Genomic DNA, 245,048 nt, shown 5'->3' with positions numbered 1-245,048 from the left:
CGTATTCTTTGCTATTTTAAAAATTAAACTTTTCCCACACGGAGGAGAGGAGGAAAACTCCTCCCTCTGACATCGGAAAAATGGATGTTTTGGAGCCGAAAGGTTTTCGGAGTCCAAAAAAAAATATCCTAAGTAGGATTGAACCCTCCACCTTCTGAATACAAAGCCGGTGTCTTCCCCGCTACGCCACCCTGTCGCTCTTTAACGTGAGGCCGATAATGTGACTTAAAGCGACAAGGACTCTGTAATGTTGAAAGGTAAATTTTTTAAATGCTGCTGTTCCTTCTTTCCCCACGGGATGGCGCTGTTGTCTGCGAACTCGCGTGCAAACTGCGCTGGAATTCTCCCAAGAAATAAACCTCTTCCGTTGCGTTGTGGCTTTTGAATTTTGTTTTTTTTATATATATATATATAAATTTTATTTATTTTTCTTTTAAAAAAGACAAAACTACACATACGGAACAAGAGCGGGAAGTAAAAAAAGAAAAAAAAACACGATTTCATCAAGCGTGTCGTTTGGTTACAAGTTTTTGTACGGTGGTTTTTACTATTAAGGATAAGGTCCCTAATTATCCATTAAACGTAGTTAAATATTTCATTGAGCGTTGTGTGTTCAAATTACCATTGGTATTCTTTCTTTTGTGACAACCCTTCTTTCTTTACATCCATAATTATATACTAGGTAACGGTAAGTCTTTATAAAATTATATCACCTTTCTCTAAAACAGGCATGTCCAAAGTCCGGTCCGCGGGCCATTTGTGGCCCGGGGAGCGGTTTAATATGGCCCTTTAACAGCCCTCCCTGCTCTATGTAAATGCGGCCCACCCACGGCAAGCAGAACACCTTTCAAATTTCTCTCCCACCACCTTTTTCGTGCGCGCGCACACACAGGAAAAGCAGACAAGCAGGAGAGAGAAGAAAGAAGGCAGGAAGGCAGAAGGAAGGGACGGATGGAACTGAAAGGGAGGCAGGAAGGAAGGAAAGGAGGGGAGGAGGGAGTAAGGATAGACAAGTAAGCAGACACGCTGGAGGAAAAGAGGAAAGAAGGCAAGCAGGCAGGAAGGAGGCAAAAGGAAGGAGGGAAGGATGGAAATGGAAGGGAGGCAGGGAAGGAGGAACGGATAAAGGAAGGATAGGAGGATAGGGAAAGAGGAAAGGAGGCAGGCAGGCAGAAGGGAGGGATGTGCAAGGAAGGAAGGAAGCATAGATAAGCAGGAGGGAAAGAAGGCAGGCAGGCAGGAGGAAAGAGGAAGGAGGGAACTGGAAGGGAGGCAGGAAGGAACGGAAGGAGGAAGGGAGGGTGGAAGGAAGGATAGACAAGTAAGAGGGAAAGAGGAAAGAAAGCAGGAGGGCAGAAGGGAGGTGGAAGGAAGGAAAGAAAAGCAGACACGCTGGAGGGAAAGAGGAAAGAAGGCAAGCAGGCAGGAAGGAGGCAGAAGGAAGAGGGAAGGATGGAACTGGAAGGGAGGCAGGGAAGGAGGGAGGGAGAAAGGAAGGATAGGAGGATAGGGAAAGAGGAAAGAAGGCAGGCAGGCAGAAGGGAGGTGCAAGGAAGGAAGGAAGCGTAGATAAGCAGGAGGGAAAGAAGGCAGGCAGGCAGGCAGGAGGAAAGAGGAAGGAGGAAACTGGAAGGGAGGCAGGAAGGAAGGGAAGGGAGGGTGGAAGGAAGGATAGACAAGTAAGAGGGAAAGAGGAAAGAAAGCATCTGAATGTACTAAACACGAGTCTTCAGGGAAAAGATGCATACGTTGTGAAAACTCAGCTGTCTGTTGATCTTAATGTTATGAAATGAAAAGTATGCCGTTTGCAATTAACTTGGCATAAAACAATTCATTTGCATTTAATTGTAATTGTTCAAAGAATGTTCGGAAAAATGTTCGGCCCTCCGGCATGTTCGCTTCATCCAATCTGGCCCTCTTTGAAAAAAGTTTGGACGCCCCTGCTCTAAAAGATAAGAATAAGGATTGAGTCAAAGAAAAAAACACTCGTTGCTTCGTATAAGACGTTTCTACTTTCCGTTAGCCGTAGAATTTCCAATCGTCCTCGACTCCAAATGTAATTTTCCATTATTATTTGTCAATCCGTGTAGTCGTTAAATATTTCACTCTATATTTATATCCGTTATTCCTTATGTCGTCGTTATTCCATTTTATATTATAAGATAGTTACCGACTACGATCGTACCTAACGATTTAAATCGACTCGCTCTTATATGTTAAATGCCTTATTATTCTTATATCGTATAAGTCTGTTTCTTAGTTAAAGCTTAACGCGTATAAAAAGAGGAGAAAGGATATTTTTTTTTCAACGTTAAGTATAGCTTTCTATTATTATTACGTATAAGATAAGATCTCCGCTTGCGGGGCAGTGCGGCGCGCTGCTTCTCCCCACCGGCGTCCAGGAAAGACATCAAGCTAGACCGTGGACGTTTTAAAATGTTTTGTTTTTAAACGGACGTTTGTACGTTTTGTTACAAAACTGCAGTTACAACTTGATTTAAAATCACTTTTTGGTCAGCGAACGTTGTGAAATCTGTATTTACGTTGCTTTCTTTTAGTGATTCCCGATTTTTCTTTATTTATAACATTACACGCTCAAATAAGACGTGGCTTAAGATAAATATATTAGTAAATAAATATTCTGAGAACATCTTTCCATAAATGAAATGTGCTGCTATACATACAGAATAGAAACAAGTTGTTTTCTACCGTTAAAAACAATACAACTGGTAATGGAGAAGAGCCCTTTAACCATCTTACAAACCTTTACGGTACATTTTATACAAAACAGTTTAAGTGCTACAGAAATCTCATTTTCTTAAAAAAAAAACCATTTATTTGAAAATAGTGCCTCGCAAGCCCATCATAGTGGCAATAATTACTTTGATAAAAAGGCCTTTTAGAATAAAAACATATACTGTACTGACCGTTATAAAAATTTGTCACGATGGGATGCCCGATAGGCAACAGGAAACTACTTTTTCTATAAAAGAAAATGAACACGCAAAGAAGTTTAGGGATCAGACAGAGCTCAAGTTGCTTTTCGTCAGCCGAAGGACATTGTGTCGAAGAAGCTCCGACTTCTGCCGACAGCTCGCTTCGCTTTCAGGGATGCTTATCAACCGGACGGTTAGGACAAGGTTAGGGCTGGTCACCCGGTCATCCAGAAGGGCAGGGAGGTTCTCTGTACTCCCTTGAGTGTCACCTCTGTATCTGTGCAAAGATTTTGGAAGTTGGGGGTGGTGGTGGAGGAGTCAGCGCGTGCTGCGGCTCCGTGTCCATCACGACCTGCAGTGTGCGATGTACTTAGCTTTTCCACCCCTGGTAGTCCAACCGTGCATAAACCAAATAAAAGTTTCAGGAGGAAACATAACCTTTCATTCAACTCCACGTGCTAGTTTTGTGTCTGCTCAGGAAATAGTTCAGGCAGAGGAAGGGTTCTGTGTCCCCGGGTGTTTTCTTTTTCTGTGGGGAAATGGGTCCGAGTGGCTCTTTCAGAACCTTTCTTTGCCAACCCCATCGTAAAAACTAACTTTTGCCATTTCGGTGTTCTTCCACGTTCCGCAACATGCTTTGGTGGTGCCCCTTGGAGATCTTCTCGCCAATCGCCTCCAGTTGTCGGTACCCACGCTCGGGAAGAGAGGCTCCACTCAGCTGGAGGGGAGAAAAAGAAGGGAATGTTTTTTTTTTGTTTTTTTTTTAAAAAGGTTTAAAATACTTCAAGAGGTTGAAAGATCTGGGAGATCTTTGCCTGAAATGGTACAGAGTAGTTGGACTAGAAGACTTCTAAGGTCCCTTCCAACTCTTATCCCAACTCTTATTCTGACTGCGTGCCTTCTCTGTGACATTGCAAGAAACACCAGAGGTTGAGACTCCAAACCTACTCACCTTTAACACGGCCGACGTGTTGACGTGGACCGGTCTGACTTCGGACAGGATCGTTTTCCAAATCTCATTATCCGAGTCGCGGTTCACAATTTCCTGTGTGTTTGAAAGAGACGCTTCCTGATGCTGCAATTTGGCTAATACTCTGCCTTCGTTGCTCCTACCACGTCATGGAGTTTCAGCATCTGATATTGTCAGGGTTCCAAGTAGCATCCAAAAGTAAATCAGAGTCCGAGCAGAGCCGTGTTGGCACATCTGGGAAAATCTGAAAGCTTCCCGGTTTTCCCCTCCGAGTTGAAACTCCAACATCTTGCCCCCACACCCAGCAGCCCATCTTCCACTACCGTGCTGGCGGTTCCACCCATCCCGGTCAGGTGCAGAGCCGCAGAGACAAAGGATGACCTTGGCTTTCTACAAATAATTTTGTTATGGCTACGTACCGTCTCACTCCGTACAATCCCCCCTCCCGTTTTCCCACGATACAAAATGCATAGTATAATAGTAAGAAAGTGTGGCAGGCCAAAGAGCCAAAAGAAAAGATGGCTGCAGGCCTGACAGATATATAACTAGATTAGGAAAGGGGTTAAGAGCCAGGATGGTGTTGTGATTGCGCAGTGGTTAGCGTACGGTATTGCGGGCTAACTCTGCCGGCTGCCAGCAGTTCAAGGTGGACTCGGCCTTCCGTCCTTCTGAGGTGGGTAAAATGAGGACGCAGATTGTTGGGGGCAAGAGGCTGACTCTATAAACCGCTTAGAGAGGGTTGTGAAAGCAGTATGGTGTTGCTGTGTTTATTGTTTATTTTTTTACTTCCGCTTTAAATCCAATGTCTTAAAATTCTACAGCCTGCCACTTACAACTCTCCAGAGATTCTGAGCGGGCATGGAAATGTTGTAATCGATGTAACAGGATACCTCTTGGGAATGCGGGCTGAGGGGTGCAGCCACGTCATGCCTGCAGAGTGGAGAAAGCAACAGAAGAGAATACTTGGACCTCAGGGTCGGACTGTGGAGTTCATGGTGCTCCCTGTGCTGGTTGGTTTTCTTGGCAGATGTTTCATTACCCAACTAGGTAACATCACCATTGTTAGAAGGGAGTGGGAAGGAAGGAAGGAAGGAAGGAAGGAAGGAAGGAAGGAAGGAAGGAAGGAAGGAAGGAAGGAAGAGAATGAGTTCCTCGGTGCTCTCTGAGCTTAGTTTTTTTCTTGCATTTCATTAGGTAACATCATTAGTGCTAGGAGAACACCTATTGCAGTCAGAAAACAGGATTAAAACTCATTAATTGCACAACACGTGGGCAGACCTAACCGTCCTGGCTAAGAGGTATAACGCTAGAGAATTCCTGGAAGCCTTGTGCTCAGACAAGTCTCACCTGATTCCAGGGAAATTAGGCAGAGTCTCTTTCAAGGCTCTTGCCCAGCCCGTTATAGAGTTGAGGGGTAAGCTACTCTTATCTGACTCTTCCCTTGGCAGCATCTCTGGATGCAGCCTCCAAGGACATTCCCACATACCATTAACAGCCGTTTCGAGATGACACGCAGCTAGCAGCCAAAGAAGAAACAGCTTATGTGTTGAGGTAACAGCTTGTGATTCCATGGACCAGCTGCACAATGTTGCCGTGTCGCACGGGTTGTGGCGGGTTGCTAGTGACCAAATGTTGCCTATTTGGGAGCGGCAGAAAAAACAACGACTGGAATCATCAATATCAAAGCTTAAGGTTCCCCTCGCACATATGTGCCGGTCGTTCCCGACTCTAGGGAGCGGTGCTAATCTCCGTTTCAAAGCCAAACAGCCAACGCTGTAAGAAGACGTCTCCGTGGTCATGTGGCCGGCGTGACTCAATGCCGAAGGTGCACGGAGCGCTGTCCCCTTCCCACCAAAGGTGGTCCCTGTTTTTCTACTTGCGTTTCTTTATGTGCTTTCGAACTGCTAGGTTGGCAGGAGCTGGGACGAGGAACGGGAGCTCGCTCTGTTACGTGATGATAGGGATTCGAACCGCCGAACTGCCAATCTTTCTGATTGACAAGCTCGGGGCCACTGAGCCACTGTGTCCCTTCAAATATACAGTATATCAAATTTGATATATAAAAGTACATCAACCCACTAAGTGAGGCTGTCATGTGATTATTTATTCCTTTTTATAATCCGAGTTACTTCTCCCTTTTATTGGTATTATTATTATTTTTTCTGTTGCCTTGCAAATATACTGAGTACGTCTTTCATCTTCGTTAAATGACCCTTGTGGGGTGGAGTCTGGGCAATTGAGTGGAGTTAGCGGTGTGTTTTACTGGCCGGATGCCCTTCCTGTCGCCAATGAGGCGTTTTGTTCAGCAGATACATTTTTGGTATGCCCAGAGAGAGAAATATCTCCCTCCGACTAGGATCGAACTCACAGCCTCCTGACTGTCACGCTTGGGCAAATAAAGTAGAGGTAATGCTCGACTTACAACCGTAACTGAGCTGAAAATTTATATTGCTAAGCGAGAAATTTGTGAAGTGAGTTTTGTCCCATTTTACGACCTTTCGTGCCACCGTGGTTTTAAGTGAATCGCTGCAGCTGTTCGTTTAGCAACAGGGATGGTAAATTAATCTCACTTCCACGCTGACTTTGCTTGGGTAATCACACGACCTCGGGAGACTGAGACCATCGTAAGTGCGAGTCACCTGCCAAGCATCTGAATTTTGATCGTATAACCACGGGGACGCTGCGGCGGTCGTAAGTTTGAAAAACTGTCTTGACTTTTTTCAGTATCGTGTAACTTTGAACAATCACTAAATGAACTGTCATAAGTTGAGGACTAATTAAAGAGGCTCACCTTCCAGGATCCTTGTGATCCACCAGTTATTCACATCCTTAAAAGGATAGCAGGTCACCTGTTGCTGATGGGAACTGCCCCGCCCGTTTTCATACCTGGGGAAGATACAGAGGAAATGAGACTTAATCGCAGAAAAGAAGGAACGCGAGATAATCCGAAGGGCTCTTTTAGGTCACAGGGACAATAATATTTGTTTTCTGCATTTAATAGGAAGAGAAGACAGAGATATCAGCCCTTTGATGTCAGCAAGATCACAAAAAAAAGAGAGAGAGAGAAACGTCATGCTCTCTGAGCTTGGTGAAGTTTGGTCTTCTTCCTGGGAGCCTGGCCCTTTGCCAAACTGGCCATCGTCAGTCACATAGATATAAACAACATGTGTATATCATTCAAAAGAGACAATAAGCCAAAAAAGAGAGCAAACCAACAAAAAAGCCACCAAGAAATTAACACAAAGATTAATATTAGATTGACGATCAAGATGTGGTGGCTCAGTGGCCAAGACGCTGAGCCTGTCGATCAGAAATATTGGTGGTTTGAATCCCTAGGGCCGCGTAACGGAGTGAGCTCCTGTGACTTGTCCCAGCTTCTGCCAACCTGGAAGTTCGAAAGCACGTAAAGGATGCAAGTAGAAAAATAGGAACCACCTTTGGTGGGAGGGGTAACAACAGTTCCGTGCGCTTTTGGCGTTGAGTCATGCCGGCCACGTGAGGGAGCGATGCTTATCTCTGTTCTAAAGCCAAAGAGCCAGCGCTGTCCGAAGACGTCTCTGTGGTCATGTGGCCGGCATGACTCAACACCAAAGGCGCATGGAACCTTCCCACCAAAGGTGATTCCTATTTTTCTACTTGCATTTCTTCACGTGCTTTCAAACTGCTAGGTTGGCAGAAGCTGGGAGCAGGGACAAGTCACGGGAGCTCACTCTGTTACGTGGCGCTAGGGATTTGAACCACCAAACTGCCAACATTTATGATCAACGAGTTTAGCATCTTTGCCGCTGAGCCACCGGGTCCCTAGCATTATAGTTTCCTTTATTTCCCCCCCTCTAGTTTGAAAACAGTTTACCTGGAGGGTGAATCATAAACCGCTTTACCTGCTCCTATCCTGTTCCGCAGAAAATTTCCATCAAATCCCCCTAAATAACCTGAAAAAGAAAGAGAAAAATAAATTTTCCATGGTCAAAAGTTAAATTAAAGATCTGACTGCATCCGTATTTTTTTTCAGCGATACATCGATTCCCGCCCCCTCCCCCTTCTCCATCTAGATACTACACACATCTTGTAAACTTTGACAAACGCAGTAATCGGTTCAAATATTTTATTATTTGAATTGACATATAGCCCCGATGTTCCACTGCCATGGATTTTGGGTGGCGCGCAACAAAAATAAAAATACGTAGAAAATAGATAATACGTAAAACCGCACAAACTCTTCATAATAAAAATGTTTGAACCGAGGGTCCTAAAATATTAGAATACGTTAAACTCCTGCCCGGGAACAAAGCTTGATGCATAAATTATGAAATTCAGGTATTATGACTATCAAAAAAGGGGAAGAGGAAGATATCCCCGAAGGAAAGAACGGGAGCTCCATTATATAAAACCCTTAATCGGGGCAGGAATGTCATGGCCTCGGGGCTCAGGTTTTGACTGCCGTATTTTTCGGAGTATAAGACGCACCTTTCTCCCTCAAAAAAGAGGCTGAAAATCTGACAGGGGACAGTACGCAAGATATGAAGGAGGGACGGGCCGTGGCTCTGCCAGAAGACAGCGGGGAGGAAGCAATATTGAAAAGACTCAGGTCACAAAAATAAGTATATTTGAAACATTATTGCAATTGTTGATATAATTTAATTGTTGGAAGTGACATATGAGATGATTGAATATATGGTTGATACAATGTAAAACAAAATGCTGCCAATGTTGATCTCTTACTTTTTGGTTTTTTCTTCTGTAAAAGTTGAGAGATTTGGGGGGATTTCTACCTTTCGCACGATGTAACTGTCAAAAAATTTTGTATACCTATTTACCCCTTCCCGTAAATGTTTGTAAGAACTAATAAAATTCTAAAAAAAAAAAAAGAGGCTGAAAATACGGGTGTGTCTTATACACACCGAATACAGCGTTTTTGGCCTCCTGAAACCCAGCCCCCTTCGCCAAAATGGCCGGGCGTAGGTTGTAGGTGGCCTAATATTACTCCAATTCCCGACAGTAGAGAGTAGGGAGAAGTGCCTTTATTTGTTATTGCGGGATGAATTATTTGAAAATTCCCATACCTCCGAGAGCGAAAAGCACGTGGCCGAATGGCGGTCCGCTATCATCTATGAAAAATATCCGCTTCGTGTACAAGGAGAGGAACTGGCCGTAGTAAACTTCATCGAAACTGGAATAATGCAATAAAATAAAAATTTTAAAAAGAGATATATATTTCTCATCAAACTCTTCAAATAATTGGATGTGTCACCCCAACAGAGAAAACTCACCGGATTTCAATTCCAAAACAAGAAGCTTTTTAGTTACAGAGAGTTATTGACGTACGGCCACAATTGAGTATGTTGCCAAGTGAGAAATTTGCTAAGTGAGCTTTGCCCCCTTTTACGACTCTTCTTGCCACGGCCGTTAAGTGAATCGCTGCAGTTTTTAAATTGGGAACTCGGGTTGTTAACTGAATCTGGTTTTCCCAATGGAAATGTCGTAATGTCATAAAAGGGGAATATGTGATCACGGGAGCCACTGCGACCGTCATAAATTTGAGTCAGCGGCCAATCCTCTGGATTTTGATCACGACCGGGTCGGAGTGCTGCAACGGTCATTTACTGTGAAAAATGGTGGTAATTGAATTACTGCTGTTGTTAAATTAGTAACGTGGTTTATTAAGTGATTTTCAATTAACCTCTGAGATTCACTTACCATCTGTGCCAAGCGAGGTCACAAAAGGAGGCTAAACTGACTTTTAGCAACTGGCACCTAAAGTTTTGGGCTGAATTAGGGCTGTAAGTAGCAAACTATCTTTCATAACAGAAGAACGATGTAGCACGAAGAAAAATTTAGCGGTTTACTTCTATTCGTCCGTTCAGCCACGATTCCGTTTGAGCTCCATTGTCCGCCGTGATAACTCGATTAATGTTAATCTCAATTTATTTTCAAGGGCTTTTTCACATGCCAAAAGGTGGACTGAATAATAAATAGTTTTATGTGTTTAGATTAAAAGCTTTTAAAAATGCAACGGTGAGGTTTTCCGCAGACGGTCCTTATAAACAGACAGAAAGAAAAGTTTCGTTTTAATTCCCGGAAAAGCCATTGTTGATACCGACATTTTTAGTCTACTAAATCTATGGCATCCCCATATATTGGAATATGTTTTTTTTTTCCCAGACTTTTTTTTTCTTACATAAAATTATAGGCATACGTTCACATAGTTATTATTCTTTTTTACATTCATCGTTCTTATGCATTTGACGTTCTGTTTACAGGATTAAAACATACTGTTTGGGTTGCTTTGTTTACCATCCCTCGCCTGTTTTGAAACCACCTTATTTTTCCCTTTCTTTTCTCCCTCTCTTCCTTCTCTACTTCCTTCCTTCCTTCCTCCTCTCCTTTCCATTCCTTCTTCTCTTACCTCTCCCCTGCTTCTCCCCTTCCTACCCTTTCTCCTTCTCTCTCTCTCTTCCTTCCATCTTCCTCTCACCTCTATCTTCCTTCCTTTCCTCCTCTCCTCTCCTCCTCTCTTCCTTTCTTTTTCGGTTGTTGTAGGTATCTCTTCCAGCTCTTAATTTTTATTTTCTTGGGGTGGCATTTCTGCAAAGCCAAAAATAACTTGGTATCGTTCCTGCTTCCCTTTCCTTCTCAAATCTATCCGGATTATGTGTCCCCCCCCCCCTTTGTATCTTACTTTTGAATGTAATAAGTATACATTCATGCTATTATTTTCTTTTCTACTTCGCCCCCCCCCCCTTCTGTCCCTTTTCTACTTAATGCCGTATCGTCTAGGTTCCAGGAATATGTTTACTTACACTACAGCTCTGGGATAGGACAGAGCCCACAGCCGGCTGACCAATCCAACCACAGTCAAAACCACCAGGTTGACATTTATTTCCACCGAAAAGACAATTGGCTGCTTTAAGAATCCGAGCATTTTACAGAATAACCTGGGAGCATCTAAAAAAAAAGGAAAATTGGTCCCATTCGGAAAAAATAAAAATCAGGCACGCTCTCAAAACTGTTGGAAAAGTTATGTTATTCATACCAGTCAGCCATCCACAGACACAGAGAGATAAAGATCTTTCGCCATCGTTGAAAAGAAACAATAAAAACATAAGGAAAGAAAAACACCACAACACCCCCCCTCTAGCTGCCCATAATTAGATAAGCAGGGATTAACTCCAGACTATCAAGCAAACAACAGTATCTTAATTGAGGAATTACCAAGGAGAAAACCACACCTGCAAGGCAAGCTACTGTATATAAACAAGAGAGCAAATCCACGCGCTCACTAACATTGGTGATGTACCTTAGTAAGGTAATGAAAAGCCTGCAATGAAACAACCGAGTGCAGAGGGCAGCAAGGAGCCCGGTTTAACCCTGAGCTACAGGGATAGGTGGCCCAAAATGCCAAATGCAATCTAAATATTTGGCTGATTGAGCAACAAGCCATAAGAATAATAACAGGGGAGAGTGACGGTATTTGGGAGATAGCAGAAGAGAAAAAACTGGAGAAGATAACAAATTAGAAAGCTATGCAATGCCTTTAACCCCATACAACCACAACATCTGCCTTTCCTGGGTCCTTGATACATGGATACAGATACAGAGTAACTAGGTTGGAAGGGACCTTGGAGGTCTTCTAGTCCAACCTCCAGCTCAAGCAGAAGACCCGATACCCTTCTGAACACATAGCTCTCACATCACTTCTTAAAAGCTTTCGGTGATGGAGCGGTTATTATTGAAAGTGTGTTTATGAATATTCTATTGTCTGCAAAACTGATGCAAATCCTACTATTCAGATACATTGTGTATCCTTCTCTTACTCCTCCTTTTCTCCTTCCTCCATTCCCACTCCTTTTCAGCACTTTTGACATTACCTGGTTCGGTCATGAAACGTCTGCAAGAAAACAAACAAGCTCAAAGAGCACCAAGGACCCCACAGTCCTCCTCCCCTCCCCCCAAACCCTACTCCTTTTCAGAACTGATGACATTAATGCCAGATCCGGTCTAAACACAGTTCTAGGCTGCATCAACAGAGGGACAGAATCAAGATCACGTGAAGTGTTAATACCACTTTATAATGCTTTGGTAAGGCCAAACTTGGAATACGGCATCCAGTTTTGGTCGCCAGGATGTAAAAAAGATAAAAAAGAGACTCTAGGAAGAGTGCAGAGAAGAGTAACAAAGAGGATTAGGGGACTGGAGGCTAAAACGTATGAAGAACGGTTGCAGGAACTAGGTATGTCTAGCTTAACAGAAAGAAGGACCAGGGGAGACATGATAGCAGTGTTCCAATATCTCAGGGGTTGCCACAAAGAAGAGAGAGTCTAGCTATTCTCCAAAGCACTTGAGGGCAGGACAAGAAGCAACTGGTGGAAGCTCATCAAGGGGAGAAGCAACTTAGAACGAAGGAGAAATTTCACAGTGAGAACAATTAATCAGTGAAACGACTTGCCTCCAGAAGCTCTGAATGCTCCAACACTGGAAGTTTTTAAAAAGAGATTGGACGGTTCATTTGTCTGAAGTGTTGTAGGGTTTCCTGCCTAAGCAGGGGGTTGGACTAGAAGACCTCCAAGGTCCCTTCCAACTCTGTTATTCTATTCTGTTCTGTTCTATCTAGCTGACTGAACGACCAACCACAATATGAAGCATCAGCGTTCGCCAAATACCCATCAATCCCTATATCGTGCGACAATGCCTGTTAAAACACCACAAACCAGCATTGGAGCGTGCAAAGTTGCAAACTCTCTCCAGCAATTAATTCTCTCTGCGTCCATCTTTTGCACCAACGGGTACAATGCACGCCTGGTAAAAATATTTGTGTATAAATCTTATCGATATTAATACCCGGGGGTTTGCTTTCGCTTTCTTCCCGATTATTTCGAGAAACTTACCCGATCCCTTCTGCTTCTGGCTCGCCTGCTTGGTTCAACCGCCTTAATTTCTCCCCGTCCTTCTCCCCCTTTTCCAGGAATGCGCTCGCTTTCGTGCCTGTGTTCAGGCGGCGGAGATGGGACATACCAATGATAAGGGGGGGTGAGAAAGGAGGCGAACATGTAGTCCGCTCTACTCCTCTACCGTGCAGAAGGCAGGAAGACAGGACCGGAGGTGACATCACGGACCCGAACAGTTGCCATAGGAACAAGAAACCATAGAGCAGCCCCATAGGGCTCTCACTCACCCCACCCCGTCTAACCATTTGCAACCGGGTTGGTCTGTAAACTCACCTGCAATAGGCGAACTGCTCTGGAATTCTCCAAACCTTTTAAGGGCTGCTGTTCCTTCTTTTGCCACGAGTGTAAAAATCAGCAACCCACAGCAACTGCAGCCAGAAGGCACTGTTGCAACTGGGACTCCGCTTGGGCCTATTCCCACCCACTGCAGTCAGGCTTAAGGAGTGGTCTGCTTTTGCACGCAGAGGCAGGTGGCCTCCGCCCCTCGGATTCCATTTACTTCAAACTGCCACTTCTTTTCTAAGGCAGGCTGGATCCCTGGTGCTGAAGGAGGGCGCCGGGCTGCATAACCGGGCCTCTTGTCCCCAGACAACGTGGTCTGACAAGGACACCCTGCACGGCAGACGGGGGCACATAGCCCCAGTTTCTCGGGGTCACTCCTGTCGTGTGTCGACACAAGCAAAAGAAGGCTTTGAAGTCCAGCAGAAACACAGCTGCCTCAAGATTCTTCTGATTAGTTCCCAGCCCGATACCGCCCTGGGGAACAGCAGCCTGAAAAAATGAAACTGTTCCTGAATCTTGTCTGAGCACCCCATCCTAGCCCCTTCGGGTCAGAGCTCAGATCCTGTGCTGGTACGACGAGCAGCTGCTCTCCAGGGCATCCCCACGCAAAAGCCTTAAACCGAGTTAAACAGGTGTATGGTAGCTTCAATAGATAATCTTAAAATGCCATCAGAAAGGTTTTATTTCTTTTGTTGGCTGCTATACCTGCTTTGCTTCGCCAACGTAGCCATTCGGAAGTATGTAAAAATACAAATAGAAAAATGGGAACCACTTTTGGTGAGAAGGTAACAGCATTACATGCACCTTCGGCGTTTAGTGATGCTGGCCGCATTACCGTGGAGACATCTTTGGACAGCACTGTCTCTTTGGCTTTGAAATGGAAATGGGCACCACCCCCTAGAGTCGGGAACGACTAGCACATGTGTGCGAATATTTACCTTTACCTTTATACCTGCTGTGACCACAGAATAGCAGTTTTCTGTCCCTTAGGATTAGCATTGAGGACATCGTAGATCTTTTAACACAGTTTAAGGCTTTTGAAGCAGAATTCTTTCTTCTGTTCCTGTTGGGACTCCCGTTGCACAATTAATAAGGCCTTCTATAATAAAGATACGGAATGCTAATCTTTAAATCCCATTAAAAAGGGTCTGCTTAGACCAAAGAATGGCACTGTTTTCTGTCCCTTAGCAATAGCATTGAAGCTGTTTTAAGTCGGTTTAAGTCTTGAGGCAGGATTCCTTCTTCTGTACTTGCTTGCAGCAAATGGGCCTCCTGTTACCCGACTAATATTAATAATGAGGCGTTTAATAGCAGATACGGGATAATAAATTTACAATCCCATTAGAAAATCCCACCGTACGGAGATCGCTGCGAAAGGCAGTTGGGGGATGACTAAGAAGGTTGGACAGGAAGTTGGCCATCCTGGAAAGGTCGCTGCCAAAGGAAGCTGGGGGAATAATTAAGGCGGTTAGACAGGAAGTAATCCATGATGGGAAGGTAATTTTTCTACAGGCAATGAGGGACAGGAAGATATTAATGTTTGGTGTGGTTTATCTTTGAATTTATTGTGGTAGTGTTAAAATGAGTTAACAAGGTTAGCTTTTATTAAACGCTGCTAATTGAGACACTCATTTTTTATTTAAAAGTTTTATGTATATCTATTCTTTCTATTTATACTCCCATCAAGGCACTTTTACAACACAAATGAAACAAAACATTGTAAAACATAAACTAGGATATTTAAATGCTTAAAAAAGAAATAATCTCGCTTGAAGATTTTGCTCCTCCGTCTCCACAATCCTGGGCAAAAGCAGGGGGCGATTGCTTGTCAGCATGTTGCCCTCCTTGTCGTCGTCCCCAACAATAAAACATAATTGTACAAAATAGTATTTTTATTAAGTTTTGAATGTTTCTGTTAGTGAAACTACATTATTATGCAAAACAGCTCTTGCTTCTTTTTCTTTTCCTTGGCTAATTGCTGGCATTGCTCTTGCAGGTCTCAACAAAAGGATGCAAATTAAACAGCTTTTGAATTGCAATTACTGTTAAGGATGTTTTTTTTTCTACATTTGAGTATTCTTACTACCCCATTTATGTCAAACCTTCGAAACTTAAACGCTACCATCTTTTTCATTTAAGCAGCGAGCGTGCAACCGGCAGGGTTTTTTGAAGATCTAAACAAAAACAATTTTATTATTTAAATGTTGGATGTGGATTAAATATCCACCTCCTAACCTTCCATACAATTTTTCCAAGGCTATGAACTGCATCCTTCTGTACACAAGAGTTTGTGGCTCAGTGCTGCTTCTTTTTTCTCTTCATAGGGATGCCTTTGCTCACTAATTAATGTTTAAACAAACTTACAGAAATGGGGAAAAACAAAAAAGACTGCATCTTTTTAAAGGTGGAAAGTTTCAGGAGAGAAGACAGCAGGGTGACTCGGCTGACAAATGACTTCGGTATTCTCGATCCCTTCTAAAAATACATGGTGGAGGCAAGTGTGGGTCCAGCCTTCCTGAACCTCCAACCTTGCTGCTTCTTCCACTCCTTTCAGGAGAGCTCTTGCGAAAAGCTTGGAAACGGCTTTTGAATGATGTAGGGTCCACGCATTGCCTTTACCCCCTAACCCCATTTTCACTTTCCTCTGTTCCACCCTGAGTTTCTGCGCAGCATTTGGAATCTGCTGGGATGCCGCAGTTAATGGGCAGCTTCCGCAAATCGCCCAGCTTCTCAAAGCCGAAAGGTCTGCAACGAGGACACGATATATTGCCCGCATTTGTAGCCCCACCTACCCATCCTTCGGCTCCCTAGGAAGCGGCAGCTGCCAGGGCCAGGGGGCGTCGGGGCAAGGGCAGCGGCCGCCGCTGACCGACACATGATTTGGGAGAGGGGCGGGGGGAGCGTAGATGAAATCCCCGCGACCTGAGACCGCCTAGATCGGTAGCTCTCCAGCCGGGCGGGCCGAGGGGCTTCGCTCCGCCGCTTCCACCCTTGTCGCCCGAACAACGCGGGGCTGGGGCGCGCCGCGTCGCTAGACGGCGCGGCGCCATGGCAACGGCCGCGTCGCTTTCCGGGGGCGGGAATTTTCCGTTGGGGCAGCGGGGCTCGCGGTCCCCCCGCTCGGCGCCCCCCCCCGCCCCGTAGGCCATGGCCGGGCCCGCCCTGCGCATCGGCGACCAGCTCATCCTGGAGGAGGACTACGACGACAGCTACATCCCCAGCGAACGAGGTGGGCGGGCGGGCGTGGGGTGGGGCGCGCGGGGTTTGCTCGGGCCAGCCGGGACCCCGCGGGCCGGCTTCAACGGGCGCGTCTCTTCCGCAGAGATCAAGGAATTCGCTCGCGTGGTGGGCATCGACCCCGAGCACGAGCCGGAGCTGATGTGGCTGGCCCGGGAGGGCATCGTGGCCCCGCTGCCCGCCGAGTGGAAGCCGTGGTAAGCTCTGTCCCGCTCCTGCTGCTCCTCCCGGGCGCGGTTCTGGCGGCCCCGACGGTCCCGGGCGGAGGCGACGTGCCGCTCAGCCTAGCTGGAGGTTCAGAGGCGAGGCGAGGCGAGGCGAGGCCGGGCGGAGGGGCTCCGGAGAGACGGTGCTGATCGCCGTGTCACCCGGTCCCGGGAAGCGCCACAACGGCCCAGCCCCCCCGCGGGCCCCCAAACGTCTTCCTGCCTGGGTAAGGATTACGACTCTGCCGGCGGTTTCGAGTGCAGTGACGACGATCGCGGTTTCCGATGGCGTAGTTTCTCGAAGCAAAAGAAAGCGCGTTGCATTCCTTTAGTTGGGAACTCCTGTGATGCCCTCTGGTTGTCCCAAGAAGGATGAAGCAGAACGGGAGTCTGACCAACACACACCCATGATAAGCCCTGCCCTGCTCTTTTCCTCTCTCCTTGAGGATCTCCAGTTCCTCCTGGGAAGGGAGGATCTCCCTGATCGGTTGCTACTTGCTCTCTCTCTCTCTTGTTTGCAGCCAAGATATCACTGGTGATATCTATTACTTCAATTTTGCCAATGGCCAGTCGACCTGGGACCATCCGTGTGATGAGCGCTACCGCCAACTTGTGATCCAGGAAAGGGAAAAAAGTCTGGAACATGGAGGGCTTAAAAAGAAAGAGAAAAAGAAGAAAAGGGCAGAAAAGAAAAAGGATAAGAAAGAAAGAGACCCCTCGAGGCATCCTCTGGTGAGTACTTGAACAACCATTTCTGCTATCAGAATAGGGAAACAGATAAAATCTTTCTGGTTTCTCATTTTGTTCTTGTTCTTCATTTCCCTCCCTGTCTCCCCATGGGATAAAGGAGCTGGGCTTTAAATACCCCTGACTAGCAGTAGTCAAGACTTTTCCGCTTTCAGTTTTGTTTAATCCTTTCCCGGCGTGGCTGGAAAGGTTTCTTTTTAAAAAAAATAAGTAATAACTGAGGGGAACAATATGTTTTGTACAGCTTTTCAAACTGTTCCAGAAACGTAGAGGCCGTTTCTAGCCTTGGCATTTGCTCTTCTTTCATAGGTGTTTCTTTCGGTCTCTGGTGCCGAAGACTTGGCAGGATTTGAATAAATTAGCTGCCTTGAATTCCCCCCCCCCCAAAAAAAACAATTGCAACTGTGTATGTTATTCAAGCAGCCGATTACCATATCCAAGCTGAAATCAAAAGCCAACCATGATGGTGGGTTCCTCTGGCAAGCAAGAGCAAGAAATGCAAGCTTGATTTTCCCTGCGTGGCTCATGTAGAAAAAAAATTATCCTGTTTACAAAATCAGTAACCTGATGGTTTTTGCCTACTTAGGAGATGCGGTCAGAGCCAGGGATTCTTCCATCAGCATCCTTTTATCGAGTATCATCTCCTATCCTGTATTCGGAGCATGGTAGTCCTGACCTAGAGCAACAGGGCAGCTTGGTAACACAGAATGACTCCTTCCTGAAAAACCCCAAGGGAAAGATTTCGGATGCCGGTGATTTGTCCAGGCTGCTATCAAGCCCTTCCCCAGGGAAACTACAACCTCTTCTGCCAGAAAAATCAAATCGGACTCACCAGATCCTTGCAGATGTGGAGAAAATTCTTGGAAGAAATGCATCTTCCAACAGGTCAGACGTTAATCCTCAAGCACAACAAGATGCGAATACAGAAATCCGATGTGCAGCTGCTAGTGGTACTTTATCAGACTTGGAAGCCGAGGATGTAGATAGCATCCACCTCATAAAGCCTTTTTTCCAAATGCTGAAGAAACCCTCTCAAACTATAGCAGGTGCTATGACTGTGTTAGCCCTGGGGGGAGTCAAGGAGAAAAAGCTGTTCTTAGAGGGAGAAAAACAAGGTGAGGACCATGGGAAAGACCGTGCGGAGGGAAATGGACTAGTCAGGAAGGAAGACTTCTTGCATAGCGTTGAAAAGGAAAGGCAGCTTTCTCCCTCTGCTGCTGCTTTCACATTGATCTCATCTAGGACTTTGGAGGGACGAGGTGACATCCGTTATTTTCAAAATGAAATATTAAGGCCTCTGGAGAGAATAAAGGAGAGCAGAAGGGGGAAAAAGAACCCTTCTGAACAATGCCAGGCCACAGAGTCCAGCCCATGGCAGATCGAGGCTCTTGTTCCTCATTCTCAGCTGCAGGGTTCTGTTGAGTTTAGAGCCAAGACGGGAATTTCGGGAAGTGAAGTGTCATCGCCTATACCAGGTCAACTAACGGGGGGGGGAAACCACGATTCAAAGATAGAATCTGACAGCGGTAATAGCATCAGTGTTGCTAGCAGCCTCTCTGACCACCTTGGTTCTCAGGTCTTAGGTGAAGTAGACAATTTATCCTGGGACTTACAGAGCTCTTATGAATCTGAACACCCCACAAAGCACCTGCCTTCTCCCCAGGGACCATTTTTGGAAGCTGTAAATAGCCAAGCGCAAAGCTCCCCAGACAATCAGTCAGCTAGTGAGTGCTATTCAGAGGATCAGAAGTTCTATCAACATGTCCTCCATATGGTGCAGAAGTCTAGGAGAACAGAATCAGGTGTACCCAAGTCTCTCATGTGTCAGAAGGGCTGCAGCAAATCGCCTGGTTCTGATCAGACGGTTCAGCCTGATGTTGCTGGAGAAGGAACTGCAGAAATGGCAGCAGTAGAAGCAGCAACCCCTGAAGGAGAGAGATTGAAGCCCTGTGAAAGTCAGACATGCCTCCTCCAAGACAACCAGGCAGGAGAACATCTGGGGTCCGATACGGTTTTGATGGAAGGAGCCTGCAGGGTTGGGCTTCCAAAAGTCGGAGATGGAATTGAAGAGGTAGGCAGCTGGCATTTATAATCTGTCTTTTCTCTGATAAGACATCCATCCCCCCACCCCCTTGTAAACTACTGCATTATCTAGTTAGGCCAAGAATGGGTAAATGGTGTAAGATTCGGTAAGCCTAGAATCACTCGCTGGATTTGAAGCCCATCTTCCTACTTTGTGTCTCTCTTATTGATTGTCTCCTGAACTGGGAAAAGAGAACAGGAATATCCCCTATTGGATAGCTCTAAGAAAGGAAATGTTTATGTTGTTAACTGGTTCAGAGATCATCTGGGCTTAAAAGTGAGCAGTAAAGTGTTTCAATAATTCCAAAAGGACCCACTTAAGCTTGGGGAACAGCTATTAAAATGGTAAAATTCTTTTAATGTATGCAGGTACAAACTGATGCTTGTGAGGAAAAAGTCCTATCCTATTACATACATAGTAAACGGTAAGCAACTAGAGAAAGGATCTCAGGATCCTTTTCGGTAGCTTGGGAAAAAGACTGATACATTATGACAGCTGAAAAATTACAATTAAAACACTGGGCAATATTGGAGAGATGGTCAAGATAAAAGCTATATATTACTCTCTCGTAATATATAACACTATAATAGTCCTGCTGCATTGGGTTAAAGGCAGCAACATTCCAACGCTTAGTTTCTCGCAATGCCCATCCAGATGTTCTCTAGATGTTCTCTTTCTCCTCTTTTGGTCCAGGCCTTCCAAGAGTCTTGTGTCCTTGATTATGTGATATTGTGGCTGTCTCAACCAGTGCTCTTCACAGCTCCCTAAGAACAAATGAGAGAAGCTCTATAGGACTAGCGTGTTGTCTTGAACAATTGCAAGGCACGTGATTGCAAGTTGGACTGGCTTTGTGACTCCATTTTGCATCTTAACGCACTGTTATTTTGATTGGTTTCTCTTTGGTAGCCCAGCAGCTGTGGAAAAAATACTTTGAAATCCAAAAATGAGGAGGAAAAAGAAGCTTGCTTGCCCCCCTTGATATCCGATGTAACAGAGAAGAAAGAAGTCAGTGAGGTAGATTTTTTTTTCATCAAACACATCTGATATATCTCTGAAGGGGACGTATTTTTGTTTGTAATGTATCCCAGAAGAATCTTTGAAAAAGACTTTCCTGGCATTGCCCCTGTGAGCATGGGAGATCAGCTCCCGGATGGCAGGGGAAGGGTGAGGTGTTCCTGTAAAAGAAACAGATCAAGAGTGCATTTAATGCTATGGGGGACAATTTCTAGCCCCGGGAAGGTGAACCTATGGCAAGCGTGCCACGGGTGGCACGCGGAGCCAATTGTCAGGGTACATGAGGTATTGCCCTGTCAGCTGGCCAGCACGCATATGCACTCTGGCCAGCTGAATTCAGCCTTTTTTAAAGCCTTTTTTCGCCCTCCCCAGGCTCCAGAGGCTTTATAGGAGCCTGGGGAGGGCGAAAAGAGTCCCCCCCCCTCCCCGCAGGCCCTCTGGAAGCTTCAGGAGCTTCCCTGAAGCCTCCGGAGTGCAAAAAATGTTATTCTAGAAAAAATCCTGGACGTGGCTGAAATAACTCCACTCCTGAACAGCCCAAAATTTCGGATGAACAGAGCCACCATTGAAAGCACTTCGAAAGAGGAAGTAAGTTGCTGGATTTTTAAAAATCAGTTAGCAATCTATTAAAAAACAGCTTTTCATATCAGTGACAAGAAATTTACACAAGATCCTTTGATAAGAAACTACGTCAAAGTCTTTTTTAAAGTCCTTATATATGATATCACAGAGCTACTTCTATTCAGCTCAGAAACACTGGCTATTTGTTGAGCGGTATTTGCAGGGGAGTATAGAGAGAGCGCCTTGAAGTAGGGGTGCAACCACAATTTCAGAAATATCAGCTTTGCCTGGAAGACACGGGAGGATGAGGAAGAAATTCCAAGACTGCCCCACCTTGACTCTCTTGGGTATCAAGGGAGGGAAATCCAAATTGTGATATTATATCCTCTAACAATAAAATGGAGTGCCAGGAACTCTGTAGTGCAAGTTTTCAGACATGGCTTACCTCAAAGGGCTGTCAGGACTTATCTTTGTGGAATCTATACAGATTTTATTTCCACCAGGCTTCTTCATTATGCTTCCTTGTTTCTGCCAATTTCTCAAGAGGAGACATTAAACTAATTTTCTGAAACTGCTTGGGTCTCTTCTTAAAAATCAATGCCACATTTGCTACCTTCCACCACCGTGCCCAATTTGAGGATTATGGTACATATTTTTTCTAGAAAGTCAACAAGTCTGCAATTGAACTATTTTAAGATCTGTTGCGTAGATGCCATGAGGGCTCAATGATTTGTTATTTGTAATAGCTTCAAATATCTTGTCATCTCAATTTGCTCAACAGTTCTGGTCCTTCCCTGTGAAAGTCTATCCAAGGTCTACCCACTCAATAGCAAAGAGAGGTGGAAAACCTAACTGGGTTTCTTACTAATCACTATATTGTCCCTGAATATTCCTTTTGTGCTTTCATTGTCTTAAGACCCAACTGCAGTTTCGTGTGTGTGTAATTATAATTGTTTAATATTTCTTCCTACATGCACTTTTTATACTCCTTTCTGTTCTTAGGGCAAACATTCTTAAAGGCACCCTTCTGAAGTTTTAAAGCTTCCTGTACATGACTAAAGAGTCGTGTTGCCTCTTCTGGGTTCAGCATTCTTGCTGAGCCTCAGTTGTTATACTTTTAAATATCCTCCAGACTTTATTGAACGATATGGTCCACTTGACTTTTTCTTTCAATCTTTTCCACGAGTTCCTTTATTTTTCATTCGCTTTAGTTGCACGGTGTGAAGTATTGCATGCTCCTTTCAATTTTTCGCACACATAACTGTGTTATGATGACTGTTTCTTGTTGGTTCCACAGTACTTAAAATCTTGCATCGGATCATGCTATCATAGTTAAATCTAGAAATCTCTTGGCCAGATTGGATCTGTGATATTCATCACCTTTTCACTGAAATACAGGGTTGTGGCAAAGCTTCTACCTTTCCATTCTCTTGCAGGACAAAAACTGGTTGGTGCAGGGAAAAAATGAGGACAAAGGCAGCTTGGAAGAGGAGCAAAAAAGTGTGGCAGAAGAGAGGTATAGAAGCCCAAATCCTTTGCACAAAGTATGGCTGTTGCACATCCGTTTCCCCTGACTTTCTGTCAGGCTCGCTTCTTTTAATTCCACTCTGTCCCCACTTATTTCTCCCACCCTCTTTCAGGCAGCACTGCTTGCGAGGGGTCTTGGGCTGCTGGAAGCCCCAAAACTGCTCAGGTCTCTAAGAGAGTATGGTCTCTCAAAGTAACAGCAGCTTCTGAAGTGCATTGGTTTTCACCAACACATTTAAGTGTAGAACAGAGACTGTAGCAATGCTGTGCATTTTATTTATTTACTGAGTCGTTCATCGTTATGCTACTGATGCCTCTCGCTAATTTACTGTGGGGGAAAAGAAGCTTAAAGCCAAATATGTATAAATAAAATTGAAATAATTATTAAAAATTAGCTCAAAAACATGCATTTTAAACATTTTTTAAAAAATTCTAATAAAACAGGTAGGTTCTTTCATCTTAACAAGTAGACCGTACCGGGGACCAGAAGGAGCTGCTGAAAAGGCTTAATGCTTGAATCCCTGCATAACAAGCTGTGGTATCTATAGGAATAAAAATTTTAAACGAACTCAGTGAGTAGGATAAAGGGTGAAATTCTCTAGAAAAAAGTGGTATCTTGAATGCCTTTTAGGGACTTAAGGGTAATAACCAAAGCCAAGAATTTCTCCCAGAATAATATTTTAGTATAAATGAAATACATAATCTTTTGACTGCTGAATTCTACAGTAAATAAATATTCTAGACTAGTTTCAAAGGCATTCCCACAAATAAAGATTCTTAAGTTTCTAAGGTATATGTGTAAATTTTAAACAAGCCAGAAAAACAAAATAAACACATTTACGAAAAGGTGTTTGTATTGTACCATGTTGGCCCTCTCCTCCCATAATGTTGGTATCCAGAATTCAAATGAATAAGAAAAATTAAAACTGTACAAGATACATTGCGTTTAAAGGTGTTCAGACCATTCATGGAATGTGATACCGTTATCTGATCCTGATATTAAGCAGTAAATCTCATTATTTTGTAAGGAGCGTGTTCCAAGTACTCTTCTCCTTTTCTGAAAATACATATAAAACTAAGCATCTAGGGAAATTCCCTTCCACAACTCTGCCCTATGGATTTAGAAAAGAAAAGCCATTTTGCACCGCTGCTACCTTAATGGGGAAGGTTACAGCCAAGTGTGCAGTTAGCAGCTCACAACAATTGATTAAAGAGTACTTTCTGAGTCCTTTTCATATTTTGATTTCTGTTTTAGAAACTCATTGGCTGCAGATGTAAAGAAGTGATATTACTGCAAGTGATAAAAATATAAGGTGAAAGCTAATCAGATTAAAATGATTGTTCAGGCATCTTGGTGTGAACTGGAAGCAAATATCAAAATTGAATGAATTGGCATTTGCCTTGCTAGGTGATGAAGAATTGTCCTAAGTAGGCTCCCATTGGCTCATGGGTCTTTTTTCTGCATCAGGTCTTTTTAAGCTTCTGTATTCTACCCTGGTCCATTTCAAGTAATAATTTACGGTTGTTTCTCTTAATAGCAGGCAGTTTGCGGCTGAAATTAACCCAATAAAGCCATGGAATGTCCATACTGGGGGGTCACAGGAGGGAACAACCAACGTGGAAGAAACAAACATGTATTTGCTGGAAGAAAAACAGATACCTATTCAGAATCTGCAGGAAGAACTGCAACAGCGAGAGGAAGAAGAGATCCAGATGTTACATCAGCAGAAAGAGTCTGCCCTTCCGTGAGTTTCTTTGCACCTATACTATGGATACTTGGCTTTCCTCTTCACTCCCACCCCCCTCACTCCCCAATGAATGCCAGTAGTGCTCATCCTCTGTCACATAGATTAAGGGTGCAAGTCCAAAGTCTTGGTGTTTTAAAATTGTTTCCTAGAAGGTGGCAAGGACTATTTGTTGTAACATCTAGCTTTGGTATGTCCCAGTTGTGACTTCTCTCACGCCTCACTTCGGAGACTGTCAGTTGGTCTTACCTGAGTTGCATGTCTCGAAGTTGGCGTGGGAGGAGTCACTTCCCACCCGTTCAGGAGCACGCCCGCGCATGGGGGCCTGAATGAGTTAGTTCTTGGTCAGTCAGGGCCGGGGAGGGAGTTGGTGCGTTTCTCTGTTCCCTTGCTTCCCAAGCTCTTCTGCAACTGGACCATCGGTTAATCTGGGGAGTCAGGAGGAGGAGTAGAGGGAGTGGCCTCAAATTCTACCTCAGTCTCCGGGCAAATGGGCCGTGTTAATACCCAGTTGTGACTCCTCCCATGCCAACTTTGAGACATGCAGTTCAGGTAAGACCAACTGATATTCTCTCCAATTTTTCTAAACCTTGTTCCCATTGTTTTTCATTCCATCTTTTAGAATGTTGAACAATTTTGCCTGTCTTCTACATCTGCTCTTCACAGTTTTCTCTTCTCAATTGTAAACATCCAATATCTCAAAAGTTTTTTTCTTTCCCAGTCCTTTATCACCAATTAATTCCAGTAGATTACTACCCCAGAGTTCTCCTTAAAACATGCTGGCTGAAACTAGACTCATATTGTAGGTGCAGTCTGATCAATGCACCATCACTGCCCTGTGGTCAGTCAATGACCGCACAGGCCAGGCATATATCCTCTGAAGGAAACAGCCTCTAAGATAACTGGAATCGGGCCCTCTGAGGATTTATAGACTACAGCTAGCATTTTAAATTGCCTTCAGAAACTGATTGGTAACTAGTGTAGCATCAGTAAGGCTAATGTTATTAAAGGTGTCCCACTTGCTAGTAGATTCATGCATTTTAGACCAACTGTGGTTTCTGAGTAGTCTTCAAAGTTTATTGTAGTAATCCAATGTTATGGTGATGAAGATATGTGTCGCTGTCTCAAAGATGGCCAACAATTAGTGCACCACCTGCAGCTGGGCCAAAGCTCCCCAGCCATGAAGTTTAGCTGCTGGTCAAGAAAGAACTGTACATCTAGGAGACCGCATGCAATCCCATGTGGATACTAACTCAGAATAATCAGGATGCTAGATAACTTCTGAATCATGCTAGCATCTCTTGATGGGATTCAATATCCAATCTATCACATCTTCCAGGCACCAGGTGAAGATGTCTACGGCATCTCTCATTAAGCCTGGAACAGAGATGTACAATTGGTTATCATTAGCGTATTGTTGATGGTTCACTTAAACTAACAAAATCTTACCATATTTTCAAATGAAAAACCACACGGCTGGCCCCAGTGGCCTTGAGATGGGAAAGTGTAGAGTCTTTCACTAAAATTTATCCCATGTACTGTAGGCATTAGAAAGAGTGCAGGGATTCACCAACATCTGTGGGATGGGAAGACATCTCAACCAAGCCATTCTTTTGTTAATTTAGCAATAACTGTAAGAGAAAAGGTGGAAGGATGGGAAGACAGCAAGAAAATGAAAGATCAAATTGTTTTCTGGAACAAAGATGTGAAAGGAAAACCTAATAAATGTTGGGTTAGAATAACTTGGTCTATCTTTTGTAGGGAGTGAACTTGCATATTGCTAGGAGAAACATGAGTTCTGTATCAAAAAGCATCCAGAAGAGTCAGTACCACTTAGAACAGATTGGGATTGACTGCAGGAACAGTAGCATATTAAAAATATGGCCTCGTTTTTCCTTGTGCTGTTTTTATTGCTTCTTGATATGGTTGAATGGCTAATCAATAAACAAATTGAATTAGAAGGGAAGGGGCAGATGAGACAGAGACTTCAGGTTGTAAAGATTAGAATGTCATATGTAAAAATGTCACAATTTACTTTGTACGGTTGATTCTACATACTGTTTTCAAGGAATGTTGCCAGGGCTGACACCAAAATACATGCAAGTTGGACTTTTTAAAATCTTTCTCTAGAGCCATATTGTCTTTATTCATTCGTGGATCTTCCTTACATAGAAATCGTTCAGTCGGATTCTGCTGTAATTGCTGAAGGTTTCTACAGACTTTAGTGGTACCTTTTGTTTTTAGGAGCTAGTTTCACAGTCCAAATCACTATCTGCTTATCTGTTAGATCACTGAAAACTGAGTTGGAGACAACTAGGCAGGAAGAAGAGATTTGCATGAGGGAAGAGATCAAAGTAGGACTTCACCAACTCCACACTGAGTTGCATTCTGAGATGGATGCAGGGAAGGAGAAGATCAGGTACCAGATTGCCTTGAAGTCTGCTTATTGTCCTCTTTGAGGGAAGATGCGATGACGGTTATAGAACTAGAGTCATCCTTAAGTCTAGATTAGCACTGCTGAAGTGTGCATTCTCCGTAGTTTGGAACATTTGTGGATGGGAAAGTCACTGTCTCACGAGTGAGACTGCTGTTTATGTCAGATAAAAGCACTTAGATTTATGGGTAAAATAGGATTGACTATGTAGTTTCATCCCACTTAAGCAGCAAAATTCAATAATTGCGTATTTCTTTTAATTATACATAGAGAAAAATGACAACTTTGCATGCTATTTTCTGGTGACAGAATTCTAGATTCTCTGCCCTCGAATTCCGATTTGGGGTTTCCTTTGCCATATGCTGGTGCAAACGGGGGCTTCTGGGGGCAAGGCTTCCGAAGGAGTTTGGCTGGCTGCCTGCAAAGGCTCTCTGGAGAAATCCTAGAGAAGTCTTCTTGCTATCTCTCGGTCACTTCTTTTCAGGCTGGCACAAGAAGCCGCTTTGAACCAGCTGAAAGAGGAGCTAGAATCTTTTCAGCAACGGGAGAGAGAAAAGCTCAAAAAGCAGAAGTGCCTTTCTCTGGAACGGATAAAAAAAGAGGCTGAAATGGCTGAGCGGGCTGAACAGATAGCACTGGAGCAGGAGAACCAGAGGGCCCTGGATGAACTGAGGGAGAAGCTGTGCAGAGAAAAGGAACTGGTGAGAAGGGGCTGGAAAATCAGAAGAAGCCCCCTGGGGCAAGATTGGAGCTGCCTGGCAACAGTGCTCCAATGGGACATGTGGCCCCTGTGCAAACTGCCACATTACGGGGGAAACTGGGTCTCAAAAGGGGGAATCATTCTTAGGAAATAAGCCCGTAAAGAAATTAATTCAATGAACTGATACTCATTAGGGTCAAACTCCTTCAGAAAGTTTAGCGATGTTAGAAAAGCAGTCTCTTACAGTATTAGAAGGTTGGGTCATGATGGACAGATCCACATTCAGGCGTTGACTTCAGTGATGGAACTCACTGCATGATATTGGGTGAGTTCTATCTAGTTCTGTCTTACTATTATTGCAAAAATAATTTGGCTGTCAGTGTAAAACCAGTTTCCCGTCCTTGATTTTAACCATGAAATGTTTGCCTAGCAAAGAAAATTAGGGAGATGTATTCTACATGTAGATTAGGACACAAGTGGGGAAGAAATTTGGGGACCGCTGGTCATACAATACAACTGTAAAAATGTTTATGGCTATAGATCAGGGATATTTGCCAGTCTTCTAATTTGGAAGCTGTAAATGGATTTCTTTACGAGCTGTTTTCTTGATCCTTTGGCAGGCTCTGCAGGAACTACAGGTGCAGCTGACAGCAGATATCCAGCAACAAAAAAATGCAGCAGCAGAAGAGCACCGGAAGGTAAGACATCCATGTCAAAGGGATTGTCATTGTTCTTGCAGCTGCATTGGGGTCTCCAATTTTCATCCCGGCTTCACAAGTTGTAGAGGTGCCTCCTTCCTGCTGTCTGCCATGCAGAACCTCATCTGTGAATTTTTAAAACCTGTAGAAGAGTTTTGAGCCCCAGAGACCACTGACTGCTGTCCCTCAGATTTTCCTTATTTGATGGCTATTTTGGGGGGGCTTTTTTTTTTTTTTTGCTATCATATCTTATTTTCTGAGGTGCTGGCAACTGTACAAATCTCTTTCCACCACCCTTCCACCCTTAATGCGCTGGTGACGTCTCGCCTGGACTACTGCAATGCCCTCTACATGGGGCTTCCCTTGGGACGCATCCGGAGACTGCAGCTAGTTCAGAACGCAGCCGCGCGGGTTATTATGGGGAGTACACGTTACTCCCACGTAACACCTCTCCTGCGTGAGCTGCACTGGCTACCTGTGGCCTTTCGGGTGCGTTTCAAGGTATTGATCACCATCTTTAAAGCGCTCCATGGCATAGGACCTAGTTATCTGCAGGATCGCATCCTACCACACACGTCCCTGCGACCTATCCACTCACACAGGGAGGGGCTCCTCCTGGTGCCGTCCGCTAGGCAATGCCAGCGGGCGACACCTAGGAGTAGGTCCTTCTCTGTGATGGGCCCAACCCTCTGGAATGACCTCCCCCCTGACATTCGAACTACCACCGACCTCCGTTCCTTCCGTCAAAAGTTAAAGACTCACCTATTTCAATCAGCTGGCCTGGCACTTTCTTAGTTTTACCCCCGGGGATTTATTTTAATTGGGTTTGGGGTTTTAATTGGGATGTTTTTAGGTATTTATTTCTTGTACAGTCTATCTCCCCCTCTAAATGTATTTTAAATGTATTTTATTGTTATGACGGTATTTTATTTGCATTGACTGTACACCGCCCCGAGTCCCTTTTTGGGAGAGGGGGCGGTCTAAAAATCTAAGAAATAAATAAATAAATAATAATAATTTGTACATTTACACTGTATCTCTTATGTCTGCTTAGTATTAGAGGCGCTGTCCGTCAGGAGGATTGTGGGATTTTTAGGATCGGACAGGCAAAACACGGGGTGTTCTTGTCAAGCAGATCAATTCTTTTCTTTTAATCCTAATATCTCAAGATAGAAGAATATGGATTTCCCTGAGTATGGCCTTTATAGCCAGAAATTGCAAGGAAATATGCAGGGCCAATTGGAGACAGAGGGGGACCCTGTGCAAACTCTTGTGGAGCTTTGTAAGTTCCTCATGCAGGCACAGAGGCTTATTTGTGACTTAAATACTTAATGAAGTATAGCTAGCTTAAGAAAAACAACTGATCTTTCCCACCAGCTAGGAAAAAAACTCTAGTGGGTTGCACACCATGCACGTTGGCTGAAGATCCCTGAAGGCTCCTGCTTTGTCTCCTGGCCAGGTTATTCTGACCCTCCGGATGGAAATAATGGAGGCTCAGAGAAGAGAGAAAGCAGAACTTCAGAAGGAGCTTGAGAGTGTGGAGCAAAATGTTCAGCAAAAGAGACATCAAGTAGCAGAGTATGAGCGAGAGGTAACGAGTAAGCGCCATTCTGATCGTCCTGTAGAGCTGATTAGCAACTCAGTTGCTGAACTTGCACAACACATTAGACAACCTATGTCGGTACAAGGGTCCCAATAGGTCATGTATAATGTACTGTGCTATTCCTTGACTGCAGTTTTGGATCATTTTTTTGATGTCAGTGTGTGATGATGGTGGGAATAATAGCAGTTTAATCTGGATGCCTTTACCCCAACTGTAGCTCAGTGATCTTCTGAAAGAGAAGCGTCACGAGGTTGAGCGAGAACATGCTAGAGAGTTGGAAAAAATGCAGAAGATACACCAGGAGACTCTAGCTAGGATTCAGATGCAACATGAGGACAAGGTAAGGATACTAATAAGTTGGATGCCCAACAAAAGGTTCAGTAGACTTATAGCTGTTTTACTCACAGCATCTGAACAAGAGATGAAGCTAGCTTAAAAACGTATTTTATATATTTATCTAACTGTCTGTCAGACTTTTATGCCACTGAATCATCATCTTCTTTCTCCTCTTCTTCTATATCTATCTATCTATCTATCTATCTATCTATCTATCTATCTTGTTTGTTTGTTTGTTTGTTTGTTTTATACTTATTTGTTTTTTATATTTGAAAAAGGCTGTATGTATGTTCCAGCATAAATCTGGAGCGCCTCAAGCAATTTAAACCAGACTTGGTACACAGATGATTTACCCTCTGGAAACAAATACTCTGTGTCTGTGTGTGTGTGTGTGTTCGTTCCAGCATAACTCTGGAATGCCTGGCTCATTAAGGAGAGCAAGTGCGGCGTCCTAGAGCAGCAATTGTTTGTGATCTCAGTTCCTTCGCAGCTTCCTCTGGAAAGCCAGTCATGGCGTTCGCCCTCCAGTGGACTAATAGGGAAGCGCCTGATGGATTTGGGGCAATGTGCCAGGAACGTAGACAGGGCAGGAAAGAGGAGCGCATGGGAGGGGGAAGGGAGAGGGCAGGGATGATGGGCATGGGAGTAGGGGGAAGAAAGGCACCTGTCAGACAACCATTTCGACATCTATAAATACCCGAGCAACACCGGGACATCAGCTAGATCTATATAATTCTCTTAGCTGTTAACAATAAGAACATCCAAAATAATATCTGGTTAAGTAATAATAAAATATAGTATAAAACATGCACAGTAAATTTTGTTAATATTAACTGTGTGCAAAATAATAGATATCGGTCTAGTGGTTAAGGCACCAGGTTAGAAAGTGGGAAGCTCAAGTTCCGGTCGTACCTTAGCCATGAAATCCAGATGGGTGGCTTTGGGCCAGTCCCTCTCTCAGCCCAGCCCCCCCCCCTCACAGAGAGGAGGAAGGAGGATGGAAGGAATAGGAGGAGGAAGTTGTGCTGGGTATGTTCACTGCCTTGAGTTATTTGTAAAAATAATAATGGCAGAATAGAAATACATGCATATCAGTTTTTCATATCTTTGTGACTGCCTACCTGGTGTACAAGACCTGGGCAGCATACAATTACGAAACCCTTAAAATAATAGTATTTAATAATATGCCAGAATTTGAAAAATTCATATTATTGTTAAAAGGGTAGAAGAGATGTTACATACTACAAATAATGTAGCCACTTCATTAAATCACCATTTCCCTGACACTCTCTAAGCCTATTGACACAGCCAGGTTTTAAGGGACTTTTGAAGGACATCCCCATAGGGAAAGTTAAAGAAAAGGAATTTACCTCTGAAGGGAGCTGCAACTGAAAATTACTGTAGTGTTTTGGGCCCAGACCTCTGCATCTCCTTAGAAAGGGAAATCTCAAGCCGTTTTTCATAGGAAGAATCTATTGATTTGGGCTGGAGTAACCCTCCTGTCAGTCAGCGCCAAGCTTGCTTCTGTGTCTGTAGATGTAGCTTCAGTGAAAGTAGGGACCATCCAGAAAGAGGCCCCTGCAACTTGCACCATCTGTCCCTCCTGGGGTCTTCAAAGATGGCCCCATGCACATCATTGCAGCAATCCAAAGGGGTGGTGATGAAGTATGAGTTGCTGTTTCCATCCCTTGTCTTGGGTCACGTCAACTCTTGTACCCGGCAGGAGAAGAAGCAGAAGGCCAAGCTGCTTGCAGGGCTGCAAGACGAGCTGGAGCATATGGAGCTGCTCCATAAGGCCCAGCAAGAGGCCTTGCGAAAGACACACATGGAGGAGCTGAAGGAGCTGCGTCAGAAGCGCCAGGAGCAGGTGGGGAAAATGGTGAGGGGGCGGAGCCTGTGGAGGTCAGGATCTCATGGGGCTCAGCTGCCCATGAAAAGGACATTTCCAGTAGACCCTGGCAGTGCTTCCTCAAGAGCTTGATGGTGCCTCTCTAGCTGTAACTCCCATCTCCTTGGACGTCCTCTTGAATTTCCCATGGCTACAAGGGGGAGGGTTCCCTTGTTCCTTTGGCACCTTAGTTCTTCTTCCTTCCTCATTCCTTGTGATGTGGCTGTCCTCGTTGTCTGGGTCTTGGCAGAGAGGTCACATTTCTTATGGCTTGCTTCCTACAGGAGAAGAAGGCCCAGGATGCAGAACTGGAGCTCGAGCTCCGAGCAAAAGATGCCCAGACAAAAGCAGCTCAACTCTGTGCCCAGGTGAGCGCACGCACGCATAACTGTGTAGCTCATCACACCAGTTGGGGAAGACTGCAACTTGGCAGTTAACTAGCAGCCCCTTGGCAGTTAACTAGCAGCAGTTAACTAGCAGCCCCTCTGACTGCTAGTTAACGCATAACACAGATCTCCACGTGTATCTTTTGGGAGGAGTAGATGAGTTCTTTCCAGAAAACCTGCATCTCATGAATGCCTTTTCCACTATTTTCTGTTGGCTTATCGGTTTCCCCTCTGGAGGAAGAACATTGGCACAGCTCTGATGCAGAATTTCCTGCATAGAGCCTGAGCTGAAACTTAAGCAGCTCTTGATCATTCTAAGATTTTGCTGTACTCAGTCTTGTCCAAGGGGCACCCCTGGCCTATCAGTGCTCTGGAACATACATGGAGGGCTGACAGCAAGTCCAGTTTCTTAGCCCCTGTAAATCGTTGTCCCGAGGGAGGAATTTTGTGGTCTTCAGCTTAGATTATTTCTCATTTGTGTGTAGGAGGAGGCGTGGAAGAAGAAAAGGCAGCAGGTCCAAGAAGAAGAGAAGCAGCTTGAAGAAGAAAGAAATGTATGCACTGGCAGCTCCCACAATGAGCTAGGAATCTCTTTTTCCTTGGGATGACGTAAGGGAAGTCTTTGCAGTTGATGCAAATGGCAGGAGGGAGGGAAGCAGGAGATGGGGAGGCAGGAGCAGCACAGTTCCAGGTACAGGTTTCCGTCTTTTGGCTCTCAGCCGGTCCTCTTGAGCTGAGGGCTGCCTTAAGGCTGAGAATTTGGAGGTGATATTGTTCACCAAGACTCCAACTAGCATTAGATTGTCTTCTCTGGTAGTAGCTTTCTAAAGTTGTAGGGAGGAGGTTTTGGCCAGAGAAGTAAATGGATTTTTGGCCTGGAGCACTTAGCATGCAACTCACACGATCTGGGGCCATTTCTCTAGACGTGAGTGGGAAGGCAGCTGTAGAATAGAAACAAGCTGGCAGGATGAGTTGAGCCTTTGTACTGCTACAGTCGAGTATCTGCTCATCTTTATCTATGGTCAAGGATGCACTAACAGCCCAAAAACTTTACATATCAGTTGAATATTTAATGTTGCATCCATCTCCCCCCCCCCCTCCTCCTTTTTTTCAGGAAGCTGCTTTGGCAGCTCATTCCCGCCTTGAGGAGTCTCAAAAAGCACAGGAGAATCTTGAAGATACCTTACGGCAGCTGCACAGTGCTCTGGTGGAACTCCAGGATCAGAAAATAAAGTTGGAGTCTCAGGTGGAATTGCTACAGATGCAGAGCCAACAGCTTGAGAGACATACCAGGTGAGATTTGTTCTTCAATAGACAAGCAGGAATGGACCAGGCATTATGTGATAATAAGCCATGTGACACATATGTATAGAGCTATGCTGGCAACTGGTGGAGAACGTTCTCAGGATCGAGGAAGAGTGGGAAGCTTCGTGGCTCACTGACTTGGAGGTGTCCACTGTGTTTCAGGGCCATCTGCCACCATCCTTGAATTCAGCAATGTTTCCCAACTTTCACTTTCCAAATGTTGAACAAGAATTGGCCACTTCCTGAAGGAGCGGGCCAGAAGTACAGACATAGATCCTGGGCGGCATCTGACTTCTTCCTTGTCACTTTCAGTGAGTTGGAAGAGACCATCGGGACCAAGCAAGAGCTGCTAAAGAAACTGGATAAAGAATGGAGTGAAGCAACTTCTCCAAGGGAAAAGGAAGAAGCGCTCCGAGTGGAAGACTTACAAGGGGGTGGTCCAGAGGTCAGTGGAAGCAGGGTCAGAGATGAAGGGGAATAAAATGGACTTTCAGTGGCGCAGATCTGCCTGGACTTTACAGTGAGAATATAGCTAAAGAAAAGCAATATATATATAGCATGTTTTTCAAATAGTTTTTTGGCAGCATTCTTATTAAATGCCTTCAACGTCCATGGACTTTTACAATTCTGCCTATAAAAGGACACGGCCAATATTGAATGGAGGTTGAAGAATGGGAAAGACAAACCTTTTGTGAGGGATGCCACACTAACCAGTCGCTACACCTGAGATGAGACTCCCACAGCCACTTCCTCCACCATCTTGAATTGGGGGGGGGGCAGGGGGGTGTTCAAATATGCCTTGAGCTGCTGGGTATTACTTAAGAAAATGGACTTCAGGGACTGGAGAAGAGAGTCTGGGGAGGCTGAAATTTGGGAAAGGCCTGATGTGAAGGCTACCATCCAGAAGAAACAAATCAGGGCCTGATTCCATACAGATCAGATATTCCAGGTGTAGGTATTAGCAGGAGGAAGATCCTCTGGCTCAGAAGAGATGGGAAATAATATTACCTACCTAATATTCCACTGCTTTGATTTAAGCTCCCTCCATTAAGGAACCACACCCTATATTGGTTCTTGATCTTTCCGCTTCATTTGCTTGTTACTTAACTTTAAAAATGGTTTCATCCTAAAGCCTTCCTTCAGAGAAATGACATCTGAAATACCAAGAAGCAATGAAGAAAATAGCCTTCTCCTGAACCAGTAAGTGAAAAAAAGTTATTGGCACCCAGAACTAACTACACAAGTGGTGTGACTCTATAGTCTTTGGCAGCTGTTAGGGACAGGACAGAGGGGAGTGGCTACTTGGCCTCTTTATAACTCAGATTTTTTCCCCTTCCTGCTCTTACAGAGTACGGCACTACATTTCCTCTGAGGGAGCTTCCCTGAAGACAGCGAAGGAATTCTTGGTGTGCCAGACTCGTTCCATGAGAAAAAGGCGAACAGCCTTGAGAGCAGCAAAGCAGCATTGGTATGGTGGTCCACAGGGAACACCCGCTGTGCAAGATTCGGGCCGTTCTCAGGTGTTAGAGGGAGTGCGCAGGAACCTGGAAGAGGTGAGTGGTGAGCTCGACAAAGCAAGGCAGTGCTTGAAACCATCGGCCTGGGCTGAACTTTACAACAACTTGCCAGGCGGTACTAACTTGGTTTGGTGCCTTGAGAAAGAGGGGGAAGAGGGAGAGCAGTAGAAAGCTTCCTTTGGGATTGAGAATACCAATCTGGCTTGCTTTGGATTGTGCCTTACTGCAGTTTGGCAGCTGGACAAGTGGCCATGCAGGGAGGAAGGGTTGCCCCTTCTGCCTTTGTAATGAGTCACCCTGTGAGCCACTTCCAGGGGAAGGATGGAGCAGCAGGGCCCCTCCTCTCCTGCAACACCTGCATTCCTGCAAGCAGCAGTTCACAGATGAGGACGCACTGTTATTAAGAGGACTTTAAAGTCGGATAACAATGGCATCAACATTTACATCGGTTCTAATGAAAGTCCCTTGTTTATTGGCCTGTGTTACCGCAGTGTGACTTTCTTTCCCCCTAGGAAGGGAGGCAGCTAGATGAAATGAAATCTGCCATGCGGAAAGGGCAGGAGCTGCTGAAGAAGAAAGAAGAGAGGCTCAGCCAGCTAGAATCCTCTCTTCTGGAAGAGGTAGCTCTGTCGGAGCCAGTAAGGAAGCATCCTAAGTCTCCTGCAGTGCCATTGCAGCTGCCCATCCTTCTGGGGAGGAGTAGCGGGAAGGAGCCTCTGAATTGTCAGAACCACTTTTGTCTCTCTTATTTACCTACATCCCAGGGTGTAGGGAGGCCCCACTTTAGTTGTTACTGTCATGTAATCATCCAGGGCATCAACGTGTCATTTTGCCTCTTCAAAACTGATTGAGATCTATCCATGGGATGAGCTTTTAGAAGATGGGGCTGAACAGGGGGGGCTTGGGGGCTTCAGTCACTGGCTCTGCCAGTAACCCACATCATGCTAATTGTGAACACTTGGCCCGCATCATGCTAATTGTGAACTGCTGGTTTTGGCCAAGCCAAAGTAACTAAGCAAGCTAGACTGTCCCTCCCTGGTGACAAGTGGTTGCTTATTTTTTTATTCTGAGTTATTGAGTCACAGCAGCAAGGAAAACCCTTTCTTCTTTACTAGTTTTCTGATGAAGATACAATCAAGGGAGTGGCCTGCAAGAAAATGGTGACTTTTGACCTCAGTGACTCTGAAGACACAAGTAGCCTTATGAGTGCTGATCGGTCTCTTCACAAAAGTAAGTGTTTGGATGAATGCTGGGACCAGCATCCTACAACCTACAATCTGTGAGTTTTCACTCATTTTGGGGAACCTGGTGGATACCTTTTCATTCCCATTGAAGCACCGCTAGTCTGTAGCTGCTGAGAATTCTGGCCACATATTTGGGAGCGGTGAGTGTGAGTGAGTGGAGAGTGGTGGTCTGGGACACACTGTACCCAGAGTTCCACTTTTCCTACTTGCCAAAAAGATGTGGCATGTGTCAGCATTTGTGTTTCCTCACACACGTGTTGCTATAGAATCAATTTCTAAACTTTCACGCCTCCCTTTTCTGCCATCTTAATATATATTCCTCCCTTAAAAATCCAAAATGAAACAAACAAATCAACAACGAAAACAATACACTGAAACTTTGGGAAAGGTGGATCTATCGTAACAATAGATCAGCTGATCGCTCCTTGGATCTCTCTCTCTCTCAACCTCCCTAATCTTAACTGGGAAACCCCAGAAGCCATAGGAGCCCAGTCATTTATCTGTCGTCTCCCTCACAGATTTGCAGAAGAAGCGCCCCCCCCCCTAAACTCCCCCCAACAGCCCTGTTTTCCCTTGATGAATTTGATGAGGTCTTTTCTCCTCTAGTTCTCTGCAGTGGATGAAGAGCTGGGTTAAATTGGTCCGACTTTGATCTTCTAGAAAGCTACTGCCCCCTCTCCGCCTTCCAAATACAGGAGTCCTTTAATTCTGAATTGTGGCTATATTTTAGTTTTCTGGGTTCAGAGCTTTACTGTCTCTGGATTTTTTGTCAAGTAAATAATCAATAGTTCTTTTCCTCCACTCCCTCCTTTTCACAGCAGCTGACTTGAAACCGGATGTCCAGTTTTCTCCCTTTGACAAGATCCAGTATTTGACTGAGTCACTGCAACGCATCACCAATGACCTGAACTGTGTCCTTCGTCTCCTGAGTACCTTCAGCAGCCAGCAGACTCCCTCCACTTCCACCCAAGGCCAGTCACTGGCTCCACTGGCCAGGGATGGAATTCCTCTGACTGCTTATACCTCCATGGCACGTGCCTATTCGGCCACATCATTTGCACCTTCCGCCGGGCTTCAGTCAGTCTGGCGCAATTCCAGTACCGGTTCTGCCACTGTGAGCAGACAGTCTGTGGACAATATGTTGATGGAGAAATGGCGCAAGTATTTCCCAGGTAAGAAAGGATTCTTGAGCGGTTCCTTTCTTTTGTCCCAAAGCCCAATCTGGCATTGAATCACTGAGTTTACCAATTTGTTTTGGGGAAAGAGCTTTGATGCCAGTTCATTCTCCCTTCTTTCCCCCTTTCCCTCACCAAAGATGAGGCCTGATTGATAGATTCCAGAAATAGGATTGGATTATTGAGAGTTGGCATGATGCCATAATTTGCAGCTGTGCTAGGAGCTGTTTGACTGTTTGAGACTTCCTTTCAAAGCGGGTGCCTGAGGTTTTCTCCTTTGGGTGTTTTTGTTTTCTATCCCAAGAGCATTCTAAGCATTTTGTAAAGATCGTGTTCCCAGTAGTAGCTTTTATTTGAAGCCTAGTACACGGGGAATTTTCTTTACAGTTGTTTCGTCACCTTTGCTTTTAATCACAAATGGGGTATGAGCAGAAATAAAATCATCTTCAAGAACTGACTTAGGATCTACAAGTGAGAGGCATTTAAGGCTCAATTATCTTTGGTCCGTGGTGTAGACTCCTTTACTTCAAAAGGTGTGCAAAGCAACAAGCTCACAGCCGTTGATGCTCTTATTTAGTACAGATTTGGTTGCCTGGTTGAACTTGTGATAGCAATGATTCCCCCTCTAAGAAAAAGCTGAGAATTTATTTAAATGTAAAGTGTGTTCTATTTATTCATTAGTCACCAATCCATTTCCTTTCCTGATCAATGACTGATCTAAGTTTAAAGTTAAGAACTGAGTGGAGCTATATGATGCAATAATAGTAAAGAAAACATTTTAGTTATTGAAAAGATATTTCCTAAGTGGACTCTTTGAAGAACATTCAGTGTCTGAACCAAAATTAATTTGGTTTTTGTCCATCTTTTGTCCAACATGGAGTTTGGGGGATGGAAGCATCTAAACAAATCCACCCAGCTTTTGAAGACTAGATTTGGAATAAGTAATACGATTTATTAGAAATGTTTAGAAAAATACAAAGCTCTTGGAACGGATTGATGTCTGAATGAAAAATATGACTTGCCTGTAGTCTCTGTATGGTTCTAACAATGGAAAGTTCTTTGTTATTTTGTAAATGTAGTCTTTTCTGTTCAGGGAAGTTTCCATTGCCCTGTGGGGGGCTCGGTGCTCAAGATGACAAACTGGACTCCTTAATAACTGGGTAAGGAACCTTCTAACATCCAGGCTAATATGTCAGATGAGGTCATTGTGTCTTGCCTTACATCATTGACTATGTCAGCTAGCACAAAACAAAATCTGTCTCCTGGAGTGTGTTTTAGAATAGCCATTTTGCAATTTGTTGCAGTTCTCTTTCTCCAGCTCAGGAGAGAGAAGGGATGTCCTCTTCAGATCTGAGAAAGCCAGCAAGATATTCTCTAGAGCACAGGGGTGTCAAGCTGGTGGCCGGTGGGCCGGATGCATTACACGCAGGCCACACCTACCCTGGCTCCGCAAAGGCAAAAAAAGTCGCCATACATCACGTGACGCGATTGAGTTTGACACCCGTGCTCTAGATAGAATTAAGACTGTTCTGACATCAACAGTGCTCTCAGAAGAGCAAAAAACTCTTCCACAGGCTCCTTGGGTCTCTTTGGTCTACACCTGACCTGATTAAGGTTGTTGCCTGAATACAACCAATTTGTCTGCCGCTTGACCTCTTTTCGTGGTTGATTCTCCCCACCTCCTGCTTCCCAACAGCGAACAAGTCTGCCTGTTCCAGCACCCTCATTTTCAGGGCTCCAAGGCTGAGAAGCCAAACATCCAGTGCATGATTGATGCCAATAAGAAATGGCTGGAGAGTTTCAAGCATGATTGCAAAAGGTATCCTTTTGTCCTGTCTAAGCCCCGTAGCTGCTAACTGATATCCCCCATTGCAGCCAGTTCCCAAAAAGGTGTCGAGATTGAGAGACACTGAAAATAAAAAGCTGTGCCTATAGTGGCCAAGTGCTATAAAATTAACCTGCATTACAGTTTGTATCCATGGAGGCAGGAGAGGAGTATAGAACTCAGCAGCTGTGGGCTTGACCTGGCAGGTAGATTGTTTCTTGCCCTCATTTTCAATCAGATTTGCTCATCAGGTTTCTCATTAAGCTGTAGAAAACAAAGCTGTGCATCCTTCCCTTGTCTCACAGTCCTGTAGTTACTGTATTTTTCGGAGTGTATGACACACCTTTTTCCCTCAAAAAAGAGGCTGAAAAGCTGGGTGCGTCTTATACACTGAATACAGCATTTTTTTGCCTCCCAAAACCGCACCCCCTTCACCCAAATGGCCATGCGTAGCTCTTAGGGGGCTTTCAGAGAGCTCCTGGCTGGGGAGGGCAAAAATGAGCAAAAGGGCCATTGTTTTGCTCACTTTCCCCACTCCCATCCACCAGGAGCACTCTATAAGCCTCCTAAAGGCTATCCATGTCCTATTTTAATAAAAAAAATGGGCCCGTTTTCATGAAAATGGGCCATTTTATGCTCGTTTTTGCCCCCCCTCCCTCCCCCAGGAGCAGTCTACAAGCCTCCTAAGGGCTATTCCTGCCATTTTGTAAAAAAAAAAAACAGGGCGTTTTTGGGAGGTTTGCAGAGTGCAAAAACTTGTTTAATTTGCCACTTCAAAACCTTGGTGCGTCTTATACTTTGGTGTGTCTTATAGTCCGAAAAATATGGTATGTGAAAAAATAAGCACACCCCATTGAAAGTTTCAACTTTTTCAACATAGTTCAACCTGTAGATATTTGATCCTCAATATTGATAAAAGAGAATCTAATATCAATACATTATCTTGACTACAGCAATATGTAAACGTAAAGGTGATGTAGTTGAACAAAGAAACAATGAAAATCTGACTTTGCAGTCAGTTATTCATCCAAAAATTAAGAGGTTTCCTTCAGTGGAAACGGCAAGTGCATCCTTGGCTCCAATAGTGGGTATTCCTCCGCTGGGCAGAAAGAACCCCAGGCAGGCTGTCTATCAGTCTCTGGCTTTGACTAGGAGGGATTTTTCTTCATATCCCCATGCAGAATTTGCTTACTTGCGTGATGATTTAGGGGTTTCATGCCATGCACAGCTTGCTTTAAATCACTTACAGCATTTCAATTGGATCTGGGCTTTGACTTAGCCATTCCAGAGCTCTCAACTGCTAGGTTTTTTGGGGTGTGGAGTGTGGTTGGCCATGTTGATTTCCTAATAGGGCAGATAGCGTGGGTGGGAGAACTCTGTTCTACATTCCTCTGTAGATCATAGTTCTCTCCGAGTTTCTCCTGAATTGTTAGGAGAGATTTGCTTCTGAGTGATTTAGTTGACTCTTTGTTTGGTTCGGGTAGATCCTGATTTTTTTAGGGAGAATCAGATTAATCTTGATTCTATTAATCTTCCCAATTAAACGTATCTCTCCAACTCGGTCTGTGACCAGCTGCGTGGCAATAGAAAGCCCAGTTGTTTAAAAAAAACCCTTTAAAGGGGAATTCTCTTCCAGGTCTGGCTGTGGCCACTGTGCTTCCACCCATTTGTGCCTTTCTAGCTTTTGTCGCCATGTTCTTATGCTTTTCCTTCACTCAAGTTGCCAGCCCTTTCTTGCCGAGTCCTTCGCATTCCTCCAGCAGTGGCTCCGGTTTGGTTCAGCTTGGCTTGGATGAGAACAATCAGATCAAGGTCTACCACTTCTAGATGGACAAAAATCCTGCTTGTCTGCAAAAAGCTTACCTACCTGTCTAACAACAATATATATTATTATCTCTGTACCCAACAGCCTCCACGTGTTTTTTTGCGTTGCAGTCGGATTCATTCTTAGCTTGATTTCTCTTGGGAAATTAATTCAAGCCTTCTTGTAGATTCTCCATCCCAGGGGACATCATAAATGTTAAAAGAGAAAGAAGTGTGTGCTGAATGGAGAAAGGTGGCTGGTAGGTTACCTGTCCACACCTATGGAGCCAGAAAAACAAAGGGCCCGTGTGAAACACCTGGGTCTTCTTCTATCACTTGCTCGGCTTCCTCTTTCCACTGTCACCTTCCACATCACAGAACCCCCAGTTCAGGTATGGCTGCTGAGGGGGCAGCAACTGGGAATATGAACTACAGAATCAGACTTGCCAGAGGCTGAAGCAAGTCATGAGCAAGTCCAATTCCCCAGGTGCTTTTGGATTCTGGGAGTTCATTTCTACTCTGGGTTTTTGTCCTTTTTCTAAGTGCCCGTGTGCCTGACCTGCTGGTGTGTTTTCAGGAGTGCTGGCAGCATATTGATGGCACTCATTGGGCATATTCTTCAGTGCTCTCACCAACACCAGAAGGTAAACAGAGATTTGGGGCAAATGAGAGCAGGCAATGGCCCAATGTACTCTTCCTTGCAAATGGTTGGTATATCCTTTGATTAGGCTACCAGAAGAAAGCTAAATTTCTCAACAACTCCTCTCCCCTACTTCTATTGCCGGAGTTGCTTTTTAAACAATGATCATCATGTATCTAAGCAGGCAGCAGAAACTACCGTCCCCAACGGCTGGTGTGACAAGTGGTCTCGGGCCTCTCCTTTGTGGGGCAGGCAGAGTAGCTTTTCTCCTGTCCTTGGTTGCACTGGACTGTCTGGAAGGATTTGTTTTGTTGCCCTTCCAATAAATGAAATGCATATTACAGCAGAGGATTGGTGGTATGCATCCTTCAGCTATTAACTGTATTTTAAAATTCTGATCAGATGTACTCTCTTCTACATCTTTCATGACTTTGTTGCTTTTTCCTTGCTGCAGTCAGGAAGTTTTTTTTCCAGGAAGATTTTAAAATGGCTCACATTTGCATTGCTTCAACATTATTTTGTCAGCTGCTCTATTCCTTAATCAAGGCAGAGGCAATCATGGAGATTGCTAGGAGAAAAGTGTCTCTCTCTCTCTGGATACCCAGCAGATCGGCTTCAGCCAGATTTTTCTGGTGACCTTTTGTAATTAGAGTGTAAATGGTGGTGGCTTTCCAGGGATTATATGATGAGCAGGTCCTGTGCGTCCTGCTGCATGCCTAATCCTTACACACACACACACACACCCTTCCTTTTCCTCTCCCCTGCTGAGATTTCTATTGGAGGGCACCATTGGAATGTGACCTCCCTCAGGGCTCATGAATGAAGATTGGAGGTTCTGAATGAAGAGGGGAGGTTTCCAGGCAGGCCATTCGGTGAGAGCTAGCCCCACCTTACCATCAGGCATATTGTAACATTCCATCCCATGCTGGGAGCATCCTGGTGGATCCGTCCCTTAGATCATGCACAGTAAGGAGGGTGTTCGCTTGCATCTTCTTGTTAAAGAATGATGGTGTTAGCTGCAGGCATTACAGGGCAAGGGACTCAATACCCACCTCCCTTCCAAGGAAGTAGATCACTTGGAGACATGCAGCATTGTTACATCTCAGCAGTACAAGCCGGCTGGGGGCCTATGGACTTTGAGCGCCTATGTCTGTCTTCAGTTCTTTGTTCTGGCATGCCACCAGTTTCTTTCCCAGCCCAGACTTTGTGTAGAAGGTTGCCACCGAGTCTTGCATGGTGGCAGGGAGTTGTAGGCAGCTTCCAGTGTGGCCATCTAATTGTCTAAGATGGCAGGTGGTGCTGTGTCTCTTGTCCTGAGGTTGACACTTGTCATGTCAAAAAGCAGCTCCGACAGAGAAGCACATGGACAGGCTATTTCGAGGCTCTTCTTCAGAACTGCTGATCGCTTTAGGCCAGCGTTACTGCTCGTGTGTTAGGGGCAGCGTTTCTTTGCCTGTGGAAAATGGCCCTGAAACTCCCAGGGCTGTATTTGGAAATGGACACCTTTGCAATGTAACCATTGATGAGTTGTGCAAGTTTGTCTCGTGCTGATAAGTACTACTCTTACCTCTTCCTTGCTGTATTCCCTCTTTGGCCACAGCATGTTCCAGGAAATGTCGTATGGAACTATCCATGGGGGCTAGTAAAGGGGATTGAGGAAGGAGAAGAATTGTCTCAATTCCCAGAGCTGTAAGATCTGCTGGGAACTGAAGCCAGAATTGTCGGCCAGGAGCCATGGCATCCATATATGGGAAGATAAAAGCCACGGGAGAGCCTTATGGTTATGGATCATTAATACTAAAGCATCTTCTTGGGGGTAGCTACCTTGCCATAAACAATGAAATGCTTCATCTACGTTATACGTGTATCATGTCTGTCGGCCCATATTATCAATTTCCAAGTTTAATTAAAAACTTTTAGTTATGATTGGGGCCACAAGTTAAGATAATTTCACGTGCCCTATCCCTAATCCATGATAAGGGCCAAAAGCTGTTAAGACCAAAATCCCTGTAAATGGATTAATTGACTTCACATAGGAGGAACATGTCAGTTACCCCTTATAAGCCATGGCTGCAGGAATGCAGTCTCGATGGGCAGAGGGTTTAGCAAAACACCCTGGGGGTCTTTGCCCTTCCCTTTTGGGGATCAGTGCGAGCTTTCTAATAATTCTGCTTGTTGGATTTGGGAGATCCTCCTCCCTCTCCTCCTCCCAGCATTTCCAGCTTCTTTTGGCCCATGCTGTTACAAGAATCACACACACACACGAGCCCAAATCTGCTCGCTCTGCTTACCTGGTTCTCTGCCCTAGCATGGCAGAAAATCCTTTGGAGGCATTCCAAGATATGTCCTGAACAAAACATCTTTTGCTGCTGCTATTCTTGGTTCTCACCATAATCAGCTCCAATATGAACAGAGAGAGAAGCGGTAGTAAGGGCGCATTGGTCATGGCTGCCCATCTGACACCGGCTCCTGCACTGCTGAGAGGAAGGCACCTTGGGGTGCTCGGATGATCCTTCCCTACTGAGGTGGTGGGGGCTTTCTTCCTGAGCTGCTAGAAGATTTGCTAAGCAGCAATCCAACGGAGCCCGGCTGCTATGCTTATCTTGACTCCTGGCACCTGCAGTAAACAGTTCACCTGCTCAGAAAAGGGCCATCCGGAAGGAAAAATGAATACTCTAGTGACGAACAGGCTACCCTCTGCTAGGCAAGGTGGAGTATTGCCTGGGCTGAAACTCTCCTTGCCAACCAGGGGAGCTGATGCAAGGTCTCTCCCCGCCTGAACCTACCCTACTAAAAACCGTTTGAGGGCCTCGATCAACTGGAAGCCTGCTGGTCGTCTGTCGCTCCCTGTCTGACAATTCATATTTTATTTCCTGTGGTGAGGAAAGAAAAATGGCACTTTAAAAGGTCATATTAGACATTACAGCTTTTAAATAGCTGTGATGCCTAAGAGATGCACGTATATATAAAATAATGATCTGCTTTACGTCTGACATTTCCTAGAACAGCTTCATATTCATGTTAAAACAGGATGTGAATTGCAGGGCCTCTGCAATAGGATTCCAGAATTTATTCTGACCACCTGCATCCCAGCTTCCTGTTGGTTCTTGGAGACCAGCCTACACCAAACAAAGGACTCTCGTGTTATAGAAACATAACTTTTATTGCACACTGCACTGGCTTTTTTTTAAATAGAAAAAAGTATTAACATAGGCAGATGCAACTGGAAGCAAATCCCATGGTTTACCAAACATTAAAACAACATGCAGTGTCCCAAAGGGTTGTTTTAAAAAAAAAAACCAGGCTGCGTGATGAGGGTGATGAGAGGATGGGAAAGAGCCTGTGCCCATCAGAATTCAGCATCCTCTTCCGCAACACCGAAAGGAGAGCAGGGCTTCTTCCATAAAAGAAATGCCTGCAAATGCTTGGAGCCCTCGTGACTTCCCCTCAATTCTGGAGAAGAGAAAAATAGTTTCATTTATACAAAAACAAAAAATCCGTCCTGTACAAGAGCTCCACTGAATTCCAGTATAAATGACTTGGAGAAAGAGCCGCATCTTGGCTGTCCTTCCTGCTACACCAGTGTATAGGATTTGGAGTAGGCACCGGTTCCCTGCTTCTGTGGTCTCCCTACGCCAGATGTGCTCATTTCTAATAGGGAGTCTTTGGACCCCCCAATCTTGCTATGCGTAGGTAAGCGTGGCTCAGCAACAGGACCCGGGCTAGGCTCAGGGGCCGGGGCTGGAGCAGCGGTGGAAGCAGCAGGAGGGGCACCACTGGCCGAGCCTGGCATGGCGAGAGTTCTCTGAGGTAAGGTGGTGGCTGCAGTTGTGTGTGGCGCAGCCGAGGCTTTGCTGCTGGCATCTAAAGTCAAGTGTCTGGCTTGTGTGTGGTAAGCCCGAGCCAGATTTCGTATGGAGGCTTCCCGGGGTGGCACTACAGGACAAGGGTCTTGAAGGTCTGGCTTGCGGAAGAACGTTTCAGATTTCATATACAAAGGCAGGTTGCAGTAGTCACCTGTAGAAGGCAGAAAGAGGGTGAACAGAAACGCTGAAGGTGGGGCCAGAAATAGCCCCAGGGTTACTCAAGGACAAGTGGGGTGCAAGAGGACCAGAGAAAAAAATTCACCCAGTCCACTGAAAACAAGCAATTCCTCCAGTGAAGAGGCAAAGCAGGTTAAAGAAACCTAAAGATCCAGCTCGCTCCACGACTGGCAAGCCCCAGCACTCCCTCCCTGCATCCCTTCCTGATGCCAGCTCTCTGGGACAGGCCTTTTCGTCCCCATTTATCAAGCTCTTAGACTGGCTCTGGCTACTTAACTTGAAAGTTGCGTAGCTCTTCCCTGCCCAAAGCACATCCAATTACACTATCCAAGCTCATTCCAATACTCCACTGGGAGGCTTGTCCTAAACTGCCTCATGAAGAGCTGCAGTCAAGAGCCCTGGGGGGCACAGGGGTTAACGTGCAGCATTGCAGGCTGACTCTGCCCACAGCCTGAAGTTTGATTCTGACCGGCTCAAGGTTGACTCAGCCTTCCCTCTTTCTGAGGTCAGCAAAATGAGGATCCAGATTGCTGGGGCATGATGCTGACATTGTAGAGGGTGCTTGGGGCAGCATACAAGCGCTATGGGGCAGTATTCAAGCATAATTGCTATTGTTATTTGGGGCTCAGCTCTTCATTTGGGGCACCAAAAGGCCGCAGCTGCATCATAGCTTACTTTTATTTGCTCGGTGAGGGATAGGCACAGCTACACCCTTGCCACGGTCACTGTCCTGTGGTTTGGGAGGAGAGGCTGTGAAACGGCAGATGCCTGGCTCGGAGGGAGTGCTCATGGAAGTCATGCTGTCAGCATTCTCATTGGTGCCGGTGGTCATCTGGTCAGAGGAGCTGTCAGAAATGAAGCACTCTGTGATTTCAAACTTGGCATGCTGCAGCTGCTCCTCTAACTTGGCATGCTCATATGCCCGAGCCAACTCTTCGTAAGTGGATGAGGCACTCTCTGTGGACACCATGCTGTTTCGGCCTTTGTCTGTGGGAACAAGAGGGAGACAATGCAAATCCTGCCAGGACAACCAGCAAGGCAATTGATGGCACTCCAACACTCCTTCACTAAGCTGAAACAGCTGGGGATGCGAGAAGCCACTTCCTGCACTTCCTGACTCCAAAGCCAAAGAGGAGATGTGATGGAAGCCTTATCTGGGCAGGAAGAAACAGACTCAAGCTCGATCCTGACGAGACATGAGTGGATGGGACATTGGAACCCAGTGGTATCCCATCTTTTCTTCTGGACAGAGTCGTGCTCCCTAAGTCCGAAATGCTTCAGAAATAAGGGGGTCCTCTTAGATTTGCAACTGCTCAAGGACCAGAAGGAGAGTTTTTGTGCAACTCCATCTGGCATGCTAGTTACAACACTTCCTGGATTAAAAAGTATCTGTTCACAGCTACTTATTTCTTTATCACCCCTTGACTTAATTCCTGCAATGAACTCTTGCAGAAGCTTCCGTTCACTAAGCTCCAACAGAAAGGATACCCTTTCAACCCCACAATAAGGCACCACGAAGGATGGAAGACTTTTTCTTCTCTGCTCCTCTCCTGCACCTGAATTCAGATCACCAACAAAGCTGCTGGCGTTCAGAAGAGCTACTTAGATCTGGATATTTTGATGTATAATAGACACTGCTTAACATTCGTTGTTGTGATGATGCACGAAAGGGGGTGGTAGCTATTGGTAGAATTAGCCTGGTTTACGTTATAATTGTTGCTGTTTTTAATTGAATGCTATTTTGTAGAACCATTTAGAAATCTAGTTTTGAATTATAAGCAAATAAAACCTCTGCAAAATATGAGGAAAGAAGGAGCCTCAGTTTTTATTTCTTGAAGGTTGTGGGGTAGCAGGACACAACAAACAGTGGCTGGGTCTGAAAGGCTGGGCTTTGTGGCTGTGACTCAACTCACCTGTGTCCTGGGACAAACTAGCACTGAAACTGTCACTCTCGGTCACTGTGATCCCATGCTGGGAGCCAACCGCTCTCCAGTCAGAGGCTAGAGTCCGTGCTGGCGTGGAGGCCTGGCACTTGGTGAGAGTCCACTGGCTGGAGTATCTGTTCCGGGCACTGTGTGTAGATTTCACACTTTTCCTTGAAACAGGATCTGCAAAAGAAGGTGGCTGCTGTTTCTGGCTTTGGAATGAGAAATGAGAACCGTGGAGGTTGGACCTGACAAGGCTAGGCTGAAATCTGCCTCATGCTGTAGTTTCTTACTAATAGCTTCATTTTTATGTTGGTGATGCCTTGAATCTACTTGTAGATCATTCTCTTCTTCCCCCCCCCCCCCACTTTGCATATAGTCACGGTGGGATGTATACAATATTCCAGGTACTGAATAGGTCACACGCAGCCTATGAAATGGAGCATGACACGAATCAAGACACGGACCAGGCCTGGAATTAGAAGGCCCATTCTCTGGCCAGAAGCAGCAAGCAGAACACAAAATTATTGTTGTATGAGGGCAGGACCCCTGACAAGACAAGGGGCAGGTAAGTGCTGAACAGCTGGAGAAGATGGACCAATCAGGGAGGAGAGGGGCAGCTATAGGGCTGACTGACGGGCCACCTGTGGGTTTGAGCAAGGCTCACGGGACATAAAGCAGGCACTGTCGTGCAGGCCAGCTAGAGACGGAGAATTTGGCTACAAGTAGGGCCAAGAGTCCCCCAGAGATCTCTTCCCTCCCCCACTCCAAGCCTTTAGAGGCATGCTCTGCTTGGGCGAAGGCCTCTGACCTCTTTCTTTCGGGGCCAGAGTGGAGGATTGTCTGCAGTGCTTACTTGTGCCAGGGCGGATGTCAGACATGTCAATCAAAGGCCCCGTGTTCTGGATCAGTGCTGGGTGGTGTAGTGATACCCCTGTGCAGAAGGTCTGCGGATTGACCGTCTGGTTGAATTCTGGGTCAGAGACTGGGACTGTTGCTTTGTCATCTCCTATGGAAAATAAATTTGGATAATGACCTCCAATTCTGGGACTGCTAGGAAGCGATAACTGCCCCCCTTCGACCCCTCCCGCAAGAGAAAAACCACAGAATTGGAGGGTGTCCCATTATGCACTTTGAGCCTTATTGGGGGTGGAGAGGAAGGCCGGCATCTGCAATTGCCCAGGCCAAAAAAGTTTGCCAGGAGTCCCAAAACCCCATTCAACCCAGTTGATGCTGGGAAGGGGAGAACCCGGAGTGCCCCTAGGACAGAGGAGGGACCCCATTCCCAGAACCAGGGAGAGTAATTGGACGAGGGCAAAATGCAAGGGCGGCAGCTCTGAGGACAAGGCCAGGCCCCCGCACTGGCAGGTGAAGCGAAGCCGCTCACCGATCTGCTTGATCCCTTCCTTGTCCTCAATGAGCAGCTGAACCCGGGGGATGTCGATGTGCAGCCGAGGGCCTTGCGGTGGACCCTTCACGGGCGTGTCAAAGCTACGGTTATTCTTACTGTGAAGGAGAAGGAGGAGGAGAGCATTTGGCACACCAGGTCGTCTGTATCCACGCGGCATCACAATGCTAAACCAACAAGATTTGAATGTGGTTACTCACCTGATGAGCATTTCAGCCAAACTCTTGGCATCTGCAAGGGAAAGAGCAGAGAGGCCTGAATGGAGGCAGCAGAAGCAGCTGCTCCGGGGCAGCAGCTCGAATCAGGCCGAGAGGTCACTGTGGGCGCTCCTCTCTATGGGGAGCTAAGGCTCAAGGAAAGAGACTCCAGAAATAGGCCCCAAGTTCACTGAGAAACTAAGAGGAGGGCAGCCCATGCAGGTAGTCTCGACTTGCCAGCATTCCTTCAGTGATGACAGCACTGGAAAAGTGACTTATGACCAGTATTTGCACTTACAACTGTCTCAGCATCCCTATTGTCACCCGGCTGCAATTTGGGAGCTTGGCAACTGACAGTTGCAGCCTCCCATCCTGCTCATTTAACGACTGCAGCAAGACTGTCCTGGGAAGACTCACTTAATGGCTGCAACCCTTAACTGTGAATTTTCCAGTCCAGTCCGAACTGTGGTTGTAAGTCAAGGACTCTCTGTACCCCCGGCTCTAACGAGGATCCTATCCTGCAGCATCTGGCTTTCTGCCCCCAACCCACCGAATCCTCTAGAGCGGAGAGGCAGGGTGACACCTGCTCGGGGTGATCTGACCCTGGGGTTTCTCTCCTGGTTGTTGAAAAGGGATTCCCAAGAATCAAATGCTCACCTCGCAAACGCTTCAGGCGCTTTTCCTTCCGCTTCTTTCGAACAACAAAGAGCAACGCAACGCCAAGTGTGGCCAAGATGACAGGGCAAGCGATGCTGAAGAGCTTCTTGACATCATCTCCTTCCCCTTGCGCAGACTTAATAGGCGGAATGGTGCCTGTGCAGAAGATTTATCAAAGCACAAGCTGTGCACCCCCTGAAAAAGCCCAACTCGCAGGCAACAGGGGCTTCTAACCTCCCTCGGCCAATCCATACTCACTGCCATCGTAGTCCAGGGTGGCGAACTGCAGGGTCTCATTGCCGCAGCCGGCACTGTTGCATGCTTTCATGCGCAGCTCATACCAAGTGGCTTCATGCAGGTCAGTCAGAAAGACTTCACTGGAATAATTAGCCCGCAGACTCTGCCAGACCCAGGTGCTTTTGGGTCGGAACTCCAGGACAATTGCTACAATGGGGCAGCCCCCATTGTTCCAGCCTTGAAGACTCAGTCTGGCATGGGTGGAGTTGATGTGGGTGAACAGATGTTGGTCCTTATTGAAAGATGGTTCTACAAGAAGAAGCAGGAAGGTGAGTTTGGATAGGAGAGGATAGAACGAAGCAGTTTGCCAGGTTCTGGAAAGGGACTTGAAGAGTTTCTTTCGTGACCTCTGTTCCCTTGCCTAACCCGCTAATCAATAAAATGTAGAGCACACAGTCAGTTTCTTCTTCATCCCCCCCCCCCATCATCAATTTAGGCGCTATAAAACCCAGAGCACCCAAGGTGCTCTCCACAAGCCATCTGCCAGCCTGGGCAGGGGCTCCCTTCAGCCAGACTCCTCAGACAGCTGCCCTTTCCCAGCTGTGCAATGGCAGCTGACCTGCTGCAGAGACAAAACCGGAAGGAACAGCAGAGGCCCTTCCTCACCAAGCATCACCTCCCTCCCCATTCTAAAAAAAGGGGTTAATTAATTTCTCTCCTCCCATCAAAAAAGATTGTTGCCGAGAGAACTGCAGAGTAATGTGTAACGTGAAGGTACTTTTAACTTTTAAGCATGTGACACGGGTGGCATACTATTATACTTTCTGGTTTCTATACTTTAAACAAGAAATACTCAAATTTTAACATACTGCTATTACATGTATTTGCAGCAACCTCCTATACTCTATTGTGGTACACAAATTTGAACTTGGTTTTCTACACACAACCTCATGGCAAAAATTAAAGGGAAAAGTGTTCACGATTCTTCCATAAAGATGCTGTATTCATTAGGAGATCTTCTTAATAAAAGAAGTTTTACAGGAAGGCTTTGACTGTAAATGGTCCAGCTAAGAACAGCACCAAACTTGCAATCGACTTGATGGGTGTAATATTTCAATTAGGCTTCAGGTGATGCACTTGTCTCTGGCATTCCTGAAATTGGCAAATCTTTGAAACCATTGATGCTGGCAAACCATTGTAATAAACTTGTCTGCCTTGTTTAAAATGAGGCGGCCAGGGTGAAATACTGCCACAGGAGGCTTTTCCTCTTTCAGATGAGCTCCAGCCAGGAGAACGTCAGAATGGACGGCATTGTTATGCACCACTTGTTAAACATGTGCAGGAACCACAATTTCCCCCTCTGAAGTTTCTCCTTCCCAATTAATTCTAAGAAAGCCTCTCGGTCTTCCTCTGGACAAATCCCAACTTCCACTCTGCAAGGCTCCCTTCCTTCCGTCCTTCCTCCCAGCTACGCACTCTTGGCTGCTGCCTCCCCAGGGTCCAGTTACCTCTGCCATGGGTCTTGGCCTCAATGATCTCACTGATACGACCAGCTCCAACGCTGTTCTTGGCTGCCAGCTTCACCTTGTACCAGGTCCCGCATTTCAGGCTGCCCAGCTTGAAGGAGCGCTCTGCGGAAGCAATTAACACGTCCTTCCACTCCTCACTATTATCCACTGAGTACTGGAGCACAAAGCCTGCAGGGGTGCAGCAAAGGCAGCAAGTCGGAGAAGGGAGTCCATGCGGCAGGAGCCCCTGCCATCTCCTTTCCCCACCCCACCCCAGTTCACGCCAGAAACTCGGGCTTAAGTCCCTGAAGCCTCCCCACCCCACTCCCGGGAGAGCTGGGTGTCTCCTCCTAAGGAAGACATGGGAAATGTCCCATTGGGTGCCCAGCATTCTAGGCAGCCATCTTCCCTTTCGCAAAAGGCAAATTCAGAGCTCCATAAGCAAAACTAATCAGAGTTACAAAATGTGCCATCAAACAAGCAGGTGCAAGCTGCCTCGGAGCCCACCTATGCATGTCATGAATGAGAGGTGTGGGTTCTGCGGTTGCGTGTTTGTGCCAGAGAGAGAGGTAAGGATCTATTCAGGCAGTTGGGGACTTGCTCCCACCTATTCCCCCCACATGCGCCATGAAGTAGAAGAGAGCCTATTGGGCTCCTGCAGTTGGGCTCCTCCGTGCCCATCCTTTTTCCGGCTCTCTTCCTGCTCCTCTGCTTGCTCCTCTTGGAAGTCGTGCTCCCCCACTGCCCGAAACCAAGCAATAAAGCAGGCCAGGCAGGGGATTCTACCCCCATCAGTTGCACCGCGGCACTTCTGGCTATTTCAATTAAAAGGAAACACATCAAGCAAATGCTGCTGGCTAGGGAGGCTGCCTTGTAATTATTTCCATGTGTTTAATTAATTGCAATGGGAAAACTCCCTTCCCTCCCTCCGTCCCTCCTTCTCCTCAGGCTGCCATTGTTTCCCTGAGGGCATTGAAGTGGATGAAGAAGGCACTGGCACACAGCTTCACGCCAGGCCGCGTCAGGCCAAGACCGGAGAAATGCCTCTTGGAATCTTCACTGATTCCAGGGTGATCTTGCACCTCTACTAGACTAAAGCCCCGTTGTGAAATAAAAATGGAGGGTAGGATCCTCCTCCTCCTCCCTAAACACCCTGGTTGGGAAGGCACAAGGAACCTGAGCCCAGGTAAGAAGGAATGGCCTGACCTTCCCTGGCTTCCCTAAATAAGCTGCGGTTGGAACTGCTCAGAGCTTTTCCCATCTTCTCTCTCCCTCTTATGCCCACCCACCCCCCATACAAATACACACACACACACACCCTCAAATGAAGCTCTGAGGAATTTTTCACAGAGCCGTTTAGTGCTCCGCAAAAGAATGCCTTCACCCAATATCAGCCTCCCTTGGTAAATCTTTGGCCCCAGCCACGTGAGGCAGCTGCACCCAGAGGACCAAGAGCACAACCCTGCACAAGGCCCAAGCCCAGAGAAGGAAGGGGAGGCAGAGTTGAGGAGACTTCCAGGAGCAGTCACGCTTCCTCGGTCTATCTGGCAAGCGCAGCAACCCTCCCTTCGACTTGCCTCGGATGGAGCTGCCACCATTGTCCCCAGGGATCCAGGCCAAGGTAATGGATGAAGCCGAAGTCTTGGAGACCATCAGCCGGGGCTGGTCTGGAGGGACTGAAAGGGAAGGCCATTTTGGTCAGCTTCCTTCTCACCCAGCTCCTCCACATTCAGCTGCAGGAGCTCGCCAAGCTGGACACTCCGGGGCAGGGAAGTTAGGAAGTCTTTTGGGCTATGAGCTGTCCAGCTTCCCTGTCCTAAAGACAAAGCTCCCTCCCGGGGGAGGGGTTGGGGGAGGGGAGGCATTCCTTCTGATTGAGGCTCACCTTGCACCAGTAAGTTGACAATGATGGTATCGAATCCCCAGGTATTTGTGGCAGTGCAAGTGTAATAGCCCGAGTCCTCTGCTTTCACAGAGCGCAGAATCAGGGTGCCGTTGGACTGGATCTGGCGGTGACCATCCAAAATGACTGGAATAACCGAATCATCACTGCAAAAGAAGGTCAGAACATGAGAAAGAAACCGGGGTCTGGCCGGAGACCTTCCAAGCCCCCCCCCCCCCCCCCACACACACACACACCACACACAGAGAGAGAGAGAGAGAGAGCTTTAGTTTAAAAAAAAACCTGTCTTTCGTCCACTTCACAGCTGGGAGAGGATCCCCCACTGAACTGCATGGCAGCCGCACATCTTTCATCCACGGGGTGGTAACGGTGCCCCCAAATGAGATGATCTTGGCTGGAGCTGCAAAAGAGGGGGAGGGTGACATGGTGGTGGTGGTGGTTCACGGCAGCCCAGCTGCCAGGTGCTCCCCGCTCTGCTTGCAAACCTTTTCCAGCAGGCTCAATGGTGACTTTCTCGCTCATGTTGCCCCGCCCTGCGGATGTGACAGCAGCAACCCAGAGCAGGTACTGTTGTCCGCGGTTCAGGTGTGCGATGCGATAAAACAGCTGCTCCGGGCTTGTTTCATACTCGCTGGGAGCCTGCAGGAGAACCGAAGGAGAACAGGCCTGCAGCTGGATCAGACTGCTTTCCTGCCTGCCCAGTGGAGGCGTCTCGGGAGCCACCTACCCCAACAGCTGCCCCTCACAGGCCTGTGTCCCTGGAGGCAGCATTAGCAACCCCTGAGCCATTGCTAAGTTTGCCTATCTCAGGCTTAGGGGTCCTCCTTGATATACACCTTCCCTTCCTTCTTGGTCTGTCCAAAATCTCGGCAACTCCCTTGCTTTCTGGTCTTAGGAGAAAGATTTTTCCCTAAGTGCTTTCCTCAACTTCTGCAAGAAGTTCATACATTTGTGCAGATAGGTTTTTCTTCCTACAATGGACCAAGTTTATTATTTACCCTCCATTTCTTCAAGCTAGAGACTTTTGGATTTCTGCAATGCCTGTTTCTGTTTTAAGCAGAAAATAGCAGCAACTTCACTTTTCACCTCTAACGTGGGCTCTTTTATAAACAAGTTAAAGCCCCAATCTCTGCCATTTACGAACCTCCATCAAGGCCAAGGCCAAGCCTAACTGGCAGACAAATACCTCACCCGTGCCCAGTTTTGGTTTGGCATGCTTGGAACATGTACTGATAGACCCACAGGCAGAATACTTAAATCTAACCAGTGTTTAATATGCAAGCATAAATATTACATTGCGTGCATAATTTTACGCCAAATGGCAGCCTTGACAAGATGCCAAGGAAACAATATCAAATCCCACCAGCTTCACCAGTTGCTTTGATGAAAAGATTATGTTGCCCTGGAAACGAAAGCCTCAGACGTTAAAATGAACTGCAGAAAGCGATCTTGATAAGCAAATGCTGTCCCCGCCCTCCTTCCCAACCTAACAGAGCCTGAATGTTCCCAGGAAGCTTTGGGGGCCAACTAAGATCTGGGCTGCATCCATTTCCATGTCGCTGCTGCCACTGGTGCAACTGCACTAGGTGGAACAAAGGAGTCCATGTTCTGCATGGACCACGAATAGCAAACCACCAGAGGGGCAGCAGCCTGTTCTGTAGATGATGCTTCTGTTATTTATTTGTTTGCTTGTTTGTTTATTACAAGATGGGTCACAGCCATCATATCTCAGCTCTCATATTGCAATAAATCAAACTTGAAACCAGTATTATCAGAACAGCTGCCTTGAAGTTTCTACAGGAGGAGGCCATCTTCATAGCCCTTCTATATGGAGCATCCCAAGCTCAATTAAAATCCATAGCCACTTCATCCCAGGGACCCAACACCACCTCTATCATCTTCCCAAAGAAGGGCAAGTTTGAGATGGAAGCAGAGGCTCATTTCATGGCAATACCATTCCCACTTTCAAAAAGGCCTTTGTCCTTCAGTTCCTTGTATCATCTGGCAACTCTGAAAAGCCAGGAGGGACAAGGAGCTAGCCTACATGTGACGGAGTTCATCCCACAGAAAACCCTGTCAACTTTCTTGGGGTTCATGATCCAAATGAATCCCACAGGATTTTGCAAGGCATGGAGTTTTGCATCTCAATGGTCACTGCCCAGCTGAAGAAGCTGTGAGTGATTTTATCTGCAATGTGACTAACCAAAAATGGTCCTCGTGGCTTGAAGGTACTTCTTCCAACCCAACCCAGTTGAGATAACCTTAACCGACTGCTGTTGCAATACGAACGTGGAAGTAATCATGCTTCAATTAAACAGGAGGTCCAATTGTCTGCCAATTCACTGGGAAATTCGCAAAGCAGGTTTGAAAATCAACAAGATCCATACAGGCCTAGGACAGACCATCCTAACTGATCGTATCTCCTGTAGCTGCCAAAGTAGGAGGTGTCAGTCTAGACCAGTGGTTAACTTTCCTAATACCGCAACCCTTTAATACAGTTCCTCATGTTGTGGTGACCCCCAACCATAAAATTTCTTCTTCTTCCCCTCTCTTTCCTCCCCTCCTCCTCACTTCTCCTCCTTCTTACCCTCTCTCCTACTCCCCTCCCTTACTTCCTCTGCTTTTACCCTTTCTTCCTTTCCCTCCTCCTCCTTCCTCCCTCCTTCTTCCCCTCTCTTTCCTCCCCTCCTCCTCTCTTCTCCTCCTTCTTACATGCCCACTCTCCCAGGAGCCCCATCACAGCTGCTCACCGGCTGGCCAGAGCCTGGGCTGGAGCAGAAAATGGTGTACTTCCGGATAATTCCATTAGGTTTTGAGGGTGGCAGCCAAGACACCACAACACTGCTGGCAGAGGAAGGCACCGCTTTGATCCCGGCAGGAGGACCAGGAACTGCAAGAGGAAAGAAGAGGCATGATTCTCAAGGCCTCTCTAGGTGGGCCACACTGCAGCCATGTCTGGAGGGAAGGAGCACAACTCACGGCAGTACCCTGCCAGAGGTGCACGGGGGACAGGGACAGTGCTCTTCTTTTACCCCAATTGTGCCAGCCACCAAAGGTCTCACTGGAAGGACAACACTCTCTCCCTTTAGAGCGGCTTCTGCAGTTAGAGGGCAAGTCCTGGCAGCCGCCTGCCCTCAGCCCGGCTGGACAAGGATTCTGCCTCCAACAGAGGCTTCTCCCAACGAGACAAGCAGAGTAAGGGTTTAAGGAAGTGGAGCTGCAGCAGAACGCTCTCTTGCCACACGTGGGGGTCAGCTGGTCAGCTCATACCTGAGAATGCTGCCATCCAGGTGGGCTTTACCGGAGTGTCCTCAGTGTCAATCCAGCCCGCCATTCAAATCATGTCATAGCTTGAAAGGAACCCCAGTTCCTTCTAGCTGCGCCTCACCGACCTCTCTAGTTCCCCTCCCCTGAAGCACTATAGTGCAGCCCAGGTGAAGCGCCCCCTCAGTGCCCTGGGATGGACCCAAAAGGCAGGCTGCCCAAAGCCAACATGTGATCCAGAGGGTCTTTTCTGGTCCTTCAATGAGTTGCTCTCCCCATATGGACTCTGTAGGTCTCTGTACTGCCTGCTCCTTCCAAGCTTTCTGGCCTTCTGGCTTCCCAAGGGCCTCCAACACCCAGCAGCCCCTGACTCTGTCCTGTGCTCCAAAAGACACCCTACCTCCTCCCAGGAGGGAGGCCATAGGTCCAGGCCTAGGAACTGCAGCGAGCCAGGCTGCCCTGGGATGGTAGAATAGGTCACATAACTGGGTTAAGTGGGGTGAAAAACTCTTGTTGCCCCAACTCCAGAGCGAGGGAGGGAGAAAAACTCTTGTTGCCCCAACTCCAGAGCGAGGGAGGGAGAAAAGCACCCCAAAGTGGGCCGTAGCAAAGCAGAATCATCCACACCCCAAAAAGAACAGCTGTCCCCCGTACAGATGCTGTGGGAGAGCTCTTCACAGGCCCCCAAAAAGAACAGCTGTCCCCCGTACAGATGCTGTGGGAGAGCTCTTCACAGGCAAGAAACGGATGCCTCCCACCCACCCAGCTTCATAGGCACTCACTGTCTTCCTTGGTCTGGATGTGGAGGACGTTGCTGCGGACTCCGTCACCTGCCTGGGTGTAGGCCAGGACCTGCACGCTGTAGTTGGTAAACTTCTCCATGCCCCGCAGCTCTGCTCGCTCCCGAGTGGTGGTGACGTTCTGCATCTCCCCCCACTCTGTTCAGGAAGCAAGAATACCCCGTGCAGAGGCAGGCAAGGCTCCTGCTACCTCTGCAGCCTCCTGATTCAGCCTACCGTGGCTCGGATTGCCCAGCAAGCCTCCAGGACAGATGTGGGAAAAGCAGCCTGGGGATCTGGCTAGCGGCTGCCCCAAGGCCCACAAATGGGCCAGAGCAGCCACGGTCTGTCCAGCACGTGGACAAAGTCAGAACCCAGCGCAGTGGCAGTGTCCCTGCAACTCCTGTCATGGGGATGCTGCCCTGCTGTCTTCAGCTTGCTTCCCTCCCCGCCGCCCCAAGGACACAAGGCTTAGCATGGGAAGGCCCCCGAAAACAGCGGAGGAAGCCTTTCAAGGGCCAGCCACATTCTGTAGAAGGAGGCACACATTCATTCCTGCGGGCTCTCTCTCACACACACAAAGAATTGTTGCTACAGCCTAAAAGGCCCCCTAATAATCCAGCCCACAGAATCCCCCAAAATAGTAAGTCTGCATTGCATGTTGGAGCAAAGAAAGAAGAAGCTGCTCTCAAGTTTTGACCCTTTTGTGAGCCTCATTTATCTGTATGACGCCCACCCCCACCCCCACCTCTCACAGCCACTGTTCTCTAGCAACAAAAGGTAATTTACTACCTGTACTGTTTACTGCTCTAGATCATATCAGGTAAGACAGTTATAACTTTCAATATTTATGTAAAGATGGGGGTCACCTCAGAAACTTACTGTGCCTCCCTAATAATATGGCATGGCCTGAGGGACCTCCGTGGCCTCTATTGAGAACCACCGGCCATTTAGACCCTCCCGCATACCCCAGGACCTCCTGTCCAGAGCCTGATTCACTTGCCAGAAACTCCACTGAAGGAGGTTCTGGGGCTCAGAAAGGGAATTTGCTCCCTCGGCCACAGCCCAAGTTATTTGCTTGCCCTGAGCGGGAGACAGCTTCAAAGAGCGTTGCCGTCTGCGGGGACCCCTGAGGAAGTGCACTGGGGCCAAGGGGGCCAAACACCAGAGCCAGAGCCAGCAACTGGAACAAGACAAACAATTGCAAGAGGTTCCCAATGGAGAGTGGAGCTGAATTCCCTTGCCTTGCAGTGGTGTGAGAACCGCTGAGTGACAGGCAGCACCAGCTTGGCCTCCAGTATCCAGTTGGAGGGTAGGAAGAACATCATTTCTGACATGAGCCATCTGAAGATCTGATGTGTTGGTGGAGGAAAAACAGCCTTCTGCCCTCTAGACATGATGCTACACTAAATTCAATTAGTGAAAGTGAAATAAATTGAGGCAATGAGCACATTGCTCCCAACTCACCACCATCCATGAAGAGAGACCAGAAGATGACACGGTAGCCCTTCAAGATGCCATTGAGTGTGCTCCGAGGGGGTTCGGACCAAGAGATGACGGCCACATCGGAGGTGATGGACAAGGCCCTCACGTTTTCAGGGGGCTGGCTGGGGACTGAACAGGGAAAGGTATTAAAAGGGATGCCCTTGGTTGCCCCAGCACCTTGGCTGTTCCTTCAAACAGGTGGGCAGATTAATTTGCCAGTCCATCCATGCTCTCCCCAGAGTCCCAGGATGAGGCCTCTGCCGTGGCATTTTCCGCTAGACCCACAAGGCTGTGCAGTTGCTTGAAGAAAGAAAGGCTCAGCGAGTGATTGGGATAGAGGTAATGAGAACCCGTCGCCCCCAAAGAGAGATCTCTAATTTTTATGAGCATTTAAATGACGATATATCATCCTAATGATCCACCCGGAAAAGGATGATTGTTTCAGTTTATTTACATGTAAAGCCGAATGCATGGTATAATTAGGGGCCGGTGTTATAAACGAATAGAGTCCATTTGAAGAAAATGAAGGTAATATAATTATGGGAAATAACACTATTGCTAAAACGGGGGCCCTTGAATACCCCAGGAGGAGTGCTAATCTAGGCAGGAAATGATCCTGCTTTGACAGGCTAATGAGGACCTTAATTAAGTATGAAAAACTGCTGAACCAACGAGGAAGAAACTTTGGTTTTGTTTTCCGAGTGCTGAGCTCTCCCCCATGGAATCCTGTGGAAAATCCCCAGAGGAAACAGGGCCGCTACAGGCACAACAGGGCTGCTCCTTGGCAAGGCCAGCTGCTGCACCCTGCACAAGGAGCTGTGGGTGGAGAGCTCTGGAGGCGGGGGGGGGGGGGGCAGCTACACAAAGGAACCCTGGAGAGACTCGATGTTACCTCCGCCAGTCCAGACTGGGGGTGCCGAAGGATGGCAAACTTCAGGCACTCTTCAGAGTGGCATTCAAGGAAGGCCCAGGATGCCCCTGGGATCAGGAGGAGCACAGGGCACGCATAATCAGCAAAATCTGATGGGCAGCCTGTGTGCAGGAGGCCCTTTCACCTCCAGATGTCACACTAACACCGGGGAGAGAGAGGAGGCATTCCAAGTCAGGAATCTTATTCTGTGCCAATCTTGAAAAGGGAAGGGAAGGCTCTCGCTCTCTCCCACTCACACACTTATCCTAATGGTGACCTGCACAGAATGGTGACTACCATTTATTTTAGCTCCCATAGAGAAATTGCCACCTATTTGCAGGCACCTGAAACCCCAAAATGCCTGGAGCACAATAAAACCCAACTAGGGAGCCCACATGCTTCTCCTAGCCGTGATCTCTGCCTCTGATGATGAAACACATAAATCCGCTTACGTGTGGAAAACAGAAACAGGGCTCCCTTTGGAAAGATTTGGGTAGCAGCTTTGGGTGGAGGGATACCATCTTGCAGGAAAGCCTGTCTGGGCTGAAATAAAATGCAACGGCTGCTGAACACCAAGCAATGGCAAGGACATACCATCCTCCAGTGTGGTAGCATTGATTTCACTGGACGAGGGGCCGGTGCCTGCCCGGTTGAAGGCCTGCACCACCACACCATACTGGGCAAATTTCTTCAGGTTGTCAAGGGTGTAGACTTCACTGTCCCCCGTGGCCTTCATCTCCACAATGCTGTATTGCCCACTGCTTCCTGGGCTGTTCTCCCGATAGCCAATCTGGTAGCCTCGGATAACCCCGTTCTGGAGTTCTTTCTTTGGGGCCTACGAGATGGGCGTGTAAAGAAGAGGGGTAAAACAGGGGAGAGAGAGTCCAGGGAAGAGCCAGAGCCTGGCAGGCAGGGTCAGGGTGAGAGAGGGGAATAACTCCCCTACCCAACCCCCTAAATGTTAACTGCCTACATTCCCACCCCAGGTTCAACTGACAGATGTGCAGGCTTGTTTGAATGGGCCAAGAGCCTACCAGGCCTTCAATGTAGCCTGCCCTCCTTATATTAACATGCTGTGGATGGCAGGATCCCAGCTGGCAATGGAGAAAGGCAGAAGAGTTGGTCTTCCCATTGGTACCATCAATAAAGAAGGACCCAGCAGAAAAAGTGGGCAGGTGGAAGCCACTCTGCCAGCACCTTGGGAATCCGGAAGACCCCCCACCAAGAAGGCTAGCTGGTTTTAGTACGAGCCAAGAGAACTCTTGTTTTTACCTTTCTCTTTTAAGATAGAGTGCCAGCTCCTTACAGGCCAAGAAGGAAGCCCCTGCCTCAAGTATTTAACCCAGTCATTCAACTGAAGGACTTTCGGCAAATAAAGTTCTCTCCTCAGCGTTTTTTTAAAAAATATTTTTTTAAAAAATACTGTATATTTATTTATTTATTTTCAAAATAAGCACTCAGAGTCACTGGGAGTTGGGCCCTGGAAGTCAGGTGGCATATAAATTTAATAAATTATTATTATGGTTGGTCACACAGTCAGCCAGATGTTTAGACTGGATTTGGCATTTTTTTCTATTGAGTCCTCCCAAGAACCCGGGGTAGGCAGATGTTGTTTGAGGGTGTTAAAGAGTTTCCCAACTTTTCTGGCTGTGCGGACCGGCAGTGGGGTGGGAGAGGGGATGGTTGCATGTGAACCATGGGCAAGCATGCTCACACAGCTCCATTTGTATGCACAGGGGGGGGACACACACACCCGCCTCTCACATCAATGGACCGTGCATGCATGTGCTTACCTGCTGCTCATGCAAATGAGGACGTGCACCTGCACACTCGCCCATCACTTCCGCAGCCTGATTCCAAATGGCTGAAGGCCCAGTAGTGGGCCACAGCCCGGGGTTGGGGACCCCTGTGTTAAATGTTAGGGTTAGGGAAGCTGCCTTTGCAATTGATTGGTGTGGATTCTGTCAATGCCAGTGGTGTTCAAATGGTGCTCTGGGTATTTTGGGATGACACCTAAGGCATATATTGGTGCTTTGCTTTCTTTTGCCAGTTGTTTTACTTCTATTTGCAGGTCTTTATGTTTTGTGATTTTCTCCGGTTCTCTCTCTTCTCTTCTGCTGTCTCTAGGTACCGCCGTGTCCCCTATCCAAACTTTCCTCTCAACAATTCTAACGTTTGCATTGTTTTGTAGCAGATGCTTGTCTGTTTGGATTTTAAAGTCCCAGACCACTATTTTTATGTTTTATTACTTTGTCTATTTTGTGATCCCACCAGTTCTTGCTTGCAGACAAATTGCATTTCTTGCAGATCTTGTAATGTTAGTAGTGTGCCATGCCCATTGTTTGCACTCAGTCTGCGTGATCTTTTTGTAGCAGCTAACTAGGTGGTCCAGTTTCTTTGGCTTCTTCTCTGCAGAGGCACCATTTGCTGTCTGTTGCGGTCATCTCAATTCTGGCTGCAGGCGCATTTGTTCTTAAGACTTAGTCTTGGGCAGCCAGAATTATCTCCTCTGACTCTTTCTTCAACTTTCCTGTTCTTAGCCATTGCCAGTAATAAGCCATTTTCTTATTATTACATGCTTTGCCTGCTAGTTTTTTTAAAGTGGCAGCCATGTAACTTTTCCATTCTTCCATTTGGTCCATTACAGACCAGTCTGGCCTCTCCAGTACTTGCTAAGCCTTCACTGCATCTTCTTCACTGTCCTTCAGAGATCCTTCCAGTGCCCTTTTTACTTCTTCAGCTGTTTGGTGCACTTGCAACATTCCATGCCCACTTATTTTCCTTGGTAAATAAAGTCTGTCAACACCTAATGTGTGAACGAAGGGCATGATTCATTGCCATTGTTTTTCTGGCCTTCCTATCCAGGGCCTTTAGTTCTGCTTGAGCCCAGTCTACTATTCCAGCTGTGAAACGGGGATTCTGTTTCAGGTGATGTTTTTCCTTACAGCTTCAGCTCATCCACGTAAAGGAGGTGGGAGAGTCTGGCAGGGTTTTTTGATGTTTGATAGCCATGGCCTAATTTGTTCAGTATTGTTCAAAGAGGAACCAGTGCAATGACAAATAATATTGGTCCTAGTGAATCTCCTTGAAAGATTCCTCTCTTGATATTAACTTATCCTAGTCTATCATAATTGACCAGCAACCCTGTCTTCCATTGTGCCATTGGTCTCTGCACAAAGCTTCTGATGTTTCTACTGACTGTTATTATTTCCAGGCATTTGATTATCCAATCACGTGCCAAGGAGTCGAATGCCTTCTTGTAAGTGCTCTTCAGTTGAGCAGGACTGAAACGGAGGCTCTGTATTGACCCCCACAAATTTTAGCACATGACAAGCCAGCAACAAAGGCTGGTGGGCTAAATACTAGAGCCAGGGGGTCTCCCACACATTGCCCCCCTCTGGGATGCATCACCATTTCACTGCTCTCTGATTGCCTCGGGTGTCAGAGGCCCAGAGCTTCAAAACAGGAGCAGGGACAGGGCCACCCTTCTCAAGCATGTTTCAAGGGGAAAGGACAAGAGCACCTTCTGTTCCACATCAGCCAACAGACCATGCCTGGTCATGAGCTGTTATGTTCATAGTTCAAATAAATAAGAATCACCACTGATCCCAGCCCTCATTCAAGCATGGAAACGTGCATACTTGCCTTCCAGGTGACCTGGATGCTTTGGGATGTCATTGGCTGCAAGGTGACATCCAGTGGGGGACCATCAGGAGCTGAAAGAGTGGAAGTCACATTACATGTTGCACAGACAAATTCTTTCTTTGTTCCCAGTTCTTGAAAGAAGTGCCTGAATGTGTTTCTGACAGTGGCTTTCCATGCCTTTGAAATGCCAAGGGAACCAGGCCCAGTGGAAGGGGATTAGGCATCTGTTCTACAAACTTCAGAGGTGGCACCAGTTGCTTTAGCTTGCTGGGAAGGGGGTAGGGTGGAGAGAGAAAGGCTGGTAGTGAAGACAGCAAGCAACAGAGCAACTGGAAAACTCACAAAGTTCTTCAGCTTAAAGGGTAAACCTCTAAGAATGCTATAAAGTACACTGAAAAATAAATTATTCTGTGGCACTTTAGAAGACAGAGCTGTTTATTTTGATACGAGGCATTTCATCAGATAAATTCCACTCAACCAATGTTTTCATTGTGCAATATACTAGGCAATCTTTTAAAGGACAGATTAGCCCAGTTGGCCCACCACTCAGCTCAGGAAGGGAGCTTCCTGACCGGACCAACCCAAGAAAACAAGCAAATGGCTTCTGCCAATCTGGTAAGGATATGTGCACTCACACATACATTGTTGCCAGACAACAATGCACCCCCCCCCCCTCACACACACACAAACACAAATCTTGTCTATGGAGCCGAGACTTTTAGGCGAAAAAGACGGGCAAAAAAAGGATGGGGGAAAAGAAGAAAAGGGTCTTAAGAACAGACAATTGTGTGCTCTCAACCTTCCTGACTTCCTCTTTCTCACACTTTGCCCATCGCCCAATTTGTTTCATAAATTATCTTGTGGATACAGCCCTGAGGCAGATGGGTACCTGCTTCCTCCGTGCTGATGGTCAGATCCTTGCTTGGCTCACTGCGGCCAATCTTGTTGAATGAAAACATGCGGATGCTGTATACAGAGGCTGGGTGAAGATCAACAATATTGGCCTGGTTAATGGAGGGAGAGATGTTCCGGGTGGATTGCTTGAAGTCCCAGGAATCTGGAAATAAATAGAATGGCTGAGAGATTGTTTGTTGATCCAGAGTTCTAAACACAGCTGCGTGTCGTAAATACTTTGAAACCAAAAATAATTGGAAAGATGGGGAAGGATGTCAAGAAGCTTTACTTTTGAACTTTTTACTCACACCTCTAAAATTATATCCTCCTCAGAGGCTGGAGGTTAAGATAGAGTAACAAGTCAGCCAAAATGGTTGCACAGAGAAGCTAAATAATATCAACCTATAAATAATAAATGTATTTATAAATAAATAAGAAATATCCACGGCTATCAAACATCAAAAACCTCTGCCAGGCTCTCCCACCTCCTTTACATGGATGAGCTGAAGCTGTAAGGAAAAACATCACCTGAAACAGAATCCCTGCTCAGCACTGTCCATATATACCACCACGAAACTGCAGTGGAATTTGGAATGCTTACCATCAAACGGGGGGAAATCTATAAGGTCCTATGAAAATAAAATCAAGAATCTGGATGAAGACTACAAATACTTCAAGCTGACAACATCAGCCACACTGAAGTAAAGAAGAAGGTTAAATATAAACAACATTGTTACAGTGAAGAAGATCTTAAAGTGCAAACTCAGTGGAGGAAATACTATCAAGGCAATTAACATCTGGGTAATTCCTGTCATTAGATACACAGCTGGAATAGTAGACTGGGCTCAAGCAGAACTAAAGGCCCTGGATAGGAAGGCCAGAAATACCATGGCAATGAAACATGCCCTTCGTTCACACATTAGGTGTTGACAGACTTTATTTACCAAGGAAAATAAGTGGGCATGGAATGTTGCAAGTAAAAAGGACACTGGAAGAATCTCTGAAGGACAGTGAAGAAGATGCAGTGAAACGAGTATATCGGGAAGGCTTAGCAAGTACTGGAGACACCAGACTGGCCTGCAAGAAAGACCAAATGAAAAATAGAAAAGGGGCATGGAAAGACAAGGCATTGTGTGGCCGCTACATTAAAATATATATTAGGCAAAACAGGCAACAACAAGATGTGGCTATGGCTAAGAGCAGGGAAGTTGAAGGAAGACACAGAGGGGCTAATTCTGGCTGTACAAGCCTTAAGCACAAATGCATATCAGGCCACAGGCAACAGGTAGCCTATGAAAAGAAGCTGAAGAAACAGTGGACCACTTGGTTAGTTGCTGCAAGAAGATTGCACAGACTGACTACAAACAATGACACGACAAAATAGCAACACTGGTACATTGGAAGATTTGCAAGTAATGCCCTGTGCCTGCAAACAGGAACTGGTGGTAATAGAATAAAGTAGTAGATAAATAAAGTAATAGAAAATGAAGAAGCTAAAGTGCTCTGGAACTTAGAATTCAAACAGACAGACATCTGACACACAACATGCCAGACTTCACAATTGTCCATAAGAAGGACAAAAACCATCTGAATACTGGATGCGACAGTACCTGGAGATAGCGGAATAAAAGAGAAAGAACTGGGAAAATAACAACATATGAAGGCCTGTAAATAGAAATGGAATAACTGTGGCAAACAAAAGCAAAGATGGCATTAATAGGCCTTGGGTGTAATCTCAAAACAACTTGAACACAATGGGCATTGACAAATTCACCATAAGTCCATTGCAGGAGGCAGCTTTACTTGGAACAGTTGACATCCTGTGATGATATCTGTAACACCATCAAACTTCGGCCTATCCCGGATCCTTGCAAAAGACCGGATAGGTGGATAAAAATACCAAATCCAATCTGAACATCTGGCTGACTGTGCAAAGAATGGTAAATAAATAACAAACTAGGTTTTTTAATGTAAAGGTAAAGGTTTCCCTGTCCAATCGTGTCTGGCTCTAGGGCATGGTGCTCATCTGTTTCTTGGCTGAGGAAGCCAGGGTTGTCCAACGACATTGTTCGTGGCTATGTGGCCAGCATGGCTATACACCAAAGATGCACAGAACTTCCATCAAAGTGGCACTTATTAACCTCCTTGCATTTGCATGCTTTCGAATTGCTAGGAGAGCAGGAATGGGGAGATCACCCCAATGCATGGCACTCAGGTCTCGTAACCGGGCTATCAACTTTCCAGGTGACAAGCTCAGCATCTTTAACCACTGAGCCATCATGCCCCTTTTTTTCAACGTGGAAGAAAGAAGAAAAAAGTCAAGGAAATGATCAATCCACTAATGGGAGAAGATGCCAAGGAAGGGATGGATAACAGGTAGAAAATGGAACTGCCCAATCCATGTTTGCCTCTGCCCTACCTATCAAAAACAGTACAGTAGATGGCAGAGTAGGAATACAAGTCAGAATAAGCAAGAAAATGGTAAGGCATCCCCTGTAAGGTATGGATGAGTTCAAATCACCAGGCCAAATTGATTGCATCCCAAAGTTCTGAAGAAACTGGCAGAAATTATCTCGGAACCACTGAACAAAATCTTTTGAAGCTCCTGAAGAACCAAGGAACTGCCAGAGGACTGGAAAAGAGTCCTCTGTGATTCCAATCTTCAAAAAGGAAAAAAAAAACATGAATCTAGGAAACTAGAGGCCAATCAACCTGACAATAATACCTGGGAAAATCTTGGAAAAAGATATTCAGTGGATCTGCAAAAACCTAGAAATGAGCAAAGTGATTACTAGAAGCCAATATGGGCTTGTTAAAAACAGATCGTGCCACACAGTTATTGCCTTCTTTAACAAAGTGACTAAATTAGTGAATCAGGGAAATGCTATGGACATAATTTACTTAGGCCAGTAAGGCATTTAACAACAATAACAACAACAAAAATGTGGGATAGACAGCATCACCAGCACATGGATTCACAACAAGCTGAACAACTGTACTTGACATAAGAGTTCTCAATGGAACCGCATCTACAAGGGACCTGCAACGCTGGAGTGCGACTTCTTGCACCCAAACCCCTTCTTTTTTTCCCTGGCCCTGCGTTTTGCAGCATCATTTGAGGCCAACGAAGCCAACATTCTATTCAAGTTGAATTTTTCCCATTTTCTCAGAACAGGTTCTCCTCGACTTATGACCACAATTGAGCTCAGAATTTCTATTGCTAAGTGCAACATTTATTAAGTGAGTTTTGCCTCATTTTACAACTTTCCTTGCCAGAGTTATTAAATGAATCATTACAGTTGTTAAGTTAGTAACATGGTCTTTAAATTACTCTGGTGCCAACTCCCAGCTTTGTCATAGTAAGAGAAGGGGGGGGGGAGTGCATTCCATGCCTACTGGCGGCTGAAGTCGGATCTCAGGTTACTGCAGCCGGCTTGGGAGGGGTGCACCTCATAGGGGAATGAGATTTAAGAAACAGACTGAGGGGAGGGAAGGAACAGGGGTAAAGTTCAGCTATAAATCAGACAAAGCTTAGACTTGACTGCGAAAAGATCTTGCCTATAATGCTCCTAATAAATGACTAGCTTTGTATTGAAACTTGACTCGATATTCATGAATCAATTAGGGCATTTTTAGGAAACTTTACATCTGGCTTCCCCATTGACTTTGCTTGTCAGAATGTCACAAAAGGGGATCGCGTGACCCCAGGACACTGCAACTGTTGTAAATACATGCCAGTTGCCATTTGAATTTTGATCAGATGACTCCAATGGTCAAAAGTGAAAAAACTTTTTTTCAGTGGTGTTGTAACTTGGAATGGTCACTAAATGAAATGTTGAAAGTTGAGGATGACCTGCAGTAATAAATAACTTTTTAAAAAAATGCATGAATCTTAAGTAAGGTGTTTCCCAATTCCTGTTTCCACTCAGAACATCATTAATTCTGCTCACCAGACTTATTCTTGTACTCAATATCAAAGCCTGTGATGATGCTGTTACCATCAAACCTCTGAGTCCACCGTAAGTTCATACTCCGGGCTTTCACTTCTCGGATCTCCAGTTCTGGAGGGTCTGGTGGCTCTGCGGAGGGACAGGAGAGCAGCAGTAAGAAATAGGAAATGTCACCCTCCTCCCCCCCATGCACAGCATACATGCATACACCAGACCACCAGCCTCCAACCCAGGTTAAAAAAAGATTAGCATATTGAACAATATATCAAAGAGTGAATAAACTGAAATTGCATATCCAGCCAATTGCATAAAATGTAAAAGCAGAGAGGAAGATAAAGACTGTTTTGCAAGGTCCCCTGCATGTCAGAGGGTGGACGGAGGATGGCCGGGACCATTGCTAAGAGTCGGGTGTGGGTCGCTGAACTCCATTTCCATGGCAGCTCAGTGCAACCAGGGAAATTTGCCTTGCCTCAGAAGCCCCTGGCTAGTTCTCCCAAGAGACAATGCAGAACCAGCTCAGAAATGATGGGAGACCAGCAGCTCCCCATCTTCCAAAATCTGGGCATTGTTGGCGGGGGGGGGGGGGGAGGAAACACCCTTCCATCTCCACTTTACATTTGAATTCCTTGAGAACATCTAGGTGCAGATGGAGGGGTAAAATTTAGAAAAGTTCTCAACAGGGACTCAGACGTAATATTTTAATTGTTTTAAATCCATGTTCATGTCATGCTTTCCTCAGGAAATTGTCTGTGAAAAAATAGAAAATGAGCTGAGTTCCTTAAGTTTTTATTGCTGATAGCAGCTTTACTAAAATGTGGTCAGTGTTCTGCACCCCTCAAAGCTCCCTTGTCATAAACTGGGGATTAACCCAGCAGAAGCTACGCGCCAAAGCCCCCAGCAGCATCTGAAAGGCACCATTGCATACGCGCATACACACCCAACCAAGGCCAATACCTTGTACAGTAAGTTGAATAAGTCCTCGGTCTTCCCCATAGGAGTTGATCGCATGGCAGGAAAAAAAAACAGAGTCTCCTCGTTCAGCAGGCTTGAGCTGTGGAGAAGGCAACATCAGCTCAAATCTCAATGCCGTTCCCTGAAAGGCCTCTGGACAAGGCCGCAAGTTGGGAGATCTCCAGGCTGGCTTTTTCTCCCCTGCCACAAAAGGCTCACAAAAGGCCCAGCATGTTAACAGCCCAGCTGCAGCCCTGCCCACCCCCACCCCCACGTCTTACTTTGAGGGTCGAGATGACCTCGTCACTATTATCCTTCGTAGCAATGGCGTATCGGACGTTTCGGTCGGGATCAATCACGGTGTCCCCTTTCTCCCAACGAATGATAATGGGGCGCTCACCACGAGCTGTGCAATTCAGCTCTTTAGCCTGGCCCTTGATGGCGATGGTGGTGTTGGGGTGGGAGGTGATCATAGCTGGGACTGAGGAGAGGAGAGGAGAGAGGAGAGGAAGGCTGTGGTTGGCAAGAGAAGTCTGTTAAAGTCTCTGCTGCTTGTCATGTTTCCTTCTGAATCGGAACATCCGGGCAGGGGGAGGCAATAATACCTGAGAAGGACTTAGGTTATTTTTGCTTTACAGTGTAACTCCCTCAAAGGGGAAGCTAAATGAGAAGCAACCTGAACCCTGCGGCTGGAAGCTTAAAGATCTGGAGATTTGCAGCAGGCTCCTGCACTTGGGAGGATCACACTCCACAAAGCTCTCGACAGCCTCTTCTCACTGTGCGGAAAGCATCCTGGTTCACACACAGAGCGCCTTTGGGGCATCCCCTTTGCTGAAGAGCTCCACGTTTGGATGTTTATCCACCCTTGCAACTCAGAACTTAATCTGATGAGCAAAAAAAGCTTCTATGTCACCCGGAGAGCTTTGTGGGTCACAAAGGCAGCTATGCTGAAGGCTTAAGTTCACCAGATCTGCTGCACTAGAGAGCACCGAGAAAGATCAGCCACTTTACGCTAATCGGGGAACTCCTCTTTGGAGGGTCTTGCTTTTTCTCTTCTAAATGTTACACAAGGAAGCTAACACAAATATGGAAGATGAACAGTAGCATTATAACAGTGAGATAGGAGGCCTATAAATCTGGGGTGGAATCGCTTGCACACTGCTAGCTTCACACAAGTGTGTGCCGTGCATGCTCAGTTGACTGAAAATTGTTCTATGCATGCCCAGAAACATGCCTGCGATGACAGAAGAGACCAAGGAACCAGTTCGGGGGCGTGGCCAAGCTCGGTCGCTGCCGGTTCTGTGACCCAGGACAAATCACCATTACCGGTTTGGCCGAACCGGATCGAACTGGGAGCAACACACCTCTGATATAAATGTAATAAATAAATGTAATAAACTAGCGCTGAAAGGAAAATCAGTCAAGAACGCCCCCCCCCCTTGCTACTCAGACGCCCTCTCCCCCTTGCCTTTCGTCCCCCCCAGAGGTCAGTCGGAGGGGAAACTGGTCCGGGAAAGACAGACAAGGGGGAATCCATGATTCTTTCCACCCAGCATCAATTTGGAGGAAGTCACACAAAACTCCTGGCCTTCAGATCCACATCCACAAGTGATCAGAACTCCCCAAAGAAAGCCCACTCCCAGTTGTGGGGAAGGCACAACTCTCTGCCTAAATACCACCCATTAATTCTTAGCCAAGGAGTAAGAACATGAACCAGGAAGAAATGGCCCTGTCTTCCACCAGAGTTGAAGTTCATGGAATAATGAAGCAGGCACAATTTATAACGCACATCTGGATCCACAATAAATTGTGAAAGACAAATAACCAAGTACAAGTTTTAACCATGAAAAAGCTGCAGCCACCGTGACGTTCACATGAATTACTGAGTAAGATTTTATACTTTCAAGGATGTGTTGTGGGATACTGTTCAAAGAGATCTGCAAAATTCCCTCTGAGGAACTGAGCAGAACACGGTGGTGATGGGTTTCACAAGAGGCAGGCTTGGCTTGAGAGGGAACACAACGATAAAAAGCCCACCAAGGGGTCTCCTTTCGCTCCAAAGGGGGTCAGCAGATGCTGACACGAAAGCTGTGGCCAGCCCCTCCCTAATCGGGCAGTTGTCAAGAGTTTCCAGCTATGACCAAAGGGAACCTTTCCACCCTTTGGTCGTTTCGATAAAATGGACCTTAGGGAAGCAGAGGGATCTCTGTGGCTTCCTTGAGCAGCAATTGACAGAGTCCCAGAGCTTCTGTGTAGCGCAGGGATCAGCTGAGCTGAGCCAGCAAAACAATCAACCTGCAGCAACTGTTCACAGCCCCTGAGCTTGCGGGGGGGGGGGGGGGGGAGAGGAATCGGCAGAAGCCAAGGCAAGGCCATCTCCAAATTTAAGAAAACCAGACAGACATGCAGAAGCAGATGGAATTGTCAGAGCCTAGCAGAGCATGGGACTTCTCAAACATGGCTGGTGGAAGGTGAGAAGATGCAATGACCCACTTTCTGTGCAAGAATCTTGAGCCAGCCCAGCACAAGGTTTGCTTCAGAGAGCACACAGCCCCTCGCAGCTTCTTTTCAGCAGAGAGGGATGGGGGGAGGGGGGGGGAAAGACCTGGAAATTTAGCCTGGAGTTGCAGGCACCCTTCCCAGAGCACCGAGCTTGAATGGTCCTGGACCCTGGGCATGGGGGACAAGATTCCCAAAGGTCTTTGTTTGGCTGTCCACTCAGAGAGAGCTGTAGGGCAAGGAGCTGCAGGGCGCAGGAGACCAAGTGGGCAGCCAAAATCTGAGTTTGCAGAGTAGATGGAGGGATGGATGTACTCCTTGTTACTGCAGGCCGAGTCAAAGGGTTGAGGGCAGGCAGTTTTGTTCCCCCTTTTCTGAATTTTGCTCTCCACTGCTCTTGCATGGGCTGCTTTGGCCGCAAGCTGCCTGGCTCCCCCACCCTCCCCTCAGTTTCCACAGCAGTTTAGCCTGCCCATTAAGCTTCAGAGAAGATCCCAGCAGAAGCCAGAAGCTCTTGCTCACCACAGGGGCAGTTGCCACGAAGTCATGCTAACACATGCTATCCCCTCCTCTTCTTCCTAATCCAAAAATGATGGGGGGAGGGAATGCTGAGTATGCAACCAGGCTGGCTCAGGGGGTAGAGATTAAAAAAAGGCACTGCTTACCCAAAGAGTGCAGTAATATATGGTAATGACAATCAGCAAAGGCAACACACACAATTCTAATGGGACACTGGGGGGTTTAATGAGTTACAGCTTCTCCGCTTTCCATGGCAATCTAATTCAATTAGCAGCTGGGAAAAGGCTGACTTTCAGCTTGCTCCCATTGGCAGCATGTGGACAGAACCGAGGGTGGACTGTGATGCCACATCGCCACACAAACCATTTTGTTTGCAAGACTGGAGTGCCACATAACCCAGTGGCTGAAGGGGAGGGGGGCAAGCAAAGGCAAGGGTGCGCATTTAATGCTGGCCATTCACTCGAAAAGTGCCCACTTGGGCAATTTAGTGGAACAGAAACTAGGAATGGTTTTGCTGGGCAGATGGCACGAAAAGCACCCCTCCCCCAAAAGGCTCGATGAGTCCTGAGAGAGCAAGGAGAGGCAGAGGCAAGAAAAGAAAGAGAGCCGGGAGGGTGACTTGGAGCCCAGCCTGGGGGCACAGGAGTGGCAACCAGCAAGGGGGTCCCTCTCAGGTATGCCTACCAGCCAGTCCCAACTTCCTTTTGGTGATGGCCCAGTGAAGATGCTAACCTTGTTTGCCACCCTTTCCATGAATGGCATGGGCCTTCCCCTTCCTAAAAGGGAGACTGCTGTGCTGATAACTGCAATGGTTAATCATGAAAAGTCAGGGGTGGGTTTTGTTTTGTTTTTGGGTGGGTGGGGGAACGTGGAGTTTTAATGAAAGCATTTGTCACCCAGGATCTCCTGTTGGTAAAGGAATATGACTGCAGGCCTGGCAGCATTAGCAGCTCTTGCTCACAATCACCCATGCCTTAGTCATCTCTTGTTTGGATTACTGCAATGTGCTCTACATGGGGCTGCCCTTGAAGACCATCCAGAAGCTGCAGCTGGTCTACACTTCAGCAGCATGTGTAGTTTTGGCTGCCCCGTGGTTCCCCCGAGCTTTATCGGCTGCTTTCTAGGTGCAATGCAAGTTGCCGGTGGGCTTCTTTAAAAGCCTGCAGGGTACCAGGGCTGGCTACTTGTTCAACCCGCTCTCTCTGAGAGGATATCTGCCCATCTTAGGTTAGGTAGGGTCCCCTCCCTTCAATGTTGCCAGCGGAGGGGACCTCAAAGACTGCTTCCTCAGTGACCATTCCAGTCCATTCCTCTAGCCTTCTGAAGACCAGTTCTTCCCTCAAGCACCAAACTAGGATGGGAAGTTGGGCCTGGGGCCCCAGGAGGGAGGGTACTTTTTAAATAATATTTTATGGATTATTGTGAACAGCGTAGGGTGATTGTATGAGATAGGCAGCCTCTTAATGCATATGTACTTTAGATAAATTAAGAACCCACAGGCCTCAATTTTCAGCTTAATTACTACGGTAGCTGCAAACCAGTTGAACTGAGCTCCCAACAAGCATCCTCATTTAGCAGAAAATTATGGCATGGCCAAAAGCCTCTCAGCTCCGATCTTAAGGGCCCCCCCAATATCCCACAGAAATGCCTGGAGCTGGGAAAGCAAAAAGAAGGAAGCCATCCTCATGTGTCCATTGCCCACCGATGGCTCTTAAAAACCGTCTAGAACTTTGAATGGTTGCCAAGGCCACTGCTAGTTATGCTCATCCCTGACTCTGCAGAGACTCCTTTCTCTATGAAAAGTGGGCCCTGGGGTCACCAACGTCTAAGTCATACCAGGTGAGGAGACAGCAGGAAGGCCCTGAAGGTCATCCAACAGATTTGAATAATGGGAAAGTCAGATTAGGAAAAAGGACCTTTCCAGAGGACACATGAAGCTGTCAAATTCCCTGCCAGGAGCAAGGCTGGTCCCAGGCTCCTGCCGGAACGCTCTTTGGTCCTTGAGAAGGGAGCACTAGCGCAGGACAGCAAGAGAAGAGCAGACATTCCATCTGCCCACCAGCCCTTCCATCGTGAAAGAGTAGACCACAGGCAGACACCTGGAGGTCATCTCTTCCATCTCTCCTGAAGAAGCGAACCCTGCAAAAGGCCACCAACCAACAACCCCCAAGCAAACCCTCTTCTCCTTTCAGGCTCTTCATTTTGGTGCCTTGTGAACAAGTTGTAGTCAAGATGCTGTTCTCATTTGGCAGCCTGAGATAAGGCAGCTACAATGGGAATTGTCAGTGTTTGGGGTATTCTCCCTGCCCTCCGCCCCAGTCCCACTAGAGCAGAGCAGCAAACAAAAAGGATCAGAGGACTGAAGGGGAAGAGAGCAAAAGCAAACGGGGGGGGGGGGGGGGTGGTCTTAAGTGCAAGCTCTGTGATGTTAATTTGATTGCACCCTTTTCAGCTTCTTGTCTACCCTGATTAGCTGCATTTCACCTGAAGCATGAGATTAATTTAAAATGCATGGAAACAATCAGTAATGCTTAGACAGTGAGGCCACCTCTCCAGCCTTCATGCACCTGCTGTCTACCAGGAGCATGGGAGTGATGGCTGCAAAATGGTCAAAGGCCCTTGTTATGGGCGTGGGACACCCCACCCCAGCCCAGCCTAGCTCAGCCTCCCACCCCCACGCAGTCTGGTTGACAGTGCCAAGAGCATGGCATGGGTATGGCATGAGTAGGGCATAAAAACTGAAAAAGAGGGAGATTTCATAAGCTATAATCACCCTAGGGGGAAGGACTTCCCAGAGCCATCAGAATAATTACTGACAAGTTGAGAAAATAATTAGTCTAATGCAAAACTCCAAAGCCAAGGATAAAAAGAGGGATTTGTTGCCATAAGGGTGCTTCCTCTGGTGGCAAAGCAGGAGAACATCCCCCCCCCCCCAATGCTACCTGCCCCAAACTCTTCTGGGCGTCTGGGTGGAATGCCTGCTATTAGGGACGGCTGTCTTGCCTCCCTCTCAGCTGAGGGCCTGCTTTTATTAAAGCCGAGGTGTCACCAGAGAACATCCCCTTCTTTGCATTGCACTGACTTCCAGGACTGCAAGAGAAGTGCTAGAAGTGAACCCGGCCAGAGCAACTGAAGGGCCCGTCTGATCTGCCAAGCACAGAGTAGTTGTGATCAGAGACCACTTGGGTGACAGTCCCAACTAATGGGACAACCAAGACCTTGTTCAGAGGGGCAAAATAACCTGGCAAATGGTACAAAGGAGGGACGCCAAGCTAAGAGCCATTATATTCAGAAGGGGGAGGGGCTAACAGATGCACAAAGCATCCAGGAGTGGCCCCACCCCACAGACAAAAGCAGTCCCTTGGTTGCCCAAACCAATGATGCTCTCCCTGAGAGAAGGCCGGGCACGGCTGCATCACTCACTCTTCACGGTGAGGAACATGGACTTGCTGATGTCTGTGCCAACCCCATTGCTGGCCTGACACAGGTAATAGCCGATGTCTTCTTCTAAAACATGCCGGATGAGCAGTGAACTGTTTGGCAGGATCTGGATGCGGCCCGTCAGGGGGACAGGGTGGTACTGCTGGGGGTTCCCACTGCCTGGAAGAAAAAGAGAGTGGGAAAAGGGCCCTTCAATGGCCGGGGAAAAGGGGGGGCCACCAGCCGGACCAAGCCATCCACCAGGCGACCTTGGATTCTCTTCTCCATGCCGGCCTGTTGGTTTCCAGCTGTGGACCAAAGTCCCTGGTCCGCACTCTTTGAGGGCAGAGCCCCCTACACTGCAGCCCCAAAGGAAAGGTCTCACATACCTTTAGCGTGTTTCCACATGACTTTGGGAGGGGGATATCCATCCACCGAACAGTTCAAGACCCCAGCTTTGCCATAGATCCCATCCTGATTGTTGGGCTGGACCACAAAACGAGGAGGCACTGCGGAACAAGGGAGCAGCCTGTGAGGAACAGCCCAGGGGCATTCCCAAAGCCTCCCTTCACTCAGGGGTCCTTCACTGCCATTTCCTCCCTTCACTCTAATATTCCCACCCTATCGCCTTCCCTTACCTGGCTTAGCACCTCAAAAATGCCAGGCCTCAATAAATGCTGGGGACCCCTCTGCTGAGTCTCTCCCTCCATCTCCCATTTGCAGTCTCCTCCACCTTTTACAGAATAACAGGGTTGGAAGGGGGACCTTGGATGTCTTCTAGTCCAACCTGTCGCTCAACCTATACGATTCTGAAGAAATGGCTACCAAATCTCTGGGCAACCACAGTTAGAACAGAGAAGGCCACAGGCAGGCCTATCTGCTCTCTTTAGATGATGACAGACTCACGGCTGCCGCTGGGGAGAAGACATCTGCTTTTCCTTCGGCAGATGTGTGGGGTGAGGAGCCGCCCAGGGGCTTGGAAGATACCTTGCGCTGGAGATGCAGAAGCATGCCACTGGATCAGTCTCTGCAGGGCAGAGGCAGGGCAGAACCAGAGCCCGTGTGACAGGATGGACATTCCTCCTGGCCTGGAATATGATCTAAGGCCAGCCATGCCACACGGAGCAGTGCTGCCATTCAATTCACCAGTTTTTCTACCTTGTTTTTGATTCTGTCAGAAGCACAATGCATAGAAGAAGAAAAATGTGGCAATCCCAAACAACCGAAGTGTTGAGGAACTGCTTTTAAAACAGATGTGTCTTTTTCTTCTAATGCTAGCTGAACCAGAACTCCAAATCACCTCTGCAATGTCTACCCACAAGCCTGGAGATCCTACAGGTCAGCTCAGCCGGATAATTTGTCACATTAGATGGCATTTTGTTCTAAATCACCCCTCCCCAAGTCCTCTGCCTGCACCCCCACAATTCTGCATCGCCCTATCCATCCCTCACTTTCTGCTGGGAAGACAGACACCCCCCCTCCTCCCTTGGCTGCATGGCATTAGCTGAGCAAGTGAAGCAGAGGGCAGTCCACTTGAGCAACCTCGGTCTCCTGGCTGCTGCTTCCCCTCCAGAAAAGCTCCAGGCACCAAGCCTGCTGAAGCAGCGCTGGGACCCGACTGGCTTCTTGGGGCTCCCCCTAAGGGTTTGGCGGACAGTCTGCCATCGGCCACAGGCTAGAAGGGGCACTGAGAGCAACCCAGGAGGTGACTTGTGGGTTCATCTGGGGGTGTCTGCTTCTTTGAGTGAGTGTGGTTCCCTTGGCCTTCTTCTGTGCCCTCCCTTCAAAAAGTCATAGCTGCACCCAACAGCCCTGGACCATCCAGTCTCCAGTCTGCCTTTCCAGGGAGACTGGTGGAAGGTAGTCAGGCTTCAGCTTCAAGATCCCCAGCAGAAGCAGATGATCTCGACCTGTTTCAGTTGGTATTCAGGCCAGGACTCCGTGTGGAAGTCACTTTGGTTGCACTTGTTGATGACCTTTGGTAGAACTAGGAGGATAGTAGGACATACGTAGGATTCTCAAAAAGCAGGAGGTAGTAGCTGTGGCCAGAGGTCTTTTGCATAGGGACATGTAGTGTGCAAGTTAGCCCTTCCGTGGATTGGGAGGCTCTTCAAGGACTCACTCAACTCCTGGGCACCTCACAATTGAATTACTGTAATTATCCTTATGCCACGGGGAGCTGCCCTTGAAGGCCCTGTAGAAACTGTAATAGATCCACGAGCAGTGATGACAGCAGCAGTGCTTTATGCTCATGGGACCCCCTCTGTTCCACCATCGGCATTGATTGCCAATCAACTCAAGAGGCTAGTTGTGGACTTTTAAAGTCTTCATGGCAGAGGGCTGGCTGAGGGGCTGCTTCTCTCCGCTTGTTTCTGCCCACCTGTGCTGTTCCCTCCAGGTGCCACCTATCCAGCAATGTCATGTTGCAGCACCCAGGAAATGCACCCACTTGGTTGCAGTACCTGCCCTCCAGGATGATATTCCACCCCCCGCCAAGACCTGTACCGCTTCCATCCTTAGGATATTCCAGACAGTATTTTAAAATTGATTAAAATATTCTCTTGGGCCTTGGGATAGGGTAGGTGTGGAGTTTAGCTTAGCTTTGCTCTGGTTGGCGGTGTTTTTTATATATTTATTCCATTAATCTCTTGTATGTAAGCCACTCAAGAGTTGTTAAGGAATCCAGCAATTTCGAAATTGGATTAAATAAATGATTACACAAATCCTGCTTCCCAAAGTGGCTGACTGGAAGCATCTGGGACAGCAGCCCCTTCCCCAGCCATTTTCTAAAGCCCCTTTCTAAGTCTCCCATTTACGTATTGTTGTAATTGCCCCTTCTAGGCCCTTCTGCTTCTCGCACCCATTCAGTCGCACCAAGCCCTGAGCCCCCAAGAGCTGGGCCATCTGAAATCCTAACTCTTTGCTGAGTGCTCATCAAGCAACTTCTTCCATGACTTCCTGGTAATGTATGGCAGACAGCGCCAAGCTTGGCCCAGCGGCCTCTTCTATCCGGGCCATTATCTGGGAAGAAGCACAGCCCCTTCCTGGGCAGGAAGCAAACCAGGATCACCTTGGGAACCATCAGGGGCTTTTCCCCACCAAGGCCCAGTGGGCTCCTTACCTCGTACAATCAACTGCCGCTCTCGGCTAATGGTGGCAGCGGCATTGCTGGCAATGCAAGTGTAGTTGCCGTTGTGCTTCAGGGAGACGCTGGAGATCTGCAAGGAGCTCATGAATTCCTTGCTCTCGATGGTGATGCCGGAGCCTGAGACAATCACCTGCCCGTCCTTCCTCCAAGTGATGCGGATCGGCATATCGCCCGAAGAGACCACGCACGGAATGTACAGCAGCTGCCCAATGGAAGCCGGAGGAAACTCAAAGGGCTGGATCAGTGGAGGAACTGTCAAAAAAAGATATGTGTTGGACACCACGGAGCCCTGGAGGGTGGGAAAGCAGGAAGAGGAGAGGCCTGCTCAGACAATAGGGAGAGATTCTGCACAGCGCCTGGGAGCTTGGAAGTAGCTCTGGGTGACCAAGGGAACTCTCAGCCACATGTCCAAGAGCCACAGTTCTCCCTTCATGGTAAGTCTTACCAATTTTTCAAGACAGCTACAAGCCCTTATGGTAAGACGTGGCGCACTCAAGCTTGCTGAATAGCAGATTTGCAAAAGAACAAGAATACCACCTGAAGATGGACGGGTAGCAGATAGTTCTCTGCTGTGGAGAAATTCCTACCTGCCTGCCTGTTAGAGTAGACAGGACTTACAGGAACACCTTTTACTGCAGGGATGGTTAGCCACCAGAAAGGAAAATTCCCACATTGAGAATGTGGGTAGAAACTATCATGCATTATAGCACAAGCACAAGAGAAAAACAGCTAGAATCCAACAACTATGAGTGGTCACATTTGAAATTGTTTTCTGGAATTTTCAGAAAATATCTTGCACCAAAACTGTTGGTTCTCTCTAATCTAACAATTGATGTGATTGTTCCCCAGTGCCCTTTCCCTGCTGAGGTCCCTTGCTCTTCCCAAGGAGTCCATGGTGATGAAAGGGTGGACAAAGGGCTAGAGAGACCCTGGTGGAAGATTCAGGATGAATCGGATGAAAACTCAACCCATTTCAAGGCCTATGGCAGCCTCAGAAATCCCTTTGATCGTCACTGCTGGAAACAGTTTCCTACTATTTTGAGAGGAGAAATTCATGTCAATTAGCGGCAAGTCCTAAGACAGACACATCACAGTCAAAACACACACAAAAATCTAACCACTAACTGCTCCACAAGTTTGACCTGCCCCATGTAATTTGCCACAGGACCCACAAAACATATGAAACACAGGGCTTAGTGAGTTTGTGGTCAAAAGAGGTTCATTCATTCATTTAAAAGATTTTGAATGAAGCTGACCATCATAAGCGTAATAATGCTGGGTGTCCGGTTTCTGGATAGTGAAGAACAGAGCTAGACTGACTTCTTCCAAGATATAAGAGTGGTTTGGGCTCTAAAAGGGGTCTAATCTCCTGCTTGGAGGCCCTCCTCAGGCAGGGGCTCTTTCCAGACTCAGCTCCTGCTGAAGGAGCAGGGGCAGCTGTGGTGAGGAGGATTTTTGCACAGCTGCATCCTGTGCACCACTTATGTCTCCTCTGGGATCAGGACTCTCAGTCATTCTAGCTGCCCCCTGCTGGGTGATTGTGTTGTGCTTGGCACAGGGCTGTCCTTGAACACCTTCCAGAGGGTAGCTGGAACAAAATGAGCAGCTTGGGCAGAGATGGGGTTTCCCATTATTTTAAATTGCTTCCGAAGGTGTCTTAGATGCTGGTTGATGTCTAAGTGGGATTTGAGGCACTAATTGTCACTTTTAAGATGCTTTTTGGCTCTGGGCTGGATTATCTTTGGTAGCATCTTACTTATCTGTCTGCTTAGGTTAACTTTGTCCAGATCCCATTTCCTGTGAATGTTATCTGATGAGACCCAGGAAATGGGCATTTTTTTATTGTTGCCCTTCAGCTTGGATTTTTCTTCTCCTTATGGATACCTGGCCTACCTCATCTCTCCTGGGTTGTTCTGAAAGGTAGATCTTCCACCTAACCAGGAGGAAGGCATGCGTTGAACGATTAGATTTAGTGGCAGAAGCAGCCTTCCTAACCATAGAGATGTCAAAATGTTAAATGTATTGTGATGCCACAACGCTAGATCCATTCTTTAGTTTTTGCAATGCGGCTTCACATAAAAGTTCAAAGAGATGGAGTTTGCACCATGACATATGCTTCATCATGTCACCCCCTTCCTGGAGGGCACCTCTGCCAAGGACCAAGGTGCTACATCTCAGCCACTCCTGTCCCTCAAACACATGAAAAACAGCTTTTCCTGTTCCTTAATAGTTTACAAGAAAAATAAACAAAAGAATACAAGTAACGAACTAACAAAAATGTAGAATTAAATTAACTAAACCAAACGATAATGCCCTCCAGAAGAGAGCCGAGGTGGAGGCCACCCAAGGACAACTGAGACTAGCCATCCCCACAGAAAAGCAGGGCAGCTGAGCCTCAGACTCTCATCTGCCCAAGGTGGGGCACAGCTGGCCTCCCATTTCCTTGGGCTGCAGGAAGGCACAGGGCCTCCCCCTACTCTGCCCTTTGGGGAAGAAAGGGCCGGCCGGGAAGCTTAACCTTTCTCCCTTTTTAAAAAAATATTTTTTTTAGTTTCAAACAAACATAAACACGCAAAACATATAACATAAAAAACCTCTTCAACTACATACAGTGTGTTGATTGGTTATAAAATCTTTCTACATCCTTTCCATAGTCATCACTTAAGCTTTATCAAAAATCACTTATTGTCAATCTAATATCTTTGCATACATTATTATTGTACTTCATTTCTTTAATTATCACTATTGTTTCACCATTTTAAACAAGGTATTCTAAATATGTATCCATTTATATTATGATGATTCATTATATCATCAATATATCCAATAATAAAGAATTTTTTGTATCTTATTCTAAATCATTTTATTATTTTAGCATTAATAACATTCTCTAATAATTTTTAATTCTATGTTTTTTCCATTAATAGTATCATCAATCTAATATATATTTATGCAAATTATTATAATTGTTAAACTTCCATTAAGCATAGTTATTATTACATCCTTTTTATATGAGGCATATTAAATTTGAAGTAAATTTATATTATGGTATTTCATTACATCATCCTGAAATCATCCAATGATATTACATCTTTATATTCTATTCTATATAGAATTATTAATCTTTTATAAAAAGGCTTTTCAACATCATCTCCATCATTCTCACTTACACTTTATATAAAATTTCATATTATCAATCTAGTATATATAAATGCTTTATTAGCATTATTGATCATTTATTTGACTATAGCTATTATTACTTTATCATACATAATACTCAAAGTTTAACTACATTTAACTAAATTTTATTGTGACATTTCATTTCATCATCCTGTATCCTTCCAGAAATAGTGCAGTCCAATATCTCTTGCCATTTGTAGAATCTGTATTCTAAGTGTTTTCTTGGTAAGTCTTATGTGGACTTCTCTTGACAACTTGTTTTTCATTGGATATCCATCTGTTCCTTTCATCTGCTTGACTTTTGTTATCACTGGTGCTTCTGTCAAAATTACTCTCGTTGTTTCTGCCAAATTTTCTCCCCAATCTTCATCTATGTTTTGACATCTGAGATAGAATTCCAGTTCATCGATCTCTCCTTTCCGTATTCCGCACTTATAATTTCCCTCTACACTCAATTTGATGTCAAGGTCAACAATTTTCTTATCACTTTCATATGTCTCTGTAATTTTTTGAACTCTGTCCTCAAATTTCATCGTTGTTTTATAAGTATTCTCAACTCTTCCCTCCATACTTTCTGTATTTTGATATTTTGTATTTTGATCGATAAATTCAAGACTCTTTTCAATTCTCTCTGTAGTTATTAAGAGTTTTTGAATTTCTAACATAATTTTTTGCAATGTTAGTTCCTTTTCTTCTTCATATAGTGCCATTTTTCCAAGTTATAGACACTGCCACTAAAACATCCAGGGCTTTTGCTAGGTTTCAAACAAATTCAGTGAAGTTTTTTCCACTGACCCTTTCAGTAAACCAAGCCAATAGCTTTGTAATATCAGATGTTGCCAAGCCTCTAGCCACTAGATGACAGTGTTACATCTTTTCCCTCTGTTTTTGGCTCTCTTTTCTAAACTCCGAACTCCGGAAAGGGTTTTTATCCGGAAAGAGGAAAAAAATTGTTTAAAGATTACGATCCAGCTGAGCCTTGCGAGGAAAGAGATTTTTAATCCACAAACACAAAAAATGGGAAACGTATAGAGGAAGAAGGGGGAAATAAGACCAGTCCAGTTTGAAAGTAAGATGCATTTGTAAAAAGTTGGTCCATAAAAAACAAACAAAATTAAAGTGAAAAAGATAACATGATAGTTTTAAACCAGGGTAAATTCGCTGCTTGTTTCCTTCTGTCTTCAATTTTATTTTAACTTTGAGTCTTTTGGGTTTTCTCTTCTCTAATAATAAAGATTTTTCTCACCATTTCGACACACTGTCTCTCCTGTGCTGCCTCCGTTTCAGGGGCTTGTCCCAACCTTCTGTAGCCATTTTGGTTGCTTCCCTTGTAGCCGGCAAAAAGAGCTTTTCCCTGGATCAATCAGGGGCTTTGCGATGCCCCTGAGATCAGCAGGACATGCCCTTCGCTATCACCGTTCCTTCAGAACGGTTTAGATCCCAAAGGATCGTCCAGCAACAGAGATATCAACAGCAATCCTGGAGCCCCAAGATTGCATGTCGTGTTGTTGCAACGTCAAGCACCGCCTCCAACCTTTCTCCTTTTTGTTGGCAGCCCAGTTGCCCAAAGGTTACCACAGACTGCAGGGCTCCCTGCAGCATCCAAGCAGGTTCCCTTTGCTAAGAAAGTTGCATAACATCTGGCAGATACAAAGAACCAACCAACCTGAACGCTGAGCCAACCTTGTTCACCTAACGCCCATGGAAACCTGCTGGGAGTAGCAAGGAGCCCTTTGGAAAGGAGAAGGCCAGGAGAGCAACACTCAACCCCTGAACAGCTGCTACACCTTCTGCAGAGCTGCAGCAACTGCCTCCCACTTGCAAGCACTCATGCAGTTCAAAACCACCTCCGACCCCACCCCTACCCCAGAACTCCTTGCCCCCAAAATGCAGCCTGGTGAGGGCCAGTCCAGCTGTGAGCTCAAGCTGAGCCAGCCCTGGGATGGAAAGGCCAGGCAGGCCCGCCTTTCTTTCCACTCATTAGGTCTGATGGCTCCCCAAACTGAGCTGAATAATGGATGAATTGGAGAACGCTTACAATGTTCTGTGCGCTTGGCAGGACGAGAGAACGATCCTTTACAGAGACACAAACAGAGAAAGCAACCCCCAACGGAGCTCGGAGCAAAGGTCGGCTCTTTCAAAGTGGAATGTTTACATGGCCCACTCCCCCCCCCCCATTCGACTCCAGGGCTTGTGGTTGGAAAGAGATCCCATGAATCAGGAGACAGAGGAGAGGGGGGATCTGGGCTGCAGCAGCTGTCTCTCAAGCAAGCGCAAGCTGCTGGAAACCCCTTTGGAACCTCGGGGCCCCACCAAGCCATTCCTGCTGATGGCTGCCTCTGCCCTGACCCGCTCAAGACCCATTCCCCTCTTCCAAGAAACACCTGGCTCTCTATCCCCTTCCCTGGCTGGCTATTTACCTAGGGAAGTCCTTGCCCAGCCCACAAGCAAAGCAGGGTGCCATCTTTCGGAACTCCTGCCTGACCCGCTAGTGCAAGGCTGATCCTCTCCCAGGTATGGCCACGGACAGCATTATGGGGGCCATGTGCCAGTCCCAGTCCATCTGCTGGCCAGTCATGGAGCCTGTCAGAGGGATGGCCCAGACAGATAGCAGGCCTGATGTGGAAGGAGAGGCGCGAGAGTGCCAGGGAGGATTCCTACTTATGGCCACCCACCTTTCACAGTGACATGGACGCTCTGGCTGATCGAGAGCTGCGGCTGAATGAGGACGCTGCAAAGGTATTCTCCTTCATCCATCCCCTTCTGGACATCCATCAGTTTGAGGGTGCCATTTTCAAAGACCACTTGTCGGTGGTTGTCCGGCAGGAGTAATGAGTCCTTGTACCACTTGATTGAGTAATATGGGTAGCCAATCACCCGGCAGTTGATGAAGGTGTCCCGGCCTGCCACAGCTGTGATGTTCTTCATGGCACGGATGCTGGGAGGGCCTGAAGCAGGGGAGGAGAAAAGGGCAGGCTAGGGCAATTCAAGGAAAGGGGGGCTTCGCTCCCAAGAAGGAGGGAGATGGGAGAGGGCCCCCACCCATGCCCAGCAACATTTCTGTCAAGCTGGCTTCCGTCACGTGATTTCAAAGACTCCAAGCGACAGGTCTACGGAGATTCTCAGTCACCCAGGTCCTGGTTGTCCCAAAGGGGCTTTTTCAAAAGGCAACTGGACTTTCTTTGCTTTGCTTGAAGATGTTTCGCTTCTCATCCAAGAAGCTTCTTCAGCTCTGTCAGAACTGAAGAAGCTTCTCGGATGAGGAGCAAAATGTCTTTCTTGAAGAAAGAACAAAGTTTAGTTGCCTTTTGAAAAAGCACCTTTGGGACTCCAAGCAACGGCAAGCAGCAACTCCTTTTTGCTAGTGTGCCATTTTATGAATGGTAGCCAGAGACGGAGTGCTTGCTGCCCTTCTGCTGAGTGGGAGCCAAAAGGCCAGCCTCTCCCATTCCATAGGCTTCCAGGCGCTCTACAAAGAAGCATGGGGGAGGCATAAGAGACGTCGAAATGAAATGCACAGGATGCTGAACTGCGTAGCAGAAACCTAGGGAGGGGCTTAATATTACCAGTTTTGCTAGGGGTAGGGGTGCAGAATGGCACTCTGCCATGTCATCGGAAGGGAGTTCAGCTCCACCCCACCCCGCCTTTTCTGCACTCCCACCCAGGTCCCGTGGGGGCAACATATTCTACCCACACTTTGCTTGGACATCTGAGATCTGCATTCTCCCCCAGCACCCTCTGCTCTGCCAGAAGGCATCCTATGGTGGAACTACACACCAAGGTAAGGGAACAGGGCAGAACAAACAGCACAACCAACCAGAAACAAAAACCAATGCAAGAAGAGCCTAGGCTGATATTGAAAAGTAGACAGGCACCTCTTACGTTTATTCGCGCTTGGTATTCGGCACTGCCCACCGAGTTCCGCGCAGTACATCGGTAGACGCCTCCATCCCTGATGTGTGGGCCCGTCACATTCATGTGGCTCACAGTGGTGCCATCGGACATGGTGTACTGGTTGGTGCGGTGGCTGCCGTCTCTCTGGATGGGCTCATCGTCCAAGGACCAGGTGATGGTGGGGGGAGGGGCTCCCTTGGCTGCACACATCAGGGAGAACTGCTCACCAGGGTTCACCACTTTCTCACTGAAGGAGGAGACAATCCGGGGGGTCCCATCTAGGAGAGAGACCACAGCAGAGATGTGGATCAAGACAATTGCTCTTTCCATCCAAGCACATCTTTTTAACAATAGGAGGAGGGCTGAGAAATGTTGAAACACCAAATGTCAAGCCCTAAATCTCAAAACATTCCTGAAAGCCTGGAAAGAGTAGGGAATGACTTTGTAGGCCCCTCACCATTTTACAGAATAATTATCCTCTTGTCCTGACAATTCATACTCTCTCTGACCCAAAAGTGATTTTTATAGGAATACTATTCACTGTGAAACTACTCTAGCCTTGCTGGCTTAATGGCCACCCTGTTCAACCCCTTCCAGTCCAATAATTCCCTTTCTTCCCTGTAGTAAATGAGAGTTAGTTCTCCCTCCTCCCTCTCTCTCTCTCTCTCTCTCTCTCTCTCTCTCTCTCTCTCTCTCTCTCTCTCTCCCTCCCTCCCTCCCTCCCTCCCTCCCTCCCTCCCTCCCTCCCCTCCCTCTCCTCCCATTTGTTATTGGAAACAGATCCCATGGATCAGGATGTGGAGGAGAGGGGGGATCTGGACTGCAACAGCTATGGGATCCTCTCAAACAAGTACGAGCTGCTGGAAACCCCTTTTGGGATTTCTCCTTCTTTGGAAACGACCCAGGACTACCTCGGGAGCCTAGAAGCCCCTCTCCAGGGTTGGATGCTCACCCTCCAAGACAATTACAGCAAAGTCCTGAGCTGTCTGGACCTTTCTGGTGGCAAAACACTGGTAGGCCCCTGAGTGGCTCTTTTGGGCAGCCGTGATCAGCAGCGTCTCATTGTGGATTCCCCGGATGGCGACAAAGTCATCTGGAACCACCAGCTCTGTATTGCGGAACCAACGGATGGAGTATTCCGGCGAGCCAGAAAGTGCACCAGAGAGGATGACGGTGCTTCCAATGCCAGTCTTTAGCTTCTTTGGTGTGAGGGTGATCCGCAGTGGCTCTGTCAAAGACAAAGAACACAGCCAATTTCAAGAGAGGAGGAGGATACCCACATAGGAGCCACCTAACCTCTCTTCCCAATCCCATCATCCACAGCTTGTCTGCAGGGATGCTAACACAGAGGTGAAAATGGTCATCCTGACCCTCAACAGTTCCTGTGGGAATGCCTCTTGATGGGTCAGGTCTTTGAAAACTTCCCTTCGTTTTTCTCAGCTGCCTTATGTGAAGACTCCATATTTCTTAGTCCACTATGACCCCAATATCTTTTTCCTAGTTAGTTACAGACAACCAATATCCCAGCTGTATCTTTTGCCCCAATCGGCAATGTTATTTAAAGAAGTTATCTGACTTTAGTGGAAATACATTTGTTCTTTGATTGGAGAATCACACAGGAGACCATTCTGGAGCTCTACAGAATAATTTCAGTTTTGCATCCAGAATAAGTTACATTTCATTGATAAATAGGGTAGGTTACTAGTCTCCCAAGCAGTCGGGTCCCCCAGATGTGCATCCTCTGTAGAAATATCGAAGATCTTGGAGCATATCCATGCTCTCTCTTCTTGTCCTCTCCCCTCTCCCTCCTAGTAAGAGAATTTTCATACACAGCATCTAGGCATTAAGTCTTCACCTACTCACCAATTACTGCCAGGATCCCAGTGACCTCAGCAGACCCAAAAGTGTTTGTGATTTCACAGATGTAGGTCCCACTGTCTTCCACACGCAAATCACTGATCATCAGGCCTGTGATACGCTTGGTCCATCGACTGTCAGCAGGCAGGGGCCTTCCATCCTTTACCCATCGGATGGCAGGATTCGGGTACCCAGAGGCAATGCATGGCAATTCCACCAGTTGCCCCACCTTTGCTTCCTGGTCCTGGAAGCTGTCTAGAATGGTTGGGATGGACTCTGCTGGGTCTGAGAACAGAGAAACAAACTGAATTCAGGGGGGCAATCAAAACAAACGGAATCCCGCCCGAATCCAAATTCTATGAATGCAGTGCATGACAATGAAAGGTACTCTCAAACCCTTTTAAGGATTTATCTCTCCCCTCAAACAGGCTCCATGGTAGAATCTTCCAAGTCTTCTTGCTTGCCTGTGGCCATTTGGACACATATTCAGGAACTGCTCCGGATGAGGATGATATCAATAGGGGTGATTCTGCTCCCGCTATCTCAAAGAAATGTGCAGGGCAGCTTTCCCAAGTTGCAAAAAACAGTATAAAACAGGATGCAGAGCCCTCTCTACATCATGTCTCTAGGAAGCCGCACCATTTTTTTCTCTTTCCTTTAAACAAACTATTTGTATGGGCACCCAAATCACACAATTCACCTCCAGCTGAGTAGCATGGGATTTAAAAAAAAACAAGATAACAATAATTATAAAAAGACAATACAATATGCAGCAGTGCACATAAAGGCCAACAAGGCAACATATTTAAAACCTCAAACCAATTTTTATTTTTATTGCAATTGTTAAATTTATCCCCCCCCCCCCCAACTCATTTTGAAACGACTCCTTTTTTCCAGATGGGTTCATTCAAAGTACTAGCCAAGAGCTTGAGAAGGAAAATCTACTTTTTAAATACTTTAAAGGTCAGCAGGGTCAGACCATCAAAATCATTACTATTCCAAAGAACAAGTGCCCGTATAGAAAAGTCATCAGATGTGTCGTCGGATGGTATTATTTTATGAAGGGAATGCAAACTAGTCTTTCATATTAATGGAATTTTATCTGGTTTGGTTTGTTTGTTTGTTTAGTATGCCAACCATTTCACTATCCAAAGTACCTCTTGAGAGACACAATTGGAGACTGGGGTCTTGCAAACAACCCAGCCCAATGTAGCTCACAAAATAGAGGTGTTACATGGGTGTAACATGGTTTGCTCATAATTATCTGCACTGCTGCTTATTGAACCAACTGTGGGCCACCAGCCAGCTATTTGCGGATGTTGAAAGAGCAGAGAAATAATCATGCTTTGCCACTCATCACCACAAGGTTGTACTTAATAAATATCTCACCCATGCATAGATTCATTTTTTGTTTTCTGCCAGTCACTCTGGAGCACCTCTGAGACCAGAGTTTTCAGAATCCAGAAAAGCAGAGGTATGATCCAATCCAAAGTCATTGCCATTCCAAGGACGGACTAAGGTGTATTAGTTAAACCATCAGAGTCTCAAGAACAAGCTCAGGTTCCCACTGGAATCTAGCAGGATCTACCAGGTTCCTGAGATGGACCAATCAAACAGATCCTTCCTCTCTGTGTCAGGGAGTGTCTGTAAATAATTCTGATGCCCATAGAGAATGATCTGATCACAACAAAGGACCTCCCCCAGGTACATCCCCCCCATACCAGATCACATCAGCATTGTCCAAACACAGAAGCAGGTGACCAAAAGTTTGAGTTGGCCCTTCTGCAGCCTCGGCCAGTGGGAGATGAGAAGTTTGTTATTCAAAATATGCCAAGAGAGGAGAACAATGTAACTCTGCATGGGGGCAAAATAATCAGGAGGACAAACCTTTCAAGAGCCCAGCACTTTCACAGATCTGCTCTCTGCAAGGATTTACTGAATGCTTATTTTAGGCCTAGGCAGGGTCAGAAAAAGCCCCTCTTCCCCTCAGAGTGGGCAGAGTGGGAAGACTGGAGCTACTTGGCTAAGAACTGCTCCAGGCTCTCCCCCTCCCCACATCCATGGGAAGCAAGACCCGAGAAGGCTCAGGCTCAGCCAGGAGAAGTTGTTCCTCCGCTGCCCCAAACTGAAGATTGAGTAGATGGGCAGGCTCAATGGAGGGGGAAAGCCCTGTTTCTTACAACTCAAGAACCACTGGAGGATTTTAGTACCACCCTGGTTGTGGGGGTGTTTTTCTTTGGTTGCCCCACCCTTTCCATTTTGGGTGCTAAATGTCACTTGGTGCTCACCCCAACTCTTCTGGTCCAATACAGAAAACAGACCAGCACTGAGGCCTCCTACCTTGTTTCTCTCTGAGTAGGATTAACCAGAAGTCTCAGAGACACGGATAAAGATTAGAAAATGATCTTAGCTACAAAATGGCCTGGCCACCCGTTCCACTTGTTCAAATCCAGAGTGTTTTCTTCCTGCGTTTCCTACAAATATAAGAACTGTTTGAGCACCGCTTGGTGGCTTTGAAGCTAAACCGGAATCACAAAATGGAAAGATTGGAAGAGATGCTAGAGATCAATCAGATCAGCTGGTGCAACCCCCTCTTCAGTGAAGGAATCCAACGTCAGCAGCTCCTCAGCCCCAAGAAGAACTGCGGGCTCTCGGGCTGCTTTTCACACGGAAAGTTCTTCAGAAGAAGCACGTTGCTGCTGCTGCTGCTGCTGTGGGTGGGTGGGTGGGCCTTCCTCTTCTGGAGGATTTCCTTCCAATGGCAGGGCTCCACAGAAGACACAAACACTCCCCACATCCTTGCCCCACCCCCCCACCCTCAATTCAGGAAAGTGTTCGAGACAATAATCATGGGCTGGTATTCCTTCAGCAGCCCCTGCTTCTCCCGTGTGGGAGCCCCTGTGCTAACCATCGAAACAAGCCAAAGCTTAGCCCAACTCCCTGGCCAATGACCCAGCAAGACCTACCTGAGACAGACAAGCGGGCACCATTGCTCTGCCGCGTCTCCCCACTGTACTTGTGTTTTGTAATGCATCTGTAGGTGGACAGGGCATCTTCCTTCTGGACATCTGATATGTACAACCCGCCATAGAAAGTAATGAAAAACCTATTTTCTGGAAGAGACAAGCGGAGAAAAGAGAGCAACGTCAGCATGTTTCGGTCCCAGAAGACTAAAAGAATCAGTGCAACACAAGCGAAGGAGACACCTTGCAGGCTCTAACCTCTTCCATTGGGAAGCAAAGGGCAGCAGAGTGCCCGAAAGGGCCCACGCCCAGCCTGCAGGGGGATTTCTAGTTCTCCTTTGGGCAGGCTGGAAGTGGTCTGGTTAAGCCCCCAATTTAGCACTCCTTAGATATTGAAATGCCTTAAGACAGCTTTGGGAGTAAAACAAACATTCTGGTTAAGCCCCTGTCAGAAAGAGAGGGCAATTTATACCTGTCTGCAATCTCATTCACACACTTCGGGCGTCTGTGCAAGTAAAAAGTGCAGACTACACGTTGGAGGTGAGATGCCAGCAATAAGGTGTGCTTCACTTACCCACACCACAGTGTTGGCAGTAAGACCAAGACTGCAAGAGGCCATCCACCAAGAGACCTCGGCAGAGAAGCCCTGCCAAGGGACACAATGAAATGGAATTGGCATCAGGATGAGGGGGGCAAGTTGCTCTGCAGCCTGCAGGGATGGGCTCCAGTTGCCCAGCTGATGCCCAGCCACCAGCATTGCTCAAAGCCAGCTTCTTCCCCAGGACATCCCCAGCATTGGAGAGAAGCACCCTGACAAGGTCCTTTTCTCTGGAGGACCACACACCCATCATCCTTGGTACAAGCCATAGGTTGAAGTTCAGAATCACCAGTCTGGAATGGGGGGCTGGTGAGGGGCGGGGAATGTGGACAAAGAATCCAGATTCTCCCAGCTGCTTACGAACCAACAGCCTGGAGCCTGCCTGCCTCAGAATTTGGGGGTGGGAGGAGGCAGTTGCTATGGCAACAGGCAACCACTGCTTTGCAAATGGCTGCTCTCCCCTGTTCAATTTGTATGCACATTTAATTGATGGAGTAGCTTTTCAGAAGCATCAGCTCTTATATTCAGCAAGGAAGGAAAAGGCCTTGAGGGAAGGAGGCTGCACTAACAAAAAACATGCTAAAGGATTCCCTACTCTGGGAAACATGGGGTGGGGGAAGATCCTCCCCAAAAGAAAGGAGTATTAACAGCCAGAAGTCGCTTTAAACCAACAGGCTGAAAAGGGAACCTCTGGCTGAGCTGTGCCGTGTCCAGGGGCCCCCTCAGACCTGTTGTCCTGGGCCAATCTTTTCCTCCGGAGAGGGTGGAGAAGGAGGATACTAGGCCACCTACTGCTTAGTGCTTAGGCTGTGTCCCAAAGGGCCAGAGAGGGTCCATGGCTCTTCCCCTTAGCAAGAGGGCACGTCCTGTGGTATCTCCAGGGATGGGCCTTCTCCCAGCTGAATGAGAGGCCAGGACTACTGCTGGACTACCATCATTTCGTACAGGCTTAAGAAATGACACTCTTGACGAGAGTCGTTTTCAAAACCGCACCCAAACGCATCTTGCCATACTTTCATGGCTGACGGCCTGGTTAACAGCTCACCAAGTCAAGCGCTGGTTTCAACCGGCTGAACTATTTCAACTTAACCAAGCCACAGTGAGAGTTTTACCCATTCAGTCCAACCACCACCAAATCCTGAATGACAAATACGAAGAAAGGAGGTTCCCATTCATAAAAACCTTTTTCCCACCAGGCCTGGGGGTTTCACTGTTCCTCAATCGCCAGGCCTGCCTAAGCTGGCAGACTCCTGCCCTTAATCTCTTCTCTAAGTACAGCTCTATCTTTCCCAGTTAAAGGATTAACACCATCCCTCATTCAACTATGGCAATGAGATTTTATTTCTAATTACATCGTAATAAAACTGGGAGCGCTCCCAGGGTTTTCGCCAAATGACTTGTAGACACTCTACAAGATTGGATCCTACTTGGCTGCATTGTAATAGCATTTTCTCTGACATTCATTAGACATGCATGAAGGAGAGGGCTGAAGAATGGAATTGCATTTAAATGGATTTCCTGAGAAGGAGGGAGAAAGGGAAGGGAGAGGGGGAGGGGAGAGAAGAGGAGGGAGAAGGGGAGGAGTTAACAGGGGATGGGCTCATTGGAGGGCATCCTATCTGGCCCACCAACAAGCAACACATGCCAGAGATCAGAACAGCAAGACCGGATTTTGGTAAAATGCAGCTTTTATGCTGCAATTATTTTTGCATACATTTAATTCCTAAACTCTGTTGTTTACATTTTATGTCATCACTTCTCAGCGGTGTCGATCCCGGGTGGCTCCCTGGTTTACCCAGGAGGTCCGGGAGATGAAACGCTGGAAAAGAAGCCTAGAGAGTGGTTGGAGGGCCAGCCGGTCCGAATCTGATCGAACACTAGTAAGAATTCATATTAAATCCTACTTAGTGGCGATAAAAGCGGCAAAACGGCAACATTTTCCCGCTCTTATCGCGTCCGCAGATAACTGCCCAGCCGCCCTGTTTAGGGTGACCCGTTCCTTACTTAACCAAGCAACTGGGAAAGACCCCTTGCAGGGTAGGGCTGAAGAATTTGTTCAGTATCTGCAGGATAAAATCACTCAGATCCGAACAGGCTTGGACTCTGACTGGGTAGATTTGGGCGAGTCGACAGGGATGAATCTTGTGGAGACAATCTGGGATGAGTTTGACCCTGTGACCCCCGAGGGCATGGATACGATTATGGGGAGACTCAGTGCTGCCACTTGTGTGCTGGACCCGTGTCCCTCTTGGTTAGTTTCGGCTTCCCGGGAGGTGACACGAGGCTGGCTCCAGGTGATTACCAACGCTTCATTGAGAGAGGGGTTCTTTCCCACCGCCTTGAAGGAGGCGGTGGTGAGGCCCCTCCTTAAGAAGCCTTCCCTGGACTCAGCTTCTTTAGCCAACTATCGTCCGGTCTCCAACCTTCGCTTTGTAGCGAAGGTTGTCGAGTGTGTGGTAGCACGTCAGCTTCCCCAGTACCTGGATGAAGCTGTCTACCTGGATCCGTTTCAGTCGGGTTTCAGGCCCGGTACAGCACAAAGACGGCATTGGTCCCGTTGGTCGATGATCTCTGGCGGGCCCGGGACAGGGGCTGCTCCTCTGTCCTGGTCCTATTAGACCTCTTGGCAGCTTTCGATACCATCGACCATGGTATCCTACTGCGACGACTCGGGGGGTTGGGAGTGGGGGGCACCGTTTTACGGTGGTTCTCCTCCTACCTGTCGGATCGGTCACAGTTTGTGTTGACTGGAGGGCAGAGATCGACCCCCAGACGCGTCACTTGTGGGGTGCCCCAGGGGTCGGTTCTCTCACCCCTCCTGTTCAACATATATATGAAACCGCTGGGCGAAATCATCCGTGGTTTGGGGGTACGGTATCATCAATATGCTGATGATACCCAACTTTTCATCTCTATCCCAAACCACCCAAACGATGCCCTCGACGTGATGTCCCGATGCCTGGAGGCTGTGCGGATCTGGATGGGGAGGAACAGGCTCAAGCTCAATCCCTCCAAGACTGAGTGGCTGTGGTTTCCGTCATCCCGATTTGTGCATCTTATTCCATCTTTGATGATAGGGGGAGAAATTTTAGCCCCCTCAGAGAGGGCCCGCAATCTGGGAGTCCTCCTGGACATGCGGCTTAGTTTAGAAGAACACCTGACGGCCGTGACCAGGGGGGTATTTTACCAGATTCGCCTGGTACGTCAGTTGCGCCCCTTCCTGGATCGGGATGCTCTATGCACAGTCACTCATGCCCTCGTCCTTTCTTGCCTGGACTACTGCAACACTCTCTACATGGGGCTGCCCTTGAAGAGCACCCGGAGGCTTCAGCTGGTCCAGAATGCAGCCGCGCGGGTTATCATGTGGATACCTAGGTGTTCCCATGTTACACCCCTTTTAGGCGGCCTGCACTGGTTGCCGGTTGTTTTCCGGGTGCGATTCAAGGTACTAATTATTACCTTTAAAGCACTCCATGGCTTAGGCCCAGGGTACCTGCGAGACCACCTACTGCCACCGGTAGCCTCCCACCGTCCAGTGCAATCCCACAGAGTTGGCCTCTTTAGGGTGCCGTCGGCCAGACAGTGTCAGCTAGCGACCCCCAGGGGGAGAGCCTTCTCTGTGGGAGCGCCTTCCCTCTGGAATGAGCTGCCCCCAGAGCTTCGCATAATCCCCGACCTCCGGTCCTTCCGACGCACCCTAAAAAGCTGGCTTTTCCAGCAAGCCGACCTGGCCTGTTAATCTTATCTAATTTTTAAATGTTAGTGTTATATTAATTCAGTTTGTTTCTTGGATTGTTTCTAATTTTCTTTTAAGTTTTGTAATATGTGTTTTTTAATGCTGTACACCGCCCTGAGTCCTTTGGGAGAAGGGCGGCATATAAATCTAATAAAATAAACAAACAATCAGTGTTTGCTCCTTTCTTCCCTCTGCAATACTGTATTTTATCTGTAACTAGAATAACATTTCATGCACCCAACAGAGCAAAGCCTACCCCTGTGGCATTACAAGATCAGGGATTGTCTGAGTTGCCACATTCAAATGCATTGCAAAGAAGCTAGCTAGCTCTTCATTCACAGAAGGGATGCAAACAGACACCACCTTTTCGTCCAAGCGGTTCCCATCCCCTTAGCAACCCTGAGCCTCAATCTCAAACTTTCTAGGAAATGTCCAGCGTCCTAGGCAGTCACAAACAATCCAGGTAGCCTTCTCTGACAATCCCATCCTTTACTTTACTTTACTTTACTTTTATTTAGACTTTTATACCGCCCCCTCTCCCCAAAGGGACTCCTGGCTGAAGTCCCTGAAATAGAGGCTGCTGCCCTTTTCAGTGGGGCAAGGAAGGAAAATTACCATTTTTCCATGGCTTATTGGGGCAGCATTGCATCAAGGAGGCTCCAAAGAAATTGATAACTGAAAGATGCCGGAGAAACAAAAAGGAAGTTTTCTTTCTGGAATGTATGAAATTGGTACCTTTTGGTCGATTCCAAATTCAAACAGATTGATAAATTAATAAAAGGTTAAAATAATTGATGGTAGCAGGAGAATGGAATCTGTAGGAATGTGACCCTCTATGAGACAGACTGATCCAGCTGTAGGGAACCTGGTCTATATCCGTCATTTGACTGTGAATCACCCAGACTTGAGATAAAATAGGCCGGCACGTAAATGATTGTTTAGGTCGTCCAGTGCCAGAGCAGGAACATGTCAATGCCTTGGCTGAGCTGGAGCTGCTGTGCCGAGACCTTCTTGTGGGTACCCTCCACAACTACCACTCAGTGGGTGCAATTTTGCTCAGGATGGGTGCTAAGGTGTGGGAGGGGAGCAGGAAGTTCTTGAATGGGTATGGGCAGGCTATAAGATGGTGGGGAGTGAAACAGAATCTCTTAAGAATTCTGCCTCCTTGCAACCAACCTCAACAATTTAACCTCATTCTCAGAGAAGTGAGTATCACTGCTGCTCTTCCATCGCTCTCTGCTCTTTTTAGGAAAGACACTGAGTTTGCCCCATGACAAAAATTAAGTCTTTTTTTTACAAGGGGTGCAAGTCTATTACAGGGAACCATTTCCCAGAAAACGGTTTAGCAGAATAGATGCAAGTTAGAAGGCTGCCCAGAGGAAAAGCAGAGTCCCCGTGGCAGGATTTGAAATCTGACCAATATTTTGGGTTCTACATCTGTAGTTTGGAAAGAAACTCTGTTCTGGGGGAGAGGGGATGTTTCCTCCACTAAGGCAGAGGGCTCCCTCCACTGATTGCTGGCTAAGAGGCAAAAGGAGATGCATGGCTGAGTCCGCCATTTCCCAGATACCACAGTCTCCCATGTTTCTTTTTCCGGTTTGATTCTTTTTTCCACTAAAATGTAGAACTAATCAAATTTCATGCTAATGAACAAAAAAAATCTGATCAAGATGTGCAGAAGTTTGCATCTGAAAGCATGAAACAGGGAACAGAGTGGATTGGGCATAGTGGTCTCCCTCTCTCCCTCCCTACCCTCATTATACCCAGATTATTAAGCAAGACTTCTTGGCTTGTCACTTCAGTTTCATCAACCTTGGGCAACTCAACTCCTGCTCCATCCCTAAGAATCTCTTTGAATTCTCCCAATATCTGGATTTTGCAATGCAGCACAAAGGCCATGAGATGGAACCTGAAAAAGGATCATGTCTCCATCTCCCCCTGAAGTTCTCTGCCTCCAAAAATTTAGCATTCAGGAAGACTCACTTGCACAAATATTCTGCCTAGGTCAGAAAATGTTTACTACGGGAACAGGTACAGATGTGTGTGAGAGGGAGGGAGGGAGGGAGGGAGGGAGAGAGTGCTAATTCTCATTTACTACAGTTTCTCCTGTCGGAATCTCTGTAAAGCTGCTACCCTTTAGATTTTGTCACTGCAGAGAAAGAATCTACACCAGTCCTGCACAATTCATAGAACAGAAAGGGCAATATCGATAAATTAAAAATGTTGGAGCCACAAATACCATAATACCTGTTCCATTGATCAGCTGTTTGGCAGCTGTGCTGGAGCTGGCGAGACTTGGGAGGTGACAGAGGATTTATTCTTTATTAATCAAAACTGGTGGATCATACAAGGCTGCTTGGCAGGCCATGTGTTTGTGCAGGCCTGATCTGCACCCTCCTTCCTGTGACAAGTGTCCAAGTGTCGGGAGACTGCTATCATGTCCCCTCTCAGCCTTTTCTTCTGTGAGGAAAATCAATTTGATTCCACAGGAAGAAACATCAATTCCTTGGGGAGTTCTTCGTGGGATTTGGCTCCATAACCCATAATATCTTGGTTGCTTTTCTCTACATTCTTTCCAAGTCTTCAGCCACCTTCTTGTATTGTAGTAACCAAAACTGGCAATGGGTGTGGTTTGACCATAGTGGTAGAATGGAACTGTCATTTCCCATAATCTCAACATTATACCTCGGAAGATGCAGCCTGAGACTGCCTTGGCTCTTCTGGCAGCTGCAGCTGCTAAGGTTTAATTTATACTCTACGGGAATTCCCACTTCCTTCTCACAAGCACTACTGCTGAGGAAAGCAGAACTCCTAGAAAAGACCCAACGTTCAAAGCTACCAAGATCCCTTTGAACCCCAATGTTGAGGTGTTAGCCATCTCCCCCCACCCCACTCCACCCCACCCTCATCTTTGTGTCTCCAGAAAGCCCTTCTAGCTCTTGGTCTGTATTGAGGAGCTCTGGGCCCAGGACACGACCCTGAGGTGCCCACAACATCTGGGATAATCACATAGGCATAGATCCATTAAGGTAGTGGGATCATCCATCCTCCACTGTTCCATAGTATGGAGATGGAATCCACAGTCAACTTTATTTTTATTTTTTATGTTTTATTGAAACCTATGTGCACTGCATCCATTGCATTCCCTTTGTCTACAAATGTAAAAAAAAAAAAAAGCAGCAAGATTAGTTTGGCACAATCAATTTTTAAGAAACTCATGCTGGCTTCTACAAATTGCCTTGTTCCTTCCCAAGTGCTTGTAGTCCCACTGCTTGATTATCTTTTCTGGAGGGTATTAGTGTCAAGCAATAGTTTCCTGAATCCACTTTTAAAAAATACTGGAACAATGTTAGCTCTTCTCCAATCTTCGGTGCTCCAGGAGTTCTCAAAATTACAGTTAGTGATGCTCAGATCACATTCGCCAGCTCCTCTCCATCCATGGTTCCAAAGTCCCTGATCTCTATGACCCTCTTTCAGATATATTCCCACCTCAAATGCCCTTATTCATGGTTCCATAGAAAGCATTCACCATGCGGCAAGCTGGCCCTGAACTTACACCATTATTTCTACAGATAGGACAAGAATTACAAAGTGAGCAAGTTAGCACAGATGTGCACTCTAGCTGCTCATTATCAAAGAAGGAATGAGAACATGCAAAGGAGATGAGAATGGACAACCAAATATGACAGCACAGTTGCTCTAAGCCTCTGGCTAAATTAGAAAGCAGTTTACTGAGGTGGAAAGCTCCAGCAAAAGCTGAGGGCGGAAGAAGCCGAAACCATCTGTAGATTTAAAAATAAGCCACACAGCCAAGGAACACATTTTCTCAGACATAAAACAAGGAGGAACTCCTTGTAGTTATAAAGTATTAGGCATAGGAAAAGGAATCTCTTAAAGATGTTCCAGAACTGTTGTGTCCTGAAGAATGAAGCCATATGGAGTATAAAACAGGTTAAAAATAATATTTACTATTTTTCCATCTACTGTCTTCGCCTCTGCCATTACAGCTTGGGGGAAAATGACTGCAATTGGGGCTTGCTGAAATCCAGGGCAAGCGGCATCTTCTGCACACTAACAAGCTCTGTGTTTTCTCCCTGACAGATGCCTCTGCACAGACCATAAATAGAGACTGTCTCCCCCCTTTCCTGCCGCACACGAAGGCTGTATGTCTTAATTAAGCAGGACACTAGCAGCACCGCTAACGATTTTTGCTGCTTACTATGTAAATCTCTGCTCCTTGCCAGGGTTAACTTCCCAGCAGAATTTGTGGGAAGCCTCAAGAAGCTCAGTTCATTACTTCACCCCAGAAAGCCTGAAAGCAAAGTCTGAAATGTCCATTGCTACTGACTTCTCACTTGACCCCAGAGCATCTCCTGGCCCTGGAAACCACGGCCACCAGTGGGAGAGCGGGTGGGGGGAGGGTTTGCTTGAATGGCGCCCCTCCTTAAGAAGAATCTGAGAGGCTCACAGGCTGAGAGAAGTCCCGGGGAGGGTTGGCAGGACCTTCCTGAAGGAATGCAGCAAAGTCTCACTGCATTCTGAAGGGAAACATCTCTCCCCTGGAGAGCTTTCAGGAAGTCACAACTATCTGAATGGTCAAACAGCTGCTTCAGGTTCTCCAAAGGAAATGAAGCACCGTTTCCAGTGGTGCTAAACCATTAATTTGTACCTCTTATGTTTCAGTTGATCAAAAATCCAAAACGTTGGTTTCCAGTGGACAATATAAGGGGAGACCACGCTGCAGAAATGCAAAGGTCAATCAATGCACAAATGCAGAGAAAGCTCCAGCTCCAGGAAAGGAAACATGGACAAACAAGAGCCACCATTTCTAAACTGCAGGAAATGTAAAAGGTACCAGTTTAACAGAATAACCTCTCATTCTGAATGCCAAGGCAGCACACTTTTAAAACTAAAGAGGGTCACAATTCATGAACAACAAAAATAAAAGAATCCATCATTGTGCTTATTTCAATGTCAAATATTATTGTAACTTGTCCTCTTTAGCCATCAGACCAGCAACCTACTTGTGATGGAAAATACTCCCAACAGAGGTTGGTGGAAATTTTTCTGCATTTTCCAACTCTCACACTGTTTCTGAATTTTCTTGTCCCAGAAAGATCTCCAACATAGAAAGAACACAAGGCCTGTGTCAGAGCAGGCCAGGGATGCTTTGCGAGTTGACAGCGTGTCCATCTTTCTTCCTACCTCAAACTTGATCCCCACCAAACCTGAACAGGCCCATTTCAGAAAAGCCACTGCAGGTGACAGGTTTGCTAGAGCCACCTGTGTACCGTGTGTCACATCGATAACATCTCTAAAGAATACATTATAAGGTAAACATATTTTTCCTGTAAACCACAAACTAGATAGATACGTGATGGACAAAAGCATAAAAGTTCATTTTAGCTTTTGTGGGCCAATTAGCCAAAAGGACATACAAGTGTCTTTAGCTATGACTTTTATCAGCATAAAGCTTTGTGGAAATACGCTCTGGAAGGGATTCAGTTAGTTCCTCTTTTCTTCCCACAAAAACTCCATTTTCATCCCAATCTTTCCAATGTAATCATACCTATTCAGACATACAAATGCTGAACATGAAACACGAGAGGCAAAGTGTTTATTTATTTATTTATTTATATCCCACATTTACTATTTTTATGAATAACTCAGGATGGTGAACATACTTAATTCTCCTTCCTCCACTTATTTGAAAGCAGACACTTTCTTATTAGAATGAAGTTTGGACCAGATTTTTCAGAATGTCAGAATCATCCAAACACAGCCTTCTAAAAGCAGAGGGAAGAGGGAGAAATTTCATTCTCAAGACCTTATCTCTGCAAGTTGAGAATGCCCTGGCTGGCAAGATATGCCAAAGGCCTTCTAAAGGAACATCAAGAAACCAACAACCCTGGGCTTCCTGACCAGAATGCCTGAAAAAGTCATCCAAAGGAGACTCAAAGGGCACCTTTTTCATAAAAACACCTGTCCCTAGAACCTAGCCAGTCCTAGGAGGATTGATGGCCGGGATGGGGGGAAGGCAAGGGTGCCCCTCACACATAGATGGCATGGATGGCTTTCCAAATCTGCTGTAGGATTCCGGGCACAGCCTGCTCCCATTTTTTCTCATATTCCTTGCTTATGTAAAAAAGGTCTCGACGCCTAATGAAGCTATCAGCTATTGAGCATTAATCAGGCTTGGCTGAATAATCAATGGGCCACTGGGAAACAGCTTTCCTTCCCTAATAGAATGTCACAACCAGACAAAAAGAATGCAATTAAAGTTAAGACACTTGTTCTGGGATTGATAAGGAATAACCCTGGAGGGCAGGACCTTCGCTGAGTGACACCAGCGTCCGAGCTTAAGCACCAGGGATTCCATGGGGCTTCTGAGAGAATGGCTTTCCTGAGACCTTTGCTCTTTTTGCAGATGTCCTCACAGGCGGTTTAATGAAGCGCCTTCAATTCCAGTGGAATTATAACTGAGTTCCTCTCTTAATGCCAGAACTAAGGTGCCAGGCCCAGAGCAGTTCTTCCTCCTCATGCTGGCCACATTGCCAGAGGGCAAAGATGCCACTGGGTAGCCCTGAAGACCCGGAGCTCAACCACCTGCCACCCAGACTAGCCACCAGCCCAGAGCAACCACAGAAGAAATGGAGCAGAAATGGATGCAGAATGAATGCTTATTCAATTATTCTGAAATATTTATGATAATGGAGATGGGGTGTAGAAGAAGTGTGGTGGTGGTGGAATCCATCGCAGCTATTCCAGTCGCAAGCACAACAGCCTGAGAAAGAGGAAGGCAAGCTTGCAAGAGGCTGGAGAAGGATAGCTCAAGTCCATGGCAGACTGATATGGCAGACTGGGGAGAATGGCAGCAGGGAGAGGGAAGAAACTTGGGATCAACTCACCACAGCCAGCTTGCCACTGCCAAGTTGCCTCTGCGAACTCACTATCACCCAGCTGCCACAGGACAACTCCACACTGCCAGCTCGCCACAGGGACATTTTTTACACCCCTCACCACCACTGCTGAGCTTTGGGTCGAAGAGGTCAGTGATGGCAATGGTGGCGGTGGGTGGGGTGGGTGGGCAGTGGGGAGGTGGCAGCCCGCGCATCCCATTTTCACACACAATGTCATCACCACTACATCGAGTCCCAGACTAAAGAAGCTAAGGATGGCAGCGGCGGCAGCAGGTGGTGTGAAAACAGGATGCCCTCAGCTGCCGCTTCCCCATTCCCTGCCCCACCCTTTTCAGCCTAGGTTTCAGCAATATTATTATTATTATTATTATTATTATTATTATTATTATTATTATTATTATTATTATTATTATTAATTAATAGCAGTGGAGGCAGCAGTGTGTGTGAAAATGGGACGCCTCCAGCCACTGTCACTGCTCTGCACTCTGCCCACCCACCCGGTTCTCCCTCTGGCCACCCATGGCAAGTTGTCCCCATGCCAAGTTGGCTTTGTGCAGTTGTTCTGCGGTGACTTGGTGACGGTTTGAGTTGTCAGAAGTGACTTGGCAGAGGTGAGCTGCTGGCAGTGAGCTGGCCACGCCAAGCTGTCCCATTCCGAGAAACTTGTGTCCTGGCCATACTATTCAGTCACTTGCGCGAGGCAGCAACTGCAAGCAGCTGGCTTGGATTACCCACCTGATTCTAACTTTGAAATCTGGGGTTGGTGGGTTGTTTATTTCCCCTATTTCTAGACTACCACAGGAGCTTTGGGCCTTGCTTTGGGGATGAGGAGAGGGAAGGAATAAACTGCTTGAGAAGGAAGCTCCCCTGAGGAATCTGGACCCCAGAGACGTACCTGGAGAACAGCCGGAGAGCAAGGTGACAACTGCAGCCCCGGAGGCAGTGAAGGGCTTTCCTATCCAAACGTGAGAACAGGACAAGTGGCAAAACTAGAACTATAGAGAAATTTCCTGACATTGGACACAATTAACCAGTGGAACAGCTTGCCTCCAGAAATTAATGGTGCTCTGTCACTGGACGCTTTTAAGAAGAAAAGGACAGCCCTTTGTCTGGAATGATATAGGATTTCTTGCTTGAGCAGGGGGTTGGACTAGAAGACCTCCAAGGCCCCTTCCAACTCTGTCATTCTATGTTCTATTGCTGCTCAAGGGATAGAGTGCCGGGGGGGAGGGGAGAAGCCACCACCATTGAAATGTGCTGGCAGTTACTGGGAGTTGAACTGGAAGTCTCAGGCCTCCTTCCAAGCACGCCCATCACCAGAAGGGCAACCCAATCCAACCTTAGGTTTCTGCCAGGTGGTCTTGGGTGCTCACAAGACCACCAGGCAGAAATGTCCATAGAGACATCCCCTTCTCCTGCAGTAGCTCCCCTGCACCTACTCTTTGGAGGCACCCCAAGTCTTTGGGGCTTGACAGATCTGTTAACATCTACAGAAAACCATGGGGAGAGACCATCCAGCTCAGAGTGAGAGATCCTCAATAGGTCGATATTACCCAATTGTACCTCCTCATCCAGGCCAAATGAGAGATGAAACGCAGATCCTGATCCTGTGACTGGAGTCTGTCAGGCTTAAGTTCAGGGAAAAGCAAGCTCAGATTCAACCTGAGCAAGATGGAGGGCCTGTTAATTCAGAAACTATCTTAATCTTGCCAGAGTTGGCACACAATAGGAGGCCCTCAAGAAACAAGTAGAAGCCACGGCCTGGGGACTGTAGCACAGCAACTCAGGCCTTGCCTGGGGGGTGGGGGGTGTGTGAAAGGAAGATGGTCATTATGGAGCAATACATTTCAAGGGGGCTGCCACAGAACCTTAGCCAGTTACTATTTACGAGGCTATTTTCCTCACATGGATTCTGCCCGTCCAAACAGAAAGAGAGGCACTAGTAGGGCTGGGCAAATCCTGAAAAAAGATGACCAAGCTGATTAATAGAAGCCAGTGTGGGTTTGTTAAAAACAGGTAATGCCAAGCCCACCTTTCTTGGTGAGAGAAAGCAATGTACAATACAGAGTACCACTACCAGATTGATCTACAGTTGGCTGACTAACCACACTCAGCATCTGGTCCTCAATGGAACTACATCTAGGTGGAGGAAAGCGTGCAGTGGGATTCCTCAGGGTTCTGTCTTCGCCCCAGGGCTCTTCAATATCTTCATAAATGACCTACATGAGGGGCCTGATGGGGCTCTCATCAAATTTGCAGACAACACCAAGCTGGGGGGAAATGTCCTCGTTCACCCTGGGTTCCAGGGCTCCAGTCGTAACCCAGAGGACCAGCAGCAATACAGAGCTTACCTGCTCTATGGCCATGGTTGTTATGCTCAGCGGTCCTTACAGTCTTCTGCTCACAGTTCCATGAAAAGGCACGCCATACACAAACTAGAAGAGTTTGACTTGGTGCAAGCCCCTTCTTCACTCCGGTGGGCTACATGAGGGCTTTGCCAGAGAGAAGTTTTGCAGAATGTACAAGCTCCCTGGGCAACGAGACACAACCTCTTTGGATTTGAAAAAGAAACCACTTGGACTATTTTTACTATTTATAGAATAGACCATGTCCCTTGTTTAGCAATAGTCATGAATTACTATCAACAGTGAGGGGTTTTTCTAGGTATTCCTAAAACACATTAGCATCTATTGACTTCTTAATGATTGCTTACTGTGATTGCTCCTAACTGATCTTAGTCTGTATCTTCCCTCTATCTTTTCTCTCCAATAGTGAAGAAGAGAAGCCACCTGGAAGGTGCTTGTTCTCGCGACTTCCTTAAAAGTGGGAAACTGTGACTGAGGTACCCCAAACCTGCCAAGATCCCAAGTGAAAAGAGACTCCAGCCCTAGTGCTCAGACCAGGAACTGCCCTCTCCATGATTCTGGCCATCTCTTCAGTTGGATGCAAGTAAGCCTTACTCACCTAAGGAAGACCTTCCTCTGGCCTAAGAGTGAAATAGCTGCTCAGAGCAAGGGGTGGAGGGAGACTAGGCGGTCACCTGCCGCTGGTCAGCTAACAGAGCCAGCATCCACCAGGGCCACTTGGCTGTACAATCAGTTTCCCCCTGCCATGAAAGAGTCATCCAGAGCGGTCCAGTACAGTCATGGAAGGAGCTGCTCATCAGGATTCGGGACTGGATATGGGACAATGCTGCTCCAGTGCAGAGGAAGCTCAGCCTAGACAGGTCGCCACCTGCCCTTGGAAGGTGAGCGCAGCAGCAGCAGCAGCAGCACCCTGGGGCTGCCTTCTCTTTCCCCAAGTGCAGAGGCCTGGCCATTGCGATGGGCAGTCACATGGATAAAGCCTCATGGCTGGGCCGTGAAGCGGAAAAGGATTTACAGATGTAAGTCACATCTCAACAGGGCTTGGAACAAATCCCTGACAGTCATCACCCTGCACAGCACAAATGGTCCAGCTCTCTCCAGCAGAGCGGAAAAGCAGCAGACATCGTTTGGAGGTTCCTGTTCGCTCTTTTGGGCCTCTGCAACATGGGCGAGTATTGTACAGCAGGGGGACAAAGAGTGGCAAGTACTTGCCATCAGGGACGAGTCATTTGCCTGTTACTCATCTGCAAGGATGGCAAGCTGGAAGCTGTCATCATCATGGGCACCAGGCAGTGAAAGTGGCTGGTACATGGGCACACGGTATTTGCACATTAGCTTTCCTCTGTGCTAAAATGACAAGCGACCTAGAATAGCAAGGTGAGGCAGGACGCCCAAAGAGGAAAAGACTGCCGAGAGGCTCTCCAAGACCACCGACTCTGCCTCATCAGGGACTGGAAAGGCAAAGGGAGGGAAGAGCCGCAGAAAGACAAGCATCTCACTGGGCCCAGGCACCCTGGCTAACAACATCAACCTCTTCCTATCCAGCAAAGGAGCCTCATCAACTGCTGATATCAGGGTAGAATTTCAGGCTATCCATTTGGAAGAGATGGACCATCTTATGGTGAAGCCTATCCACAATTTCCCCTGGAAAGAAACACGAGCTGTGGCTTGCAACAAAGTCCAAAGGGATGGGGTCTGGGAATTCTTTCTTCTCCCTGTTATGGCTGGCTGGGAAATTCTGGAAGCCCAGGCATCTTAAAGTTGTCACAGTTGAGAAACTCCGCCCTAGACAGATCAGCACAGAGGAAAGGACCCTGGGTTCGCTGCACTTGCATGCACACACAGGCACTTTCTGTAACAGAAGACAAGGCACCGGTCCCCTTGCATTCAGAGGGAGGGGCTTTTTCTGCCTCTCAGACTGCTCCAACAACCAGCTCACTTTGGGGAGATTGCTGTGCATCTACAGGGCACCACACAAGCACTGTCTTTGCTTAGAAACCCATGGAATGCAGCAGCACCTTACAAGTTGCCACCTTTCACTGAGACCCAAAGGTTAGAAAAGGGTCTCGTTTGCAGCTCATTGGCGTTCCTTGGGGTATCCATCCTCGGGAGTCCCCATCCTTAGGCTTTTCCATGTATTCCAAGAACATCCCTATAAATAACAAGGAAGCAAACCTGCCCTTTCTCTGGTCATTGACAGTCTGGTCCCTGGCTGCTCACAGATCTTTAAGCCATGCTCTGTACCCATAAGAGGAAGCAAGGAGGAGAGGAGATTCTGCCCTTCCCAAATTCTCTTGACCACAACCCAAACATGAGACTCTGATCTCCTGGCCAGGCCTGTTCACTATCAGCTTTCTACTTGACAAAGACACCCTGATGTCTATAACCAAGAGTTCTATTTCCAGTGTAAATAACCTCTTCTGGCATAGGTCATTACACTAATTGCAGGAAACCATTAATTTTCTAGTTCTTGTTCACCCACTGCATATCATCGGGATAATGCAATTTGTGATGCTTCACCCACCACCTCTTCTCCCACCCAAATTTGGTTTTTCTGGCTAAATGTTCAGGAGGCTCCTGGAACTACCGCAGGCAGTACTGTGGTGCAACAAACGTTACTCTGAGCATATGCAAACTGCTTTCCTCCAGCCTGGCACAAGACGACAAGAGGAAGGGTGGCAGCAGATCAAAATGCACACGGTCCCTTCATCAAAATCATTGCAAACTCTTGGCCTTCCTCTGCATCACACAATAAAGACATCCATCAAACCTTCCTTCACGCCCATACAGTTCTCTCATCAAAGGCTCCCAAGCATATGCTTCGGCTGTCCCATCATCAATCCTCCATCTCCTTCTGATTTTCCAAGTACCTCTGGAACCAGGTCTGCGGTTCTGAGTCTTTCCCCAACACCCACCCAGTTGGCTGTACTGCTACCCACCTCTCCTCAACCCCAGCGCAGAAGGACCACAGCCCATTGACCCTTCAGCAGCGCTCTCCGTCTAAGAAGGCCACTCCTAGACTGGCCATCTCCACAAGCCCTCATCATCCACTAAGAGGCAAGTCCTTCCTTCAGAGGGAGGAGGGATGACTGGCAGGCAAGAAAGTCTGGGAAACGTGCACTCAGACGGATTTTTTTTCAGCAACCGCTCTCAGAGGCTTACAGTATAAGGTTGGCTGACCCAGTTAGAGGAATATAATTTTTAAACAAAAAATATCAAGGAAAAGAATGTTCTTAATACATTTGCAGACGTTTGGTGACATACATCATTATAAAGAGCCATAAGAATGTCCCTCCCTTTCAACTTAGCAGCCGAGGTCATGAGACAAGGAAGTGTACTTGGAAGGTTCTGTCTTGAGATACAACAGCTGCACAAAGAGTGGGGCTGCCCATCCCAACCTCTCCATTCAGGTGCCAACAATCAGCATCCGGGACCAAATCCAACAGCTGTTCTAGGAGAAAACTGCCTCCTAACCTCACATTACAGAGCTCCGGTATCCACTGTTGAAGACACATCCAAATCCAGTTCTGCAGCTTCAGCTATCAGAGATATTACTCATGGGACATGGGGATTTTTCAGGTGAAGAGAAAGGCCAGGCACCCGCACACTCTAGAGAGAAAGCAACTCACAGGTTAACCCAAAGAGGGCTTCTCCTTTCCCCAGCCAGAATCTTTCAAGCAGTCATGAAATCCCAGCAGACAAGCAAACCTGGTAGGATTAGACTAAATGGCTGCCAGCATGGCTTAAGAGGGGGCAATGCTTAGGTCCAGTGGCCAGCCTTATAACTTGGTTACAATGGCTCTGCTCCATCCACTTTGCGCTAAGCTGTCAGAGAATGGCAGATTTGTTCAGAACCACCAAGAAGTAGATCTCCCTTTTGTGTAGTCTTCCTGCAGGCCCAACTTTGCTTACAAGATTACAGGCGGTCTAAGTCCCCTCAACTGTCCTGGTTTATTTAAACAGTCAACAAGCATGCCAGATTCCAGCCAGAAATGCGCTGAACGAGTCCAATATTGCAGAATCCCTCAAAACCAGAATCCCTTGAAACTTATTTTGGAGACTTGGGAGGGAAGAGAGCTAGGAGCAATCCAAGACATTCAAGATTAATGTCACTATTAGAGAGGGAACTCTAAAAGGTTGCGAGCAAGTTAGATTGTCCTATAACAAAGCTGGGTTCCCAAAAGAAGGACTTTGGGACAAATTCTATCACAGACAGTATATATTTTATAAATTTATAAAGGGTGAGGGCACTTGACTATCTGAAGATGGAATCTTAAAAGAATGAGCCCATGATCAAAAAGAGTGCCACCACAAGGACTCACATGGTGTGTGCTTCAAGACACACAAAATCTAGCCCAGCCAGAGCCTGCCCTGGGATCTGCCCTGTGGAAGTTCAGCCACTATACACAGTCCTGTGTCCACTCTCTTTCACACACCACCTGTCCCTATTAGGATGGGATGATGATACAGATTGCAGGAGCGATCCTTCTCTCTCCTAGGAAGGAGGCAATGGCAGATCACTGTCAAAAAACGTTGCCAAGAAAATTGCAGGAACAATACAGTCAGTCTCCAGGAGTTCAACACAAACATATAACCTGGGGTAAACGCTTCTGAACTCAACAACACTGTTTGTTCAACTCAGAGGAAATGCTTTGGTTAGTTACTATTTGATCTTTAACCCCAAATGCCAGAGGTTGGTTACATTTAAGCAGCTAGTCTGGATAAGGAAAGCTGTCAAATAAAATACATCTTCCAAATTTCACATTCTTGTATTTCTACTTAATATATATATACAATACAATACAATAGTAGAGTTGGAAGGGACCTTGGAGGTCTTCTAGTCCAACCCCCTGCCTAGGCAGGAAACCCTATACCGTTTCAGACAGATGGTATCCAACATCTTCTTAAAGACTTCCAGTGTTGGGGCATTCACAACTTCTGGAGGCAACTTCTGTTCCACTGATTAATTGTTCTCACTGTCAGGAAATTTCTCCTCAGTTCCAAGTTGCTTCTCTCCTTGATTAGTTTCCACCCATTGCTTCTTGTCCTGCCCTCAGGTGCCTTGGAAAATAGCTTGACTCCCTCTTCTTTGTGGCAACCCCTGAGATATTGGAACACTGCTATCATGTCTCCCCTAGTCCTTCTTTCTCTTAAGCTAAACATACCCAGTTCCTGCAACCGTTCTTCATATGTTTTAGTCTCCAGTCCCCTAATCATCTTTGTTGCTCTTCTCTGCACTCTTTCTAGTCTCCACATCTTTTTTACATCGTGGTGACCAGAAATGAATGCAGTATTCCAAGTGTGGCCTTACCAAGGCATTATAAACTGGTATTATCCGGGGAGAGGAGGCGGTCTAGAAATCTAATTAATAAATAATAAAATAAATATTAACACTTCACGTGATCTTGATTCTATCCCTCTATTTATGCAGCCTAGAACTGTGTTGGCTTTTTTGGCAGCTGCTGCACACTGCTGGCTCATATTTAAATGGTTGTCCACTAGGACTCCAAGATCCCTTTCATAGTTACTACTACTGAGCAAGGTATCATCTATACTGTACCTGTGCATTCCGTTTTTGTTGCCTAAATGTAGAACCTTACTCTTTTCACCATTGAATTTCACTTTATTAGATAGGGCCCAATGTTCAAGTTTATCAAGATCCTTCTGTATCTTAAGCCTATCTTCTGGAGTGTTGGCTATTCCTGCCAGCTTGGTGTCATCTGCAAATTTGATGAGTTCCCCATTTATTCCCTCATCCAAATCATTGATGAAGATGTTGAAGAGTACTGGGCCTAAAACAGAGCCTTGGGGTACTCCACTGCTTACTTCCCTCCATGTAGATGCAGTTCCATTGAGACTACACGTTGAGTGCGGTTGGTCAGCCAGTTACGAATACATCTGGTGGTGATGCTGTCTAACCCACATTCTTCTACTTTATCTAGTAGTAGGTTATGGTCTACCCTATCAAAAGCCTTACTGAAGTCCAAGTAAACTATATTGACGGCATTCCTCTGGTCCACTAATTTTGTCACATTATCAAAGAATGCAATAAGATTAGTCTGGCATGATCTGTTTTTGACAAATCCATGTTGGCTTTTGGCTATTACTTTGTTTGCTTCTAGGTGTTTGCAAATTTGTTGCTTGATCATTTTTTCCAGAATCTTTCCTGGTATTGAGGTCAGGCTGATAGGTCTGTAGTTTCCTGGATCTATTTTTTTCCCCTTTTTGAAGATGGGAACCACATCAGCTCTTTTCCAGTCCTCTGGTAGTTCCCTGGTGTTCCAGGATCTCTGAAAGATATAATTCAGTGGTTCTGAAATCTCATCTGCTAGTTCCTTCAGAACCCTGGGGTGTAATCCATCCAGTCCTGGTGATTTGAACTCGTCTAGGGTAGACAGATGCTCACTTACCATTTTCTTCCCTATTTCAATTTGTGTTCCTAATCTGATTTTTGTGGTGCTGCTTTTTATAGGTTGGACTGTTTTATCCCTTTGTGTAAAGACAGATGCAAAACATGAGTTAAATAGTTCTGCTTTCTCCCTGTTGCTTGTCACCTTCTTGCCACTTTCTCCTAGCAATGAACCAATTGTTTCCTTAACTTTTTTCTTGTTTTTAACATGTTGGAAGAAGCTTTTTTTGTTAATTTTTACTTTTGTGGCAAGCCTTTCTTCATTGTGAGCCTTAGCTTTCCTCACTTCATCTTTACAGGCTCGGGCTATTTGCTGATATTCTGCCTTAGTTATGTCCCCCTCCTTCCACTTTTTATACTTACCTTTTTTGTCTTTCAGTTTGTCAGATAGTTCTTTATGCAGCCATGCTGGTTTCTTTTGGGAGCTGTTATTTTTCTTCTTCATTGGTATTGTGCTAGACTGGGCTTTTGTAATCTCATTTTTCAAAATTTCCCAAGCTTCTTGAGTTGTTTTCCCCTTGAGGATTCTCATCCATGGAATTTTTCCCAAGCTCTCCCTAAGTTTATTGAAATTAGCTTTCTTAAAGTCCAAGACTCTAGTTTGACTTTGTTCTACTACTTGTGTTTGCATAATGTTGAATTCCAATATTGCATGGTCACTTGCCCCCAGGGTTCTTGGGGCTTCAACACCTTCTTACATTTCCTCTCTGTTAGTGAGAATTAAGGCCAATATGGCTGATCCCCTTGTTCCCTTCTTTACTTTTTGGAAAACAAAGTTGTCTTCTAGGTTTGTTAGGAACCTGTTGGATCTTCCACTTAGTACAGAGTTTGTTTCCCAGTTGATGTCAGGGTAGTTAAAATCTCCCATTACTATTGTGGTGTGCTTCCTACATACCTTAGTTAGCTGACTAGCAAAAAGTTCATCTACTTCCTCTGCTTGGTTGGGTGGCCTGTAGTATAGACCTATGGCAATGTCATTTCCCCCACAACCTTTAATATTGACCCAAATATTTCTGTTTTTTGTTCACCAAAGCTTAGCTAGTCATCTGTCATGTCAAAGCTACAAAATGCTGCTATAACCACACATATCCTCAACATTTTTGCAGCTTCAAAACTATCAACCTGCAAATGGGATTTCCAGGAGTACGCACCTTTTTTACACGTGACTGTGCAAATAACCATTTTCAGATTTTACTTCTTTTAGCAGCAACCTTGATTTCTCAGGGCACCAGGAGACAGTCCATGGGGGTCACAGGAGTTTTCTTTGTGCGTGGGGGTGGGGGCGCACTTGCCTATGCACATGCAGACAGACAGACAGACAGACAGACACACACACACACACACAGCCACAGCCAGAAAAACTGGCTACTCCATCTAAAACCCTACGGTAGGCTGACTAAAGCCCTCTTGAAATGCAACAGCAGGAAGCCTAACTGGGTTCTGCGTAGCATTTAATCTTAGTAACAATTCATCTTGGCTGAGAAGCTCATGTAAGCCACAAGTCCCCTGACCCCCAACAGCTGGCAAAGAGCCGGAAGGGTCTCCCTCCCAAGTAATCCCCTTGCTCAGGACTCCACTGGAAAGCCACTGGCCGGATCTGAAGAGGGAGGCTTCTCACCAGATGGAGCTGCAAGGGCAGATTTCAGCTCAGCAACACCCACCCCTGCCCCTGGCCCAAGCACACGCGGGGAGTGGGGGAGTTGCACTTTGGCTCAGTCTTGTGGCTTTGGCCTTTCTTTCTCGGCCACCTGGGCAGAAAGAGGAAGAGAGGGTAACTTTTATCTTGGTCCACAACCTTCCCAAATGTAGTTCCATTAAGGATCCCCCAAGTTCTAACACTACAGATGAGAAATAAAGGTATCTGTCCTCGTTTTTCAGTCCATGCAAGATTTTAAATTGGTTTCTGCTTCTCTGTCTTTCCAGCTAAACTTAAGAAACTTGTCAAAGTGAAACTGCCACCAATGTCTGGAAATTTCTGGCCAAGAAACACAAATGCCACCAAGCTTCTCATCTGAAGGCTGATGGTCCTTCTGTCAGCTGCCACATTCTGAATGGCAGAGTGGGGAGAGAAGGATCCCTCCAGCAGGTATCCTGTGCAGGAGGGGCAGATTCAGCTTAGCCCTCCATGCAGCTTCTGGAGTCCTCCCAATAGAACCTTAAAGACAAGACCGGAAAGTGATCGTAGAGCAGGTACTTATCATTATGCCATGCAAGTCCAGTTTTGTCTTGGCTTCAACCACTACTTTGCAAAATGGCTCTGTCTCCGTCTTCCCAATTCTAAGCCTTGGAACTGACTGGGCAAGCCATTCTGCTTAAGGTTCCCTAGAGATGCATTATTTCCAAGCCATCATTCCCCTCCCGCCCCTTTCATCCCTTCCTTCCAGAAGTCCTTCACCCTCTCCAGTTTCGCCTTACAACATTTTCTCTAGATATGCAATAAAAGAGCTACCCATCCATATGCATTCCCTCTGCTCACCTTTTCACCAGATCCTCTGACAGTACAAAGTTTATGGTTGCATATGGCAACCTTCAGATGATACCCTTGTTTCCTCTTTATTTCCATTGTTCCCTTGGGAGAGCAAGAGTTCATTGGGTTAAAATCACCCAGGAAATATCCCTATCATGGTATAGAGATAAAGGCATAACATGAATCAGAAGCAAGCAATAAACTTGTCACCTTAGTCCCTCACACCATACATCATGTAGCAACCAGGATGAAACAGCCCCCCCCCCCCGCCCCACCCAAGTGCCCTTGGCAGCCCTGCCTCCAGGGCTGGTGGAAACATTGCCAGCCCCATCGGGTGGAAATCTGAAATGGAGAATTTTTCCAGTGCCCTCGATAGACTGGGATCCAATCCATCTCTCTTCTGAACACCCCCGATTCCAGTACTTATATTAAGCATTTTAAGGTGGTTCAGATATTGTAATAAAAAAATCCAAAGGTTTGCTTTGAAACTATTCTTATCAAAGGACCAAGACATCTTCTGGAATTTTTGACATTATGACTGCTCTTCCTCCTAATTTTGCGAAAGTCAGTCACAAAAAATCCTTTTTTTTTAAGCCTGAGTCGATCGTTTTGTGGCCTTCATTTTCTATGTGCGACAGGGAGTTTCTTGTCTGATTTATTTGATTTTGAAAATTCTTATGCATGCTGCCATTATTCTAAGTAGATTGCAGAAATGTTAGGTAAATAAATAATAGTTTCACTATTATTTGGTATTTAGATCCTAAAAAATTATCATGCATGTACCCAAATGTTCAACCAAAATGTTGGAGATGCGGGTGTCTAGATGCTACCTTTTTTCATGTATGGTGGACTTGTAACAAGGTTAAAGCTTTTTGGATAAAAATATGGTGGGTTATGCAGAATGTATTTAAGAAAAGAATACAATTCACTCCACAAATGTTTTTATTGGGTATAGTTAAGGATTTTACCAAAGGGGAAACAAAATTGGCCTTGTATATGGTTACAGCAGCTAGGTTGTTGATTGCGCAACATTGGAAAAAAGATTTTTTGCCGACAATTGATCAATGGATTCAGAAGGTGGCGGGGTTCGCTGAAATGGCAAAAATTTCAGCTTTCTTAAAAGCTCAGAAACAGGAGGATTACACACAGGAATGGGCAAAATGGATTGATTATATACAGAATAAATACCAGACTAGGAGTTATTACCTAGCTTTTAGGTAAGAATGTTTAGACCGATAGATGATCTGAGTAAATAGTATATGGGATGTTTGGAATTGTTAGAGTGGTATACAGCGGAAGTCAGGGGGGTGGGTTTGTGTGGGAGGTGGGGGAGGGTTAGGGTGGAGGGTGGGGCAATATATATGTATGAATAAATTAGAAGATGGGACTAATGAAACATTGTTAGGCTAGGAGAAATTTATATTAAGAGTTATAGATGTTAAATTAGCTTAGAAAATGATCAATGTGTTATTATTAATTTAAGAGAAATTTATATAGTGTTTGTTGGGAGGAGAGGGGTTATGAGTAATCTATTTTAAGATGGGGGGAGGGGAGGGGGTAAAGTGTTTGGTATAATATTTGAATGTGAATTTTTGCGGGGGGGGTTGGGGGAGTATAGCATTTGTATGAGATTTATATTGTGTGGAGGGGGGGTGAAAAGGGGGGAAATTTGTTTGTACAAAACTCTTTTAATAAAAAATAATAATAATAATAATAGTTTCACCTATGCCACAAATGAAAGGCACAGAAATTTCTTAAGATATTAACTCATGCAAAGAATCTTCCATTAAGTCTAATTATGGTCATCAGAAACATTAACTACAGCTTTAAAAATTGTCTGGTTTGCTTGCTTCCATGGTTCGTGCTCTTACAGAGTTTAGAAAATGGTCTTTTGAGAAGAAAATATTCTGTTCCACATTGTTGATCAATTGTTCTGGAGGAAAATCAGGATAAGAGTTATAAAATCTGCAGATGACACAAAGATTGTATAGCAAATGCTTTAGAGAATAATATCAAGATTCAGGAGGATTCTGATAAACTGGAACAAAAAACCAGAAACTGGATAGTTATTTAAGGGACTCACAGGCTGAATTTGAGTCATAACCCAGCTGCAAATAAAACAAATACAATTCTAGTTTGCGCTAACAGAAGGATACTGCTGAAATCAAAAGAAGTCACAGTTCCTCTTCAGGCTGCCTTGGTTAGGCTGCACTTAGAATCCCGAGTCAGCTCTGAGCATCGCATTTGCAGAAAGACGTGGAAAAATTGGAGTGAGTCCAGAAGAAAGTAACCAAGAGAAAAAGCACATAAAAACTGGAAGGATGGATATGTTTAGCAGGAGAAGAGGAGAGAGACATGGCAAATGCCTTCAAATACCAAAGAGCTGTCATGAAACGCAGTGGGCAGAATAGTTTCAGAAGGGAGAACAAGAAAAAAGGGGTTCACATTACCAAGAACCAAACTTCCTTGTCTCTTTTTCGCTGGGGCATTTGAAGAGAAGTGTGCACAATTGGATGGTGTGGGCTGGAAACTAAGGCAAAGACTGGGTGCAGTTCTGCTGGAGAGACAATGAGCGGCTTCAGCATCCCTCCTCCAATGGAACAGAAACAGTGAGATGGGCAGAGTTTTAATAAAGAAAGCAGTGACCATTCAAGTACCAGGCATGTACACAGCTCAAAATATGAGTATATTAGAAGTGTTTTTTGTGTGATGGAAGCCAAGCAGAACAGAGATCTGAGGAAGAGAATGTCAGCTCCCGTCCTCTTCGGGGCTTCAGGAGCCTCTGGAGAAGAGTGTCAAGGGACACCAGAAGGAGGCAGCACAGACCAGACTTTGGATCCTTCAGAGGCTGCTCTTAACTGGAACTGGACAGAAGGACAAAAGCAAAATGGGATTTGTGCACCTGCCCCCTGAAAACAGATCCACCTGTGATTGTGCTCTAATTTTTATCCTCCTCTCACATCCAGTTAAGAGTGAAAAAAGGTTGTTCAGATTATGGAAAAACATGATTAAAATGCCAATTCTTTGGCATCATGCATTCTCTTAGTGCTCAAAAGCTGCCCCCCCCCCCCAATCCAATAGAAATAAAGAGCAAGCATAATTTTTCTGGAGACATGGTATCTTATCTGAAGTTTAAGAGAAATGCAAGAATATTGATTAATAACATAGCTTCATCACAGAGATAAAATTGCTTCAGTCTAAGACTGTTGTACCAATGTGCTATTGAGTAAATGTTGGAGTTAGCACTCAATCTTTGAAATGGCTCCCTTTGACCAAAAAACAGAGCAATTCAGATCTGAAGCCTTGAGAGAATGGCTAGTAGACAACAATAAATATTAAACCAGATTCTAGTCAAGGACCTCATGATGGTTTGAAAACTAGCTACCCTAGATCTCAGGCCAGTTGCTCCACAAATATCACTTCCAGAGGGCTCAGCATAAGACAAGCATTTGATGACTGTCAGGAAGAGCATGCAAATAACAAATGGAATAGGCAGAATATAAACTATCATCTAATTGTAAACATTTAGAAAGTTCTCTCTCACACAAAAAACATAGTGGCTATGGAAAGCAGAAAATGTTTGGCCACTCTTCTCTTACAAGTGACTCTGGGCAGCATGCAAAGATTACCAACATGAAAACTACAAGGATGAAACAATCTCTCCCCCTCCCCCTCACGTATTTAATCATGTAAGTCACTGTAAAGACTTTTCTCTGATTTGCTGGAATGCATCAGTTGCTACAAAATCTGCCTCCTAAATTATCTCCAGAAGCTGCTTTTCAGAAACATCCTAAAAAGAACAAATGGCTACTCCACCACTGATCATAAAAATCAGTTTTGATCCTACCAATAAGTCCCAACAACACTGAATTCAACTGCAATCCCTCAGCTTCTCCAAACCTCAAACTTCTCCAAACCTGTGAGTTGCACCAGAGCAACCCCGACCCCTTTGGTAGCCGGCAAGCCCCTCATGCTCATTCACAGCAAGCCCCTCACAGCCACCACAGGCTCCAAGCTGTGTATCTTGGGACAAAGAGCTACCTAATCCGAACATAGAAAAACCCTTCTTGTTTAACATCCTGAGACGCAGCAGACTAGAGGGGGGCATTAGAATCACTACTCCTTCTCTGCAGAATCAACAATGAACTGGGGGAGGGACCCCCAGAAGCTGGCAGGCCAGGACTTAGTGGCCACATGGAAACAGCTATCCATCATTGTAAGGAAATGCCTTGTAACAACATAAGCAACAGGAAGCCCTTTCTTACAGGAAGGCAATTCTAGGTATGAATTGCAATCCTAAACCCTCCCAGCCAGAGAATATGCGGAGACTCCATATTTCATTGCTTAGCAGGAACACAACAAGGCTTATCTCAGCAACCTCCTGTGGCACATTGTGCAGAAGAGACAATAAATGGGACAGACAGTTGCTAATCTTGCTCTTGTAGAAAAGCCAAAAGAGTAGCCATACTTGGCCCAAATCCGTTCCCTTCAAAGCATCCCCAAATTGGCACAGAAGACCTAGCAAGATCCCATCTAAAGCAGAGCCACAAGAGGAATGAGCAGAGCAGAGGATTCAGAGGGCTGTGAGGACCATTTCAGGAATGCTGGGGGAGGGGTTGGGGCACCCAAGTGCTGTGCACATAGAGCAACAGGTGGTCAGCCCAGGAACTGAGGTTCTACCCTCATCCCCACATCCTGGCTCCTGTCTGTAACTGGCAGTTCTGTCCATACAGATCCAGGCAAGGACAAGAGCCGAACCCCAATACCCTCTGAGAGGGAGGTCCATTTTCAGCATGTGATTCCCAACAGCCCCAAAACATTCCATGCCAAGAAAGGATGCACTTTCTGCAAGGGAACAGAGCAGAGGAAAAAAATGGTTGCCATCCACCCACTGCCCGATGCAGTGCTCTTTGTGCTCCAACATCTCAACTGACCATGACCTTCTAAACATCAGGCAGCTACTTTGGGCGATGTCCTGCTTGCACCTGTCCTCATTCTGCCCCCCGCCCTGGAAGGTCTCTGTCCTGACCTTGTCACCAGCTCTAGGGGGAAACAGGCTTACGTTTTCCTTAGTCAAACTTTCCCCTTTTCCAACACTACCCAAAGGTGCCCCCAAGGTACATAAAAGCAATGAGGGTTTACCAGACACGCACTTGGGGGGCATGGGGAGTCTGACCCAGATTAGGACAGGGGGTGATACTGAGAGCAGCAACCCTCTTCCTGATCTTGTTTTCTGCCGATTGGGTGGAGAGGGGAAAGCCAAACTGACCAATCAGGAGAAGAAGTCAGGTCAGCAGAGTAAGCAGGGGGGTCTCAGACAAGTATCAGCCGTCCACCAGCAGCATCTTCTGCTCCAAGGCAGGGCAAGTGCTCCGGATCCAGGGTGGGCACCCCGTCTAGCACCTCTCTAGCCTGAATCCTGAATGCAACACACCTCCACTCAGCTGCCACTGACTCACCAAACATACTTTCTCTGAAGGCATTTTGCTAACTTTGGATGAATGAGCAGTAATCCAAACTGGTCTGATTAATGTCCTAAATTAGTGAAATGTACAGAATCCTTTGCAGACTAAGATATTTCCGTAGCCTTTGGGTGGCGAGGTCAAATTCTAAACAGTAGCCTGGGCTAGGACAAAAGGAAAGTCTAATTTAAGATTTAATGCTGGCACAAAATGAACACAATATGCATTCCATATTTTCCCCCTCTGTCGTGTTAACTATGCTACAGACTGCCCGCATAAATTGTGCCCGTCTTGCTCTAGGTCACTGCTCTCCCTTCTTTGGCAGAAAAGGGCGACTGACTTGAAGAAGCGGCTTCCCCTCCTCTTCCCCTTCCTTTTTCCCTGCACTCCAGCACATACAGGGACTCTCTCTCAGGAAAAGAGGGTGGCCCACAACCTAGGCCAGTAAAGAACCAGGTTTGGGGAAAGATGTGAGGTTCCCTCCCGAAGAATAGAAGGACAGAAGTAAAGAGATCGGGACAAGAAGAGCGACCTTCCCCTTCGCTCCCTCCAGGATGAAAATAACATAGCCTGGGATCAGCTGCATCCCCCTGGTGTGTGTGTGGAGGTTGTGTTCTGCAACCAAGAGAAATAGGGCTCTCCTTGTCCTAAAACGAGAGGAGTTGGAGATGCAAACAAGGGAACCCTCTCTCTTTGGGGAAGAACGGGCTTGCAGCCCACACATCTGTTCCTCCTACAAAATGAAAGACTTGGAAAGCAGGAATAAAGCCCAGCCTGTTTCAGGAAGGGGGGGGGGAGCCAACATCCCTCAGCTTCTGTCACTGCATACATTATGCAGTCATCTTTGCACTGCGGGTGGGGTGGAGACATGCAACTGTCACCCGTCCAAGGGCTCAGCACCTGCTCTTCACTACAAGAACCTAACCTCTTTGCACATGTAAGAATAGCACAATGCTGGGCTTGCTGGGAAGGTTCTTTTTCCACTGTGAAACGGGTCTCTCCTTTCCAGCAGCTCCAGTTGCAGGGCTGGAGAAATGTGTGAGGTTGCAGGAGAGTCACTTCCTCGGTTTCATAATGACAAACGGAAGTGCTGCAAGAAATAAAATTTGAGAAAGCAGAAATATTGGATGGATACAACCATCTTCATGTCAATTGCCAACACAGATGGACCTCCCAACGAGGATCTCTCTTCTTCCTGGCAATGTTTGCTTGGACTGCAAGAACTGTGAAAGAAGGACCTTTGTGCTAAATTCTATATATTGTTTTCCTACAATGGAATTAGGACCTTCTCAAGAGGGACTCTCCCTGGGAGGAGATCCGTTTTGGCAGGGAACTATAGTTCAGCTGAAGGATGCTGCAGCCAAGATGCACAAAATAATCTGATACTGTCATGTAAAAGAAAACACTGAAGACCAATGGAGCATTCACTTTGAGGACAGCTAAGACCCTGGCATTCAGGCGGGGGTGGGGGGAGTTTATTCTAAATCTTGTAGGCTAGTTGATCCACCTGCAGATTATGATGAGGTAAGGCTTTGGAGTCCAATTGGGCTTTTAAACTAACTAGAAGATTATTCAAGTCTGAATTCTCCCTTTCTGTTTGCCTGAATCCTTCTCTAAATTGGAACTGGTGCAATCAAAGGGAATTGCTAGGAGCTCCACAGATGCAATCCCAAAGATTGGCACTGGATTTAGTCTGGGACTGAGGCACCATTTGCCAGGATCTCTCTTCTTCAAGCTAAAACACTCTGATGCTTTTCTGCTCCCCCAAGTAAGATCTGCCATGAGAGAGGGAACGGTTTCCTTTGCCCGGTGTAGAAGTTTGTCTGCCTCCATCTTCCCCAAGAGCTGCCTTGATCTGCTGCTTCCCTCTTTCTTGATTTGGCTTTAAAGGTCAATTGCTAGCATATTCTGATCTTTGGAATAATATAGAATTTGTTCAGATTTTACCATGCTGGCTGCAGTTCCAAGACGTTTCTGCTGTCTTTGGCTCCCATCCATGGTATCTGTGGCAAAGTGGATCTACTGCAAGGTCATGTGTACCAGTGTGAATGATTCCATTTGCTGCTCTTTTGAGAGGGAAAATGAACCACTTCTGATATCCAAGATGGCACCAAGATGATGCAGGGTATGTGACAATTGGAGGACGCTGTTGTACTGGTGGAAGTATGAATTTGAACAAAACTACAGTGCACTCCATCATATTCATGAATATGATGGAAACTGGCAACGGGTCAAAAGAGAGAGCCTTGAATTGATGGTGGGTCCCTGAGGAACTTCCTGGAAGGAAGTTGTAGATAGGTGTCCTATAAGCCCACTGAGCGCCAGGCAATTATTTTCTGGAAGACTCTCTATGGTTTTCAGAGCTTTCTTCCACACCTATTAGTATTTGATTGCATGGTACATGCATTTGAGATCCAAGGTAGCATGTCATTCCTTATCTTTCTTGAATTATTAGGGAGCCCTGGTGGCACAGTGATTGGAATGCAGTGTAGCAGGCAAATTCTGCCCAGTGTCAGGAGTTCAATCCTGACCAGCTGAAGGCTGACTCAGCTTTCCATCCTTCCAAAGCAGGTAAAATGACGATCCAGATTGTTGGAGGGGGTGGGGGAATGCTGACATTTTAAACCACTCAGAGAGTGAAATAAAGCAATGGTCTTTCTGGCTTTGCAGACCTGGAAGGCATGCACATGCTTGTCTGCCTGTTGCTCGTGCAAGTATAGCTGCACACACGCATGTGGTCGCCCACTGCTTCTGCAGCCTGGTTCTGAACAGGCCACAGCCCAGGGGTTGGCAACCCTGCTATAAAGCACTGTGGAGCAGTATATAAGTGCTATTGCTATTTGGAGCAGAAGCCATTCAATCTCTCACCATGGAGGAGCCTATTTACAAACACTGCTCTCATCGGAGATTCCCATGAAGAGCAATTTGGGCCAAACAAGGTAGCCAAGAAAGCTATTATAGATAGGGCAGTTATCTTATATGCTCTGCATTGCGAGGCCTTTGTGTCTTTGCCTACTGGATGTCTGAGGATCATTCTCGTAGTGTTTACTACAGCCCCTGAAAACCATGCTGCCCCAGCAAAAGTCTGGAAGGGTGGGTGGCTGAGAGGTTCAGATGAGCAGCCCACGTCAAAGATAGGTAAAAAGAGAGAGCCAAGGAGAGGGAAAGTAAAAACAGCAGAAATCGGCGGTGGTGGTGGTGGTGAGAGACGAGGTGGGCAAGGCAGAGATGGGACCAGGGAAGAGAAGAATGGCATCCCAAGGGACTGACCTCATCATCTTCTTCAACTCTGCCTCTGGGGCAAGAGGAGGAGGAGGAGGAAGAGGAGGATGCTCACAGCCAGGACCTGACCTGTTTGGGGAGGGGACGGGGGGGGGGAGAGAGATCCGCTTTCTGAGCTCATGAAATGAACATACTTCACAGGCCACCCTTGACAAATGGCAGTTAAGCTTGCTGGGGAGACACCTAACCAGCCAGCACCAGGAAAAAATTCAATTCTCCACATCCCAGTTTGAACATGCGGCATATATTGCCTTAACCAGGGAGAGTAAAAAACAGAAATTACATCTAGTCCCCTCTTAACAACCAGTCATGTAGTTACAACAACCACAGCACGGGTATTTTATGGCCCTTCCTTAAAGCAGAGCCAGCTGTCATGAACAGTCACATGCACCTCAGTTCCATGACTGCACGTCAGGAAGGTTATCTTTATGACAGGCGTGGTGTTTCCAAAGTTACGTGATTGAGATTTTTTTTACTGGTTTCCAACAAAAAAAGGCCTATTCAAATGAATGTGTTTGCTTAATAATTGTGGTGTTTGCTTAACTACTACCGAACAAAAAAAGCTGAAACATTACTTCCAGTCATATGGGTTCCTCAACGTATGACCACAATGTCTTATAACCATACTTCTAGGCTCAGTTATGGTCATTAGACATTGGGTTATTGTTAGGGTCATTGGACTTGAAGAAGGAAGAGATCCCAGCAAGACATGGGCTTCAAAGCTTCTTGGGAGAAAAAGTCCCTGGGGGATCTGAACAGGCAGAGATCCTTTCTCCTTCATCTCCCTCCCCCCAAGTGCTAGAACCCGATTCACTCTCTTTGCACAGAGTTCCTGATGATGTGAGCCAGAGACACCCATCCTCAGCCCTGAAGGAGAAGCCCAGGGCCAAAAGGGGAGGTGGCGTTGGATGTTGTCTCCTGCAATGTAAGACAACCTGCTCATATAATGAGCTTGCCATCTCCCTCCAGCTCCTAAAGACCGACGCCCAGAACAGCAAAGGAAGGTGATGGGCAGCAAAGGCCAAAGTCAACTGCCCGTAGCTTAGCTTCCTGGGGCTGCCACCAGTACTGGCTTCAGCCCCCATGGAGGCACACACAGTCCTCCATCCTCTGCAGGTCAAAGCCCACGTGGCTAGCAACCCCAGCTTCTGATGCCATTCTGCCTTTCCACACGGGCCCCTTTTCTCTTTGTGGAAACAATATCATCTTCTAAGGGAAACCCCAGGAACCTCACCTTGGCCAGGGCCCCCATAAAGCCACCCGCTCGCTCGTGCTTCTGGGGGCCGTGCATAAAGGACAGTTCCGTCCTGCCCCACCAAGGAGCCTGAGGGGAATACAGAGGGGCTTGGAGACCATCTAGTTACTTTGAAGACCAAGGCAGAGAAACAGTATCCTCTGTGGAGTCAGCCTATGTTCCCGCAGCGCTTATAACTTCAAATCACCAGGCCTTGCTCTTGCCTGATATTTTGCAGAATTATTCAGCATTTGGCCAGAAAATATGATCCACCCATGAAGCACTAATAGAAACAACCAACAACAAGGTGGTGACTTGGGGAATTATAAATCTGTTGAGAGTTCTCAAAATCATTGGAACCACCTTCTTACCCACCCACCCCTCCCGAGATCTACCAGGGTCTTTTCCCTCCTTCCCCAACCCCCCATTATCCTAACCCTAACCCAGTCAGAGGGCAGGGAGATGGGGAAAAGCCCCTTCCTCCCCAGGGGATGGCTTTCACTCTGGGGAGCAGAGATACCTGAAGCATCCAGTTAATTGCCAATTAAAATTCACGAAGCAGGACCTACTGATGAGGAGAGAGGAGGGGGCTCATGCAGCAATTGGGCACTGCCGCGTAAGGCAGGAGGAGGAGGAGGAGGAGCTCAAGGGCTTAGCTGAGGGGCAGAACTCAACATGGGACTTTTAAATCTCTCTGGGCCTTTGGAAAACCTTCTGGCTGCTCTATATATGTATATAGATTGAATTATATGTGTGTGTATACACACACAGACATACACAATATATATATATATATATATATATATATATATATATATATATATATATATATATATATATATATATATATATATATATATATATAATGTACATATACACAAATATTATATATGTACATATACACAAATATTATATATGTACATATACATACATACATATATGTATATGTATATACACACACACTACATGTGTGTCTGTGTGTGTAAATGATTAAGGCACATTTGACAAATTAATTGTATTTCAAACACATCAGTAGGCAACATGTTGCCCCATCCTCCCTCGAAAGGGCAGGATGATCACACACCCGCAGCAGCATTCCTTGTTTTGCTGCTCCATTTGAAATCTTCATCTCCATCTGATCTGAATATCTAAATCTGAATTATTACAGTAAAAGAGACATGGTGTTCACACTTTTTTTTTATCTTGTTGCCATGGTGATTAGATAAAATTCACACCAAGACTGGGGGGGGGGGGGGTTGGAATTATTGCAGACAGAATCTCATCCTGTTGTTGAGATTGGTGGCAGGGATGCCATGCTTTTGACCCATCTCAACTGGCATAAGCATCGGGAGATGGGGCTGGTCAACAGTGGGGGAGGAAAAGGCGGGCATGGACCCCAGGTGCACGAGCGAGCGGGAGGCTTTGCTGCAAAGCCCCTGTGGGGTTTCTTGAATGCATCAGACACACGCAGGAATTCCCAAGGAGATACAGAATATATTCAAATGAGGACGGATCATTATTTCACATTTCACAGCACATGCCCCACCGAGGAGCTCGGGAATGGGTTTTTTTGCACACATGTCAAGACTTGCATCATTTGGCTGGCTTGAGTAGAATGAAAAGCTGAAGATTTTGTCCAACCGAAGGAGTCACTCAATATGGCTGAAAGGCTTTCAACCAGAACCTGGACTTGAATTTGGGGAAGGGAATTATGCTGGCCAGCAGTGGCCCCGCTGCACAGTCCCACCTCCCCCGCTACAGATCCAGGAGATGAGCTCAATCCCCACCCCCAGCCCAGCCCCCTTAGGAACCTGCACAGCAACTCCTGGAAAGGGATTGCTCATTGTGTTCCCCTCAAGCATTCCAAAGGGCCACCTGAGGAGGGAATCCTTGCAGGTGATGAGACCTCCTTAGTCTTCTGGCCCAAACTGTGAAGGTGGGAAGGGATAGAGAGGCAGGGCTGCATCATCCACACAGTGACACACAACCATGGCTCGCTAATAACAGGGAGCTCTCTGGGCAGCAGTGGAGGGCAAGGAAGGAGAGATCTGGTTTTAGCCCTTCCCACTCAGCTGGCGACCCAGCTCCCACCCATGATACCCCTCGGCCTTTGGTAGGAGGCAGAGGTTGCTGCCCCCCAGAAAGGGGGCTCCTGGAGAAAGGGCAGGGCAGGCTGACATGTGGATCAGGCCACGAGGCAGGAAGTGGCATTATTTGAGACCTCTGGGCACCACTCTGTGGAGGCTGGCAGCCAAACCATGATACAGAGGCTTGGCTCAGACAGCAGAATATGGATGTGGGTGCTACAGCCATAAATATCGCCGGCAGCCTTAATTTGGTGTAGCCTCATGCTGAATCTCCAGGAGTTCATTACACTTGGAGAGGAAATAAACAACTTCTAAAAATATAATTTTGTGAAATTCCCAGATTATTAAAGGCTAAAATTTAACCCATAAAAGAGCACCCTAAAAAGCATTACTATGCCACTGAATCAGCCCCAGGATGTCCCACAAGCTGACCACTTTTAGGAGCGAGGCTTAGAATTGCGGGGGGGAGGGGGGGAGGGTTAGGATGGGAAAAGAAGGAAAAGGACAGGGCAGACCAAGGGACTCAGAGCAGGAACAGGGGCCACCTTCTCTGGACAGTGAGACTTCTGCCCTCATCCGACAAAGCAGACTCCCAGAGAAAGGGCTGGGAGGGTGCAGCCAGCTTGCTCCCAGTCCACCTTGGTTGGGCAGAGTGGGAGGCCTGGATTGCCTTGTAATCCCTGTCTCAGAGCGGGTCACCACAGAAAATGGTTATCTTCCAGTTGATTGCCTCAGCCTTCTGCTTCAGAGAGTCCCCCCGCCTCTCAACTCAAAGTGATCTGTCTATCAGCTTTCAATTATCATGGGATGAACAGTACATTTTTCAGGATACCTATGAAGCTCTGGGACAGATGAGACCTACATCTCTACAATTGCCAGTTCTAAAATTCAAAGGGGGAATTAGGAATTCACCCCAGAAGTACTGCCTGCAGAATGAAGAAGCTTCTCACTGCCAGCCCCCAGATGAAAGAAAATGGCCTTCCTTGGAAAACCGAGCCTTATTTTCCAAGATGCCTCCTAAGGCTTCAGCAGAGGTACAACATTACTTTAGCTGAGCCTACTTGCCTCCGAAGAACAGAATCAACAGAAAGGATATAAAGGCCTAAAGGAGGAGAAGGAAAGGAGAAAGGAAAACATGGTTGGCACCTGAGGTTTTCCAGTCTCTGGGATATCTGCATTTGCTTCTTCCTCACACTTGGCAAAATGTCATCTGTGCTTCATTGTCTCACCTCTGCTCAAGAACGTGTGCCCAAGCCAGGTTTTCCTGCTTAAAATGAAATTTTGCAGAAGGATTTCCAGTATATTATTCCAGATTTTCTGAATTGTATCATACTTCCAATTAGAGCCCCAGTAGATGCAGATACCTGTCCAGCTGCAGAGCTGTGACTATTCGGGGATGGCTTCAATCCCCATTTCTAGTTCCACGACCTTTCCTTAAACTCCCGCATCTGTAACAAGGACTTATTGGCAGGAGGAGTCAGAATTCAAGGCGAAACTGATCTTGACAGGAGCACCAGCAAAGTAAATGGGTTTTCAAAAACCTGTAATTTCTCTGCAACCCTTGACTTGACTAAACACACATTTTTAGACAGAAGCACAGTGAGATAGGCATTAAGTAAAAATGAGGCAGACTAATAATGGTTCATGTATAGGATAACCTTCTATAAGGGAATTTATCTTTGATTTCAGGGTAAATTTCAGCATTGCCAAGTTAACCAAATAATACAGCCAACAATTTGACAAGCAAGGGGGAGAGGAGGACGTTACTGCAGCCACAGCAGCCCAGAACTGATGAAGAACAGGCAAGAGGAGGCATTAAAATATTGGCTATGGAAATGACCATTGTCTTACCTGAAGGGTCGTTTTCAGGGCGCTGCTCTGGAGAGTCCAAGGAAGGAAGGGTTAAATACAGCCAATCTGCCCAGAACTGAATTGAAACTTTAAGCCACGCCTCTGGTGCCGATTATCTTCAGATTTTTTCAATGAGGACGTGGAACTGTTGCACGCTGAGAATCCAACTGGAAGTCTAACATGTAACAAGTCAATAAATAGTCCAAAACAACAACAACAGAACAACAAGACACTGGAACTTCACACAGTCACCAGCGGAAGAAAGACCCCAGGGCGGGGTGGACTCTCCATCGCAGCGCCCTGAAAACGACCCTTCAGGTAAGACAATGGTGATTTTCCAGGGCGCTGCTCTGGAGAGTCCAAGGAAGGGACATGCCCAAGCTAACTGTCACTAGGGCGGGAAGGCTCAGCCATCAGGGTCTCTCCGCTGGTACAGATGCCCTGAAGAACACGCCTCCCAAAAGCCCCCTCCGCTGATGCAAAACTGTCCAGCTTGTAATTTCGGACAAATGGGGACAGTGAAGTCCAAGTGGCCGCCTTGCAAATTTCCTCAATCGGTGCCTGTGTAGCCCAGGAAGCTGTGGTGGCGGCGCTCCTAGTCGAATGTGCCGTGATATTGCGAGGCACAGGAACGGACTGTAAAACATGAGCAAGGGCAATACAGGCTCGCAGCCATCCGCCGATGGTAGACGAAGACACCTTCTTGCCTTGAGAAGCCGGCTGAAAGGATATGAACAGAGATTCAGATCTCCGAAAACTGGCCGTGCGTTTGATGTATCTGCGAATAGTCCTGCACACATCCAGCATGTGCCAGCGTTTCTCCCTCGGGTGACGAGGGTGCGGGCAAAAATCCGGAAGGACTACCTCCTGTGCCCGATGGAACCAGGAATTGATCTTCGGGATAAAGGAAGGATCCAACCTGAGGATCACTCTGTCCTGTCGAATGAGACACAAGTCCTCCCTGACTGACAAGGCAGCCAGCTCTGATATGCGTCTAGCTGAAGTGATAGCGACCAGAAAAACTGTCTTGAATGTGAGGTGTTTGAGACTGGCCGTTTTAAGTGGCTCAAACGGGGGACCGATGAGAGACCTCAGCACTACGTTGAGGTCCCAAGACGGATATCTGTGGACCACTGGGGGTCTCAGGTTGGTCGCCCCCCTGAGAAAACTGCGGATGGTCGGATTCCGGCCAAGAGAGGAGTAGCCCTCAACTGAAAGGATGGTTGACAGAGCTGCCACCTGACGCCTCAGAGTGTTAGGCGCCAGACCCTTGTCCAAACCTTCCTGCAGCAAGTCCAGGATGACAGGAACTGAAGCGGAAGATGCAGACGTACCACGAGTAGTGCACCATCTGGCGAAGGTATTCCAGGTGGCGTCGTAGATGCGCGTCATAGACGGCCGTCTGGACGCTTGAATGGTGCCAATCACCTTGTCCGACAAACTGCCTCTGCTCAGGAGATCCCTCTCAAGTGCCAGACGGCCAGCTGCAGCCACTGGGGCTCTGGATGTTGAAGGACCCCCTGGCTGAGAGAGACATCCCGTGGAGGAATCCGCCACGGTGGTGCGACCGAGAGACTCACCAGATCCGCAAACCAGGTTCTCCTGGGCCAGAACGGTGCCACCAGCAGCACCTCCGCCTCCTCTGACAGGATCTTCCGGATGACTCTGGGAAGAAGAGGTAGCGGGGGGAAGGTGTAAAGCAGACCTTTCGGCCACGGGCTGTGCAACGCGTTGACTCCTTCGGCCCTCGGGTCGTAGAACCTTGTAAAAAACCACGGGAGGTGCGTGTTGGCCGCGGTGGCGAACAGGTCCACCAGCGGAAGGGCGAACCTCTGGGACAGCTGCTGGAACAGTAGCGGGTGTAGACGCCACTCCGAGTGGTTGACCGTGGACCTGCTCAGCCAATCCGCCTGGGTGTTGCTCATGCCCAAGATGTGTTCCGCCTGAAGAGAGAGAAGGTATCTCTCCGCCCATCGACCCAAGAGCTCCGCCTCCTTCATCAGGGATCTGGAGCGCGTGCCTCCCTGGCGATTGATGTGTGCTTTGGTGGCTACATTGTCTGTCAGAATGCGCACGTGCTGACCTTGAATGGTGCTCTGGAACCGCCTGAGTGCCAACCTGACCGCCCTCAGCTCCAGCCAGTTGATGCTGTGAGCGGCCTCGGAGGGGGACCACCTGCCCTGTGCAAGCTGGTTGCGGCAATGGGCCCCCCAGCCGAACAGGCTGGCATCCGTCGTGATGGTGAGACGGACTGGCTCCCTGAATGGAGACCCCTTTAACAGGGCCGGAGACAGCCACCACTTGAGGGAGCGACATACCTCTACAGGGACTGGAATCAGCCTTGTTGAGCTGCTTTTGTTGGCTCTTTGGTATGGAAGCAGGAGCCACTGAAGCGGGCGGGAGTGAAGTCTTGCCCAAGGCACGATGGACAGGCACGAAGTCATCTTGCCTAGGAGCTGTGAGAGCTGGACCACCTTGACCAGGCGTGACTGCTGCACATGAATGACCTTTTCCCGGAGACTGGCCACCCTTTCCGGGGACAGGGATACTGTGCACAAGACGGCGTCTATGACGGCTCCTAGATGTTGCAGCCTGGTCGTTGGAACAAGATGACTTTTCTCCAGGTTGATGGAGAATCCGTGGTCTTGGAGCACCTGAATGGTGTGCTCCAGGTCTCTGGCTGCTTGTTGATGCGACGATGACAGAATGAGAACATCGTCCAGATAACAGTGCAGTCTGACCGGATGTGACCAGAGGAAGGCCGCCACGGCTGCGAGAACCTTTGTAAATGTCCTGGGTGCCGATGACAGGCCAAACGGCAAGGCCCGATACTGGTAGTGGCGGCCCGCGTACGTGAACCTCAGGAACTTGCGGTGGGCTTTGCGGATAGGGACGTGGAGGTAGGCCTCCTTGAGGTCTATGGACGTTAGTATATCGCCTGGTCTGATGCACCCCAAGATGGACTGGAGGGACTACATTTTGAACCTGCGATATGTCACGTGGTAATTGAACTTTTTTAGATCTAATATCCCCCTCCACCCTCCGGAGTTTTTGGGAACCAGAAATAGGATGGAGTAATATCCTGTTCCCTCCTGGCCTGCTGGAACAGGCTCTATGGCCCTGATTTCTCTGAGCTGCCTTATCTCCCGTTCCATGAGGGATCTTTTGACTATGCCCGAGGGAACTGGACACCTGATGAAGTGGCGGGAGGGGGGGACCAGAACTCCATAGTGAGACCCATGCGGACCGTTTGAAGAACCCACTGGTCCGACGTGGTCTGCTCCCATTTGGCGTGAAATAACTGTAGTCGCCCTCCTATGGGAGCTGACCTCTGATGGTCATTTATATCTCCTAAAAGGCCGTGAGCCGGAGCCCACCCGAAATGGCCGCTTGGAGTAATGCTGCTGGCGACCTCTGTCACGAAAGGACTGACGGTCCTGGGACCGCTCGCCCTGCTGGGAATACACCCGATGATAGGGGGCGGAGCTAGTGGAGGGCTCATTGCTCCGAAAGGGCTGCCTCCTATAGGAGTTGGATCCCTTACGATCAGACTTTTTAGCGACTGACGGCATCACCTTCTTTTTGTCCTTGTTTTCCACAAGGACTGGATCAAGGATCTCTCCAAACAGCTTGTCCCCTTTAAAGGGGGCAGTAACAAGCTTCCATTTGGAGCGCATGTCCACGTTCCAATGTCTAAGCCACAGAAGACGTCTGGAAGTCACATTAGACGCCAGGGCGCGTGAGGCAAATTTAGCAGCACTCAGAGTGGCATCAGCGGTGTACTCTGTGGCTGCCATGATCTTATTGATATCCTGCCTCACTTTAACGTCCTTGGCAGGTATCTTTCTCAACAGCTGCCTTAGCCACAGGAGAGCTGCCCTGGAGAAAAAGGAGGCAGAAGCGGATGACTTAATAGCCCACGCTGCTGCCTGGTGAGTCTTGTGGCAAGCAGTCTCGGTTCTCTTATCCTCTGCCTTGAGCCCCTCCAACAGGTCAGGAGGGAGAACAGAGGAGGAAGTGAGAGCCGCTACAGGGGGATCAATTGGAGGTAGCTTGAGCAGATCCTCCAGGCTGGCATCCACCGTGTACAGCCTTTTGTCATTGCTGCTGGGGCCCACTGCCTCTGCACTAAATTGAGGAACATCTTGGGCACAGGAACAATTTCCTGGACCGAAATAGGTTCTTCAAAAAGATCCCCAGATAGGTCCTCAGGATCTACGGCCTCTTGGGCTGGGGGAGTTGACCGCAGACGCGTTGAGATTTTTGCCTTGTCTAGAATAGTTTTAAAGTTGTCCAATTTAAATAGGCCTGAAAAGGCTGGTTTTTTGGATGGGCCTGACTCCTCCCCAGAGAATTCAGCTTCCTGCCTAGGAAGGATATCCTCCTCCTCCTCCCAGTCTGAATCATCGGTAGCCACCGAAGAATGCAGGGACGGGGGTGGAAGACTAGGAGTCATCTCCCTAGGATCCTCCTGGGGCTGCAAATGGTGGGTCTTGCGAATGCGCTTGCCCCTCCTTTGCATGCCTGCCTCAATGCCCTGGGAAATGGCCCTGTTAATGATATCCTGCATTTCACTAGATAAGTTAGGCCCCTGGTCCTCAATGGGGCGAACCCCATGAGCGGGCCCTGGGATCGGCTGCTGAGGGGCCAAGGGTCCCATTGGAGCTGGTCCCTCTTCCATATCTGAGGGACAGGCAAAGAGATCGGCTTGGTCAGCCATTGAGGGGCCTGGAGAAGTAGCCATGGCAAAGGAAGCCGTGGGGGAGAATTCCTGGCCTTCCTCCTCACTATCAGAAATGGGCCCTCCCTGGGCTGGAGGAAGTTCCCTGGAGGGCTCCCCAGGAGACACCGAAAGGGAAGAATGGGCCTGCTGTTGGGCCTTGGAGAACTGCTTTTCTAAGGCCTTCTGGCGTCTTAAAGCATCCTTGTCTAGGCCCGAGCCTTGTTTGGGACCATGCCTGGAGTAAGGCTTACTCCCTCTAATGGCCTCCCTGGCAGCTTTCCCGGCCTGTCTTATAGGGGCTCTGGAAGAGACACCCTCAGAAGTTTCAGGGGCCTGATCTGCCATGGTAATAACCTCTGGACAGGATAGTAGGGGATGGGAAGACCACCACTCACCACCTCCACAAAGCCCACCGCAGCACGATGCTCCTGAGGAGACAAAAACTGCAAGGCCTGATTCAATCACTGGAGCTTTTCGCGTGAGCAGAATTCGCTCCCAGCGCCTGCAGGAGATCCAAGGGGGCGACCCAGCAGGCCACAATCCCACGCCACTATTAAACGATTGGATTGGGGCCCAGGTCGCCGGTCACACCGGTCAAGTCTGAATCCAAGCGGCTCCTGCAAAGAGCCAGGCTTCAGGCAGCTGCGGCAAACTTTTTTACTCGACGAAACTGAAAGTTGCGCAATCCAAAATGGCGGCCAGAACTCACTGCTGCTTTGCCCTAATGGCCAAAATGGCTGCCCTGGAAGCTCGTGCTGCAATCTGACTTGCAAGAAGCACAAATGGCAACAGCAGGCTCCCAGCGGGAAATGGCCCCCAGTAGGGGTGCCCTAACAGCGCTGGCGTCGGCACTCTGACCCACGTGCTTTCCTCAACAGCTGCCTGTGGCCTCGAGGAGCCTGAGCGAAGCCCTGGACACCAGGAGAGCCAAGGGTGAAAATGGCAATTAAAAACAATATTTTTCACTCACCAGCCTGCTCTGCGTGATTACTTTCCTTATTTCCCTATGTTCCTTATTAAAAGAACTCTTGAGAGTCCAAGGAATTTATCTCAGAATTGGAAAAACTCTAAGGGCGTCCACTGGGCTAGCTGAATTGAAAAAAAACTGAAGATAATCGGCACCAGAGGCGTGGCTTAAAGTTTCAATTCAGTTCTGGGCAGATTGGCTGTATTTAACCCTTCCTTCCTTGGACTCTCCAGAGCAGCGCCCTGGAAAACAGGCCATCGGTTTGCCTCACAGTGGATGCATCTGAGAAGCTCCAGAAACATGCCAGGCAACCAGGAAAGGTTGGCAAAGGTAATGGTCCTTAAAGGACGGTGGTGCTAGAGAACAAAGGGGAGCTCCAAGGGGCAGCAAACCTTCTCACCCCTGAACGCCATTAACAGAGACCCTGGGGGGAGGGGGAAAAGAGAGGTGACCAGTTCTCAAATGAGGCGATTTGCTTCTGCAATAAGATACACAAGGGGGTGACCAGAAGCCTCCGGCTGTGGGCACTGCAGCACCAAAAATGCCCTACATAAAAACCTATGGGCAAGTCAAAAGTTGAACAGGAGCATCACCATAAATCTCAGGCAATGATGAGGTCAAGACCAGATTATAATGTGAAAGTCTTGGAAGGATCTTTTGAAGAGCAACAATAAGAAACTTTGGTACCTGGATAAGACTGCTAAAGTGTTGCAGGTCAGCTATCAGATATAAAAAATAACCCTCCATTTCTCTTGGTGAAATCTATCAAATAGCAAACACAACACTAAGTCCTTCTGTACCAGAGACAAGGTCCTTGTGTGTCTAATCATACTTTACCACATAAAGTATTCTATTCAATTCAGTTCAATACTTAAAATCCATGAGTTAAAAATAATTGCTTCCTGGCAAGGCTACTTTTTTTAGAGATGGGATGGCTGAAACGTACAGGCAAACTGAAGGTGCAGCACTGGTATGGATGGGTTAGGCCAGCAAGACAGGAAGCTCATCATCTCTTTTTGTAAGGTTGCAAGCAGCCCATGAGACAAATGGAAAGCACCCATTCCCAGTAACCATCATCAGTATTACAGGTTATGATTAAATACCAGTTATCTTCTGGACTCATCCGTGACATCAGTGGTACGCTGATTAAAAAGGCTCCGCTTCAAGAGGAATGTTGTGGATGTCAGCCTCCAAGATCAGGCTTCAGACGTTAAACAAGTGGGATGCTCCAGAGGAACAGCACCAACCGGTACGAGTGGTATTAAACCAGTCATGTGTTTGGCAGCCATGCTCTGTTACCCGGCAAGATGACAAGCCTCAGAAAAAGAACTATTAGCTAACGCTTTTTTCACTCTTGGCAGGTCACTTTTCCCCAAAAAAGTGCTTAAATGGGTGGATAGTTAACAATACAATAGGAAATATTAATATCCAATAATTGGATATTAACAATATCTTGTCAAGCTGGGTTTCCTGGCTTCCTTGCCAATTCACACTGGATATTGCCAAATATTCAAAAGTGATGTTAAGCTGCTCCAAGGACTAAAGATTTGGCAGATGATTGAAATAAAAAAAAGGAAATGAAAAAGTTGAGTTTGACATTATAAGAATTTTCATATCATCTAGAAGTCAGAGCACCTTAGAGCCATCCTGCAGAGTCAGGTCAAGACATAAATGTAATCCTAGCAGTCCAGATCCATCCTTGGAGACTGAAGTACTCCATTGTAACACTGACATTTCTTGTGCCTTTGTCAATTTCCACTTGTTTCCTGAATATGAATTATGACTGACAAAATTATGTTCCACCAATAGCCCCAAAGGCTTGCCAGGTACCACAAGAGGCCCTAATGCTAAAACCGTTTCCCTCGTCAGCTCCCCTCCAATATACATCACAAGTACTTCCTGAATGGCAGACTTGCTGAAGTCTCTGCCACAAAGCGATCACCTTTGCAGGTTTTTTTCAAAGAAAGCAAGTTACACACACACACACAAAGCCTACCTCAAGCAGGAGCATCAACATAGTCAAGAAAGACTTGGACAATTCCCTCCCACCCATCAACCTGGGGATGAAATTTCCCCATTAAATTATACACGAACATTTCTTAGTTGTAGACCAAGCCAGCTTTCTGAAGTACCTCAACAGCCAAGTACGTTCCATCTACTTCACCCATGCCTCCAAGCTACCCAAGCCACAGCAGCTAAAATCAGGACTCCAGAATCACAAAACCAGTAGGACCTATTCAGAATTTCTGAAAAAGGGACCCCCTTAGTCTACCGATCAAACAGAAAATGCTCCAGGCAAGCACAACTCACAAATCAATGAGCTCTTTATTGTTTCCCCTTTCTTTTCATCATGCAGATCGTACACTGGAAAGGTCAAACAGAGGGGTGAGGCACATGCCTTTCTTCCTCTTCCAGGTCTATTCAAACTCTTATAATCTTTGCAAAACTGAAGGCCATGAAATCTTCTCTTGGATGGAGGACCCACCAAAGGGCCTTGTAGAGTTTTGCCACCAAATTCACTCAAGACAGCATTTTATTGTAAGACAGCTTTAAGAAAGCCACCCATATATGGTGGATTCCTTTTTAATGTATTTCCAAGCTGAGTACAAACTTTGATTCTGTATACAGGTGATCCTTGTTTAATGACATGTTCACCGACCACTGAAGTTACAATAGCACTGAAAAAGTGGTACTTAGGACTGGTCCTCAAAGTTCTGGCCACTGCAGCATCCATGTGGTCATAAGATTGTGATTCCTGGCACTCAGTGATCAACTTGCAATATGACATTGCTGTGTCCCAGTGGTGTAATGCATGAAATTCAATGGTGAAAAGAGTAAGGTTCTACATTTAGGCAACAAAAACGGAATGCACAGGTACAGTATAGGTGATACCATACTCAGTAGTAGTAACTGTGAAAGGGATCTTGGAGTCCTAGTGGACAACCATTTAAATATGAGCCAGCAGTGTGCAGCAGCTGCCAAAAAAGCCAACACAGTTCTAGGCTGCATCAACAGAGGGATAGAATCAAGATCACGTGAAGTGTTAATACCACTTTATAATGCCTTGGTAAGGCCACACTTGGAATACTGCATTCAGTTCTGGTCGCCACGATGTAAAAAAGATGTGGAGACTCTAGAAAGAGTGCAGAGAAGAGCAACAAAGATGATTAGGGGACTGGAGACTAAAACATATGAAGAACGGTTGCAGGAACTGGGTATGTTTAGCTTAAGAGAAAGAAGGACTAGGGGAGACATGATAGCAGTGTTCCAATATCTCAGAGGTTGCCACAAAGAAGAGGGAGTCAAACTATTCTCCAAAGCACCTGAGGGTAGAACAAGAAGCAATGGGTGGAAACTAATCAAGGAGAGAAGCAATTTAGAACTGAGGAGGAATTTCCTGACAGTGAGAACAATTAATCAGTGGAACAGCTTGCCTCCAGAAGTTGTGAATGCCCCAACACTGGAAGTCTTTAAGAAGATGTTGGATAGCTATTTGTCTGAAACGGTATAGGGTTTCCTGCCTAGGCAGGGGGTTGGACTAGAAGACCTCCAAGGTCCCTTCCAACTCTACTATTGTATTATTGTATTATCTGACAAGCAAAGTCAATGGGGAATCTGTCAGGAAATCACAAATCAGGACCACGGGACATCGTCCACTTAATGACGACACAGAATCCACTTAAGAAAGGCAGCCAGAAATGCCACCGCTATGAGGCATCGTCACTGACATGGTGCTTTATGATTGCATCACTTAGCGATGGAAATTTCAATCCTAATTACTGCCATTATCTGAGGACTACCTTTAGTTCCTATTTCATGACTGTGACCAATCCCAACCCCCTTATCTCTTGACATGAACAAAAAACCAGCTTCACATTTTCTCTTTCAAATTTCATGCAGAAATGGCTATTTCTCCAATCTTTGAATGCAAAGCTTATAAAGGTGACATGCAGAGCTGTATACTGTATTTTTGGAGTATAAGACGCACTAAGGTTTTGAAGAGGCAAATAAAAAAAAAGTAGGTAGGTAAATAGAGGGAGAGAAAGGGAGAGAAAGAAATACAGTAGGGAGAGAGAGAGTGTGTGTAAGTAGGTAGGTAGAGGGATAGCGAGAAATAGAAAGAGATAGAGAGAAATACAGTAGATAGGTAGGGAGAGAGAGAGTAGGTAGGTTGGTAGGTAGAGGGATAGAGAGAGAGAGAGAAATAGAGAGAGAGAGAGAAATACAGTAGATAGATAGGGAGAGAGAGAGTAGGTAGGTAGGTAGGTAGAGAGAGGGACAGGGAGCAATAGAAATACAGTAGGTAGGTAGGGAGAGAGAGAGAGACAGAGGAGGGAGGGAGGGAGGGAGGGAGGGAGGGAGATGTTTCCAGGTGTATTTATCCATGTGCTGGAGAAAGAAATCACTGACAATCTGCAGCACCTAAGACTTTGTTTCTGCTGGCACAGCATTTGATCAATGTCATTTTCATTTTTTAAAAAAAGGCATGAATAGCCTTGGGGGGCTTGCAGAGTGCTCCCCCCCCCCAAAACGAGCAAAAAACAGCCTGTTTTTTGCAAAAATGGGCCCATTTTTTGTCAAAGAAAATTGCATGCATAGCCTTATGGAGGTTTATAGAGTGCTGCTGGGGACTGGGGGGCAAAAAACGAACTGTTTTTTGCTCATTTCTGCCCTCCCCAGCCCCCAGGAGCTCTCTGAAAGCCTCCATATGGGTATGTACGGCCATTTTGGTGAAGGGGCCGGGCTATGGGAGGCAAAAAAATTCTGCATTCGATGTATAAGACGCACCCAGATTTTCAACCTCTTTTTTGAGGAAAAAAGGTGCGCCTTATGCTCCCAAAAATATGGTAAAAGAAAAATCATTAAGATACATATGAGACAATTTTGAAAGATAAATTCAAAATTCTTTGGGCATACATGGCCAGATGTCTTACCAAAATTTAAGCAAGGAGATACAACTGAGCTGAATAGTGCCAGAACAAATTAAACTTGTATTAACATCCTAAGTCAAAGATACTGAGAGAAAGGTGAAAAACCTGTTAGAAGCTTGGCAAACCACTTGAAGCAAAAAAGATCCTCACAGAAATCTACCAGTGAGGAAAACCTAGCCAAGGTTTGTGATCAGCCTGATCAGATTGTACTTTTGATCAATGACTCTTGGAGACACACCCAAAAGTAGACCTTCAGGAGGCCCCTAGAAATGCCATGCAATAGAAGGAGGAACAGTGCCGTTACCCCTCTTACCAGAGATGATAGAAACTGTATCTTTCTCCCAGGATACAACATTAACATATTCTTGCACTGAAGAAGGAATGAGGCACTTAAAAACAGCCACGTTTCCACGCATTGATCGTTGATCCTCCACTCGAACTGTGTAAGGTTCCCTGAACACTGGGAAGAAAAACAATAGGTGAGCAGACAGATTAGCAGATTGTATACTTCACCCAAAATTAATTTCACACCTTCCCACATCTCTTCACCATACAGGGTGTACACCAAAGATTGCACCAGACCATAGCTTCATTAATTAGGATAAGGCTGCACCTTATATGTGTATTTTATCCTGATCTGCTGATTTTCCAGCTTCAAAAATCTCATTCTAGTCAAAACAGGAAAGGACAAAGATGGGAGAGTAGAAAATACAGTACACACCATAAGCTGAGGGTTGACAGAAGATGTTCTTAACCTGAAAAACTGTTACAAAGATTTGTCTTCAGCGCAACTGATTGCTATGGGTGGCTTTTAACTGAGATTCTTAAAAATGAATTTCTGCAATAAAACAATTCAATGGAAAGCTTATTTAAAACAGTGTAAAATGAAAGAACAGAATAAAGAAACAAGCCTTTTCTGGGTACCAAAGTGTCATCAAGGCAGGTGCCAAATAAGCCTCTCTGAGGATGGCATTTCACTGTTGATGTTACCTTCTTTCCCAGGAAACTCCTGCTAGTCTCTCTTGGTAGCCTAGTTCACAGGAGTTCACAGGAGCACAAGCACAGAGGATACCCTTTGAGCCCAACCCCAAAGATCTTTAGGGGTGAAACTGGCTGTGAATTAAGATTAGAGTGGAATTGTCGGGGGAGGGAGGCAGGGCACCTGACAAAGAAGGAAAGAAGAGGCTGCTTTTGAAAATTTCCAGAACTTCATAGAACCAGAGACCTAGAAGGCATCTCAGAGGTAGCCTAGTCAAAACTTCTCCTCATCCACCAGAGCTTCTCCCATAGATGATTATCCAGACTAACATTCCAAGGCCAGCATTAGCCAAAAGGCCAACTGCAAGGGTGGGTTGTACTTTAGGACTCTTTCTTCTCTTGCTTCCCCTCTTGCCTGTCCTTCATTCCTTGCCCTTTTCACAACCTCATACCAGGTGTCCTCCACACTGAATAATACTTTATAGGTAGACACCCTGTTTTAACTTTCCTGCTAAATTGGATACAGGATATTTAGATAAAATTCTTAAAGGGAGACGTAGCAGGAGTAAGAGGGCGTAACATGCCCCCAAAATTACTTTAATGTACAAAGAATGATCATAGTATGAAATATGTTCTTATAGATCAAACGGAACATGCCATGAAGCAAAACAAAAATCTTAAAAGTATTTCTCTTCACATCCCTCCCTTTACTTCATCATGATTCTGATTTGTTCCATCTTATGGAGAACTACATTTGAGCAGATTTGAACCTGCTCTTTGGTTTTCTATCCATCAACTGTCAATCACCAATCTACCCTCTCTTTCCTAGGAAGTTCTCCCACTATCCTCTTTGAGAAGAAGATGTCCATTCCACGTCCAGTTTGAGAAGTCCACAAGCAGGACATGACTGCCCAGCCCATTCTCTCGCATGGCTCCTTGTTGTTGCTGTTCCTTATCAGCTCAGAATTCAGACAAGGAGCATAAAATGGTCTTCCTGACACTTGCCACAATCAAGGCAACAAGCTTTGCTTTAAAATACACAATGTAAAAGAAACATTGCTCTTTGCCTGCTTTCAACTTCTTCCATAGCCAAATGTCTATGGAGATTCTCAGTCATCCAGGTTGAAAACGGTTTGAAGAAGTTTCGCTTGCATGGGAAATGAAATGTCTTCCAGCAAAAACAATGGAAGTCAGGTCACCTTTTAAAGAAGCACCTTCGGGACTCTTCCATATCCGTTTATCTCAGACAGCTCCATTAGGTTCAGACTTAACGAGATGAAGGAAAAAATGATTTCATCCTTTGTTTCAAAGCATGCATAACTTTATACCTTCTACCATGTTCACATTCATTCACTTATTTTCCTAATTAATGAAGCCCCAAATATTGGAGCTCTTCCTCCAATCACCAATCAAAAGGCTCTGTGCTTTCTCCTGGTTCCATGGGGTATCTTTTGAGTTGCAGCAACCAACCAAGTGCAAACAGAAGCTAAACAATCATAGCCCTGACTCAGCCTCAAGTGGGTCAGCTGCTCTCCATGCGTACCTAAGGTTAGGTGCATCTCTCCCCGCCTGACCAGAGCAGACAAATCCTTTAGCTTGCTCCCACTGAACAAACCTCCCTCCAGTACGGTTAGATGCATGAAATGTTTCTGGGGACTTCCAAGGGTCCTTCAGGAAAATCCTACTTCCAAGACAGAAGCTGTACCTTAGCTTCTCCAGGCAGACCTCAAGTTTCTTTGCACTTGATCCTGCTCCTTTCTATGCTGGGCGCCCACAACTGAAGAAACGGAGACATAATTTTGGAGGCAACACCTGCGAGGATTTCCATAGGCCTGATCCCTGCTGAACTTCCATTGCAATGGAGAACAAGCCAGTGGATGGAGACCCCAGATATATAAGGGCAAGGCAACTCCCATTTCTTTCTTTCTTTTACTTTTTGATTTATATTCTGCCTTTATTATTCTTAGGCACCTCTTCTGAAGCAGTTGTAGACAAATGCAAACAAGATTTTGTTTTCCAAGCATGAGTGAGATCCCACTGCAATGTGAATTAGAATCCAGAACCACATTTGACACATCCCAACACTTGATTATTGATGCCATCCAAGAATGACTATGGATCTAGGTGGGTGCTGCAATGCATGTATTTGGCTAACCCCATGAGAAGCTATTGAGCTAATTTCCCAAACAGGAGGAAACAAGAAATAAAGTTGCAATAAATAAGGACTATCACAAAGCTATTTAAAAAGAGTCTCTTCCCCCTTGCTCCTCACATCCAGGAGAACAGAATTCAAAGGAAGAAGGTTAAAGGCTGCCTGTTAAGAATTCTAAGGAAATCATCATGGCACAGAGCCCTCAAAATAAAAATAAAATCATGTGCACATATAGAAACATTTTTATATTTAGTATTGCAATTCAAGTAAATAATTCACGTCTTGGTCTTTAATGTCCTATCCCACCCTGGGAGGCAAGGAAGGAAGAAGTTGGGTATCAAGCTGGTCTGTGCACTTTGGCAACCGGTGTTTAATAGTTTACCTAATGAAACCAATGGGGCTCCTCATCCACCCACTTGGTTGATCATTGACCAAAAATGGTCTCCCACCTGCTCCTCCCTTCCCTCTGCTTAATTAGTCCTCCAACTGCTTAGCCTGTAGCTCACAATGGATTGTGTCCAGGGCCCAAATGCCATTCAGAAAGCAGAATCAGACCTCCGTCACAGCTACTGAAGACCTATTGCATCCCAGTGTATTTTTCTTTCCCCAGCAAATATGATTCTCTGGCACCAAGCCTAACCTAACCCTAACCGCCCTCCCTCAGCCAGCCAATACCTGCTTTGACCCGGATGTTTGGGCTCCTGATTTTGCCCACGGAGTTCTCTGCAGTGCAGAAGTAAACATTGTCGTGGATAAAGCTGTTGAAGGCAGATGGCGAAAAGGGGTAAAGTTGAAGAGTCCCATTGGCATGGACGTGGCGGATGTGTGGGACGTCGTAGATGTCATCCCCAGTAGCAAGGTACCAGCGAAGGGTGGCACTGGGCGATCCTGCTGCTGGACAAGGGATGACCACTCCCACAGAGCTGGAGAAGGTCACCTGCTGGATGGAGTCGTTCACAAAATAGAGGCTGGTACCCACATCTTCAGTGTGTGCTATGGGGGCAAGCAGAAAGTGAATGCAGTTCCCAAAGAACAAGATCACCTGAACTCGGCAAGCCCCTGCCTCCCCTCCTTGTTCCTCCTGGCTCAGCACTCCCCTTCGTCCAAGTACTATGGGCCCCTTGGAAGGAGGAGAAAATCGAGTTGGGAAAAGTGTAGAAAAGAGCAGCTCAAATGATTTGGAGGCTAATAGAGATTAGATGCTTTTGCTAAAAAGGTTGGGGTGGGTGGGTGAATAAAGACCAGGCTTGGAACATGATACCTAGCAGGGAAAAAGTGGCCCATCAGTATTTTTCCCCATCCTCCAAATAGTTTAATTTGTGACAGCCAACGCAGCTGTCAACGTAGTGGTGAAGGCACTGGCTGTAAGTGATGACCCGACAGAGCCTGAGGGGTCAAACACATCATCAGTTTTGAGTCCTTTCCTGCCCACAAGAGACCTAAGTCCAGCCCACTTTAAGGTCTATTGACTCTTATCTACCACCAATTTGCTCGGACCGTAAATAGTTCAGATTCTTGTAGAGAGCGTTAACATGCAATAAATATATATTCATTTGAACTGCCTTCTTGATTTCTTGCATGTAACACTAGGTTAGAAATCGGGAGGCCGTCTATTTTAGTGCCACCTTAGCTGAATGACCTTGGGCCAGTCACTCTGTCACAGTCCTAGCAAGCAGGCAGTGGCACACCAGTTCCAAAATCTTGCCAACAGTGTTGCAGTCAACACTGACTTGAAGGCACACCCACACATAAACACCCACCCACACAATCACTATCCAAACAGTAGGATCAATGGTCACTCAATGATCCTGACTGGAAGGGTCTGATTCACACCTTAGTGACATTGGATTAATTGATTAATTTTTCAGTGTAAATCAGTAAGAGACATACTGGAACTGAGCACATCAGTAAGCTATGGAATTCATTCCCACAAGATGGGTCAAAGAAGAGTAACTCGGGTGTCTTAAAAGAAGACTGAAAAAATTCATGGGTGATGAGGGCTAGTCTTATTTCTGAGGCAAGGGTGGCCTGTCTTCATATACCCCTTGCAGGGAAACGATGGTGGGAGACGGAAGGTCCTGCTGCTGAGTCCCTAGAGATGGCCCTTTGGGCCCTGGGAGGAAGGGTGGGCTCATCCAGCGGGTCTCTTATCTCACAAGCGGTGCTCCTTAGAGGAGCAGCGGGCAGGGCAGCAGTTTCCAGGTCCCTGCAGGCATCTCCGCAACATTCCGCCATCACCCCAGAGAGAAGAACACAGGAAAAGGCTTTTACTGAACAGAAGCCACATCCTGACTAAATGCTAGGAAAAGCTTCATGAGTTAGCACTTGCAGTTGTGCGGACCACCAGATTTCCCCCAAAGTGCTCCAGACCAGGGAATGGGCTCCAGAGGGAAAAATACAAGGTTTCCTTGAAGGTCGGGATCAGGTGGGCTTTTCTCAAGCCCAGGCCATCTCCAGGGCCAGGCTTTCTGAATTAAATCTACCACCATGCCAAAAGTGAGACTCCCATCCCAGAAGACCTTCAGCAGCATTGACAGGAAATCTAGGAAAATGCATATGTTTCAGAATCACCAATGAATCTTATTGGGAACAAGAAGCTGGCAACTTATGGGAAGGCCTGGAATCCAGGAGGCAACGCGCTCACATAATGCCCCTGCCAAAGCAAAAGAAGCTCTGGCCTTTTAGTGTGGCCTAAAATGATTCAGTCCCTCACAGCCCTGCTGCCCCCACCGCCATTTCCCAAGCCCTGCTGCGCTCCAGGCCCCACTGGGCTGCCCCGGTTGCTCCCTGCAAGGCTGATTACTAAACACACACCCCCATTGCCCCCTTCCACTCACAGGCCTCTTCCTGGCTGCTGAAGGGTTCGGTGGCAGCTGGAGGCCCCAGAGCCATTTGGATTGAGCCCTCTCTTCAGCTGTGCTTAGGCAGGTGGCAAGGCCAAGATGGAGGACGGAGCCTTCCTGCGCCAGCCCCACTGTCAAGGGGCTCCCCATTGCCTGCCTATTTCCCTAGCGCTGCTTTTGAGGCGATCGGAGGAAGAGGAACAGTAGCAGCCGCAAAACAACTCCTCTATTAATATTCCAAGCCAAGTACTTTACTGGCCCTCCAGGGAAGATGCATCCCAACTGCTCATTTGAGGAAAGAAATTAAAGCTGCATTGGGCACAGCAATTCACATCCCATCACAAAGCAGTGATGAGACCATTAGCGCTAGGCAAGATGGGAAAAATGTTTGTCTTTTCATCATCATGGCAGCCATTTGGAAGCTGTAGCACCAAAGCCCTTTTGGCTGGTGCTCAGAAAATGGGAACTCAGATGTTTCCTTCACTTCCCAGTAGAGGGTCACGAATGGCCCTTGAAGGGGGGGGGTTCAAAACAGCTGGAACTGTCCCATGGAAAACCACCCCTGCTGAGTATTCTTCTAAGGCAAAGGGTCTTCAGCACAGATGATCAGTTTCACGAAACAGCAGCCCTTGGCTCATAGAGAATCACACTAGCAAATACGACACCTGGAAAATCATGCGCAATTATAAACCATGAAAATCTTGGGCATTCTCTGGCCACATTAGAGAGAACATCAAAGCTTGATATTGCCTAGCACCTTATGATTTTATTGTAGTCCCTATTTTACTTCACGAATAAGTTACCTTAGGTTTGTTTACCTTTACCTTTGTGGAAAGTTTGTAGAAATTCAGGGAGCCCCCGGAAACATCAAATGGTCTAGAATGCAGCATCACTGGCAGCGTGGGCGTGCCTTAAGTTGCCCATGGGACAGCTCTGCTTCACAAGCTGTACTTGTTTGCTTCTAGGTGAGGTTTAAGGTGCTGGCTATCATCTATTAAGCCCTTCATGACACAGATTCTGGCTATCTGAAGGACTGACTTACCTGTGGTGTCAGCCTTGCCACATTAATCCAACAACAGTAGGTAGAGACTGATTCCTTTGAGTCAACAGCGACCTCTATCAGGACCCCAGAAGCCCACCTTCTCAGTCATGGCACTTGCCTTCTAGAAAGAGGTTCCCCCTGAGATCCAGAGAATTTCCACCCTGAAAGCATTCTGGAGGGCCTTGAAGACATGAATCTTCTCTGCATGTTTACTATGGGATGGCGACTCAATTAAAATAATAAATATACAAAATATGCAATCTACCTACTTTTATACTCCATGCTTATCAACAAAAGCCACATTTATATGAGAACCTCCATGTATATCTTTATGCACTTGTAGATACGAATATGATGTTAAATTGTTTATTCACAATAGAAATATAAAAATTACAAAAAGGCAAAGCAACTAAACTCTGTGAAAAATGGTTAAAAGAATAGAGTCTGTTTTAACCTAAAGAAGAGGAGGCGACCACTCCCAGCCAGGAGGGGAGGAGGAGCTTCCGAGGCAGATGGCGGCTGCCGTGTGAGCTCCGCAAAATTGCGGAGGGGTTTTCCATCTGGGAGAGGTGCTGCCGACCCCTAATGCTACTCTGAGGGTCGTGCTTTGTCGACGACCACCCCCCGATTCTGCCCTGGCCAGGAGGGGCCGGGCAGGGCGTTTGGGGCGGTCAGCTGGCTAGCGAGAAGCTGAAACACCGAAGGACTCCGAGGACGCCGAACGCGCCAGCGCTTAGGCGGAGAATGGAATGGAGAATGGAGAATGGAATGGAGTGGAGAAGGAGAACGGAATGGAGTGGAGAAGGAGTTATGGAATGGTTTGCTGGCTGTGGCTGTGGCTTCCCATCTGGCTAGTGAGAGCACCAGATGGGGAGCGTGGAGCGCGGAGCTGAGCGTGGAGCGTGGAGCGCGGAGCTGAGTGTGGAGTGTGGAGTGTGGAGCTGAGCTGAGTGTCAGGCGGCTAGAGAGGAACGGAGGAACGGAGAAGAACGGAGATACGAAGTGGGTCTCGTTTGGCTGTGGTTGCCCGTCTGGCTGGTGAGAGCGCCAGACGTGGAGCATGGAACGGATCATCTGGCACCAAACAGAGAACGGAGTGTGGGAGGCGTGAGGGAGAAGCGCGGAGAGGCTGGAGAGACAGGAAGATGATGAGAAAGATTGCAAGTATGTCGGTCTGTTGGCGTGCTGGCGTGTTGGCGTGTGGGCGTGCTAGCCGGGGCGTTGGCCAGAAACCTGGAGGACTGCCTCGTTGTGTGAGAGGCGAGAAGGGAGACGGAGGAAGATCTGAACGAAGCAGCTATAGGAGGGGTGAGCCGGTTAAAGTTTCTCAGAGCAGAGCAGACACAATTAAATGGCAAACCTAGAACCTAGATTTGAATCCTTGATACTATTCTGATTGTGACCTTGGCGTTTGCTTTTAACATCTTTTTAAACATCTTTTAAATATCTGCTTTTTAACATCGTTTTAACATCTGCTTTGCCGGTTCCTACACCATCTTGAAACTCTCCTGAATGAAACCCGGGGAGGCGACTAGCCCATTAACTCACCCTTTTCATCTTGGGTCAGGAAAACCTTCTCGACAAACAAATGATTTTACATCTATTTCTTCAGCACCAGTTACCAACTAACTGTACCCCATGATTCCATTTCTATGTACACGAAGCCGGAATTACTGCGGCTGCGGGAATCCCCTTTCTCGCAGGTCTGGCCTTCAGCCCTTTCGAGGGCCCACCTTGAGGATGGGTTTATTAACCCTGAGAGGTGGAGGAAGCGCAAATTAAGGGGTTTTTTAGTAAAATATTTTTTAAGAATTTGTAGGGATCCTGGGGTTGGGGGGTGGGAGGAGGGGGGGGAACAGGTCAGGAGGGATGGTAGAGCCAGGCATCTAGGTGTGGTCGAAGGAGGAGGGAGCGGAGTGGGGGAGGAGAAGGAAGATAGCATTCCTGTGCAGGGCACTTTAATACCAACGGTCGTAGGGAGGGGCAGGTGCGAGGACAGTTTAAGAGCACGTAGTCGGTTGGGAGACCGGGGTTTTTGGTCATTCCCGGTCGTTTGTACCAACCCCTGCATACTAGGTGGTCAGGATCTACAGACCCAAGGCCTGAGACTGCTGTTATGCAATGCGAGGTCCGTTGTCAATAAGGCCCCCCTCATCCACGATCTAATTTTGGAGGGGGACCCGGACCTCGCCGGAATAACCGAGACCTGGTTGGGCCACGAGGGAGGTCTACCCCTTGTGGAAATGTGCCCTCCAGGTTATCGAGCATTTCACCAGCCTCGGGCCCAGGGAAGGGGCGGTGGGGTAGCAGTGATTATCCGGGAAGACTTAGAGCCGAGAGAGTTCACTGTGCCGCAGACATCCGGGTGTGAGTCCCTCGTCGTGAGATGGGGCCCAGGGAGGCAGTTGGGCCTGCTGATAGTATACCTGGCTCCTCGCTATACTTCAGCGGCCCTGCCCGAACTCCTTGAGCTGATCTCATCGGTGGCGGTTGAGACCCCCAAACTTTTAGTGATGGGGGATTTTAATCTGCCGTCGATGGGAGAAGCGTCTGAGGGGGTTCGGGAGTTCATGGCTTCCATGACAGCCATGGACCTGACCCAGTTAATTCAGGGCCCTACTCATGAGGGAGGCCACACCCTGGACCTTGTTTTTGTCTCTGGCCAGTGGACGAGTGATCTGGGAATAGGGGATCTAGACACTATTCCCCTGTCATGGTCGGATCACTCACTTCTTCGGCTGGACTTCCCTGGTGCTACCCCCCGCCGCGAGGAGGCGGAACTGGAAGGTATTAGATGGTTCCGCCCCAAGCGCCTGATGGAACCGGATAGGTTCCAGACGGAACTTGGGCCACCTCCTGTGGACCTGACCCGCCCCCGAGTAGAGGACCTGGTAGTCGCATGGAATAGTGCGGCTACCGGGGCCCTAGACCGGGTGGCGCCTTTGCGGCCTCTCCTGCGGCGAAGAACCACCCTGGCACCTTGGTTTACCGAGGAGCTAGGGGTGATGAAACGCCACAAGAGACGCCTAGAGAGTCGTTGGAGATCCTCCCGTTCCGAATTTGACCGAGCACAGGCACGAGCCTATTTGAAGACGTACCTTGTGGCACTAAGAGCGGCCAAACGTCAACATTGCGCCGCTCTTATTGCGTCTGCAGATAACCGCCCTGCCGCCCTGTTTCGGGTGACCCGTTCCCTCTTGTTTGAGAGATCACGGGAAGCCCCTCTACAGGGCAGAGCAGAGGAGTTTGGGAATTATCTACAGGACAAAGTCGCTCAAATCCGGATGGGATGGACCCCTTTCAGTGGTCCAGTAGAGACGCCCGTTGCGAGTCTTGAGGGACCGCTTTGGGAGGAGTTTGACTCGGTTGCCATCGAGGATTTGGACAGGTTGCGTGGACGTCTGCGACCCACCACATGTTTATTGGACCCGTGTCCCTCCTGGCTTGTACTGGCATCCTGGGAGGTTACGCGCGACTGGCTCCTGGGCCTGGTGAACGCCTCGTTGGGTGAGGGGTCTCTACCGGCCGCCTTGAAAGAGGCGGTGGTGAGGCCCCTGCTCAAGAAGCCTTCCCTGGACCCAACGGACCTAGTCAATTATCGTCCAGTCTCCAACCTTCCTTTTTTAGCGAAGGTTGTAGAGAGTGTGGTAGCACAGCAGTTCCCACGTCACCTGGAGGAAAATGATTATCTAGACCCGCGCCAGTCCGGCTTCCGACCCGGGCACAGCACGGAGACGGCCTTGGTCGCATTGGTCGATGATCTCTGGAGGGCCAGAGATAGGGGTTGTTCCTCTATCCTGGTCCTATTAGATCTCTCGGCGGCGTTCGATACCATCGACCATGGTATCCTGTTGCACCGGCTAGAGGGGCTGGGAGTCAGAGGCACCGTTTTACGGTGGTTTGGCTCCTACCTCTCTGGTCGGACGCAACGTGTGTTGACAGGGGAGCAGAGTTCGACCCGGAGGCCACTCACATGTGGAGTGCCACAGGGATCGGTGCTCTCGCCCCTCCTGTTCAACACATATATGAAACCGCTGGGCGAGATCATCCGTGGTTTTGGAGTGGGATATCATCTGTATGCTGATGATACTCAGCTATACATTTCCACTCCGAACCACCCCAATGAGGCCGTCGAAATGATGTCCCGGTGCCTGGAGGCCGTACGGGTCTGGATGGATGGCAACCGACTAAAACTCAACCCTTCCAAGACGGAGTGGCTGTGGCTTCCGGCCTCCCGGTTCAACCAGGTGCTTCCATCTCTGGCCATCGGGGGCGTCCAACTAGCCCCCATGGAACAGGTGCGCAATTTGGGCGTCCTCCTGGATACCCGGCTGTCCATGGATAACCATGTAACAGCCGTGGCAAGGGGGGCGTTCCATCAGGTTCGCCTGATGCGCCAATTGCGCCCCTTATTGGACCGGGATGCCCTACGCACAGTCACCCATGCGCTAGTGACGTCTCGCCTGGATTACTGCAATGCTCTCTACATGGGGCTTCCCTTGAGATGCACTCGGAGACTACAGTTGGTCCAGAACGCGGCCGCGCGGGTGATTATGGGGAGGACCAGATACTCCCCTGTAACACCTCTCCTGCGCGAGCTGCACTGGCTGCCTGTGGTCTACCGAGTGCGTTTCAAGGTTTTGATTATGATCTTTAAAGCGCTCCATGGCACAGGGCCTAGTTATATGCAGGATCGCATCCTGCCCCACACATCCCTACGACCAATTCGCTCACACAGAGAGGGACTTCTCCGGGTGCCGTCCGCCAAACAGTGTCGGGGGGCGACACCCAGGAGCAGAGCCTTCTCTGTGATGGGCCCAGCCCTATGGAATGACCTCCCCCGTGACATCAGGATTACTTCCGATCTCCGCTCCTTCCGTGTACAGCTGAAGACCCACCTCTTTCAATTATCCGGCCTGGCTCAATCGCAATCGTAATTTTCCCATTCCTCCAAACTGTTTTTTAAATTGTTCTTAAATATTAATTTTATTGGGTTTTTACAATTGGGGTATTTTAAAGTAGATTTTTAACTGTCTATTGATGTAATTTGTTTCCTCCTCCGTGTATATGTATATGTGTTGTGTATGTATGTACGTTTGGTGTTGTTATGTATTTTATGTTATATGCTCCATTGTACGCCGCCCCGAGTCCTACTTGGAAAGGGAGCGGCTAATAAATCCAAATTTATTATTATTATTATTATTATTAGGAGGGACTCTCCTGCCAGCAGCCTTCCAGATTCTGGAGGGGGAAGAGGGTGTGGATTGGTTCTCCACGGGGGACTGGGGAGGATACCTTTGTAGAGAAAGATCCTCACTCGAAATAATGATGATTCCCCATGATTATATAAGATCCTTAACAGTATGCACACTCTGCAACCCTTGCTGCACCCCTGCTATGCAATATTTTAACTTTGGTGTTTTTAAATAATTGGTATTGATGTGTTATCTCTTTTAGCATAAGACCCTTGCGGGAGGTGAAAAGCGGCTGACAAATATTTTGGGAAATCCTTAATGAAATCGATACATAGCCTAGATAACATAATGGAGCAGTTCCAGCACCTCAAGCCACTGAGTGCACTTTCCAGAGACAAAAGGGCACCCGAGTAGCGGCAGCTGCCTCCCATGAAGCTCTCTCTACAGCCTACTTGGCACACACCTTCCTTGGAAGAGTCCCCAGCAGAAGAGCAGTGGAGAGTGCAAATCCAGGAACAGAAAACAGCAAAATATCTCATAAATAAAGAGAAGAAATTCAGACTGGCTGGTAAAACCTCTGCAGGTCAAAAGGGGCAGAATAGATTTTTCATATAAAATGGAAGTTACAGGATTGGTGGTAGTTATGAGACAGACGCATAGAGTTAAATCCATCTAATCTCCTTTACCATTTAATGGTGTATATCATCCTAATTCCATCTTTCATAAAACTGCCTCCAAATCAGCAAGAGAGATTAAAAATGTAGAAAAAGCCTGCAATGTTTTTAAAACAGAAATCACTTCTGGCATCTGGTCACAAGCCTTGGATGTAACCTACATACCAGAGGCATTAATTTAGACTCTACCTTCAGAAATGATGTAAAAAGGGGGCCTCCCTACAGAAACAAAGGGCAGCACAACAATGGTACCAAGATAAAGACTCTGCATTCCCAGCACTGGAAAAAAACCCACATTTTCAAGTTCTCAGTGAGCAATCTACCAAAATTGTAGGATATCGTAACCTAAAAGTATTGAAATATTAATGCTTCCGCTTTGTTCAAGGAATCTTTGTTATCATCCCAATACAATCTTGACTTGTTTTCCTCGCTCAACTTTTACAATGTTGGCAAAGTTAGACTGGTCTAGAAAGAGAATCCACTCCCATTTACAGATGTAAATCACAGAGGTGTCTCAAATCCAGCCTATCAGTTTCTCAGCCCTCCACCACTTGCAGCTGTCCTTGACTGTGCAAAGGAGACCGCACCAACGTCCCATAACCAGACTCAAAGGGAAAGAGGGCCTCTTGTAAGGGGTACCTGCGCCTTGCACATCATGTTCCTGGCTGTCCCTGTTGTTGGCTGGCTGATTGGCCCAGGAGGTCCAAAACAGTCAGAATGTGAATATCTCTACCAGTTAGTCATCTTCAGGGGGAAAGTGGTCTGTGAGTTGGCCGCTCCTGCACAAATATTTGGAAAGCCAAAGAACAGCCCTCTCAAACGAGAAGGCTGTAGAGCACTGTGAAGCGGTATATCAGTCTAAGTGCTATTGCTATTGCTTAGCTGACCAGAACTGAATTTGGTGCAGCAATATTGGATGACAAGTGTAAAAGAGCCAATATTTGTCCCCTGAGACTGGAAGAAGACACATCCTGTCCCTTCTCCTGACCTTGGTCCAGCCTAAATATCATTCCTCCCACTTCACCTGACTTAAATTAGTCACCTACACAGTCTTCAGTAAGGTTTTTGCCTCCTCAGAAAAAGTCACCTGAGAGCTAGGTAGGAGACCTGGCAGTCCATAGACAAGCCACTATCCCTCAAAGGCAGGGTCTGTTCCAGACTGATTAGCAGGGGAGGAGACAAGCAGGGCAGGGTGACCCAGGCTCACCCAATGGAGGTTACAGAGAGGCTGCCCAGTAAGTCTTTCTCTGCCCAGGTACCACTCCTGGCAAGGAGGCACGTACACTTGCTGGGGCCAAAAGGAGGCTGCCTCTCTCTGAGAGGCAATAGCCTTTGTTAAAATGTGACAAGAGGAGTCATGCCAGATGCGGGGGGGAGCCATGAACATGAAAATGTTGCGACTCATAAGGAAGACCTTCTCCCAGTTAGTGGGGGAGGCTGCATCCCACGGAGCCCCCACCTGCACCCACTGAGAGGATAGACTGTAGATGCCTTTTCCAGGCCTGCCTCATTGTTTGGGGCTCAGATGGGCAAAGGAAGGAGGAGGGTTGTGCTGTACCCTCCTCCGGCATGAAGAACAAACATTTTCTCACTGGGATTTTTGAGCAAATGGGGCAGGGAAGAGCATTCACCCACCGCATCTGACTCCTGAATTCACCCAATGCATCTGACTCCTGCCCCTATCCACATCAGGGCGAGGTCACATCGGAGACCCTATCCAGTCAGGGGCTCTGGAAGACAAAGCTTGACCACAGAATAAGCCACCAATGAGCCAGTAGGGGGACCTTGGCATGCGGTGTCTCAAAGTCTAGCTGCCAAGGCTACAGAAACCCTTAAAAAGTGTGCACAAAGCAAAGGCAATCCTATAACCGGAAGAAACTAAAATGTTCCACAAAAATAGAACATCCCTGGAATCAGTGGGTTTCTTTGCATCTACTGAGTTGCAATACATGGTTTTGTCAATTTCTGATTTCGCAAGGAACTAAAATTGACGAGGCCTCTGAAAATGCAATTCCTCATTTGGAAACTGGCTGTTCCCTTTCCTGCTTTGGGAACAGTTGCCTCCTGGCTGCTGGAGATTGGCAAGGGCTCGGACTCTAATCCCGACCAAGGGATGAATTCACACCTCCCAGCAGCACACTGCAGAATGGGTGGGCCGCCATTTTGGGAGGATCTCAGCACAGAAAGGAAGGCAGCTTTTTTCCTTCTCCCCCAGAGCTTCGATGCGGACAGGAACAGATGGGGAGGCTCACCCCCCTTCTTCTCTTGCTGTGCTGCCAGGGACAGGAGGTGCCTACAGGATGGAAGGCAAAGCCAGAAATTCTGCCCAGCTCTCTCTAGATAAGGGGAACTCTTCCAGGTGGATTCCAACCAAGAGGACTTTTGCAGCCACTGCCCAGGTTTGGAGGGCCTTGAGGTCCTTCAGTGCCGAGCGAGTATGGGGAAGGTGCAGCTGCCCCATCTGTTACCTGCTCTGAATGCGACTGCTCAGCAGAACTTGGGATGTGTGAAGCTACTTTCCCCCCAATTTAATGAGGATCCATGTTTAATTTCCATGGCAAACAAAGCAAGGCACAGTGAGGTGGGGGGAGGGTGAAGGAAGATTTTCAATGGAGACCCTATGGCTGCCTGAACTGAATAGGAAGACAGAAAATGACAGGTGTTCCCAATCACACTGAGTACCTGGACCATCTCCAGCCTGTGACAGGAAACCAAGGTGTTCTTTTCTATTCCCTCTCCCATCACAAAAGCTGTGGCACCCAGCTCCACCCAGCAAACTCCCAGCCTGTCCTTGTAAGCCATTCATTGGGAAGTGGGGATTTTTAATAATGAAGAAACAAAAAAGAGCTCATCTACTGACAGATATTCCCAAACTTCGGTGATTTCCTGGAACAAACAGTTGGCTTTTTTGTTCTACAGGAGCCCATTTCATACGGCACAAACTATTAAGCTTCTGTGCTTTGATGCACCAATATATTAAATATCCAAAAGGTTTTTCATGCATTAAGACATTCCATTTCTTTTCTTAATGCCACCTAACCTCTGTAGCATTATTATTCACTTTCTGGAACCGCTTCAGTATAATACTTTGTAACAAAGAAGCAGTTAGGGTCCTTATTTTTTAATCATGGCTTCCAAAAAGGGATGAGGCAGTAGAAGATTCTCTTTCAGAATGAAGGTTGTTCGATTTGGTCTCTACAAAAACCAAACCAGCCCCGACACCTTCCTCTCAACCGACACTGAAATGATCATTGCCTCTCACATGAAGTTATTAGTCTGGCTGTGAAAAATCAAAAGGGTCTCAGCTCAGATCGTGTCTTCTTTTTCCCCCTGCCTTTTGCACAGTCAAAATGCAAATGAAGGCAAATCAGACGCTGGCATGGATGGCAGCGACAAGAAAAAAGATCTGGGCAACATTCTAGAAAAACAGGCGAGCCCTGGCTTTAATTAAAAAGTTTTGGGATGATTAATCACCCATTTTCAGATATCTGGGTATGTCCCTAGAAGGAATAAATAGGAATAAGTAAATGCTGTTTCTGTATCTTGCCTCCCATCAACGTCTCCAACTGAACCAAAGGTAAGAGACACTTGCTCAGCAGGAGAGAATAGCTGATGCCAGAACCTATGAAGCTGAAGGAGAGCCAGTCACTCCCGAAATGCTGCCCGCCACGGCTGCACGATGGGGCTGGAGGCTCCTGCACCAAACAGATGGCAGAAGCTGCCGCTGCCCGTTCTTTTATGCCACGCAGATCGATTACTCTACATCGGATTGTAATTTCATCCAAGGCAACCTCCCATCGCCTTCTCATTTCAACAGCTTCATTAGTTTGTCCCCAGTTTTGACACACAAGATCACTGCTCCCGATGGGAAGCTGAAGCATCTGAAGGAATTGCATTTTCCACCTACCCCCTAAGGCTTCCCCTCCCGTTCCATCCCGTCTCTATCAAACTGCCGGGTTCGATTTATGGAAGCGCTTCCAGATTTTAAAGGCCCGCCGGGCTTGGGAATGTGTGTTTCCTGGGTTTCAAAGATGGTTCTCCATCTACTTTGAGAACTGGAGACAAGAGAACAAAGCTCTAAAAGTACCGCGCTCCGCGTTAAGCCTTGAACATTCTCGCTTGGAGCAGAGGCAGAAACGCTGCGCTAGAGTCTCTCCGACATTCATGTAATTAAGGACGTTTCTGCAGCGATGGGCTGAGGGAGGTGGGTGGGATTCATTTTAATTTCCTATTGAATGATTTCAGGGCTCTAACCGTGCGATTGCTAGCTGGGATTGGAAGGGCAGCTGCCTGCTCAGTCCCGGCAGAGGCCAGGAGGCAAATGGTCCCGCAGCAGTCCTTGCCTCTTCAGAAGGGACTGCCTGCACCCACCGCGGGCGGCAGGACAAAGGGGCGGCAGCCAACCGAGGCCCAAGGGAGGCCGCCATCCTTTCGTCAGAGGGGCAAAGAGGGAACGCTATTAGCCGGCCGCCAGAAGCAGCCTCGGGGGCAAGCCTGGGGACGCTGAGCCGCTGCCCCTACCGAGCTGGGCAGGGCAGAGGGATCGCAAGCTGCTCCTGTCTCTCCTGGAGGGAAGGACGGCCAGGACAGGGAAGCAGCTCCCGCAGAAACTCCTTAAGTTCCCGCCCCGACGGGGCGCCCCGCCGCCGCCCGGTAGCCCCGCCGCCGCCTACCTGGGCTGGTCCAGGAGTTGAGCAGCAGGAGGCAAGAAGTGACCAGCCACATGCCATCCAGGGGGGCCGGTGCCGCGGGCGGGCGGGCGCCCTGCCTCTGCCCGTATCCCCGGCCGGCCCTCGCCAGCTTCCCCCGTCGTCGGGTGCTCCGCGCTCCGCACGGCCAGCCCGCCCGCCCGCCAGCCTAGCGCTACGCTCAGCCGCTCCGACTGTCAGCCGGCGAGCGAGCGAGCGAGCGAACGAAGGAACGAAGGAACGCGCGGACGAGCTAGCGAACGGGCGGGCTGCGAGGGAGGAGGAGCGGGCGGCCTCCCAGATCCCCGCCCACCAGCCGGGAGGGGGAGAAGAGGCGCCTCGCGCCGGGCTCTGGGCAGGTGCTCCGCTAAGGCGGGCGGGCCGGCGCGGGCCGTATCTTCCACCTGCGGCCCCCCTCCCCGGGAAACCCGCCTCGCCTCAGCCCGGCCCGCCTCCCCGCTGAAGCCCCCGAGCTCTGTTTTGGGTCCCCCGTTTACCTCTGGCAGCTGGGAGCGGCCTCCTCTCCGTCGGCCTCGCCTTTCCGAGGAAGGAGACAGTGGCAAAGGAGCGCTCTGGAGGCGGCGGGCTGTTCTTGCCCCCAGCCGAACCTGGGCTGGGCTGGCGGTTCCGGCGCCGAACAACTGGGTTCTCCTTCTTGCAACCAGTAAGGAGGGACTGCCGGCGTCTCCTCTCCGCGGCGGAAAAAAGTTTTGCGGACCCGTCGGAGACTTGGCGGCTGGCCCTCAGGCGGTCAGGCATGGCCGTCTGGCGCCGTTGGGTCCCTTCGAGGCCCAAGCCAGGCCACCGGTGCAACTGGCCTGCCCTGCCCGGCAGATCGAAATCGACTGCCCGGCCAATCGTGCCCAGGTTCAGGTCCTCCGGTTGACCGCCGGCTTCCCGCTGGTCGCGTCACGGCTTCCTCCCCACTCCCGGAGCCGGTCGCCTGTTGAAGGGCCGCGTACCACGCCTACGACACGTGGGGAGCGTTCGGCTCACGAGGAAGCGGCCTCCGCCTGAGGAGCCGGACCGGGAGCGCCCCTCCTGAGAACGGCAGGCGGGGCTGAGCCGCGGGTCGCCCGTGAGTGGGCAGAGGATCAAGGACCGACCTTGCCGCCCCTCGGCCCTCCCGCGCTACGCCTACCCCCGCCCATCCCTCCTCTGGCGACGGCCTCCGAGGCGCCAGGCCCTCACCCCCCGCTTTTGGACCTCGACGGCCCCCGCTCTTCCTGCTCTCCAAACGCACCGGCCCTGGCCTTGCGAGCTCGCCCCCGCTCCCGGCCAGTCCTGGGCGAGTAGAGCGAACGAAGCCTTGAACTCCTAACACCGAGGAAACGTTCCGCAGGAAGCCTCCTTTCCAAGATTCCCCTGGAGCTGCAGAGGTTTCTGGGAGACCTTGGGGTCTGCGTAGTCAGGAAACGAAGGGCAAGCCACACACGGATGGAAGTCCAAAGCCAGCTCAGCTGGGACTTGTGGACTTCAACTCCCAGAATTCCTGAGTCAGAATACCAGAATTCTGGGAGCTGAAGTCTACAAGTCATAAAAGGGCCGTAGTTCCTCACCCCTGCTCTAAATAACGCAAGGATAGCAATGTATTCTGGAAAGGTCCTCCAAAGGAATCTCTCACCAGTGGGGATTTTTCAAACTCTGAAGCCTTTTGGTCAAAATCTCCCCCAGAAATTAGAGGAGAATAATCAAGATGTAGTCCTCCCTGGCACATTTTGTTGATGACATATCCTTCAGAGGTGGCCCAAATGTGATTGTACCTTGGCACTGCTAAAGGAACTTTGCTGAAGAAACGGACCTGGACTGGCGCCGCCGGGTTGCCCAAGGTGGCTTCCTCTGAAGAAACTGTCCATTTACAGCAGTTCATTTAGTGACCATTTGAAGTCACAATGGCACTGAAAAAAGTGCCATCCCCATTTTTCACACTTATGACTGTTGCAGCACCCCCATGGTCACATGATCAAAATTCAGACTCATATTTGCAACAGTTGCCGTGTCCTGGGATCATGTGATCATCTTTTGTGACCTTCTGACAAACAAAGTAATGGGGCCGCCAGATTAACGCAGCCATTTTACTAATTTAACAACTGCAGTGATTCACTTAACCACAGCAAGAAAGGTCATAAAATGGGGCAAAACTCATTGAATAACTGTCTCACTTGGCAGCAGAAATTTTGGGCTCAATTGTGATTGTAAACCAAGGCCTAAGTATAGTCAACCTGTGAGGGAGGGTCTGCGGGAAGGACACCTTGGGCGGGTACCATTCTCTTTCCAATGGGGCTGGAACTGGAGACGAGAGCTGACTGGAAGTGAGGTGAGCTCTTCCTGTCTGCGTAAGATGGTGTGGGAGTGGTAGACATGCATTAGGAACCAGATCTCAACCCTACATAGCAAGCCAGTAGAAGAACGAGCACCGTTGGCATGAATCGATCCTGTTATCTTATTGGGCTATCTAGAGTTTGAGGCACCGTTCTACACTAGTTTCAGCCCACAGAGGAGTGGATGGCTGGGAGGAACAACCCAGCAAGGGGCTGCTTCGGTACTAGACAGTTCAGGGCTCAGCTTTCTGCTTTTCCTCTGCTGGTTTGGGGTTAGGTATCATCAATATATCACATAGGCACAACAATAGAAAAATTAAGGAAGTTTTAATTCAGGATCTAGTCCGGGTCAAAACCCAGCACAAAAAAACTACTATTTGTTCACAAGCATTGTGGTTCTGGACTAAGAATAACTTCATCCGTAATTGTGGACAAGATCACGCTCCCTTTAAAGGAGCTGAACTTCATTTTGCAGAGACTCCTAGACTCAGGGTTGCGGCGGCGGCGGCTGCTGCTAATACAGCAGGTAAAGGCACAGCCAGGTGAGCTGGGTGTGCCAATTGCTATCTTAATTAACAAGGATGCTCTGCCCACTGTGATTCACATACTGACCACCCTGCAGTTAGATTACTGTAAAACACTGGAGCATGGGACTGCCTTTGAAGATCATTCAGAAGCTTCGGCTGGGTTGGCTGTTAGACACTATGGAACTGTAGTGCAAACTGTGTAGAACACCCATTCTTTGGTTGCTGCCTGGGTTGCTAACAGACTTCCATTCAAAGTGATTCAGTTTTAATCTTTAAAACGGTACCTGGCTTGGCTACATATTACCTTCACTTGTATCAACTGGGACTGGAAATAATTAATCCAAAAAGCAAGTCTCTCAGAGCTCCGATCAGTAATATTTATTGGGGTGAAAACTCTGATTCCAAAATGTACTCTACTCTCAAATGAGAAACTTGTATGTAGGCAATTTCAGTTGGCATGATTCTGACTTTTTTCACAATTTTTTATACAGTGGGGAAGAGCTTTGTCTCTTTTTGAACAAGACTCACTCGGAAACTGTTTTGTTCAGGAAAAACTGTCCTGTCTCACAACAGGCAAAAAGAGATGACGAGGATCCCATCTCTACAAGAATTGGGGGGACGACGACGACATAGTGTTCCTCTGTGATGGACAGACCATGCTTTCCAATGCCTGCAAGGTTTGCCTAAAAGCTCTGCCCTTTTAACTTACCACAAATTAGCAAAAGCTGTTATGTTTCTGCAGAGATTTAAAGTTCAATAGGATGGTGACTATGTGGGCAACCATTTTTGTTTTCATTTCTGTTTTTGTTCCGGTAGAACCCTGTTGTTCTAACATGCAGTTTCTTATATTTAGGTTATATTTTATGTAGTTCACCTGGAATCAAGATGGAACTAGACAGCACAAAAGTACTAGAAATAAATAAGCGAACAAACAAACTAGCAATATCCAGGGACTGGAGCATGGATGGTGTTTTCAGACCCCTTTTTCTTTCTTTGGGGTATAATCTTTGACCATGGAGTAGTCTTTCCATGCCTCCCCCCAGCAGGGGACTCTGCAGTCAGGACCTTTGAGAAAGCTCAGCTCTAATCACACACACCCACACCCACGGCCGTCTCTGTGGTGGGGGAAGCATCTTTGTGCTTTACCTTCTTTAGGGCCTTATTTGCCTCACTCTCTTCCTCCGGGTTGGCCCCTTTCTGCTTACAGGAAGACTGTCATTCACCCATAGGAAAAGGAACTTCGCTCCTTTCTTCATCACTATCAGATTAATATTACTCTTGGGAAGGTGAGGGTCTTGTTGGTCTTCTTGGAAACCTGCCTTCCTTTCCCTAAAATTAGATATTCAAATAGTGTTATCCTTCCACTCCCTCCCCATCTTCCCTTTTCAGAGTAAACCATTCCTTCTCTTCATCTTCTGTGTTGCCCTTTTCTGAAGCCTCTACCCTTTCTTTCTTCTGGGTTTCCTCTTACCAATCTTCTGTGGCCTGGAAGGATGTGGGAAATAACACAGGAAATGCTGCTTTTCAGGACTGTGATATCATAAAAGGGGGAAAAAACCTTTACTAGACTAAAGTCCATTTTGCTATGATAAAATCAAACAAAAGGCAAGCAAATGCAAAAACACAAACCACACAAAATCAAAATTAGGTCTAACCAAAAACGCTTAAAAAAACATTAAAATTGTTTCATGAAATTCAAATAATCTACTTCAAACTATGAGAGGCTCTTAATTTTTTGAAACTAAGTCAGAAGAAATCTTAGAAGCCTTTTGAAAGTAAGCAGGAGAATAGAGGGTTGTTTATTCTGCTTTGCTGCATATGCAGAGTGAAGTATAAAATCCGGGCCACAGGGTGTGTGTGTGTGGGGGGGGGTGATCAGCTGCTCCCCTCAGCCATTCTGGCCGAGTATGGATGGGAGCTGCTCCTTTGAGGGAGAAGCTCTGTCCTGTGGAAGCCTGTATGTTCCTCCAGGGAGAAACCAGCCATGGAATGAGCCCCACGACCTCAGTCTTTGCCCTCAACCAGGTAGGCAGGTCTTTGACAGATCACACTTGCCGTTTGCCCAGCTGGATGGCTGCTGTGTTCCCCCTTTGCCGCGTGGTTGTCTTTACTGTCCTTAATAAACTCATCTTTGATTTACTATAATTGGACACAAACGTTCTGTGGTTAACAGGAGGCCAGCAGAGATAAGCTAGTCAATTCTGGGCTAATGACTCCCTGGAGGCGATGATCTTTTTTCTCCTCCTGATGTGTGAGGTTTCCAGGCAGGCCGTTGTCAGTGATCCCCTCAGAGTAATGTCAGGCGGTGATGTGGGACATCAACCATTGGGACTGAAGAACTGCTCCTTGGACTACCTTTCTCATTACTGTCCGGGTCCGGAAGACACCGGCAAGGTGCGGTGGCTCACCAGTTAAGACCCTGTGGTTGTCGGCTGGAAAGCCGGCAGCACAGGTTCAAGGCCCGAGCACCACGAGATGAGGGGAGCTCCCGTCCTTGCCTCACCTCCTGCCAACCTAGCAGTTCGAAAGCATGCAAATGCGAGTCGATAAATAGGTACCACTTTGGTGGGAAGGTAACAGTGCTCTGTGATGTCGTGCTGGCCATGTGAACATGTAAATATCTTGGGATAGTGCTGGCTCAACAGCCTCGAAATGGAAATGAGCACCGCCCCCTAAAGTTGGCAATAACTAACAGAGTAACAGAGCCTTCCTGAATAAACCGGCACATGTGGAGAAATCAGCCACATCTCTGAGAGCTTCCCTGATCAAATTTATCATGGAGGAGCGTGCAGGCTCTCAATCTGACTTGCCCCAAAGCCACCCAGAATTCAGAAGTGGTGGGTGTAATGCAAGCTGCAGAAGGAAAAAGTAAAGGATGCCTTGGGGAGGGGGGGGGCACAGGAGGAAGGTTAAATACAACCAGATGAGAAAGGAAGGAGTGTAGAAATGATGTTATAGAATCAAAGGGATCAAGGGACATATGTGGGGGGGGGAGCAGGGATGATAGACCAGCTGACCAAAGGCAACAAGGAAAGGAACAGATCAATAAAAGCAACAGGGAAGAGAGAAGGTTCTGTGAACCCAGTAGAATTCATAACTCATAATTTGTTCTCAAATTCACCTTAGCCCCCAGAAGAGATCCTCAAATCTGTTTTTAGGCCTGATAAGAGAGCCATCCCTCCTAAAGCACAAAACGGGTCCCTTATGAGTCCCCCCAAACTCCTGCTTAATCATAGATGTCCATTTCATGTATAGAGGACACTCATAATTGATGGGTTACAGAGATTCGTGGAAATCATTATGATGAGTCAATTTCTGGTGAAATGGTTATGTTGATAACCGCGGGAACTGATTTCTCTGAAGGGCACTGCAGACTCAGAAGGCAGCTTTTCCTCTGAGGAAGTGGGAGGGAGGGTCTTGGATCCAATTGTGGGGTTTCAAGAGCACTTGAACTCTGACTTACTATTCCATCTGACCCTGCTGCCCAGTCACTATTTTGGTAGTGCCAGTTCTGCTCCACAGTTGTACAGATTAATCCTCTGCCACATTTCTTGGTCCTCAACTGTTTTGGGGGCTTCAGATGCGACCAATGGAAGCCCTGGCATCGGGACTCATGCATGCTGGTTGGTCCATATAGTCAACTAAGAAGAGCTTCGTATTCCTCAGCAGTTCATCAGTGGTTGTGTCAGCTGGGTGGGAGGCCAACTATTGGGGCATATGTCATTTTCACCATAAGTTGTTGACTTTGTATTTTGATGCCTTGAACTGGCTACAAGTAGCCCTCAACTTACATTAATTCTTCTAGTGACTGTTCAAAGTTACAATAGCAGCACCGAAAAAATAAATTTATGATCAGTTTTCACACTTACAACCATTACAGCATTCCTATGTTGTGTTTAAAATTCAGGAGGTTGGCAATTGACTCATATTTACAATGGTTGCAATCTCATGTGATCCCCTTTTGTGACCCTCTGATAAGCAAAGTCAATGGGAAAGCCAGATTCACTTAACAACCATGTTACTAACTTAACAACTGCAGTGATTTGCTTACAACTGTCTTGCTTAGCAACAGACATTTTGTGCTCAATTGTGGTTGTAGGTTAAGGACTACCTGTATTTTCTTATTTTGATATTGGCTTTGCTTCTTATTTGTATGTGCTTTTCAATTTTTTTGCATATAACCAGAAAATCTGTTAGGGACTACACAGATATTATAGATAAATAAGTATCTGTTCACCCCTCATTGAGATCCCAATCTAGTTAGGGAAGTCACTCCTGCTTCTGACCGCAACTCCTTTTGAAAAGCAACATGGCCTCCGTGTTCATGAAGAGCGGCCTGCTTGGCTTAGTCCGGTGGCCCAGAAAGTTCAGAACTCCAGATCTCTTTTCTCTAACCACCTAGACCTGGACTGACTAATCTGTCTGTGGATAATTCCAGTCACCATTCTTATGCTGCCTCCCCATTCTGGGCCTGGATTAATTCCCAGAGTGAGATCATGTAGGAAGCAGCCCCTCAGGTTGGGCTCATTCGGAGGAACCCACCTGGAATGGCCCTTCCTATGCCAGAATGTCCCCCAACATTCACTGGGATGTCTACCATATTTTCCTTCTGCTGGAGAGCTCGACCTCCCCTCTTTTGGGCTCAGAGACTTATACGCCCTGCGTTTCCCCCGCTCTTTGGTTAGTTTTCCCTAGGGTCTGGTCAGCTCATCTGACTCCCTAGAGATGATTGCCCCCAAAGTAGGCATATCTTGGCTCCAGAGATGTTTTGTGGGAACAAAGGGAACCCTGTCCTTGCAAAAAGCCCTGGAAAGGCCAAGGCGGCAAAATCTGCTCCCCAGCGTTGTGGGGAAAGTATCTGAGAGTAAATTCCCATCTCCCTGCGCTTCTTCTTTCCAGATTTTGCCAGAAGGTTATGGCTAAGCCTTTGCCGAGTTACCTTGCAGGTGTCCAATTGCAATAGCTTACCTGGATGCAACCTGCTGTATGGCTTTGGGTAATCACAAAGAAAATATAACTCCCAGTGAGGCTCCCTGGTAGTGATGGCATCTTATTCTTCCATCTGTGCTTGGCACAGAACCCCACTGAGTCCTTGATGGGGAATAAACAACTGCCATTGAGACACTTTTTGGAGTGGGAGGGAGAGACAAGGTGTTGGCCCTCCACAATATATATTATCTCTAGATATAATCCTCCTCCCCTGAGATTTACACTCAAATACTCCACAGAGGCTGGGGGCAGATGGTCTCTCTTCAGGAGGGCAGGGATTAATTATTTTCTTCCAAGACAAACAAAAAGCTGCATTTAATTTTCAGAGGCAGAAATTATATGATTGAAATTGGTGTGTGTGTGTGTGTGTGTGTGTGTGTGTGTGTCAGTCTCGTGGATGATAGTGTTCAAATTTTTCCCAATAGTTGGTAGACCAAACAATTGGGGGATGATAATATGCAAGGATACAACCCTGAGCAACTTTCCCATGCAGGGGTCTCTTGTGCTTCATCCCGCCGTGAATTGCAGGTAGTGTAGCAGTTCTGCCATTTCAGGAGAAACACTACCAGGTTAGTTTATTACTTGATGAAGACGATGTCCTCAAGGTGACACAAAAATGGACTAGCATTTCTGAGTCTGTGGCCTTGTCCTAATGTGTGAATGCGCCAATGATTGGCTTTCTCCCTTTGCTTTGCTGCCCCCTACCCCTGATAAAGAGAATACCCACTGGTCATGACACAGGGAGGTGTTGGCAGCCTGTCTGGGCTTCTCTAGGCTGCTTGCCTGCCTCTCTGGCCACACACCCTCGTCCACCAGCAAGCCCCTGGACAGCAGGAGAACTGCAACTGACCAGAGGCAGGCACACACACTTTGGGGGCATGGGAGGAATGGATTGAAAGAGAGAATGGTATGAAGCATTATGCCGCGGTATACAAGAATAAGTGCTATTACTATTGCTATCACACAAGGTCAGCTGGGTACTATTGATTTTAAGAAATGTTAAAGACGGCTTTTATGAACATCTCCCCTCTTGAAGTGTTCCAGAGAAATAAAAAGCTCCTTTGTGCCGTTTTGGAAGTCCCTAATCAAGAAACTGATCCTTTTATAGGCAACCAACACAATTCTTCTCCCTGCTTTTTATAGAACAAATTATGAACCTACACTGACCTCTAGTGGAGCTCTTTGAAGTGCAGCTCTTCCATTGTATACAAGTGGGCCACTCACTCAGTTCTAGAACCCTACCTGTCTTATCAAAAAGACTGCATGCCCCCCTCCCCCATTAAAAAGCACAAATGCTACAAAAGCTGATGCACCTGAGGGAAGATTGTGGCCAGCACATTTACAGAATATTGGGATTTCCTTTAGTTTAGGAATGATGGGAAGAGAAGCAACATTGCAAAGGGGCTTGGGGAGCCAGGCCCCTAGCCCACTTCACAGAGCCTGTATGCTCCTCTTCCACTTAGTCTCACTTGGAGCAGTCAGATGTGCCACATGTGAACAGCGTGGGTGCCCTAGTGGCCGACGATTGATTCATGGCTAGGGAGCATTGGTTTCTTAATGGGTTGTGCTGTGACTGAGAGCCAGGAGAAAGGGGGCTCCCCACATTCAGCACTTTGAAAGAGGCCTGGTCAGGAAACAGAAACCCCAGTAATAACTGGAACTCTGTGGTTGCACAGAATCTTAACATTCTAGGAGAGTTTCTCCCTCCAGCCCTCTTGCTCAAGATAGAGCAAGTTGAGTTTTGGCTGAGAAGACCAGCTGGGTCCCAAAGGCCCACCCTCCCTTTTTCTGTCCTCTCCTGACCACCTCCTTTACTGAAGGTGGATGGGGGGGCACCAAAGCTACAGAAGAAAGCCAATCATTAACATGCTCACAAATCAAGCCTCAGAAACAGGCAAACGGACAGGATAATGACAGGGCAATGGGGACACCATCTTTTATGCAGGTCTATTTTTGTGCCAACTCAAGGATGGCAGAGGAAAGCACCTGGACTCAGTGGTGGAGAAAGACCAAAAGAAAGATATGGCAAGCAAGGTCCTCGCTGAATCACACCCCATGTCTCTTTGTGACTGCCAATGACAACAGCCTGCCCCATTTAGATGGCACCAAAGGCCACAGCAGATTTTGGGGCTCCTATATAATCCCCACAGCTCAGACCTTAGGAGGATGCAAACACTCTTCTGGCCCCGGGCTCTTTGGCCAGTTGCAGCATACAGAATACTGTGCTACAGAATACTACATTCACACATACCCTCCCGAGTCCCGCCTTCTTCGGGCCACTTGCCACCCCTTTCAACTCTTTTCATCCCTGGCAGGAAAGACAGCCTGGTCACCTTCATCCCAGAACTCTGCTGTTGGACCGTTGAAGAGAACCCCCCCCCCCCGCCCGGCCCTCATACACACACGCCGCCGGCCTCTTCTGATTGGCAGCTGTCCCCAGACCAAGCGCATCTAAGGCACGGAAAGCCCCCGCTTCTTCCTGCCCGTCGGCCGGGACCCCAGGTCCAGCTCCCCTAATCAGAGAGCATGCCCCAGTCGGAAAAACGTCGCCGCTGCCGCCCACTTGGGATGGCCACAATGATCAAGCGGAGCCGGTTTTCTCAGCTAAAACTCGACTTGGGAGGCGGCGCTTTATTTCACGGCCAGAGGAGGCGCGGCGGCAGCCAAGTGCGGCTTAGGCTCGTCGCTTCCTCGGACGCGCGCCCGGAGCCGCTTCCCATTCAGATTTCGGAGGAAGATCTCTCGCTCCCGGCAGAGAAGAGGCACCTCCGCCGCGAGTGGTGCTCCAGCCGCCGGCTAGGCCGCCCGCACTCCCCGTCCCTCTCTGAGAAGGAGCCGGAGGCCCGCAGAAAGGTGCGCTGGACAGAGCCGGGCTCACAGTTCGTTCACTTCGCCTGGTCTGGAGAGAGAGGGGCCAGAGAGCAGGCGGAGATCAGGGAAGTCCCCGGGCCCGAGAGGCTTGGCCAACGGGGCCAGGGCTACTCACCGTCGCTGCTGCTTCCCTCCGCAGCGGAACCGCCGACCTGCAACGCAAGAACTTGGTGAAAGCTCGAGCCGCCGGGAGGGGCAGCTGTTGGGGGTTTAGCCTGGCCGCCCGATGTCCTCCCTGCCGCCTGCTCCCGGGAGCTGGAGCCTGACCCTGAGAGCGGGGACGGCGGTTCCCTTTTTCCTCGCAGGAAGAGCGAGCCAGGCGCTCTCGCCCGCTTTCCTGTGTCCCGGGAAAGGTCGCCAGAACCTCCCCCGCGCCCCCTCCCTCCCCGCCGCTTACTGAAGAGGATGGCGAGCCCGATCAGGAAGGCCGCCACGGCGAAGATGAGCCCCCCGTGGCGGATGGTCTCGTAGTCTGCGGAGAGAAGAAGAAGCGCTCGGCAGAGGCTTTGCGGCCCGGGGGCGGGGGAGAGGCGGGGCGGCCCCAGAGTTGACCTCTGGTTGGAGGGGGCAAGGAGCCGGCGCTAAAATTGCACGCGAGCGGCTGCCCTCCTGAAGGCCCCGGCTGGTTACTTCCCAAACAAGCCCTGAATCAAACAGACGGGGAGGGGCGGGGAACTGAGCGGCAAGATGAGGCGAGACTCCTCCGAGGCCTACGGAAGGGGCCAAAACCTCGCTAGTCCTGGGAGAGGGCGGCTCGGAAAGCGAGACGGATGGGGAGGGCGTCTTTTTAAACTTTTTTTTATTGTGTCGCTGTGTGTTGCCCTATTTATTGATCTAGCTGATGTAAACATGGTTTATTGTGTTTTGCTCAAAGGGAAGCGATATAGAAAGGAAAGGAAATCAATATTTTGGGGCGGGACAAGTCTTCGTGGTGCTCGGTCCCCTCTTATTATCCACAGTATGATTCCCCGGTGGCCTTTCGTAGACGGCTTGATATTCACGCACCGTAGTCCGGGCAGCAGAAGCCCGTCTGCCCTTTTTCTGGCGCCCCTGCCAGGGCGGCAGCGGCCAACTCCCTGCACCGCCCCATCCTGGGGTCCGCCCCTCTGCCCCTTCTTACCGTAAGAAAATAGGGCTTTCTCGGTCTCCGGCAAATTTTCTGGCGGGAACGGGAGGAGAGAAAAGAAACCAAATCAGAAGCCGGGCAGTGGCGGGCCTGGGTTTCCGAGGACGAGACGCTGCGACCCGGGCTCGGAGCCTTTCGCATGCGGCATTCGAAACTGGCCGGCCGGCCGGCCGGCCGGCGGAGCGACTGCGAAACTGCCGGCTACGCCGTCAACCCCCCGGAGGAGCCCCAGCCGAGAAAATATGGCAGCCCAGAAATGAAACCGGCCACTCGCGCCTCGTGCTTGCGGCAAGTACAAGGAAAGACCCACTTGCCACATCGGTGGGGGAGAAAGGAAGCGGTCCCATCGCGCCACCCGCTGGTTTTGCCCGCGTCCCTTGGGAGCGCTCCGATCTAGCTGCGGAAAGGACTGGAGAGCAACTGCGCGGGGCAATAAATAGAGGGCCCGCAACCGCCCAAAGCAGCCCCCCCTCCCGCGTCTGATCGAAGACGCCTCTTCTGGGGTTTTTCCATCTCTCCAACGCCCCCTCCTGCGCCTGTGGTCCAGGGCTGGTGGCCCCAGCGATCAGATCCTGGCCCTGCCTTTTGAAGGCAGATCCCATCTCTTTATTCACCCTTGCATTTCTCCAGCTCTGGCCTCCAAGCAGGCTGGCCGGAGTGACTCTCTTCTCTGGCTTTCTGTTGGAGGAAATGGGAGGGGGGCTAATTTCTCTCCAGATGTGAAGAACCTGGACCACCTACCCTTTTCCAGCCTGCCTGGCTCAGATATGGACAGCCAGAGCAGCCGCCCCCCACGCACATTGTAATGGGGAGCACAGAGGACAAACATCTCATTAAACATTAACCAGCTGCCTGTAATGTTTATCCCAGTCACAAGGCAAAACCTGGGGGAGGCTACCCTCCTTTGGAAGGGCTCAGTCTCCTTGAAAACAAGGCACAGGCTGTGGCCTATACCACCCAAGGCTCCCCATTCTGCTCTGCTCCATCTTGCCACTGCTCCCAGGGAGCAGTGGTTGCCCCAGAATTGGCCCCAGGGTTACAGGAGAGGCTCAGCTGCGGTGGAGGCAAATAAGGGGTCCAGTCTGGGTAGGAGAAGCCGACCTCCAGTCACTCCTGGATGAGCAGGTGGCTCAATCCTGGTCTTTGGACACAGGTTCTTCTGCCTGCATTGAGGCTGATCTGCATCTCACAGGATGGGGGTGAAGCCCACCTTCTTTTGGGGAGCTTCCCCCCTCCCCATGGTGTCACATTGCAGCAGTCTGCATCCAGACTGGAAATAGCTGTGGTCTCTCTGTCAATGAAGCATCTGGGGTACCCCAAAGCCAAACAGCTGGAGCTGCCTCCCATCCCAGAAGCCAAAGCATTCTCCCTCTCCCTCCCTCTCTCACATAGAGAGTGAGGCAGTCAGAGGGGAGGACCGGCCACTGCACTGTCCTTGGACCTTTCCTCTTGGTTGGCCCTTACTGGGGGACCCCATGGAGCAAGGTCCTGGGCAAGACCCCCATTCCAATGGAAGGCTTTCTGGCACAGGCTCCAGGCTTTAAATATTTGCTGTAGCATGCAGAAAGGCTTAAAACAATCAGCTGTAAACTTGTTGGGTCCAGGTGCAGATATCCTTCCAAACAGTCTTTCCCTAGCAACCACGTCATGTGGTTTTTGAAGTTCTCCAACATGTTTATTTTTCCACCAGTTGTGATCCCCTAGATCATCTGCAATAATCCATCTAAATCTTTCAGGTGCCAGCAAATGCTTTTTGATGTCCGGCTGCTGCTCTGACATTACAGGGAAACCCCTAAAGGAGACTAAAGCAACATGCACCCCAGGAAGCCAAGTTGAAGGATTTCCCCAAGGTCAACCAGAAACGCTCTCTGGCCATCAACCCATTCAGGGGAAGAACCTCCTTGGGGCCCTTCATTGGGTGCCCACCTGACCTTCCAATGGTGGAGATTCCACTCGAAGCCCACACTCCTGGGAAGGTGCATTTGCCACCTCCTCCCCAGCCTTCTTTTCAGCGCACAATCTGAGTCACAGACAGGAAATCTCCACCCACCCACCACACTTGGTATTTTGTCCAGGTTCTGTGGGATTGTGTTCTCCGATGACAACCCATCCCAGCAGCCCCCCTCCCAGCAGCCCCCCTCCCCCAAAGGCCACACAACCTAAGTTGGCCAGATATAAACAGCTGCTGCTGTTTTTGTGACTGGCAAGTGGGGCTGCCCCCTACTCACAAATCTCACTATTGGTTCAGCCTTTCTTGATAAGAAGAGCAATCAGGTGGGTGGATGGGTGGGTGGGTAGGTAGGTAGGTAGATAGATGGATGGATGGTGGGAGGGAGGGTGGGGGAGAGAGAGAAAGAGAAAACCAGTACATTTTTCCTTTGCAAACAGGGAAAGGGCAGGGGCTGAAGGGACCACGGGCAATGGAAGTGCAGGAGACCCCACTCCTCCTTATTCACAGAGCCCTCCTAAGGAGCCCTCATTGCATTGCAGGAGAACACCGAGGCACTGAAATAGAAACAATATTTTATTTGATGCTTCTCTTGAGTTGAGATACAGCACAAACATGTGGGAGTCCTTTATCATAGCCACACAGTAGGAGAACCTACACCAAGTGAACACACAACCATGGCTTGGGTTTTGGAGATACATTTGTACACAGATGTTTTCAATGGTTGTTGCCTACTGCACACTACAGAGACAATAGAGTCACATGGCAATACAGAAGGTATGGCAACCACAGCAAAGACAAGACTGGAGAGGGGGAGGAAGGCTTGGCTCCTCTTCTGCTCTCCTCATCTGGTGGCATCTGGCCAGGTGGCTGCATGAGATGAGAAGTAGCCAGGGGAGCCTTTTGCCTTGGGGGGGGGGGTTCTAGGGCTGGGGAAAGGGGCATTAAGGTTAGGCCAAACCCACTTCTTAAACTCGTCTGGAAGAGCCTCAGCTCCTCACTGGGCTTCCAATGGAAACCATCTTGGAACTGAATTTCTCATTCTTTCCTGTGCTGAATTCTCTTGCCAATTCTGCCAAGCACTTAGAAGAAGAACACAAGGGGCACCCAAAATCCTACAGGACATTGTGTTGCAACATACAGGGGTGTGAACTTGGCGGAACTAATGCCCTATCCAAAACAAGTCAATGGTAACGAGAATCACCTCACCCCACCCCACAAAGGCCTCGCAAAAAAGTGAATACCTGCCCCCCCACCCCTCTGCCAGCAGATCTCCAGCCCAGGAAAAAGGGACCCCGCCAGACTGCCCTCTTAGCCTCCTGGGGAGCCAAGTGAAGACTTCTGAGAAGGGCCCCTCGCATTCCAGTTCCTTTCCTGGCCCTGTGGCCGGCTGGCGGCAGAGACACTGGACACGGCCCATTGTGGCCCTGCTGAGAAGCAGCTTCTGAAGGGACCCAGGCTCCACCTGGTCAGGAGAAGGGCCAGAGGGTGAGTGGAGGGAGGCCGCTGCTGCCAAGGCTGAACACCACCAAGGGGCCGGACTCCCTTTCCTCAGTCCAGTCCCTTCCCACAGGCACGGTCCTCCTGTTTCAGCTGTGCGGGAGGGGGAGGGGGGCAGCCACAGCCTTTGTGCATATCAAGGCAGAAGCGGCCAGGTCTTCACCTGGGAGGGTCAGAATATCAAGCAAGCATGGGGAGAAGGAGAGAGGGTCAGAGAGGGGATTGTTTCACAAGGACGACATCAAGGCCACAACCATAGTAATGACAGGTGAACGTTATGCAATCAGACAAGGATTTGGTGGGGAATACTTAAGCAGAGGGCTGATTTTTCAGGGCACAGGCCAACATGGACACCAAAATGTCAACATTCCCTTAGAGGACCAGGGGGCATCACCTCCATGTCCCTTCATCATCTGGTCTGCATTTGGAATGGACTTGTCCAGTGTCAGCTCTGCTTTGCTGAAGAAGAAGAAAAAGAGACAGTGGCAAAACAGAAAGAACCCCTGCAACAAGGGAAGATACATTTGATTTAAGACCACATTTAAAGCCCTATTTCACAAAGACTTGCCAACTGCAGCCGCTCTTGAGAGAAAGCAAATGTCACTTTTCATGTCAATTTCAACAAAGGTTCTGGCTTCTTTGCCTTTGTCCACCCAGGATTTCTCAGTCAGCTGCTCCTCTCTCCTTCCCAGGACAGCCCCTGAATTCTCAGTTTGGCAAGATTTGCTCCATTTCTGTCATTCAACAGCCCCCCCACACACACATACATACCCTCTCCCCTTTCTGAAAACTCACCTGCACGCCTTCCTTTCAGTTCTCTGCTTTTTCCGGTGCTGCTGGTGCGGCTGCAAAAAAAACACCTTTGATGTTTTTCTCTCCCATGGACCCAGTTCCCATGGCCCATACAGGAGGGCCACTCTGATGGGCCTGGTCCCCCCCTTCCCAGACACAGGAAAAGGGAAGCTCCCTCGAGGAGGCCAGACCGCCCTCTGTGCAAACGCAGCACATTTTGCAGGCTCCTCTCCTGCTCCAGCAAGCGGCACTGAGGGAAGGTGGAAGACTGAATGAGCCCCGCAAACCCTTTGCCCCCTTCTGGGGCCAGAAACCCGCCCCCTGAATGGGGGCCTGGCCTGGCCAAAGCCTTACCATTTGAAGCCATCAGGTTCTCAGCCTGCACCTCCTCATCGCCAGGAGCCCTGTGGAGCAAAAGCAGACAGGAGGCGTCACCCCCTTCCCACTCCCCAGGGGGGCAATGAGGAGAAGGACAACCAGGAAGCAAAGCCGCCTCACCCACCTGGCCTTTGAGTTGAAGCTGCACCTGCATCGCCTGCCTGGGGGAAAAGATACGGCAAAGTGAGGTTTTGTGTACAAACCACTGGCCTCCCTCTTCCATTGGGCAAGCCTGGCATGAGCACCTCTTGAGCAAAGCCAACCTGGGCAGCTCCAGCCCAAGGGACGTAGTTGTTAGCTGCTTCCCGTTTTCATCCCTTTCTTCTTTGGTGTGGACAGAAGGGGTGAGGAAAACTCTGTATCGCCTGGGCCCCCTCTCCTACCACAGCCACACCTTGGCCACAGTACCCTAGAGAGGCAGGCCATCACCACGTGGCTTCCTTTCCTGCACCAGGGAGGCGGGGCTCTTGGTAAATGGCATTCCTATCCTTAATCTGGAGTTCACTTACTCAGAATGAGCAGGATCCCAAGCGTGAAGAAAACCACGGCAAAGGTCAGGCCACCAATCCGCAGGGTCTGGTAGTCTAGGGGTGGGGGTGGGGGTGGGGAAGACCAAAGGGAAGGGAAGTTGCAGCAAAGCTCAGAAATATTGGAGAGGGTCAAATAAGGGTGTTTGTGTCTCACCATAGTTGAAGGGATCCTTTTCTTTCTCTTGCTCAGTCGCTGGAAAGAGAAAACAAAACATCCGTAACGTGGCAGTTCTGTGGGCAGAGCAAGAAGGGAGCCAGGTCCTCCTCTTCCCTCTCCTCCTCTTCCTTCTCTGCATGTGCCAACAAACGCAGCTAGAGAGGACCGAATCCTGGACCTCAACTTCTGTCCTGACTTCACAGTGCATGCAAGGAAACCACCCAAATCTATTCCTCCCCAGCAGTTGCCACAAGAGTAGGCTGAGGCACAGATCCTGATGAGACACACAAACACCCTCAAGCTCTACATACCTTCTGCCAAGATCACCGGAACCAGGAAAGAGCAGAGAAAGAGCAGGATGCCTCCCATCATGGCTGTGCTGCAGGAGACAGAAAGAGAGCCCATCAGGCAGCTCGGGGGCCTGTTTCCTGGGGACCCGGGGAGGGGGGAGAGAAGCCTAGTCAGGGGTCCTGGGCTCAGAATATCAGAGGGGCTTTCCAAAACTACCTCTCAACCCAGGCTGCACTTTGCATGTGGGGACCGTGTTTTCAGATCACCTGCAGCTTGCAGAACTGTGATTTCCTGTCCGCGCAGCTCACTTCTGAGCAATCTTCTCTTGCTAAGAAACCAGCCTGGCTGGATCCTGACAAGACTGACTGGCTTGAAGCTCAGGCGAGCCTCTTTGGCAGAGAATGCCAAAGGGAGAGCCCCCAGCTTTCATCTCCTGCCCTTCATGTGGGCCACCATGTCATCTCCCCCACCAGCCACCTCTCCTCACTTGGCCTCAACCTACAGACGTCTCCTGGCTCAGCAAGGCAGGGAGCCCAACCTGAGTGCCCCCCCCAAGAGATTCCTACACGCAGACCCCCACCCAAGTTGTCTCTCAGCTCAGCAAGCAGCAGCTCCTCCAACTGCCTGCCTACCTGCCTCTGGATCCCCAACCAAAACATAGGGCACAGCTCAGCACAGCAGCCGCTGCAATACCACCGAGGAAAGGCGAGCACAAGACCTCCGGGTGCTGCAGCAAGGCCTTCCCAAAGAGCACCCGGCCCCAAGGCAATTGCTGTCAAACCCCCCCCCCCCCCCCACACACACACACACACAGACTGCTTGAAAAGCCTGTGGCTGCTTGTGTCCTTGGCCTCCAAACAGCGTCCTCTGTGCAATGGGCCTGAACAGGCAGTAGCTCTCGGGCACATTCCATAGGTGGTTATGGGGAACCCAGCAACAACCTTCAATTGCCTCCATTCTTCATCTGACCCACCTTCCCTATTGCCAGGCCCCTACAGCACAAGGGTCAGCAGGCAAGGCGATATTTTGCCTATATCAATAAAGGAGAATATTTGCCGCTCAGGGTTGAAATGGTTCAGGCCCTCTCTGAGCTCAGCTGTTTCCTCGCAGATGTTTCATTACTCAAACTAGGTAACATCATCGGTGCTAGTAAGGAGGGGTATTTGCTTTCAGTTTATGTTCCAGTGCAGAGGTGCCAAACTCGTGTCATCACGGAAGCATTACGTGACTTTCCCCCCCCTTTCCTAAACCAGGAGGGGCGGGGCCAGCACGTGACTCATCCAGCCTGTGGGCCGCAAGTTTCACCCCCCTGTTCTAGTGGCTTATTCTGGTCAGTGTTAGTGGGAAAAGTCTTAGGAGATTGTTTGGCTGGGCTGTTTATTGTTGGCTTGTTTGATAGTTTCTTGATTGGGGTATTGCTTACTTAATTGTTGGTCTGATGTTAATCTTGGAATTAATCCATGCTCATCTGGATATTGATTGCTGGCGGAGAGGCTCTTCCAAAATGACACAAAGGAGTGGGTGAATGTTTGATTGCTCTGGAACATTCCATCAGAGGAGATGTTAATAAAAGTAGTCTTTAAAATTCATTAAAATCAATAATACCTGACCTTTGGTGATAACAAAAGCAACAGAACTTAAGACTTGTACACCACCCCAGAGTAGTCTACAGCACTCTCTGGGTGGTTTGCAGAGTCAGCCTATTTGCCCCCAACAGTCTGGATCCCCATTTTACAGACCTTGGAAGGATGGAAAGCTGAGCCCATTTTGTGCCCTACCAAGATTGAACTCCAGGCTATGGGCAGAGTTTGCCTGCAATACTGCACATCTAACCACGATGCGCCCAAGGCTGCATCCTTCCAGGCTGCTGCTTTTCTTCTTCTTCCAGAAACCTTGGAGGAATCATAGCTGGAGATCCCCTGGGCAGCTCATGTTGGAAGCTAAGGAGGAAGCTGAAAGCTCTGCATTATTGCAGAGTTTCTAGCAGAAAACAGGGAATGCTTCTTTAAAACATGACTGTTTTAAAGCTAAAATTTTCAGAGGATGTTCTTATTTATTTCTTATTTGTTTGTCAGATTTCGGTACAACCCATCTTACTTTCAATTTTTTTTTAACACAATACATAATTAAACTTTGGAATTTGCTATCATGAGGATCAGTCCTTGGATCAGTGGGTATTGGCCTAGAGTGGCGTTTCTCAACCCCAGCAGCTTTCAACTCCTGGCTGGGGAATTCCTGGCGCTGAAGTCCATCCGTCTTAAAATTTCCCTATGTGGAGAAAAACTGGCCTATGTGATTTGCCTGAGGGCTGCCGAGCTTCCGGGGAGCGCTGGTTGATGGACTCCATGGGCCAGATGGCCAATACAGGAAAGTGCGACTTCTGTTCCGATGTTCATCTCAGCCTCCAAACGGCCCCCAGCAAGTATGAACTGCTCAGCTGCAACAAAATATTTGCGGGGCCCTTTACGATAATCCTTGAGGACCCCCAGAAGTGAACACACCTTCAGCGACATCTTATTACAGGTAGCCCTCGCTTAAAAACCCTGGTGGGACCAGAAACTTTTAATGCTAAGCAAAGAGGTGGCTATGTGGGAAGTCAATGGCTGGGCCAGTGCTTTCTGACATAAAAATGGCAATATTAGTCAGTTTCATGCCTTCTGCTTTTGTTTGCCTCCTACCCTGCTCCCCTCCCCCTTTGGAGTGCTGGAATGCCCGATTACTCTCTAGTACACATCAAAAGTCATGCAATGTGCTGGCAGCCCATTCCTCTCTTGCAGACCCTTCCTTGGTCTCTTCCGCAAGGGGAGAGAAACACAGTTTGGGTACTGGATGTAACACAAATTATGAGACTGAGGGATGCTGTGAAGGTCATAAATGGTTGTAAATTGGGCATAAATTTGTTTTTTCAGCACAACTGTCAAGTTGCCAAGTGCATGGTCTGTAAACAAGGACTACCTGTCATAGATAAGGAGGTTTTGATTACACAAACAATACTCAAAACAGAGTTCTGTGTCGCCTCCTTATTGAACACCAAGCCAACCTTCATGGTTTTTGCTGGAAAAAGTATGCAAAACCCTAAGATAATCCATACTCTGTTATGGGGGTAAATTGGGTTAGTGATCCTGCTCGATAAGTCGGGTGTGAGTCTGAGGGCTTCTCTCCTATAAAAACCCCTGATTGCCACCATCAGTCCACTTTTTTAGCCACCCCTGCCCCCATTGAGAGCATTCTGGTCTAAGGGCTAAGGCACTAGGCTGGCATACAAGGGACTGAGTTCTAGTCCGGCCTTCATCATGAAAGCCAGCTAGGTGACTTTGGGCGAATCACTCTCTCAGTCCAACTCACCTCACAGGCAGTTCTGGTGGGAAAAATAGAAGGTATGTTGGATAAGTTCGTCATCTTGAGTTATTTGTAAAAATATTTGAACAAATAAAATCAGGATACAAATTAATGAATTAATTAATTTCCCCTCCCATGTTGTAAAAGTCAGCAAAATACCTTACATACTGATCATTCAGGCACCAAAATCCACACCAGCAGTTCCCCATTTTAACTGATTGACACAATGGATAGCGAGGCCACAAGGAAAGGCCTCATCCAGATAACTTTCTCCCCCCAGAGCGCAAAGTGATCACGGCCTAGAACAGTGATGGTTAACCTTTTCGGCACCAAGCGCTGGAACAGGAACGTGTATGTGTGTGTGCCTGTGCCTGTGCTAGTATACATGTGTGCAGCACAGCACGAAACCCGGAAGAGAGCAGCTGGCCAGCTGCACTTCCCGGTTCCGTTGCACGCATGCACACGTGGCCAGCTGCTCTCTTCTGGGTTCCGTCGTGCACATGCACGAAGACTAGCTGGCTGGTGCACATGCACGTGACGGAACCCGGAAGTGCAGCTGGCAACGGTAGGTGTGCCCACAGAGAGCTCTGCGTGCCACCTCTGGCATGTGTGACACAGGTTCGCCATCATGGGCCTAGAATAAGTTTTCACCTTGAGAAGCAACCAAGGGCCACCAGCTCAAGACCAAAGCAAAAGGCCATCTGCTGCTTTGTTAACCTTGATTGGCTTAAGCAAGCCAGTGGACTGGGATCTTTCAACATACTGAACCACGGGAGCTGAAGAAGCTAGGATCAGTCGTGCTCTGGGAACCTGGCACAGCACTGTAACCCAGATGGATGCAGCTGACTCCCTCTGGATCGGGATCATCACTGGGCCAAAAAGTAGAGTCAGGCAGAGAAATGCCTGTTTGGGAAACAGGGGCAGACCCAGAAAGGTGGCTTCCCAGCCTGCCCCTGACCAGACAGCCCTCTTAAGCCACTGCACAACACCACCACAAGGCAGAATAAAAATCTGTCCTGCAGTTGGCATTAACTACGGCACCCATGCAGCTATTCCAAAACCAGGAGATTGATCAACCTGGTGGAGGCATAGGCACCCTTTTCCCCAAAAGAGCCGCCCTCCCAAGAGTGGGGCCTGTTCGTTTGTCTGGCAGGCAGTGCTGCAGAGGTCAGCAGGTAGAAGGAGACCACCTCCCTGCACCGGAGCTTCATGAAGGGACGGCACTGCCAGGTTCTGACCACAAGCCTTCCCTCCCCTTCCTTTGGCCAAGAGGGGTCTGAATCACACTGTGCTTTCAAAAATTGTGGCAGCTGGTGGGCTGCGAGGCCCCTGGGCACAGATACAGAGTGCCATTCACGTCTGAAGCAAGTGCATCCCTCACCCCTAAGTGCCTCTCTGGGCATTATTCCAGCACAGAAGGGAGAGTCTGGGAAATCTCACTGAGCTGCCCCACAGCCGTTCCTCTGGGTGAAGAGCAAAGGAGTCTCAGAGGAAGCCAGGATCTCACCCATTCATTCTCTTAAGGATGCCAAAGACCAGGCTGTAGAAGCTAGGATCAACAACCCCCCCCCCCCCGTAGATGTTTGCAAGCCCACCTGCAAAGGTGGAAGTGAGAGAGTTCTGGGCCGGCCAGAGCGGCGCGACCTTGACAGCTTCTACCCCACCCTCCAGGCGCCCTCGACCTGCCCTTCATTCGCTTTCATTCCGGAGCCAGACGAAAAAATCCCGCCCGTTTCTGATTAGGCATCCAAGCCAATGGCCTGGTGGGCGAACCGCGCCAGCTGCTTCCCAGCTGTTTGGAGGGGAAGGGGGGTGGGGGACGGTGTTTCTGTTCAAAACAGAGAAGAGAGAAGGAGACCTAAAAGCCCGCCGCAGCCAGCCTGCCACCCGCCGCACCCCAGAATGGGCAACATTGCGCCTGCGCATCGCTGGGAAGGGGCTGCGCGAGATGTTTTGCGCGTGAAGGCGGCGGCGGCTCGGACCCGCCACTCCGTGCCCGCCCCGCCCCCGATCGCAGGGCCCGTAAACAAAGGGCGCCCCGCCCGCCACACAGCCGCCGCCCCTCGCAGCCTTTTGGGCCGAAAGCGGACGAGCCGCCTGCGGGAGTCCTGGCGCAGGGGCCGAGAGCAGGCGTCTCCCCAGGGCCGAACCGCGCGATTCCGAGGGGCGGGCGGGAGTTTGTCGCGGGGAAGAGCGCGCGCTTCTCCGCTGAGCACGTCGCGACCGGCGAGGCGTCCTCGCGGTCCACGGCGGGAGAAGAGCGGTAACCAGGCAACTTAGCGCCGCGCCAGCTCGCGGTTGACCCGACAACCGGAAAGCCAATTGCCAGCCTGGGCGGGAGGCCGTGCCAGACAGACCCACGCGCGCCGCTTCCCCGATGAACGCGGAGGTCGCAAGACGCCGGACGGGCGGCTGGAGAGGGGGGCGGGGACCGCCGTCAGCAAGCCAGAAGGGCGGGGTGCGGAACAACAGCGTCCCCCCCCCCGAGAAAAAGCCGCCCGCCCGCCCGCCCGGTCCACCGCTCCTCGCCGCCCGGCTGTGTTCGACAAGCGGACCGGCGGCAGCCTGCTCGTGCCCAGAAGCCGCTCTCGCCTTGCAGAGCGACTCTCCGGAGCCCGTAGCCCCGTTGCTTCAGGCAACTGAAGCCACCTGCTGCGCCCTCGGAAGAAAGGCGCTCGGATGCAGGAAACGGAAGGCCCCCGCCGCCCAGAAGGGCCGAGCGCCCGCATCCCAGGGCCGCCTCGGACACCCAGCCACGGAGCCTTCGACAAGCCGAGCGTAGGAAAGGGCGAGGCCGTCGGTGCCGGCCGTTCGGCTGCTCTCGTCTCGCCTCCTACCTTCCCCTCGGGGAGCTTCCCGGGCAGACGGCGTCCGCAGAGGGAAAGGCTGGCGTCTCCTGCCTCCCGGCTGTGGTTCGGCTTAAGCCCGCGTCCCCTCGCAGCTGACGAGGGCTGGGCGTGCCAGGGGCTCGGGCATGGCCGCTCTCGGCTGGGAGCAAGGCAGGCGCTAGGTGAAAGCGGAGACCCGAGCGCGCGCACGGAGGAAAGGCGGGCGCCTGATGGCTGCGCTCGACGTGCCCGGGCTGGGTCGGGGGTCTCTCCCCTCCCTCCGCATGTGATGTCGGCACGGGTGGTCGCGCTGGGAGCCCCCTCGCCCAGACCTGAGCCGAGGCTCTCGAGCAAGGTCCGGTGCCACAGCCAAGGTGGAAGGACTGAGGGGGGGGGGGGGCATATCCTTCCCTGTCTGCTCTTCGCTGGGAACTGTTAGGATGCGCAGGTCCCTGCCATTGCGACTGGGGCCTTTCCTGCAGCGGGGAGGGGGCAGCAGCAAGGGAGGCAGATTTATACCTAGAGAGAAAGTTGGATTTTTGAGTCCACCTGTTGCCAGCTGTGCTAAATGACAGTAGAGAGGCCTGAGCTAGGCCCCCTGCAGGCTCCAGCGCCTGGGCTGGGAAGTTTGTCTTCCCTCGGAATCTCCAGGAGCCAAAAAAGAGCGACCTTCAGCTCTGACAGGTTAGTGTTGGAGGTTAATTCATCTAGGTGCTACTGAGCCAACCATGCAGGTGAAACATACTATAGCTTCCAGGTGGCTCCTGAACCCACCCGACACCTGGATGATCCCACTGGCACCTGGAACAGAGATCTGGCATTGGCCTTGCCCACAGCATCCCTGTCCTGTGGGTACAACACTGCTCATATCTCCCCAGGCAGCCCTGTCTGTAGAGACGCGGGGGGGGGGGGGGCAGCATTCCCTTCATTAAAGCGGTTGCATTCCAGAGTTTCATGCTTTGTCACTTCCTGATTTGTGGAGATGATTAAATGTGTGTTTACAGGAATTGGAAGAACAAGCCCAGCATTTCTCTCCTGGTTTTGCCCTTCCTTCACAAGCCTTGCTTTCCAGAGCTCCTTTCTGACCCCTTCCCTACCCCTATTCCTGATCCCAACTCCCCAGAGAAGAGGATAATAGTATTCCACTTTCACTGGGGAAGAAGGGAGATTGTCTTGAAGCCATTTCTGGAGTTCTGCACACATATCTTTGTTTTCCCATGCAGAGGGTCTGCCTTTGCTTGTCAGGCCCAAAAAAGCAAGCGGGAGCGTGAACTGGGGTGCTGCTTGACTGCTTGGGTCCCTCCATCTGCTGGTTTCAATCCTTTCCTCCCACACCTCTAAAGCCTGAGATTGCTGTGCCTGCTGCTGCTCAGTTGTGGTTCTCCTATTCTCCTGGACCTCGCTGGTGGACTTGAAGGTGTGGTCAGAGAGGCAGGCAAGCAGCCTAGAAAAGCCCAGGCAGGGTTCCCCCCCCCCCCGTCCTCCCGTCCCCACTCCTGCCGTACCTTGACCAGTGAGCCTCTTTTTCACCAAGGAGGCTGCTTATGAGATGCATTAGTTTGGCCACAGATGGGGAAAGGTCATACGCACTCTGAAGTTCCCCACTTCAATGTGATTTCAGAAGTCATTGCCTGCCTCTCATGATCTGGTCAAAGGAGGGAATGGGAGGGCCTGACTTGACACAGATTGGGGGCCTCTGCTTAGCACTGCTGGCCACAGTTCCTTGAAGCCAGAGGTTCCTTTGGGCCGCTTCTGCCTCCTCTGCTTTTTCTCATGTCTTAGAACCTTTAATCTAGTACACTCACACGCACCAACACAAACCGGCTTTCAGGCTGCCTCCAATTGCAACACCAGCCAGCATGCAAGGTAATCCTGAACTGCTGACAGTGGAGCTCAAGAAGACCCTCTCTGGCTTAGCTGTCAGGGGCCATCTCCCAGCCATCGCAGAAGGAGAGAGAGAGATGACAGGGAGGAGGAAGAGGAGGCAGCAAGGGGAGGCTGCCACTATGATTCAGAGAAGCAGATTGGGGCAAGGAATCTGGAAAATGAGCAGGCCTAAACTGGCACTTCTATTTTCAGCAAGCAAGGTGTTCCTTTTCAGGAAAAGACAGAGGAGAGGAGCTATGTGCTTGGGGAATGGAAAATCAACGTGGGGGGGGGTGTTACATCTGCGTGTTCCTTGTGCAGTTCCCCCTCTTCTCCAGGGGAGGGGTCACAGTGGGCTGCCAAAGCAAAGGCACAGAAGCACTGAAGTGGTGAGGCAGCAGAAGGCTGTTCTAGCGAGTCCAGTTTCCAGGGGCTTGTGGTGCTGCCAGCCATATCCTGCCCTGGGAAGGGTTCCAGCTGACCCTGTTCTGCCTGCTGAGGGTGCTGTAGTCAGAGCTCTCAGGTGCCCATGTGTGCTCAGTTCTCCGAAGGGCACTCCCACAGAGCAAGATCGTTCCATCTTGCCCCAGCCTGTCTCGCCAAGCACTTGGCTCCAGCCTCACCACCAGCTGCATCCTTCAAACCAGAGTCCCCAACTGTTTCCAAGAGCAGCCTGAGGGACCCAGAGAACATTGGAAGGAGCCCTGCCTCACCGGTATCCTCGTGAACCAAGGGCAAGAAGGTGCAGTCGCCCCACCCTCACGATCTTGTTCCTCTTCCCCAGAAAGGGGTGCGGTTGCTGTCGTCTTCTTCTAAGGGGTCTGATTCTGCAAGGCAAGACAGGGAAAAAGGGGGGAATTCCTGAACAAGCCTAGAAACAGACTCCTGGGAGAAAATCCATCCTGGGCGCAGAGTAGCCAGCAAGCCTCTGTTCAGCCAGTGCCAGCTGAGGGTCAAAGGGGCTAAGCAAAATCCCAAGCTAATGGTAACCGTGCATAGACAGTATTGCTGTCTCAGGACTACAGTTTAAGTCTGCAGCGACCCCTTGTCACTGCCTGAATAGCTCACCTCTCCCAGGCCTCCGGAGGCCAGCCTTCCTTGGTTGTGCCCCAAGCGAAAACCAGGCAGCTGAGAGACTGCTGCCTTCTCCCTACATCCCCCTTTTCTGAGAGAGAGGAAGATGCCACCCCCACATCCCCCAGGGATGCATAATCGGAGTTGGAGGGGAATTTCCATCTCCTGGTCGTTTCTCTCCCTGATGGCTACATAGGGAAAGGAGGCTCCGTGCTTGGATGTCCCCTGGGAAAGGTGAGGTAAGGCTCAGTGCTTCTCCCAGAGAGCAGGTTGCAGGATGCCAAGTACAGACAGGCCTAAATCAAATCCTCGCCACATCAGGTGGGCAGCTCAATTAAGCCTGCCTCTGCCCCATCAAGTGTGTCAGGGCAGTGAGTGCAAATGTACCTCTTGCTCTAGCGTCTTTCCATGTCCATTTCCAACTTCTGCATCCCACCTGAATTCCCCTCTTTACATCCCTTCGAGCGAGCAAGGACCCTCTCACCTCCATTTGGCTGTAAATCCAACCAAGAAACTTGGTGACTTGGGAATAGACCCCTGGCTTGTTTCGCTGGCCACAGCCGGTTCCCCAGCTGGTGACCCCAGCCAAGTACCATCGATTACTGTCCTGACAAACCAGGGGGCCACCGCTGTCGCCCTAGGCAAAGAGAGACAGGTATTAGGGAGCTGAGAGTCACAATCCCCATCTGGCATTCCGGGGTTTGGTAATTTGTAACACTGGTAAGCCCAGAATTGTAGTTTCGTAGGAAAAGGGCTTAGTGGAGGGCACTTCCATGTCCTGCAAGGGGAATGCCTTCCATCTTTTATGAAGTGTGTTGGTGTGCCCTCAACAACGTTCCCTGGTGGTCAATCTAACTTTCCTGTGCCAAGAATCTTGTTTTCTCCTTAAAAAAAATGCCAAATATCTGTCCAGGCGAGGAAGCCCTTCTGGCAGTGAATTTGAGGGTCTGTCACAGCACAACATGCAGCTGCTGCCACCTTTGCAGGTGGCACCTTTGGATTAACCCATTTCTTTTTTAGCATGGATATTCCCATCAGCTTTTCTATCTGTAATTAGTGAAACCTCATTTAAATGAAGTCCGTATAGTTGCATAACACAATACCACTAACTCTTCAGAAATTATTTTCTGAAACAATATTGTGCTCTGTGAATGATAGAAAAGTTGGGTTTTTTCATGGTTTCATTTTAAGATTAGTACCTTAAAGTACAGTAATAGTTTGAATGCTATTCTGTCACATTTGTAGAATCACAGCATTAAAATCATTTAAAAGCTAATTTTAAATGAGTAAGATGTAGCACATTCAAATACTTTGATAGCAATGGTGATTCTGAATAGGAAAGAACCATCCCACTGGGGGGGAGGGGCGCAAGAGTACTGGGGGCCAGAAAAGCAACAGCTCTCCCGAGTTCGAAAGTCTGCTGCAAGCATGCAAGATGCCAAGGATGGTTGCCAGAAGGGAGGCCCCTCGTCTTCGTTCTTGGGGTGCCTCAGGAATGGCCCCCTCTGATTTTGTGAGCTCAGTTGGGCACAGCTGAGGAGGCTGCTTGCCCCTTGGGAGTTAGGCTCAGAATCAGCGCCTGTGGCTGCAGATTCAGGGAGCGAGAGGGCCAAAGCTCACAGTCATGCCACCAGGTAAAAAGGACCAGGCCGTGAAGATTGGAGTCCTCACGGGAGGAGGAAGCAGCTCCAACTGGGAACACTGAATAGAGAAGCATATCCTCCAGGCAGCATATCTCCTGCTTCCTTATCTCCTGTGTCCTGAGGCCATCCCTTCTGGCTCTTGCCTGTTCCTTGCCCAGGGATTGGACTTTGGGCTTGGGTTCTGGTTCTGCTTTCAAGGAACTCACATGGAGCCACAGACTGGATGAGCAGCTTCCTTTTTCTTGAGGACTTTTGTTACCGTCTTCCTCATAACCTTCCCTTATCTCTGTCTCGGCTGGTGTGGGAAAATTTACAAGTCCCTAAAATCTGCCAGGCTTGTAACCAGTTGCATCCATGTAAGATTGCATGGGAGAACCCTTCACTTTCTCTCCAGGCAAGAAAACCTTTTTACCTGGCAAGAGTCTTTGCCCCCTTGCAAAAACCCAGCACACATCATCCGGGGGGTCAAAAATCCCTCGTAGACATTACGACTGTTGCAGAGCTGATAGTCAATGATCTTCACTTCTGCTTCTCGCAGCCTGGGCGACGTATTCTCTGCAAGAGGCAAAAACTAGGCGATAAAAAGAGGGCCCTGGACTCCCCTCAGCCTCCCGTGCTGGAATCGAGTTTCGTCAAGGAATCTCCAATGGGAAAAGTACATTAGAGCTAAGGAGTCCCCAACCCACTCCTAAAGCCTGTTGGCAGGTGACTGCCTAGCCTAGAAGATGTCGGGGGGTGGGGGTGGGAGCTCACCTTTTCTGTGCCATAGTCTAGCAAGTGAGGTCCACTCGCCCATCTTACCTTCATTTTCACTGATTTTGCCAAAGCCCGTGATGAAGCAGGCCCTCCCAGGAAGAAACCTTTGGCCTGACATGGGAAGGCAAGCTGGGCGAACCTGAGCTGGAAAAGAGGGACAAGCAAGTAAGCCCTTCCTCCCTTGAGCAAAAGAAGAACGGGCCTACTAGCATCTGAGAAGAGCCACTCAGGAGGCATTGGAGAACTTCACCTGAGAGGGCCAAGGGCTGGGAGAGCTTCACCAGGGCAATGTCATAGTCATCGTGATCATCATTGTAATTAGCATGAATGATGACCTCAGAGACCAGGATCCCCTCCTTCGCCTGCTTGAGATCAGAGGTCCCAGCATATACCTTCCACTCATCCAGGATTTTCACGCTGTTTCTATAAAGAGTCCAAAGGCAAAAGGTTATGGGAGCCTCTGCCTTTGGCTCAGAGCACAGAAGTCCAGAAGGAGATTTCTCTGGGACGATGGCTGTGGGAATCAACCCTCATCCTCTACAAAGGGTTGTTTTGGAAAATCAGTCCAATTTAATTATTCAAATTGACACAGCAAATGGATCCAAAAGAAGACAGTGATGAGAATTAGACAGTTATGGGGGTGGGGTGGGGGTGGTCCTCATTTTTTTGCTGGGCCTCAAGAAATGCCAGGCAGAATAATGGACAAGGCATCAGGTGGGCAGTTCCCTTTGGGCGCCTCCTTCATCTTGTTGGGGAGCTTCCCTTCTACGGGCATCCCACTGCCCTCCCGAGTTAATCCAGAGGTCAGCCTTACATGAAGAAGCAGTGGGCTGCGGACAGCACCCACTGGGCATCAATGACAGTGCCACCGCAGATGTGAGCAGAGCCATATTGGAGGCTCACTTGCCAGGGCCATTTACTGGCAGATACTTCAGTGCCTCCCACAATGCGGCCGGATATCCGTTGCCCACAGTCTGCAGGGAGAAACATCCGAGAACCTCAGTTGGGGGAGCACAGAGAAGCCCTCCACACACACATGCACCACACCAACCCACCTGGAGACGCAGGCAAGGTCCCTTTTGATTAGCCAAGGCCTCATCCCAGCCCCCACATGATGTGCACATCCTGAGTTTTCACAGGTGGTTCTCTGACAGGCTCTGCTCCAGGATGTTTATAGCTTTTATTGCTTTTCAAAGTGTGAAGACAGTACAGTATTCTCTATTCACTGAAGGCAGGGGCACTCGGTGGCATGGCTTTGCGTGCTGCTTTGGTCTCTTGAGATAGGGGCTTACGAAAGAGTGCGGCTGAGCCTAGCCCGAGCAGGTGAGCCCTCATCCCTCCTCAACTATGGCGCAGAAATACAAAAGCCCTTCGGGGTCAGAGCCAGGCCCACCCACGTCCAACTTCCTCCGTCTCCTTACTTGTGCATCGGAGAGAGACATGCTTTCCAGAACGGCACCGGGAGCTATAGAGGAGATCAATAAACCAGAGGTTAAGGGAGAAACAGAGTCTGCAGCCAATGGGGTCTTTCACTCGCCCCAGTTGCTCTGCCTGCCTGTCCGGTGAGAAAGACCGGTCTTCTGGAGGGCCCAGCCAGAGGAAAGCAGAAGAGAGCAATGAGGGACAGGTGAGTCCCTTCACATTGACTTCCCACAGATGAAGCTGAGGACAAATAGCTCAAGCCCTCCATGAAGGAGATCTGGAGACATGCAGACCTGCCTGCACCAAGTGGTACCTGCAAGTCTGTTAGATGGTCAAGTGAGGGCAGAGGATGGGAGAAAACAGGAGATATTTGGGAGTGGAGAGAGTGCTACAAAGCCAAGTGCCAAATGACAGCAGAATTTGGCTCTTGGCAGAAAAGCACCTCTGGTACTGATCGTAAACAGGAGGATCAACTACCTTCCACCAAAGCATGACTATGAGCTTAACTAAGCACTAATTGTTACACTTGGTCTTGAGGCTCACGCTTTGTAAGGTGTGAATGTTCTAATTTTTCATTACTCTATTGATATACTGGGATCGTGTTCCTTAAAGAAAATTGATGTCTTTGGTAACAATAGGGCGTAGCAGATGGCTCTGGTCCCCTGAGCCAAGGGCATCCTCTCTGCATTGGCCTGAGCAGACTAAGCTGTCCTTGGCCAGGAAGCCCCCTGAGTCCACCTGCCCTGAATGGCGCTGATCTGCCAGCACGTGGTTGGAGTCACAATGGAGGAGGCTTCCTTCCAACCCACCACCTCACCCCGAGCAGCCCATTACCGGTTGAGACTCTGCTGAATGGTTTTCCGCATCTCGCCAGCCACAAGACTTTTCCCAGAAAACGCCAGAGGGACGTATTCTGTGTCGGAAGCACTAGGGAGACAGAAGAGTTGCAGCTAAAGGAGACCTGGGGAGGGCCGAGCAGCTATGGCGTAGCTCCCCAGCGCCTGGCAGGCCAGGCCACCATGGGGACAGGTGGGCCAGGAGTGGACAGTGATTAAAAACCCAACATTATCTATACTACAAAACATCCCTGGCACAGCATGCAGCCCCCCAAGACCCTCAGTTTAGGAACAGCCACATCTCTTTTCCTCACAACAAGTTCCCCCCTCCCCGATTTATCTGAAGTTGTGCAGTCCACAAACGGCTCCCGCCACCAGGGCACTCTGCACGAGAACAGGAGCAGAAAAGCACGCCAGAGGTTAAGAGAAGACATGGGGGCTTCTTCCTTCAGTGGACTCCCTCCCTCCCCACCTTGCCAGGAGGCCCAGAATTACTTAAAGAATCCAAGCTGCTGACAGGTCTTTCGGGAGAAGGCTTCGGTCCAGCCTTGGCTGCAGACAGGCAGCCACGCCCTCTCTGCTCCTGAGTAGTAGACATGGAGCAAGGACTGATTCCACCCAAAGCGCACTGCAGAACAAGTGGGAACAGAAAGAACCGGAATGGGCCTTCCTGGGAGGGAAGTAGCCTCCCAGCCCCTCGCCAGTCGTTCCGTCATCCAGCTCCCCAAAACCTTCTGGCCTCACCACAGTCCAGTTCATCGCTCCTCTGAGAACAGTCGGGAACCCCATCACACCGCACAGCATGGTCACTGCAGCTCTCCATTGGCTGCTTGTACACAATGCCTGTGCTGGGCCGCCAGAACAAAACTGGGAGTGGGACACAAGCAAGAACAATGAACAAATTGAGGCTCAGGTGAGTTTTTAGGTAGAGAAAACTCTACCTCTACCTCACTTCACATTGAGAAAGGGAACCCAGACTCCAGACCATCAAGCAGGAAACCATTGCAGATGCCCCCTCCCCCTCCACATAGAAAGTGGGAGAAATAAATAAGGGACGTTGAAATTCTTGTGTATCGCCTCAGTTTTCCTTCTCATAAAGACTATTGATTGCAGCTTCTCAGTCTTTGGATTAATTGTGTCCTGTCTAGACTGCAAGGAGGAATGCCTGGCACTTGCAACTGCACCTCTTCAGCACTGGCACTGCCAGCTGAACAAGTTCCCAATTCTTAGGGTTATTAGGCAGCAGGGGGCAGATTTGTTCCCTCCAGAGACTCTTGTAGAGAATTGGAAGCAGCATTTGTGCCAGAGATCATGCCTCGGCATTGTGATGTGAGGAATCACCACAGACTCTAGGGGGAAAGTTTTAAAGGAGATCTATGTTAGTCCAGGGTAGCCAAAAACCAGAAGGAGTCTGGTAGCATCGTTTCTGACCACAAATCTTTATCCATGTATCTAATGATGTTAGCTGCAGCTCGTGAAAGTTTGCCTTTAAGTAAAATATGACAATGCAAAGGATACTAGCAGAGTATTCCCCCCCCCCCCCCCCGATTCTGGGGAAAGTGCTCTGTGGCCCAGAAATTGTGGTCCTCTATAGTTTGTTCATTTCTCATCTGTTCAAAGTTGCCTATGCTATTAAAACCAGCTGGCCCCAGCAGTTGAGAAGGAACGAGTCCCTTTTTGGGAGAGGGGGCGGTTTAGAAATCCAAGAAATAAATAAATAAATAAAGGAAGGACACGGAAGTCCTTTCCCTGTTGCAGCAAACTTGCCAAGAGGATAACTGCTTCTCTTTCTCACCTCCTTCCCCTTTCTCCCCCCTTCTGTGCATTTGCCAGGAATCAGATGCTGGTGTCCCAAATGATCAAAGTCCAACCCTAGGCACATTCACGAAATATCTCACACCTCAAGGAGCAGAGGGAGCCAGACATCTGGCACAGAGGGGGTCACAGCATTGGTTGCCATTTCCAAAGCACGTAAGGAATCATTTCAATTTATTTTGCATTGGCCAGTTCCGGACACTATACTTCTGAGCAGCTTTGGAGAAGCAAAATACTCTGGACATAGTATACTTGGATTTCAGTAAAGCATTTGACAAAATAGACCATGACCTACTTCTTGGTAAACTAGAGAAATGTGGGATAGACCCCATCACCACCAGATGAATTTGTAACTAGCTGACAAACCATACTCAATATGTGGTCCTTAATAGTAATACATCTACAAAGAGGGAAGTAAGGAGTGGGGTACCCCAAGGTTCTGTTTTAGGCCCAGTACTCTTCCAAATCTTCATAAACGACTTAGATGAGGAATAGAAGGGGGATTCATCAAATTTGCAGATGACACTAAGCTGGCAGAAATAGCCAACACCCCAGATGATAGGCTCAGGATCCAAATGGATCCTGACAGACTTGAACACTGGGCCCTATCTAACAAAATGAAATGCAATGTAGAGAAAAGAAAAATAACATTTTACACTTAGGAATGAAAAACCAAATATACAAATACAAATTAGGTGAAACCTGGCTATACCATTTCAGGCAAGTGACTGTCCAGTCTTTTCTTAAAAGCCTCCAGAGATGGAGCACCCACAATTTCTGAAGGCAAGCCATTCCACTGGTTAATCGTTCTCATTGTCAGGAAATTCATCCTTAGTTCTGGGTTACTTCTCTCCTTGATTAGTTTCCACCCATTGTATAAACAGAAGAAGAGGAGGAGGAGAGGGGGACAGAGTTCTGGCATAAAGCTGATTTCCTTCCATCTCCTTCTCTTTCTGTATATGGATTACAAAGGCAACAATAAAGAATGGAAGGGAAATGTTTCTAGCATGTCCTAGGAGCAATTTGGGTCCCCAGCAAACTTCCATGAAGTAGGAATAACAATGGAACCAGGTCTTAACCAGGTTTTCTCCTGGAGGCTCTGCACAATCACCACTTGGCAATGTGGGACACATTTACACCAGCTCAAATGCATTTCTCTGTATCAGAATAGGCTCTTTCCTTGTTCAGACATTACTGCTGGTGTCCTTATAGGAGGACAATCCGTGAATCTCTGAGAAGGAGAAAAAGCTGGACCTCTCCCTGCTCAGAAAGTCTCTGCTCAGGGTTTGACCCACAAAAAGAGGGGAGCCCTCCTCCTTCACAGCCTGAGGAAGAGATTTAGAGATGATGCCTAAAATGGAGACAGAGCAGCTTTTGAACAAACATGGGAGGAAGGAGAGGATGACACCAAAAAGACAATGTAATCCTGGGGATGAGATTGACCCTCCCTCCTAGGATTCAGCCATGTTTCCTGTCCTGCAATAGGCAAGAGAAAAGTGAGGGGGTCTGCAGTTGTCCCTCACCCCTATCAGAGCAGGGGGTGCTTGGTCTGAGGCAGAGCACTGCAGTTCCACAAAGGAAGAGCCACTGGCCACGGCCACTCATCCCAGGTTGCAAATATTACTCCTTCCTTCATGGAACCTGATCTCACCAGAAATGGAAACTCTGCTGATGACTCCTGTGGTCACCAAAGAGACCGGGCTCTTTGAGCTGAGCCTCCCCTCAGATATCAGCAGAGAAGTTCTGTGTAGGTGGAAAGAACCAGGAAGTAATTCCTGCACACCATAAGTTGCAAGCAAACAAAGCAAGAGGGCAGGACAAGAAGTAATGGGTGGAAGATCATTACAGTTCCAACCTAGAACTAAGGAGAAATTTCCTGACAGTGAGAACAATTAACCAGTGGAACGGCTTCCCTCCTGGAGCTGTGGGTGCTCCATCACTGGAGGTTTTAAAGAAGAAATTGGACAGCCATTTGTCTAGAACGGTATAGGGTCTTCTGCTATAGGCAGGGGTTTGGACTAGAACAGCGGTCACCAACTTGTGGTCTGTGCACCACTGGTGGCCTATGAGAAAGATTTGGTGGTCTGCAGAAAAATTATTTGCATTTTTTACATTGTACTAAATCAGGGGTCCTCAAACTACACCCCCCTGGGACAGATACATGCATTGTATTGCTGGAGAGAGTCTCCCCCTTCAGGGTCCTTTTGTGTGGGGGTCATAAATTCTGATTTGGGGTCTGCTTCGGCCTCCTGGTAGGGGGGTTTGGGCAAAGGCTGGAGGGAAACGCCGCTGGTGGCGAAGAGCTGGACATCGTTCCAGTGGGACTGCATCATGGCCTGGAACTGTCTGACCCTCTCAGCCCGCTGAGCCTCCAGGAGCCGGTACCTGGCCTTGCACTCCCGCAGGTCTTCCCTCTGCTTGGAAAGCCTATGCTCGTAGTCCTCCTTCTGCTGAGCCTCCTTCTTGGTCAAATCCAATTTGAATTGAGCCAGCAGTTTTGCCAATTCTTTCTCCTGGTGGCTGCTTAGCTCCAGCAACTGCTTCCTGTTGAAGCCCTAAGAAGCCCTGGAGGGGAGGGGAGGAGTGACTGGGAGGGGAGGGGTGAGTAGAGGCTGTCAAGTTGTCCCTCGATGTGAGTGACATCGAGTTGGCCACGCCCACACAGTCACATGACCACCTAGCTGCCACCCCCACCCCACCTAGGCAGATCGTATTAGTGGTCCGTGGGATTTAAAATTATTAATTTAGTGGTCCCTGAGGTCCGAAGGTTTGGTGACCTCCGGACAAGAAGACCTCCAAGGTCCCTCCCAACTTTTTATGCTAATCTAAGAGAAAAGAGAAGGACTCACAGAGCAGGATGAGGGCAACCATCAGCACAATGAGGACCAGAAGGCAGACGATGAGGGCCACCCTCTTTGGGCCCATTCCCCAGAACACCTTGCCAGCGGGGCTGGAGGAAGCTGCGGGTAGGGAAAGGAGGACAGTTGTGGGACAAGCTGAGGTCTCTACACAGGAGAAGTCAGAGGCTGAGGGGTGGGAGGCTGAGCAGCAGGAGCTTTCTCTTCTGGGAATCTCCAGCTGGAGATGGGAACTGAGGGAGATGGGAAGCAGGCAAGAGTGAGGCTTAACTGCAGGCTGAATTCATCCTTTCCTTCATCCTTTCCCTCCATAGCCAGAGGCCTGGATTGCTGAAGCTGCCGTCTTGCACAACAGAGCAGAGACAAGGGGTTTTGGAGCTATAAGGAAGAGCCAGCTGCCTGCTTCCCAGATGGCTGCTTCTGTTTTTTTCAGACAGGGCTACCTTTCCCAGTCTTCCCTATTTAGGGGTCTTCCCTATTGCAAGAGGTTGGACTAGACTACCCCCAGTGTAATCTCGCCATCATTATATGCAAACAACCCCCCCCCCTCATTAGGAGGTTCCCACAGATTCTTACCACTTGGACTTGCTCCAGCTCTGCAGGGCGGGGAGCCCAGTCTGGTTTCTGTAGCATTAGGTCTGAGGGTGGCATCTTGAATGGTCTCACCTGATGAGGCTCCCTGAGAGGCAGCAGGTGGGAAGGCATAGAGGATGGGGCTCAGGACCTCCGGACAAGGCAGTGGACCTTCCTGTGGGCAAAGACCACCAACGTTGGAAAAGAGGTCCAAGGATCAAAGTCTGGATGCATCAGAACAGGAGTGAGGGTCCTAAGCCCCCTCTTCCCCCCCACCCCCAGCAAGGTTCCCGTTCACAGCCAACGACTCTTTCGACCAGAGGCCAAGAGAATGCCCTCTCTTGAGCTGCTTCTGGACTTTGTCAAAGGCGTGCTCCTTTGTAGAAGCCCAGTTTCTAGATGCCCACCTGAATTAGGACACTGGCAAGGCAAGGCGGGGCGGGGCGAAGCGAGTCAGTTCCCTCTGGTTGTTTCCGCTCTGAAAGGGGCGAGTCCTGACCTCCTTAGGAGGAGCAACGTGCAGTGTGTGTGTGCTGTTGTGCCTGCTGAAGCTGATCCAGTAGGGGAGTCTCCCTCCGGGAATCTCCTGACCAGCCAGTCCAGGTCCCTGGTTGGACGCCTGGCTGACTTCAGCTATCCAAAGGACTCAGGGCTGGGAAGTGTGGCTCTCGGGCTCCAGTCATCATCCTGCCCTGGTTGCTTGCAGGGCAGTAGCCACTGCCTCCCGCCCCACCCGGAATGCTGCTGGGCCCTGACCTCACTTCTGAGGATCAGATTCCCAGCTTCTGATTCACTTGAAACCTTATGATTAGTAGCAAATTCGTGCGTTGCCCATCTTGTAGTTACAGGAAATTCAGAGCAGCTTGTAGTATGATAATATATACAAATATCAAGCATTTCTGAATATAAGAACATATAAAAAATACTAAAAAAAATTAAAAACTTAAAAAACATGGATTTGGAGCAAAGAGGTGAGGTGCCTTCTCTGTTAGCCCACCAACCCTCTCCAGCCAACAGCTGCTTCTTCAGGACTCAATGTCAATCAGCACATCACAGTTTTAAGGCCTTTCCTGAAGGCTAAGAGAAAGGATCTTGTGGCAAGATGTTCCAAAGGGCAGGAGCCATGGCAGAACAGGCTCTCCTCCTGGATCCAAGCAGCTGAAATTCCTTGGCTGATGGGATCCATAGGAGGCCTCTCCTGCCAGCACACCAAAGGGCGGGCCAATCCCTTTGGGGAAAGACGGCTCCACAGCAGGGGTGGGTTACTTCCGGCATTACTCCCGGTTCGGTGCGCACACAATTTTGCTCCCTTCTCACACCAGGGCCAAAGAGGAGTCTGGAGCCCTCCAGGTAGACATGTCAGCTTGTCGGCAGAGGCTGGACAATGCAGATTTCAGCCATGCCGATTCCTTCCGGTCAGACGCTCAGGGGGAAGGGTGTGGAGAGACCTTTGTCCCAGAGCCCTCTGGCAAATGCGCCCACCTCAGTCAAGTGCTCCCCTTCCAAGGTTTGCCAGATACTCCACTTGCCAGAGGTGCGGCCTGCACCAGCCTCCCTGAAGCCATGGACAAAAGCCAGCTGCTTAGGTAAGCATCCTTCAGTTCTGCTTGCTGGCCTCACACGGCTCTTTCCTAAAGGGCAGAACCCACTGAACCTAGAGGGGGAGTGGCATTCAGTCCCACCCATCCCACCCACCCCCCTTCAGTCTCTCCACAATGGATTTATTTCTTATGTATCTGGAATTTATTTCCCGGGTTATTTTTAATCATAAATTAAGTCAAGTCATATAATCCACTAGGATTAAATCAGATTGTGATGCCAACCAAAAAGCAACCGAAGCATAATGCAGGTTACGGTTTTTTTTTGTGTTTTTTTTGTTTTCTTTTCTTTTTATTGGATTTATATGCCGCCCTTCTCCCAAAGGACTCAGGGCGGCGTACAACATTAAAAAAACACATATTACAAAAGTTTTTAAAAAGTAGATAGAGTATCCAACAAACCCAAGAATATGAACAATAACATTTTAAAAATAGGATTAACAATTAAATCAAGCATTTATTTTATTTTATTTTGTTCAGGCCAGGCCGGCTTGCTGGAAAAGCCAACTTTTAGGGTGCGTCGGAAGGACCGGAGGTCAGGGATAATGCGAAGCTCCGGGGGCAGCTCATTCCAGAGGGAAGGTGCTCCCACAGAGAACGCTCTCCCCCTGGGGGTCGCTAGCTGACACTGTCTGGCCGACGGCACCCTAAAGAGGCCAACTCTGTGGGATTGCACTGGACGGTGGGAGGCTACCGGTGGCAGTAGGTGGTCTCGCAGGTACCCTGGGCCTAAGCCATGGAGCACTTTAAAGGTCATAATTAGTACCTTGAATTGTACCAGGAAAACAACCGGAAACCAGCGCAGGCCGCCTAAAAGGGGTGTAACATGGGAGCACCTAGGTACCCCCATGATAACCCGCGTGGCCGCATTCTGGACCAGCTGAAGCCTCCGGGTGCTCTTCAAGGGCAGCCCCATGTAGAGAGCGTTGCAGTAGTCCAGGCGAGAAGTTCATCAGGCAGTGGTTCCTAGGTCCAAGGCTCCAGCGTTTCGGCCCATGTGCCCGTGTGCCTATTCCCACTTTACGTCCTGGACTGGAAGCACCAATTCTCAGAAAGTGTGCCAGTAGAAGAGATGGGAAAGACCATCACTCACCCACGCCCCATCCATCTGGAGAAGGCAAATCGCGCACATACCGAACCGGCATCAGCGCTAACAGAACCCCACCCCTGCTTGGTAGGTAGAGAATAGATGGGGGCGGGGCCAGTCAGGGGTGGTATTTACCGCTTCTTCAAACTACTCAAAATTTCCACTATCGGGTCTCCAGAACTGGTCAGAACTTGCTGAATTCCACCTCTGAAGCAGGAGTAATACTTCATGTGATTTTGATTCTATGCATCGGTTTATTCAACTAAGGATTATATTAGTTTTTTTGACTTCTGCCACACATTTCTGTCTGATGTTTAAGTGATTTTCCACTAGGAGAACAAAATCCCTCTCACAGTTACTGTTTTTGAGCCAGGTTTCACCTGTACTTGTGCCTTTGGTTGTTCCTGCATAAGTATAAAACTTTGCTTTTCTCCACCTTAAATTTCATTTTGTTGGGTAGGGCCCATTGTTCAAGTCTGTCAAGATCTTTTTGGATCCTGAGCTTGTCTTCTGGGGTGCTGGCTACCCCTGCCAGCGTATTCCTGCCAGTTTAGATACATGAAAATGAAAGGGGCTGCAGAAAGAAAGAAGCAGCCATCCCAGAATCACAGAACAGAAAGACCACCTACAATCTGTTCTCGCGCCCCCTTCCCCCTCCCCCCCTGATGCTGGTGAGAGCACTGGGCAAAGAAGAGGCTCAGGCAGATTTGCTGAAGCAGACTGAGGATGCATGATTTATGGAGGAAGTATCCCCCCACAGACACACACACTCTCAGCAGCCTTACAGAATAGAAAGCCATCCAGTCGTAGGACTGCTGGAGACCTCAGTCCACTCCTTCTTCCTTTCCGGGGCTCATTTCTACCAATTCCAGGAAGATGTCTACTGACCACACCCCATCACTCCAGTGATCAGCAGGTTCTCCCCTCCCTCCCTGAGCTGACTTACCAGGTGCGGGGGCTTTTCCATGGCCTCTTCCCACCAGGAGCCCTGGCGGATCACTGCAACCTTTCAAGGTCCATGGCCCTCTTCAAGCGTACATATGAGCTTCAGAAGATTGCCAGCATCCAACCCACAATGTAGCTCTGGGACAACTGCGCTGAGTGGGAAGCTTACCTGTCTCACCTGCCTGGCACCCTCCCTCCTAGCTGTGTGTGGCAACCTCCAGAGCCAGGTAGGGAAGAAACTGGCCTGACCTGAAAGATTACTCTGCACAGCCCAGCCTTTCTGTCAGGTTTCTGAGAGCAACTGGCTTCAGGTCTCCTGATGGGGACCCTCCCTGGACCAGGGAAATTGGGTTTTCTTCCTGGCTGCTCAATGGACTCTCACACGGGAGTCTTGCCAAACGTGCCTCCATTCCGAAACTCCCTGGGCATGGCCCTGGTCTCCCCAAGCAAGGAGGCAGTATCAGGGCAGCCACACCCAAGGGAGGACATCCAAAGAGAATACCTGACTCAGGAGAACAGGAAGGATGAGATGGGAAAAAACAACCCATTCTACTTCCCACCAGATTGCATGCTACTAAAAGAGGTAGGCAGGAGAGCGTTTCTGGAATCCTGGACTGGTGGAAGAAGCGTGGGAGGCCACTTTCAAAGGCATCTTCTCAGGGTAATGGTGATTAAATAGCTGACCAGCTGCTGAATTGTTATAATACTGTAACAAAGATGCAATGGCAGCAATGAGTCAGAAGAGTTATTTGACTGCTACCAGTTTAAGAGGCTGTAACATAGAGAGTCCCTCTGAGGGCATATCTATGTGTGTGTGTGTGTGTGTGTGTGTGTGTGTGCGTGCGCGCGCTCTTTTGTGCTATAGTTGATGATTGATTGCCTGACTTGCCTAGTATGTATATGTATATATTCCTTGTAGATAAACCACTATTTGAAAGACAAATCTCTGTTTACTGTATTTTGCTCCTGGGTTGTCTCAAAATAGTCACACTGTGTGCACACTGACATATCTGATCACCATCTACCCTTTTTTCACACATTTCTAGTAAAAGAGAGTCTGCTACTTCCTGAAGAAGCCTCTCCCCAGTTGCTTTTGCTGTCAAGATTCTCTTTTCCTGCTGTTTCTTGTCAATTAAACCCATCATTTCTTGCCTTGGTTTTTTGAATAAATCTACCCAATCTTCCACATCGCAATCTTTTGGATTCTTGAAGATAACTATAATGTATCCCATAATATTTTATTCTACAGGTTAAAGATTCCCAGCTTCTCCAACTCTTCCTCTCCAAAGACCTGTGGTTGGAGAAACAACAGTTGGCTGCAACTCATGGGAAGAAGCTCTGGTTGAATCAAATTGTGAACGTCCACTAAGAGGGATGCAGTCATCAAGGAGGCACATGCAATCCTAGGTGGCATCAACATAAGTTCTTTGTCAAAAATCAAAAGCAGCTATTCCTTCTTTCCCCTCCTTGTCAGTCAGACTGCAGCGAGAATATAACATCCAATTCTGGGTGCCAATTTTAGGAAAGACAACTGCAATATGTCCAGAGGACAGCAACTGAGGTGATTAGAGACCTAGAAGGAAAAAATACTTATTTCATTTTCCATAACTTCCTCACCCTTCATCAAAATGTCCAAGCAGCTTATTAAAAAAAAACCAAAGCAAATTCAAATAGGCACATTACAAACAAGTAAAAGCTGCTGCAAACAGGACAGTCTCCAAGGGCAGCACTAAGACAAAACATCTTACCACAATGGAAGAAACCAGGCCAAATGGAAGGGTCTCCGTTTGCCTGGAAGCCAATGACCTTAAGAAGGATCATCAGACTGGCTTGAGTCAGGTGGATTTCTGGGCAAGTCTGCTGATGAGCATGCATTCCTTCCCTCCCCCCCCCCCCCCCGCATCAGCAAATGGCCAAGGAACTGAAGCGTCATTGAGGACTAGGTGCAGTTAGCAGGAAGAGTCAACGCTGCTGTTGACTGGGAAGCTCTGAGGGGGTGGAAGCTGTGAAGATATGCAGATCCAAACTTTTGGGTTGCCTTTGAAAATTGGAACCATAGTTTTATGGTCTAAAATCAGGAGGAGTCTGGAAGCAATAAAGAAACCAATGATATTTGGCTACCAAAAGTAACCTGGTTCTCCTCCTCCTGGCTCCAGTCAGTATAAACTGGTGCTTCTCATTCCAAAGCCTCACATGCACAGATCTGCATTGAACAGCCTGAAGAACAGAGGCATTTCCCACTCCCGCTCCTCTTTCACCAACTCTGAAAAAGCAGGCGTGAACCTGAGGCCTTTAAGGAACTGAGAATGAAACTGCCATTGGCCGAGGGGGCGGAAACAGCTCCAGATGTGGTGACTATTTCTCAGGGGGGAACCACTTGTCTGGAACATGAACAAAATTGGGAAGTGGGTTGAACAAATTCCTCAGAGCAGAACGATTACAACATTTGGGGGTTTTCTGTTTCTGTTTCTTTCTTAAAATGGAAACATGAGATACATTTATAAAATCATTCTCACTCCAAAGAAAATTGTGGCAGACTTTAATCTCTTTCTTATAATATCATAATTTAGTGAGGTTGAATGGTGAGAAATTCAGGGAAGATTAAGGAAGTTATTTTTGCATCCAGCACAATTAACTAAGGAATGTACACTTCCTAACAGTTACCAACAGGAGCGGCGACAGAGGGGAATAAGCCAATGCACTAAGGGGGGGGGGGGATTGACTTAAATGACCACTATTTGTTTCATTGGATTAATTGGAAGAAACTAAACAAGGACAGTCCAGGTTAATACTCAGATGGGAGACCATCAGAGAATCCCTGGACCAAACGTCAGGCTGGGAAGTGAGGAAACGTCCCAAAGGGAGACAGTGGCAAACCCCTTCTGCATGATTGTCAAGGACACCACACAAACATGTTGTGCTGACCAGAAATTAGTCTGACACAGGGCACCCAGTTGGGAGGGCTATTAGAAAAGGCATTCGAAAGCTCCAGCTGGAAAGAGGCTGGACATTGAGTCTCCCCCTGTGGCTGCAGATGCCTCCCTCCTTCCTCCTCCTCCTCCTCAACTGCCCTGCACATGTGGAGGCTTCTGGGCCAGGAGAAGTATGGCACTTGTCCAATGGAAGGTGGCCAGGTGGAGCCAGCCTCCAACCAGAGACACAGACTTTCCCTGCAAGGGGGCCACGGAAGATGAGAAGCTCACCTGGCTGGTGAGTCCACATTGCCACACCTCTTAGATGGCCACCAGCATGACTTGGCCATCGTGATGAGCCCAGGAAGAACCACAGGCTCTGTGGGAGGGCCTTTCCATGGTGCTTCCCTGGAGGGCTTTTTTGGGGGGGCTAGGAGGCTAGTACCAGGTTCACAGCACCCTTGCTCCCCCTTGGTGAAAGGAGCTTGGCTTTGGCTTTAGCTTCGAGGTGGGCCTTGCCCAGGGGGTGCCAGTTTATCCAAAGGAGAGGCTGCTTTCAAGCCCTTCTCTGTGCACCGGAAAGTCCGGCTGGGGAAAATCGGCCAGTCAGAGGTGTCTGACCCCAGGGAGATGAAAACGAAAGGAGCAGCATCTATTCTAATAATAATAAATAATAATAATAAAATTTATTTCTAAGCCACACCCTCTCCCGAAGGACTCGGGGCGGCGTACAACAAAACACATAGGAACAATACGAAAAATACACAAACAACTAAACGAATACATATACATAGAGGAGGAAGGAAGATGAGTAAAAACAGTTAAAACACAATTTAAAATCCCCTAATAAAATTCCCAAAGTCGCAGAATTAAAAAACCCGTCAGGAGCAGTGTGAACGAACTATGATTGAGCCAGGCCAGCTACTTGAAATAGGTGGGTCTTGAGCTTAATCCGGAAGGAGCGGAGGTCAGAGGTAGTCCTAATATCCGGGGGAAGGTCATTCCACAGGGCTGGGCCTGCAACAGAGAAGGCTCTACTCCTAGACCTCGCCCCCCCGACATTGTCTGGTGGACGGCACCTGGAGGAGTCCCTCTCTGTGCGAGCGAATTGGTCGCAGGGATGTATGGGGCAGGATACGATCCCGCAAGTAGCTAGGTCCTGAGCCTAAAGCCCTTCCTGATGTTGCTCTCTTTATTTCCCCCTCCTCAAAGGTTTAGTTTTACAAAATGAGAAGGACAGAATGTTAAGTTGAGCAACTCTTAAATCCTGCTTACAGCTAATCAATTCCAGAGGATGGGAAAGGCGGTTTCCCTGGACGCACTTTTATTCAGTCTCGCGTTCCAGCGCCTGCTCGCGTCTTTTGACCACAGAAACAGCCCCAAATGAGTGTTGTGGGGTGGTAAATTGCCCAAGTGGTGGAAATCAGAAACGGCCTCGGAGTGGAGAACCCAACAGTTCCCCCAAAAGGCTTTGGGAGGCAGCAGTCCCCACAGGGGGGAGGACAACCCAAGGCGGAGAGCCATGTAAAGTCAGGATGGGAGCTTGGAAACCAAACATCTCTAATGCTGCTTCTTCCTCCTCTTTTCCCCACAACAGCAACCATCTGAGGTGGGTGGGCTGAGGGAGAGGGACTGGCCTGAGGTCACCCAGCTGACTTTCATGCTCAAGAAAGACTAAAATTCACCGGCACCCGGTTACTCTCCCAGTGCCTTAACCACTAGACCAAACTGACTCTCATCTCCCTCCAGTTAAGACAGGGGCCGTCCAGAGTTGAAGAAGGGTCCCAGTTCAGAAGCAGAAGGTGAGCAGCCAGGCGGGGTGGGGGTGGGGGGGTCGCGGTGGGCAAGCCGGTAGCCAAGAGCTCTTGGCATCTCTTGATGCTCCTTCCCCAACGCACAATTGTCCATCATTGCGCTCCTTCTCCGGCAAAACCGGCGGGTCCCGCGGCAGAGAGGAGGCGCGGGCGGGGCTTTCCCCCAAAGAGGGCAGCGGGGAATGCCCAGAGGAAGTGAGAGTAGAGCCAGTTGCTCCAGCTCACGGCAGCCGACGCTCTTCTTTCAGTCGCCCTCTGGCAAACGCCTCGGATGGCCGAGATGGGGGTGTCGGCGCTGCTGCTGCTGCTGCTGCTGCTGCTGCTGCCGTTCGCCTCCTGCCTTGCGGGCCACGGTGAGTGAAGAACCAAGCGCGGCGACTGCCAAGCGGCCGGCCGGCCGGCCGGAGCGGGAGGGGGAGGGACGCCAATGGCCTCCTAACCGCCCGGGCGCTGCCTGTGTCCTCAGGAGGAGAGCGGATTCTCGCCGCGCCCACGGACGCCCACTTCCGGGCCCGGCTCTTCCATCACCTGCTTCGCTGGAAACCGGGCCCTAAAACGGCCGCCGGGGTCCTGTACGAGGTGCAGTATCGGAGGTAAGGGCAGGGCGAGGCAGGCGGGGGAGAGAGGCGGCTCGGCTCGGGGCGTGTCTTCCGTATCAGAAGAGCGTTTGGCTTCACTTCCCGCCGTCCGCAGGCTCGGCAAAGACAGCTGGAGGGCCGTAGCCAATTGTACCCGGATCGCGCTCACCTCCTGTGATCTCACCTGCGAAACTCAGCAGCCCGCGTTTCACTACTTGGCCCGGGTGCGCGCCGTAGCCGGGAACAGCTCCTCCGCCTGGATCAGGACGCGCCGATTTACTCCCAGCGAAGGTAGCGCAAGAGGCCGAAGAGCCTCTCCTTCGGGGAACAGGCAGGGCCCGAGAGCCACGGGCTTTTCCTGGGTGGGGGGGGGATGCCGGTCCCAGGAGGCGAGACTGGGAGGGGCTCAGGGCGACCCTTTGGGGTGGCAGCTTCCTCCAGGTTCCCTTCCAGCTTCCTCTCACCCGGTGGTGAAATTCAATTTTTTTACTACCTTTTTACTGGCTCGGTGGGCGTGGCTTGGTGGGCGTGGCAGGGGAAGGATACTGCAAAATCCCCATTCCCTCCCCACTTTGGGGCCAGGCAGAGGTGCCATTTGCTGGTTCTCTGAACTACTCAAAATTTCCGGTTCTCCAGAACCTGTCAGAACTTGCTGGATTTCACCTCTGCTCTCCCCTCCCCTCCTTCTCCCCAGCAACTCTATGGCTCTCCAAGGTGAGCCTCTCCAGGAGCAGCAACCAGCTCCATGTCTCTCTGCAGCTTCCCACCAGCTGCTGGGCCAACCTCTCTTATGAAGGCAGCTATGAGGCATGGGGGGAATATCTTGCACGAGTCCGAAGAGTGTCCGACAACCAGGAGGTGAGCCTCAGTCCATCTCCAGTGCCCAAGTGAGCAGTGGGGCTGACTGGGGGAGTTGGAATGGCAGCTGCTGAAGCACCAGCAGAAGCCCCTTCAGAGCTCAAGGGTGCCATGGGCTGGGACAACAAGCGGCATAAGCTTGGTAGGGAGGAAGGCTTATCTGGCCTGACGAGGGTCTGCCCATTCCCCTCCACAGCTCCTGCAGGCCCACAGCAGTCTGGAATTTGACCTGCCCCTGCTGCTGTGGGGGGAGGAGTACTGCATCAGCGTAAAGCCTCGTGTGATCTCCAGGCCAAACCCTGCTAACTGGACAGAGGAGCAGTGTGTCTCCATACCCCCCCTAGAAGGTGAGCACCAGCCTTCTCTCTCTACCTCTGGCTCACTCCCTGCACCCAAGGAAGTCAGAGCCTGTGGCAAAACCCTTCACTTCTCCCCCTCCCTCCCTCCCTCCCTCTCCCCACCCTCACACACCCACAAACAGTGAAGCTTATCTTAGAGGCAGCCCTCTGCTGGCCCATCTAAGTCATTGGTCTTACCATACTACTTTCTTTAAAAGTCTGGAGGTCCCTGAGCAGCTTTGAGATAAAATTGGGTATTTCTAGACTAGAAACGGGTCAAGTGGGGAGAAGGCTCTCTTGGTCTCAGCCCAAGACTAACAGGGAGAGTGGCCTTTATCTAGCTCCTCAGTGTTAGGATCTTCCTAGTTCTTTTACTGTCCTACATATGACAAACATTCTTGGTGTCCGTGTTTTTTTCTGGATCAAACTGTTGGCTTGTTTCCTACACAACGGCTGGTACATTTGGTGGCCAGAGTAAGAGGGCACAGTTTGCCCAGCACTGCCTATCTTGGATGAATGGCCTACCCTGATGAATCAATCACGTGTGGGGACATTCCTTTGCAGAGTACACTGTCCTTACCCCGAGTTTGGCCCTCCTGACTCTTCTAAGCCTTGGGATTCTGGGTGCAGGGCTGGGCTTGGCCTCTGCCTACAAGAAGAAGCCCACACGGATGCCTTCAGTCCTGGTAAGGGCCCCTCCCCAAAATAACCACCGCTTCCCAAAACTAGATGGCCTTCAGAAAGTCAATAGGAAAGTTCTCTGATGCTGGCCAAATCCCAGCTCCCCAAAAACTCTCAAAGAAGGAATTGTGTCCATTGTCCAAAGGGTGAGAGCCCCCTGTTTCCAGGGTATTTTGCCCTCCCCAACAATGGCTTAGTTAAACTGCTAACTTTCTTTAAACTTAGAAGCCGTTTGTTGAAAAACCTTCCTCACCTGAAGCTAAGAGAGGATGATCAATCCACAGCTACAGGGGAAGGATCTGAATCCCCAGACGGCTCCAAGGTCCCTTCCAGCTCTATTCAGATTGATTGATTGAGCCATTGTCCATGCTGATTATTCTTTCCCTTGGAAAGAATTGTTGTCTGGGGGTGGAGGGGGGGGAGAATCTTCTTTCTGGGAAGAACCTCCTGAATTGCGTGAGATTCCTGGAAGAGCTGGAGTGACCACTAGCTGGGGCTGCCTGGAGACTCTGCCAGTTGACTCTCCCCCTTCTTTTCTTTTGCATACCAGAAATCACCCCTTGGGCACAGCTTCTGCTGGGGACTGATGGAGGAAAGTGAAATCTGCATCCAACACATGGAGACCGAGTCTATCCAGCAGCTGTTCTTCCTGGGTCCACAGGATCATGCACACCTGGAGAGGAGAGGGAGCCGTTGCACTGGAGCGGTGCTTCCAGAGAAGAACTGCCAGCAGGAAGAGGAGGGAAGAGGGCTGAAGGAAGGCAGTGGCTGCAGTGCAGACAGTGGCATTTGCCTGCAGGAAATCTCTGGCAGCCTGGACAATCTGCATTTCACCTTGGACATTGGTCAAGAGACTGGCATGCAGAAAGATGCAGGAAGCTCTGAGATAAAAGGGCAGCTACTCCCAGGTGAAGGATCACCACCCAAGGATGTGACTGAGGCCCATTTTTCTGGGTACAAGCAACAGTCAGGGGCTCCTTTGGATCCTGAGGATTGCCTGAGGCCTCCCTCCAGCATGGATGGGGAGGTGCTTCCCCTGACTACTGGCTATTTGAAGCAGACTTTCCTCGGAGCCCCCCCTGGCTTGCAGGGGGTTGCTCTCCCAAAGGACTTCCTGCATCGCGTGGGTCAGGAGAAAGAGCAGTTTCCAAGCAGCTTGTCCCCGGATGTCTTCGGACCGTAGGAGTTGCTCTGGAAGTCAGCTGAGAGGTTGGGCTTCTCCAGACAAGAGCCTCCCTTGTAAGTTCCCCTCCATCGACAGCTGGTCTGGGATCCCGTTCTCAGAGCTTTCCTTCTCAAGGCTAGATATAAGAGGTTTGCCTCCTCTCCAGGATCCACAGAGGCAGAACCCTGCAGAGAACTGAGAATCCCTCTTGAGAACTTGAGAAGAGAAGAGGGACCCCAGATGCAAAGCTCCTGATTGCCTCATTGCATTTTCTCTTCTTTTCATTGGACGTAGCTCAAATGTCCTCCGTTGAAAATGGCACTCTCCCTAAGATCGGTCTGTGAGGCTGGAGGAGAAACTGGGAGTTCCAAAGGCAGAAACGAAAGCAAATACACTGAGGTAGTCCTCGCTTAATGAGCAGAGTTGGGACCAGCAACTCAATCACTAAGTGATCTAGTAATTAAAGGAGGCATCCTGTGACCGCAGCCTGTATTTTTCCTGCCAGCTTCTCCGTTGGCTCTGCTTGCATTAAGCTGGCTAGGAAGCTCACACGTTGGTCATGGGACCGTGGGACCCTGTGATAATGGTAACTGCCCACTGGATGCAAAGCGCCCGAATCTCAAGACATGTCTATGAGGATACTGCAAGAGACGTAAATGTGAGGACTGGCCATAAGGTTACTTTTTTAGCACTGTCATAGCTTTGAACAGTTGGTAAATAGGGCAGTTGTTAAGCAAGGGCCACCTGTGGTACAGCTCACTCTCCCTTTTCTTCTGAAAAGGAAAGGAAGACAAAAAGGGCCTTGCACACGAGAAAGAGCATGAGGGAACGCGCACAAGTCTGGAGAAGGCTGTACTACGAAAGGGGAGAGTGGAGGCCTCAAGTAGAAAAAAGACCTGCATTTCTGGATCCTCCGCAGCAGTTGGTAAACGTGCGCCTTGGTACCATCCAAAGGGCCCAGAGCTGTAACCCGGAATGGACTCCATCCATTTCTCTCTGTGGGCTCCCTTCCTCCAGCCCTGTTTTGCTTTTCCAAAAATCTGCAGGAGCTGCCCATTCGCTGACTTTCTGGAAGGAGAAGCCATGCGGTGACCATGCTGCTGGCCTGCAAAGTTCCATGCCCAGCCATTCCTAAATAGGAGGGGCATGGTGCTGGAGGTCTATCTGGAGTCATCCTCTAAGAAGGAACTGAAGCAGTGATAAAGAGCCAGACCTCAGGCACCCGGATCTCAGGGAGGGCCCTGGGATGAGGAGGTGGGGATAGAGAATCTGCCCTTGCCTGGGAATGGTGCTGGGCAACAGAAGGGGTCTTCGGCAACTCACAGGACAAGTGTCTGCTCAACACAACTGCACCTTAAGTCTTGCCTTCCCCCGCCCCTCGAAGACTCCTCCTCCCAGGCCAAGCTTCCTAAAGAGGGCACCCCAGACCATCTTTTATTTTATTTTATTTATTGTATTTATTTATTGTATTTATTTAATTTAATTTAAAGAATTTATATGGTCACCAACTCTGACAATGTGAAAAGCTTACAAGAAACCACTAAAATAAAAATATCAAACTGTCAGATTGGGTTTTTGTGGTTAATACAATAGTCTGGACAAAAGGATCATCTTAAAAAAGCCTTGAATTTTTTTGTACAAACCAACTATTTATTTAATGTATTTTAAACTCAGCTAAATTATCCTTACCAATGTATTTTGCCTTATTTAATAAATATTGTTTAGCTATATGATACTTCAAGATTAAACTTTGAACACAGCACAATAAAGAATGCATTTCCATGATGGTAAATTAAGACTTTGGGGAACGGAGCCTCTCCCCCCCCCACCACCACTACAGGTGGATTGGTTGTTTCTCAAGAAGGTTCCTCTAAAGGGGGCCTCACCCTTCTTGCCCATGGCTGGGTGGGACTTATGCCAGGAGGGCTGGCGAGTTCCTGTTGTCCTAAACAGGGATCAGCCTCCCTCCCTCCATCAGCATTTAAGAGCAAGGATTTGTCCCAGGAATGGGTAGAGGGGCGGATGGACTATAAAAGAGGGGCATGGACTGAGCCACTTGGCATCAGGGAAACCCATCCGGAATTCTCCTATTAAAATAATATATCCGCAAGCATCTCTCTCTCTCTCTCTCTCTCTCTCTCTCTCTCTCTCTCTCTCTCTCTCTCCCTCCCTCCCTCCTTCCCTCCCTCCCTCTCCCTCTTTCCCTCCCTCCCTCTCTCTTTTCGCACACGCAGCCCCAAAAAATGAAATGTCCCACAGTGGCTGGTCAGTGGCTCCGTCACTGGGGATGATGGGCTGGCTTGCTGCAGGGTTGTTTGCAGCAGCAGGTTCTGAACTGCAACTGGCCAAAACTATTGGTCTAAAGAGAAGGGTACTGCAATTGTGCAATTGAGCACAGAGGAAGCATAGACATGGCCAGGATTGCTGGGACCTGACAATTCAGTATTACGCAAAACAGCCCAGGAGGGATTCAAATAATCCAGCTTCCTTCCCTACAGTAGGACACATGACTCAACCTGCACCCTGAAAAGGGATTTAAGTGGAGATGTTATTCCTGCTCTTTGTCACAGCCTTGATCACATCCCCCCCATGCATTGTTTCCAAGAGGGTTTTGAGTTCTGGCCACCCTTCAAGTATTCTCCTTGGTAAGCTATTTTTCCAAAAGTGCTTTTTTTTTCTCTTTGAAAACATTTTGCTTCTCATCCAAGAAGCAAAAAAACTCATTCAGTTCTTTTTTGGGGGGGGGGGAGCACTTTTGAGACAACCATGACCTGGATGATTGAGAATCTCCATAAGACATTCGTTAAGCTATTGTAAACATCCTTTTCATCTTTGTTGCTCTTCTCTGCAGTCTTCCTAGGGCCTCAGCATCTTTTTTGTATCATGGTGACTAGAACTGGGTGGAATCAACCTTCCAGATGTGACGTCACCACTGGATTAGAGAGCGGTATTATCACTTCCTGTGATCTTGATGCTCTCCTTCTGCTGATGCAGCCTGGAATTGCTTTGGCTTTTTTGGCTGCACCCAGGTGACTTATGCTTAAGCCAGAGTCCATCCTAGACTCCTCTCAACTGCAGTTGAGGCAGATATTCCCTCTCCTGCACCTCTCCCTCTGTTTTTTCCTGCCTAAGGGCAGAACTTTATTTTTTTTTCACCACCGAACTGCATCTTCTTGAATTAGACCCATCTTGAATGTTCAAATTGGTCAAAATCTTTCTCAATCTTGAAGGTATCTTTCAAAGTTTTAGCAATTCCCCCCACAGTTGGTGTCATCCACAGTTGATGAGTGCTCCCTTAATCCCCTCCTCTTGTAGGTCATTTCTGAAGATGTTGGAAGAGCCCTGGGGCCAAGACAGGACCCTGAGAAACCCCGCTGCATACTTCCTTCCAGGTAGATGTTGTTCCGCTGAGGACCACACACTGAGTCTGGTTGGCCAGCTAACTTCAGGTCGATCTGGCAGGAGTATTAAGGAGCAATCTGGAAGGGGTGGGGTCCACACATCTCTGCTCTCAGGAAGAGGTTACATAGCTGCCCAAAGCCAAAGCTTACCCTCCTGCTGCCCAGCATTTCAGATCCTCATGGCAGCTGTGGAACCGGGCCAGGATGATGCTGGAAGAGCCTCATGGTCACTTATGCACATCTCCATCCTACAGTCCCTCTCATGAAATTTCCCATAGCCGACACCTGCTCCGTGTGTGGAACCACTGATGGTGAAGGGAGGGGCCAGCTCCAGTTCCAGTGGCCTCAGGTTGCTAAAGGGGGCAAAGATACATCAACTCACAGAAGTATGCTGGTGGTGGACTTAAGTGTTATGGCACATATGGCAACTCTTATGAACCCCAAAGCAGCTTCCTGAAATGCACTTACCGGATGTGATAAAATCTGAACACAAAATTAGGCCCTGGAGGAAATAAAACAATAAAACAGTTAAATTCTGAGCACCAGATTCTTTAATACTTCTTCTCTAGAAAAATTACAGAAGTGATGATGGAGTCCCTCTTTAAGGCTCTACCATTTTAATAAGGAACAAGCCCAGGCAGCGCTGGTGGTGGGGGGATGCTGTGTGGAGGGATTAATCCTTCCCCTTGAACTGACTTTCGATAGTGAGATGGGCACCACACAAATCTAACAAATAAATAAAATAAAAATACTTTCCATTTCTCTATGTGTGTATCATGCACAGCTACCACCCCCACCCCCACTAGGAGCCCCCACGTTCACTGTTACAGCTGCAGGATCATATAAGGATAAAAGCTGGTTCCCATTAACCTCCTCCAAAAATTGGGCTACATTCTTAAAAATCTGACTTCACCATTAGAGAGTCTGCCGTCTGCCATGATGATAAGTCTATGGGACTGCAACTGCTCTCTACTATCTGAGGTGAGGAAATCTCCCCAAGCAGGTTCCTGCTTTGCCAATTGTCCCTAAAGTCTAAGGGTCTCCAGTTACCTTGCCATTACATCTATGACTCCATCTGCTCCACTTACTGTCCCAGCAGGGTCCTTCCTGGTACCACCTGACCAGGACATAGCCAAGAACTCCGAGGATCAGGAGGGAGAGGCTGACACCAAGGACCAAACCAGGGATGCTGATGGACTCTCTTCCTGCAAATAAAACAGCAGGGGTACTGGGCTGTTTGACACCAGTGGCCAAGTGAAAGGCCTTTCAGCCTGAGCCTGGGGTACCAACTCAAAAAGAGGAGCAGTGTGGGAGGCATTCCTGTCTGCACATGCAAACATCTGTGTGGAAGTGGATGGGTGGGCTCATGAATCACTGGCACACGTCCAGGGAGCTGCAGCCAAGCATCAACTGTAGGCTGAAAACTTTTGAAAGGGGGACCCAACTTTTCCAAGCTAGGTTCCTCCCCCTCTTTCTCCTTCTCCTCAAAAGCAGAGACCCAAAGAATCCTATCTGTTCTCCATGAAAGGAGGCACCACAAAAGTCAAACACTGGGGAGAACAAAATCAAAGGAGAGAGGACGTTGCCACCTCCCCCCCTCCCCCAATGATGTTCTTACATGCAGAAATTCCTGGGAATAATAGAACTTGGAAGTCAGGCATTCCGTAATGAAAGTTTTTCCTTTTTATCTTTTATTTCCTTATTTTGATTCAAGCATCTCACTCCTTCTATTTTTTTATTGTCACCCTGAAGAATATTGTGATAAATCTTTATAGTAAACGCTTAAAACAAAGATTCCTCTAAGAACCCAGAGTTTGGACATGAAGTAGCTGCCCAGAGCGAGTGGGGCTGTTTTGGCCTAACAGAAACCCTTGTCTGGCTGCTGCTGCTGCTCTAACAGGGCCGACTTTTCCCTTCTGCCAGCTAGAAGTCTTATCTGTCAGAGCCACACTTAAAGCCCTGCTCCTCTTGCCCACTGACCTCCCAGTTTGTGGCGCACGTGGCACTGACATTCCCTCAGTTGGCAGGCATCCATTAAGCAACCAAGGGGAGGTGGGCCTTCTGCCTCCGGTTGCTGCCAAAGCAATCCCTTCGTCCGCCAGAAGGGGGCAGCAAATGCTTTCTAATTTCAGCATCTGATGTGAAGCGAAAAAACTATCTCTCCTTTTCCTTGTTTGGACTCTCCTAAATCCTCAAGGTAGCAACCAATCGGTACAATGGAGTCTGTTCTGTCCCAAGCCTCTAATATATACGGACGCAGACTTGGCTGTCTGCCACAACTAAGGAGGGAGATAAGCAACCCCTTGGCTAGGAGCCCAGAAAATGACCTCTATTAAAACAAGGCTTGAACTCACTAAATTCTCCAATCTTTCACTACACCCGGATTAGTAAACTGTTGTTTCCTGCAAAATTCCCCTTCCATCGCCCCACCTATAAGTTCTCCGGGAGGGCCAGTCAGTAGCCACCTATTCCTATTTAGTTCTGTGAGCCTTTTTCCAAAGCTGCTCCCTCCTTCTCTCAGCCCTATGCATACCTACCTCAGGGACAGCCTCCCTCTGTTCTTCCTCACTGCTCCCTGACTCAGGTGCCATCTGGCGGCCAACAGACCTCTCTGGTCCTTGCTCTGATTCCGAACACCCCCCAGACTCCAAGATCCCTCTCACAGTTACTGTTTTTGAGCCACGTTTTACCTACTCTGTACTTGTGCCTTTGGTTCCTGCGTAAATATAAAACCTTTCTTTTCTCCACATTAAATGTCAAGTTGTTGGATACGGCCCATTGTTCAAGTTTGTCAAGATCTTTTTGGATCCTGAACTTGTCTTCTGGGGTGTTGGCTATTCCTGCCAACTTAGTGTCATCTGCAAATCTGATGAGTTCCTCTTCTATTCCCTCATCTAAGTCATTTATGAAGATATTGAAGAGTATTGGTCCTAAGATGGAACCTTGCGGTACCCCACTGCTTACCGGTACTTCCCTTTATGTAGATATACCACCATTAAGGACTACTCATTGAGTATGATTTGTCAGCCATTTAGAAATCCACCTAGTGGTGATGCTGTCTATCCCACATTTTTCTAGTTTAGCAAGAAATACCGGTAGGTTGTAGTCTGCTTTGTCAAATGCCTTGCTGAAGTCTAAGTATATACTATGTCCACAGCATTTCATTGTAATTTAGTCATTTTGTCAAAGAATTAAATAACGTTGGTTTGGCATGATCTGATTTTAACAAACCTGTGTTGGCTATTAATTATAACTTTGTTTCTAGATGTTCACAGATCTGTTCCCCACCCCCACCCCCAGTATCTTCCCAGATATTGATGTTAGGCTGATTAGTCTGTACTTTCCCAGATCTGTTCCCCCCACCCCCTTTTATTTATTTTTTTGAAGATGGAAACCACATCAGCTCTTTTCCAAACCTGGTGTTCCAGGATTTTTTAAATATATGTTACGATGGTTGTGAGATAACATCTGCCAGCTCCTTCAGAACTCTGGGATGTAATCCATCAGGTCCTGGTGATTTATATTCATATTTATATTTCCTCACTTATCAAGTATTAACAGCTCCCAAGTAAACTCAGGTATCTTTTCAGGGGGGTGGTGCTCTTTGTTTTCCTTCTTTCTTTATATATTTCTCTTCTTTCAAGAGAAACCCTCCAAGAAGGCAAGCTACATCCTTTGAAAAGTAATTTTAAGCATCTAGTATAGCAAGAAAAATTATATCCAGTAAATCTTGAGAAAATAGCATTTTCATTGCCAAGTAGATGTTCCTTTGGCATTGTACCAGCCTCTTGAGGAATGGTAAGTTTGCAAAGCTCAGGGTCTCCCCTGATCCTATCCTGAACAGACATGGCAGGTCAAAGGCAGTATCCTGAATTGTGCTTGGAGGGGGGGAGCAGAGAACAGAAAGGGGCAATCCCAGTCAACCATTGTCTCAACAGACAATGTAGGCAAGCTCTTTTCTGAGCAGAGAAGACTGGCACATGGCTGGTTTTGCCAACCCTGGAAGACACAGATAATTGAGGCTGGGCCATCTCCATCCAAGAAGATGTATGGAGGCCACTTGTGTCCTTCCAAGGTGGGCAAAATCTAAGCACATCCTCTGGTGGGCTGGCCTTCTGTCAGCACACATTTGTTGTACAGGTCTACCATTTGCTTCTCCTGCTCAACATAGCTACTGCCTCGGCCCACTCAAAGCAGGAGATGATGAACAACTGTCATCACAAGTTCTCCAGAATTTCTGCATATCTTTTCCCCAAAGTTTCAAGGCATCCTCAGAGAAAGTGTCTTCTGTCGCCCAAGTAATTGAGAGACCCAAACGAGCACAACACTCCTGGCAACAGTTCCTTGCACAGCCAACGTCGTTAGCAGGCTGAGAATCAGTGGAGCACAACCTACACAGGTCTAGAGTGAGGTTGCTGAGCCAAAGCCCTCGAAACATCACTCAGCCCTCCTGCTTCCTCTTCCCTTCACCCATCAGGGCCACCAAGAAGAAGAGCAATGCTAAACCTCCCAAATAAGCCAGATGGAAACCCTGACATTTTTCAGAGCTCTGGGATTCCACCCCCACCCATCGCTACATCTTCAAGGGCTTGCATCTCATGGGGTGGGGTGGGGTGTGGAGCTAACTCAGAAAATTCAACCTTTACCTGTCATTGTAAAATGCAAAGCTTGCCTACAGGAGGTCAGCTGATCCCCTTGTGCTGGCCAACAGGGCTCTTAAAGCAGCTGCTCTCTGGGAACGATCAGCAATGGTGGCAGGAACTGCAGGGGCTCCCTCCAAGGCCGCCCCTCTTAGCACAGGCCCAATGACTGGTCCAGGGGCCAATCTTGGAGTTGACACGTCGCCTAGCAGCGCACTTGCTTCCTGGACTTCAGGCTCTCAGGCTCCGCCTCTTTCTCCTGGCTGCCCAGGCAACCCAAAGCCGTTGGGGGGGGGGAGGAATCAAACAGTAGCTTCTGGCAAAGAAGTCACTGCCCGCAGGGTGGCAGGGAGAATGGAGCCTTAGACCTTCTTTGAGTTCCTCTCCCAGACGCCTAGGATGGGAGGTGGGCAGATCATTCCCCCACGCACCCACCTTCTTTACCGCTGCAGCCCCCCCCCCGCCTCCCCTTATTCAGTCCATCCTGGCAATTATCTTGGAGGGAAAGCCCCCCCCCCCCGGCCTCCGCCTCTGCCAGGAATCCCTGAGCAGTGCTTGGAGGAGAGATCGGGGTCGAGGTGTAGCCAATAGCTCAGCTGGGGGGTGGGTGGAGGGGAAACTCTCTTAGGGAGCTGTAGGGAACGAAGGGAACCGAGGCAGAAATGCACATCTGGGCCAGGAGGAGCACCGGCCATTGACTGCCATTCAAGGCTAAGCCCAGAGCGCTCCCGAGGGAAGACAGCCCCCTCACACACACCCCAGCCAGGCCAGCTTTCCGGCCGCTGCCGGCTTGGCTGGCGCTCGGGGAGGCTGGCAGGAGGGCCAGCTGCTTCCGGCTAGTGACGGGAGTCCTGAGGCGGCTGCTCCGGCCGCCTTCGCTGGCGAGGGCGGGGTCTCGGGCTCGCTTGCCCCCGAAAGGAGCGCGCAGGACGGGAACTCGGCCGGTGCCTCAGGAAGAAGCTCCCCCGCGATCGCTCCGGCAGCCTCGCCCAGCCGAAAAACCCGCCAGTGCTGGGAGATGCGAGGAGGGCGCGGGCGATGGGCGCTTCGGGGCTCTTCAGTCCCTCCGGCCTCTCCCCTCCCTCCGCCAGGCGGGCAAGAAGAGGGCGGGGGGAGTCCGCGAGCTCCTTCTGGCCTCCGTGAGGAAGCCCCCCCCCCTCAGAGCAGCTTCGGCCCGGCGTTCAGGCGCGGGTCTGCCGCCCTCATCTCGCTGCAAGGGGGCGAAGCGGGCTCCGGAGCGCTTGGCGCGGGCCAGCGACGGCCTCTTCAAAGACTTGGCGCTAGAGGAGCCAGAAAGAGGCAGCCGCCCGGAAATTGACGCCGCCGGCCGCCTCGCTTTTCTCTCTCCGAGCCGCCTCCTCGCTCGCAGAGCCCTTCGCTTCGAAGGAAAAGCCGCCTCGGTTTCAGCAGAAGCTGGACGAGCAGATGGCTCTGAGCAGCCCGCTCTCCGAGATCCCTGAGGGAGGCCGAGGCGGACAAGGAAGGGCTGGGCCTTCCCCAGAAGCATTGGGGTGGCCAAGGCCAAGCTCTTCCCCCGGAACTGGGAATGGGGGGGGGGGGCTCCTGCTGCCTGCATCCCTGTGGGAAGAGCCCCAGGGAAAAGAAGGAGAGGTCCCTCCCAAAGGGGTGCTGGATTCAGGAGAAGGTCAAACTCTCTCCTTCCTTACACCAATCTGTCTTCTTGGGTCTTCGGCTTTAAGAACTCTTATTTTATTAAATCTGCTCACTGAGAGGGAGTCTCTTGGGTGTGTTTTGGTCAGTCTGGCTCAGCTAAAGCAACCAAATCACTTTGAATATACAGCATAATTTTATTAAGGTGCATGTAGTATACCGTTGTGAGTTTTTGCCAAAATAAAAAGCACACCACTAAGGAGAAGAACTGTGTTTATTGCAAGGATTGTTGAGTATCTGCATTACAAGAAAGAGGGGCCCCAAACTATGGGACAGCCAAGATTTTTATAGAAGTTGGGGCTTCAAGACAGGAAGTCTTCAGAATCTGATTGGCTGGCCATTTGGGCTACCTGGGTGGGTGGGTCAGTCTTGTCCTTGGGCAAAGAAAGCCTTTCCGGTGGCCATTGGAGCTGGAAATCCACTCTTGGGCTTCTTCATCCAGTTGGTTTAAGACTGGCTTGTGGAGGGCCTTGCCTTGGTGTCAATTTGAGTCTGAAAGGATTGGGCAGAGAGAGGACGGGGTGGGGAAAGGATGCAGCAGCCTCCATTTTCTTTGCTGGGTTTGTTTTCGGCATTACAATATTGAGCTCCCAGCAAAGATGAGCAGCCCTGAGCAAAAGCAGAGGCAGTCTGATGAACCTTTGGCCTCCTATAGCCAGGCAGAGAGAGTGGAAATGACAGAATGCTGTTGGAATATTTAAGATGAACCCATTTCCCTCCTATTAGGTCATTTCCTTGCCATATTATCTTTCAGAAGAGTGAAGAGATCACAGATTCCTGACCGATTCCTCTGCCCATCACCACTCGGGTTAATTCAGCTTGCTGTGAAAGTTTTTTTGCACAAGGGCATTTGGTAAGACCTCATATGTGGGGGAGACATCTCATAGGTTTGGTAGTGAATGTAGCTGACATATGTATTGGAGGGGGGCATCTCTTTTACAATCACAACAGCTACACCTGGTAATGATTCCCCTGAAAGTATACCTCAGACCAAATAAGAAAAGCTAAAGATGTTGCCTCCAGCAGAGGAGCACCATAAATTAAGCAGGGTGGGAAACGGCCTGACCAAGAAGAGCATGAGGTCTCTGGTCATCCTTTGGCCTGGCTGCTAGTCGGGGAAAGGCTGCCAGTTGCAGGGAGCCAAGGTAGAGAGGGGGTGCTGGGGTGAGCAGGATGCAGCTGCTCCTCAACCATATTGACTTGGCATCTGACCAATCTGGCATCTTGTTCACCCAGGCAACCGACAGGAAAGGTGCTCTTTGGGGCATTAAATTGGGCCAGGAGGGGCTTTAGTAATAAGGCCTTAGAAATGCTGCTCTTGTCATGCTCAGGTAAAAAGCTCAGCTCCTGCAGGGCCCCCCTCCCTGGCAAGGACACCAGGGACTGGGCATGCAAGTGAAGAAGAGAAGCTGAGGGGAAGAAACGGCAGCATGGCAGGGGAGCACTTGGACATCAGCTTCTCATTGAGCAAGGGCAGCCGAAAACCATGAGACCATGCAAAGGAGACATCGATGTGAGGCATCGCTGCACATCTGCTCCGCCGCCTTGCCAGGAGGAGACCTGGAGAAAGACCCAAGTCCAGATGCAGCCAGCCTCAATCCTGAAGCACCGAAGAGCCACTAAAGAGGTCAATGCAGATGATCCTTAACCAGATGCAGGTAAAGGAGACCCAGCTTCTCGCCATGCCCTTTCAGTCGTCCCTTTCTCTGCTACCTTCTGAGGGAGGGAGGCAGAGTTTCCACCCCACACCCCGATGCTGATGATATTTGATTGTCAGAAGGAGAACCAGGTCTTTGGTCTAGTGCCCATCTACTTTATTCCTTCACCCTTCAGACATGAGCAATGCCAGGCTTGTCATCCGCCTCTGCAGTTTCGTCCAAGAAGCAGCACTTGTTTGCAGCCAGTTGAGTAACATAGTTGTGTCTCAAGCATCAGTCGTTTGAAAGAGGGTCTTCTCCTGCCCTTGGTGGAGTCCAGCAGATCAACGTGGAGGGTTGGAGCCCAGAGATCTGCACCTCGTGGAGTCAGGCCTTTGGGGCTGATTTAGAGTCTATTTTGGAGCCCGGCAGCCCATTCTCCGTGTTCTCATTTGCTGAAGAGCTCACAAGGCACTCCCTGCAGGAGACAGAAAAGAGACGGGCTCAGTCCCGCTTCACCCTGGGGGTCCCAAGCAGAGGCTTTCCCAGGAGTTGCTGCTCCTCCCCATGCCATCCAGGAGGAAGGCCTCTGGGGAGCTCCACTGCCTGGAGGAGTCTCCCATGGCAGGAGGGCCAGCCAAGCCTGCTCCCACGCCAAACCACCTGTCTGGAGAACCAGACGGCTGTCACTTCAAGACCTATTACTCAACCAGCCAGTCATGGGGCTTGCCCATATCCCACCCAAGGCAGCCCAAGCACACTCACTTCTGTTTCCGTGTCTTCTTGAGGATGAAGAGGACCAGTTTCTTAGTCAGCATGATAAGGATGAGGAGCCCAATGATGCCACCCGCAACAGACAAAATGATCCGTGTCAGTGTGTTGTCAACCTTCTCCACTGGGGAGGCAGAGAAGGCAGGGAGGGTCAGGGAGAAAGGAGCCCCCGGCCTGCACCCTCAAGCCACAGGTTTCCCCACACCGAAGCTCAGCAAGCCAGTGGCTCAGAGGAAGGCCTGTTCCCACCACCCCAACTGTGGAGCTGAAAAATACAGTCCTGCCTCAGTCGGTTGCCTCTAACTGTTCACAACCGAACCAAGGCCAGGATCCATTGCCTGGCTGCTACTCACACATCACCACCACTTTGAGAGTAATGGTGCCACTGTGGTTGGCATCCCTCTCTTTGGGATTCTTGACCAAGCAGGTGTACGGCCCAGAGTCCTCAAAGTCGGCATCAAGCAACAGGAGGGAAACGTTGAACTCCCGGTTGTCCTTGCTGAGCGGTAGGTCAGGTGGCAACATGTGCTTAAGGTTGAACTTGTACTCTGGATGAGGCTCTGGCTTGGAGTCTTTGTTCTTTATGACCCCTTTGAATATCTGCGGCAGGTGAAGAGCAGTGAATGAAGCCATGGCTCTCAAAACCTTTCCTCAAGGTGGAATTTCACAAGGGAAATTATCTACTGTTCAAGAACTACCTGACATAGCTCACCAAGCATTCTCCACAAAGGGGTTGAGGGCGGAGGCCAGCTAAAGGGGACTATCCCCACTCCTCCCCCTCCTGCTGTGCAGATGGTGGGATGCTTGTGCTTCCTGGCAATGCAAAATTTTCCGTAAGGGCCCCAACTTTCTTTTTCCCTCCACACTTGGACCCTGTTTTGGGGGAATGGGGAGGACGCCATGCCTCCCCTCAAGACTGAGGACTTAGACTGCTTCCATCTCCATCCACAGGCCCTAGAGCATAGGGTCTGGACCCCGCCCTCCTTTGCAGGGACTACACTGTAAAGAAGGAACGGAGGAGGGATTGTCCGGGCTCTCTGGCTGCTCTCCAAGCAGACCAAGTGGCAGCCCAGATTCTGCAGAGCTGGTAGGTAGAGACAGGCAAGGCTACTTATTAACGTGAAGGCTGCCTTCAATCGTTAATTGCCATACATAAAAACACCAACTATCATGACACCTACAAGAATAAGGAATTTATCTCATAACTGAATAGTATAGGTAGACCTTGCTTAACGACTGCCTTGTTCAGCGACAATTCAGGGCTACAAAAGCACTGGAAAGTAACTTTGTGATCAGTCCTCAACACTTGCAACCAGGGCAGCTTTGCTTTTGCAACTGCCTCAGCCTCCCCCTCCCCTCACGTAATTTCCATTTGCATGCTTCGTAGCCAGCCTCTGACAAGCAAAGTCAATGGAGAAGGTAGCAGTAAAATTGCAAGCCATGGTCACAGGATATCTTGTTTATTGACCACATTGTTTAATGATGAAGCTGCCGGTCGCATTTGTTGTTAAGCAAGGACTACCTGTAGATCCATTCATCTTCAAGGTGCCGTAGGTGTCTCTGCTTTCTGCTTGGAATCTAGCTTCATCAAAACGTCTAACACTCAAACCAAAGCAGCCCTATCAGCCCATCAGCCTCCCTCCAAGCCCAGCCCATCGTCAATCACCACAGGCCACGCACTTCGGTCTGATTGTGGCTCCATATGAAGGCGGCTTTCTCAATGCCGATGCAGGAGGTGAAAGTACAGGGCAGTAGCACATTGGTGCCATTCTTGGCATAAATAACAGGTGCTTTGCCCACTGACACCTCCAAGGTCAGTGTCCGAGAGCACAGCTGAAGTCCTAAGGAGGAAAAGAAAAGGAAGGAAGGAAAGAAGGAAAGAAAGAAAGAAAGATGCTCATCTTGGCAGGGTTATTTTTAATCTGATCTGAGTTTTTTTGAACAGACGGACTCTCTTCACACCAAGTATGTATCCTATTCCTGCCTTATTTGAAGGGAGCTTGCCCAATGACCACCTAAATAGGTTACAGCAAACTCAAAAAACAGCTTCCCATGTACATGTGGACCTTGGCTCTACAAAGCCAGCTTGGGGAGGGGGGAAGGGGAGGGGGGAAATAACCATCCTCTCTAGCAGCCACCAGCCACGGATAAGTTTGTTCTTCAGCGTGCTTCCTGGTCCATGGCTTACAGGCTCCATCTGGCCACTTTACTCATCTTGAGCAAAACAGAATTGATCTCATATCCCCAACCCAGAGTTTTGACATGACCATTACGAAAGTAGAGCAACACTCAAGTGCAATGAAGATGCTGGAAGGCCTGGTCATGCTCTACCTTCTCAAATTTCCACAAGATGCATCAAATGGTCCAAACATGTTGGACCAAACATGTTCTTACACTGGAGCAAGAACTGGATCTTTATTGACATTATAAATCAAGCTACAAAATTCTCTGGTGTCCAATGAAGAGCCTCTATGCCAAAGGTGTCAAACTCAAGGCCCGGGGCCCGGATCCATACCATTGGTGCTTAGAACTGGCCCACAGGGCTGCCCTGGAAACAGCAAAGGACCCACCCATGGTGCCTCTGCTAGCTAAAACGGCCCTCCTGAGCTCCATTTTCGCTAGCAGAGGGTTGCAGGAGGCTGTCACAGCCTAAAATGGAGCTCAAGAGCCTGTTTTTGCTGGCACAGCACTTGGGCCACTATAGGTGCCCCAACATGAGTGATGTCGAGCTGGCCATGCCCATCCTGGCCATGCCTATTCTGGCTCCCCGAGGTCAAATACAACCCTGATGTGGCCCTCAATGGAATGGAGTTTGACAGCCCTGTTCTACACCCTCAACTGAAGATGCTACAATTGGGCAAATTGAGCAGAATGATGAGAAGGTCCCAATTCAGCCAAAGTGTGTCTTCCAAGGATGCCATCAACCAAACAGAATTGTCTGAAAGGAAGGATATCCCTACCTCTTGCAAGCCAATAATGGAGTTATGGTGCTCTTTGAAAATGGTGACTGGTCAAACTTCTCAGATAGGCCACTTTCACCCCTCTTTGCAGCTTAACATATAGACTAAGTTCACAGAACATGCTAGACAAGCTAAAACAAATTGGCAGTTTGTATGAAGTAGGTTAGGGGACCCAGCTGCAATTTCAGTTCTGATTCCCAGTTCAAACGTCTTTGTCCTGCACTTGCCTAAAAAAGGCTTCTTTGTGTTGTGCTCTCTGAAACTTGGTCAAGGGCAATTGTCGGAATCCGTGAAGTGGCAGAAGAGCATAGTTCATGGAGCAGTCAGGTGCAGTGTGTGTGTATCTGTGTCTGTGTCTGTGTGTCTGTGTGTGTACAGTGAAGAGTCATCTGTGCAAGAGTTCTTTCATGACTCAAGGACACTCAAGAGCTTAGCTCCTTCTCAAATTCTCTTCCAGCATCTCCTCCCAGCTTCCTTATATGTGTACAAGGGAGCCCAGTTCTTGGCAGGACTGGATGGCCAGGTCATCCCAATGACAAAGGGACTTGGGACCATGGTCCGAGATGGGTGCAATCCCCACTCCAGACATTGGATTGCTGTGTGTCTTAAACTAAACTTGTCCGTGGCATATTCACAAGTGAGGGTGCCCTGGAAGAATCCCCTTCCTAAGCACTTGTCCATCTGGCTTCCGTGGGAGAGAATGGCAGCTGTCCATCAGCCGCTGTTGCAGGGTGTGCAGCCGCTCCTGCCTACTGGTCAGAAGCACTTGGGCACACGGTCAACCCACCCCATCCTTGCCTGGAATTCAAAAACAACATGCCCAGGGAAGGGAGACCATGGGGTGTTGGGAAGGGCAGACCCAGGTTCAAATCCGCCCTCAGCCATAGAAACCCCCTGAGTAACTTTGGACCTGTTATTTTCTTTCAGTTCTCCCCAGGAGGTAGCTACTATGGGAATAACCTGAAAAAAGAGACTTGGGAAAGCTGTTTTCAACTCTTGGAAGAAAGGCAAGACAAAAGAAATATAGACTCAGATCCTCCCATCTCACTCCCTGAGCCAATGGCAGTTCTTCTATTTCTGTCCCAAAGGGAACCTGACCACAGAGCAACTCAGGTGTATCACCATGGATAGATCTGGTGTGTCAAGGAAGAGCACTTGCTTGGACTCAAGGGGGAAGCCTTCACTTTCAAAAGCAGACTTAGCTGCCTCTCCCACAACCAAGAGCTTCTCCACCTCTGGCTCAACTTTCCAGTGGGTTCAGCCTCCTCTGGCAGTCACTGTTGGGAAGCACCAGCCCAGTGCTGGTCCTTGCTCAGAAAGTCATCCAGCCTGCTCCCCACAGCACCGAAGATTCTGCAAAGCCATGGAGCTCTGAATATTTTTAGTCCACATGCAGGTAAAGTGAAGCAATTGACTGGGATTTGACCTCTGCAAGGTGCCGGACCTTTAAGTGGCATCCAGCCAGCAGGGGAGCCTCTGGTTTGTCTGGGACAGAGCAATTGTCAGGCTCTAAAGGGGGCTTCTTACACAACTGACCCATGGAGGAAAATGGGAGGGAGTAGGCTTTGTAATTAAAGTTTATTACAAAATATTTATCGGCACTACAACATTATTTCACTAAGGTATTTGCCATTCAGAAAACAAAATAACTTGACTGACCTTGCTAACATTAGAGTGATTTTTTTTCCTTTTTGCAAGAGTTCAATTAGAACTCTCTATAGAGGGCAGAATTCATTTAAAGGGGGTCGGTCTGATTCTCCTGAATGCCATTGTGTGACTGCTCCAGAGAAAGACTGAGACCAAGGAAATTGGCACCCTTCTGACTTGTTCAGGGGTCTTGATGGGACACTCACATTCCAGGTCAAAGAAACAGGATCAGCGGTAGAGAGGGGGGAAGGGAAGATGCCTCGGATCCTCTTCTCTGAACCCCTCAGAGCAACCCGCAGATTCACCTCCCTCCCCGCACCCAGTTTCAAGAAGTTGAGCAGGAAACTTTCTGTGTAAAAGAGGCTTCTTGGAGCCGAAGCAAACTTCTTACAACGGGGTCGTATTTACTCCAGGGGCGTTGTCTAGGATTCTGCTCGAATCTTTCAAAAGACCTCCGGGAGGGAGGGTTTACGCAGAAGTGGCTGCCAGCTGGAGCAAAAAGTCTCCAACGCGCTACAGCAAATGCGGGAGAAAACGCCGGTCCTGCGCTTCCCCTATCCTGCTTCCCACCCCCACCCTCGCTCCGCAGAGACGGCAGGCGAGCCGCGGCGGGATGGGGCCAAGGGAACTGCAGTTGCGGCGCGCGCCAGCGGAAGGGGGACGGCAGATGTCCCCCCATTTCTGTCCGAGTCACGCGCCCTGCTAGGTGACCGGCCAGCCGACCGACGCTTCCCCGAAGCTCCGAGCGGCTTACCCAGCAAGGCGACTCCCAGCCAGTCCAAGGCCATCTCGGCAACTACTCGGCCACCTCTCTTCTCTCCCGTTGACGTCGCAGTCTCGGACTGCCGAAGTTGCTTTAGCCACCGACCGCCGCAGTTGCCGCTTCGGGCTCCGCGCACGGGCCGCCCCTTCCAGCAGCCGGCAGCCCAAAAGGCAGCGAGAGGCGGAGGCGGACACTCCCGGAACCGCCTCCGTGGTGATGCCAGGCCCCCCGCGTAGGCGCGGAGGGAGCGCGCAGCTTCGTCACCCCGGGACTGGGGAGCAACGCCGTCCTCCCCGAAGGTCGTTGCCTGCCTGCCGCCCGCAGCGCCGGATAGACGGCTGGAGCAGGCGCATCAAGCCCTCCTGCGTTCGTTGCCTTGTACTTACCCCTACGGGGACGGAGTCTTCCCCTAGTCTGTCCCACCAACTTTCTGTTGGCAGAATTAGACCTTAGGAACTTCCAAGCAAGATAGCCAAGGGAAGCTTTTGGGGGCGAAAATTGGCCTGTCCTCCCAGCGGTAGGCGTGACTGTACCTTTATCTGTTTCCTAGAATAGGAAGGAAGCCCTGCGCAGCTTGGCCCTTCCTGGCCCTGAATCCCCTGCAGGGCAGTGGGCAATCTAACTTCTCTCCAGTGGGTTACTTGGGGGTTGAGATGGTTAGATAGGCGGTGGCTCGAACCCGTTAGAGCAGAGAATGGAAGGGCAGCAGGAAAATCAGGCGAGGGGTGGCCAGAGAGAAGATTCTTTCTCACAGGCAAAGGTGGAGTCACTGCTGAAGCAGCAGGAGGGAAACTTTCGTGCTGATCAAGGAAAGACTACTTTCCCTTAAGGGGAGCTGGAATCTTGCTGCCAATTTAGCTAGGCTAGCTTTAGGGACAGGCCTTTCCCATCAACACTTCCTGTGTCCTCCAAGTCCAAGCCTGCTTCGGGCATTTCAGGAAGGAATTCACAGCTCACGTGGTCCAGGGATGCAGGAGGTGATGGGGCTCCAACATCCCACTCTCTGGGAAGCAGCCGGCGGGCATTTCAGTACAGCAACCCTCAGCCTAGCTTGTGCCAGAGCAATGCCACCCAAACTAGACACCCCCCACTGCAAGGAGTTCCTTCTGGTGTCACATAGAAAGGGAGGGGAGATGGGGGAAAGAAGAAAGGAAAAGCTCCTGGCTGAAGTGGGAGGGCAGAGGATGCCAGTCTTGGGGGCATCCTGAGCCACTTGGGCTAGCTTCTGTTGATGTGGCAGGTAGATGGTGTAGAGATGCTGCGGTAGTCGCAGCTTCTGAAGCTCCCAGAGAATCATGACTCAGGGATTGTGCAATAAAAGAAAAAAGAAAAAGAAGCTGTAAAGGTGCCAGAAATTCCGGGCAGCAGCCTGGGGGGAGGGGGGAGCAGCTCCTATTGCACGGGGGGGGGGGGATACTTTTTCCATGCCTCTGTTGCGGGTGACCATTGCAGAAAGTCAGGGGCACTAGGCCAAGAACCTAGGCCCATTGAGGGCATGGCTGGACTTCAGCCAGGAGCTGGCCAGGACTCTCCAGAGGAGGGGAGGTATTCGAGCTCTCCATGCAAAGGGGCGTTTGGTTGGTGCCAGCGAGCCTCAATGCTCAAAGAGCGAGCACCGGAAAGGAATCCCAGCGCGCGCCGGATTAGCTTGGCTTCCTGGGGCCGCAGCAGCCCAGCCTTGATCCGTTTCTCCGACGCTCGTCTGTTCGTTTCCGGCACTTGTACCCCTCTCGGGAGGAGGCAGTTTAGCCCCAAGGGCTCACAACTACCGGCCCCGTAAACCTTTTTGCGGCTCTGCGAAGCGTAGTTGCAGCAGGCAGCCTCTCCGGCCCGGCGCCGGCGAATTCTTGCCAAGGGCTTCACCGAGAAAACCCGGTGGCTTCCCTGAGCCCGATCGGACCCGGGCAGGAGGGCGAGGGGCACACGGCGCTCTCTGGGCGCTGAGTCTATCCTCTCTCTCCGCCTGTCTCCGCCTTCGCGGGTGCGGCCGGCCTCATGCCCCGCTTGCGCCCTCTCATTCTCGACGCTTGTTCCTCGGGCGCAAAAGGAGAAGGACCCGGCAGCGCGCCCAGCTGGCGCGAAGCAAGATGCTGGCTTCGCAATCTTCCCTTCGCGGGAGGCGGAAAGCCGGGCATCCCGGAAGAACTGCGCGTCCTTGGGTTTCAAGTTGCTGTCCAGGCGGAGGAGTTGGGTTTCTCCGCCTCCGCGGGGATGGGGGGATCTCTCCAGAGGATACCGAGGAGGAGGAGGCCTTTTACAGAGCCCAAGAACCTCTGCGGACGTCCTCTGCCCTGGGACGCCCAGCTCCCGTTTGAGCCGTCTTCTGCTGCTGCAGCCTCCCCTCCGCCGGCTGCTCAGCACTCGCGGCACCGCTCCCCCCCCCCCGGCGCATAAAGCCTCGAAGGGCCTTTTTCCCGCTGTCCTAACCCACGCGGGGGAAAGTTTCAGGGACAGCCAGGCAGGCTTCCTCGAGGGCGTTGCCGAGTTCTGCAGCCAGTTCTCTTCCGCACCAGGCAAGAAGGCGGGCTCCTTCAGGTTAGGACACGGTCCGCGTTTCTGGAGGGCAGGAGAGGAGAGTCGGGACAGGGGACTTTTCTAGTTTCTCCCGACCAGAAGGGGTCTGGCGCGCGCGCACCCGCCCTGCTCAGAAGCCCCTCAAGAGAGGCTGAGAAACGCATCGAGGCTGCTCTCTCCGGCCGCCCAGAGGAGATGCTCGCAGACTCCCGAGGGACAGCCGGTCTTCCCGGCCGAAGGAGTCAGGAGCCACAGCGGCTCTCGCCCTGCCGAGATCTCCCGCACCCGGGCTGCAAACTTGATGGCCCTGGTTGCCTCCTGCTCCGCCGAAGTTTTGCAACGGAGACCTGGCCCCCTCCAGGAAAGAGGCCGCCGCCCACCAGGCGCCTAAGAAGCGCGGCAGAGAAGTGGCATCTCTCGCTTGATCCGCCCCTGGCCTGCCCAAGAGGGACCCAAGAATCCCTCAGCTTTCGTCCCCTCTCGGCCGGCCAGAGGTGCTTTATAACTCCATCAAGGATCGCTGGACAGTCTGAGGGACAGAGAGGCTTGATCCCGTTTCTTTCCTTTCCAGCCTTCTGGTCGCATCTCGCCCGGCGGGATGGAGGAACAGAGAGTCAGGTGCCCCAGCAACCTCCAGCAGAAAGAAGAGAGGAAAAGAAGGAGCAGGGCCCAGCAGCCTCAGCCGACTCCGGTCCTCTGGGGCAGCCAGCTATCCGACCAATTAGGTTGGAGTCTGTAGCATGTCCTGGGAGTCCGGCTTTCTTTCCTAGCACTACCCACCCACCCACCTACTGGGGCTGTGAATTTTCACAGCTGAGACCAGGCACTTCTGAGAGCCTCCTTCACCTCCATGTGGGACAGCAGTTCTGCTCACCCAAAGGGTGAGGGATTCCCTGACCTGGCAGAGGGCTGAAAGGGAAAGAAACCTTCCCAGCCTCGTGGCCAAGAAAAGGAGCCAAAATGGAGGGAGGCCACAGGGGCCTCACTCAGTCTCTCACCTTGGCCCAAAGTGCCTCTTGTGAAGGGAGATGCATCAGTCCCTTTCTCGAGGGAGAGCCCGACGAAGAGGCCAGGAAGGCCAACAGCCAGTCTCCCCAATGCCACTTGCTGGCTCACGGCAGTTTCCAGCACCGGAGACGGTTCCCCTATCGAAAGGCTTTCAAGAGTTGTGTAAGTACTGAACCCCAAACTGCTTAACCTGCTATAAAGTGGAGGGGGGGCTGGAGTCTTTTAGACCCTCCATTCAAAGTTGGAGGTTCAGATCCTTGATCCTAAGTTTCCAAGAGTCTCGCCCCACAGCCAAAGACACTTCCACTCTCAGTCCCCTTGAGATTTGCCGGCTTTGAATCCATCTGACCCAGTGGAGAGCATGGGGAAAGGGAACCTCCCCTCCCACAAGAAGGAGCAACTGGGGAAGAAGGCCCCTGGGGTATGTTGGGGGGGAGCAGAGAGGATGTACACCAGGCGCCCACCCTCCAGGGAAAGAAGCAGAGGTCTGCCTGTGTTGAGAGGCAAGCTCTGCTTTATTTCATCTGACTGTTGGATGTCCTGAGCAGACCCAGGAGAAGAAACATCGATTTCCAGCGCAGCACAAAAAATCACTGTCCGTGCAAATGGAGGCCAACTCAATTCTGCACTTACAAAAAGAGCAATGAAAACTTTTCAGGCTGAGGCTGAGGAATCTGAATTGCAGATTTTGCAAAATAAGGATAGAAAGGTTGCATAACCCATCTCAGCCGGTGTTGGGAACATGACAAAAGGGGGGGGTGGGGTTGTTGCAATCAGCAGACAGCAAAGTGCAATTCCAAGGAGAAGCAGCAGAGCCAAAAACAGATCAGCACAGTCACAAGCCAACAGGGGAATCACTTGCTCTCACCCCCCAGTGGAACATCCTAGGAAAGGAGCCTCTGCCCAGAAATAAAGGCCAGTTCAGGAGCTGCTGAGGGGAGAATCCCAGGAGGGGTCATGTGGCAGGGAGGTGGGGGGAATGGAGGCCTCCGGGGCCCTTCTTGCTTTGGGATTCTAACTAGTAGGCAAGATGTGTGAGCAGAGAAAGCAAAGATCAGTTGGCTGCAGTGGATCTGGGTGGAAACTCTTCCACTAAGCCCCAAACAGACAACTTTCCTTCCTTCCATCCGTCCATCCGTCCGTCCCTTGCTCCCCTCAACTGGCACATACCTCCTACTTATGACAGGCAGAAAACCATCAGGTTTTTTCATGAGAGGGGTGCGAGGTCAACAGCATTCCTTCAAACAGTCCAGCAGTGGGTTTGCAAGATTGCAGGGGGGGGAGGTGCAGTGCTGGCCTGCAAGAGAGATGGCTGCTGACTTCTGGCAGTGAATTCTCCTGGCAGTGGTGAATTGTGCTTGGTGTTCAAGGTGGAAAGTGAGAAATGGCAGTTTCTGCTTTGGAGAGGAAATCCTGTTTGCCTGTGGGATGCACAGTTCCTCTCTCTGCCACAGAGCTGTGAGTCCTCATCAGCTCCTAAGCCATCGGCCTCCTCTCAGGCCCCTTCCAGTAGGGATCCCTGTGCTCCATGAGCAAAGGGAAAAAGCTTTCACCTCCCCAAGACTGCCACGAAGGCAGCAGGGGTGGGGGGAGGTTGTCCTTCTTGTCAGGGACACAAAACAGGGCTCCCTCAGTCCACACACAGGAACTGCCCATCTGGGACAGGAATGCAGACTCACCCCAGGCAGCTTTCAGTTTCAGCAAATTACCTCCCCCCAATAAAACCCCACTACCGGCAGGCAGGCAGGCAGTCCCTGCTGTGCTCTGGCCCAAGACCCCAGTGGTGAAGAGGGAGAGAGAAAGCAGCCCAGTCTTTCTGAAATTTTGGGTGGAGCTCTTTGCTTTAGAGAAAGTCCATAGGAGAAGAGGCCAGGGAGTGGGGAGGCCAGCCAGGGGGAGAGGCTCCCCACTACTTCATGCCTTCCTCTGGGTTCCCTTCCCCATCTGTCTTGCCCTCTTCTTCGGTCTTCTGGTCATCCGTGTTGAGCCTCTGCTGCTTCTTACGCCGGACACACTTGACAATGACCAAGGCCAGGATCACCACAGCCAGGAAGCCTCCCACAGTGGCACCCACAATCACGGCCACAGTGGAGTCCCGCTCTGGGGGCTCTGCAAAGAAAAGCCCAGCATCAGGCAAGGAGCAGCATTGGCAGGAAAAGCCCTAGAGGGAGCTTCCCTTTCCCAGAACAATGGGGAAAGAGGAGAAGAGCCCCCTGTGTCCCCGAGTGGGCTGCTGGGGTCTTCCAGGAGAGGGAGCAAGCAAGAAGAGAAGAATGGGGAACCCTGGCCTGACCTTCGGTGAGAACCTGGAGGCTGATCTGGCCGTGGCCCCTGTGCCGGTCAGGCGGGTTCATCACGTAGCAGTTGTACCACCCTGCATCCTCCAGCTGCACGTTGTGGAGGGTGAAGGACACATCGTTCTTGCTGGGGTTCCCCGTAAACTCCACACGATCCTCAAAACGCTTCAGCTCCACAGGAACCACTTTCAGCTTAAACTGCAAGAACTGGAGTGGAGGGTAGGCGAGAGAGAGTGAGAAAATCAGAAGAATTGAGGGTCTTTGGGAGCACCCCAAGCCCCAGCCCGGCCTCCCCTCTGGAATTCCTAGTGGTGGTGGTGGTGGGCAGGGTGGGAGGGAGCAAAGGCAGGGAGCTTAGGAAATTTGGACAAGGGTCACACATACCGTGGTCCATTCCCCCTCCCCACCTGCCCACCCACCCAAATGCTGCAAAGCCCAGAGTTTCTGCTGTGGAGGGTGAGGAAACAGGATTTGCCTGTTAGCCAGATTTTGCCCACTGGCTCCCCTCCTCCTGGCACAGTTGACAGGCCCAGAGTCCTTCGCAAAGAAGCTCAAGCAGCATTCAAACGTGGAGCAGAAGGATTGTCCAGCTCCCAGCTCCAGATACTCACCATCTCTTCGGTGCAGTTCTGGCAGGTTTGGTAGGTCCAGTTAAGAGAGAACTGCTTTTTGTCTACCTGGTAGCAGGAATTGAATGTGCAGGTGAGGCGGACGGAAGAGCCGTTCAGAGCATAGACGGTAGGTGGGGCCATCAGCTCCATGCCCAGTGTGTTCAGCGCTAGCAAGGAGAGAAGAGCCCCCCCCTCCGTTACTCCTGTTTGCACTAACTCAAACTGCAGGTCCTTCCAACCAGGGGGGCACTGGGGTGCTCCTTCCAGCAGTATAGAAACTGCAGACACCACAGAACTGGCATTGTCATCTCCAACTGAGTTTTCTACCTTGGGTGTATATGGTTGCCAACCTTGGAGGGCTCATAGACCTCCTGGCAGTTACATCCTTCAGGGGAGAGAGATGCCTTCTCTGTGCTATATGAGCAAGAATGATGGGAATGTCAGCCAATGGGCTTTGAGTGGGGGGGGGGAGTCCTGGGGAAGGCTGGTGTGCTGGGCAACGCAGCCTTTCTTTTCCTTCATGCAGGTGGAGATGAGTTCTCAGCTGTGCTCCCCTCCCAAACCCAGAAAGGAACTCAAAGGTCTTTTGGGACTTGCCCAAAGCCCCTCCAGTACCCATGACCAAAGCAGCAGAAGGAATCCTAGGAGCATCCAAAGAAGATTCCACTAGGAAAATCAGGAAGCTGGATGCAGCCAGAAGGCCATGGATCCTGTATCTCTGGGCAGGCTAAGGCAGGAGTAGAGTACAAGAGACTCCCCCTCCCCACGCCAGTGAGTCTCCTAAGCCCTGCACTGGCTTAATAATAATAAATTAATAATTTATTAAATTTCTAAACCGCCCCCTCTCCCCGGAGGGACTCGGGGCGGTGTACAGGAATAAATTTAAAAACATACAAACAATCATATACATAGCTAAAAATCAAATTAAACAACCTCTGTACGAATTTATAAAAATTAAAAACATTAAAAACAGACCCTAAAACCAATCCTAAAAATTTAGAAATAAAACTGAGGTGGGAAAGATGGAATTAGGCCAAGCCAGCTAGCTGGAATAGGTGGGTTTTAAGTTTCTGACGGAAGGAGCAGAGATCCGTAGTCATTCTAATGTCGGGGGGAAGGTCATTCCAGAGGGTAGTGCCCATCACAGAGAAGGCCCTTCCCCTAGGCGTCGCCCGCTGGCACAGCCTTGTGGACAGCACCCGGAGGAGTCCCTCTCTGTGTGAGCGAATCGGCCGAAGGGATGTATGGGGCAGGATACGATCCCGCAAATAACTAGGTCCTGTGCCATGGAGCGCCTTAAAAATGATGGTCAACACCTTGAAACGCACCCAAAAAGCCACAGGCAGCCAGTGTAGCCCGCGCAGGAGAGGTGTTACGTGGGAGTAGCCAGAGACTCCCGAGACTGTCCGCACGGCCGCATTCTGAACCAGCTGCAGCCTTCGGGTGCATTCTAAAGCCCCATGTAGAGAGCGTTACAGTAGTCTAGCCGGGACGTCACAAGCGCATGAGTGACTGTGCGAAGGGCGCTCCGGTCCAATAGGGGACGCAATTGGCGCACCAGGCGAACCTGGTGGAACGCCCCCCTGGCCACGGCTGTCACATGGTCATCCATGGACAGCCGGGTATCCAGGAGGACGCCCAAATTGCGTACCCAATCCACGGGGGCCAGACGTTCGCCCCCAATGGCCAGTGATGGAGTAAGCTGATTGAACCGGGGCGCCGGTAGCCACAGCCACTCAGTCTTGGACGGGTTGAGCTTGAGTCTGTTACTTCCCATCCAGATCCGTACGGCTTCCAGACACCGGGACATCACTTCGATAGCATCATTGGGGTGGTTTGAGGTAGAGATGTACAGCTGGGTATCATCCGCGTACAGATGGTAATCTACCCCAAACCCATGAATGATCTCGGCCAGCGGCTTCATATATGTATTGAACAGGAGAGGCTAGAGGACCGACCCTTGTGGCACCCCACAAGAGAGCGGCCTCGAGGTCGACCTCTGACCCACTGCCAATACAAATTGCACTCGGCCAGAGAGGTAGGAGGAGAACCACCGCAAAACGGTGCCCCTCACCCCCAACCCCTCTAATCGATGCAATAGGATACCATGGTCGATGGTATCGAAAGCCGCCGAGAGGTCTAATAGGACCAGGATGGAGGAACAACCCCCATCTCTGGCCCTCCAGAGATCATCCACCAACGCGACCAATGCTGTCTCCGTGCTGTGGCTGGGCTGGAAACCGGACTGGCGCGGGTCCAGATAATCATTTTCCTTCAAGTGGTGCGAAAACTGTTGTGCCACCACACTCTCTACAACCTTCGCCAGAAAGCAAAGGTTGGAGACGGGACGGTAGTTGGCTAACAGAGCTGGGTCCAGGGAAGGCTTCTTGAGGAGGGGCCTCACCACCGCCTCTTTCAGGGCGGCCGGCAGAAACCCCTCACTCAAGGAAGTGTTGACTAACTCCTGGAGCCAGCCTCGTGTGACTTCCCAGGATGCCAGTACAAGCCAGGAGGGACACGGGTCCAATAAACATATGGTGGCTCGCAGTCGCCTACGCAACCTGTCCATATCTTCGGAAGTAACAGAGTCAAACTCCTCCCAGAATGGGACCTCACGACCCGCCTCCGACGTCCCTTCCAGACCACTAGTAGGGACCAACTCGCTTCGAATCTGAGCGATTTTGTCCTGCAGATACTCCCCAAATTCCTCTGCTCTGTCCTGCAGAGGAGCTTCCCACGGCCTCTGTTGGAGGAGGGAGCGGGTCACCCCAAACAGGGCAGCAGGGCGGTTATCTGCGGACGCAATAAGAGTGGCACAATACTGACGCTTGGCCACTCTTAACGCCACAAGGTAAGTCCGTAAATGGGCTCTCACCTGAGTTCGGTCAGATTCAGAGCGTGATGATCTCCATCTGCTCTCTAGGCGTCTCTTGTGGTGCTTCATCACCCTCAGCCCCTCGGTGAACCAAGGGGCCTGGGTGGTTCGCTGCCGCAAGAGAGGCCGCAAAGGCGCCACCCGATCCAAGGCCCCCACGGCCGCACTATTCCATGCAGCCACTAGGTCCTCCGATCGGGTGTGGGTCAGGGCTACAGGAAATGGCCCGAGCTCCGTCTGGAACCTATCAGGTTCCATAAGGCGCCTGGGCGGAACCATTTTGGGCAATCTGGTTCCACCTCCCCCGGTGGGGAGTAGCGGCTGGAAAGTCAAGCCGGAGCAGTGAGTGATCAGACCATGACAGGGGAGTGATAGCTAACTCCCCTACTCCCAGATCACTCCTCCATTGGCCAGAGACAAAAATAAAATCCAGTGTGTGTCCTCCCTCATGTGTGGGGCCCTGAATTATTTGGGTCAGGTCCATGGCTGTCATGGAAGCCATGAACTCCCGAGCTGCTTCGGATGCCTCCCCTACCGATGGCAAGTTGAAGTCACCCATGACCAACAGTCTAGGCCAGTGGTGGGCAACCTTTATTTTCAACTGAGCCAAATCTTGCCAAAACCACGATTGAAATTTATTTTGAGAGCCACATTTTTAAAACCGAAAATACATAGGATGGTACACTGTTTTTAGTTTCAATAAGTTTCAATAAGTGAACTGTGTGGATGACTTTAAAGTACTTATATTGTAGTTAAGATTTTAATTCTAAAAAATTTCTAAACTCCATACTACTTGCAAATTAAATAGATTGTTAAAATCGCTCTACCATAACCAATAAGAGGGAAAAAAAAGACCTTCCTTTTGTTTTTAAAGTAGTGATTTTAATTTGCTCCAAATGATTTAACATTACAACATGGGTGGGACTGGAATTTTTATTAGTCAGAAATGTGGTCACAAAGCATGATGTCATGTCATGTGACCGGGCTCTCCAGGGATCTGCAAAATTGGCTCTTAAGACTGGTGGACTTCAACTCCCAGAATTCTGAGAATTGAAGTCCACCAGTCTTAAAACAGCCAACTTTGCAGACCTCTGTGTTATAGTAGCAAATTAGCTGATCACGCGGCATACACAGAAAGCGAGGTTTGACCGGGTGGAGCAATGAAACTCCAGGGCTAATTCCCCATGAGAACTGTTGCCTCTGAAGCGATATTTTGCTCCAATATTTTGAGCCTCCCCGGTTAGATTTTTGCTGGGAGGGGGCGGGGGGGAAGCTCCTTGGCCTCCGTTTCTTTTTCTGCCTCCTCGCTTCTCAGCCCTGCCCGAGAATCCTGAAGTCACAAGTCAGGCAGCAATGAACTGCGTTTAGCTGGAGCTGGCTGGAGACCGCGTGTCCACACCAAATACGCGACGCTGGCGCTGTGCGGCAGTTAGAAATTAGTGCGCAGCGTACACTAGGCACGTGCGCGGCCGCGCAGACGTGCACCTTAGAGGGAACAGTGCACAGGGCGCGCACTGACAGAGGCTAGCTGCAGAGTCCTGACTTTTGGGGCGGCCGCCCGAGAGGAGGGAGGGGAGCGGGCGCCCGGCACACAGAAGAGCCGCATTAAAGTGTGTAAAGAGCCGCATGTGGCTCGCGAGCTGCGGCTTGCCGACCACTGGTCTAGGCGTTTCAACTGCCATCTCGGCGATCACCCCAAGGAGCTCGGGCAGGGCTGCTGATGCATAGCGAGGAGCCAGGTATACAATTAGCAAGCCCAACTGCTTCCCTAAGCCCCACTTCACACACAGGGACTCACAACCGGTTATCTGTGGCACAGTGGTCTGTCTCTTGCCTTTGGCTTGGAGGTGTTCCGTCCTTTCTCCTCTGCAAGAAGCCCTTAAACCCCCAAATTGGCAGCTGAGGGTGGGTGGAAGTCCAGAGCATAACCTGAATCCCCTGTGCCCTGAGCGAAAGCGACACCGGGGAGATAGAGAGAGGACAGCTTTTAGGGGTTCATTCTTGAGGAAGGCAGGAAAAGTCTAAGGGACGGATCCCAAGAACTGAGAGGCAATCCATGATCAGACCAGGGCCAGGGTAGGCTTAGCCGCAGGTTCTAGCCATTCAGCCCTGGGGATTCCTTCAATGGGGTCCCACTGCTGGATCTGCAGAGAACTGCTCTGCTTCTGTCATTCACTGCCTATACCAGTGTCAGTGCACAGCTCACCAAGCACACTGACTAGGATACATTAATAGAGGGAGAGGCCAAGGCTGCACCCAGCAGCAGAGCTGGACTCCGGGGGGGGGGGGGCTCTAAGACCAGCCTACCTGCAGGGGACAGGATGCAGCTATTGGAGAGGGGGGGGGGTTGTCCAGCTCTACTCAGCAGATCTAATTGCAGCTGAAGTTGGCATCTTCTTCGCAGCCTTGTGGGAGCACACGAAGAAGAGAGAGATCTGCTTGGCCAGCCAGAAGCAGCTGCTGAATCCCCCACTGCAGGAGCAGCAGCCGGACAGGACGCTGAATTCACTCAGGGCAGGGGGAAGCCAGTATTCCCACATGGGTTCACATAATGTCCCGCCTTTGCTTAAAGCAGAGAAGGGAGGAGAGGGGGGTCTTCTCTGGTCCACTACCCAAGCCACCCCTCCCCCGCTATCTAGCAGGAACAGCCAAAGCCAGCCTGCAGGAAGGTAACTCTGGGGTTACTTTGATAGCCCCCCCCCAGCCTCTACCCCCCCCACTTCTCCAACGACTCCCCCTCCAACCACCATGCTGGCCAGCCCCTGGGGGTGCATGTGGAGAGGGTAACTCGTCATCAAGTGTTCTCTGCCCCCCCCCAACTGTCGGAGTTCGGAATCCTGCCTCCCTCACCCCCCAATTCCCGCGGCACTTACCCAGCGGGAAGAGCAGCAGCAGCTGCATCGCCGAGCTTGCGGGGCTCATCCTGAAGGGCGGCGGCGCGGGGACTCAGCAGCTGGACAGGGTCAAGTCGAAGGTCAAGTGCCCCTCCGTCCGTCCAGAGCACTCATCGCCCTTGGGCAGCGGCGGGGTTTGGCTCCAAGATGGCCGGCTGGAGGGGCGGTGGCCACTCTTGTTACCGCCGCCGCCACCACCACTACCAAAAGTCGGGGGACAGAAAAATTCTTTGGTTGGCGGATAGCAAGAAGGATTCGGGAGGGCGGGAAAGGGCTGTGGCTAAGAACAAGCGGGTGGTGGTGGTGGCCCTCGACGCGATTATCCTGCGGACCGCAGCTCTTCGGCCTCAATTGCTGATTCCAGGAGAAAAGCAGGCGGGAAACGCCGCAGCTCCTGGGGCTGGGGGCAGCGCGTTGGCCGCAGTTGCTTGCAGGGGTTTGGGCTGGAACTGTGTGTGCGGGGGGGGGGGAGTCTTCCCTGAGGGTTAGCGGTAACGTTCCCCTTCGTTGGTCTTCGTCTCAATGGGTAATTCCCCCCTCCCCTCGTCTAGAACATTGCATATAATCCAAGGATTATACAGTCGCCCTCCCCCGCCCCCCAAGTAGCAGCTCCTACGGTTGCCATGGAAAGAGTGGTGGGTAGTAACTTCTTGCGCGCACCGAGAAAAGAGGCAGCCGTAAAAACTCCGTTCCTGGGAGTTCCTTGGCTGAAGATGCCGCGCAATTTGCGCCACGCCTCCAGGGAAAATCGGCCAATTACTCCTGTTAGCAAACTTGAGCGGGTGGAGACGCGAAACAGGAGATTGCAGCGGGCTGCCTGCCCAGGCTCCGGCGAGGAGCTGCCCCCACGCGCTCTCACCTCTGCCCCGCGCCGGCTGGCAGCGTTCTCGAGAGCCCATGGGGGGAAGGGGAGGGGGCCTCCTTTCTGCCCCGGGGTGGCTTTTTTTAAGGCGCGGGTGGGGTCGGCGCAGCGCCGCCGGAGCAGTCGGGCTCTGCGGCGGCTCGGTTTCTGCCGCGTCGCTGTCTGTTGTGCTGCAGGAGCCGCTCGGCGCTTTCCTTTCCGCCCTCGACTCTTGCATGAGGCTGCATAAACGGCATCGGGTAGGGGGCGACGCTCCCGCCACCCCCGTTTCTCAAAAGTTGAGGGCCGAGACGGGGGCCTCCAGGCGAATTTCGTGCTCTGCCTGCAGTTCCGTGCAAGGACGGACTGGGCTTCTTGCTGGTTTCCAAAGCACACATTCTTCCTCTTGGTATCTCGGGAGAGACCTCCGAAGGAGACCCTCTCTGGGCGAGAGGAAGCAGGGCCAGTCCGAGTCCTGGCCTACTTTTCTTCCTACCCCAGAGGCAAAGAGCCAACGGCAGCACCGGTCTGGCCCTCTGAGCTTCTCTACGGGTCTTTGTCAAGGGTCTATGTCAAGAGCAGGCACCCATCTGTGGTCTGGGCCATTGAGCTTCAAGAGAGACTCGCCAAATTGGGTGGGATCTAGCCCTCCACCACCACTCCCTTTCCAATAGGACAAGCAAAAAAAGGTCCCTGGACTCCTCCAGGCTGGAAAGCACACAGATGATTCTCTTCACCCAGGACTTCCTGGAACTGCTGCCCCATCACCTTATCAACAGTTTCCCCTAACAAGTCGGAGACTGGCCAAAAGTTGTTTCCTATGGCTGGGTCAAGTGCATCTTCTTAAGGAGACAGAAATCCAAGGGCCCCTCCATCCCCACCCTCATTGTGAAGAGCTGAATCCAGTCCTTCCTCCCTCCACTGCAATTGCACAAGATGGGAGAGGCAAGGAAGCAGCCCACATATGCTGGAGATCATCACACACATACGGGCGCGCACACAAAAAACCTTAAGAGTTTACAGATTCAGTTAAACCCTAGATCAGCTTGCAAGGCCATCACAACATCTCCTTGGAATTCAGAGTGTCAGCATCTGATTCCAAACTGCTCCTCAACAAGGAAGGGTGTCCTTAAACAAGGCCTGAGACATGCTCAGTCAGTGCCCTTCTGCCATGGCATGGAGCCAACAGTCATGTCCTTGGGTTCCACCTGTCTCCTTCCAGGCATCTCTAATGTTTCATGCCTGGAATCCACATGCAGGGAGGGCTGGTCAGACAAGCTGCCAGGGCTTTCACTGCCTTTGGAACAGAAGGTCAAGCTGGCATCTGGAGAAACTGCCCACCAGATTGTTGGGACATCTCCAAGTGCCCGCAAAATCTAGGAATAGAATTGTTGATTCTCTTAAAGGTGAAGTGAATGAGAATCATTTCTCACCAAAATAAGAGCCAAGAACATAACCGTGGCCACTCGCATTACTCCTGCAACACATTTAGCAGAGTTATTGTTACTGCATGTAAAGACTATTCTAATGACTCTGAGTAAATTCCAGAACTTCAGCCTCATAGTCGCTCTAAGCTTGCGCAGAACTTAAATCCTCATTAAGGTGACACAGAAGCACAGAACGTCCACCGTGTTGCAGCCAGAGCCCAGCAGAGAGACTCTTGACCTCATAACCTTTTCACCCTCCATGTTAAGATGGGGGACCTTCACCAAACCGTCTGCTGCTCTCTAGGGAAGCCCTCTAGCAAGACAGCATATTCTCACTCCTGATATTTCAAGAACGGAATTGCAGCTTCTCCCCCCTCCCCATAGGAGGACCGTGGTTCTATCGGCTTGATTCCCCTGGTTCATTCTGTGCACACATTTGGAAGCCACACTTGCACAAGTGGCCTGACCTGGCAGATTCTAAGATGATGATGATGATGATGATGATGATGATGATGATGATGATGATGATGGCCATCATCAGTGGCAGCAGTACTTGGAAGTATGGGGGGGGGGGTTCCGAAGTGGCTCCAATGGGGCCAGGTGTGATTGGCCCTGCTCACTGAGCCAGAGAGGATGCCACAGCTGGCCTCTCCTTTAAAGGAAAAGAACACTCAGGCTCTCGGTGCTAAACTGGAGAAAGCCGTTGCTTTCCTTCATTATCTGCCAGGATTTGTGGCATTTGGATGGCAGCAGGAGCCTGGTCTTTCATCCTTCTGGGCTAGGTGGTTATTCAATCTTCAGCAGTCCTTCCCCCCTCCCCCCCCAGTCCAGTTAGGTGCTGTCCAAAAGCAAAAGCAGGGAAGGCAGGTGTGTGCTTTTTCCAATTCCCCCCCTGTTCCCCCCCAAACCAAAAATACCAAGAATAGTTGGAGTTGGCACAAGGCATTTTATTGGTTGTGGAAGGAGAGGCTTTCTGCAAAGGAAAGCAGACCAAGGAAGAAAAGAAAGGGAGGATGGATCTGCAGGTGAAGGCCCTAAGGCCAGATTTCCCAACTGTTAGAGAGTTGGGGACAGTCTGAACATTTAGCTTCAGCTGGTTCATACGCATTTCCATATTAAGGCCACAGTGCTCCTCAAGACCAGCTGGAGGCTCAGGAGGCTTGGCCCTCTTTCCACAGGAGGCCCAGATCCAGAAATATATGGAGGGGCCTTGCAGCTGCTGTAGACATGGGCTTGTATCCAGCAATGGCCACACTGAAGTGGCCAACATTCAGCGGCTATAGGGGAAAACCACAAAGAGCCCAATCCTGTGTCTCTTAAGTTATTCTTCACCCTCACCAACGTCTCTTCCGGCTGTGAGCTCAAACTACATGGGTGGTTTCTCAGGACAGAAAGATCCTAGAGAAGAGCTTGGGACTGTACTCACATTTCATGAGCCAGAAGCTCATGAAGAAGAAGGAGGAGGAGGAGGAGGAAGAGGAACAGGAGAAGGATAAGGAGAAGGAGAAGAATTAGAAGGAAGAGGAAGAAGAAGAAGAAGAGGAAGAGGAAGAGGAAGAGGAAGAAGAAGAAGAAGAAGAAGAAGAAGAAGAAGAAGAAGAAGAAGAAGAAGAAGAAGAAGAAGAAGAAGAAGAAGAAGAAGAAGAAGAAGAAGCCCAAGAGCCTGGCTGCCAGATAGACCCTCCCCTGTCCCCTTTTCCAGGCCTATTCACAGGGCAAGAGAAAGGCAAGAAAAGAGAAAATATTAGGCTAATTCCTAGACTGGAAAGAAATCCAGTCATTTACTCTAGGCAAAGACTTTCTGAGCTGGATCTTGGTGGCACTGCCAAGGTCTCTTTCTCCCTCTCTCTGTGTCAGTATGGCTCCTCCTCGTCGGTGTCCTGAACGGGAGGTAAGGAATAGTAGTCAGGAAGGGAGCCGAGGAGACCCACCTGCCCTTCGCTCAGCTCAGCCATTTGGGCCACAAGCACTGCTGGCTCAGGCCCAAAGAGGGGGTGAAGATCCCAGCAAGAAAACTATCACTCCCTCCCCACACTACAGAAGACACCCCCCCCCCAAATAATGCGAGCAACCTGCAGGTCTCCCCTGCCAGCATTCAATTCACACAGGTACAAGCAATCCAAGCAAGCAAAGGCTGGCGGGCTCATCCCTCTTGCCAGCAATTGGCCTGATGCCCAAGAAATGCCCCTTGAACTAAAACCTATGAAGAGCCCGGCCCTGTTTGGCACCACTGAAAGTGGTATGGCTGTGACTATTCCTGATGCTGGCAAACCTCAGAGGGAAGCTTTGTCTAAGGAAGTCCTCTTTTATTGTTCTGAATCTATCTGAGGGATGCCTCTCACTGATTACAGGTAGTCCTCTACTTACAACAGTTCATTTAGTGACTGTTCAAAGTTACAGTGGCACTGAAAAAAGTAGCTTATGACCATTTTTCCCACTTATGACTGCTGTAGCATCCCCATGCTCACTTGATCAGAATTTGAATGCTTGGCAACTGGTTCATATTTATGACAGTTGAAATAACCTGGGGCCATTGATCATCTTTTGAAACTTTCTGACCAGCAAAGTCAATAGGGAAGCCAGGTTCACTGATTTAACAATTGCAGTGATTAATTTAACAACTGTGGCAAGAAAGGTCATAAAATGGGGCAAAGTTCACTTAAATGTCTGGCTTAGCAACATAAATTTTGGCCTCAGTTGTGGTCCTAAATCGAGGACTACCTGTAAATCTTCTCATCCCGTCAGGTCTGGCAGGTCCCATCTGCTAAGTAGTTCCTCTTAAGGAACTCAGGAGCAGAGCCTTCTCTGCTGTGGCACCCGTCCTATGGAGCCTCATCCTTCTCACCAGCTGTGGCTAGATCTTTGGGGGGTGGGATTCTCCCACAGGGGATCTTGCATACTGGCTGCATTACAAGTAACATTCTGATCAGTGGTGGGATTCAACATTTTTCACTACCGGTTCTGTGGGCGTGGCTTTGTGAGTGTGACAGGGGAAGGTTACTACAAAATCCCCATTCCCTTCCCACTCCACTAACCTGCTTCCCAGCTCTGTTCTCCTGTGCAGGGCAACGAAAGAAGATCAGCTGGGAAGCAGCGGGGGCAGGGCTAGCCTATTTGCCGGTAAATTTCCACTATCGGTTCTCCAGAACCTGTCAGAACTGGCTGAATACCACCTCTGATTCTTTTTTTATAAAAAGTTTTTTATTTTATTTTTGTTACATTTTGCAACTAAATGAAGACATGGCTAAATGGATTGGATTTTTCTTTCTGAGAAGACTAGTTAGTTTCACATTTCTGCTTTGTTTTCCCCTCTAATCGCTGTCCCCTTTGAAATGTTCTTGTACCAATGGAAACTAATATAATGGTACTGGCAACCCAGGGCTGAGAGCCGCAGGTGTGGCCTACAGTTTACAGACTCTTTCGAAATCTCTTCGCTTCCACTCTATGGAGGGAAGAGGAGGAAAAGAAGGAATCTCTTTTTTTTCTCTGCCACGTTCCCTTTGCCAATGGGATTTCATTGCTTTCAATGTGTAGAAGAGCAAATAGCTCACTTTCTTGTAACCCCTTCCTTTCCAAACCACAATAAGGGGGGAAACAGTTCACACACAGGTTGGTGTATTGAACATAGTGGAAGTCATATGACAGGGATTCTGTGAAGGCCATTAATGGTCATAAATTGAATTATTTTTTTCAGCACCATCACAACTTCAAACAGTTGCTGAATGAGCAGCAGGTAAACGAGGAGGATCATGTATGATTCTAAGTTTCGACATTTGCTGGGAGATGAAGGACTTTCCTCTGTCCACATTTCCTACTCTGCCAATAAGTTCACTATCTCCAGCAGTCTCCCTTCACTCCCAATTACAGAACCTTGTTGGCATCTCCTATATAGCGCCCCCCTGCCCCCATGTATTGTGCTTGACCCACAGGTGTTGGGTCACCTTTTTGAGCTCAGCAACCATCCAGGGCATTCTGAGGGCAGTCTAGGCATTTTGCAATGAGCAGCCTTCAGTGTCTGCTGGTTCTCAGGGGGGAAGAATGAGAGGAATGCAAGCAGGGATGAGGCTGAACTTCTGCTGCCTTCCCAGGAAGGAATTAGAGTTTCCACAATGTGGGGGAAATGCAAAATATTTCGCTCTTAATGGACCTTTGGCTTACCAGGCACTGCAAACAACAGCTAACCAGCCACTCCCTGCAGCCATTTTGCTCAGGTCTAAAGAAAAAGGACAGAGAAGAAACCAGTTCAAACCCCGGCCCAATCAATTGCCCCTCCGCTCCTACCAGTGGGCCTCAGAGCCCTTTGAGCCTAGGCCTCTCCTTCTCAGCTGCAGCTCGGCCTGGGGTGCAGCAAAGGGAGGGCCATCTTTAACTCCCTTAAGAGGCGCTGGGGGCCATCCCAGCCCCTCTTCAAAGCCTTCTTTTCCTTTGCCAATGCTCCCTTTCAACCTCTGCCCCCATCACTCTTACTCTTCTGAGACTTCAATGGAGGACTTTTTGTAACCAAGCTGCCTCCTTGCTTTCATCAGCCCAGACTTCCGATTCATTCGAACCAGCAGCAGAACCACCACAATGCCAGAGGGAAGAAAGACCAGGATGGAAAGCAGTCCGGATGAGGTGAGCTGGAAGGAGGCACCTTTGAAAACAGAGCAGGATGGGGCAGGCAGAGCAAAACTCCCTCCAGCCAGCTACTAGAGCAGGCCTACAAGAGTCACCCAGGTCCACCCCCCAGCACAAATGCCAATGTTAGGGATTAGTGCAGCCCCCTCGGCTACCCAAGGCACCCCAAACTGGAAGACATTCTGCAGGGCAGGCAGAACCACCACCACCCTGAGCCAAGAGGCTCAGACTTTCAGGAAGCAGCTGGCAGTGGCAACTCAGCCGGATACTCCTCCTGCTGTCCTGGGCACTGGGGTCTCTGCATTACCTCTCTGACTGACCATCAGCAGGGTTTGGGGAATGTTGTGCTGCACATCAGGGGGGTTCTTCACAGAACAGGTGAATGTCCCGTTATCTTCCAGGGTTGGGTTCCAGATCATAATTGAAGCGTCCTGCTTGGTCACATCGCCAGCCCAAGAAACTCTATCCCGGAAGCTCCCTCTCTTGGCTGGGTAGGCGTTGGACTGGTAGTGGAAGACCTGGGGGAGGGGGGGAGGGGGAGGTAAGGCATCCCAGAGCAGAAGAGCCATGAGCAGTCAGCTCCCCCAGGAAGAAGGGGCCAGGCAGGCTCCCAGACTCCTTTCATCAGCCCTCCCTGGTTTGGCCCACAAAACCTCCGCAGCTCACCGGTTCCAAGTTTCCCCCTGCAAGAGGCCGGTAGGTCCAGTCGACGGTGAGCTTCTCGGTGACTGGAGCGGAGGATTTGAACCAGCACTTGAGAGTCACCGGCTCGCCCACAAACGCGCGAACCTGGGCAGCGGCCTGGATCTCCAGCAGGTGGACTCTGGCGACCGCTGCAAGCACAGCCGCAGCGCCGGTCAGTCTCCCGGCAGCACCCGGGAGGGAGGAGGGCGCTTTCCGGGAGCCCGTCGGGAAGGAAAGCAGACGGCCGCCGCGGGGCGTCAGAGTCCCGTCCCGGCGAGGAAGGGGCCGGAGCGCGGGGAATGCCGAACCCACGTCCGAAGCCTGCTTCCTGGGCCCGCCGCCCTCCGGGCCTGGGTGGCAGCCGGGCGGCCCCTGGCCGAGACCTCCGGCGCGACCCCGGAGACCTCTCCCCAGCTGCCCGTCCTCCCATCTCCCGTCCCCGCCGTGCGGCAGCCCCGCTCACCCAAGAGCAGAAGAGGCAGCGCGGCCGCTCCGCCGGGCTTCTTCCGCTGTAGCCCCATCTTTCCGGGCCCGGCCGCACCTGCCCGACCGGACCTGCCCGACCGGCGGCCCGGGAAGCCGGAAGAGGCGGTCCCTGCTCCGAGGAGCTCTGCCTGCGCTGCGGACAGCCTTTCGCCGCCGCTGGGGGTAGGAAGGCGGGGTGGCCGCCCCCCTCCGGGGGAGGTTCGGGGGGGGAAGAACCGGCATAGATGACGGCTCTGGCCAGGAAGGCGAGAGAGAGCAGGGACCCCTTGGGAAGGCCAGGCGTCCGGCACCGCTCAAGGCGCTTCGGCCGCTTCCCAACCCCCTCCGAATTGACTAAAAGAAGCGGGCGAAAGCGCCAGGATGTCCGGAAACTTCGGAAAGCCATTGCTGGCAAAATAGCAGCCTTCCGAGTCTGTCGGTGCAGATTAAACATGGAACCCGATGCAAGAAATAGAAATACTGAGCTCTTGGAGGAGACTCGTGGTCCGTGTGGTGTACTTGTATTTGCCTTCACCTTGCTTTGCTTCCTGGGCCCCCGCTTGGCCACCCAGGACTTGCTCGACCTGAACCAAACAACTCCTATTAATATCTGCAGAACAAACCGCCCAACCAGGAATCACCTCACATCACCTGACCAAGGGAAGGTGCATTTTAGAACAGGAACCTCTCTGCAAAAATGTGTGATGTAATTTCATCATGGAGGTGGAACTGTATTTTTCTTTTTCTTTTATCAATGAGACACCAGTAGCCTCATGTGCAAACGAGGCTCTGGTAGCCATTTTGGTCCTTCATCAAGATGATTGGCCTGCAACAGAGTTCTTCTTCTGTGCCAAAGGGAGCAGGCTGGGTTTGGCCAAAAGGCCCTTCCCAGCCCCAGCTGCTTCTGCTGCCATCTCAGAGCCTTGAATGAGGATCAGCTGATTGCATCCACTGAGACCTTGCTCCAGAGGCCATTGGAGGACAAGGGAGTTTGGCCTAGGAGAGGCAATGGGATCACCGCACAAGCAGCATTGCCCAGTCCTCCCTCCCTCCCAACCCAAGTGCAGACACTGCCGGAGACTCCACGCTACTTCCTCATAATCTGCCACACACCCTCCTCTTAGCTGCACCCCCCCCCCTCAAGTTCATCTGGCTCTCCCCTGGCTCCTCCTGGGCAGGAACTTCTTTTTGTGCTCCTCCCAGGATTGTAGTTTGCAGAATCCACACTTCTAGGGCCCTCTGATTTTAAGGATTGTGCAATTTATCTGGAGTATGGGGTACCATACTACGTTGCATTATACTAGATGACAGTCACTTTTAATCCCAGGCAATTGTACCTTTATTATAAAATATTCCATTTGCATACAAAATTTAACAAGACTCTTTAAATAAATTAGTGTATGAAAGTGTCTCACCTAAGGATATAAAAGGGTGGCCCATAAGAAATCCAGCGGACAGTCCTCTAATATCTGAAGCTTGTGAGTTTTAGAGGTAGTTGTTGGCAGGGTTGCTATAGTGGTGCTGCATAAAAGAGGCTCAGTGGTCATATATATATATATATTGTCCGGGGCTCTTAAATTCTCCTGAAGGAGAAAGCAAACCCTGGTTTTAAGGAGATTTGTGCTGCCAGCCTGGGCTGGGGGGCTGTAAAGGAGACAGAATTGCTGCACCTAGCAGGAACTGGTTCCTCACTCCCTTTCGCAGATCCTCTGCCTGCACAGAATCAGGCAGGGCTCCTGCTACTCCAGGCAGCGCAGGCCATAGAAACAGGGACTTGATCCTGTTGGAAGAGGAGGCCTTTTCTAAGTGGTTGGGGGCTCCCTCTTAGCCATTTGCCCAGGCTTTGGCCCAGGAAAGAGAGCAGAACAGTTGGCAAAGCGGTTCCCTGTTCCCTTTCCCCAAGCTTTTCCTGGCCAGTCTGTCTTGACCAGATCTTCTGCTGACCCCCAACTAGGTGGCCAGTGGCCCTGAGGTCTTCAGTCACCAAGCCAAAGGCAACCCGTACTCAAGATGGGCAGGGGAGGGCTGCTGTTTCAGGCATACGGAGAAAACTGGTTAGGCGGACTTTTGGGTCACGTGGGCAGAAGGTGAGGTATTGCCTCCTGCAGGCCCTCTATGTGCATGAGGTCTTCTCCTTTAAGGCCAGGAGCATGAGCACCTTTGCCACCTCCACTCCAGCAGGCCACAGCGTCCATGGATGGATCTGGGAGAGAAAAGCACACAAGGAGTTATTGTGGAAGGGGCTCACAGGGGAGGTGCTGGGCCAGGTCTCCAACCGTGAGGAAGCTTGAGTGGCCCAAAGGCTAGATTGGCAGGTGTGGCAGCAGCCCCTCCATCCCTGGTCTCTCTTAGAGAGAAAGGAAACTCCATCCTGGAGTAGCTGGTAACAGCTCCTGCCTGGTGCCAATCAAACCCATCCAGCCCCAGCATCCTTACCAAGATCGATGTGTCCCCTCTCCTGGCAGAGGGGCCTCCTTTTCCTCTCCGCCTTCCTTCAGCTTCAATTGCTCTGGCCTATTTGGGAAGAGAGGAAGGGCAGCAACTGCAGGCCAGGAGGCAGGAAAGGGGCTGCTTTGGGAGATGGGGCAGGAGGTGGGGTGGGAGACGGGGCAGGACAGCTGGGTGGGCCACCACTGGCTCAGGTTGCATTCAGGGGTGTTGGGGAGGGTGCTCTGTCTCTCTATTCCTGCTGGGGGGGGCTGCAAAATCACTGCTGAGTCCAGCCACATCTGCCTTTTACCTCCAAGCCACCCAGGGGAGGCAAGGGGGTCTTTTGCGGGGGGGGCTCAGGCTGCAGGAAGCAGAAGGGGAAGATGCCCTGCCTTGAACATTGGGACCAAATGTTGCACTTTACATGTAAAGCACCCACAGAGTCGATCAATAATGAGCCACCTCCCTCCTGGCTGTAGGGAGAGGCCATTCAAAGGAATCTCTTGTGTAGAGTCTCTGATTAGCCCACTTCAGTCTGCTGGGCAGCCTCAACTCAGGCATTGGCAGGGTTCTCCATGGCTTCTGGATTCTGCTGAGTGAATTCAGCCCATGCCAGCTCCTCCTCAGCGGAGCCCCATTTCCACCCACCCGCACAGTCCTCTGCCTCAAAAGAGTGCCACCCAGGAGGCCAGTCTCTCCCTGCAACTCACCTGCCCACCTCCCTTGTCTTGTCTTGCTGCATCCTCCGCCAATGACGCCAGATCACCACAACCACAACAAGGATGACCATTGCAGCACAGGAAATGCCAATGGTGAGGACCAAAATATGTA

The 245,048-nt window shown here is 49.0% G+C and overlaps 11 protein-coding genes across 34 annotated transcripts in view; 2 read left to right on the top strand and 9 right to left on the bottom strand.

Moving 5' to 3' along the window:
* Positions 1 to 1,665: 1,665 nt before the first annotated feature.
* On the bottom strand, positions 1,666 to 13,004 carry LOC309396118 (protein O-mannosyl-transferase 1-like). Of its 4 annotated transcripts, XR_014176050.1 has the most exons (10): positions 12,792 to 13,004; positions 10,707 to 10,851; positions 9,604 to 9,943; positions 9,177 to 9,509; positions 8,970 to 9,076; positions 7,788 to 7,838; positions 6,698 to 6,792; positions 5,393 to 5,542; positions 3,889 to 4,836; positions 2,549 to 3,654 (listed from the first exon to the last, which is right to left on the bottom strand). XR_014176050.1 is itself a non-coding variant. In XM_081960918.1 (8 exons), the coding sequence occupies exons 2-5, from the start codon at positions 10,826 to 10,828 to the stop codon at positions 6,752 to 6,754; spliced, it is 321 nt and encodes a 106-aa protein (XP_081817044.1). In that variant the 5' UTR covers positions 10,829 to 10,851; positions 12,792 to 13,004; the 3' UTR covers positions 2,549 to 3,654; positions 3,889 to 4,836; positions 5,393 to 5,542; positions 6,698 to 6,751. The 4 variants fall into 4 exon arrangements, 2 of the variants coding, with proteins under 2 accessions (XP_081817043.1, XP_081817044.1); XR_014176049.1 differs by lacking the exons at positions 9,177 to 9,509; positions 9,604 to 9,943 and adding an exon at positions 10,382 to 10,491; XM_081960918.1 differs by lacking the exons at positions 9,177 to 9,509; positions 9,604 to 9,943.
* Positions 13,005 to 14,998: 1,994 nt separating this feature from the next.
* CEP164 (centrosomal protein 164) lies at positions 14,999 to 41,265 on the top strand. Of its 8 annotated transcripts, none has more exons than XM_081961384.1 (25): positions 14,999 to 16,362; positions 16,456 to 16,567; positions 17,098 to 17,308; positions 17,910 to 19,394; positions 20,313 to 20,420; positions 22,418 to 22,497; positions 24,047 to 24,253; positions 26,541 to 26,672; positions 27,172 to 27,388; positions 28,008 to 28,085; positions 29,545 to 29,676; positions 29,906 to 30,028; positions 31,748 to 31,891; positions 32,197 to 32,280; positions 32,784 to 32,852; positions 33,413 to 33,591; positions 33,916 to 34,048; positions 34,736 to 34,803; positions 34,952 to 35,156; positions 35,633 to 35,740; positions 36,236 to 36,350; positions 37,183 to 37,536; positions 38,633 to 38,699; positions 39,236 to 39,358; positions 41,092 to 41,265. In XM_081961384.1, exons 1-25 carry the CDS (start codon positions 16,281 to 16,283, stop codon positions 41,189 to 41,191), a joined length of 4,716 nt encoding a protein of 1,571 aa, XP_081817510.1. In that variant the 5' UTR covers positions 14,999 to 16,280; the 3' UTR covers positions 41,192 to 41,265. The 8 variants fall into 8 exon arrangements, with proteins under 8 accessions (XP_081817510.1, XP_081817512.1, XP_081817513.1 ...); XM_081961391.1 differs by having other exon boundaries at positions 16,330 to 16,362; positions 16,456 to 16,803; XM_081961386.1 differs by lacking the exon at positions 26,541 to 26,672 and having other exon boundaries at positions 16,266 to 16,362.
* A 3,832-nt stretch (positions 41,266 to 45,097) lies between these two features.
* DSCAML1 (DS cell adhesion molecule like 1) lies at positions 45,098 to 157,078 on the bottom strand. 5 transcript variants are annotated; one of them, XM_081961379.1, is made up of 33 exons: positions 156,146 to 157,078; positions 141,882 to 142,199; positions 138,390 to 138,536; positions 91,047 to 91,193; positions 88,087 to 88,365; positions 87,176 to 87,451; positions 86,205 to 86,501; positions 85,005 to 85,277; positions 79,123 to 79,401; positions 76,391 to 76,510; positions 76,005 to 76,181; positions 69,845 to 70,044; positions 69,567 to 69,663; positions 68,613 to 68,741; positions 64,658 to 64,825; positions 63,769 to 63,839; positions 60,718 to 60,958; positions 59,196 to 59,342; positions 57,732 to 57,887; positions 56,436 to 56,575; positions 54,171 to 54,351; positions 53,968 to 54,085; positions 53,668 to 53,831; positions 53,360 to 53,458; positions 51,783 to 51,971; positions 50,296 to 50,583; positions 50,038 to 50,193; positions 49,384 to 49,414; positions 49,163 to 49,281; positions 48,632 to 48,784; positions 47,764 to 47,958; positions 46,526 to 46,837; positions 45,098 to 45,824 (listed from the first exon to the last, which is right to left on the bottom strand). In XM_081961379.1, exons 1-33 carry the CDS (start codon positions 156,405 to 156,407, stop codon positions 45,382 to 45,384), a joined length of 6,372 nt encoding a protein of 2,123 aa, XP_081817505.1. In that variant the 5' UTR covers positions 156,408 to 157,078; the 3' UTR covers positions 45,098 to 45,381. The 5 variants fall into 5 exon arrangements, with proteins under 5 accessions (XP_081817505.1, XP_081817506.1, XP_081817507.1 ...); XM_081961380.1 differs by having other exon boundaries at positions 54,171 to 54,324; XM_081961381.1 differs by lacking the exon at positions 156,146 to 157,078 and adding an exon at positions 155,634 to 155,810.
* A 9,002-nt stretch (positions 157,079 to 166,080) lies between these two features.
* Positions 166,081 to 168,263, bottom strand: LOC309396350 (uncharacterized protein). Of its 4 annotated transcripts, none has more exons than XM_081961415.1 (5): positions 167,793 to 168,259; positions 167,477 to 167,515; positions 166,754 to 167,000; positions 166,472 to 166,508; positions 166,081 to 166,384 (listed from the first exon to the last, which is right to left on the bottom strand). In XM_081961415.1, exons 1-5 carry the CDS (start codon positions 168,082 to 168,084, stop codon positions 166,160 to 166,162), a joined length of 840 nt encoding a protein of 279 aa, XP_081817541.1. In that variant the 5' UTR covers positions 168,085 to 168,259; the 3' UTR covers positions 166,081 to 166,159. The 4 variants fall into 4 exon arrangements, with proteins under 4 accessions (XP_081817541.1, XP_081817543.1, XP_081817544.1 ...); XM_081961417.1 differs by having other exon boundaries at positions 166,472 to 166,624; positions 166,754 to 166,828; positions 167,793 to 168,256; XM_081961418.1 differs by having other exon boundaries at positions 166,754 to 166,828; positions 167,793 to 168,249.
* A 1,725-nt stretch (positions 168,264 to 169,988) lies between these two features.
* On the bottom strand, positions 169,989 to 179,248 carry FXYD6 (FXYD domain containing ion transport regulator 6). Of its 4 annotated transcripts, none has more exons than XM_081960682.1 (8): positions 178,013 to 178,303; positions 173,099 to 173,166; positions 172,785 to 172,823; positions 172,610 to 172,684; positions 172,225 to 172,261; positions 172,077 to 172,126; positions 171,726 to 171,775; positions 169,989 to 171,433 (listed from the first exon to the last, which is right to left on the bottom strand). In XM_081960682.1, exons 1-7 carry the CDS (start codon positions 178,108 to 178,110, stop codon positions 171,741 to 171,743), a joined length of 402 nt encoding a protein of 133 aa, XP_081816808.1. In that variant the 5' UTR covers positions 178,111 to 178,303; the 3' UTR covers positions 169,989 to 171,433; positions 171,726 to 171,740. The 4 variants fall into 4 exon arrangements, with proteins under 4 accessions (XP_081816808.1, XP_081816807.1, XP_081816810.1 ...); XM_081960681.1 differs by having other exon boundaries at positions 169,989 to 171,389; positions 178,013 to 178,276; XM_081960684.1 differs by lacking the exon at positions 178,013 to 178,303 and adding an exon at positions 174,052 to 176,927 and having other exon boundaries at positions 169,989 to 171,389.
* A 1,738-nt stretch (positions 179,249 to 180,986) lies between these two features.
* LOC309395907 (transmembrane protease serine 13-like) lies at positions 180,987 to 201,628 on the bottom strand. The gene is made up of 14 exons (XM_081960567.1): positions 201,207 to 201,628; positions 195,720 to 197,291; positions 192,092 to 192,263; positions 191,507 to 191,617; positions 187,587 to 187,709; positions 187,338 to 187,470; positions 186,841 to 186,933; positions 186,006 to 186,049; positions 185,399 to 185,558; positions 184,835 to 185,007; positions 184,630 to 184,728; positions 184,241 to 184,383; positions 182,670 to 182,822; positions 180,987 to 181,938 (listed from the first exon to the last, which is right to left on the bottom strand). Exons 2-14 carry the CDS (start codon positions 195,738 to 195,740, stop codon positions 181,924 to 181,926), a joined length of 1,440 nt encoding a protein of 479 aa, XP_081816693.1. The 5' UTR covers positions 195,741 to 197,291; positions 201,207 to 201,628; the 3' UTR covers positions 180,987 to 181,923.
* IL10RA (interleukin 10 receptor subunit alpha) lies at positions 199,321 to 205,627 on the top strand. 3 transcript variants are annotated; one of them, XM_081960565.1, is made up of 7 exons: positions 199,321 to 200,797; positions 200,911 to 201,037; positions 201,138 to 201,313; positions 201,717 to 201,880; positions 202,077 to 202,227; positions 202,783 to 202,904; positions 203,450 to 205,627. In XM_081960565.1, exons 1-7 carry the CDS (start codon positions 200,716 to 200,718, stop codon positions 204,080 to 204,082), a joined length of 1,455 nt encoding a protein of 484 aa, XP_081816691.1. In that variant the 5' UTR covers positions 199,321 to 200,715; the 3' UTR covers positions 204,083 to 205,627. The 3 variants fall into 3 exon arrangements, with proteins under 3 accessions (XP_081816691.1, XP_081816690.1, XP_081816692.1); XM_081960564.1 differs by having other exon boundaries at positions 200,911 to 201,313; XM_081960566.1 differs by lacking the exons at positions 201,717 to 201,880; positions 202,077 to 202,227 and having other exon boundaries at positions 200,911 to 201,313.
* A 7,392-nt stretch (positions 205,628 to 213,019) lies between these two features.
* On the bottom strand, positions 213,020 to 222,618 carry SCN4B (sodium voltage-gated channel beta subunit 4). The gene is made up of 5 exons (XM_081960640.1): positions 221,546 to 222,618; positions 217,865 to 218,025; positions 216,538 to 216,784; positions 216,179 to 216,308; positions 213,020 to 215,891 (listed from the first exon to the last, which is right to left on the bottom strand). The coding sequence occupies exons 1-5, from the start codon at positions 221,577 to 221,579 to the stop codon at positions 215,801 to 215,803; spliced, it is 663 nt and encodes a 220-aa protein (XP_081816766.1). The 5' UTR covers positions 221,580 to 222,618; the 3' UTR covers positions 213,020 to 215,800.
* A 2,949-nt stretch (positions 222,619 to 225,567) lies between these two features.
* On the bottom strand, positions 225,568 to 234,434 carry SCN2B (sodium voltage-gated channel beta subunit 2). The gene is made up of 4 exons (XM_081961237.1): positions 233,733 to 234,434; positions 227,985 to 228,151; positions 227,370 to 227,580; positions 225,568 to 227,185 (listed from the first exon to the last, which is right to left on the bottom strand). The coding sequence occupies exons 1-4, from the start codon at positions 233,779 to 233,781 to the stop codon at positions 226,986 to 226,988; spliced, it is 627 nt and encodes a 208-aa protein (XP_081817363.1). The 5' UTR covers positions 233,782 to 234,434; the 3' UTR covers positions 225,568 to 226,985.
* A 2,513-nt stretch (positions 234,435 to 236,947) lies between these two features.
* Positions 236,948 to 243,084, bottom strand: LOC309396116 (myelin protein zero-like protein 3). 2 transcript variants are annotated; one of them, XR_014176048.1, is made up of 6 exons: positions 241,786 to 243,084; positions 241,305 to 241,471; positions 240,946 to 241,156; positions 240,489 to 240,640; positions 240,180 to 240,234; positions 236,948 to 237,901 (listed from the first exon to the last, which is right to left on the bottom strand). XR_014176048.1 is itself a non-coding variant. In XM_081960912.1 (6 exons), the coding sequence occupies exons 1-6, from the start codon at positions 241,841 to 241,843 to the stop codon at positions 237,875 to 237,877; spliced, it is 684 nt and encodes a 227-aa protein (XP_081817038.1). In that variant the 5' UTR covers positions 241,844 to 241,947; the 3' UTR covers positions 236,948 to 237,874. The 2 variants fall into 2 exon arrangements, 1 of the variants encoding a protein (XP_081817038.1); XM_081960912.1 differs by having other exon boundaries at positions 240,489 to 240,654; positions 241,786 to 241,947.
* A 263-nt stretch (positions 243,085 to 243,347) lies between these two features.
* Positions 243,348 to 245,048, bottom strand: part of MPZL2 (myelin protein zero like 2) — a 3,956-nt gene continuing 2,255 nt past the window's right edge. Inside the window, exons 4-6 of the mRNA XM_081960911.1 lie at positions 244,928 to 245,048; positions 244,224 to 244,301; positions 243,348 to 243,990 (exon numbers count right to left, since the gene is read on the bottom strand). The exon at positions 244,928 to 245,048 is cut by the window's right edge and continues 15 nt beyond it. Coding sequence (XP_081817037.1) covers position 243,990; positions 244,224 to 244,301; positions 244,928 to 245,048 — 200 coding nt within the window. The 3' untranslated portion in view covers positions 243,348 to 243,989. The remainder of the gene's footprint in view (positions 243,991 to 244,223; positions 244,302 to 244,927) is intronic.

The sequence above is a fragment of the Natrix helvetica genome (genome assembly GCF_964273705.1).
Source record: "Natrix helvetica genome assembly, chromosome: 8".
NCBI lineage: Eukaryota > Metazoa > Chordata > Lepidosauria > Squamata > Natricidae > Natrix > Natrix helvetica.
Note: the sequence above shows the minus strand (reverse complement) of the source record. Positions and strands in the feature narration are given on the sequence as shown.

Bases quoted from the DNA above. Each gene is read 5' to 3' on its own strand.
- LOC309396118 (XM_081960917.1), bottom strand. From the start codon at position 10,828: ATGCTCGGATTCTTAAAGCAGCCAATTGTCTTTTCGGTGGAAATAAAT. The intron at 7,839-8,969 runs GTATGGGAATTT...TTTCTTTTTCAG, and splicing joins CGTGCTTTTCGCTCTCGGAG to GTTATTTAGGGGGATTTGAT. The intron at 1,946-7,787 runs GTAAAGCGGTTT...CTTATCTTTTAG, and splicing joins GCGGAACAGGATAGGAGCAG to AGCAGGGGCGTCCAAACTTT.
- LOC309395907 (XM_081960567.1), bottom strand. From the start codon at position 195,740: ATGGAAAAGCCCCCGCACCTG. The intron at 187,710-191,506 runs GTGAGTCCTTCT...TCCCACTCCCAG, and splicing joins GGTTGCCCTCATCCTGCTCT to TTTTGTTCTGGCGGCCCAGC. The intron at 187,471-187,586 runs GTGAGGCCAGAA...CTTGTTCTGCAG, and splicing joins GAGCGATGAACTGGACTGTG to TGCGCTTTGGGTGGAATCAG.
- SCN2B (XM_081961237.1), bottom strand. From the start codon at position 233,781: ATGAGCCCCGCAAGCTCGGCGATGCAGCTGCTGCTGCTCTTCCCGCTG. The intron at 227,581-227,984 runs GTGAGTATCTGG...CCTCCACTCCAG, and splicing joins AGAACTGCACCGAAGAGATG to TTCTTGCAGTTTAAGCTGAA. The intron at 227,186-227,369 runs GTCAGGCCAGGG...TTTTCTTTGCAG, and splicing joins CCTCCAGGTTCTCACCGAAG to AGCCCCCAGAGCGGGACTCC.
- LOC309396116 (XM_081960912.1), bottom strand. From the start codon at position 241,843: ATGGGGCTACAGCGGAAGAAGCCCGGCGGAGCGGCCGCGCTGCCTCTT. The intron at 240,655-240,945 runs GTAATGCAGAGA...CTGTTTTCAAAG, and splicing joins GCTGATGGTCAGTCAGAGAG to GTGCCTCCTTCCAGCTCACC. The intron at 240,235-240,488 runs GTAAGAGTGATG...CTTTTTCTTTAG, and splicing joins TCCATTGAAGTCTCAGAAGA to ACCTGAGCAAAATGGCTGCA.
- FXYD6 (XM_081960682.1), bottom strand. From the start codon at position 178,110: ATGAAGGGCAGGTCGAGGGCGCCTGGAGGGTGGGGTAGAAGCTGTCAA. The intron at 172,824-173,098 runs GTATGTAGAGCT...TTCTCTTTCCAG, and splicing joins TCCGGTGATCTTGGCAGAAG to CGACTGAGCAAGAGAAAGAA. The intron at 172,262-172,609 runs GTAAGTGAACTC...CTTTTCCCCCAG, and splicing joins TGGGATCCTGCTCATTCTGA to GCAGGCGATGCAGGTGCAGC.
- LOC309396350 (XM_081961415.1), bottom strand. From the start codon at position 168,084: ATGGGATCTGCCTTCAAAAGGCAGGGCCAGGATCTGATCGCTGGGGCC. The intron at 167,001-167,476 runs GTAAGAAGGGGC...TGTTTGATTCAG, and splicing joins GAAAGCCCTATTTTCTTACG to GGCTTGTTTGGGAAGTAACC. The intron at 166,509-166,753 runs GTAAGCGGCGGG...CTTGCGTTGCAG, and splicing joins CGGGCTCGCCATCCTCTTCA to GTCGGCGGTTCCGCTGCGGA.
- DSCAML1 (XM_081961379.1), bottom strand. From the start codon at position 156,407: ATGCCTGACCGCCTGAGGGCCAGCCGCCAAGTCTCCGACGGGTCCGCA. The intron at 49,282-49,383 runs GTGAGTAACCAC...TCTCCTTCACAG, and splicing joins TTGGCTGAAATGCTCATCAG to TAAGAATAACCGTAGCTTTG. The intron at 45,825-46,525 runs GTAAGCTATGAT...TGCCTTCTACAG, and splicing joins CCCTCACCGAGCAAATAAAA to GTGACTACTGCAACCTGCCT.
- CEP164 (XM_081961384.1), top strand. From the start codon at position 16,281: ATGGCCGGGCCCGCCCTGCGCATCGGCGACCAGCTCATCCTGGAGGAG. The intron at 24,254-26,540 runs GTGAGTTTCTTT...CTTATCTGTTAG, and splicing joins CAGAAAGAGTCTGCCCTTCC to ATCACTGAAAACTGAGTTGG. The intron at 31,892-32,196 runs GTGGGGAAAATG...TGCTTCCTACAG, and splicing joins GTCAGAAGCGCCAGGAGCAG to GAGAAGAAGGCCCAGGATGC.
- SCN4B (XM_081960640.1), bottom strand. From the start codon at position 221,579: ATGGCCTTGGACTGGCTGGGAGTCGCCTTGCTGG. The intron at 216,785-217,864 runs GTGCGTGGCCTG...CACCTGCCGCAG, and splicing joins GGAGCCACAATCAGACCGAA to ATATTCAAAGGGGTCATAAA. The intron at 215,892-216,178 runs GTGAGTGTGCTT...TGTCTCCTGCAG, and splicing joins AAGAAGACACGGAAACAGAA to GGAGTGCCTTGTGAGCTCTT.
- IL10RA (XM_081960564.1), top strand. From the start codon at position 200,627: ATGCCCAGAGGAAGTGAGAGTAGAGCCAGTTGCTCCAGCTCACGGCAG. The intron at 200,798-200,910 runs GTGAGTGAAGAA...CTGTGTCCTCAG, and splicing joins CTCCTGCCTTGCGGGCCACG to GAGGAGAGCGGATTCTCGCC. The intron at 202,905-203,449 runs GTAAGGGCCCCT...TTTGCATACCAG, and splicing joins CACGGATGCCTTCAGTCCTG to AAATCACCCCTTGGGCACAG.